General features: G+C 41.9%; 21 protein-coding genes, 1 long non-coding RNA gene and 1 pseudogene across 25 annotated transcripts; 12 read left to right on the top strand and 11 right to left on the bottom strand.

Moving 5' to 3' along the window:
* Nucleotides 1-4,689: 4,689 nt before the first annotated feature.
* Nucleotides 4,690-9,104, bottom strand: LOC142972079 (sodium-dependent neutral amino acid transporter B(0)AT3-like). The gene is made up of 12 exons (XM_076112873.1): nucleotides 8,963-9,104; nucleotides 7,883-8,023; nucleotides 7,635-7,772; nucleotides 7,027-7,208; nucleotides 6,781-6,891; nucleotides 6,587-6,699; nucleotides 6,371-6,499; nucleotides 6,126-6,282; nucleotides 5,705-5,909; nucleotides 5,444-5,603; nucleotides 5,172-5,334; nucleotides 4,690-4,908 (listed from the first exon to the last, which is right to left on the bottom strand). Exons 1-12 carry the CDS (start codon nucleotides 9,102-9,104, stop codon nucleotides 4,690-4,692), a joined length of 1,860 nt encoding a protein of 619 aa, XP_075968988.1.
* On the top strand, nucleotides 5,930-11,499 carry LOC142972080 (uncharacterized). Of its 2 annotated transcripts, none has more exons than XR_012959438.1 (4): nucleotides 5,930-6,861; nucleotides 7,004-7,136; nucleotides 7,874-8,003; nucleotides 10,541-11,499. It is a non-coding gene; the product is annotated as an uncharacterized LOC142972080 (long non-coding RNA). The 2 variants fall into 2 exon arrangements; XR_012959437.1 differs by having other exon boundaries at nucleotides 6,991-7,136.
* Nucleotides 11,500-12,582: 1,083 nt separating this feature from the next.
* Nucleotides 12,583-16,188, bottom strand: LOC142972112 (sodium-dependent neutral amino acid transporter B(0)AT1-like). The gene is made up of 12 exons (XM_076112934.1): nucleotides 15,990-16,188; nucleotides 15,640-15,780; nucleotides 15,421-15,558; nucleotides 15,141-15,322; nucleotides 14,940-15,050; nucleotides 14,745-14,857; nucleotides 14,523-14,651; nucleotides 14,182-14,338; nucleotides 13,886-14,090; nucleotides 13,610-13,769; nucleotides 13,209-13,371; nucleotides 12,583-13,015 (listed from the first exon to the last, which is right to left on the bottom strand). The coding sequence occupies exons 1-12, from the start codon at nucleotides 16,186-16,188 to the stop codon at nucleotides 12,875-12,877; spliced, it is 1,839 nt and encodes a 612-aa protein (XP_075969049.1). The 3' UTR covers nucleotides 12,583-12,874.
* Nucleotides 16,189-17,706: 1,518 nt separating this feature from the next.
* On the bottom strand, nucleotides 17,707-25,183 carry LOC142971946 (sodium-dependent neutral amino acid transporter B(0)AT1-like). The gene is made up of 12 exons (XM_076112700.1): nucleotides 24,985-25,183; nucleotides 23,819-23,959; nucleotides 23,567-23,704; nucleotides 23,305-23,486; nucleotides 22,192-22,302; nucleotides 22,002-22,114; nucleotides 21,725-21,853; nucleotides 20,438-20,594; nucleotides 20,142-20,346; nucleotides 19,853-20,012; nucleotides 18,116-18,278; nucleotides 17,707-17,865 (listed from the first exon to the last, which is right to left on the bottom strand). The coding sequence occupies exons 1-12, from the start codon at nucleotides 25,181-25,183 to the stop codon at nucleotides 17,707-17,709; spliced, it is 1,857 nt and encodes a 618-aa protein (XP_075968815.1).
* Nucleotides 25,184-26,604: 1,421 nt separating this feature from the next.
* On the bottom strand, nucleotides 26,605-31,240 carry LOC142971945 (sodium-dependent neutral amino acid transporter B(0)AT1-like). The gene is made up of 12 exons (XM_076112699.1): nucleotides 31,042-31,240; nucleotides 30,095-30,235; nucleotides 29,800-29,937; nucleotides 29,508-29,689; nucleotides 29,283-29,393; nucleotides 28,736-28,848; nucleotides 28,524-28,652; nucleotides 28,273-28,429; nucleotides 27,960-28,164; nucleotides 27,709-27,868; nucleotides 26,902-27,064; nucleotides 26,605-26,796 (listed from the first exon to the last, which is right to left on the bottom strand). The coding sequence occupies exons 1-12, from the start codon at nucleotides 31,238-31,240 to the stop codon at nucleotides 26,605-26,607; spliced, it is 1,890 nt and encodes a 629-aa protein (XP_075968814.1).
* A 1,412-nt stretch (nucleotides 31,241-32,652) lies between these two features.
* LOC142972087 (sodium-dependent neutral amino acid transporter B(0)AT1-like) lies at nucleotides 32,653-42,383 on the bottom strand. The gene is made up of 13 exons (XM_076112886.1): nucleotides 42,357-42,383; nucleotides 40,744-40,945; nucleotides 37,016-37,156; nucleotides 36,734-36,871; nucleotides 36,462-36,643; nucleotides 35,340-35,454; nucleotides 35,153-35,261; nucleotides 34,921-35,049; nucleotides 34,659-34,821; nucleotides 34,363-34,567; nucleotides 33,488-33,647; nucleotides 33,194-33,356; nucleotides 32,653-33,089 (listed from the first exon to the last, which is right to left on the bottom strand). The coding sequence occupies exons 1-13, from the start codon at nucleotides 42,357-42,359 to the stop codon at nucleotides 32,889-32,891; spliced, it is 1,911 nt and encodes a 636-aa protein (XP_075969001.1). The 5' UTR covers nucleotides 42,360-42,383; the 3' UTR covers nucleotides 32,653-32,888.
* Nucleotides 42,384-43,953: 1,570 nt separating this feature from the next.
* fhod3a (formin homology 2 domain containing 3a) lies at nucleotides 43,954-103,068 on the top strand. Its single transcript, XM_076075320.1, has 29 exons — nucleotides 43,954-44,118; nucleotides 49,377-49,486; nucleotides 51,963-52,030; nucleotides 69,422-69,489; nucleotides 71,125-71,230; nucleotides 83,476-83,570; nucleotides 84,173-84,284; nucleotides 84,441-84,535; nucleotides 85,520-85,663; nucleotides 85,853-86,085; nucleotides 87,460-87,582; nucleotides 87,824-88,234; nucleotides 89,087-89,146; nucleotides 89,563-89,697; nucleotides 90,481-90,531; nucleotides 92,635-92,852; nucleotides 94,335-94,661; nucleotides 94,868-95,592; nucleotides 95,811-95,951; nucleotides 97,475-97,633; nucleotides 97,737-97,919; nucleotides 98,850-98,969; nucleotides 99,217-99,378; nucleotides 99,487-99,677; nucleotides 100,027-100,231; nucleotides 100,395-100,418; nucleotides 100,757-100,964; nucleotides 101,080-101,244; nucleotides 101,363-103,068. Exons 1-29 carry the CDS (start codon nucleotides 43,954-43,956, stop codon nucleotides 101,443-101,445), a joined length of 4,887 nt encoding a protein of 1,628 aa, XP_075931435.1. The 3' UTR covers nucleotides 101,446-103,068.
* On the bottom strand, nucleotides 71,840-73,284 carry LOC142971922 (uncharacterized). The gene has a single exon (XM_076112663.1). The coding sequence runs from the start codon at nucleotides 73,282-73,284 to the stop codon at nucleotides 72,400-72,402; it is 885 nt and encodes a 294-aa protein (XP_075968778.1). The 3' UTR covers nucleotides 71,840-72,399.
* LOC142971920 (uncharacterized) lies at nucleotides 74,822-78,033 on the bottom strand. Its single transcript, XM_076112660.1, has 2 exons — nucleotides 77,491-78,033; nucleotides 74,822-77,214 (listed from the first exon to the last, which is right to left on the bottom strand). The coding sequence occupies exon 2, from the start codon at nucleotides 76,808-76,810 to the stop codon at nucleotides 74,825-74,827; it is 1,986 nt and encodes a 661-aa protein (XP_075968775.1). The 5' UTR covers nucleotides 76,811-77,214; nucleotides 77,491-78,033; the 3' UTR covers nucleotides 74,822-74,824.
* LOC142971921 (uncharacterized) lies at nucleotides 78,172-81,202 on the bottom strand. Its single transcript, XM_076112661.1, has one exon. The coding sequence runs from the start codon at nucleotides 80,328-80,330 to the stop codon at nucleotides 78,927-78,929; it is 1,404 nt and encodes a 467-aa protein (XP_075968776.1). The 5' UTR covers nucleotides 80,331-81,202; the 3' UTR covers nucleotides 78,172-78,926.
* On the bottom strand, nucleotides 81,706-82,878 carry LOC142971923 (uncharacterized). Its single transcript, XM_076112664.1, has one exon. It carries the CDS (start codon nucleotides 82,805-82,807, stop codon nucleotides 81,947-81,949), a length of 861 nt encoding a protein of 286 aa, XP_075968779.1. The 5' UTR covers nucleotides 82,808-82,878; the 3' UTR covers nucleotides 81,706-81,946.
* Nucleotides 103,069-103,082: 14 nt separating the features above from the next.
* LOC142931425 (glutathione S-transferase A-like) lies at nucleotides 103,083-103,571 on the top strand (annotated as a pseudogene).
* A 225-nt stretch (nucleotides 103,572-103,796) lies between these two features.
* On the top strand, nucleotides 103,797-106,159 carry LOC142931419 (glutathione S-transferase A-like). Its single transcript, XM_076075324.1, has 6 exons — nucleotides 103,797-104,085; nucleotides 104,737-104,802; nucleotides 104,935-105,040; nucleotides 105,217-105,335; nucleotides 105,420-105,508; nucleotides 105,596-106,159. Exons 1-6 carry the CDS (start codon nucleotides 103,918-103,920, stop codon nucleotides 105,726-105,728), a joined length of 681 nt encoding a protein of 226 aa, XP_075931439.1. The 5' UTR covers nucleotides 103,797-103,917; the 3' UTR covers nucleotides 105,729-106,159.
* Nucleotides 106,160-107,162: 1,003 nt separating this feature from the next.
* LOC142931418 (glutathione S-transferase A-like) lies at nucleotides 107,163-116,959 on the top strand. 3 transcript variants are annotated; one of them, XM_076075321.1, is made up of 6 exons: nucleotides 108,511-108,704; nucleotides 109,634-109,699; nucleotides 109,831-109,936; nucleotides 115,100-115,218; nucleotides 116,485-116,570; nucleotides 116,685-116,959. In XM_076075321.1, exons 1-6 carry the CDS (start codon nucleotides 108,537-108,539, stop codon nucleotides 116,812-116,814), a joined length of 675 nt encoding a protein of 224 aa, XP_075931436.1. In that variant the 5' UTR covers nucleotides 108,511-108,536; the 3' UTR covers nucleotides 116,815-116,959. The 3 variants fall into 3 exon arrangements, with proteins under 3 accessions (XP_075931438.1, XP_075931436.1, XP_075931437.1); XM_076075322.1 differs by lacking the exons at nucleotides 108,511-108,704; nucleotides 109,634-109,699; nucleotides 109,831-109,936 and adding exons at nucleotides 113,629-113,867; nucleotides 113,966-114,031; nucleotides 114,231-114,336; XM_076075323.1 differs by lacking the exons at nucleotides 115,100-115,218; nucleotides 116,485-116,570; nucleotides 116,685-116,959 and adding an exon at nucleotides 110,348-110,675 and having other exon boundaries at nucleotides 107,163-108,704.
* A 2,426-nt stretch (nucleotides 116,960-119,385) lies between these two features.
* LOC142931421 (glutathione S-transferase A-like) lies at nucleotides 119,386-122,768 on the top strand. The gene is made up of 6 exons (XM_076075326.1): nucleotides 119,386-119,676; nucleotides 119,775-119,840; nucleotides 120,040-120,145; nucleotides 120,909-121,027; nucleotides 122,294-122,379; nucleotides 122,494-122,768. The coding sequence occupies exons 1-6, from the start codon at nucleotides 119,509-119,511 to the stop codon at nucleotides 122,621-122,623; spliced, it is 675 nt and encodes a 224-aa protein (XP_075931441.1). The 5' UTR covers nucleotides 119,386-119,508; the 3' UTR covers nucleotides 122,624-122,768.
* Nucleotides 122,769-128,179: 5,411 nt separating this feature from the next.
* On the top strand, nucleotides 128,180-131,627 carry LOC142931420 (glutathione S-transferase A-like). Its single transcript, XM_076075325.1, has 6 exons — nucleotides 128,180-128,416; nucleotides 128,513-128,578; nucleotides 128,779-128,884; nucleotides 129,435-129,553; nucleotides 131,153-131,238; nucleotides 131,353-131,627. Exons 1-6 carry the CDS (start codon nucleotides 128,249-128,251, stop codon nucleotides 131,480-131,482), a joined length of 675 nt encoding a protein of 224 aa, XP_075931440.1. The 5' UTR covers nucleotides 128,180-128,248; the 3' UTR covers nucleotides 131,483-131,627.
* A 3,841-nt stretch (nucleotides 131,628-135,468) lies between these two features.
* On the top strand, nucleotides 135,469-138,871 carry LOC142931423 (glutathione S-transferase A-like). The gene is made up of 6 exons (XM_076075329.1): nucleotides 135,469-135,853; nucleotides 135,952-136,017; nucleotides 136,213-136,318; nucleotides 137,011-137,129; nucleotides 138,379-138,464; nucleotides 138,579-138,871. The coding sequence occupies exons 1-6, from the start codon at nucleotides 135,686-135,688 to the stop codon at nucleotides 138,706-138,708; spliced, it is 675 nt and encodes a 224-aa protein (XP_075931444.1). The 5' UTR covers nucleotides 135,469-135,685; the 3' UTR covers nucleotides 138,709-138,871.
* A 2,433-nt stretch (nucleotides 138,872-141,304) lies between these two features.
* Nucleotides 141,305-144,672, top strand: LOC142931422 (glutathione S-transferase A-like). The gene is made up of 6 exons (XM_076075328.1): nucleotides 141,305-141,543; nucleotides 141,678-141,743; nucleotides 141,871-141,976; nucleotides 142,731-142,849; nucleotides 144,143-144,228; nucleotides 144,345-144,672. The coding sequence occupies exons 1-6, from the start codon at nucleotides 141,376-141,378 to the stop codon at nucleotides 144,472-144,474; spliced, it is 675 nt and encodes a 224-aa protein (XP_075931443.1). The 5' UTR covers nucleotides 141,305-141,375; the 3' UTR covers nucleotides 144,475-144,672.
* Nucleotides 144,673-146,691: 2,019 nt separating this feature from the next.
* Nucleotides 146,692-150,630, top strand: LOC142931424 (plasma kallikrein-like). Its single transcript, XM_076075330.1, has 9 exons — nucleotides 146,692-146,752; nucleotides 146,861-147,017; nucleotides 147,722-147,831; nucleotides 148,232-148,394; nucleotides 148,581-148,699; nucleotides 148,786-148,918; nucleotides 149,100-149,206; nucleotides 150,014-150,173; nucleotides 150,378-150,630. The coding sequence occupies exons 1-9, from the start codon at nucleotides 146,692-146,694 to the stop codon at nucleotides 150,508-150,510; spliced, it is 1,143 nt and encodes a 380-aa protein (XP_075931445.1). The 3' UTR covers nucleotides 150,511-150,630.
* Nucleotides 150,631-154,463: 3,833 nt separating this feature from the next.
* On the bottom strand, nucleotides 154,464-157,878 carry heyl (hes related family bHLH transcription factor with YRPW motif like). The gene is made up of 5 exons (XM_076112665.1): nucleotides 157,799-157,878; nucleotides 155,659-155,725; nucleotides 155,486-155,569; nucleotides 155,290-155,371; nucleotides 154,464-155,149 (listed from the first exon to the last, which is right to left on the bottom strand). The coding sequence occupies exons 1-5, from the start codon at nucleotides 157,876-157,878 to the stop codon at nucleotides 154,464-154,466; spliced, it is 999 nt and encodes a 332-aa protein (XP_075968780.1).
* A 10,806-nt stretch (nucleotides 157,879-168,684) lies between these two features.
* Nucleotides 168,685-172,476, top strand: zbtb8b (zinc finger and BTB domain containing 8B). Its single transcript, XM_076075271.1, has 5 exons — nucleotides 168,685-168,790; nucleotides 169,347-169,539; nucleotides 169,858-170,752; nucleotides 170,871-171,049; nucleotides 171,215-172,476. Exons 2-5 carry the CDS (start codon nucleotides 169,366-169,368, stop codon nucleotides 171,536-171,538), a joined length of 1,572 nt encoding a protein of 523 aa, XP_075931386.1. The 5' UTR covers nucleotides 168,685-168,790; nucleotides 169,347-169,365; the 3' UTR covers nucleotides 171,539-172,476.
* A 3,921-nt stretch (nucleotides 172,477-176,397) lies between these two features.
* LOC142931353 (tissue alpha-L-fucosidase-like) lies at nucleotides 176,398-179,970 on the top strand. Its single transcript, XM_076075244.1, has 8 exons — nucleotides 176,398-176,923; nucleotides 177,069-177,203; nucleotides 177,724-177,861; nucleotides 178,020-178,125; nucleotides 178,246-178,446; nucleotides 178,566-178,756; nucleotides 179,149-179,248; nucleotides 179,409-179,970. The coding sequence occupies exons 1-8, from the start codon at nucleotides 176,577-176,579 to the stop codon at nucleotides 179,541-179,543; spliced, it is 1,353 nt and encodes a 450-aa protein (XP_075931359.1). The 5' UTR covers nucleotides 176,398-176,576; the 3' UTR covers nucleotides 179,544-179,970.
* Nucleotides 179,971-186,675: 6,705 nt separating this feature from the next.
* dlgap3 (discs, large (Drosophila) homolog-associated protein 3) lies at nucleotides 186,676-200,112 on the bottom strand. Its single transcript, XM_076112954.1, has 11 exons — nucleotides 199,033-200,112; nucleotides 193,777-193,988; nucleotides 192,906-193,008; nucleotides 192,577-192,793; nucleotides 190,512-191,044; nucleotides 190,229-190,323; nucleotides 189,056-189,275; nucleotides 188,554-188,848; nucleotides 188,364-188,455; nucleotides 188,005-188,151; nucleotides 186,676-187,319 (listed from the first exon to the last, which is right to left on the bottom strand). The coding sequence occupies exons 1-11, from the start codon at nucleotides 200,110-200,112 to the stop codon at nucleotides 187,005-187,007; spliced, it is 3,309 nt and encodes a 1,102-aa protein (XP_075969069.1). The 3' UTR covers nucleotides 186,676-187,004.
* Between the last annotated feature and the right edge of the window lie 40,970 nt (nucleotides 200,113-241,082).

Here is a 241,082-nt window from a genome sequence, read left to right as displayed (position 1 = left end):
CGGAGATGGTTTCTGGTTGTCTGCACGTGGTCCATTCTCGTGAGAATGATTCATCAGGAACGTCTGCAGGGCAATGTGGCAGAAACATCCACTTGTGCTTCAGGATGAACTGATTAGAATTTGGTGGTCAAATGTGACCGTGACCACCAAATTCAAGAATTCATATGCTGTTAGGTTGAGAGTTTCTTCTAAACCCAACTCTTAACACCCAACACCACAGCAGCACGTGAAACAAACCAACCGTGTGGCCGTGCATACAGTGAACCGATGTTCATTTTGGGAGGCACAAAACATCCCTTTCACCTCAGGAGATTGCGTAATAACGTTTTGAAATATTTATTTCCATTGTAGTCCTCAATGGCGAGACAAAATAGCATTCCATAAAAACAAAACAGCCAGCAGGAGCTAAATGCGGCACCGGCTACATGTTTCAAAGACCGCTGGCATCTCTTGATGCGGTTTCACTTGGTTGAGCTTTATTTATTCAGGAAGTCTCACTGAGATTAAGATCTCTTTGGTAAATGAGACATGAAAACAAAGCAATCCAAAGTTGAGTCCTCGCTTCCTTTTCACAATGTTGACTTTGGTTATTAAGGCACATCTTCTAAAAAAGAAACCTCAGTGCATTGATGAGTGTTAACTCTGATGATATTACAGTTAGAAATATATCACAGTAACACGACGCGGCATCGAGACTATAAACTAAAAATGAGACAAAGAGCAGAACATCTGAATGTGATCTTTGAATACATTCACAAATCCATCACAATAAGAGCTAAAACATAACATGTTTAGCAGGTATAATGTTCACAATATGAGTATAGTGTGTTAGCATGCTTACAGTTACTAATGAGCACAAAGTACAGCATCGAGCCAAAGGACTTCAGTGACGGAGCATCCGGCCCATCTGTAGCTGCACCTACAGTATACCTGCCACATCTGTTCCGTACTCAGGATCCATACTAAGTGGAGAGTCTAAGCTACAGGTGCCATTAAAACAACCTCAGTTCCTCTTTCATTGACAGATTCTGGCCCCCCCCCCCCCCCCCCACACACACAACAATCCCTTCCGTGTAGATTTGTTTCCAATACACTGTAGCACTGACAGCGTTGACTACAGTGCATTCACTGGAACGGTGTCGATACCAGTAAGCTCAAATATTGATTTCTGCTCAAGCCACAGTCGGTGATCAGTGAGATTTGCGTTATTAGGTTGTAAAAGGAGTCGTGCATCACGGGACATTGTATCTATATGTCCATGAGCAGTGTATAGAATATATACTATAGGTGAACAGCTTTAGATGTTTTTGTGTGTTGTATAAACTGAGCACATGAGCCTATAGACATGTGTTGCTCTGTTATTCAATACTAATTTTGTTAACATACAAATGGTATTTAATATGTGGCTAATATACAGGTCAGTGTTTCATCCTGTTCTTCAGAAGGCTCCTCTTTCTACTCTGAAAGCATGGCGCCCTCATCTGGTCAGAACAGCACAGCACAGTGTTTCACTTCAGTTAGTGTATCTACAGTATTCTGCGTGTTAAAGTTTTGGTTTCAAGATTTTTCAATCTCATTTTGCAGCTGTAAATAGACTTCATTTGAGCCAGTGGGCTACATGTAGTAGATGTGTAAAAGGTTTTTATAGAAAATATATATATTTGTACTTTTGTTTAATGGAAAAAGGTTGAGAGACAAGATGCTGCATGATGCTTAATTCATAATTTAGCAGTTGATAATGAAACATGTATGTTGTGTGTAAGATCTTGCTGGTTGGGGCGTCACAGTATACGGTCTGGTGGTCAACCAGCAGAAGGTAGTGCTCAACTTTCAGGGGCCAGGAATCATCATGTGTCAGCATTTGTGTGCTGCCCCCCTTACTGCCTCTTCCTGTGGTGTGGACTACTGGACACGCACTCACGTGACAGCTAAGACTATTTTAGGTGAAGCATCTGGTCATTTGATATTTTACTGTAGAATTATTGCCTCAAGTGTGCCTCTTGCATCAGTTACTGGTTGTTGCTGTATTTATGGTTTCCTATAAGCTGAGTGAATCCCCCCTCTCCCGTACTTTGTACTTCCTCGTAAAAATTTTGGCGACAGCGCCCAGTTTAGGATGGATGATTAACAATCTTGCACAGAACACTATATCTCACAGCAGATCTGTCTTTGCGCTACATGCCTTTCTTTAGGCTTGTTCTACTCAGCAGGGCAGCGGATGAGGAATACAACTGATGGCTATCCTCAGACTCAACATGGGAGAAGCTGCCTTCAGGTTTTTCCTGCCAGAAAGGGTTTATTTTAACCCAAATCATGATATTTTCCCAACCGTAATTAAAAAGATTTGTCGCCTAAACCTAAGGAGATTTCTGGCAGAAACCTCTCCCATTGTCCATGACAAGCTGTGTCCCAGTTAAGGACATATCCTGGTAGACACAGGTTCAAGGACCAAGGTAGAAACTTGAACATGCCCTTTCCTCTTACAAATTATGCGGACGTTACTCTCAAAAACAACAACCAGGTTGTAAATAACAATTTTTAACTTATCAATGATTAACACTTAGTAACACATGTGATAATTAACATTATCACGATTAACTGAGTCAATGTGATGTTTCACTTCAACACACAATGGCCAAATTATCGAGCAGATTGACAGTAAATATCAGTAAATACGTACAGAACTAATAAACAGGGGACAGAAAACATAACTGATAAATATGCCCTGTATTATGTATCACGTAATATTAAAGACAGTTTGCATCAAGTTTACCTTTCATGAACGTTTTTGCATTTGATTGTTTTTGTTGTGCTGATCATATAATAATGGATACCTTTTCCTTATCAGACCAATTCTCTTGATCTGCAGGAACATCTCCAAGGTGCTGCTTCATGCATGCAGGTAAAGACAGTGACCTTACTTTTGACTCTTTTTCAAACCTGAAGTGCAATCTCATTTTTCACTTCTGTCACATGGTATGCTAAGATACCACTGTGTAATATTCAGATTAAATAAAGGCAGTGGGCACTGCAAACTATTTCTTTCCATTACCCACCTGAAGTATTAAAAATACAGTTAAACGGTAAACACCAATCTTCACACACTACAGTAACCTCCGCTCTCGTATGTGCTCACAGGCCTTGACGTATAAATAAATAAGCCAGTAAATGTAATACTGCTATTAAAGTAAACACATGGAGAGTTACCAATCGGTAATTGCATTGAGCTGAGAACACATTTTACCGTCTTTTATCTCTGGTTGTAAATATCTGAGCGGGCAGGGCTTGTCCTTGTATTCTCTTCTGTCTCCATCTGTTTTCTTTATATTGTTTTTCTCTTTATGTCCCATCTGTGTGCTCAGAGTTTGCCCTTTGGTCAGATGGTTGCTAAGAACCCTGTCTACTTCCTGCAGATGATAATAGATATGACTGAAACTGCCATTCATTTTATCAGGTTTTTATCAGGTTTAACAAGTTTGAAACTTATACATTTTAATCTTTCCCTTTCTCCAGGACTGATTTTAGTAAGGGGGTTAGAGTTGTCCCATAACTGCAATGGAATGAAAATTAATTGTAGACTGTTCCTATCGCTGTGTCAGGAGATATTAATAATAAATGAGCTATAAATGCATACAATAGGCACAACCTCTCTCTCAAATCATATTCTTGCTGCTGTGTGATGGTTAAGAGATATTTTATCAACTGCACAGACAAAAATGTGTTTGTTTTGAGGCAAGAAAATGACTAACTTGCAAGTTAAGTTAAGCCGGCCTCCTTGCGAAAACATGATAATTACAACTTGCTTTGTGAGAGGTACACCCAACCCAACAAATCTAGATACACCAGGATCTTACATGTTTATTGATACCTTTAATTTAATTTTACAGGTGCTGGAAATAGTTTTTACAGTTCGCCATCAAAGAGTGAAAAAACAATCTTTCCATTCTGTGCTGTCATCATCTTGACGGGAAAGCACAGCAGCATCTGGGGGATGTGAGGCTGGCCAGAGTCCGACAAGTCACTAACCCCAGCCGACTTCTTGGCCATCGAGATGTAGTCTACTGGCTAGCCTCAATTACACAACCATAAAACCCTCAGCAACTCAAACATATAGATATATATACATATGTTTATTCCAGATTGTCTCTAAAATGTTTATGTTGTGAGTTTTGTCTGTTTTTCTTCAGAGTTGTTTCAAAATGTGGACACTTAGAAATAATAAAAACTCAGTTTTTGGTTTTAAAATCAGTGATATGGATTTATCTGATCTTCAATGTCCCCAAAGAAATTGTAATGTACAGTGTCTGGAAATAATTAATAGAGAAAAAACAATCCTTTGTCATCTGATATATAAACCCCTAAGTGATAAACCTCAGTCATAAACACAGTCTATAAAACAAAACAACAACCACCAGGTCAATAAAGATGGATAATTAAAAACGCATCCAAATACTTTTTCTAGACCTCGCCTCGTCCAACAGCCATTTGTCTCTCTGGACTTTGATTTACACAAAGAGGACATGACGTCACTTGGAAGATAATTTAAGTGTAACTAAGTTTTTTACTTTGTACAGATGAAGAGTTCTCAGAAATCAAAAGTCTCTCTATGAATAGAAGCTTAAGATCTCATGTAATAACTTTCGCAGGATGCTTTTTCTGTGCAGTAACATTGTTACTCGCAACATTTTTTTAAGCTCTCTGGTTCTTCTGTTCCTGTGGTTCAACCTCAAAGCCGTCGTTGCAGTAGGGATTTAGGTCAATGAGAGCAGAGGACTTCTTGATCCTAGAGCAGACCAGTTGGTAGAGCGCCACCAGAGGGATGGAAATCACAGGTAGTACACAGAGGAGGATGATTATGGCAAACACCCAGTCGGGATAAGGCTTCATTTCAGTTTTTGGGAATAATTCCTGGAGAAAAGAAAAAAAGCATAAAATATAGAATATTGTAACATTATTTGGAATTTTGTGAAATCATTCTTTAAAAATGATTCCACTGTCTGTATCTATATCTATATCTGTGCGCTAAATATAAAGCTACACCCAACAAGTGATTAGCTTAGCTTAGCTTAACTTAAAGTCACTTTGCTCCACTAACTTTAAGATAACTCTTTCATTTATACTTATAGATTAAATTAAGGATTGGACTCAGTATTACTAAATTCTTTGCTTACATAGGCCGGGTTCCATGCGGGATACGAGGGGTGTGTCTGTGCCTGGAGTGCCACGTAGGCAACCAACACCACCAGAAGCATTACAGGACTGATCACCATCCAGCATGCCTTCCAGAAAATGTTGGGCCTCTTCCCAGTCATGAAATAGATGTCTTCACTGAAACTGTCAGAGGATACGGGAAGCAGAGTACATGTTTAACGCACTTGGATCTCAATCATCATAAGGCTGCAGAGTAACACTACAGAGTATCAAAGAGAAGAAAAGGGGTTACGTTTTCATTCCACGGCCATAAATAACTCCGGTAATCTCAAAGAAGGCAATAATTAGCAGTGGTACAGAGCCCACGTAGCTGTTGAAGACCTCCACCCAGTAGTTCCCCGAACCCAAGGTGAAGATGAGAGCCGTTAAGAAGGCTATCAAGCAGATGGCCGCTAAGGAAGTGAGAAAGAAACGTTTTTCAGGTTGTGGGACTTTAAAGGGGAAAACATGCATCCGTTTGACTTGAGACCAGCTTAAGCTCATTTGCAAGTACCTGTTAGGAGTTCATGCGGCATCCACTTGGGTATTAGATTGAGGTCTTTGATGGGCCTGAGGACTCCCTCTATGTTGCCAAACATGGAGGACAAACCCAAGGTAAAGAGCATGACGAAGAACAGTATGGCCCATATCTGCGAGCCTGGCATCTCTACCACTGCTTCAGTGAACACAATAAACGCCAGGCCGGTACCTGAAGCGCTCTGGGGAGGAAGATAAAAGAAAGGCAAGAAAGTAACGAGGAAGCATGAACTGACTGTTCATGTTTGACCGGTACATGATGTGCTGCATTCCAGGGAAAGAGAGGGGAGGCGAGAGCAGAAAGCAACTAGGATTTAAGGGGAGAGGGAAGTTAGACGAATGAAACTTGCAGGCAAAAAGAATGCCCAAGACTGGGTGCGTTTTTAAAGTTACAATACCTGGTCAAGGAATGTTTGCAGGTCACAGTGCCTCAGGTCCACACTGGCCAGCACATCTGGCAATGTACGATTCAGATACTCCACCCAGTGATCATAGTTGTCTATTGTTATGTTCTGGTCTGAAAACTCAAAGTGGTTGGTCAGAGCCAAGATGTTTCTGTAAGATGGAGTACCAAAAAAAGTATTCCTCATTAGTATCAGCAAGCAAAAACGATTTATTAGAATTACATACAATATGTACGTACTCCTTTACGCAGGAGTTGAAGGTGGTGGTAGCTTTAAATCCCAGAATGGAGAAGATGGAAATGGAGGCGTAGATAGATGTGGCGCTATTTATTACTCCTACTAGAATAGCATCCCTCTCACAGTTGTTTCTAATTGACACGGAACAGAAAAAACAAAGTCACACGCAATTCATCCAAACTTTTGTAGCGAGGGAGTTAAGCAGCTTTAGTCCTTACCTCTCTGGGTTATAGCTGGAGAAAGCTATGAGACCTCCAAAGGCCAACGAGAGAGAGAAGAAGATCTGGGTGAAAGCGTCCAGCCACACCTGAGGGTTCTTCAGTATCTCCCACTGTAGCGGTGCGAAAACACAGAACGTCAGGTCATCGTGTGCAGCATACAATCTGATGTAGCAGCAAGTGGTCAAACTCACATCAGGGGTGAAGAGGTACACCAGTCCATCAGTTGCTCCAGGCAGAGTGAGTCCACGGATCAGGAAAATAGTCAGCACCAGGTAAGGGAATGTGGCTGTCACATACACAGCCTGAAACATATAATACAGCCCCTTGTTAACTCTTTCTTTCTATGTCTTACTGTAAATGTCAGCAGTGATGTCAAATGTATGTGACTGATTTTGAAATAGGACTTTTCACCAGGCTCATTCACCAGATAAACAGACCTTTCCAATGGAAGCAATGCCTTTGATGAAGCAGACGTAGACCACACACCAGGCGCTGGCCAGACAGATGACCAGCCACCAATTCAGGGAGCCGCTGGTCTCGATGTCAGGTGTGACGTTCAGGGTCTCGCGGTACCAGAAGTAGTTTGATGGAGTGCTCTTCACACACTCCACATTATAGCCTATATGGATGCATACAAAACAAATAAAAAACAATGACAGCATCTATGAAATTCTAGAAGGGCTATGATTATTGAAAACGAATGAGATTATTTGTGCTGTTTTCCTGTCACTCATTCCACTGTGCGTGACAGGAAAACGCCTTTTTTTTATGCTCTTTTTTTTATGTCGTGCTACTGGATCCCTTTGTGCCATAAAACAATAATAAACCAGAAGCTGTGACCTGAAATGTGACCTGAAATGCCACGTAGAGCCTGATATTCCTCTTGCCTCTAACTTTATTATAACTAAAGTAGATTCTCAAACTAAATTTGACACATTATAATCTTACTTATACTATTAAATGCAATATACGTCTGTCACTGTGGTAGTAGCAATGGCCGTGTGTGACAATTAACGCTACAAGAGCAGCTAGAATGACTTGTTACCTGTGAGGTTATCATTGAGTGGACACTGGCTCCATGGCAGGGGGTTTTGGAAAGAGTGAAAGAAGTACCAGAGCACCCAGGCAAGGATGGTGTTGTAGAAAATGCCCACCAGGAATGACACCAACATGGAGGCAATTCCTATACTCACATTTTCCAGACCACAAAAGAAAAAAATCAGCTCGTGAAATAATGAAGATCTGCCAAATATAAATGCTAATAACTGTTCCTAATAATTCTAGGGCACACACCGACTCCACCCAGCAGCGGTGAGATGGAGTTCCAGACACCGATGCTGCCCATGCGGAGCCTCTGTCCTATAGCCAGCTCCAGGTAGAGCAGGGGGATGCCCTCAAACACCAGTGCTATCAGGTACGGGATGAGGAATGCGCCTGAAGACATGAAGTTATTTACCTCCCAGTTAGACGTCAGCCAGTCTTTATCAACCTACTTTGCAGAGAACATTTTAAAATAAGGTTTATTAAGATTAATGGCTGTCTGAACCATGTTAGGGAAACAAATGACAAACACTTTTTAATTACCTTAATCAAGCCATAATAAGGGAGATTTCAGGCCATGCTAAATAAGTGCACTGCAATACTGAAAAACCTTCATAATTTAAATATATTTAGACAATATGTGGTCGCTGGACTTTTTTTTTTTTTTTTTTTTAAATAAGCCAAAACAGGAGTGGAGTCAGGTAGATGAAAATGTAAAAAAACAAATCATATTAAAACCTCCACTGCTTTAAATTACACAGATATTAGGCTTAAAGTAGTCAAGAAAAAAGGTGTCATTAAGCTGATGTCAAATAGAGTGTCAGCTGACTGTTTCACTGCCTGTGGGAATCAGGAATCCAAGAATCAATAGTTGATAGACTATATGTACATTTACCGGATTGGCTGTTTACTCAACCTAACCCTGAACCGGGTCCTTTAGGATTCTGTGGGTTTGGGAAACAAGAGCTCTCTCTGGGGACTATGAGGAAGCAAATACAGGAATTGCTGCATTCAAGCAGAAATCATTCCTGATGTTTACCATGATCAATAAAACCCAGATAAGGTTCACTATTTTGGCATCAACTGGCCTAGTTCATTTGTTAATGACTAATTCAACCGAGACAGAGAAATAATCAAAAATGCTGTTGAAATTCAATTCAGTATCTTGGATAAAATAGTCTGAAACGTGTTAGAAATGCAGTTCAAAAATAACATAAGTGATAAACCGTGTAATTAACTTCATACATCTCCAACAGCAAACTTAATTAAACTATGGTGTGATGGGGAAAAATAATGCAGCTTATAAGTTAGCATCATATGATAGCATCTCACCTCCTCCATAGATCTGGCATAGGTAGGGAAAACGCCAGACGTTTCCAAGACCCACTGCAAAGCCAATACATGTTAACATGTACTGAACCTTGTTGTCCCATTTGGGTCTCTCCTCCACTCCAGAGTCTTTTGTTTTGTCCATTCTCAGTTGGCAAAAAGGCTTATCACAATTCCAGTTATGATGCAAAGATGCAACACTCCTAATAATACACCTCAATCAGGTATTATCTATTTTTATTCACTCCGTAATTCACCAACTGTTCTCAGCTCAGGATATGTCAAAGTGATGTCCAGAGCTCCCCTCTCGTCCTCTGTCTTCCTCTCTTTAGTGGGCAGTCCTTGTCCAATCAGTTGCAGCTTAGAGTCAGGGTGACAGATTTTTATGCTTTGCTTTTTATGGGGAAATCAAGCCACCAGGAAGAGACTGAAAACATTAGGCATTATGATTTAATGGTTAGTCCTCCCTGTTTTTTTTTAATGAGTGTGCTAAGCCTCCAATAATGGATAACCTGGTGATGCTGTTTCAATGTTACACGACCCTAAAGAGGACAATAATCAAGACACCATGACTGTTGTATCATGACAGAGATGTATATATATTGTATACATTTTTTTTTTTTCAATTAATCAAACCTTTCTTCAAAAGTAACATTTGTCCATTGAAATTAATCAGGAAGTGTTTTACAGCGAGTGGAAAGACACTGAGGTAAAACAAGTGGGTTACATTGTGAACCTATTTTTAAATAAAAAAATTGTGATTGGTGCAACTTTAATTATTCAATTCAATGGGTATCAATAATTCCATAATAATTCAAAACAATCAGCATGTGAAAAATAGGGTGTGCAAAGTGGTAGCATTATTTTCAGTTAACCAACAAGTACAAATCAAACAGGGACAGAGTGATTGTGCTGCATATAAAGGAGAACCAAAGCTAAATATATCAGTGATTTTGATTAAAAAAAAGCTGTGATTGTCATACCGTATAATTTCCTTGTTGTTGAACTGAATTTGATAATTTCAAGCAAAGATCATTTCTGCCCCCTACTGGTGTTAACCGTACTCTGCACTGCTGTAATCTCAGTTTCTGGAAAGTTCCTAAATGTCTTTGGCTCTGTTTCCACTCGTGGGGATGTTGAAGTTAAATGGAGACTCCAGGCTTGGTGTCAGCTTCAAAGCTCACAGTAGGCTTGAGGTGCTTCATGATCTCTGTGGCTTAGAGGCTGTAGGCCTTCAAAGCCATCTTAATATCCCTTTTCTAGTTATCCAGGTGATGGACAGAGCCTCGCACAGCGTCATTGTAAGTGGTTGGCAAGTTTCGTTCTTTGCCTCCTTCTGCAGCAAACAAGTGGATACCATCTCGTTCTCAAAAGCATGGATTTTCTGGTGCTGCAGTTTGTAGAAGTTCTTGCCTTTAAATAATTCCACCAGGACATTTCAGATGGTGGATTCTTTCACCAAAGCTGTGTCTGTGATCTGATTTGCTCTCTCAGTAACACAGTCGCCAGTCATACGTTGAAGAGGACAAAGCTGGGATGGTTTTAGGCTTTGAATTCCAGCTTTATGATTTTTCCCTTTAGGGCCGAAGACAAACCCCTGGTCTCCGCTGTGATGATCAACCAGCCAAACTGTAGTTCAGAGCTGCTACAACTCCTCATAGAAATCAGCCAGAAGTATTTTGTGTCCACCCACACAACATCTCCGTCGTACGGACAAGGTTCTTCTAAGCCTTGCTGGTAGGAGCTTTCATCCAGGATCCATGCTGCTCAAACATTTCCTCCATGCCAAACTCAGGGAGAAACTGAGAGAACAGCCGGCTCTCCTCAACACTGGGTGTCTGGGTGGTAGTGGGCTAACTTTTAGTCTCTGCCTTGTGTGTTATGAGGATGGCTATGTTGTCATGATGAGGGTTGAATCTCAGGAGGGCAGGGTCTTTACTCACCAGCTGCTTCCTCCCCTGAATAGATGTGCAACATATTTTGATAAGACTGCTCTGGAGCAGCACAGCAGCTTCCCATCTGTTGCATGGAGGAGGAAAGAGGATTCCATCCAAAGAGACACCTGGGCTGGAGCTAGCCGGTGATTAGCTTAGCATAAACATTGGAAGCAGGGGGAAACAGCTGGCCTGTCTCTTTACAAAATCCTCCAAGCAGCACCTCTACATTTAACTTATTAGCATGCTATATTTTGTTTCTTTAATCCATACATATAGGGTATCTTGCCTGCTCCATTTGTTGTGCTTTGTTAGATCTTGGTCACCTGGCCTCTACCTCTGTATTCTGTCAGTGTGAGGTCGCCCTCTTTTGGCTAATTTGCTGCTTTACATCTTTTGTCTAAATAAGTCAAGGCCCAGAAACACCAAACTGACAACACAGCGCAAGTGCAGACAAATACAGATTGATGCGTTGTTTCATGTCACCTCATGTCTATAATTAAAAACATCATCTTATTTTTATTTCATTTTATCAAGTGTGTTTAATTTTGCATTAACGATGGCATTCTATCCATGCTTTTTACATTCCTTCGATATATATTTTCCGTTATAGTACAGCATTTGTGCTGCACTTCTTGTATGAAAGGTGCCATACAAAGAAATGTATTAAAAACATTATTATCATTATCATTACTTTAAGTTTATTTAAAAGTACCTTGATTTCATTTCTACCAATGTTCTTCTTTCAGCCTTTTTTTGTTTGCATCTCTCCAAATCTTGGGGATGTGCCATATTCTAATAATATCGATAGGCCAAACGCCTCCAATTTATGATCAAGTAGGATTCAGTAGTAGCCAGCCACCATATTTCTACAGTAGCCCAGAATGGACAAACCAAACACTGGCTCTAGATACAAGCTATATTTATACAATACATTATATGTAACTTGCTCAAGGTAAAGAACATAGATGGATGGAAAACAGTACAATCTTTGTGTAAGTTACAACCGAGGTGAATACGACCACTATGATTCCCAGATACACTTACCTAGTCTCTGTTGTTGCAGCCATGAGTCTTGAATTGCAGTACAAACAACACCGAGTCTCACTTGGAAAATGTTACTTTTGGCACCGGGAACTAACCGAATTTACAATGGTATGTGGGTATGGGTTTCATTTTCTTTTGGGCTCTGCGCAGGCACCTCACCTTACCAATTATCGCTAATGCTCGGTAATTGCTCGAACTAGATACTCTGCCACAAGTTCACACATTTTCTCCGTGTCTCTTAATAACAAATGCTTTCTTCTTTTCTTCGGCTCTGTGGATAATTTCTCATAAATGTACCTGTGAAGACAAACCTAAAACAGAGTATTTATGGTTTTCAGATTTTATGCATGAATACAAAGCTAACACTATGTGACAGTATTAACCTTTGGCAAATGTCAGAAAAAACCTTGATCTTGGTTGCTGATGATGTTAATTTCTTCTGATTTCAGATCAGATTCCTTCTGGAACATGGGTGGTTGTAAACTCTATGGTTTAGAAGTGTTTATTGTGGTTATATTCATGGTAAAAATGCAGCAAAATGTTGCTTCAGTGGTCCCCGGGCTGCAATCAGCAGAGCAGATGCAGAAGACTGTAAATACTGACCAATCAGAGCAGACTAAGGGTCTGAAAGAGACAGGTGCTTATATGGACGAATTCATAAAGAGGGTTAATAGATGTGCTGGAGCAAAGACAAATGAAAAATAATGTGTTTTTTTTTATTTTAAAAGATGTAAACATGTTCTAGTATGAATATGAGAACAATATGTCTGCTTTAGGAATGTGTGCATGGATATAAAGAACACTCTTTGCAGTGGTAATTTAAATAATAGGATATCAGGAAGGAACTCAACTTATTAATTCATATTTTATTTTTTTATACTCTGAAATGTATGACCTTTTAATTAGGACACTTGGCAAACTCTTTCAATATATTTTATTTTTTCTTGCAGTAAACAAAGACCAACCTACATAATGCATACACAGGCACTGCTAGACTGGGGACTCCCGCCAAAAGAAAGACAACCGCATTGATCCATGAAGGGTACGGCACTGATGTCAGAGATGGGAACTCCTCCTGTAAACCCCAAAAAGAGTATAATTTGTTACCACCATATGCTCTACTATCAACAACTTTTACCATAAAAATGTTTGCAACAAGGCATTATTAAACAAAGAGACACCACAAGGATGGATGCTGTTGCTGAGATCAGAACTGACACACCCAAATATAAATGAACACAGATTATACTTGAAGCTTGTGTGCTTACAGATTTGGGATCCCAGACTAAGTAGGTGAGCTCTTCTTGGGTTTGTATCACCAGGTAGAAAACTAAAATAACCAGAACGATTAGAGGACTAATGAACCTCCATGTAACCTGCCAAAAGATGGAGGGCTTATATCCGACCATGAACTCCAAGTCCTCATTGAACCTGCCACACAAGAAGGTTTTGATTAGGTTTGAAAAGTTTAAAATGTGAAATTAAGTCAAGTCATCCTTGTTACAAAGGGATTAAATAGGTCAGCCATCTACATAAAGATTTGCTCAAAAACAGGCACAGCATGATGCTGCTCATGCTTTATGGTTATTTTGCAGCAAATATCAAGAAGAAAGATAACGAAAACACAGATGAACAATGAGTTGCTATAATAGTCTGAGTAAGCACTAACCTGTCTATGCCGTAGATGTATACAACAGCTATCATCTCAAACAATCCAATGGTCAGAAGTGGAACTGATCCAGCAAAGTTGTCAAAGAGAGTTACCCAATAAAGCCCTGAATGCTGCGCAAACAGGAGACAGATGATGAAGGCGACAGCACATGTTAGTCCTGAAACACACGTGCACAAAAACAAGGCGACTTGTGTTAAAACAGGAATCAGACAATCAATTAATCCAAGGTTGCAAAGCTAATGGATAGATTGATTTATCTACTAAAAAGAATACCAGTCAGCGCTTCTTGGGGCCATTTTTGAGGTAACAAGTTCAGATCTTTCAGTGGGACCACCACTCCCTCTATGTTGCCAAACAGGGTTGAGATTCCCAAGCAGAGAAGCATGATGAAGAAGAGAACAGACCAGACAGGAGAACCAGGCATCTTGATTATTGCCTCTGTGAACACAATGAAGGCCAGACCTGTTCCCTCCACTCCCTGCACAAACACAAGTTAGTAACAAAACAAATGAGATTAAAAAAAAGTAGAATAACTTGGTAATCGGATTGTTATTCATCAATACAGTCACCTCACTGAGAAGTGTCTGCATGTCACAGGTTTTGATGTCCAATCCAAGAACAGTATCAGGATAGGAGCTGTTGAGATGGTTGAAGGCTGCCTCGTAGTTGCTTGTAGTGATGTTGTCTTCAGGAAGGTCAAATGCATTTAATAATGTCACGATGTTACTAGGGAGAGCACATGTCAGAGATAAATCACTCTGGATTATTGGAATTCAGATTTTTCAAGTTTATTTGAATACAATACTCACATACATTGAAAATCCCTTAAAAGTGACCCCTTTGTTATCTTATTCCATGCAAAAATGCATTAAAAGTAGCTGATGAAGCTTCAGTAGTACTGACTACTCACTCATTGATACAGTTGTCATATTTCTCTGTGGCTCTGAAGCCAATGATAGAGTAGGTGACTGTGGCAGCATAGATTGAGGTGAAGCCAGTTATTGCTGTCAGGATCACAGCATCTTGCACGCAGTTGTTGCTTGGGAAACAGGGAAAAAAAACCGAAATAGATTCAGGACAAACATATTTGAGAATGGCTACTAGTGACAGGGCTTCTATAAATGTCTCTTACTGAACAGGGTTGTAGCTTGAGAAGGAGATAAGGCCTCCCCAAGCTAGGCTAAAGGCATAAAAGACCTGGGCACCTGCATCCAGCCAAGTTTTTGGGTTGATCAACTCATCAACCTGGAAGAGTGAGGTGTACATTGTGACGTGGCTTTGTTAGTTATATAATTGCCTTTTTTTACAATATCGATTTGAAACTTACGTCTGGTGTGAAGAGGAACTTTATTCCGCTCAGGGAGCCTTTAAGAGTCAGTCCTCGAATCAAGAAGATGGCCAGCACTATGTAAGGCAGAATGGCTGTGACGTACACTGCCTGAAGTTATGACAAGAAAAGAAAAACATTAAATTATTTGAAAAGGGGTGATTCAAGAAAGGCTATTGTTTTTGTGAAGGTTTGACAGACCTTTCCTGAAGTGCCGATCCCCCGTATGTAGCAGACACACATGACTGTCCAGGCTGCTAGTAGGCAGAGTACTATGGGCCAGTGGATTCCTCCAGAGTCGGCTATAGAGGCCGAACTATTCAGAGTCACTCTGTAAAAATAGTAATCCACAGTGGAGCTCCTTTGACACTCTGGTACAAATCCTGAAGGGGCAAGAAACAGTCATCTGCAAGTGTACAAGCCTACATCTGCACAATAGTTTGAGTGCTTAATGAGTATATCTGTGTGTATATTAAAATACCTGTCCCATTGTCATTGAGAGGACACTGAGTCCAAGGCAGTGGGTCTTGAAAGGAATTGAAGAGATACCACAGGATCCAGGCTATTAAGGTGTTGTAGTAAAGTCCAACCAATAAGGAAACCAGCATGGAGGCTATACCTGAGGAAGGCAAAATCATTATCTGAAGTTATTATTTTGCCTCTGCTTTGGACAATTTTTTCCATCGCCTATTTTACTTACCAACACCAGTCAGATAAGGGTTGATGGCTCTCCACACTCCTACACTACCTTTCCTGAGACGCTGGCCGATGGCAAACTCCAACAGCAGGAGAGGCATTCCTTCCAGCACCAGCAGAATCAGGTAGGGAATCAAAAATGCACCTGAAACAGTATGATCAGAAGCACAATTACAAACTATTTGCAAAGGTACAATAAGTCCTTCAAGGAAAATCATTTAAAAGCTAGAAACCAAAAGGTACAGGCTATTCATCAGTACCCCAACCACACTATAATTTGTCAAACAGTCATTGAAGAATTAACAGTCCATAATCATTAGATTTCACTCTCTTTTTTTTTTGATTTGAGCTTACCCCCTCCATGACTTTGACACAAGTAAGGGAATCGCCACACATTGCCGATCCCAATGCAGAAGCCCACACAGGTTAGGATGTACTGGGTTTTGTTGTCCCACTTTGGCCTGTCCCCGGCCCCCTCCTTCTCCATCCTGTCCAGATCCTCATGAGAAGGGATCCTATCATCCAGTCCTGGGTTAGGAAATACCAGTCTCATGGTTCCCCTACTGAAGCTGAGAAGTTACACTGTCGTTCGTGGAAGTCAAAGTGAGCTCTTAGTGTATGCACTCTGCAATTCGAAAATAAGTTTATGATCTTTTACTTTATCATCATGCAATGAACAGATAAGCCAACGCACACTCTGCATTTCTGTTTTTACACTACCGTTTAGTCATTCAATGTACTAATACATTATATAAATACTGCCAATGATTATGGGTAGATAACCCTGTCCCCTCACAGCAAGAAGACTCTGGGTTTAAATCCACTGCTCAAGGAAGAAGTCCACCCTTCACCCAGTTTGAAACTCTCCCATGGTCATATGAGTCCTGAGAGGAGGAGTTTAACACTCAGCCTCTTTATCAGACTCTGGTGATGAAGACAGTAGATTCTGATGAAGAAATGTTGAAACATGCTCCAGACTTTATTCAGATCATGAGTTTGATGTTTTCTTTCAGACTAAAAATGGAAATCTTCATGACAGTTAACTACGCAGTTAAGTCCTCAATATTTATAAACTCCTTAAACAATTGTTACAGATTAGTACATTTGTAAGTCCCTCTGCAATATCCAATTGTTAACCCCTTGTTCCCTAACATATTGCCTTCTTTACTTGTATATTGTAAAATTTTGTGAGCACCACTTGGGTATGAATAGGTGATCACTATTTTGACCTTGCGTAATGTATGTTGTTTTAATCTTATGAGCCTTATGGTCACACAATTATTTTGTAAGTGTGTACAGCTATGGTGTACCAAGCTGACTTGACAGAGATCTTTCAAAAGGATTCAGTCCTAATTTAAGACCTCAGCACATGGAGAGGTATATGTTTTGTGAATCATTAAAGGATAATAATCTGGCTGTTGAAGCAAGAGACAAAGTTCAGTTCGCCTGGAACATAAATCAATAAAACTTCTGTAATTATTATTATTTAATCAAGTTACTTATTGTTAGTTATTGTGTTATTTAGTATACAATGTATTAAAACAGACATCATTCCATTGCAACTTATAATATATTTAGAACTTAATAATATAAATTTACAATCTTAAATCAGTTTTATTGAACTTTGATTTATTATTCTAGTAATATTGGTCAGTGAACATCTTAACATCTTAACAGTTCCAGCCTTTAAATATTGCTGTGTGATGTCTCCCTCTCTTGGCAAATTTGTTGATCGACGTCTTCTGTTTGTTTAAACAATCATACAAAGAGCTAATGCCGTTGCATTCACTTTTAGTGCGTTGATCTCTCAGGGCCACGGGTATAAAACCTTGATGGAACAGTAAGTTGCCTTGTCTTTAAATTTGGAGAGGTCCAATACAACAAGATGTCAAATCAGCATTCTAATAAGTGCGATGAGTGCATTTAGTTTATTGAAATGGCAGCAATACATTTGCACAAAACATGATCAGAAATATGAGTACTTTACTGAAGTGCATCAATAAAACATCTGTATTGTACTTCAAGACTCTTGCATTTTGTTGTATTCTGAAATGTATGATTTTTAAAAAGTTTAGGACTGTTCTGACACTATGGTTTTCTTGCAGCAAACGAAAAACAGCCTACATAATGCATACACAGGCACTGCAAGACTGGGGACACCCGCCAGGAGAAAAATGATCACGTTGATCCATGAGGGGTACGGTACTGATGCCAGAGATGGGAATTCCTCCTGTTGATCAGAAAACAGTATGATTAGTGCATTTGGTATGCAATGGCTGTCCAAACATTGCTCAAGTATGGTTATAGACTGACTAATTGTTTATTATATGCTGTACCACAGAGGAAAAACATTTCCCTAAAAATGTTTAACGTGCAATATAATTTGTGTATTTTGCAGTAAGAAAATATGAGAGAATAAGGCAACACAGAATGGATACTTAGGATGATATATTAATTATTAATAGAGTTTGTGTGCTTACAGAATTTGGATCCCAGACTAAGTAGGTGAGCTCTTCTTGGACTTGTGTCACCAGGTAGAAAACTAAAATAACCAGAACGATTAGAGGACTAATGAACCTCCATGTAACCTGCCAAAAGATGGAGGGCTTATGTCCGACCATGAACTCCACATCCTCGTTGAACCTGCAACACACACAGGAGGGTTTTGATTAGCTTTAAAACGTTTTGAAATGTGTCATGACGTTATCCACGTTACACTGGACTTAACCCTTACATACTGTTTATATTTAATGCCTTCACAGTATGGTTGGGGTCAATTTTGACCCAGACCAAGAATTCCCTCATAGTAAGTGTCTACACCCAATTTTAAACTACAGATCTATTTAGAATGTCTAAATAGCCTATGTCTCATTAATAAATGTATGATTAATCCTTAATAAATGTTTCAGAGAGCAGGGAGAGTGTATTTTTTAAAGTTTTACAACATTCGTTTTTGGAGAAAAACATCTACTATTACACATTATCATGTCCTGTTTTACATAAGACATAAAAACATAAAAGCCATAATGATTTAAATATATTGTATCAAATTTAAAAATGGCATGAACATTCTGGAACTGTTGGAATTTATAATATAACCATATTTAATCATTGCAACCATCAAACGCTGTCCTCACTGCTATATCATAAGAAATCATAATTATCAATATTAATTCAACATTTACCACTTAGAACACAAAACATTACAAAATAAAATGCTTATTATAAACTAGTCAATAATCAGTCAGTAATCAGAGCTTTCTTCCACGTTGTCTTCCTGCTCTGACACATCCTCCAAATCACTATCAACCTCCTCATGTTGGAAGAACAGATCAAGGGCCTGTTGCGCACTAAATATTGCTGCCATGATGTCAGTCACTGAAATGGCAGCTCAGGTACCTTTATAATGTTATGACCCCTCTCCCCCCCCCCCCCCCCCCCCCCTTTCCCAACCCAAATTGACTCAAATTTGTTACTTTGTAGATTATGTTATTACATTGCAGGTGCTTGTGCTTGCAGGTGCAGATCTTGTGTCTGTGACAAGGCACCCCCTGACCTCTGGATGACTCCCTTTGTGCACCATGATCACTCCTGTGCTGTTTTACTATTTCACTGTTTCGAGGCTCCCCCATGCCACTTCAAAGACCAGCAGGTGTCTGTCTCTGCGGGAACCTGGGCAAATGTTGTTGGAACACAGACAGTTCTCATGACAGTATCGAGGTCCCCCTTGAACTCTGTCACCACTGTCCCATAAAAAATACACACAGACATGGCCTGTACAGTTTCACAGTTTCAAGATTCCCTAAAACCACCATTTTCCTTGATTTGACCCACACTGGTAGATCTAAAATCCATCTCAATAGATACGGGTTAAATTTGACCCGAAACAGCCTCAATGTACAAAAACTTGTAGCACCTGTACAAAAGTATAACATTTTAAAATATTTAAATTTTTGTGTATTTTGGGTCACTTTAGGAAAAGTCATCAAATTTCAGGCTAAAAGAATGACGTTTAGGGTATTTTTACTACTGTCAAATGTCAAAACGGGTCAAATTTGACCCTTACAGTATGTAATTATTAAATAGGTCGGTGATACAGGCCTAGTATTATGCTGCTAATACTGTATTATATGGCTATTTGCAGCAAAATCAAGATGAATGATAACAAAAACACAGACGGACAATGTGTTGCAAAAATAGTCTGAGTAAGCACTAACCTGTCTATACCATAGATGTATACAACAGCTATCATCTCAAACAATCCAATGGTCAGAAGTGGAACTGATCCAGCAAAGTTGTCGAAGAGAGTTACCCAATAAAGCCCTGAATGCTGCGTAAACAGCAGACAGATGATGAAGGCGACAGCACAGGTTATTCCTGAAAAACACGTGCACAAAAACAAGGCAACGTGTGTTAAAATACAAGCCAGAGACAAACACCAAGGATGTTTAAGTGGGGGACGAAAAATTGTCCAACTGACTGAGTTGATTTTTAAATACAAATTACCAGTGAGTAATTCATAGGGCCACTTTTTAGGGAATACATTCAGATCTCTCAGTGGGACCACCACTCCCTCAATGTTGCCAAACAGGGTTGAGAGTCCCAAGCAGAGAAGCATGACGAAGAAGAGAACAGACCAGACAGGAGAACCAGGCATCTTGATTATTGCCTCTGTGAACACAATGAAGGCCAGACCTGTTCCCTCCACTCCCTGCACAAACACAAGTTAGTAACAAAACAAATGAGATTAAAAAAAAGTAGAATAACTTGGTAATCGGACAGATATTCATCAATACAGTCACCTCACTGAGAAGTGTCTGCATGTCACAGGTTTTGATGTCCAATCCAAGAACAGTATCAGGATAGGAGCTGTTGAGGTGATTGAGGGCTGCCTCGAAGTTGCTGGTAGTGATGTTGTCTTCAGGTAGGTCAAATGTATTTAGTAATGTCATGATGTTACTAGGCAGAAAATATGTCACAGATTAGTAACTTAAAATTACTTTTTTGGAACTTACATGAAGGAATGAATTCAGATGTTTCAAGTCTATGTTAATACAATTCTCACTCAGTTAGCTAACGGGTTTCTGTACACATTCCTTCTGTCTATACTCGATATAAAGTGTCCCATTCCTAGTGTGACCGCAATGTAAAAGGTGGGGGAAAACATCCGCAGACCTTATTCTATGCAAAAATGCATGCCAAAGTTGAGCTCAAGCCCTTCCATTTATCTGTCACTGGCTAGCGGTTACCACTAAGCCCCCAGGAAGAGCGCCAGATTTAAAGCAAATTTCACATGGTGGGCAAATAGTGGGTCTAAAAAACGTTTTCCCACAGACTTATATTGGGAAAGAGATGTGCGTAACTCAACGGATACATTTTTGGGGGAATGACCTTCCCATTGCCAGCACATAAATAGCGCTGATTAAAATCATTAATACCCTCCGATTCCCCCCCAGATAAACACTGTTAGCGCTGTCAGCACTGTCAGTGCATTTAGTGGTACATTCATAGCTCTTACTGCATGTGTCCGGAGCAATGCACGCAACATTGTGGCTGTTAACTCTCCTGGGCCGGTGAACTGGGGATTGCCTGTTTGGCGTAGCTGGTGATAATGATGGATTTAACCTGTTTGTATAACAGGTTATCGTTGCAGTTGGGCGGCTTGTTGGGACTTCCGCCACAGCACTAATCGCAGCGGTTTACTGTTCATGATCGGTTAACGAGGGTCGGCTATCGGTTAGAAAACTAAATCTATACCAGCTACTTCTTCCTTGGCAAATTCTACACCCCTCTTCCAAGTTTAATGAAAATCGGACCAGTAGTATCTTCATAATCCATCTGACTGACAGACAGACCAACAAACCGAGCTAAAAACACAACCTCCTCAGCAGAAGTGAACACTTACATACGGGCACGTGAGTGAAGAGTTTGATTTACAGATGGTCAATCTGCATTTTTGTCTTAGGCAATTTATTGTTACTGAAAAATAAAAGGTCCACTTAACTTTTTCAAAACCTTATACATAAAGCAGAACTTGCAGGACTACTCTGTCCCAAAAACATTGAAATCTGCATCCTGTGAATACTCACTCATTGATACAGTTGTCATATTTCTCTGTAGCCCTGAAGCCAATGATGGAGTAGGTGACTGTCGCAGCATAGATTGAGGTGAGGCCAGTTATGACTGACAAGATCACAGCATCTTGCACGCAGTTGTTGCTTGGAAAAAGAAATAATTTAAAAAAAACAAAGATACACGTTGACTTTGGGTCTGAGATTGGCTATTACCTCTTTTCAATATGAGTGAGCAAAGTGAGAATTGAACTGCACATTAAGAACCATAACAGGACTTTTCAATGTCTCTTACTGAACAGGGTTGTAGCTTGAGAAGGAGATGAGGCCTCCCCACCCCAAACCAAAGGAATAGAAGACCTGGGCACCTGCATCCAGCCAAGTTGTTGGTTTAATCAACTCATCCACCTGCAAGAGTGAGGTATACATTGTGATGTGGCTTTGAGCAATGAGTTCTACCTTTTCAATCAAGATCTGAAACATACGTCTGGTGTGAAGAGGAACTTTATTCCACTCAGGGAGCCTTTAAGAGTCAGTCCTCGGATCAGGAAGATGGCCAGCACTATGTAAGGCAGAATGGCTGTGACGTACACTGCCTGAGGTCATGACAAGAAAACATGGAATCATAGATAATGGACATCAGTTTATTTTTATAATAAATCATAATTTGACTATTTGCAAAACCCCCTCCTCCAAATATTAATTGTTATCATAGCTCAGCAACCATAAGGTGCAAAGGTCCGTCTGTCAAGCTTTGGATTTTTCTGCATGTTAAAGTAAACTGCATGGAGCTGTACAATGAGCGATACTCTGTATCTCAAGAGTTAAGAAGGTGGGTTATTTTTTTTACCGTCTCGAAAACCAAAAATAAAAGACTCGTTTGTGGAATGGATTCAGCAGTATGTTTATTTGCTCTAACTAATATAAGCTTCAAACATTCGCATGTCCAGCTAACTAGCTTACTGCCTACATTAGTAACGGAGGGCAACTTCCAATGGTGCATTTCGTACATTATTTGTGGTATTACAAGTTACATAAAAGAGGAAATCCCTATTTAGAACTAGCACATCCATTATGTAGTATTGACCTACTGTGTAGGAGCTTATCATGGATACTACTATATCCGTGTAAGGAAAGGGCTGGCAAAGTAAGTTTGGATTTGGGCCAATTTTTCTCAAGCCATTACATGGTGGGCCAAAATTTTGGCCCACCATGTAATGGCTTGAGAAAATGTGCAACTGCAATTTGCGAGAATGTTACAGGGTTTCTTGTTGTAACTACTTAGTCAACTGCCCCACCCTGTGATTAAATAGTGTATTACAGTCAGAAACAAAACAAAAAAACACAGTTGCGTGCCAGTGTCTGGGTTTTGCACTACATTACGTAATACAATAGTATTGACAAATAATCTGGCATCTTTATGTTGAGAACCCTGCTTATTGACCACCGTCTGAAATAAAGGACCTATTGTTTTGAGAATGACTAGCCTAAATCTGTTATCACTATACATTTACTTCGTGGGAACAGAAAGGTGTAGCAACAGTAATTACAGTAGGAAGGGCTTAGCTAACGGTCAATTTACTGAATGTTCAACAAACCTTGCCTGCAGTGCCAATGCCCCTTATGCAGCAGATTGCTACGACTGTCCAAGCTGCTAGCAGGCAGAGTACTATGGGCCAATGGATTCCTCCAGAGTCGCCTATAGAGGCCGAAGTATTCAAAGTTACTCTGTAAAAATAGTAATCCACAGTTGAGCTCCGTTGACACTCCGGTACAAATCCTGTGGGGGAAACATTAAACAATGAGGCAATTTGGGTGCTTTGGTGTGCATGTATGAGCTGAAAATGTGTGTATATTCACCTGTCCCATTGTCATTGAGAGGACACTGGCTCCAAGGCAGTGGGTCTTGAAAGGAATTAAAGAGATACCACAGAATCCAGGCTATTAAGGTGTTGTAGTAAAGTCCAACCAATAAGGAAACCAGCATGGAGGCTATACCTGAGGGACAACAACATTAATTGTGATACCACAGTCACAGGAAGACAGATATTCTTATGAGTTGTTGGAGGGCCAGGGGGTCTTCTTATTTTGCCTTTTTTCTAATATGCTTACCAACACCAGTCAGATAAGGGCTGATGGCCCTCCACACTCCTACACTGCCTTTCCTGAGACGCTGGCCGATGGCAAACTCCAACAGCAGGAGAGGCATTCCTTCCAGCACCAGCAGGATCAGGTAGGGAATCATAAAGGCACCTGAAAAATGTTATAAGTGGTTGGGAGGTTGGGAACGTTAGAAACGTGTAAAAATGACATTCAGGACATCATAAAAATGTAAAAGTGGCACACTCGTTTTTCTCTCACAGAGACATAAATATATCAATATATCAATATCAATTAAAAATAGAACTGTGACTCATATCACTATCAAGCTCTCTACATTCCAAGGTTTTATGCTGGTGTGAAGATTTTGGACTAATTGATATTATAAAGTATTGCAGATGACAACATGATATAGCTCATGGGGATATTGGCATGGTATAATGTTTAATAGCAGTTTGGTATTAACTACAGTTAAAGGTTACATATTTGTTGTTATATAATTCTGTGATAGGCAAAGTTTAAGACTAGAGTTATTCACATATGCTACAATTTAGTGATTTGTTTATGCACAAAATAACATTTTTAAAACAATGTAACATTTTATTGTTTTGTATCCATCAGCATATTGTCACATTACTGTGACTCATAACATGGACTATGGACAGTGGTTGTAACCGTATGAGCTTGAACCTTCTAGTTAATAATTAACAGAAAAAAAACAGCAGATTCTACTTTTACAGTATGTATGCCTTTAAAACCTGTCCCATTTCCTGTGGCTCAATTCCAATGACCCACTTAACACACACTTTTGAAAAAAACAACACACACATACACAGAAATATATGCAGTATGAAAGAATTCCTAGCATTCAGTTCCTACCTAAACGAATATACAGCTCTGTCTGTAGCTCTTATGTCATGCTAAAGGTTATCCATTAAGATGTCTTGCTCTTGAGAATCATTAATATAACTCAATGGTGATTTCATAACACTCTCTTGTAGCCATTAATGAGTGATACATTTAACTTACTTTCAGCCTTATATAATCTTACTGAACGGTGATTTTGTTGAAAATTAAATCGTTAAGTTCTCAGGAACCAAAAGATAACTAAAAACCACTCCTTGGTACCTCAACCACACAAATCTGTCAAACACTCATGCAACAACGTTTTGTCTTACCTCCTCCATGACTTTGACACAAGTAAGGGAATCGCCACACGTTACCGAGCCCAATGCAGAAGCCCACACAGGTTAGGATGTACTGGGCTTTGTTGTCCCACTTGGGCCTGTCATCAGCTTCCTCTTTGTCCATCCTGTCTAGATCTTCATAGTTCGGGATCCGGAGATCCAGTCCTGGGTTAGGAAGTACCAGTCTCATGGTGACTACCTGTGCTGAAGCAGAGAAGTATGGTCTACCGCAGATGAAGCATTGTGTGTGAGTTTCACATGGAACACTAAGCTATCCGGTAGGAAGTTTATGATCTTTTACTTTATCTGTTGCTGGCCATATATTCACCACTGAGTGCACACTCAGCTATTTAGCCATTCAATTTAAAATGTGAATGTCAAATGTACAAAATGTCCTGCCAATCTGCTTTCAAACTGTATAAGAAGTATTAATAATTCATTTGTCTAACAGGTAAGAAGGGATCATACCCTTTGCTTTGTTAATTTGTTACTCAAGTGTTTTATTTTACAAGCATTTTCTTTAACCCCACCTCCCAGCCCCTGGTCCAGCCTAGGAGGTAGGAAAATAACTCTGGATTCGACTATTAGTACATTTTATGACTTTTAGGACCTAATAATTGAAAAATAAAGTGTTGGTAAATTGATTTACCTTAAAAATAAAAAAAGATCTGCTGATTTACAGCTGATTTACAGAAGTTATAATTCCACCATTTGGCCGCAATGTCAAATTTGCTTTTTCAAAGTCCTGGGAGCTTGGTAAAGACAGAACATTAAACCAGAGATTTCATGGTTTTATGAATAGAATTTTGTGCCTCGTTGCAACTTTTGCCAGGCAAAATCCTTCAAAGCGCAGAAACTTCACGATATTTACCACATGATTTATTTTAATTGCATACATTTCTTCAGATAGTAACCACTTCATTTTGTTCTTAGGTCTGAACTGGTGAGATGGTTATTCACAGATTATACAGTTTATGGCAGTTTAAGTGCAGTAATATACTTACACATAAAAATAAACTTTACAATAGCCCTCCACAATATACGCAACACACAAAAGTGCACTCTCATATATGTGAAAAATATAAATAGCTACAGCAAACAGTAATTTTTGCTTGGTAATAAGAGACTTCTGTTTTTGTATGGATGAGACAAAGGAGAGTTGACATGGTAATTATTGAGCTTTAGAGGTGCTAGTAGGCGTTTTTTTGTTGTTGTTACTTTTATTTTTCGACATTTTTCCTTTGTTTTCATCCTTTATGGTAAGCTAAGCTAATTGGCTGCTAGCTCTAGTTTTATATTTAGTGCACAAGCATAAGACTGCGATGGATCATTTCCCATCATCATTTAATGTACAACATATACTTACATGTAAACTGCGACGCAGCAAGAAACTAATATCACAATTGTATGAAAAACAAGCACCAATTAATCTATTCTTCAGAATGACATCATTTTACAGAAGATATTTTCCAATTTACTTCTACTTCTCTCAGATAAAAGTCAGTAGTGTGCTCTTCTGTTATTGTATAAGGCATACAAAACACCATAATAAAAAAGACAAATATCAATTTTGCTGAAAATATTTTGTTTTTAAATAAAGTAAAAAGCTATCTAGAACTTAATTTTGGCAGAGATAGTGTCCAATGTGTCGTCACTGTAGTCCTTCTGATTGCAGCATTTCCTCTGGATGAATTTGTAAAGGGCGACCACTGGGATGGCTAAACAGGGAATTCCAGCCAGAATGAAGATGATGATGTAGATCCAGGACGGAAACGGACGTGGTTCAAGGGTGGGAAAGTTCTCCTAAAGAAATGTTAAAATTTACACCAATGTACGACACACGAGAGGTCTAATTCAACACATCTAAAATGGTCTTTTGACTTAAACTATTGTGATGAGCACACTTACCGCCTCCTGGTCCCACACCAAATAGGTGAGACTCTTGGTGACTTGGGTTACAAAGTAGAAAACCAAGATGACGACCATAATCAGTGGACTGACAAACCTCCACGTCACCTGCCAGAAAATATTGGGCTTGTGGCCGATCATAAACTCGATGTCCTCGTTAAACCTGTTTGGAAGCAATAAGAGGGGGATATAATGTCAGCTGAGTGTGTATGAAAGCATCCATTAAAGACAACCTTGTACTTATACTAGATACAGTAAATAAAGCCGCCTCCGGGGCGTTGTGTGTGTTCATCGTGTTGAAGCTGCACTGGACTTGGACACAGGGTGAAACATTACAATATTTTGCTTCTTTATGAGTAGCGTTTTTACCTCTTTTATCAGCAGTATTATTGAATCAGAGCAAAAAACACATTTTCCACATTCCTCACCAGTCTTTCTACATGACACACTGTACTTCTTTATCTCTCCTATGATGTTCCCAGGTCAGATTACAGTGACCTGTTATTTCTTAGTTTGTTTCAACTGCATTACTCACTGATATTCAGACACCCTCATTGGCCTGTCCAGCAGCTGTCTCTCTCTTATGCTTGTATAACAATAAATATACTAACAGTATACAGCCATACTAGCAACTCTGTAAGGCATAACCTACAGTATATGGGATAAACAGGTATGTTTATCACAATAGTTTAGCATCTTAGTGTGATAGCAATTGCTAATTTGCATTTAACACAAAGCTGCTGGCGTGGCTAAAAAGCCATTAATTTGGACTCTCTGTACCAATAACCACTTCTTGAATAGACTCACCTATCCACGCCATAGATGTACATAACAGCGAACATTTCACAAAAGCCAATGACCAGAAGAGGGATAGAGCCAGCAAAGTTGTCAAAAAGAGCTAGCCAGTAGTTTCCAGAGCGAAGGGAAAAGATGAGCCCAAGAGCGAGGGAGATTATGCAAGTCAGACCTGAAAAAAACAATGCAAAAAGTGGTTACACTCATATCTAGATCAAACGTAGTCACCCTGACATGAAAAACTAATTTATCAGAAACATTACCACAGAGAACTTCTTTGGGCCAACTTCGGGGCAGCAATTGGAGGTCCTGCAAAGGAACCACCACTCCCTCTATGTTCCCGAACATAGTTGAGAGGCCGAGGCAGAAGAGCATGACGAAGAAGAGAACCGCCCACATAGGAGAAATCGGCATATTGATGATGGCCTCTGTGAACACGATGAAGGCTAGACCTGTTCCCTCCACACCCTGAAGTGTACACCAAATATGTCAACCATTCACCCTCTGTTAAAACATTTCAATGAGATAAAAAAAACAAAAAAATCAATTCTAATGTCTAAATACTTTAATTCTCACCTCACTGAGGAAAACCTGAAGGTCACAGGTCTGTAATTGCAATCCTTGAATGATATCTGGATTTGTCTGGTTGTGGTGCGACAGAACCTCAATGTAGTTGTTTTCTGTGATGTTGTTTTCAGGGTAGTTAAAGGCATTCATCAGCTTCCAGATGTTGCTAAAAAAGAAAAGCCCAGTGAGATGTGTTCAGTCTTCATAAGTGAATCCAAATGATTGTTTTAAAGGCTTCTTTTGTGAGATTTGAAACTCACTCAGCTGTGCAGTCGTCAAAGTTTTGCGTGGCCCTGAAGCCGATGATGGTATAGATAACTGTCGCGGAGAACACTGAGGTGAAGCCATTGACTATGGAGATGATAACAGCATCCTGCTCGCAGTTGTTGCTGAAAAACAATTGCGATCATGTCAGGACAAATGTTCAAAGGAAGGCTTAATGCATAACTGTGCGTGTTAGGCAGTAACTCACTGAACAGAGTTGTAACTGGAGAAAGAGATGAGACCTCCAAAGGCCACAGAGAAGGAGTAGAAAACTTGAGCGCCTGCATCCAACCAGGTTGCTGGATTCATTAACTCATTTACCTAAAAGAGAATCAAAAGTACCTTATATAAACAGTACAATTGAGCTATAGGATTCCCATGCTGGTTATTTCCTATTGTGACATTTCTGCTCTTCAGAAGTGACAGTAAACACTCCTTCTGACCTACTGTTCTGGTCGCTGTTAATAATTAATATGTGTATTACTGTAAACCAGGATAATCAATGAGGAGTTGACTGACTGTCATGTGACATCATAAAAAGTAATCAATCAATAAATCAACTGCTAAATTGCACGTGCTTAGCGTTGTTTTTAAATCTTTTGAACCAAGTCCAAGTCACGCCCCGAGTCAAATAGCAACACTACGGTAGTATGAAAATTACAACAGGACAAATGCCAAAATTACACCACACGCTTCTTTTTGCATGATATTAATTATACCGACAAATGTTGGGTGGTGTGTAAAACTGTGCCTACATCTGGTGTGAACAGGAACTTGATTCCCTCTACAGATCCTTTCAGAGTCAGTCCTCTGATGAGGAAGATGGTGAGGACCACATATGGCAGAGTGGAGGTGACGTACACAGCCTGAGAGAAAACAAAAATGACAACATGATCCAAAGATATATCTGTGTACTTGAACAAACGCAAGCAGGCATCACTCTTGCATCAGATTACTCAGATGTAATGTGACATTCAGACCTTTCCAGTGGTCTCAATGCCTCGGATGCAGCAGACATACAGCACAGTCCAGGCAGCCAGCAGGGATAGCGCTATCCACCACTGTGGACCGCCAGACTCATCAATAGCTGTTGAAGTGTTTAGAGTCTCTCTGTACCAGAAGTAGTCGACAGTGCTGCTCCGAGCACACTCCTCAACCACACCTGCAAAGGATAAGCAGGCAGCAACTTGAGCAACCTTGGAAAGAAATGTTACCACAGACTGTACAGCAGATTTATTTTTTTGACTGTTGTCTTGATGTATGAAGGCATACCTGTCCTGTTCGCATTGAGAGGACATTGACTCCAAGGCAGAGGATCTTGAAAGGAGTTGAAGAGATACCACATGATCCAGGCCATGATGGTGTTGTAGTACAAACCCACCAAAAATGAGACAAGCAGGGATGCAATACCTGCAACAAAATGAAACAATTAGTCTTGTGGTGTTTTTTCTTCTTAACAAAACAAAGAGTCTATGGCCATTTCTAGCAGCTCTGTGAGGCTGTACTTGCAGCAGTGCAGCCCTGGAGCAACACACCCTAATGTGCATGCTTTGTTTTTTTTACCCACCAATTCCAGTCAAATATGGGCTGATAGAGCTCCATACTCCCACGCTGCCCTTTCTCAGGCGCTGACCGATGGCAAACTCCAGGTGCAGCAGTGGGATTCCCTCCAGGACGAGCAGGATGAGGAATGGGATCATAAAAGCACCTGGGGACACACGAATATAAGATAACTGGAGAGATGTTATGAGATAGCATAGATACACCTTATTTACTGCGCCTAAAAGTACAACATTCACATCGTCATAATGACTTAACAATGTGTATATTGATTATAATCAGCACTTTAATGAAGGTCAGTAAATATTCAACGGTCGGTTTCATTCAAAAAGTGTTCCCATAAAGACACCCATAAACTGTAACAAGCGCACTAGGCACTATATAAACCATGAATAACACTCACACATTAAACTTTTACATATCATTAAAGCTTGAGAAAGTAAAAGTATATAACATCATTAGTTTCAATGTGTACCAAAGTTTCAGCTGATATTAATGAGCAAATTTATTTTAAGTTTTCAAGGAACATACATTGATCGATTATTTTTAGATCTCAGTCTAAGAAAAACAGCCATTTCTATTATTTGTATGTGTTAGAGAGCAAAATCCAGAAGTCTATCGATGTGTACTGCTACAAATACTGCATCTCTCTCTCTCTCTGTAAATATATAACAGCACCTGTTAGCACCACATAATTAGTATTCTCAAGTTACCCAACAGTTTTGAGAAAAGATTCTTATTTTATAGATCTAAACACTCCGTTTTAATGACTAACTCCCTTCAAATGTGTCATTTAATGTGTTACAATCTACAATAATTATGGATGTTTTGTTGGTTTAATTTTGATTAAAAGCAGACAGATTGAGTTTCGGAAAATCTCTCCTCAGTTACTGAAAACGGCTAAATACACACTGCTCATTTTCTAGCAACTCAGCAGAACTCATCGCAGCCTACCTCCTCCATGGCTTTGACACAGGTAAGGGAACCTCCAGACGTTGCCGAGTCCCACGCAAAAGCCCACACAGGTGAGCATATACTGGGCTTTGTTGTCCCATTTTGGCCTGTCCCCTGCCTCCTCCTTCTCCATCTTCTCCAGGTCCCCGTAAGAGGGGATTCGGTCATCCAGTCCTGGGTTTGGCAGCTTCAGCTTCATGATGGCTCCCTGTGTGTTCACTAAACTCAGAAAGCGTAAAAAGTTGCTGTTGAGTCTCCCTTTCGTAACCAGTTGTTGGTTTTGCTACTTCCCTGCGAGCGAGGGGATGCGTCCGCTCTCTCACAATTTCCTCTGTGGAAACTGTTACTGATTCTCCATGAACTGTCTCTCCCTGAGTGATTAACCCCTACTGTATGTCCTGGGAAATGGCACTGAGGTATTTATCGCGACCTATGATACCTGAACCAAAGCTATCAGTAGCTCATTACAGTCCATGTTGGGAAAGGTGCAACCTTCTTGATAATGGTTAATACGTCACATGAGGTTCCTCCACAAACCCTTTTCCCTGAAAGATTAGTTTGATATTTATGAGTTTGTGTGGGAAATGGAGCATGGTATTGGCTATTTATTCACTTTATCACCCCTCTTAAGATCACAAGGTCTTCTTCATGATTAACAAGCATATCCGACATACATTGCAAAGTCTGTCACTTGTCTGACAGAAAGAAAGAATGAAACACTACTCAGAGGCAACATAGTTCAATCAGGCTGTGCCTTTTCCAGTCTTTGAGAAGTCTGATTGTTGTATTGCGTAGGGATCTACTAAACTATCACTTATCAGTCTGTACAGGCACATGTAGTCCATTGAATTTAAAATGCTGACGTCTTTCAGTAGTTATGAAAATATTACAAAGTAGAGGAAGGGATTTCTCTGTTTCCTGCCGTGACACTGTTAAGCAATTCGGAGTGCATATAAACCCTTATCAGTGTTCCGATGCTTCTTTCTAATGTAAAGTATTAACCAAAGAAAGACTACTGTCGGCGTTTACAGAGTCGTGTGTACTGAATGGTAATCTGTAGAAGCCATATCAAGGGTTACTTTGAGGATATTCATAAAAGGAGGGAGCATCCTGGACAGGTCGCCAGTCAATCACAGGGCTAATACATCCACGTTTTGAGCTCATTCAGACACCATAAAAAACTCTGCACAGAAACTTTGATATCAGTTGAACAGATCCAAATTATCGAATTTCATTCTCAAAATGGCTGTAAATGAATTGATTGTCCACCGGTGCTGTTTGTCGTTTCCATTATATCCTTTGTTTCCACCACTGTCACTTGTCTTGTCTTTATTTATATATGATTTAAATATGATTGTCACAGAAGTTGTACTTTGAAAACACATAATTTTGTAGTTAAATTTGAGATTTATTAAACTGTTTCCGTAAAATCAAGTAAAATCTTCAGTAGTTGAAAAAAGACCGAAAAATCTTTATTAAGAGGAGGCAGCTCAGAACTTGCCCTTGTTGATCATGATTTTTATGATGAAATAAAGTCAATGTTAGCGTAGAATATTTCAATAGGTTTATTCAGCTTTTCTCAAAATATACAATTTAAAACATCTCATGAACATCTACAATGATTCTATATACTTTTATCAACACGTTGGCAACACAAAAAATGTCCTCAGCACACACACAAACACAGTGTGTTAATCTAAAAATGTAATCATTTTAACAAATCAAATTTTAACAAAGTAAAGCACACCCCACCATGGAATAAATAATCTTCATTTCACTGGTCTCTTGTTGTGAAAAAGGTATAAAACACCAAACTTTAAAAGCAACAGTGTAATGTTCTTGTCAATCTAGTGAGTGTCATACATGTTGACGTTGGCAGATACAGTGTTGAGCTCAAGTTTATTTATTGTTTTCTTGCAGCAGCATCTCTGGAATAATTTGTACACAGCATATCCTGGGATCATAAGACTAGGAAATCCAGCCAAAATGACGATGATAATGTAGATCCAGCTAGGATAGGGTAACGTCTCCAAAACCGGGAAGTTTTCCTGTGACACAACAAAGATTTAAAAATATTCATATTCTTCAATAAAATAATATTTATTTGCGTGATAAATTGAGGAATTCTGCGAACAACAGTTGTAAAACTTACCGAGCTTGGATTCCAGGTGATGTATGTCAGTGTGGCATTGACTTTGGTGACAAAGTAAAACACAAAGATGACTAAGACAATCAAAGGGCTGACCACTCTCCATGTGGCCTGCCAGAAGATGTTGGGTTTGTGTCCAATCATGAACTCAATATCTTTGTTAAACCTGTCAAAGGAGGTAGATCTGATTTAGGACTATTTGGCTATGCTGTAATATTTGAAAACTTGATTTAAGAGGGTTATCAACATGGCACATACATAAACTTTAGGCTTTGTAATCTCCTGTTTAAAACTTACCTATCTATTCCATACACGTAGGCTACACTAACCATCTCACAGAAGGCGATAATGAGTAGAGGGATGGAGCCTGCGTAGCTGTCAAAGAGTGCTAACCAGTAATTACCAGACCGCAGAGCAAAGATCAGCGCGACCAAGAAGGATGAGAAGCACACAATCCCTAAAATCCCAAACAAAATAACTCATTATTGACAATGTTCTCAACCGTTATTCCGCTGTAGAAATGTATGTAGTGTCAGCATACATGGTAACCTGGCCCGCCAGATGGGTTGTTACACAGAAACATCTGAGAAGGAGTCATTGGAAACTGTTTGGAGGTTCGTAGCAGGTCATTGGATGAACCATCTGTCAATCAAACTCTTACCAAAGCCAGTCAGGAGAAAGCATCTTCTCCATCTAGAAAAGCCTTCAGTATTCTTTATTCTTCTTTCAATGAGAAAATACTCTCCAGTTCTGATATAACTGATGCTATTGCAGTAGCTACGCTAACCTCATTGAAGTTTTTGACCTAACAGTCGCCTCTCTGTGTCGTCTCGCACACACCTAAGCCACGGTCGTCGCTGCCAGTAGCTCCTTACAGGATGCTCATTGGTCCGCTCACAGCCTTGCCGGACGCAGAGACACCGTCACTGAGAGTCAGTTTCCTGTGTCTGTGTTACATGGATTTTGCCACTACCCCGCTCCTTTAGGAGACAAGCAGCAGGTCCTGAGTCTATTAACTCCAGTGGACTTGAACACAGGTTATGATCATTTCTCTCGCTCCAAAGTCACCAAAGTAAACATTTGACCCATTCCTCTCAAGCCACATATCCTCCAAACATTCTTGCGATTGGTAACATGCAAGGTAACACACATGGGTCTATAAGATCACTTACCTGTGAGCACCTCTTTAGGACACTTCTTAGGAAAGATCTGAAGGTCCTGCAGGGGAACCACAACTCCCTCTATACTTCCAAACATGGTGGAAAGCCCGAGACAGAAGAGCATGATGAAAAAGAGGATGGACCAGAGAGGAGAAAAAGGCATCTTTGTGATGGCCTCTGTGAACACAATAAAGGCCAGACCCGTTCCCTCCACTCCCTGGAAAACAAGTGCACAATCATTCACAACATGGATTTGACTACTGAGAATGAAATACAAACATGATGCCTCCAAAAAACAAAAATCATACCTCACTGAGAAAAGTCCTGAGGTTGCAGGTGCTAAGGTCCAGCCCCTGAATGATCTCTGGCCCCGAGATTGTGCTGTTGAGCTTTTGCAGCATTTCATCATAGTTGCTCTCTGTGACGGCTCCCTCAACCAAATCAAATGCATTCAGCAGCATCAAGATGTTTCTGAAAGAGGAAATTTGGGAACATGAGCGACGGAAAAATGTTTCTTTACTTTTGCCCTGATTAACCCAAATAAATTGACGTAATGTTCCGTGCACATACTCATTAAGGCAGGCATCAAACTGCTCTGTTGCCCGGAAGCCAATGATCGAGTAGATGACAGTGGCAGCATAGATAGAAGTGCAGCCATTAATAATGGAGATGATGATAGCATCTTGCTCACAATTGTTGCTAGAAGGAAAATACAAATTCATAGTTTAATTTAACATTTTTGCAAAGTTTGTTCATCTCAGCTGATACGATTAGATGCCATGTAAACCTAACATGTACTAACTGAATAGGGTTATAGCTGGAGAATGAGATGAGCCCTCCAAAGGCCAGGGAGAAGGAGTAGAACACTTGGGCTCCTGCATCCAACCACGTTGATGGGTTCACCAACTCATCTAGCTAGAAATCAATAATATCATCAGCAGAGTGAAATATCTTCCACGCTATTGGCAGGGAGAATGTAATTAAATGACTAACATCTGGTGTGAAGAGGAACTTGATTCCATCGACGGATCCTTTCAGAGTCAGTCCTCGGATGAGGAAGATGGTGAGGACCACGTATGGCAGAGTGGAGGTGACATACACAGCCTGAGAGAAAGGATAGAGACATATTTAAAGGTGGAAACTGTACCTTTTTAAAATATCATTGTATTATCTTTGAATAACTATGGCTTCCGTAAGAAACAAATGATATTACTCAAATTGGGCACTTTTGTCCTACACCTATGGTATTAGGTTAGTTAGTAGCCTACTTTCGCAAATTCAAGGCCACATTTGTTAGAGACCAGGAAGCAGGGCAAAACAGCTCGCCTGGCTCTTTCAAAAAGCTCATTATTTTATTCAACCTTTATTTTTACATTGGGGTAGATAGACCTCATTTACAATACAGCCAAGTAAAAAAAAGAAACAAACAAACAATCACAGGCACCGAGAAACACAAAAAACAAACTACAAAATGAATAAATAATAATTTTAGGCAAATGAATCAACTGCAAAGAGGAAAAAACAGAAGTTAAATTGGATGAATTGGATGAAATGAGAAATGTAAATTGCCCTAAGGATGAAAGTGAGGTAGAATGTTCTGGATGTTAATCCATGTTACAGGTGCCCAATATAAAAACTGGATTTGAAAAGCCCAATAAAAACAGCTGCCACCTGCAACATAATCCAGTCATATAAGTTCAATAAGGACACACACTTAAAGACAACAATGAAGCAAATTAAGGAAGTAAAAAAACAGTTTGGGTCTTATAAATAAATAAAACCTAGTGTCTGTCATGCCTTTCAGAGAGGCAGGGCCATCCAATTTTAACATCCAGCTCACAATGATGAGTATAATTATCTCCAGTAATAAATCTTAATGCAGAGTGATAAATGGCATCCAAGGTCTTCAGAGTCGCAGCCGAAGCATTCGTGTATAAAGCGCACCGTAATCACATACTGATAAGAAAGGAGGAAATGAGAGGGAAGACTTATGGTTAAGATAATTCCCTTCCTTACACAATTTTACAGCATTTGAATATATAATAAACATTCAAATGAATGACAAATCTCTGCTGCCACAGTGTGCAACATTAATGCCATAGATGCCCTACCTTGCCTGTGGTCTCAATTCCTCGAATGCAGCAAAAATAGAGCACACTCCAAGCAGCAGCCAAGCACAGCACCACCCACCACTGCAGACCTCCAGCCTCCTCTATAGCCTCTGAGGTGTTTAATGTCTCTCTGTACCAGAAGTAGTCCACTGGAGAGCTGCGTTCGCATTCTGACACGAGACCTACAGGAAGGGAGGAAATCAAGTTCTTTGAAATGGATCGTAAAATATTAAGGCTGAAGGTTTTTTTTTTTTTTTTAAGTGGTGACATGCCTGTAAGGTTTTCATTGAGAGGACACTGGCTCCATGGCAGTGGATTCTGGAAAGAGTTGAAGAAGTACCACATCACCCAGGCGATGATGGTGTTGTAGTACATGCCCACTAAGAACGAGACTGTCATGGACGCAATACCTGTAATCGAGGGGGGAAATCAACAGGACAATGAACTTCCATAGTAGTGCAAAACGTACACGAGTACGTGTCCAACCAAAAAAAAGATTTAAAGCAAGGCCTTTCATTTATTTTGGACTAAAACTCACTCATGCATGCACTCACCAACTCCAGTCAAGTAGGGGTGAATTGAACCCCAAACCCCTACGCTGCCCTTTCTGAGGCGCTGGCCGATGGCAAACTCAAGGTACAGCAGTGGGACCCCCTCGAGGACGAGCAGGATAAGAAAAGGGATCATAAAAGCACCTGGGGACACACCAATATAAGATAACTGAAGACATGTTATGAGATAAGATAGCAGAGATACACCTTGTTTACTGCAGCCATGTGTGATTGTTTTAACATTAGATATTCTGTACACCTCAACACATAACAATGGTGTATCATTTTATATGCAGTTATTAATTGTGCTCAAAGTTCATTTTATACAGTTATTAATCCTTCAAAACTTTATTGCAGAAACAACTACACATACAGTATACTGGCAACGAAACAAAAAGGGATTGACATGAGCTTTAATTGTCTTTATTATCATGCATGACAATCTAGGTGGTGCAGCATCAAGGCTGAAAGTTCACTCTGCTATCAGGATTCAGATAGCAGAACAGAACAGCTGATATGAAAAAAAGCTGAATCACACATCAAATTATGATCCTTAATAATCATTTTGAATTATTGAGGAAGAGATTTGCCATATTCCAGCCTGGGGGATATTAAATTCAGTCGTTTACCTACTTGTTTCATTGACGCTCTCCGTATGTAAGCTAAATATTAACCACTTGAGATGAATATGTAGACTTGCCTGAACGGCAGCTCATGCTTGACCTTGACGTCAGTGGCACAGAGATTGTTGGGAAATCGGATTTCCACCCCTGAAAGGTTTTCAACTTATCTCAGCATTGCCTTCAGGGTTCAAGGCCAGTTCAAAAAAGGGGATTTTCCCTCAGCTGGCCCAATGCAGGCTACAATAACTTTTGTATGTTAGCTATTTTGTCATCTTTAGCCCATTCTATCTCAATTACTGTATGTCTAGGAGTTCCGTCTGCATCCTCAAAATGTTGGCTTTTAAAACACTAGAAAAGGGGTTTGCAAGTAACAAAAAGAAAAACACGGTTTGGCTGACTTCTTTTTGAGCTGAACCACCTGGTGAGCTTTGATTTCCTGAGGGTGGTGCTATTTGCCTGCTTAGCGATGGTGGGTAATACTACTCACTCTAACAACCTGGTTCTATATTCCAAATAAACAAGAGATTGATTATTGAGAACAGTTGCTGTTTTGAAGTATGTGTTGCTCTTGGACGGCAATGTCTGTCTGTCTGTCTGTTTGTCTGTCTGTCTGCCACTTTGGTCCAGACTGCAATGCCTTAACAGCTACTGTAATGTGGGGGCGACTGTGGCTAAGTGGATAGCAGGGCCGTCTTTCAATCAGAGGGTCGGTGGTTCAATCCCCGTATTCGATGTGTCCTTGAGCAAGACACTTAACCCCAAAATTGCTCCCGTAGTTGTGCCTACGGTGTAGAAATGTGATAGACTCTGAATTGTAAGTCGCTTTGGATAAAAGCGTCTGCTAAATGACTGTAATGCCATTCAATTACAGACATTCATGTTCCTTAGAGGGTGAAGCTTACTGATAATTGATGATCACCTGATAATCACCTGATAATCACCTGATTTCCCGGTGTCGTGACATTTTATTTGGCACAGATATTGTTGTTCGTCACAGGATGAACCCTTTGCTAATCCCATAACTTTTTATCTCGTGTCATCATGAGTTCAAAATTTTAATTGTATTCTGACCAAGACATACTAAGCGGTGAACATGCTCTACATTATACCTGCTAAACATCAGCATGTTAGCATTGCCATTGTGAGTATGTTAGAGTATGTTAGTTGGTGACGTTAAAATAGTTCAAAGTAGCCTCACAGAGCTGCTAGCATTGCTGCAAACTCATCTTGTTTTAATTAGTTTATATAGGGAGTTGTAAAACAGAGTGTTTGCTAACTTGAGATATGTTGGTTTCTCTGATAGGTGATATCTGATTACCTCCTAGACAACACCTCAGCACAAGACCATGTTTATTTTTACATGCAATCACGCCTCTCACAACATAGTTGTGTCCTTGAGCAACTTGAGTTTAGGAATCGGCCAAACCCCTTTTTTTTTCCATTCGCAAAGTCAGCTGACCAGAAGTTAGTGTTTATTCCCTCCAGTCACAATTTTCAAGCTCTAAATATCACCATGTACCGTGCTATTTTGAGCCCGACGCCCTGGTTTTCGGGGGCTGTGGAGAAAAGCTTAACATATACTGTCGAAAGAAATGCACTTATCAGGAACGAATATAATGCATGTTATATACCAGATTAAGCAAAAAAGTCTGGGCTACAAGATCATGTAAGCCATTTTTACAGACTCTAAACACAACTCAAACAATTCAAATAACCAACTATAAGAATTACCATAATATTAGTCATATTTTGCCATGGCTAAGCCGGGTTTTCCTTCTCAAATATCTGTTCTACGGATGTCCTGTTTGTCATGAATCTGTTTCCGTGAAGACAGGGGTGGAATTTGAGCCAGGGGAGCTGGGGGCAGGTTTTGACTTTTCCACGTGGCTTTAGCTCAATTTAGCTCAATTCTATTGGCTCTAACGCGTCGAAAGAGGGGTCATTCATTGAAATCGCCCAATGGGCTGCTGACTTATAGGTCCGCGTAGACACAAGAGGAACTGGAATCAGCCAAACTCCATGATGCAGAGACACACAGAGAGGGCTCAGAGAGGATTCTGGCTCTCAAAATAAAGCCAAACTGCTGTATTTGGATGTATTGAACACCATTAGTGATAAAACAAGTGAAATATATAGTTATATAGTATATACAACTAAAATGGAACAGATGTTTCCAAAATGACCATTTTGGTGACCTCTCTAATTTTGTTCTGCTTCACTTTATCAAAGTCAAACTTTGCAGAGAGACTGTTCACATATTGTGCTATGATTTGGGAGAGGTTTAAACTTTCAGCTGCATCATTCCAAAGAAATAATAACAATAAAAGTGCTTTTTTTTCAGGCGAACCTGAAACTTTTCAATTTGAGCTGTGTGCCATCTTTATTTACTCTTAACCAGTAATACATACACTGATATTTACACATCTGAACAAATCTCACAAGTGTTACCTTTATTATAACGTCACAATTATTACAATAGACCTTGTAGTTGCAGAAATACACTCTTTGTAGTATGGGTATGCAATTTTCGAGCAGAGGCCTAAAAAATAGGGCGAGGACTCAAAAGGCATCAGTGGTTCTTTGCTGTAGAGTTTATAGCTTTATACAGCATGCACTCACCTCTGCAAGTTAATATTTAACATAAATCACTTTGAGTGCAGATATTAGGATCATAATGATGCATAATGGTTGTATAGTGCCACTTTGAATAATGGAGTGTGTTTGCTCAATGCGTATGCTTTTATACTTTTAACTCACACCAGAATCATATGTCTGTAGCAAAAAATAAATGCACCCAACCAAAGAGGTTGTCATGAATTATTAACACGGAGGACATCATGGCAACATGAGTGTTGGTAACAAACCCATTTTATTTTCATTTTAGGGCCAATTTAACACAATCAAGTAAGCTATCAGAATCACCACGTTTAATCTAATTTATTTTATTTTTTCCATTTTTACAACTAGCAATTATAATTTGATGTGGAAATTTGAGGCAAACATGATACCTGAACGATTTTAAGTGCTTTTCAGTTTTCGCTTTCCACTCTTTGGGACCGGTTTATATGCATTATTTTCACAGTTTAGCTACAGATGAGAAGAACCTACCTCCTCCATGGCTTTGACACAAGTAAGGGAACCTCCACACGTTGCCGAGTCCCACACAGAAGCCCACACAGGTGAGCAGATACTGGGCTTTGTTGTCCCATTTGGGCCTGTCCCCTGCCTCAACCTTCTCCATCCTCTCCAGGTCCTCGTGAGAGGGGATCCTCTCTTCGAGCCCAGGGTTTGGAAGAGCCAGTCTCATGGTGTCTGTGGAGTTATTCCAGTCTACAGATCAAAAATGTCGGGCAGGCGAAGCTGGGAGATTCACAGTACTGCTGGCTATCAGAGAACTCGACCTCTGACAGTGTGTGTGTGTGTGTGTGTGTGTGTGTGTGTGTGTGTGTTTGTGTCTTGCACATTCTATTTGTCTGTCCATCTCACCCACCAACTTGAAGACACATGGGTGTCAACATCATAAAATATTCCTACCAATCAGAAGAATGTGTGTAGATTTATGTGTGGTGGAAAATTGACAGATGCACACATCTAGGGGCAATGTGCACCAATATGAGGCCATGAATACGAAATCCTCCCACAAAAACCACAAAACATTTTCTTAAGAGGTCAACACGACCCACTAACATGGACTCTGATCCCTCTAATGAATTAATTTATTATACTTTTTGAACCATGCACCAATTGGATTTCATATGTCTGCAAAATTGGAACTCATAACATATTTCTACTAATGTTCAGTACGACAAGATGCATGTGCATTATTTTTCAGTTCAACTAATATTTTAACCATTTATGATTAGGACATTTTGTGGATTTTCAAACAACGTGAGGGTAAAGAGCTGTTAATAAGCAACCCATTGAGAAGTTTTAAGAAGCTACTTGTACATGTGTGATCCCAGACAGGACAACAGAAGTAGAAAAAAATGTCTCTAAAGATAGACTAGATGAAAATCTGAAACCTCAGAGAGACTCATGTTGGTGTCAGTTGGTTGCGGCACACATTACTGCAAGCTAGCATATTATATTGATCTTGCGGTTATATCATTTGAAAGGTGAGGATAAACTACGTGTGTTTATTACACAAAGTATGAAACACGACAACATTCTACAAAAACAGCAGCAACAGTAAAAACACAATATTTCAGAAAATATTTCAGATATTTGAATGTCCACAGGAGAGGTGCTTGCACCCCATTGCATTCTGTGAGAAGATGTGTCTGCTATTTTAATAACTTAACGAGCTAACATGTCTTGAGTTTTGGTTCTGTGCAGAGTTGGTCGAATTGTCCAATGGTGGGTTTTCTGATTTGTTTTGTTAAATTGTTTCATGATAAAGTGTGTTTCACATCAAGTGAGCATTCAAGATTCAAGTCTTCTCTTAAAGGTCATTGTCTGGTAACCATTAGCAATCATTTATGATGTTCAACAGATGTGCCGTCATCATTCCTTGAACACCATTTGTGGTGCAAAGGGGACGTTTGGGTTCAAATTTCAACGGCAAGTATTAAATACCACATCTTAGTTCGTGGCCAATTAAAAGCACATCAACTCATTCCAGCTGATGATTTATGGTTAGAGATTACCATACTATAGTCAGAATAACATTAGCTGGTAATTCTTAATCAAGCAGGAGAACGTGGCAGAGCTACATAAGAGATCATACCGTGAGTGGCTGTCAGGGTGTGTGAAGAAGCCTTTGTACTTTGTTCTTCACCTTACAACCAGTCATTAACTTCAGGTGCACACTGTTATAATATGAAGCCGATGATGCGTTTTTCTTGAGGTTTATCAGTGTGGCTGTAAATCGTAAAAGTCACATTCTGCCCTCCAGTGGTAACTAAAAGGTGATCTCCACTAATTTTCCCTCTCGTGGATTTAATGACATGTTATACGATAGATCTCGCCCACATACACAGATGATGTTTGCAGGTGCGCAGACAAAGGGCCTAGTAATGAAGCTCTAGCGTAAGTTCAGACAGGAAGACTATACTCTTGCATGCCTACGTCGTAGTTTATTTCCCATACACCTGCCAATCACTCCTCACGCAGGTACACTCATTATTTCCTTGCTGTTATTGTTTAGGGCTGTCAATCATGATGTCAGCTGTCTAGATCAGATGGTCTCTCTATCCAATAGCACAACGACACAATTACATCGTTGGCCTATCATCTTGCTGCTGTCTCTCTTAAATATGATTGTCTCTCTACCTTCAGTATGTTCATGCTGCTGTAACGCAACCCTCCACCTCCCCATCGCCGCCCAATCTTCGCAGATTCATCAGCTTCATCAGCCACCATCACCACCAGTGTCTGGACTCCACGGGGGGATTTATTTTGTTGCTGCTCAGGGCAGAAACGCCTATCATTTGTTCACAATAAACAATTATCTTTTCTTTATCAGACTTGTCTCTCCTGATTGTAATAAAGTAAATGGAAATTGACTGCAATAACTGACAGAAATACTGTATAAACTGCATTAATACATTTTAGCCACAAGAGGTCAGCATTGGTCCACTTGCACTTGCAGCAAAACTCTTCACAGGAAATGTTCATCCCAGAATTACTCTGATCTGTCTGTTGTACTCTGTAGAGAGCTTTTTGACAACATTGTTTTCAAAGGTAATAATAAGGAATATTCACTCAATGATACTGTTTTAGTGCATATTTTGACTTATTATTTAATCTAATGTTCCAACGAAATTGTAGGTAATTATTTTACATCCAGGCTATATGTTCATAGTTTTTTAAATATTTTTTATAGGATTAGTGCAGTTCATTTTCATATAGGAAGCAAAAGTAAGCCGGAGGCAGCGAACTGAAGGGAGAGGGAGGAGAAGGGAGAGATGAGGCAGAGGGGAAAATAGAAAGGGGGGGGTTGGGGATTTACTGGGACTCAGACAGACAGCAGACCGGCTGTCCCAAGCTGCGCTGATCCTTCACTCTCCGGCATCACTAGCCACCTGCCTCTCCGAGAATAACTCACCAAAAAACCTGAGGGCGAGCGCAACCACAGCAAGGGAGGCGAGACAAGAGACTGGCCGGTTCCTTGTGCCACTCTTTCGGCTCCCAGCACACACACCCCATCTCCTACCCCCCCCCTGTCCTGCGGGAGGACAGGCTGCTCTCACGAGCGCACTTGGCGCACTTGGCGACCCGGGTTTGTTGTCGTTACCAGGAGAGGAGCCACAGCCGACAGCCTACAGCTCTCATTGAACCGGGCTGCCCTCTCAGAGGAGATACTTGCATGGATGCACCATGGCCACGTTTGTCTGCAGGGTTCAGTTTTTAGATGACACCGATCCGTTTAACAGCACGAATTTCCCGGAACCGACCAGACCGCCGCTGTACACCTTCAGGGAGGATATCCCACTCATCAACCAGTTAGCGGGCATCCACCGGCTCCTCAAGACTCCACACAAGGTAGGATTACCAGCGCAAACAACTAGACTTTAGTTATGCGTTGCCTTGTGAGAAAACATTGATGTATTACGGATTGTAGAGTGATGTATTCCACCATAACGCAGCATACGACACGGAAAAGTACAAAGTTCAATTCTAATAGTAAAGATAAGCTTTATTAATATTTTTCATGTTGAGATTGAAATACACATTGTCATGAATAAATAGATTTAAATAAGGACTGCACAAGGTCGTTATCACTGCTGTTTTTCACTTCAAGCCGACTGCAAATAAACTTCCATACCCACCATTCAGAGGCTATTTTGAGAACACATTGCAGGCACAACTGATAGGCTCTGCGGCCTGAGGACCGAAACAAGGCTGCAAATGTTTCCCCTTAAAGCCCACAGCAACATTACCCCATGTTGGCGTACATTTGCTCTGCTGAAGTGCAATTGAGAGAGATGCTGGATCTCCACTAGCTCCAAGAAAACCTTTGACCTCTCTGTTGATAAAGCTTCAAAATAAGAATAGATCACAAAGTTACCTTTGATTGTGTTTTGCACGCTGTCACAGTGACAGGTGTGCAAAGGCTTTCACTGCAGCCAGATGTTGCGTGCCTGTGAAAGCTCTGATTCGCAGCGAAAGGCCCGAATCACAGATGATCAAATTTAGATCAAGTGTCGGATTACGATGGGTGTGTGATAGAAAGTGTCTGTGTACCGTTTTTAGTAAATTTCAGTGTTAAACCCATAACCCAGAAAAAAAAAAAAGCAACAGCAACACATTCCTTACTGACGAGGCTGGGTCACAACAAACACACTCGCAGAGGCTAAGCAAGTGAAGCAGATACTGTGTGACCTTGTATTTATTCTTCATTTGTATATAGATGCTGTATAATTCAAGCTGAAAACAGATTGATTTGAAAATAAATACGAGGCACAGAGAGAAAGAGAGAGTTCCACTGCTGGCACAAACCAGCGTTCAACAGCAGAGTTGTTTTTCAGACCAAATGGATCTTTTGCTGGCCCATCTTTAAAAGCCACAAAACAAATGAAAAAATGGCCCACAGCAAAGCTTATGATTACAACCTCCACGCAGACAGATGGTACAGCCTGCGTTCATGTTTGCAATTTTGTTCACATCAGAAGGAAGACTGTGCGCAATGGCAACTGGATATTGGGCTTAGATTATAGGGCTGAAACTGAAATGTTGCAAATTTGCTGGACAGACTGACCAGGATTCAAACGTTGGTGTTGAATATTATCATGTCATTGGAAAATGCCAAAGCTAGCAAGAGTTTGACAACTGAGCTATTTCTTAATCCTTCTTTGTTCAAGCAGCCTTTCGCTCTTTTTGTTTTAACCTTCTGTGCTCTTCCCTGAGAAAAAGCCTACTGTATTATTATGTTGTGATGGTTGAGCTCTGTGTATGGCTGGCTGGGCTGCATGCAAAGTATAGGTCACTTGTCCCAGAATTCCTGTGGCCGGGGTCTGGATCCCTGCGACACTTTGTTCTCCTCACTTTGGGTGCCGTGGTTTTCCTGACCTCTTCCTCCACCTCCTCTCCCACCTCTCTGACTATGCACCAGTATATAAACTCAAACACACACACACACACACACACACACACACACACACACACAGTTAGGCTAACTTGCCAGGGCTAAATCAGTGCATGGGATGTGTCATTTTATCCAAACTGCTGAGAAAAAAAGTTTCCTTTTTATTCTCACAAAAGATATTCTCACTTTTCAAAGAAACATTTGAATGTTAAAGATGTTAAATTGCAAAGATCTGACTTAAACTAAGCACCAAGACAAGTTACCCCCCCCCCCCCCCCCCCCAAAACAAAATGATCCATACATTTTAAGCTCGATGCAGAAGCCTCACCCTCAGTTTTGCAGGGAAATCTCCCATTCCCCTCAAAAGCAACAAAGCCAAGACTTCACAGCCGCACTTTTATTTCATTACCAAAGGGTTCCCAATAGAGCAACACTGGGAGATTTAATAGCTGTGTAGAACACGCCGTCCTCCACACTCTTCAAAGAAAATGCTCCTCTGTGGCTCTGAGTTTGAGACAAAAACGTTCTTAAAAACTCATCGTTTAAGTTACGTAAGGTTATTGTTAAGCGTCAACCCGTCGTGATCGCCGGCAGGCCTGGTGTTGTTTTAACATGGAAGTAATTACTCCCCTACCCCCAATTCTTTTTTTTTCTCCCTGCTTTGCTCTTCTGGGAGAATTTGATTAAATGAGTGCAAAGTATACTAGCCACTAAGTGTTTCCCTGGCCCGTCCTGGAGCCTTGAGTGTGAAGAGCTTGCGGTTCCTTCTGGAGCCACCTCTCAGCCGGCTCCGTCCAGCACGATGTGTTTTGTTATGTTATTACTACTATTACCCAAGCGGAGTGTTTTAGGAAGGAGACACCCTTTGGACGGTTAGCTGTTAGCGTATTGTGTTACAGAGTCGTCCGGGGCTCACTTCTTTGCTGTCCAAGCAGTATTTGTATGATTAAGTAATGTTCGTAGATAAAAGCCGAGCAGCAAAATAAATCAGGGAGCTGGAGACGGAGGTGGTGGTGGGGCTCTGTCTTGGGACATAAAGCCTCAAGTGGAATATTAAAGAAAATGCTGAATAATGCCAGCGGATTGGGCACAAGAAATGCTTTTGTCCTACATAAATGGAAAGTGGGACAGGGCGTGATTAAACCCCCCTCCGTCTCCTCCCTTCTACGTAGTCAAACCTAAATGACTAGACTACAAAGAAGGCCCTTAAAATATTTGCACTAGAATGCTTGTGTTTCTTATCTTGTTGGCTTGATAGTTGGACAGTCCACCACTTTGGCCCAGACTGAAATATCTCATCAACTATCAGATAGATTGACACAGATTTTTAGATTAACATTTGGTACACACATTCATGTCCTCTTTAGGGCAAACTATGAGTTTGGTGAAACTGGAGCAGAAGCCAGAGTAAGAGTCATCGTAACATTCAACTTATTCCAAAAGCAAGACAATGAGATATGTAGAGTTGCAAGGAGTTCAGTTCAGTTTACTTAACAGTTCAGGCAAGGTGAAAACCAGGAGAATAGGGTCAGAAAAAGCCGATCAGACACTATGAGGAAACTCTGGAGCGCTTGGTAGCTAAAGACAATCTGACAGGGACCAAGTGAAAGTGGACTGGTATAAATACTGAGGGACTAATGAGAGAATGAGCCGCAGGTGAGGAGATGGGCGCAGAAGACCAGGGGAGGGGAATGAGTAGAATGCATGGCCTGAGAAAATGGAAGGAACTGAAATGACAGGAGAATTATAGTGAAAAAGCAGAACCAGATCAAAATAAACTAAGAAGAGCTTAAGGCGCATACATCCGTCTAAAATCATGCTTCTGAAAATAGTATGAGTCACCGGTAGAGTTGTTAGGTCAAAGCCTTTTTTTTTAACTGAGGTCAGCATATGTTTTGAATTATTTGCAAAGCGTATCAGCGTGTTCTGTGCCGAGTGTCTATTCTGTACTGAGCGCTGCATGTTTTTTATGGCCACCGAGAGCTGAAATATGTTCAAATATGGGTAAAACGCTTCACTCGTCACTGTCACTTTCCACCCAAATGTCCAGTCGCAGTGGAGGAGGGGGCGGAACAAATGCCACAGAAGTATGCCTACTCCTTGAACTTGAACTTCAACTCTTGAACCAAACGATCGTCGCGTACTCGCCGAGCTGTTTCCACGCACACGTGTTTAAATGTATAAAAGTTTTGTGCTTTCTCTGTTGTCCTATGATCACTTAATAAAACATGACTAACAATTATTGTGAGGAATCATTAACAGTAACCAGTGAACATAGACAGACAGTCTCCTCGTTGCCTATTAAAAGCATGATTTTCATTATTTAAGGTAAACCGAGCCAATTTTATAGTGATATAAAGTGGCTCTAAGAGCAAAAACGCTTGGTGACCGCTGGCTTAAAGAATTTATGATAGGTTAGGTTAGCCTTGGTAGTGCCCCCCCCCCCCAGACCCACACACACCCACTCTCGTGTGCATGCTGCCTCAGTGCAGCGTAAATATAGCAAGGTTATATTTAAGCTGTGAGTCCATCCGACAGTCCGTCTCTCCGTCTCCCAATGAGAAGGAGGGACAGACGGAGGGCAGCAGCAGGTCTTGTGATCAGTGGTCTCTGCTGGTCAGGGTGCGTCGTCATGCAACTTGACCAGACAGCCAGGGCGGCGTTTGGCAGCACACCAGAGGCTAGGGTACCCAGTATGTAGGTGCTAAATGCTAACTGAAGTCATGACACATGAACTCATTCACCTATTCATACATCAGCAGCTTTAACAATGAGTTGTAAAGCTCAGAGCTTATTGTAACAATAATGTATGTTACTTTTTATGAGTTGTAGCTGTGCCGGCTGCTTGCACCTGCTATCAACTTGTGACTGTAAACATCAATGCCAGTGGTGTGCAGATATATTACTGTGCACCTGGTCTCAGACTCAGCAGGGTTTCCCATTACTCAGAGCAAAGCTGGTCAATTCTGACGGAGGCCGCTCTGCAGTGCTACCTTAGATCTTGCGATCTCAGATGGATGGGCGCAAGATTGGTTCTTGAAAAGTGAAAAAGAGAATCTGCCGTGTGCGTGAATGTACACATGTAACTTATGTATGTGGGAATGACTGTGATTGCTCCCTCCACAAACATGTAGAGATTGTACACAATTGAAATTTTGAGAGTAATTTTTCCTCTCACAGCTGGTATTTAAATGCACGAAAAAAACCTTTCATTCTCTGTTTCCCCCCCTGGTTCTGGTTTCATGTTCTGAAGCCGTTATTGCTACGTCTCCACTAGTTAATTCCCCTCACAGCTTTGTAATGCTGAAAGCAGAGGCACACCGCATATGGCTCTCCCACTTTGGATCACTGTACACACTCGACTCGCGTTGAAATCCTCGCCCCGTGAACTGGCTTTACTTTACGGGCTGAACTTGTTCAAAAAAAAAAAAAAAGGGTGTGAAACGCATGCAGAGACATAGTGAGTGAGTATTAAAAAATTGTGGATCCAGAGACCAATATCATTCCTGTGGGTGGCACATGTACGTATCATAGCAAAGCCAGGGACTTTTCACATGCCACCCTGCGTATGTCCAAGTGCTGAACCATATTTTCCATCCCAAACTTAGGTCTAAATGCCAATTTTTTAAGTTGGCCCCTAGTTTTGTTCAACACAGTTGAATCAAGTATCCTGAAGACTTTTGTGTTCAAAAGATTGTTTCATTCTTTCCCATAGCTTGATGACTGTACGCTGCAGCTCTCCCACAATGGCACCTATCTGGATCTGGAGTCCTCTCTGGCCGAGCAAAAGGACGAGCTGGAGGGCTTTCTGCAGGATGACACAGGGTGAGACTGATTCACATGTATGCCCTTCCAAATAGTCATATACACTCTCAGTCTCCACTGTTAAAACATCTCAAACCCCCCGCCCCACACACACACACACACACACACCCACACATATATCTTTTCTGAGTTTCTCCATTCTTATAAATTGGGAAGAATCACAAGCTGCTGGATGTGGATTTCTTGGAAGCACAAGTTCATGGAAAGTATGAAGCGCTCTGGAAAGTGAGACAGATGTGCCCTCCCTTCCACAGCTACAGCTCTCTCACTGTGTTTTTACAATAATTGATATTCTGATCTTTGTGACAAAATTTCACAGTTCGCAAACCTGTCAAGTCTAGAAGAAACTGCATGATCACTTTGTAACAGCACTGTCGTCAAGTATTTTCAGTCTCTCACATCTCCCAGAAGCAATGCTGGTGTCTCTCTTCAAGAGAAAATGTGCTGCTAGGGCTCAGCGTTTCCACCCAAAAAGTTGTATGTCAGTGATGCTAATTAATTCAAAACATGTTTCAATTTTTTGTTTTCATATCTTGATATGATAGATATTTCCAGCGGTTTGTGAAGCGTTGTTGTATGTCGATCTGTTTGGAGACTTCATGATAAGTGCGTGTGTGTGGTTGTTTCCATGTGTCTTTCTTATGCACCTGGTAAGTCATGTGACAGGTGATGGACAGGCGTATAAAGGCCTGTGTGTGTTTCTGAAGTCGTTGAGATCTTGGAGAACTGTTTGGATTGGACAGGCCAGACAGAAGGTCTGTCATCCAAGGTCATACTGTACTGACAGTAGGAAATGAATGACACATTGGGTCGGGTTTGACCCTTTCTTGGCTTTAACATCACAAAGGCTGAGGATAGATGCTTCCAACTAAGCCTGTCCTTGTCCTCCCTCTGTCGGAAGAACACCGTTTATATAGTGCCAAAAAATGAATAAACTAATCATACTCAGTACCTCAGCCTCAAACCACATGTTTTACTTTAAAGTCAGGCAGGTTTTGACGGCTGTCTTAAAAGCCATAGTGGTTGTGAATTTTGGGTTTGTCTAGATGTGTCTATTCATCAGGTGTGATGTTACTGTTCTGTATTAACAGCCGTTTGTCACATATTCACATGGATTTACTGTCTTGTCTTGGCTGAAGCTAATCTCTCTAATCTCAAAATATTCACAACAAAAAAAAGAATAGATTGATGTAAAGGCATTATCACCCAGAATTTATGTTCCCACGCATTGTTGTGATTCCAGCTGTGGCAGGACACTGCTCACCACGGTTGACAGTAAACAAGTCCTCTGGTGACGAGGACAGCTCAGAGGATGCTTTCACTACAGGAGGGGAAATAGCAGGAGCAAGCTGCTGTAGATTGTCATGTCGAGCATGAGTTCCTCCAAGCCATGAGAGATGTTTTTGTATTATTCAAACTATATTGAGATAAGGATTTGAATAAACAAACTATTAAGTATAGTGAATCGTTCCAGCTCACTAGCATTTGTAATCCAAAACATCCCTTCTTATCCTCACAGTCTTTTACATTCTCACATCTAATCGTTGCATCATGGGTATCATTTTCCATGAAGCCTTATTCTCACCTGTCATTCTCACACAATACATTATCATACAGGTCCGGCAAGGAAATTGAAATTGCAAGAAAAAACACAGTTAGCTATCAGCATCTCATGCAGATCGTGTTAACATTTTTGCTCTATTTCTTAGCAAAGCTGATAACGCAGCTTAGCAGAAGGATAGGAGGCCAGACGTTCTTTTTGTTTGGGTGTGTGTTATCCTCGCTGCATGTTTTGCATGTTATCAGAGCAGTGCTTTCCCTGCTTGGATTGGATGCTATCAGCATGTCAGTGATGGAAGTCAGCGATAAGCTCCCACGGACTGGAAAATAACAACTGAGGTTAGGAGAGAGAGCTGGAGTCGCTCTCCGAATACCAGCATCCTTTACCCTTATGTTTGTGTGTTCTCCCTTTGTGTTCCCACTGGAAATATGCTGTATATAAATGTGTGTGCTCACGATGGTATGCGGAGGTGTGTGTGTATGTGTGTTGTGTCTGCTGCTGCACTTTTGCGGCCTCAAAGCTCAGATGCGTATCAGTATAGGGGGGGTACAAATCCAATGCAGGCCACTGTTTGTCTGCACAATTCCCATCATGCCAACGGCCTCTGCATTACAAAAAAAAGGTCCATCATAACAAGTCCTTGCACGATAGTTTGTCTTAAAATCAAGAACATTTAACACAAGTAACATTTTTTTTTTCCTTAAAGCAGTTGCCGACTGGATGAAATAATTGCACTTCCTTATCCAATGCCGTTTCATTTGTTGCCGTATATTCTTCTCTCGCATCAAGTGTCAATAAATTGTGAAACGAGACAGATCACTCCACTGAAGCAAGGGTTGTAAATGAAATGATTGTGCAGAAACTAGAAACATATCATTGCTTTCATGAAGATATTTCTGCTTCTTTCGTTGCCAGGTCCAGAGGGAAGAAGCACAGTGTTATTCTGCGAACCCAGCTGACCGTCCGCGTGCACGCCTGCATCGGTGAGTGCTGTGTGACATGTTTATATACGTGTTTAACACCAGGTTCTCCCTGGACACACACATGCCCAGTCAGACACATCAGCAAGCTTGAGAACACATTGCAGCGCACGCTTAGATGGCTGTCCAGGGGTTTACACATGGAACATGCTTGTGTCGAGACATGAGACCTCCCAGTCAGAGGCACGTTCGACTGCTATGTGAAATTTCTCCAATTCAACGTGGTATTGCGATCATGTCAGTATTTGCATTAGACATGTATGATGGGAGCTTTTACACAGTTCAGAAAGAGAAAGGTGAATGGAAGCTTTTCCTGTGTATGTGGCCATAAAGTGTACGCTCCGTTTTTTCCCACCTTCTGGGGCTGGTAAAGGCTTCACAGTGTGACGCCCTTAACTCTTCCCGGTTTGTGATGGTGAAGAGGAGGAGGGAGGAGGAGACAGAGTGTGTGTATCATTGAAAGTTAGAGGGTGCTTAAAGAAATAGATCGCAGCACGAAAGGGGAAATGTTACGATAAGAGTAGGACGAAAGAACTGAATGAGAGATTTGCAAGGGAGGGAGGGAATGATAGGAGCTATCAAGCAACACAAACAACTTATTTTTTACAAAATTCCAGTTTGTCCAATACTTATATTTTGATTAAATACCAGCAAAACTAATGACAGTCTTAGCTGTATTTTGTCTTTAGTGCTATTTAGCAAATGTTAACATGCTAAATTGTTGAAAATCATTAGCTCAAAGCATCACTGTGCCTGTGTACAGCCTCACGTAGCTGCTAGCATAGCTGTAGACTGTTAAAGAGTACATTTTTATCAATATCTAGCACACTTATCATTTTAAATTATTCATAATTTAGCGTTTCAGCTGCTTCAAGATGTCATTTTCTCACTCTCGAATTGTCTTGCCTTCTGGCTGTGTAATGTAAAGTCTCTGGTCATAATCTAGAAAAAAAGAATGCCCTGAAAACACATGGATGATTCTGCTATCTGTTTTCTCATTACTATTACATAACAGCCCAGTCCTATAACGAGCGACAACAATCCTTTTTCTGTCTGCAACTCACTCTCTTTATATCACCCCTTCACTTTGTCTCTGCTCACTCCTTTCCTCCATGACTTGTCTGCACGGTCAACATTCTTCATGCCAGTGATAGCGGTGCTAATTCTGGATCCTAGAATCTGTTGCCCTGGATTGGTTGAGAACCTGCTGAGGTGAAAGGTCACTAGGAGTGGGACTAATAGTGTTAAGGAGAGAAAATGACACATACAAGGGGAAAAAAAAGTGTCAATTTAGTTTGTGACATAACTTGTTTTCATTTTTACAGGGTAAAATATAATAAAATAGTTAAGAATAAAATAATGATTCTAAACTATTATCATACAAGTTCTTAGAGAAATATTTTTGCAGCATGCTGTAGCAGTTTGTATTTACCCAATGTAAGGGTCACAAACCCATGAACTTGCCTTCTACTCCCGTTATTTCCTTCTTCCAAAACAGTGGTGAAGAACACCGGGAACAAAAGCCATGAGTTGAGTTTTCATTAAAACATAAGTATGACTGGCTTGTGCATTAACTGCTCTGCTCTGTATGTGTGTGTGTGTGTGGAGAGGCTAAGCCATGCGCTCGGTGAAACACGAGAGCAGAGGATATTAATGATTGTGTGAAATATTAGCAGTGCCGCTCATAATGTTGTAGCGGCTGTGTGCTGCTGCAGAATGAATATAGGGGAAACACCACATATATACAGTATAATACACACACCCTCCCTTAGCTCATCTTAGTAATTTGAAAAAAGACCAGCGCTCTTTTAGTAGAGAGAAGAATGCATCCTCACCATATGCGATGCATTTCTCTTTCAAGGGCATGAGTGAAACTTTCACGATTTTTACCCGGTGCCAAAGATTGTTGACAGAGTTTGTTCACTCTATCGCCCACAATCCAGATTTCATTCAGCATGGCACAGATGCTGAGCAACAACCAGAACCCGACTGGAGTTGATGCTCTGGAGTGACACTTTGTAATTCTGCTGCATTGGACAGACAGATAGCGTGAGCGAGTCACAGCAATCCATTCACTTTAGAGATCTACTGACCATTTACAACCCCCTCTCGGCGTTGCTTCAATGAGACGGTTCGGCTATCCACTCATCTGTAACATTCTCTAATCCTTCAGGGTCTTGACCTTCAAATTGCCAGAGGAGTGTTCAGCGTTAAATGAAAAGTCTGTCACAATCAAGAATACAAATTGCTTGTGGAATCAAGTATCTGTGACTCATTATTAGTTGGTCAATATAGTGGGATTGCATGGCATGGCTTTGGATTGAGTACATGGATAGCTGACTGTGCCACATGCATGGTAATTATTCGGTTCATGAGACTGAAATGCAGGAAAGGATCAATTCCTTACACATTTTCCTAATCTTGCCGTCTTCATCAGCTTTCAGGTTTGATTGACAAGGATCAGGATTTGATTGTACTGAGGTCAAATGTTAGGGAGATCTTAGAGTTTGCGACCTCCTTCAGTTGTTCATTGATCTTCTTTCAGGGCCACAAGGGTGAAAATATTAGTACAACTTTAAGAGAGACGCCTCTCCTTGGCATTTCTTGGCATCGCTGCTAACGGAAAGATCCAATTACATTCACGCTTGCCAATTTGGGATTAAGGATGCTCTGTGATGTGTGTATGTGTAAGTGAGGCTGTGAAAATGTGTGTGAGTTAATGAGTTGTTTCTGTTGTATATGAGAAGGAGTACACATTGGCATGATCAGCAAAGCAGAGACTCTGTCTGCTAGTGTAAGCACTTCTCTGCAGGCGATGTGTCTGCACTGGGCCTTCGTGGCACTTTAATGATCCAGCTCGCTGTATTTTCCTCACTGGGAGATTAGCGTCAATTTAACAGGAATTTATCTTGTGATGCAGGGTAGGTGTCCTGAGTGTCCTCGGCTTCAGGATGAACAACGCTTAGCCTGAGCCTCTTCATTTTGCCCATCTACTTAAGCACTTCTCTGTCATTTGTTCTGTTGTCTCTCAATATCTACTCGTGTGCCCTGTTTCCTTTATTTCCTCCCCTTCTCTTAGTTGATCCCGTGGTCTGCAGACTCGCCAGAGTGCCAATCAGAAACCCTTATTTAGAGGTTCATTTTAGCAGTCTCTGTCGCAGCAGACTTGTTGTTGCTGACGGGGGGAGAGAGGTGGTTCAGGGGTGTGGGTGAGGTGGAGGTGTTATCTTTAGAAAGTGTTGACAGCACAGAAACATGCGAGGAAGGCCGCACAACCTTTACTAACTGCACGGAGCAATAATTTTACGTAACAAGACTACAGAAGTCATAGAGGTCTACAGCCCCGCTAGCATCATCGGTGGCACGTGGAGGCATCAGTGCTCAGTACATTCCCACAAAATGATAGCGTCAAAACAATGATTTTATCATAAGGGATGTGAATTTGTTGATTGTTATTATGTGGCTATGTAATATGCGTCTAGCTTTTTTGTAAAATGAGCAACCATGACCCCGAATCTGCATATTTGATGGACATTTGACAATACTGGATTTCTAGGGTCCATAAAATGTCATGACATTATATCGGATACATTCACTAGTGACCCTGCAGGACTAACATGGGAGAGACTCATTGGGGGAAGATGTTGACCTTAATTCAGCTGGATGGACCAGGTTCAGGGAAGGGGAGGGGGCAGAGAGAGAGAGTTTTGGGCACTCTTTTAACTAAATATTAGCCCGTATGCTACGGTAATATGGAGCAGCGAGAGCCAATATTTAGAGACATTTCTTCCCCTTAAATTCGTTTTTTAAACACTTATAACAGCATAGATGTGTAGCAGGACATAGTCGAAAATAATCTCTTATAGACACTGTTTTTAAACTACCTCAAAACTAATAGATTCAATAAATCGGTCTGGCTGATTGATGTAGCTCTAAACACACAGCAAATCTCACAGATATCGAGTCATTATTTCTTGTGATACTTTGTCATTCATTTTGTATTTGTGAAGCACATTAGCAGAAAGCTTTTGTTTCCCATTGTGGCCTCATTTCCCAGCCTCCCCTGAAGTGAACGGATAAGCGGTAATTAAATACAGTTTAAGTGATCAAATATACAAAGGGTATGCTATCTGACAGGTAGAGCTCCCTGTAATGCAAACAGCAGGTGGAACAAAAGAGCCGTAGTGCAGAACAAAAGACCTTGCATGTGTTTTGGAGCCTATTCAATCTATTGGCAGTTACCTCTGGAATTTAACCCTTTTTCAAAAAAATGTGGCTCCTATACTGCTGGATTTCTGTGCCCCAATTATCCGTCTCTAATCACCCCTCGCAGTAATGTAAAATAGAGGGGGGGCTGGAGGTGGAGGTGAAGGGACTTGCTTTGATTTTCTCTGCTCGGGCTGTTACATAACAAATTAGCAGCTTGTCAAAAACGGAGTCAAAGATAGTGTTGCATCTGTCTGTCTTTTCTTGCTTTTTTTTTTTATCCTGCTTTGATTGGATACAAAAGTAATAATAGGCCACCGTACAACATCAAAGGTTTATAGTAACTGTAGTTATCCACTGTAAAGAGATGTTTTGAGGATTTGGTGGCATCAGGCAAAATCTCTGTAAATATGAGTTTACTGACATGGTGGTCCCCGGTGAAAAAGCAGTAGTCGCTAGTGTTCAGTGTTGATTTACCGATGGGGGGGGAGGGGTGCGTTAGTAGTGACCGCAATCTGGCTTTGAGATGCTCCAGAAAGAGACGACTGCAGCTGGTTCCAACAGGGATTTACTGTGTTGGTGTCCCCCCCGCTGTGGGAGATAAGGCCTGGTAATGGCATGGTGTGACAGGGAGATAATGCTTGGTAATGGGTAAGCTGGGAGGGGGCAGTGGTGTAGGACATCTGTGGCTGTGCAGTTGTAAAACTCCAGACATATTATAGGGTTTTGCTGACATGCTCCACTCTAATATCCGTGCAAACCTTAGCCAACATGCTCTAACTACTTTTCAATCTGGCATCCTTTCCCCTTCATCCTCTATTAATCTACTTTGCTCTACATTGTCCATTTGTCTCCATTTCTCCTCCCCATCTCCTGACTGGTTTCAGTCAAACACTCACCACCTCTGTTGTTTTTAACCTCTGCAACCTGTTTCTTCTTCTGGCCTGCCCGCTCTGATCTCCACATCTATATTTACTCTGCTCAGCTTCACATACGGCTTATGACTCTTTGTTCTCTTGAAACACCTGTGGCTTTGGCTCAAGAAATTGGGCCTCATGATCTTTCTGTGTGAACCTGTGTGAGTCAACAAGGATATTCTGCTGTGCCAACGAATTGTTTGCATGCTCTCTGACAAGTTTAGACCTGTCACTCAATCTGTTTTATCTGTGCACAGCCGTAATATCTTCGTGCAAATGTGTGTTTATGTGTCTGTACTTTGTTTTCGCTATCTCACCATCATCTGAAATCAGTAGCATTCAGAATACAGGACACGCTGCTAACTTTTCATCGGTGTTTCACAGGGAGAAAGAAGGAAAGAGAAAAACACTCAAATAGTTTCCCCTCGTCAGCTGCTGAGACCCCGAGGAGCGACTGAGAGCATTGCGCCCAAATGACTCATGCCTTAGTTACTGCTGTGGGCTGATGAGGCATTAGGGATGAAGGTGTAGAGCAGTGGAAGTGGTGGGATAACTTTACAGCACTAGCTGCTGTAGAAAATCCTGTAACACACATCTATCCTACAGCTGGTCTCAATTCCTACTCCAGTAGCACTCTTCAGTTTGTCTCCAACTGTAAATAACTTGCCGTCTTGCTTTCTTACTGTACCGTTGGTGAAGGGGACCGTGGTCCAAAGATAGTTAAATGTCCTCTGCTGCAGTAAGCCAGAAGCAGACAGAAATAACAAGTGTGCACGTTGCACTGTTTACGCTCAGCAGTCAAGCTTATATTATGCAGTGAATCTTCGATGTGATTATTTACATCTCTTATGGTTTTTGCTGTGTAATCCAGTTGTTTGTTGCAGCTGTGCATCTATTGTGATCAGTTGCTTTGGTGTGAAGGATCCTGTCTGTGTGTTGCAGTGTTTCTGCTTTCTGTGGATGTGGCAGTTTTTTTTTTTTCCTGAGCTCTATTTATGCAGACAAACACAAGCAGCCCAACTGTTGTGCGCTTGCACAACACACTGCTGTTTGGGGTTTGCTCTTCCAACCCTAAGTGCTCTTACTGGAAGAAATATACTGCATATGTGCATGTGTCTTTGGCTTTGTATGCGTCTGAGTGTTATGTCTGGGCTTGTTCATATATGCAGCTGAGTGTACCTGCACAAACCTCTAACTGGTCTGTTTTAATAATTTTGAAGCTGTTACATAATGCAATAAAACATTACAATTACCACAAGCTAAACATCCAGAACACACGCTGGAGAATCTGTGGACTTGGCATCTCGTCCAGCCGTGGGGTTTCAGAGATGATGGGTTTAGGGGATGTGTGGAGAGAGACGGGGAGCGGGATGATTTCCAGGGAAATGGTAAATCACTTAGGGAAGAAAACACAAGGGAAAAACAAAGCAAGGAGTAAATGCACCTGCCAGACAGAGCAGCAGCAGCTGGCCAGCAGCTCCACAAGTTATGTCATAGCTCTGTGGTCCGCTGTCTTACAGGTGAGGAGATTGAGGAAAGAGAGAAGACTTTGCCATGGTGATGCAAATAGTTTTATAAGTTCTAAGTCTTCTATTTTGGGATTCCAGACTCCAGACTAGAAAAGTTAGGGAATATTGCTTTGGCAGTTTGATTTAGAGAATATTTTGGTTGGACTGACAAGGAGTTAATTTTGCTTCTAACCCCAGTACATAAAAAAATAAATAAGATTGTAACCCAAAATAAACAAATGCTTGCAGCAGTTATATATCAGTTACCTTATCTTATCTTATCTTAACCTAAATCCAAGTCTTCATCCTAAAATCTAATGATTCACGCTATGGGGACTTGCATTTGGTCCCCAAAAGGAAGGTGAGTCCCCACAATGTGACTGTGTAAACAGATGTATGTCCCCACAAGTCATAAAAACACACCCCCACAAACAAACACACACACACACACACACACACACACACACACACACACACACACACACACACACACACACACACACACACACACACACACACACCATTAATGGGCCCTCTATCGTCAACTATAAGCCAAGACCAGCAGGCGGAATATAGTCCCAAAAACGTTGAATTGGTTCATTGTCTTCTGGTAAATAACCGTAATTATGCCAGAACTCCCTTATAGCTTTTGTCTGATCTCATCATACCTGCTGTATTAAGGTCACGCACAGGAAAGAACACACACACACAAGCAAGGGCGGAGTATAACAACAGGCAAGTGTGGAGTGAGTCAGAGCAAGATTTCACTGAGCTAATCCACTCAGCAAGCAGCACATATCCTACAATATCCTCCCTGTTTACCCGCTCTGGCTGCTGTCATTCTTACTCCGGTTTCTCCGTCAGCTTCTACTGTGTTTCTCACTCACTCTTTTATGTCTGTCTAACTCTCTCTTCTTTGTCAGGCTCCCCTTTTCTATTTCTGTCATTGCACATGCCCAGGGAATCTTTATAACAATGCACTAGTTGAGAAAAAGTTGAACGATTTTTGTGCTACGCTAAGCTAACTGGCTGTTGACTGAAGCCTCACACTTATCATAGATGAGAGTAGTATCAATGCTCTCATCTAACATTTCATTTTTAAATCTTATTTCTGACCATTGCACATGCTTAGTGAATCCAGTCAATTAACATTGACATCAGCAGCAAGCGTGAGAAAAGAGAGAGAGAGAGAGAGAGAGAGAGAGAGAGAGAGAGAGAGAGAGAGAGAGAGTGAGATAGAATGACAAAGGGTGAGGGGGGAGAGCGAGGGAAAAGACTGGGCGCTTGTTTCACACGTGCACGCTTGTATGTGGGATTGAGCACCACAATATTTCCCACAATCAGCTTTTGTGTCTGACTGCACGCTGCGAAAAATCAGGTCACACTTTATAACATTTGCATTTTCGCAAAGACAGAGCAACCCCTTGACACTTTGTCGGTTACATGCAAATACAATTGTATTAGTTTAGTCTATAGACTTGCTTCAGTAGTGTTGAGAGGATATTAGGACACGGCCACACACTCTTGACTGCAGGCGAGTGACCGTCACCTCCGAGGTGATATGTGTGCTGACTGTGGGCAGTGCCGGGTGGGGTCAACCACACCCACACACTTTGCTTAAGGTTGAGGCTGCGACTATGTGTGTCAAAGTTCACCAAAGTTGAACTCCACGTGATGTGAAGATGCAAATTTGCTTTGCCACCGGAAGCGAATCTTGTTCCCCCCCCCCCCTATGTTCGCACACAATGGAACGGAGGCAAATATATGAGTATATAATGAGTCATCACTCCCTGTGTATACAGCACAGTAACTAAGGTAGTCTGTGTGTGAATATAGAGCAGTACGGAAGCTGCCTGTCAGGCTCAGGCCTGTCATCACCGTGGTATCATCGGATGCCCGCAAGAAAAGCTGGCTATATTTGTGTTTGTGTTGTGGGTAACTGTTCCTGTGTGTGTGTGGGTGTGTGTGGACTAATTCAGAGGTGCCAGGGGGCATATGAAGGGCACAGGGCACGTTCTGGTCATGTCAGTATGTCGAGACATACTGTGTTTGCGAGCCTGCGTGTATTTTTATGTGTTTGCATGTGTTTATGTGGCAGTAACTTTCCTTCCTGAAGACATCTGCTTCTGAAATTCTTTTACAGCTGATGTCCTTCATCAGGGTTCAAGGTTACAGTCTGGATATGTTTAACTGCATGTGTGTGTGTGTGTGTGTGTGTCTATATATGAAAGTGTGTATGTAGGCATGTTGCATGCACTGTATGTCAGTGTGTTCACTATAAAATATAGCAGCCATTTGTTTCCACAGGGGTGGATTTATGGGACTCATATAAAAGTTTATTGTCATGTCCTCCCAAGTGTTGTTGTACTGTATCTGCCTGGGGACGTGGGGACGTGCTTGTGTGGGTATGTGTGTGTGTGTGTCATTGCTGAGCCGAGTGTAATCGCTGTCTAGGTCCATTGCCACTCTTTAAATCTTATGAATCCTACAGTGGAACCTTGGAGGTCTCACTCTCCCTCTCTTTTCCTCTCTCTCTCTCTCTCTCTCTCTCTCTCTCTCTCACACACACACACACACACACACACACTGAGCTCACGGGGCCTCTATCGTCATCTGTACCATCAGCAGCCTCCAGTGCTCATACCGTAGGCCAAGACCAACAGACGAAAAATAGACAGTCACAAAATAACCGAGTTATCCTCAGCAGTCTGGCCTTTGCTGCCTGCCAACTTTTCTTTTTCACTTCACTTGACATGAGACTGAAATCATGCATTATTGTCCAAACTATATTCGATTATGACAGATTGATGGAGAATTTGTTCTTTTAATGACAGATTAATTGACACGCCACTCCACACATATGTGCACATAAGAAGGAAATACCACCCAATAGTATCTTTGCACATGGGTACTGATACAAAATGCAAACCCTTACAAAGACACATTAAAAACTCAATATTAAAGAGTCATTTAATTTTGCATTACGTTGTCTTAAAACAAGTGAAAACAAATCTGCCAGTTGTGTGAAATGTCCTTGTTTCCAATGATCAGCTGGAGACAAAAGTGTACTAGTTGTTTTATAAGAAATTCCTGACAGAGGTGAAACATTGGCAATTACCGGAATCGTATCATCGAGTTCACTTTATTTGTCCTTGACTGAATATGGAGCTACAGGGCAACACACACACACACACACACACACACACACACACACACACACACACACACACACACACACACACACACACACACACACTGCACTGCATGACCTGAACAAAGCTTGAACCCAGTATGTATGTTACAGTATGTTAGACACCCAACCCACCTATATTTAGCATGACCAGCACAGAGAGGTAAAGACTTCCTGGGATTAAATAAAGCTCTCCAGCGTGCCATTACACCTCATGCTCCTCTCACTTCTTTATTTTAGATCCCACCGAAGACCTCGTCTGAAAGCCCACTGACTGATCGGCCCAGACAGCCGGGTGGAGGCTTTTTTAGAGGGGTGCAATGAAATCCTTCAGAAACACGAGTCAGCGGTTATAACTGGGCTTTAATGCAAGACCACCAGCTGTGACCCGCCCCTCTCTCGTCTGACCCATAGACAGTTGTGCCGTCCTGAACAATATTACCCTTGGTTGACATCGGTGCGTGCTTATCTGTAAATATCCTGTGACCCGGTAAAGATGTGTTACACTGAAATAATTCCTCTGATGAGGTTTGCGTAGATACTGTTGGGGTGCTGCATCTCCTACAGTAATTACGCTCAATATTAAAGCAATGGAAAAATGATTAGAGGAGGAAAATGACAAAGGTAAAGGTAACGGTAGGGCAGGACAACATGAGTTCAGCATCTGTAGCATCATAGTTATTGAGACTCTGACTTCCTCTGCAGAAATGCACTGACTTTGTTTTTCCAGAGAGAAGATTTGATTCACTTTGTACTTGGAGCCAGCATCTAGTGGTCGTAAGAGGAACTGCATCTTATGATTCTTTTGCAACGGCTACTTTATTCTTCTTTTCTATCCCAATTCATTTATAAATGTAAATGTAGTCGATGACACGTTTACTTAAGCAATCAATAATACATGTTTGAGCTGTAAACACAACATTGACAGATTCTCTTTTAAGTTTATATGGAGAACTTGTTAGCAAACAGTTGCCTCGTTGCATATTCAGAAGACCCGGAGCAACATAATTTGGAGTTGTGTCTCTGGCTACCTGATAAACGTAGGTCCAACACTCTGTTGCTTTTATCTAGGGCTGGGGAGATAATCAAATATGATCGACTGTCAATGGAATCGTATTGTGATGAAATCATATATTGAGATATTGTGATGACACAACTACGTTGTCTAAATTGATGATAACAAGCGCATACTAACTCAAATTTCTCAGAAAATCTGATTATTTTGCACTTAAGTTCTTAATTAAATTAACAGACTTTTCATTTGTCAAGTTTTGAATTTTCACACTAGTATTCAACATCATAAGGATAAGGATGTTTATTGTCATCGTAAAAACATACAACGAAATTAAGTTGGCGACTCATCAGTCAGTACAGCATGTGGTTATTTCATACAGACCATTTTTTTATTAAAATACCAGAAAATTTGCTATAGCGTGTATATATACATATCAAGATATAAAATGACTGTTATTGTGACAGAAGATTTTGACCACATCGTCCCGCCCTACAATCTCTGTTTATGATCTTCTCCTCTTGAGAGAAATGCAGTATCTTTTCGTTCAGCTGCTGAATGCTCCACTATGTCCATTAACTAGTCTCTAAGCAAAAAAACTGCTTCTGTGGCCAAAAACAACACAAGAGTCACAAGTAGAGACTTGTAATGCTCATAGATGACTTTGAGAAGCTCATATGCTGGATGCCAAACAGATTCTTATGATTCTCTTGGTTTGTCCTTGCATTTCTTTCGTGTCAGCCTGCAGAATCTCACCTTCACACCAATGTGTTTCTGTAACCAGGTCGACTTTAAGAAACATCTGCTGAGCTGGCTGCCATTGTTTAATCTGAAGATTAAGCATAGTAGTAGTAGACTGATGGTGCTCTTTGCTAAAGCCAACTAAGCAGAATTAGACTTCAGTCAAGTGGGGACGCTGCGATTTAGCATTTGTTGCGTTGCAAAGAAAATAATGAAGTACCAGGTTTTGAGTATAATTGCTGTGGATTAGGACTAGTGTAGCCTGAGCTGGCCTGTGTGTTTTTCTGTTTGGAGATGTGTAGATGGTGCAGTAAATGTTGAGGGATTAGTCAACGCTGAAGGGTCACAGCACTAATCTCATTATGGCATGAGAGGAAGGAGGCGTCTGACCACTCCGGTACGACTTAGCAGACGGCCTCGGCACTGGGGGAATCCCTGTTTCACTGTAGAGGACACTCCCACATACACACGTACACATGCACTCGTGTGCTGATGGACATGCAGGTTCATTCAGTTTTTTCTGCTATATTCTGAAACAAATGCACATTTGCACGCTATAAAGTTCTATACCAGGCCCTTTGACCCATTATTGAATTTATTATTGAGCCTTTGAATTATATTTTTCTGGAGGGATTTTAAGTCAAAGGAATTAAAAACAAACAGGAGAATTGGATCATAATAAACATGGTGACATATTTTCATGTATGTTGGGTCCTTCATTTGGTGTTTAGCATGTGATAAACCCAATGAAAACGTAAACCAAGCTCAAACAGTAACTGGACTCCAGTCTCCATGTCTTTCCCTAAAAGCTATAATTTAGTCCGGCATGCTGGGAGTGGCTCTTCCTTTAACAGTATAAGACACAATTACTTTAACTGAAGATGACATGAACATAGTTATTGTATTGGACTGTTTACAAAATCTAGTATACTGCAGCCAACTCTCTCTTCAAAATTGGCCTCCATTGTTGTGCACGTCAAAGAGCAAACCTGAATCCTATACATGCTGTCCAAGCTCTGATTGAAGTGATCTAATTGATTACAGGTGTTTTCACAGATGCATTCTGGTTGTAGGCGATTGATAATTGAGTGTGGCATTTCAGTGACAGCGTTCAGCAAACAGCACACACAGGCTCTTAGTTTTGAATGATGTTTCTAATGTATGTAGATTGCAAAAAAGTGTGTTTTAGAATTTCAAACTTATTGTAAAGCAGGGAATGTGCCGATGGTTTAGCACACCTGGTCAATAGAAAGGCTACAGTTTATAGGTTGTGTGTGTGTTTTTAAACATCATTAAATGCATGTGAACCAAGAGTGTAGTTTTAATCATATCAGATTAAAACAGAAAACATCAGAAACAAGTGGCAATACCTCATTCTGCTGGCGGACGTCCCCCCCCCCCCCCCCCCTTGCTAAAAGAAAATTACAAATTTTAAGATGGAATATGGGACTAAATAACTCGTTAAGGCTGACATATTGCAATGCGTGTGAGGTCATGGTGAAACAGTGTGCAAATGAACTGTGAGTCCTCCAAAACAAAACAGTAAAACTCCAAGCGAACCTATAAATGAAATGTGCCTTTCTGTCTTTCCTTCATCTGTCTGTCTGCACTCAGCGGACACATGGGCTTGTGCACGCACACACACACACACACACACACACACATTCTACACAAGCACACGCACTAGCCACAATGACACATCCCAGTGAGTGTTTCAGCTTTTATTGTGACAATAATAAAATCTAGGGCCAGGAAAAAAAAAAGCAGAACGACCAGCAAAAGACACAGGGACAGGCAAATCCTCCCTTCAAAAACCGTACTTTTGCAATTTTCCTCTCCTTCCTCCATCTCCTCCTCTTTCTCTTAGACCATGGCATCTAATTAAGATGTGTTATCTTCCTAGTTTGTGTTGTGCTGTTATTTCAGTCTCCCTCTAGAGAATACTAAGGCAGTGTTGTTTTCAAGCTGTTCAGAGGTTGAAGGTGAGAGTCATTTGTTTGAGTTACATTCAGTTTGAATACACCATCACCCCCGTCACGCAGTGTTAAGACAGCTGGATCTCTAAACTGTGCCAATGGGATAATGGCTCATTCGTTATTTAGCATGTCAAATTCTGTTGACTCCGGAGCGGAAGGGTAATTATGTTGACAAGACTTTGTTCGCAACTATCAGGTGATTACAGGGTAAGTTTAACAAATGTACTGTTGGATGCTTATGTCAGATAAACGTGTGAGGAACTCAGTCAGTGTGTTAGAATCAAGAAAGAAAAAAATATATATATTTGATTAAATAAATATTGTGAAAGAAGGGGATTTTATTTGGAAATAAATAAAATGACCTCAACCATCTGGTGGATTTTATCACAAAATATTTCAGTATTCATTGCCATATTAAATGACTGTGGAGATGGTTAACTCTTACATAGAAATGAGTGTGGTGGTGTGCGACCTCTGTTGTCTGGCATGTTGCATACTATACACCATCTGTATCCAGCTGGGTGATATATATCCGTCATGTACGATCACCCCAACATTAGCCTGCACATAGCGGGTCCTTAACGGGTCCATGCAGCGGTGATGCTTTCATTTTGAGTGAAAGTAAAGAAATATGAAGCCATGTCCCATATTTTGTGATTGGCTTGTCAGTGTCTGCCAGGGAAGTATAAAGTGAGAAGCTTCTTATAATAAACCAGTACATTCACTTAGTCGATTATATTTAAATATTGTTGGACAGAAAATGGTTTGGAGAGGTTTCCATCTTCAGGATATAAAGACTATGTTGCAGAGAAGTAAGAAAATATAGAAAGAATTATAGAAAACCAACACGTGTTTTCTGAAGATTTAATTCAGTGTGTGTATACATTGCTGGTTGTTGATCCCTGTAAAGTCTAGCTAATTATAATGCCCACCTTTTCGCACCAACTGCTTCACCAGAACGAATCAACCACGTTCACGTTATCGCTGCCGCTGACATGCTCCTGATGGACAACAGACATTCTGGTAGAAGGTTACCCTGACAGCCTCGCTCATGGCCCGATGACCGTCAAGGGCCAGGCGAAGTGTTCCCTGCGTCATTGAGTGGCCACTCGATTTCCAGGGAAACCATAGAGAAACGAGAACGTGGAAGTCCAGACTGAACTGAACCATTTGAAAAGAGGCGCTATGGCTGAGCCACAGTTTGGAGTCTGTTGTGAATTATTGAATGAGGTCATTGCACCTGCCACTTATCTGTGTTCTCCACCGTTTTACGAAAAAACAGGATTAAACCAAATGAAAGGTCACATATACGAGTGTGGCTAATCATCATCTGACTTGATTCATTATTTTATTGACTTTTTTTGTTTTGTTACAGAGGTTCTGTGTATTTAGTATTCTAAGGGGAAGAGTGTGATTTGAACGAGCTCTTCTCTATGAAGCAGGTAGTGATTATGCCCAAATTATCTCTGTCACATGAGAAATACCTGACGGTAAATGTGAAGTCGGTTGGGTGGGGCACAAACACTGGAACACTGTGTTTGATAACAGGGATTCCCACAGTACCGATCCAATACCAGTGTTTTAATAAGCTGAATGCCTCATTGTGGGGTTATTCTTTATGTGTACGGAAACTTCAGGCTTGACTTAAATATTGTTCTGCTAACTTTGTAAAACACAATTTAACAAATAAATACATATATATAACTTTACTCTCTTGTTATTATATTAAAATACTAAATTGTACACCAACAACTTGGTAAAAAATTGGTGCATCCATAAACTAAGCATGTTTTCAATCAGCTGGACTAACTCAGAAAAGGTTCAAAATCAACATTTGACTCAAGACATACGTTTGTGTATTTTTGGAAGGGGAATTCCACGTCTGTGACGCTCTCATTTCTCCCCTCAGCCTTGATTACCCGGAAGCAATTGGCTTTCTTTCCTCAAATCAGACCCTGGCGTGTACTCGGTGGTCGTCACTTTCCTTTCCCCTCTTTTCTTTTCCCTGTCCTGTCCTGTCTTGTCCTTCCATTCCTTTCTCTTAGTTCACCTCTTTCATGTTTGTGTGTACATGTTCTTCCCTCTCTTTCCCCTCATACCACACTTTTTTGTTGAGTTTTTGGAGTCACTTCTTAGTTCCCATACATGGAGCCTCATTGCCAGTTGCCTCTTGGCACTAATGATATGGATGCTTTCATTATCTCTGCTGTAGACTATCACATATGTATTTCATGAATGCCGCTGCTGATCTCGCAGAAAGGGTCCCCGCAGATGGAGAGACAGACAGGCCTGTAATTCTTCGTCTGTGTGCGGAATGATAATGATTTTGACCCTGGCCTTGGGTTAGCCTTATCTAGCTTAGCGACGGTTTCCACTGAGCTCCAGACAGCAGGCCCTTACCTCTGTACGCTTTTAACCCCCTCCTGATGAACTGAAGGATTTGTCGTCAACACGCAAACTCTGGATTTACACATGCAGACTCCCAAACCCCCTGCTGACACACAAATGTTCATACGCACAAATGGACAGTATGAACACTCAACTGAGCAGACTTTGAGCTTAATGCAGAGCACACATGGTTGTAAATTGCTGTTTAGTATGTAGTATGCAAATACAAATATGCAAATAAAAGTACTTGTACAACAGGGGGGAATGGAAATCCGAATGTGTGGTTTTTAAGTAATACAAAATGACAAAATTATCATTTCAGATCAAATATCAACATCAAAATATAACCATGACTATGTAAAAATAGTAGAAATATGATGATTGTAATATTATTAAGAGAATGCATTCTCCAGAAGATGTTCAAATATTATCAACGCATTGAGTACCAGAAATATGATTATTTTACTGAGTTGAAATCGTTAACCTGACCAACCTTCCATCAATGTTGTTCATCAGCGATAAACTTAACAAATTCTGCTAAGAAGGCAACGGGTACTAGCCAATCAGAGGCAGAGTATCAAACCATCGTAAATAACAGGCCGCGCAGCTGCCAATGGCTGTGAAAGAGGTAATTTGGCATGCGGAGGAGGGGACATTTCAACATTTGCAAAAAAATCTTGCACTCTTATTGCTAGTGTGCCATTGGTTATTAAGCTACCACGTAGCGATGGTGGCACACGTGCCTAAGGTTGCCTACCCTTAGAGGAAATACGAAAACACAAAGTACAGTTCATGGGGTCACAATTTACATTTTAAGCCTCTGTAATATGATAGAAGTGATCTATTCGTGTTCAAGGATAATAGTAATAATTCTGAATATCAGTGTGAGAGTATGAGAGCTTGTATGGTCATTGGTTCTGAGTGCTTTCCATGTTGTGACCTGAATACCTCACCGTTGAAGCCTGGCCAGCAGCTCATTAACATTCCAATAGAGCTCTAATCACCACTGCAACGTGTGTGTGTGCGTGTGTGTGCATTTGTGTTTGTGTGTACGTGCGTGTGAGAGAGACCACGCACGTGTTGTGAGGACGCGGTGAAAGTGTGAGATGAAGTGCCTGCGTCAGGTGGTCAGGAACCGAACGATGTGATTGGTTCCGTTGACTCTATCGGCGTTCCTCTGCATATTCAAACCATTGTGCAACATTTGCACAGCTGAGACTCATTTTACTTCCAAGTTTTATTGATCTAGTCATAAAACACATGAGGATTGGTGAGAGATGAAAGGTGCAGCGGTGAATTAACAATACAAACAAAGCTTATATGGTCAGGTCGAAACATTTTGTTGAATCGTTTTGACATTTTGTGTGAGCTTTTTGAAATGAGTCACTCTACTAAGCCTTGTTACTGTTGAATTTTAGAATAATAACCACTCCTTTGTGTCTTTCTCTCTCTCCAGAAAGGCTGTATATTTCCAATGGACGTGACTTGAGAAGGGCACTGTTCTCTCTCAAGCAAATTTTTCAGGTAACACACGCAGATTTCACATGCAATGACTGTCAGTTTTTGTTGCAGAATACAGTTGGTTATTGTGGCCACCGTGCGCCTCCGTGATGACAGGGATCACCATCAACGTGGCGTTTCTCTCCCTGTGTGTGTGTACCTCTGTGGGTGTGTCCTCTGTGGGTGTGTGTGTGTGTGTGTGTGTGTGCGTGCGTGTGTGTGTGGGTGTTTGCATTTGTTTTTGTGTGAATCTTTATTTTAAGATGAGAGGAGTCAGCCACCTTAAACACCATGTGCTTTTTCTAGAGCACACACACACTCACACACAGACACACACACAGACACAGTCGCGTCTCCATCACATTAGAGGACATTACATTGACTTCCATTCATTTCCTGGAGACTTAACCTAACCCCACTGCTACTTCCCCTAGACTATAATGATTTACGTTATGGGGACCTGTATTCTGTCCCCAAAAGAAATGCAAGTCCCCACAATGTGACTATGTAGATAGATGTCCCCACAACATGAGCAATACATGCCCACACACACACACACACACACACACACACACACACAGACAATAATAACCAACCTGTTGTCACTCCCAAGGCGTCAAATAAAGAAGCGTGTGTATCCGACGCACCCAACTGCGGCAGAGCAACGTACGTAAACCAAGCAGGGACCGCTGTAGTGTCCCGTGCAAAACAAAGTAAAGTTGACATCTTGTCCCGTTAGTCATTCGTCGTGTGAGTCATTCGTGTTGTTAGTCACGGGACTTATGTCAGTCGCCAGCCAGGTGACTCGTTAGTCACAAGCAGGTCTCGTGAGTCGTCGCGATGCTCTTCTCCTAAACGTAATTAAGGGATTTTGTTGCCCAAACCTAACTTCCTGTTAAGACGGAAGTTTATTTTGAAAAGACATGTGACAAGTATAGTGACACACCGCCGCTGAACGCTAGAGTGGTACGTAAAGCGCCATGGTTTGCAGCTTAGGGCCACTAAGCAAGCTGCGTTATTGAACACATTTGTGTGTGAAACCAAACAGCAATGTGAGATCTTTGAATTACTGCAGCAGTTGAGTGCTATTGTAAGTATCATGAATACAATTTGCACACACTTTAATGGCACAAGAAAAATTGCAAGTGAGTAACGAATGAAAACGTCCTTTACATCTTCTCGCCAATCCACTGCTGCTGCATGAGGCTTTGTGCAACCAATGACATGACTTTCTTCCTGGTTCTCATTTTTCACCTAAAGCCCTTGAATGAAATGATGTGTCACAAAGTTGATAGCAACCCGAGGGCAGCATTCTTTGAGTCTGGTCAGACAGCTTCCTGGAAGTGCTTTCATCATCCTTTTAATTTAGTTTTTGTTGTGAGACATGATATCGCAAAAGCAACAAATTGCAAAACACGTGGCTGTTGACATGTAGAGTGTGTCAGCTGGCCTGAACATGTGGGGGGATTGAAAGTGTATTTACTGTCAACCTAAGTCCAAATCCTGCACATTACTGACATCATGTGGTAACAAAAGAGAATGCAACTTGAATACGTGAGTAAACTTATGATTTGTAAGAGGGATTATGTGTGGTTCTCTACACAGTTAGTGTTTATTGTATTAACTTATTCTATGCCCGCTTCCTCTGTTTAACTTCAGGATGACAAAGATCTGGTCCATGAGTTTGTGATGGCTGAAGGTCTGACGTGTCTCATCAAGGTGGGAGCAGAAGCTGACCAGAACTACCAGAACTACATATTAAGAGGTATAGTTTCTCCCACTCACTAATGATCATATTCAGATACAGTATTAGATCTCATTTGCATACAGCAGAAACCTCTTTTTATAGACTTTCACAAACGTTGCTTTAGTAACTTTAGTGGAAAATGTAAATTAAAGTTTAGTATTATATAAGTGCTTTAAGGCTTGTGAACAAAACCAGGAGACTTGGCTAAATATCAAGAAGGGAGAAAAGCTGCAAAGGCGTGTTTTATAAATACTGAGCTCAAAGCTCATTCTGTGAGAGGAAAACCATATCTCAACAACTGTACATATAAAACTAACAACATGCCTCTTTCTGTCATAGAAAATACAGCGGAAAACTGCATTCATATCATTTCTATTTCCTGCTTTTTGTCTGTCATAAGGTATCAAGATTTGCCTTCTCAATCTGTGTTTTGAATCATTATTCTTTACAGGGAGTTCTCAATTCTTCACTTCAGATCGTACCATTTGTATTATAAGGACTGTGGTGTTTTTTCTTTTGTCAGTTGGCAGAGTTGCACAACCGCTGGTTAAACTTTCAGTTTCAATTCTGCAGGAGTTTCTGTAGAAATCCCCTAAGACCCCAGCACCAAAAGAAAACTGAAGGGAAAATCATTAACAACTTTTTATTTACAAAGAGTAACAAATGAACAAGTAACAAACATGTTTTCAGGTGTAAAAAGATGTTATTGCAATTTTAAAATCATCAGATGTTTTGATACAATAAATCAGAGTCTGCAGATATTTTCTAATCAAAGCTGGTAGTTCTCAAAGCACCAAATAAAACCTGCTTTGAAATGAGTATTTCTCTATCACAGTAGGAAAACAATTCATGTAAAAGTAAGGAAACAAAACATCTTGAATTATTATTCATGAAGACACTAACGCTCTTTCAAGAACTTAAAACAGCGACAAGAGCACAGACCCAACACAAATAGAGCAATCTCCTCTGTGAAAAAACACATGATTGTATATTTAGCAAAATTCATGTGGGACCCGTATCATTCGTAGTAAGAAGCTGATTGACAAAAAAAGTTTTCAGGCCTTTAACATAATGTATGCAATAAAGATATAATGTAGAAACAAACTCCTTTTGTTATGTGCTCGTGGTTTTGGTCTTCCATCTCAACTACTTTGGACATAGCTTTGATAATCGGTTCATACAATCGATTACAAGATAATGCACATGCTATCATCATCGCCTGTAGTTTCATCGCCTCTATCATCATCACCTTGATCATCATCAGCTGTATCTTCATCACCTCTATAATCATTCCTGCTTTCAAAATGACTGCTTTCACGATCATTGCTTTCATCATCATTGCTTTCACCTTCGTCATTTATTTCCTTAATCAGGATGCCGTAAGGTCGAATGGAGCTCTCCACTATCTGTTTCTCCTTCGCAGCAGAAGCTCCGTTGGGAACAGGAATGAGCCAGTAATCAGATCGTTGGCAAATCTCTCTCTTCTGAGGATTGATTCGATTTTGCAGGATCACTTTGTAACTCTTCCCAGTCGTCTCCGATGTGAAAGTCTTGGCATAGTCTTCTCTCTCGGCAACATGTATGTCTGGCGTTGAGTAGATTCCTCTGCCATACAAGGCTCTGCCTCCGGCTGTGTAGTTGCTCCTGATGATGCCTTTGACTCCATCTAAGCCTGTTCCGTGGTAGGAAACAGGCCATTCTCCAGGTACAGAGTGACTCCTCCATCCTTCTGTGCCCAACCAGGCGTCTCCATCTGGATATCTACCTTTGACCTTTAAGGCCATGCGGTACCAACCTTTTGGGCGCTGGTAAAGCTCATCCCCTCTCATATACTCAGCCGAGTCAGAGACATCAGTGAAGTCGCAGTCATATGCAGAGTCAAAAAACTTTTCTGCATTAATGAAAAAATCGTCAGCACAAGCCTGTTGTTGCCCGATGAGGTTGTGGAGATGAAAGTCGTCAACAGACAAAATGTTTGCTGTCGTCTGGCATCTTTTCCTGTCAAAGGGTGTTACAGTTTGTCCAAAAAGTGAAGATATAACTTCAACCTTCAAATTTGAGTCCATATACATGGTTGAGGAGGATGAAATCAAAGTTTGTCTCTTCTTCTCCTGTTCACGATGTGTGTGAGCTGAGCTCTCTCTTCACAGATACTTGTTTTCAACAGAGCAACGGAGGTGGGGTTTTCAGTTTTGTCAGTTGGCAGAGTTGCACAACCTCTGGTGAAACTTTCAGTTTCAATTCTGCAGGACTTCCTGTAGAAATCCCCTAACACCCCAGCACCGATAAAAAACTGAAGGGAAAATCATTAACATCTCTTTATCTACAAAGAGTAACAAATGAACACTTAACAAACGTGTTTTCAGGTGTAACAAGGAAACTGGATTGAGTAAAGTTCAGTGAAAAAGATGTTATTGCAATGTTAAAATCATCAGATGTTTTGATACAATAAATCAGAGTCTGCAGATATTTTCAAATCAAAGCTGGTAGTTCTCAAAGCACCAAATAAAACCTGCTTTCAAATGAGTATTTCTCTATCACAGTAGTCAAACAATTCAAGTAAAAGTAAGGAAACAAAACATCTTGAATTATTATTCATGAAGAGACTAATGCTCTTTCAAGAACTTAAAACAGCGACAAGAGCACAGACCCAACACAAATAGAGCAATCTCCTCTGTGAAAAAACACAACAACATGATTGTATATTTATAAAACGAGAGCAGCGAACGGGGGGGTGGAGTGTCTGAGTCAGCAGTAACAGCTTCAAACATGACAGGTTTGTGGTCCAAGAACATTGCTTCACACCAAAAGATAAGACAAGGTCCAATGTATGAGCATGTTCATGAGTGGGACCAGAGACTAGCTGTGCTCAAGATTAAAAGAGTCAATCAGGTTTAAAAAGGCGTTCACCATTGGCTTAAAGGAGCAGCACACATGAATATTAAAATCACCAAAAATTAAAATACTTTTAAAATATCATATTTTGGGAAGATTTCAGCTAATAATTCAGAAAACTCCTGGATAAAAACACACCATTGGGTTTAGGAGGCCGATAGACAAGTGCACATAAAGTTCTGGTGGACTGTGGATACTCAAAGAGTTGAAGCTCAAAGCTGGAGAACGGATCCATTTGAACCTGGCGGCAACAGAGACTGCTCTTAAAGACTGTGGCAAGCCCACCACCTCTACCAGTCCACAGCCAGTGGGGACAAGCTCTGAGAAGGCACTGGGTTCATCTTTAAGCCAGGTTTCTGTCAGACACAGAACATCCATCTCGTGGGAGATAAAAAAAGTCCTGTAAAATGAATGCCTTGTTGGTCAGTGATCTGACATTAGCTGAGGCCATGCTAATCTTCAAGCAGTTCCGAGCCGATTTGGAGGCACGGCTGAATGAACGGAGGTTTGAATAGTTCACTCCACCGTGGTGACGAAGGGACCGGGGCGGTGGCCTCACTGATGTAACCGTCTGTATGGGAAACTCAGCTGCTGCAGATGTCGGATCGCTGAGCCCATAGGGGGAGCTGCTGGGGTCATATACGGCTGATGAATGAACGTAGAGGAGGAGTGACAGAGGACAGGGGATCCAGGATGGCGTGTGTCAGGTGTAAACAGTCAGTCATGTGGATAGGAGTGAACAGTGTAATGAATATTGGCTTTTAGTACTTTAGCGCCAGCTTTGTTCGGGTGTAAACCGTCTCTTGCGTAGAGGCTGCGACGATTCCAAAACAAGTTGAAGTTATCAATAAAACCAACATTGTGAGCCCTGCAAGCGGACTGGAGCCAGATGTTGAGTGTGCGGATCCTGCTAAAACGAACGGACCCGCGGTTAAGAGTCGGAATGGGGCCAGATAAAAACGCTTCCTTTCCTGATTTTCTAAGGAACTCTAGAAGATGGTTAAAGTCTATTTTTGTCAGTTCAGAGTGTTCTCTGGCCATGTCATTAGTTCCAACGTGCACGATGAGTCTGTTTACTGAAGAGGGGAGCATTGGCAGGAGGGATTGGAGATTCGCCAGAATGTCGGGAACAGTCGAACCGGGAAAGCTGCAAGTGTCCGCGTTAAAAAAGCGAACGCCTCTAACCACGGAGTCACCAGCAATGAGGGTTGCAGGAGGGAAGAGCGGGCAAATGGATGGTAACTGAGGGCTGAGGTGAAGGGGCAACCTATGCTGTATTGGTGGCCCGGTTTGCGGTGCTTCAGCCAGGGCGGCAGTTGACTTGGACTGGGAAGTGGGGCTTGACCCACAGGGGTCATTTATTTCCTTAATCAGGATGCCGTAAGGTCGAATGGAGCTCTCCACTATCTGTTTCTCCTCCGCAGCAGAAGCTCTATCATCATCACCTGTATCTTCATCACCTCTGTCACCATCACCTGTATCTTCATCACCTCTATCACCATCACCTGTATCTTCATCACCTCTATCACCATCACCTGTATCTTCATCACCTCTATCACCATCACCTGTATCTTCATCACCTCTATCTTCATCACCTGTATCTTCATCACCTCTATTTTCATCACCTCTATCATCATACCTGCTTTCATCGTCACTGCTTTCATCTTCGTCATTTATTTCCTTAATCAGGATGCCGTAAGGTCGAATGGAGCTCTCCACTATCTGTTTCTCCTCCGCAGCAGAAGCTCTATCATCATCACCTGTATCTTCATCACCTCTGTCACCATCACCTGTATCTTCATCACCTCTATCACCATCACCTGTATCTTCATCACCTCTATCACCATCACCTGTATCTTCATCACCTCTATCACCATCACCTGTATCTTCATCACCTCTATCTTCATCACCTGTATCTTCATCACCTCTATTTTCATCACCTCTATCATCATACCTGCTTTCATCGTCACTGCTTTCATCTTCGTCATTTATTTCCTTAATCAGGATGCCGTAAGGTCGAATGGAGCTCTCCACTATCTGTTTCTCCTCCGCAGCAGAAGCTCCGTTGGGAACAGGAATGAGCCAGTAATCAGATCGTTGGCAAATCTCTCTCTTCTCAGGATTGATTCGATTTTGCAGGATCACTTTGTAACTCTTCCCAGTCGCCTCCGATGTGAAAGTCTTGGCATAGTTTTCTCTCTCAGCAACATGTATGTCTGGCGTTGAGTAGATTCCTCTGCCATACATGTCTCTCTCTCCAGCTGTGTAGTTGCTCCTGATGATGCCTTTGACTCCATCTAAGCCTGTTCCGTGGTAGGAAACAGGCCATTCTCCAGGTACAGAGTGACTCCTCCATCCTTCTGTGCCCAACCAGGCGTCTCCATCTGGATATCTATCTTTGACCTTTAAGGCCATGCGGTACCAACCTTTTGGGCGCTGGTAAAGCTCATCCCCTCTCATATACTCAGCCGAGTCAGAGAGATCAGTGAAGTCGCAGTCATACGCAGAGTCAAAAAACTTTTCTGCATTAATGAAAAAATCGTCAGCACAAGCCTGTTGTTGCCCGATGAGGTTGTGGAGATGAAAGTCGTCAACAGACAAAAAGTTTGCTGTCGTCTGGCATCTTTTCCTGTCAAAGGGTGTTACAGTTTGTCCAAAAAGAAAAGATATAACTTCTACCTTCAAATCCGAGTCCGTATACATGGTTGAGGAGGATGAAAACAAAATGTATCTTCTTCTCTTGTTCACGATGTGTGTGAGCTGAGCTCTCTGTCTTCACAGATACTTCTTTTTAAGGGTTTTTAGTTTTTAGTTTTGTCAGTTGGCAGAGTTGCACAACCGCTGGTTAAACTTTCAGTTTCAATTCTGCAGGACTTCCTGTAGAAATCCCCAAACACCCCAGCACCAATAAAAAACGGAAGTGAAAAAAAACTGCTTTGAAAGTAATATTTCTCTATCACAGTAGTCAAACAATGTATGTAAAAGTAAGGAAACTAAATTCATAAAGAGACTAACACTCTTTCAAGAACTTCAAACAGGGACAACATAATTGTATATTTACCAAAATTGTGTGTTCATGTAGGACCCGTATCATTCGTAGTAAGAAGCTGATTGACAAAAAAAGGTTTTCAGGCCTTTATGTATGCAATAAAACTATAACGTAGAAACATACTCCTTATGTTATGTGCTCGTGTTTTTGATCTTCCATCCCAACTATTTTGGACATAGCTTTGTTAATCGGTTCATACAATGGATTAAAAGATAATTCAAATTTTACATCGTTAAGACAGTATGGTGGCAGACAAGGGGAGACATAACCCTGGAATAAAGCTCTTAAAAGGCCCCACGAGCAACAGACAATGAGACACTTGCTCTGGCTCTACCTCAACAGCTTCATCGTCGCCTGTATCATCTTCTCTTGTTCACGATGTGTGTGAGCTGAGCTCTCTCTCTTCACAGAAACTTGTTTTCAACAGAGCAACGGAGGACGGCTACGACAGAAACCTGTTTTACATTCCCCTCTTTGAAAGTATTTCAAAAATTTTGTTCTACTGACTTTGAAGTGGAACATGCATGAACAGTATACGAGTGCTGTATCTCAAAGGCTGGCTTAACATCATGGCAGGAGTCTTGGCTGTATGTCAAGGAGGGCGTAAAGCTGCAACTTCTGCTTTCATAGATACTGGGCTCCAAGCTCATTCAGTGAGAGAGAAACCACACCTCAACTACTGTACATATAAAACTAACAATGCCAATACAGTGGAAAACAACACCACTGAGGCTTGAAAAGAAAACGGCATCCATATAATTTCTATTTCCTGCTTTTTGTCTGTCATAAGGTATCAAGATTTGCCCCCTCAATCTTTGTTTTGAATCATTATTCTTTACAGGGAGTTCTCAATTATTTTCTTCAGATCGTATCAAACCATTTGTATTATAAGGACTGTGGTGTTTTTTTTTTTTTTGTCAGGTAACAGAGTTGCACAACCGATGGCTAAACTTTAGGTTTCAAGAGTCTCTGTAGGAAATCCCCGAACAACCCAGCACCAATAAAACACTGAAGGGAAGATAATTAACAACTCTTTATTAATATCGAGTAACAAATGAACAATTAACAAACATGTTTTCAGGTGTAACAAGGAAACTGGATTGAGTAAAGTTTAGTAAAAAAAAACATGCTTTCAAATGAGTATTTCTCTATCACAGTAGGAAAAAAATTCAAGTAAAAGTAAGGAAACAAAACATCTTAATTATTATTCATAAAGAGACTAACGCTCTTTCATGAACTTAAAACAGTAACAAGAGCACAGACCCAACACAAATAGAGCAATCTCCTCTGTGAAAAACACAACCTGATTGTATATTTAACAAAATTCACGTAGGACCCGTATCATTCATAGTAAGAAGCTGATTGACAAAAAAAGTTTTCAGGCCTTTAACATAATGTATGCAATGAAGATATAATGTAGAAACAAACTCCTTTTGTTATGTGCTCGTGGTTTTGGTCTTCCATCTCAACTACTTTGGACATAGCTTTGATAATCGGTTCATACAATCGATTACAAGATAATGCACATGCTATCATCATCGCCTGTAGTTTCATCACCTCTACCATCATCACCTCTATCATCATCATCTGTATCTTCATCACCTCTATCATCATCATCTGTATCTTCATCACCTCTATCTTTATCACCTCAATAATCATACCCGCTTTCATCGTCACTGCTTTCATGATCATCGCTTTCATCGTCACTGCTTTCATCATCGTAATTTATTTCCTTAATCAGGATGCCGTAAGGTCGAATGGAGCTCTCCACTATCTGTTTCTCCTCCGCAGCAGAAGCTCTATCATCACCTGTATCTTCATCACCTCTATCACCCCATCACCTGTGTCTTCATCACCTGTATCTTCATCACCTGTATCTTCATCACCTGTATCTTCATCACCTGTATCTTCATCACCTGTATCATCATCACCTGTATCACCATCACCTGTGTCATCATCACCTGCATCTTCATCACCTGTATCATCATCACCTGTATCACCATCACCTGTGTCTTCATCACCTGTATCTTCATCACCTGTATCACCATCACCTGTGTCATCATCACCTGCATCTTCATCACCTGTATCATCATCACCTGTATCTTCATCACCTCTATCACCATCACCTGTGTCATCATCACCTGTATCTTCATCACCTCTATCTTCATCACCTGTATCTTCATCACCTCTATCACCATCACCTGTGTCTTCATCACCTGTATCTTCATCACCTGTATCACCATCACCTGTGTCATCATCACCTGCATCTTCATCACCTGTATCATCATCACCTGTGTCATCATCACCTCTATCACCATCACCTCTATCTTCATCACCTCTATCTTCATCACCTCTATCTTCATCACCTCTATTTTCATCACCTCTATCATCATACCTGCTTTCATCGTCACTGCTTTCATGATCATTGCTTTCATCGTCACTGCTTTCATCTTCGTCATTTATTTCCTTAATCAGAATGCCGTAAGGTCGAATGGAGCTCTCCACTATCTGTTTCTCCTTCGCAGCAGAAGCTCCTTTGGGAACAGGAATGAGCCAGTAATCAGATCGTTGGCAAATCTCTCTCTTCTCAGGATTGATTCGATTTTGCAGGATCACTTTGTAACTCTTCCCAGTCGCCTCCGATGTGAAAGTCTTGGCATAGTCTTCTCTCTCAGCAACTTGTATGTCTGGCGTTGAGTAGATTCCTCTGCCATACAAGGCTCTGCCTCCGGCTGTGTAGTAGCTCCTGATGATGCCTTTGACTCCATCTAAGCTTGTTCCGTGGTAGGAAACAGGCCATTCTCCAGGTACAGAGTGACTCCTCCATCCTTCTGTACCCAACCAGGCGTCTCCATCTGGATATCTACCTTTGACCTTTAAGGCCATGCGGTACCAACCTTTTGGGCGCTGGTAAAGATCATCCCCTCTCATATACTCAGCCGAGTCAGAGAGATCAGTGAAGTCGCAGTCATACGCAGAGTCCAAAAACTTTTCTGCATTAATGAAAAAATCGTCAGCACAAGCCTGTTGTTGCCCGATGAGGTTGTGGAGATGAAAGTCATCAACAGACAAAAAGTTTGCTGTCGTCTGGCATCTTTTCCTGTCAAAGGGTGTTACAGTTTGTCCAAAAAGCAAAGATATAACTTCTACCTTCAAATCCGAGTCCGTATACATGGTTGAGGAGGATGAAAACAAAATGTATCTTCTTCTCTTGTTCACGATGTGTGTGAGCTGAGCTCTCTGTCTTCACAGATACTTCTTTTTAAGGGTTTTTAGTTTTCAGTTTTGTCAGTTGGCTGAGTTGCACAACCGCTGGTTAAACTTTCAGTTTCAATTCTGCAGGATTTCCTGTAGAAATCCCCTAACACCCCAGCACCGATAGAAAACGGAAGTGAAAAAAAACTGCTTTGAAAGTAATATTTCTCTATCACAGTAGTCAAACAATGTATGTAAAAGTAAGGAAACTAAACATCTTGAATTGTTATTCATAAAGAGACTAACACTCTTTCAAGAACTTCAAACAGGGACAACATAATTGTATATTTACCAAAATTGTGTGTTCATGTAGGACCCGTATCATTCGTAGTAAGAAGCTGATTGACAAAAAAAAGGTTTTCAGGCCTTTATGTCTGCAATAAAACTATAACGTAGAAACATACTCCTTATGTTATGTGCTCGTGTTTTTGATCTTCCATCCCAACTATTTTGGACATAGCTTTGTTAATCGGTTCATACAATGGATTAAAAGATAATTCAAATTTTACATCGTTAAGACAGTATGGTGGCAGACAAGGGGAGACGTAACCCTGGAATAAAGCTCTTAAAAGGCCCCACGAGCAACAGACAATGAGACACTTGCTCTGGCTCTACCTCAACAGCTTCATCGTCGCCTGTATCATCTTCTCTTGTTCACGATGTGTGTGAGCTGAGCTCTCTCTCTTCACAGAAACTTGTTTTCAACAGAGCAACGGAGGACGGCTACGACAGAAACCTGTTTTACATTCCCCTCTTTGAAAGTATTTCATAAATGTTGTTCTACTGACTTTGAAGTGGAACATGCATGAACAGTATACGAGTGCTGTATCTCAAAGGCTGGCTTAACATCATGGCAGGAGTCTTGGCTGTATGTCAAGGAGGGCGTAAAGCTGCAACTTCTGCTTTCATAGATACTGGGCTCCAAGCTCATTCAGTGAGAGAGAAACCACACCTCAACTACTGTACATATAAAACTAACAATGCCAATACAGTGGAAAACAACACCACTGAGGCTTGAAAAGAAAACTGCATCCATATCATTTCTATTTCCTGCTTTTTGTCTGTCATAAGGTATCAAGATTTGCCCCCTCAATCTTTGTTTTGAATCATTATTCTTTACAGGGAGTTCTCAATTATTTTCTTCAGATCGTATCAAACCATTTGTATTATAAGGACTGTGGTGTTTTGTTTGTTTTGTCAGGTAACAGAGTTGCACAACCGATGGCTAAACTTTAGATTTCAAGAGTCTCTGTAGGAAATCCCCGAACAACCCAGCACCAATAAAACACTGAAGGGAAGATAATTAACAACTCTTTATTAATATCGAGAAACAAATGAACAATTAAGTAACACGTTTTTCAGGTATAACAAGGAAACTGAATTGAGTAAAGTTCAATGAAAAACAAGTCTTTGTAGTGTTCAAATCATTCGTTGTTGATCTTCCATCCCAACAATTTTGGACACATTTTTGTTAATTGGGTTGTACAATGGATGGCAATGAAAAGATTAAAGACAACTGGACACTTGCTCTGGCTTTACCTAAACAGTGATTGAAATGTGGAATACAATGAATGAAGAATACTACCGAGTAAACCAGCCTCACCTCTATCATCATACCTGCTTTCATCGTCACTGCTTTCATGATCATTGCTTTCATCGTCACTGCTTTCATGATCGTCATTTATTTCCTTAATCAGAATGCCGTAAGGTCGAATGGAGCTCTCCACTATCTGTTTCTCCTCCGCAGCAGAAGCTCCTTTGGGAACAGGAATGAGCCAGTAATCAGATCGTTGGCAAATCTCTCTCTTCTCAGGATTGATTCGATTTTGCAGGATCACTTTGTAACTCTTCCCAGTCGTCTCCGATGTGAAAGTCTTGGCATAGTTTTCTCTCTCAGCAACATGTATGTCTGGCGTTGAGTAGATTCCTCTGCCATACAAGGCTCTGCCTCCGGCTGTGTAGTAGCTCCTGATGATGCCTTTGACTCCATCTAAGCTTGTTCCGTGGTAGGAAACAGGCCATTCTCCAGGTACAGAGTGACTCCTCCATCCTTTTGTGCCCAACCAGGCGTCTCCATCTGGATATCTACCTTTGACCTTTAAGGCCATGCGGTACCAACCTTTTGGGCGCTGGTAAAGCTCATCCCCTCTCATGCACTCAGCCGAGTCAGAGAGATCAGTGAAGTCGTAATCATACGCAGAGTCAAAAAACGTTATCCCGTCGATGAAAAATTGCTTCCCACAAGCCTGTTGTTGCCCGATGAGGTTGTGGAGATGAAAGTCGTCAACACTCAAAATATTGTCTTTTGTCTTGCATAAGTTCTTGTCATAGGCTTTAACGATTTGTCCAAGAACTGAAGACAAAACTTCAGCTTTCAAATTCGAGTCCATATACATGGTTGAGGAGGATGAAATCAAACTTGTTTCTTCCGTCTCTCGTTCTCGATGTGTGTGAGCTGACCTCTCTCTTGCTTCACAGAAACTCTTTTTACTATCTAGGTCGTAGCATTATATAACAGAATTGTTTTCACTTTCATTTTGACTTTCATTTTGACTTTCAATCTATTTATATTTTGGTTAAGTGTCCAGTTCTCGTCTGTCCTTCTCAACTTTCTAACCAGGCTCCAGGTGTCTGAGTAGGCCGCCATCTCATTAGACTTCCTTCTCAGTCAGTTGTTTTTTGTGGATTTTCCAGAAGTGTTAGCAACAAGTTCTCAAGTAATTTAGGGTACATGTATTACATTTGTACTTTATTAACCTTTAATCTTTAAGCAGGTTGAGCTGGAACTACTTTATATAAAATAAAGTATACCACTTAGGCTTGAAAACAATTACTTTTCCAAATCATTTCCATTTTCTGCTCTTTGTGTTTTAAAGATCATAAAGATCCAAGGGAGGAAACTTTTAGTCCCTGCTATATATAGCTACAGTAGATGGACTTGTGTGCTGCACACAGTTGCAATTTGGTGTGCTCGGTTGGTTTGTTTACAGCAAGTGTTGAATCATCTTTCTATATTTGTCCTCTCCCTCTAACTCTTTGTTTCGTTCTCCTCCCTCTTTCTCAGCTCTGGGGCAGATCATGCTGTATGTAGATGGGATGAACGGTGTCATTGGGCATGCTGAGACAATCCAGTGGCTGTACATTCTTGTTGGCTCAAAGGTATAGCCGATCCATACAAAAAAAATTAAAAATACAAAAAAAGAATGTACACACAAGCAGGCTGTCGATGTATTCTGTGTCCTGACTTGTTTGTGGTGTCTTTTGTTGGCCTTGTGGTATTTTCATAACTGTGTGAAGGTGCTCTTTGCACTTAAAGTATCAGTTTTGATTACAGTGGCTGAAGCACAACATTGCATTGTTTCTTTTTTTTTGTTAATTTATAAAAATGCATTTCATTTGAATAATATTCAATGTGCACATATAGTAGCACATTTACAACAAAAGGACTCCCTATCTTTATCTAATATTAAACTTGTAAAACTTGGAGTAACATCATTAAGCCATCTTATCATCATTGAGACAACATTATTGAGAGATATACATATAAACATAAATAAGGTCTATATGAATTTCCTTGTTGCCCATATGGCTAAATCTATACCATGTGAATTTAAACTGTCTTGTCTAGAAGCCCATAATAAACAAGGATTTAAAGATATATCATGATGCGAATAGAATAGAAAAACATGTTTCCAACATGATGGTCACCATAATATATCCATTGTTTGTGTTGTTTCTGTATCTGTATTCCTCCTCTCTAGTTCCGTCTGGTGGTGAAAACAACTCTGAAGCTATTGTTAGTGTTTGTTGAGTACTCCGAGTCCAACGCCCCGCTGCTGATAGAAGCCATCACCTCTGTGGACACCAAGAGAGGTATTAAATCAGTCAAACACGCCACCAGCTGCAGAGGAGCTTGTTCTCACTCATTATTCTGTGTTATTTAACTATTTAGTTTATGGCCCAGGTTGACATATAAGGAGGTGTGGTTGCATCGAGAGTGACTTTTATTTGTAATGGACTGATTTCCAGGATGCAAGCCGTGGTCCAATACTATGGAGATTTTGCATGAGAAGGACGGAGTGGACACAGAGTTGCTGGTCTACGCCATGACCCTCATTAATAAGGTGCCCATGTCTGTAGTGTTTATATACTGAATGTTTATGTACTTTTTTATTATTATGTACTTATATAACTGTGATATGGACACTGGTATTACAGACCAGACCGGCATCTCGTCATCCAAAAGGCCACACCGTATTTTGGGGGAAAGCTGTCACATTAGATGAGAAATGGGAAAATTACGGAAATCTGTTGTGCGGCAGGTTGTGAAACAAATCAAACCGGACATTTCAGGCACATAAGATACTTGAATATTCACCTTCAGTGCGGTAAATGACTAAATGATGCTGGTGACAGTTATTACCGATGGATAGATAGCTGCAGTACAGTCATAGAGTACAGCAGCATCAGACAGTAGATCAAACAGCTGGCTATAAACAGGTTCGTGATTAACAGATGACATTTAGCCTAACAATACCAGGTGATTCTTCCAACTATGGATAAGCAATATCCGATGACTGGGTTGGGTCATTTATCCAACCCAGGACTGAAGGGGCATGACGGCAAACTGATCGCCCTTAATTGAGTATCTTGAACTCTTCGGTACAGGCAAGGTCGCAAAATAATTATTCGACATGTCTATAAAACAACCTTTTGTTTAACAACAAATAAAACATACAACTGATTCAAACACACGTAACATTACATTGACATCTATGGGATCTTCAGTTTTCTAATCCCCTCAACAAGTGGCACAACCTTGAGGTTTTGCAAAAGTACCCGTACTGTATTTGCCAGTCTGGTCTTTTCTTTCCTTAATTTGTTATTTATTTCATTTTTAAAAATACATTTTGTTATTAAAGATATCCCAGGGTTTCGCCCAACATTTCTTTAATTGTGCTGTTTCAGGGATTCTCTGGCCCAACTATAATGAAATTACTGTACATGCAACATTGCAATATTTGGGAATTTAGCCACTTAAATGTTTAAAAGCATTTCAAACCTCAGTTACGCCTTGATGACTTATCCGTCTCCTTTTCTCTTTGCAGACACTTGCAACACTGCCTGATCAGGACTCATTTTACGACCTGGTCGATGGTCTGGAGGAACAAGGCATGGACACAGTGTCCCAAAGACATCTGGGGCGGAAAGGCACAGATCTGGACTTGGTTGAGCAGCTCAACATCTATGAGGTTTGAGACACACAAAGTCATAAGATCACAAGGAAGATATTATAAGCTGATATTTGGGTTTTGTTTAAGATTTCATCTAGTAAGTGCTGCTTACATTCAATGAATAGGACTCCATACAGTATTTATAGTACATTTGCTCAATGCGTCAGTTCTCCGTCACAACTCCCACCCAATCAACATTTCCTCCAGATGACCCTACGGCATGAAGATGGCGACGATGACAGCCAGCCTCCACCAATGGGACGCCGGGACCGCCGACGAGTCAGCCTTGGGGGCGGTGACAAAAAGTGTGGCCTAGAGAGAAGGCGGAGCCGCAGGGCCTCTCTTGGGCGAACCGGTCAGGCCTCCCCCTGCAGCCCGTCCCCGCAGAGAGCCGGCTTCCACCCTTTCAATGGACAGAGAGCTGAGGACACGAGCGGGAGGTGAGAGACTGGGAAAAGATGAAGGAGTGTCGGAATTAACAAGTTATAGGGACATTATAGAAAGCGTCATGAAGGTGTTGGTTCTCAGCAGGTGAAAAGAATGATTGGTGCCAAATTTTTTGTTATCCCTTTTGAGTACTGACTGTCTTGTACCAACATTTTCTGCTCCAGAGCACTGTCAGGTTTCCTTCCATCCATGTGAGTTCAAAGGTCTCTTAGAAAGAAGTTCAGCTGCTGACCTCTGTGGCCTTCTGCCGATGGTTTCCTACCCCTGCTCCTCACTTACATGCTGTAACATACTCGTGTGTCTCCTGTCACAATTGAGCACTCTGAGTGGGCTTTTCATTCTGCATGGAAATACTGGTGCAGACTTGTGCTCCACTTAAAGTGATAAAAAAAGCTGCACAAGCCTCCAGCGTTTGTGATTATAATACAAGCTTACACTTTATGAAACCATCACCGGCTTATTTCAGTGCTGTGTATGTATGCGCAAAAAGGGGAATTAAAGCCGGCTGTAGCTGCTAACCTCAGGTAAATCTTTCCTCTTTATGTCCTCAACACTTTGTCTCTTTATCCTGTCAGTTTGTAACTTGACCGAAGCAGGTTATGTCCGTCGCACCCATTAGCATTAAAATGGTGGTTGTGTGTAGGAGTGTGCATTCTAGCACACATTTGTATCTTGAAACGGAAATAAAAATTCTACATAGTTGCGTGTGAATCCACTTGCATATGGTTGATTGAATGAAGTAATGGGTGGAAGTCAGAAACACAAACAAAACTTTTATTGGCCGTCCCATTCGTCGCACACACATGGCTCTGGTCTTGTGGAACAACACCTGGCAGCACACTCCGACTCGCTGCAACAAGGTTCGTCTGGTTTCACTAGGCAATGCGGTCGGGTGACACTGATCTCAAGTCAGTTCTTCAGCCATGGCTTATTCTCCTTTCAGCATTCCTTTCCCTTTCCATGTCAACATCTACTTGTGCATGTAAAACTACCTCCCTGGAGACATGGAGTGTGTAATGTGAAACATTCACCCTCCCTTTCCCCTGTTTCATTTCTGTGTTTTCTCTTGTCTTAAACCTTGTCTTTTTCTGTCACTTAATTCCTTGTCCATGTCCTTGTCTGTTGTCTTTGAGCGTCATAAATGTTTTTGTGGTTTGATTGTGCAGTTGTTCATATTATTTCCACACATCAATCTCATCTAACCCTCCGTCTCTCCCTTCCTCCTTTTGTTCCCTTCCGTCTGTTCATTTCTTCAAAAGTGTGGTGATTTCCATTTGCATGCTTGTCTTATGTATCGCATCATCTCTCCCTCAATCCTCCCCTCCCACCCAACCATCCATTCATCCTTCCCCACCCTGCCTCTACAGAGAGGAAGAATGTGAGGATGGGATAGAGGAGGAGGAGGAGGAGGAAGAGGAGACTCCAGTGACTGAGTCTGATTCAGATGAGCAGGAGGGGGCTGATACAGTGTCTAAACTGACCACCCTCAGGTATTTTAGGGCATGGTGGTAACATTTAAATGAAGTAATGACCTGTGGTCTTATAGTACATAGGCGGTCTGTATATGAAGCCACAAAGCTCTTTAGTTGTCTCTGTTTTCGGTTGGTTTGATCTCCTTGTGGCTTATGTACTTGGTTTAGGCTCCAGTGGGTTACACATGGTACTCTTTCATTTGCCCAGTTTCGTCCATTTATTCCTCTCAATCCATTCCTTTGTTCCTAGCCCGGCCAGGCACCTTCCAACCATAGGTCACCGAACATCCGTCCAGTCCATCACCATCACTTCCAGAAAGGAGAATATAAAAGAGGAGGAGCAGAGGAATCGGACTGAACCACCTCCAGCGCCCACCCTCCACTCCCCATCTACTCCCACCTTCTCTCCCCCAGTCTCCTCCCCTCTCAGCCCCCCAGCACAACCCTCCTTTCTGTCCAGCCTGCTGGCCAGGAAGAGGTCCATCGTCACCGTACCGGCTACCAAGGAGGTCACCCCGCCATCACGCGGCAGCTCCCGTCCCACTCCCGAATGCCTGCCTTACATGCCCCACTCACCCTTCCACCTGTTCTCCTACGACCTCGATGAGGAGCCGTCACCCCCGGCTCCGCCCAAACCCAGCGAGGAGTCACCCAAAACGACGTCTCCCAGGTTAGACGGTCAGGAGAACTCAGTCTCCCATGAGTTCAAGAAGCACAGAACGCTTTCCTTGCAGGTCTTCGGTGTTCCACTTGTACTTTTTCTATTTCCACTTCTCTTTCTGGCTTTCACCCTTGCACCAGCTTGGATCTCTTTGCACCACGTTTGTTTTTCATCACCTCCACTTTTCACCAGTTCTTCTCACTTCTTTGACTGCACTGCTTCACACCTTCAGCCTGTCAACTCTCTTATTATCACCTATTGTTCCTTCACGTCTCTTTTTCTTAGCTCTGTCAATGCGTGGATAGTTCGCACCTGTTTGCAATCACTGCTTTGTTTCCCAGTGTCACAGCTCTTCCCTTCTTTTCAAGTACAGTATGTAATATATCCTCTCTTCTTATGGTTATTTAGTGGAACTCCATTTCCATTCACTGTATTACTACGTAAGATTTTTTTCTTGCTATATTAGGACTGTATTTCCATATGAAGTTATGACAATCCTATATTCCGATGCTGACTCACAGTCCAATAATTGTGCATATTTACACCATTTCACCTCAGTTTTAATGTTTGCCTGGCTAAATAACTTGTTAACATAAATATGCTTTAGCAAAGGGTATTTTCCGATTCACAGCGGACTGATAGTGAGGTGAAACTCCTTGCCTGGAATCTTCCAGAAACACAAGGAAATAAACGACACAACCGTTATGAATCAATGCAACGCTAGTGTTGCACCAACAGCCTTCCTGTTATGTAACAAGGTGTCACATTCGTTTCTCGCCAGCAGCCTTGGTGTCGTGTAACTGGGTGACTGAAGATGTCACTCACTGTCACCCATTTTCTCACCCCTTCTCTCTCACCCAGGAATGGAAGTCTCACGTCCTACTCCTCCCTCAGCTCCACAAGTACGCCCACCAGCTCCAGGTGAAAGGAGAGCACCGACATGTGCCTGCACACATACATTAAAACATCCTTTAAAATACACAGAAATGGTGAAATATTGTGAGAGTAATGTAATATAAGAGGGTAATGCAGAGATCATTTCACTAATTTAGTCGACATCGAGTGTTTTAATAAGGATGGGCAATGTGCATACGGTGCAATTTATTAGAAATATGCTTAAGCCATACTCCAGTTAATTCATTCATTTAAAAATGGGCAGCGTGCCACAGTTGCTCACCCCCAGACCTCAATCTTTCGCACAAGGCTCTTGGAAGAAATATTTACTATCGCAGTGAAGTGGAGTGCTTAAAAAACCCAAATGGTTCTTGAGAATCACAGCATTGCCGTGCAGTTGTGTAATCAAAACTTTTTTATTCTTCTCTCGCTCTTTCCTTCAGGCCTGCTTTGGGAGGTCTCGTCTCCTCCTCTTACCGACAACACCAGGAATCTCTGGCGGCCGAGCGGGAGCGCCGCCGCGGGGAGAGAGAGGAGAGACTGCAGCGGATAGAGAGAGAGGAGAGGAACAAGCACAGGTGAGGCATCGCTGGCTTGGTTTTTGAAACATCTCTACACAGGGATAAGAGAATGAGAGATGACATAAAAATGTAATTAATTTAAAGGATTTATCCAACAATTTTGTAATTGTACTTCTCTAAACATGGAGGGCTCACAAGGGACATATTAACCCAAACGAGTATTTCATGAGACCCCCCCCCCCCCCCCGCCTCTTATAAGGTTTTTTTAGTTGCGAGATGGTTCTTGGCTCTTGTTGTCACTCCAGGAAGTGACTCGGCTAAGAAATTCTAAACTTTGGTATTTGTACAAATTAGACAAATAAGACATGTTAATTAGTGAGCTTTTGAGCTGCTGGTTGGCAAATACACTATTACCTTTGGACATTGCCAGGCTAGCTGTTCCCCCTAATTTCTGGCTTTATGCAAAAAACAGGCTGTTGGCTTTAGCAAATATAAGAGTGGTAGCAATCTTTTCATCTATTTCTCATACAATTAACACATATCAAGAAAAGAATAATACAGGCATGACTGCATTAAAGTATACAAAGTTGATTACATCGTAATGAGTGTGCAAAATAAGTGCCAAAGATAAATTAACATATCTGGATTTGATACATTTTTCAAAAGACCATACAAAACATGAGAAAAAATATGGAATTATGGGTTACACCAATACCTTGACTGCTTGTGTTTATGATGTGCACACGTGTCATTTTCACACTGGCAGGTCTAAAGAGGACCACACTGGTGGAAGGTATGATTATTATGTTTCAAAATGTACTGTTTGTGTGTGTCTCACAGCCGCGGCTATGTGGATAAAATGGAAGAGGCCAGGCTTGCGCGGGAGGAGAGGTAAGTGTGTGCACTAAATCAAAATCACACACACTCACAGAACAGCTGAACCCACGGGGAATATGTTTCAGCCGGTGGTTTGGGAAGCTTGGTAATAGTGTAATTGTTTTCAGGTTAAAAAGATTGGGGTGTACTGAAGCGATTTCCTTTGCTCCGTCTGCCTGTTTTCTCTTTTTAAGGAGCTGTATTTTAACTGCCGCGCTCTGCCAAGGGCCTGATTGTTTTGGCTGCACGCTGTGAGAAAATCGTATTCCAGGATTCGTCGAGCTTTCGCACCGAATGTACGTGCACGTACGCAGACACGGGTTTTACTCAAGCGCATGAACGTTTAAAGACACACAAATATTTTTCACGAGGCTAATAAATATATCTTTGTGTGCAAATGGAAATCACAGGAAACAAGGGATTTACTCAGGAGGGGGAGGTCACGATCAGATTCGGGACTGAACGTACTCAATTCAGCCAAAGTGTTATCTCCCCAACCTCTTTAACCTGAAAACAGTTACACCATATTATGTGCTGCTGCTTTTCCTGTATAGGCTCAAACCTCTTTCAACCTCAAATTAAAGCACCATTGATATAATAACACACATTGTGAGAGTGGAAAGAAGCAAAGGGTGGCGGTGTAAAAGAGCAGTTTGATTCAACAACAGACGGAGGAAACAAGCACAAGACAGAGGTGGACAGAAAGCCAGAGAGGGAGATGAGCTGCTGAGTGAGCACGTGGGAGATGTATCCCCCGGAGAGGTTGATGTATTATGGTGTTATCTAGTTTTTTCCCCCCGGCTCACTTCGCTGAGGGACTAATCGGTCTGACAAGATACAGCTCTGTAACACCTGGACAAAAAGGACTATGGAATACTATATGGCCTTCATGACAGACAACTCAGTCCAAACATGATTGTCACTGGCGTGCATACTAGAGTTGGACTGAAACTGGATTCCTGAAGCATGTCGCAAATATTGCCACTGAACACAAGTTGTATTTCTCCCTGGAACTTTGGTTTATGATCAAATAAAATAAACATAATTCAGGACAGTCGTGTTATAGCATCGTCATTCACGGTATCACTCATGACTGGGTGTCACCAGGTTTTTAGCTCAATATTTGACAATACATAGACATAATGGTTGTGCACAGCTCAGCAGACACATACAAACAGCTTATTAAAGAGTCATTTATGGACATAAATTCTTGAAGTGATCTGTTGTATTAGAGTGCTTCGCAAACTCTTTTTATTTTTAAGTAAGTAAAGACATATTGGTATATTGATGGTTTTTGGTCCAAGCTCACAACACAATCACTCGCTCTACTTAACTCTTAATCACATACACACAAACACACACACACACACACACACACACACACATTGGTATCCAGTTTCCTCAGACCTCTGAAGTGGCCTGATGCTAATGAACTCTGAACAGAAGCTCTACACATTCATGGTATGGTGGGAAAGAGGAGGGGTTAGAGAAAGAGAGAGAGAGAGAGAGAGAGAGAGAAAGGGTCGACTCAGTGCCCTAAATCTTTGTTCTGGCTGGCAGGTTGAGTGGTAAAGTTTGGTAGGGGGAGGAAAGAGAGAGGAGAGGACGGGAGAGGAAAAAGACAAGGGAGGAGAGCTGATCGAGGCACATCTTGAACAGTTTTACGCTGATTCACTTCTGATGTTTGGCCTTTCAGCAGCCAACATTAACTTCTCCCCATCTCTCCCATTCTTCTCTCCTGTCGTTCTCCTTTCCGTTGCACAGTTGGACTGCTGGTGATAGCCGAGCGTTTAGCTAGATAGGGGAGGAGAGGAGAGCAGGATGGTGAAACTCTTGACTGCAGAAAATAAGTGATTGAATGCTTTGTTGGCGATATGGGGCGAGGTAGAGGACTGAGGTGGGCTTATAGAGTTGTTGTTAAGGCAACCATAGAAGCTAGACGTTTGTCATGAATTAAAGGAAACAGGCTGAGTGGTTACTAGTTCAGTGTATGGCAATATATATGGCAAAGACCCACACAGTGCAGCACTACTGAGAAAGGCAAGACAGAAGGTGAGTTGTCTTGAACTCTATTTTTGCCTCTGCCTCTGATCCTCCCTCTTGCTCCTTTGCCCTCAGGTATAAGAACGTAGAGCGTCTGGCGTCGGAGGAGTACGAGAGGGAGCACGTACGGGTATCGAGGACTCGCCCTGACCTCAACCTCACCTTTGAACCGGCGGAGGCCTGGCCCTCGTCATCGCGCAGCAGCACCCCGTCCTCCTTCGCCTCCCAGGAGGACGCAGAGGCTGACCTCGAAGCCGAGACCCCCGCCACCCCCTACACGCCCTCTGAGACTGGTAGGACATCTGAGAATACCGTTTGATGGAGTAGCTGTCATATGTCAACGCACCGTAATGGCTAAGAACATGGTGTCTCTGTGGGGATACGAGTTATTAACAAGTCAAAAATGCTGAGATGGTAAGACTGACATGCAGTCAACTAAATAGTTTAACATCTCTCCTGTTTGTTTAGAGGACTTAATTACAATTCTGTAGCCAAATGCTACCTCTTAAGTTTTGTGTTACAATATACGATAGCATTCAATATAATACGGCTCCTAGGATTGTGATTGTTTCTCCTGCTGGTACTGTTACAATAATTGCAGCCGCAAACTAATATACACTTCGAACAGTTAGTAGTAGTTTTATGAAACAGCAGCAGACAACAGCAGGGCACAGTAAAGAGAGTTGGTTACCTTGCTGAAGAGTTGTAGTTTAAAGAAATGCATAAAATGACCATGTATTTTGTTGAAATACTTGGATGAGCGATTTCTGTCAGCGCTAATAACAATGAGATAAAACTGCTGTAACGATGGATTACATACACACATCGCTTCTTGCGTGAAGGCAGGCAATCTGAATCCAGCGTGAGAATGATGGATTCCACCGCTAACGATGACTATGTAAATAGGTTTTTATGAAATGTAAATACGTTGAATGGCTATTGCTGAAAAATGACATGACATGACAAAAATAAGCAGGTTTGACTTTAAGTTTGTGTGTGTTGAAGACGTAAGAGCATTTATATGACTTTTAATCTGCTGGTTAATACTTATAATTAAAACCAGAAGGTCGGCACTTGAAGTCCCAAAAGTGTGCCCCAAAGCAATCATTCTTAACCTTAAATTGTTTCAGTTTGCAGCCTGCAATTTAAATTAGCATGCAGGCGTGAGCAAAAGAAGGGGCGAGACAGATTGTGGAAAATACTGAGGGAGAGGAGGGGACGCCATCAGGAGGGGGGGGGGGGGGGGGGAATAAAATAACACACAGAGAGAGGATACGGGTGAAAGGGTCAAATGGGTTTTTGAAAGACCTTTTTGAAATTGTAATTCCAAAACATCTTGTGGAAGAAAAAAAGCCTTGTTTTGGAGCTGAGCGCATGCACGGCCATGAGCTGAGGTACTGTAGCTCACTTAGGTGAGTGTATGAGGCCTCACAGCGTCGTGTTATTCTAACCCTGCGTGCATCACTGCATGGACTGTACTGTGGAGTTACGTGTTTGTGTGTGTTTTGACACAAACAGGAACTTAATTCTTCATTTCCTGTCGATATCCTGGTCCTACAACAACCTGGCTTTCTGTGCCTGCCATATTGTTTACATTAGTATGGGTGTGTGTTTTTGTTTTTCTTATTAGTGTGTGTGTGGATGTGTGTTGGTACAGAGGCATCCCATGTGCAGAAATCAAAGACGGCCATGTCACACGCTTCAGAATGAATTTCACTGCACATAGTAAATGGGCATTTCAAAAAATAAAGAAAGACTGTTTTTAATTTTGCCAGCAGAGGCTGATGACTCCAGTGCCAGTGTAGAACCAGAGGAAAAAGAAGCCACTGCTGAAGAGGAGGACGAACGGAAAGAGGAGGAAGTACAGGAGGAAGCAGCAACAGAAAAGGAGGAGGAAGGCGAAGAGTTTGAGCAGGAACCGGAGAAGGAGAAGGAGAAAGAGGAGGCGGTGGCGGAGGCGGAGGAGGAGGTGGATAGCGGCATCCTAAGCGACAAAGAACGCCAGAATGAGGAAGTGAATGAGAAGGACAACTGCTCGGCCTCCAGCATCTCATCGGCCAGCAGCACTTTGGAGAGAGAGGAGAGGGGGGGCAATGACAATGGTGGGTAGTTAATGCCATCTTCTTTTAAATTTAACACTTTCAGTTTGTGTTGCAGGCTTGAGTTAAAAAAATGTAGGTCTCAAGCCCAAACCCAGATTTCCCTGATGACATGGTCAAAGTAATTACATTTTTTCTATTGTTGACTATTTAAGTGTGCACTCTTTCTTATATCTCTCTCCTCTTAACCCCATCAACCTCCTTCTCAGGCTTTAAGGAGCCAGAGGTGAACGAGCAGTGCAGCAAAGTCCTCAACAGCAAGCTCTTCATGCTGAACATGCTGTACTCCCAGAACAAGAAGCCTAGTGATGAGGAGGAGGAAGAAGAGGATGTGGAGAAGGAGAAAGAGAAGGAGAAAGGAGAGGGGGAGGAGGACAAAGAAACTCAGGAGGAGGCCGATGTGCAACAGGGCGACGACCAGGAGAGCGACCACAAGGCTGACATATCAGACCTCCACAGGACCATCCGACCGTTCGCCGAGCGGTTTGGAGAGTTGATCAAGGACCTCGGTTCGACTCCCCCTCACCTGGATGTCCCGGCCACTGAGCCCCCTCCTCCCCCTCCTCCCCCACCCAAAAAGGAATCGGACACGATCTGGGACCAGCTGCTGGCCAGCCCTCGAGAGCTGCGCATCGGGGACATCAACTTCACCGACCTGACGGAGGAAGATGACAAAGACATTCTGGACGCTGTTTTGATGGGAGGATGCAGTGACCACCCGCCCCCGCCGCCCCCTCCTCCCTGCCTCCCCTGCCTCCCCCGCTTCCCTCCACCCCCACCCATGCTAGGCAGCTGCCCCCCACCCCCTCCCTTGATTGGGATGATGCCGCCTCCTCAGCCCCCTTCCTTTAGCGCCCTAATTCCGGTGCCTCCTCCCCCGGAGCCGCCACTCTTCAATAAGAAGAAGAAGACGATCAGGCTCTTCTGGAGCGAGGTGAGTTAAGATACGATTACCACTTCCATCAGTCAGGTACAACTATCACTCTTTTTACTTCGTGGTACACATGATTCATCAAGAAGATGATAACTGGAGGCAACATTTTCTTAATTACAGTAACTGAGAGTCTCTCATTCACCTCATTTTTACAGGGAATGCGAGTCTAACGCACGCCTCTACCTAATTCAGTGAATTTTTGCTTTGTTTGTGATCAGGTGCGTCCGACAGATTCTCAGTACCAGGACTACAAGCGGAGGGGAGACACATTCTGGTCCAAACTGGAACCAGTGAAAATTGACACGGCCAAACTGGAACACCTGTTTGAGTCTAAATCAAAGGAAATACCAGTTACAAAGGTAAACAACCAGAGATTTATAATCTCACTGTGTGATACTGAATGTATGACTCGACTAACTTCCTCCTAACTATTAATCACAGAAGTATCTAAGCGAAGTGCTGTTAGCTTTGTATGTTCATCTTACATCACACATGATGGACTGATCAGTAATTGCGGTTTTGCAAAAAGTTAGAGGATGCATCTTACAACTGTGGTGCAGCATTTTCAAAATGAAACTTCATGGCACTTAGATAGTATACTTTTTTATTTCCTCTGTGAGTCACCGGTGCCCAAAGGTGTTTGCTACGGTCCCACACCAGATTAAATATCGGATATTTTGTGACTGATTAGGGGAAAGGCTTTTTTTTTTACAAACACCTTGCCTCTGCCAGCTACAAAGCTCATGGGTTTGGTGTCCATTATTTCCAGCACATGAAAGTTGTTGAAAGTTTTGAGGGTTAATCATGGTCCCGTGTGTTCTGATCCTGATCAAACATGGGAGTTTTGAATCCTTCGTAATTCTCACAAAGCCTCTAAATAAGAAAAGTATGGTCTGCTAAAATAGGGGGCTGAAACCAGGCATCTCACACTTTGAACTCCTGATCCACTGATTCAAAACCACAACTCTCGTTAGAGCCGAACCGGTTAGTAACTCACTTCGGCTCGACATCTGGTCCACACATAATGTGACAACGCGATGGTGGTCTGCAGCGATAGTATCGAAACAGCTCAAGCAAAGCTGTCAGTTAATGAGAGAATCCAGGATTTAGAGGACCGCCAGAATATTAAAGCCATCAAAGGTCAGAGCAAACTTAACTGATATTGTTTTAGCAGATTCTCTACTTCAGGGTATGTGGTTTTCGTACATTATCCATCAGAATGTTAAGTATGTGTTTTAGATTTTAAGTATTAGAGATTGCAAGGTTCAAATCAATTTCACGTAGGTTTTCACCTAAGTGGTTGCTATAATTATATATTTTTGCTAGTTTTCAATTAATCAGATTCCTAACAACAGAAATATTATTCCACACAATGGTTAAAATTCAATTTTGACACAGTACCTCCCATCATCAACAACTATGTTAATGTATTTCTATAAGGTACTCAAATGTAAATATTAAATATAACCGTTAGATATAAATATTTTGATCCCTAAAAGGTGTTCTTTAAAATTGAAGTCAGTCATTTACATATCATAACATTATACAGTGTAAGTTGCTACAACTCAATAGTGCTAGAGTTGTACAATAGTATAAAACTTCCTAGCGGCAGTAACCAGCTCTTAGCACCTACACTTTTATGTGCTGACATATATTATGACTTCCTTCCATTTATAGCCTTTAATGACCTCAAGTGCTGGTGAGGTCATTCCTGTTCCTAATCACCATATAATTCCCACAGCTGCAGTCAATGTAACCCGAGTGACGGTCCCTTTAATCCTCACCTGTAAATTAGACCACACAGGGGAAAGAGACGGAGAGAGGGGCGAAGGGAGAGAGAGGGGGACCCAGCTGTGACACTCTTTGTATTTCTGTGTACTAGAAAACAGCAGCAGACGGCAAGCGTCAGGAGATCATTGTTTTGGATTCCAAGAGGAGCAACGCCATCAACATCGGTCTGACGGTGCTGCCTCCTCCTCGCACAATCAAGACGGCCATCCTCAACTTTGACGAGTACGCGCTCAACAAGGAGGGCATAGAGGTGAGAGATGCAGACGATGGAGATAAAGGAAGGAAGTGAAACTCATCCTCAAACCCTTTGTCTTGTACATGACACCTTATCCCGCTCTGTGTTCGCCCCCCAGAAAATCCTGACGATGATCCCCACGGAGGAGGAGAAGCAGAAGATCCAGGAGGCCCAGCTGGCCAACCCTGATGTCCCGCTGGGTTCAGCAGAGCAGTTCCTCCTCACTCTATCCTCCATCAGCGAGCTCTCTGCTAGACTCCAACTCTGGGCCTTCAAGATGGATTACGAGGCAACCCAGAAGGTCTGTAAAAACATGGGACGTGCTGTCCCATGTTTTTACAGACCTTCTACAGACCTTCTGTTGTGATTGAATACAACTATGAGAATTTAAAGAGAAGAAAGGGTAGATACTTTTAATGAGAATGCCAACGAGAGAAGGCCAAATCAAACGCACATTTAAAATCATAATGAGCGAGTGAATGTTGTTTTATTGAAGCAGAAACAGACACATATGACAAAGCCAACTGTAAAGGTTTGAGAAAATGTGCACAGCATGTGTGCATTTGTGTGTGTGTGTGTGTGTGTGTGACTGATTCCTCTTGTGCCGTGTCAGTATCAACATCCGTTTTAGTACAACATCCGCAAAGCATCAACATAGTTACACCATCACAAAATATGCACGCTTATTAGCGGCACCTCGTCGTCCTCTGGCACAAGATGTTTTACTCGGGTAAAGAATGCATCCAGGAGGAGAAGTTCAAAGTCAAAACCCGGAGAATGAAATACACACCACCCGTCCGTTGTTGTGATGTACATTTTACTGCTTTCCGCAGGATGCAGTTGTCTTTAATCTTCATGAAAGGCAAGATTCCTGACCGCACGTTTCGGCAGAGCGGCGTTCCCCCGACTTGACTCTGTTGGGACGGTGTGGTTGTGGGAGGCTTAATGGAGGGCAACATACCGTGCAGGCACACAAAACACATGCACACCAGAAAAAAACCTGCTGCACAAACACAAACCCTCCGTGTAATCAGAAGCACGTTTGATAGCGAAGGCTGACCGAGACGGCAACCTTTATAACCACCCGTCGTGACCTCAAACAAGCGAGGCGAGGTGCACCTGTTCACTGCTTTTATAACTGTGGACCAAAGAAACACATGTTTTTTTGGGAGCCTTATTAATTGACTCAGCTAATGATGTGTGCGCACGTGTGTGTTTTCCTGCCGCTCAGGAAGTGGCCGAGCCGCTGCAGGATCTGAAAGAGGGCATGGAACAGCTGGAGAAGAACAAGACTCTCCGCTACATCCTCTCCACACTGCTCTCGATGGGAAACTTTCTCAATGGCGCCAATGTGAGTCATGACCATTACAGGTTCATCACACCGCAGCATAATGACAAGCTACTTTTGTAGAGGTAGTTTGTAGCAATTGTAGAGAGAGTCAGTTATTTTAATGGAGTGTATATTTTCTTAGCCTGTAATTTGTAGATAAAAAAAATTAAATCACATCACATTTTGGTGAGAACACATGTACCTTGTGGTAGTAGTCCAGAATTATTCTTTGCTCATGAGGTCTTTGGTTGTATGTCCACGTGTCCAGGCGAAAGGCTTCGAGTTGACGTACTTGGAGAAGGTTACAGAGGTGAAGGACACGGTTCATAAGCAGTCTCTGCTGCATCACGCCTGCTCTGTGGTGGTGGAGAACTTCCCTCAGAGCACCGACCTCTACTCCGAGATCGGAGCCATCACGCGATCTGCAAAAGTACGCTCCGCACTCACTAACGGAAAGCTTGAAGACATGCTATGTATTTTTTTTTTAACTACCTTCCCTCTACAAGTCCCTTATTTGTATCAACATCTCTCCTGTCAGGTGGATTTTGACCAGCTGCAGGAGAACCTGTGTCAGATGGAGCGGCGCTGCAAAGCCTCATGGGACCACCTGAAGGTGATCGCCAAGCATGAGATGAAGCCCCAGCTGAAGCAGAAGATGTCTGACTTCCTCAAAGACTGTGCTGAGAGGATTATCATCCTCAAGATTGTTCACCGCAGGATCATCAACAGGTAGTTCCCCTTCCAGTGATCTCTCATACAGTTTATTGTATGTCTAATGACACCAAAATGTTGATATCTCAGTAAGAAATATAGACTGGACTATAAGACACTACTAGTCATTCTTTTTAGCTACGAAATTTTGTTTCATGTACTAAAAAGTTCATATCTAACATGTAAAATTTCAGTAACCTGTGATAGTAATTAAAGTATAAGTGTCACATTTCTACTGTCTAGTAAAACTTTGGGGATAAATCTTCAACAGCCTAAAACACACGGTCTTCAATTATGAAAATTGCATTACAAATTGACAAGAACATTTTATTTTCTCATTCTTCTTCCCCTTATCTCCTTCTCCCAGGTTCCATTCATTCCTGTTGTTCCTCGGTCATCCGGCCTACAGCGTGAGAGACGTCAGCGTCCACAGGTTTAGTAAAATCCTCAGCGAGTTTGCGCTGGAGTACCGAACCACCCGAGACCGCGTGCTGCAGCAGAAACAGAAACGAGCCGACCATCGCGAGCGCAACAAGACCCGAGGAAAGATGATCATCGACGTCAACGCCCCTGTGAGCATCACTCACACACACACACATTCACACACACACACACACAGAATGCCTTACACAAAGATGCACTCAGACCTTCAACTCTATTGTTCTCCTCTTTCCAAATCTACTGCTGCTTTTATTCTTCATTTTCTTTGACTTTCACTCTTTCTTTTCCCTGTAGTCTGATGATGAAGAGGAGAGTGAGGTATCAGCATAAGTGCTGAATGTCTGCATGTGTGTGTGTGTGTGTGTGTGTGTGTGTGTGTGTGTGGGGTTGGGTGTGTGTGCGTGCGTGCGTTTGTGTGCATGAAACCACTAACCCTGACTGGACCACTTTACCTCAAAGTTTCCATTTTCATTTGTATTGATGTTAACCTCTGCGTGGATCAGTGAATAAAGTGGAGTGGGCATTGTAATCTTAGTTTACAGGTTGGGAAGTTTTCCTTGATGCTTCAGTTTTGGCATGCTTGAGTCATAGCCTAAATCACTTTAAACACAAGTTGCTATTTCCTCATTCTCTTTCACTCTGTCTCTTCTTGCCAGTGTGGTCGGAACGGCTCCGGCAGCAGTAACAGCGCCCCAAGTGGCAGCCAGGAGGTGGAGCATCCTCAGGGTATGGGCCACACTGAGGACGTTGCAGAGCACGAGCACATGAAAGCCGTGCTGAGAACCAGCCTCAGCGGAGGTGACAAGGAGGCCAGCGGGGTGCCGGGGCTTCGCACACGGACCAGATCCCGGCCCGGGCGGGGAGGTGAGGCTGACAGCAAGTTCCTAACAGGGTCATACAGAGAAAGTAACAGTAAAAGCAAGAGTCACTGCACTATAGAGTTTCTTTGTCCGTGCATTAACCGTTCTGATTTGTTCAGGTCGCAGTATGCCGGCATGGACTCCACCTGCGGAGGACACTCAGATCTGTGGAGACGACTCTGCAGACGAGATTATGGAGCGTATAGTGAGGTCGGCCACTCAGGGTCCAGGAACCAGAGCCCAGCCCAGAGAGAGGAGGAGGTCCAGGGCCAACCGCAAGTCATGTAAGAGCTCCATGTTTACTTCTGCCCCGAATCCACAGCCTAGCACACACTCATTCTAAGCACACTCACTTTTAGTACAGCAAATGACCATGTCATATCTAATCTTCTGTCCTCACAGTGAGGCGGACTCTGAAGAACGGCCTGACCCCAGAGGAAGCTCTGGCTCTGGGACTTTCCGATTCTCCGGATCCACCAATGTAATCATCCAATCATCGAAGCGCCATCTCTGTCTGCCTTTGTATTTCACCGGTCACAAACCCCTTTAGGTTTTTGCCAGCTGCTAATTTTGTTTGCCTGATGTGTCTGAGTGATAAAGCTGCAGCCATGATTTTTTTTTCCTTTTGTAATGCAACTCAAAGAAATATATATTCCCGAAGAAAAACTGGAAGGGAAGAAGGAGAACTGATGTATTTAACTTGACAAAGAAAAGAATGGATACTTTTTTAAAAAACCCAAGCATATATTTGAAATGTTGCATTCGTCCAAAGGGATATTTTTTGCTTGCGAGTTTCTGCGAGCTGTGACTTCTTTTTTTTTTTCATTTATATAAGCTGTGAATTTCGGTTGTAAAGATTAACGGGCTGAAGAACAAGTTTGATTTCTTCTCTTATCCAAATGATCCCAAGAGATCACCACAAACAAAGAGGCTCACGAAGAATTGTCCTTTGTGAAAAGGCAAATGTTTGCTTCTGCACGTTTGACAAGTGACGAGTGTAGTTATGTGTCGTAGGAACGTGAAAGGTTGTCAATGTGATCTGATGTGCCTTTCATTTAAAAGGGATGATATTGTACCATTTCTCCATCTCTCCCTCTTGTTTCAGTCACCTCCTACTTCTCAGGTGACTCATAAATGTCACATTCACATGTGTAGTTATATCGAGTAAGACTGTTGATCACAATTCACTTCTCTTTTGTTTCGTTGGCAAAATATTTATTTGCAAAGCTCAGACATCTTGCACCTTACACAACATCAATAGTTTCTAATGCTGAAATGAACAAGTGATTCAAAACACAGACAAAAGGACGTATTTATCTCGGAGGAACTGTTTGTAAAGTGTAAAAAGATAGAAAAAGATAAAGACATTTTTTTAATTGTAATGATCTATTTTGAAGGACATGCAGAGAATTCTGCATACAGATGTGTAAATGCCCTTATCAGCTGCCAGGTACTAAGTACTGTAGTACTACAGTGTGCATGTTTAGTGCGGTTCATGTGATGTATTATTTTTGTAATTTCTGTAGAAACTTGTATTATAGTCTGAGAGAAAGGGTAAAAAAAAAAAGAGGCTATTCTGTGAATTGCAATAAAAGATAAATAAAAGATGTGGTCATATAGCTGACATATGCGTTTTCAAAGCATTGCTCCGTGCTGAGAGAGAGGAGCAGGATTTTGGGCATTTACTTTGAACTCTGCGGTCACATTGTACTTTGTATGACGTTTGTGGATAATCTAAAGTCTCCTCTCACAGTACAACAAAGACAGGGAAATAATGCTGCATAAATATAATGTGGTGAGCTGAACATGAAGCCATGGTTACATACACTTTCACTTGAAATGCTGTGTATGCACACTGCAATAAAAAAACAAAAACCATTGAGTGAAAAAAACAAAAAGCATGCGTATGTCATTCTTTTTCACTGCTTACTGAACGCATACTCAAACACGTCCCTGCTGACCAACCTTTGGATTAAAGAGGGGCCATAAACTCCACATCTGCTTCTCACTTTACTCGTGCGGTTCAATGTTGGGTCCTTCGCGTTCTGCTATTGACTTCTGTCCGTACCCATGTCGATGAATCTGCTTTGGGGGGCTGAATCCCCTCCCTGCTGGCGAATGGTTTGTTCCTGAGGAGGAGAGACATGATTCTGCCGTAAAGAGAAACAGGACGGCTCTGACCACTGAACTCAAACTCTGGGAGGATTACCTGGAGAAGGTATGAACAGCACACACACAGAGAGAGAGAGAGAGAGACAGAGACACATGTACACTCACTATGCTGACAGCAGTGTTTCTTTCATGTGATTTCTGCATCAAGGTGGCTGCAGGCTCATACCTTCTCTTTGGCTGATGTGATCGTCTTCCCAAACATTGCTTATGCGTTTCGTTTTGGGTAGGCATCAGAGTTCAGAGACGGATGAATGAGCCCAGACTGCTTTGTTTTTCAGTAATATCATAAACCTGTTTCTTCTCTTTAGGCTCTCTGGTGGATGTTACTCCAAACTGGCCAAATATTACAGCCTTGAAGGACAGACCCAGCATTAAAGCCAGCTGGCCTCCACACTGGCTGGCCAGTCCACAGGGTTTTGACATCCTCAAGGATCTCTGAAACACATAAATGTTACTTGAACGGCAAAACAAATTATTAAAAAATATTATTTTGAAACAAACTCTGTATTGATGTATTTATTGTAATTTTTCCATAAATCATTTATCCAAATAAGACCAATACAATAGCTATGCTGAAGGGAAATCATTGGAAAGGACCTACTTTGTAATACCTCCTCCTAACCAGCAGGCGGCGGTAGACGCTTCCATTAAAGCCTGAGATCCCCATAAACGGTGGAAAGAGTAACAACAAATCCCATTTTCGTGTGCACAGTTCTCACCTCCTCTGAACTGTACGGTCTCGTTTCGGCAGTGACAGGCTTTACAGGCTGCTACATCTACAAACCATGGCCCAGGACATGACTCTGCTGTGGGGCTCCGGCTCTCCTCCCTGCTGGAGGGTCATGATCGCGCTGGAGGAGAAGAACCTGCAGGGCTACAACCAGAAGCTGCTGTCGTTTGAGAAAATGGAGCACAAGTCACAAGAAGTGTTAGATATGAATGCCAGGGGACAGGTATGGAGTAGCTTAAATCCACCGTGACCTGTAAAATAATGAAATAAGGTTAGACCACCTGTATGAACTAACGGTACCCTTATTAACGTGTCCCTTCTCCGCCCCCAAATAACAACGCAGCAGATATTCAGTTCCAACTTCCCCACCATTTTATATTATCCCCGATAGCTGCGCTGTCTTGTAACGTGGCGCCTGACTTCATTCAAAACCATATCAATATAATGTTTTCCATCTCACCCACATACATACATAGTGTCTGAAACATGACTGTCGGCTTTAGACTAGTCACGTGGATGTGTCATTTAATTCGGCTTAGGTTAAATTCACCCAGCCGCAGTTATATTTGAACATCGAAATGTACTCCCTCGAGCGCCTTTTTCCTACAAAGTAGGTTTATAAGAAGTTTCTTTTTCTTCTACAGCAGGTGCACGCCCACTTAACAGTCTTAACACGTGCTTTATGAGCCGTGCATTTAACCAGGACACGAGACGGGATTTAATTTACTGAATTTTGAAGGTAGATTGTTGTAGTTTGTGTCACGGGGCGGTTTGCTGCAGCATTGAGACCGGTTGGGCCTTGCACGGTGATAACAGGAAGTTAACAGGTAGTTAACCCTTAAAGTCTCTCACTATAACCTGATTGGTTTTTAAGCTTCCCTCTTTCAAACACGGAGACGTCATCGTGAATGATTCCTATGCAGCCTGTTTCTACCTGGAGGTGAGTGAGCCGGTCCATCCACTAACTGACAGATGTCATTTTAATAAGCAGTTTGACAGATATCAACACGAAATTCAACATTTTTGACGCGTGACATCAACCGTGCGTGTCCTTTTTCTCTCTTAATGGCAGAGTCAGTTTAAGTCCGAGGGAAATAAGCTGATCCCAGACAGCCCTGCTGAACAAGCACTGATGTACCAACGCATGTTTGAGGGTCTCTCCTTCTACGAAAAACTCAGTAAGGAACAAATATAAGTCCCTCAAATTCCCCTTTTTTAAAACAAATACAGCCAAGAGCATCTGAAGGATATATTGATAGCAAGAAATATATAGAATAATGTGGCTTATCTTTAAACAATGAATTATTGATGTTTGAAATGCTACACATAAAGCACTGTATGTGTGTGTTTCTAGATGCTGTCATCTACTATAACTGGTTTGTCCCTGAAGAAGAGAGGCATGACTCGGCTCTAAAGAGAAACAAGGAAGCTCTGGCCACTGAGCTCAAGCTCTGGGAGGGTTACCTGCAGAAGGTAGTGTATGTACAGTACACACACACACATAAACATGCATTGGCACGTTCAAACTTGCCTTTATTTCTCACCTTTCTTTAAAAGCTGGGCTCGGGCTCTCACCTGGCAGGGCCGTCCTTCTCTCTGGCAGATGTGACCCTCTTTCCAACTGTTGCCACTCTTTTCAGATTTGGGTAAGTGGGAGGAGGCCGTTGCAAACAACCAGATTGAGGGATGTGTGCCTTGACATGTTGAAATGTCTCCTACCTTCTTTTCTTTAGGGTGTCTGCCGAGAATTACCCTAAACTGGGAGAGTATTACGCTCTGTTGAAGGACCGGCCCAGCATCAAAGCCAGCTGGCCTCCTCACTGGCTGGAGAACCCCAAGGGACAAGACACACTCAAAGACGTCTGAGAGCCACACACACTAGAGCCACGTCTGCCTGTACTCTTTTAGTTCCTTTTGTTCAATATAGTTACTCCCAGTTTGTCAAATATAATGCAGCTCTTTTAGTTATTTCTGATAATGAATAGGAAAGTAGGCGTTGAGGTTACCAGTAAGTTCTGAGTGTTCATGCTACAAGAACAGAAATGTGTTTCTTTTTCAAACTAGCTTTTGTATTTAGTTTAAAGGTTTCTGTCAAAGCTTTGCCAAGCAGTCCGTTGATAAACGCAGGCTTTATTCAACTGCAGCGTGTGATGTTTGCAGAGCACCAGGCATAGCCTGCAGGCAAACGTTGTAATTGTGGTGTTCAATGACATGGCAGTTTTTGTTGCCGAGATACATGGCATGTATACTTAACATCGATGTCTGTTGATGAATGCATAAAAGTCACTATAACGGCAGTTTCAATGCGTTTTGAGTCGTCCTTTGATTTAGTTTCGTAGGTTTCAACCTATTTCTTGTACTAAATAACCTCCACTACAGCCAACGTGTCTTGTAGGCTTTGCATATATGAACTTACTTGTGAACCAGTATATCGGATATACAACTTAACTGAAACGTGAGCCAAATAAAGCCAAGATGTCACTGCTGAGTAAGACATGTATTGGACTATAAACCCTTAATGTTAAGGTCAAGTCTAGAGAAATAGAGAATAAATTAGGTGGAGTCCTGACTGACTGGTTGTTTGAATGGCTGTCAAAGCTGGTTTGCTCTGCACAGAGGTAAGTGAAATGCCCTGTGCTGGCATGACTTTGCATGTCAAATCATTTACATGAAATACAAATTATCTTTAAATGTTATTTCAAGTGCAGAGCTTTCAGACCTTCACAGCAGCTGTACTGGTCTATATCACTTAAATACGTTTGCCTTTGTGGGCGTGCACCTGCTGTAAAAGAAAAGAGAACTTGTTTCACCATTGCATAGCTGTTGCTGCGCTCTAATGTGCCTTTCTTTGTAGGAAAAGGCACTTGAGTGAGTAGATTTCAAAGTTCAGATTTTCCAAATAAAGCTGGCTGGGTGAACTTTAACCTAAGCCGAATGAAATGACACATCCACGGGACTAGTCTAAAGCCGACAGTCCTGTTTCAGACACTGTATTTCTGTGGGTGAGATGGAAAACATTGATACGGTTTGGAATGAAGTTAAGCGCCACGTTACAAGACAGCACATCTATCGGGGATATTAAAAAATGGTGGGGAAGTTGTAACTGAATAGCTGTTGCGGTTGTTATTTGGGAGAAGGGAACTTCATTATTGCGACACAGCCTTTAACATTTACAGCATTAATTAATTCATCCTTTACATTGTTAAGAGATTGTAGAAAAATATGACAGTATAACTTGTTTACACGTTTTATAATCATAATATAAACTGTTTTATTTCATGTTAGCAGTGATTTAACATACAAACTGCTTAGACACTATAACAAAGTCTTATATAGTGCTTCTGGTTCTAACAGGACCAGGAGGTACTAGCCTCAGAGTAGCAGAAGAACTGTGAGATTCTGCTTTTCCCCCAGCGTAGATACTGGGAGAGACTTCTTTAATAATAGACCCCTAAGGGTCTAAGTAACTGGTTTGGTCCTGTTAGAACCAGAAGCACTATATAAGGCTCAAGTGACTATGTTACATAAAGTGTCTAAGCAGTTTATGTGTTAAATCACATTTATCATGAAATAAAACAGTTTATATTATGATGGTTATAAAAAGCAAACAAGCTATATGTTGTGAGGGTATTTTTCTATCTCTCAACAACATACACAGCGGGGTCCAGTCGGAGCAGTCCACTCAGTTTTGCATTGACATCCTGTGTGCACAGACCAACACATTAAATGCGAGTCATGCATGTCGAGCAGCACCTGTGTATAAGGTACCGTGTAAACACCGTCGCTTTTTCGTCCTTTATAAAATGCTTTGTCAGTAGAAAATGTCATGGTTGTCAAGCAAAATGAAGCTGATGAACTGACTCTTGCACACACACAGTTCACGCCCACACTCCACAAAGACGACCTGATGACACTGATGAAGGGTTTTCTGAGTGTCAAGAATTTTAGACTGAAGATGAAACGATGTGGAATGTCAGCAGGCTTGTAGTCACACGCCTGTATTCAGACTAAATGCTCTGAAGGGTTTGTTTTAAAACCGTTAAACACGGGGTAACCAGTGGACACATGGAGACGTAAACAAAGAGGAGGGCTCACGTGTGTTCAGCCTGTCATATTACATTTACTCAGAAACATAAAGGGTTAAAGATGGAACAAAAAATAAACATGAAATCAGAAGATATTTATTTATTTATTCATCAAATATTTATATTTGAAAAGCGAGTAAATAGATTATATAAAATGACCACCTCATCTCGTGAGGAAAGAGCCAGGAAGACTTTCAAATCAGGGAGTACAAAGTATAAAATAAATACACACAATTATACATCATATTTTTTGTCATTTTCATGGTAACGTGATATGTTGCAGCAAAGTGCTGTCCCATTCCTATTCACACCATTGCAAGGCCTCACAGTCTGTCACATTCAACCACTTACTAGGTGCGACAGTAAGTCCTTGGGGGTTCAGGCTTTGAGGCTTTAGGGGGGACATTGGCATTGCGCCACAGATCTTTGGCGAAAACAAAAAAAAATGGGATGGGACTTAATCCCACCAATCCACCTTCTTACATCTTATATTAGGGGACATTTCACACATTCTAGCTTCACTCCTGACATCTTCCAACTCTTCCACTTCAGGCATTTACTTTCAGGTGTAGCAGTCCACTCTACAACCATGGCCAAGGACATGACTCTGCTGTGGGGCTCCGGCTCTCCTCCCTGCTGGAGGGTCATGATCGCACTGGAGGAGAAGAACCTGCAGGGCTACAACCAAAAACTGCTGTCGTTTGAGAAGGGGGAGCACAAGTCGAAGGAGGTCATGGACATGAATCCCAGGGGACAGGTAAGTTCACTTTAATTAAACATTACCCAGCAGTGGCGGCTGGCCCAGAGAGGGCGCTAGGGCACGGCCCCCCCTTGAGCCACAGAACAAAATAAATTAAAAAATAATAATAAATTATACAAATTGTCAATATTTGTGTTTTTGAAATATGGAATGGACCCAGTAATATGTGTATATGTATGTGTATATAATAAAATATGATATCTGTGCAAAATATATGCTTTATATGCTTTTCCTGCACGTCCTCTCCACCTGTCTGCATGTCTCAGCAGCGCTGGGGCCATGGAGAAATGGCCCACAGGAGCCGGGTCTATGAAGCAGTTTAGACAATTGCTGATTAAAGATATGAAAGTGTGACATACAATTTAGCCAATCAGAGTCCTCGAATAGATTCAGTTTGGGGCCAAATCTGTTTTGCCCCGAGCTGTGCATTCCCGTTGGGACTAGTCTCTACAGGTGAGCGCGAGCACTACTCCTCCAAGACCGTTTGAGAGGAGAACTTTGGCGGAGAAACTTCAGGCCAAAGAGCTGATCCCAGATCAGCCTGACCTCACAATCTGACAGCAGACTAGCAGGAAAAGGGAAGCAGTACATGCGAAGCTTCTCTACTTGCTGGTACACACTAGCTGGATGCAGTCATGCTAATAACTTATTTAGCTTTTTAAAACAACGGGGACAGATCCAGCATGGACAGTTATGGATGAGGGATGAGAAACCAGGGCACACATGGAGAACTCTGTTAAGCTACATATTAGGCAAAGTGAACATCTTTTCTTCTAGATAGTTGTCCTCAGTCTCATTTGCTTAACTTGGTCATGGTCAGATATAATGCAAATGTTCTTATAGTGTCAATCTGCTTTTTGCTTGGGAACACATTCATTTTAAACAATGTTGCCTGACATTTGCATTCCACTCTATCTTTCTTAAAGCTGCCTGCCTTGAAATGTGGAACGAATGTCCTGAATGAGTCCTTGGCTGCCTGCTTGTACCTGGAGGTAAGAACTTGGCCCCTTATTAAAATTGTATGCATGCAGCCATCAGACACCCTACAACTCCAGAGGAAAAGAAACCGGAGCAGCATGCTGCTGTTCACAATGGTTCCTCTTTTCATGTCTCCCAACAACAGAGCCAGTACAAGTCCCAGGGAAACAAGCTGATCCCTGACTGCCCAGCTGAACAAGCAATGATGTATCAGCGCATGTTTGAGGGTCTTACTTTCAGCCAGAAAATGGGTAGGTTAATTCTGACATGCAAAGTATTTTACTGTTTTTGCAAACCAATATGTAGCTGTTGACGCTGTAAATCCTGCATATTAATACTAATTGTTTTTGCAGTTTATCCTGAGCAGAGTGCTACATTCCCAAATTACAATCGACTCGTGCGTAATCAGAAATGCAGTTCAGTGAACATCGTGTTTTCTAAGGAGGCCGCTTCAAACTATTTGAGCTACTTTTACGGTCTTCAAGTTTGAAACTGATGTTGCATAAACATTTCTTAAATTACTCCACTTTCAAACTCCAGGGAAATGAACACAATTGGTCCAAGCACTATGTGGGCGTGGCTGCTGTAGTCTACTATGAGTGGATAGATTTCATTGATAGCAGCCCTCACGACTGATTGCCTGTTTTTGTTACATTTTTCAGCGGATGTGATCTACTACACCTATAAGGTCCCTGAGGGAGAGAGACATGACAGTGCTGTGAAGAGAAATACAGAGGCTCTGACTACTGAGATCAAGCTGTGGGAGGGATACCTGCAGAAGGTAAACCTGAACCATGTATCCTCCAATGAAGGTCCTTTAGACCGAAAGCTAAAAATAGTGTTCTCTGCATAGGTTTAATTGTGCGGATATCTTCTACCAGTTTTAGCTTTTTTGATACTTCCAGAACCTTATTTAAGATAAAACCGTGTGAATCAGTGGTTATCCTGCATATACCTGAAGATGATAAAATACTCAACTTTATTTTCAGACACATGAGGCCATCTAGTAAATAAATACAGCAACAAATAAATGCAATATGAGGACACAGATATAATCATTGCAGTTCAAAAGTCTGTCGAACATTTGTTCCAATGTTTCCAAAAACGAGAGGAATACCTTGAATCACTTTGTGTAGGCTCACTTAAGGCCTTTATGACATTTGTACATAAAATTCCTCAACACAGCATGAAAGGTGGGAACATTACTAGTCATAAACGTATGATTTACACTTATCCATCTTGAGAGCTCGAGCAAAATTCTAAAAGCCACCTGAATCTTTTTCATTTTTGCTTTAGTATAACTGCACCACAAGAAGGCTGTAAATACTATAGCTTACCCTCAAATATACAATACAAAACGTACGGAGGAGGGATTTTAAGTAACGCGACACACGCTCAGTGTTGAACTAAAACAGCAATTACATGTTTGTTGTAAAGAATGCTGTTCTGTAAGAGCAGCAGCATTTTTGGAGATGCCCTCATTCGCTTTTGTTCTGAGAGTTTGATTAGAAGACTGATACCAGTTCACGTCTGTATAGTAAATATAAAGTTGCCACCAGAAGATGGTTAGCTTAGCATCAGACAAACATGGGTAAACTGCTACCCTGGCTCCTTCCAGGTAAGAAAGTTCACCTACTGCCCCCTAATGCTGTAAGTCCCACTTGTTCAACCTGTTGTGCTTTTACAGAGCCAGACTAGCTGTTTCCCCATGCTGCTGGCTCCAATTTCATATTTAGTATTCTGACACAAGAGTGCAGCAATTTAATTTATTTTAAATCCTTAAAATAAAGTGAAAGTATAAAAATGGCAAGTTGTGGTTTTAAGCCAGCCCTACCAGGAAGCACATAACCACCAGTTATTACTGCTGCAACTTTTTGATTTTACACTTTTTTTACACATTAAACAAAAAATGATATAACATGCTTATTAGGTGTGGATGAAAAAATGCAAAACGAATATAAAAACTGGAACAAAGTTTTTAAACACACATACACTGGTCCAATGTTTTTTAGCGGCCGTCCATCATGGCTAACATTTATGTAAATTGTAATTGTTAATGGGTATAATGGCAAATGAATGCAGCTTACAGCTGTCTTTGGTTTCAAATCTGCCCACCAGCACATGGATGTGTTTTACATGAACATGGGCTGAGATCCTGCACACTCAAGGTTTAACAGTTCTACTGCAAAGCAGCACTAGAAGACTTCTGCAATGTGTCATCCTGTTCTTCTTTGTGGCCCTTTTTTTATCAGACACTATTAAATGCTTCTCAGTGCCATTTCAAAGATATATGGGGTGACAGCACGACAGAGCTCCACAAAAAGAGGTCAGAGGAAGATATGTCCTGGAATGATAAATGGAAAAACGCAAGGCAACTCTTGCTTGTACAAAAAACAAGCTTGCAAAGTTAATTACGACTAAAATAAAACGGATTATATTACACACTGTCACGTCTATATCAAATGGGCAAAAGGGATGCTAGTAAATGTATGAAATGTTTTGATCCTGAAGGAACTTTGCTCAATCTGTTGAGGGACTGCAATAAAATGAAAGATCTTTGGTTTGGCATATCAAAGAAAGTCACAACTCACACTATTATAGCCATGCCAGTCACACCATAATGATGTATAGTGGGACATTTCGAATAACTTCAGCCGAGTATTCTCTAAGAAATCAGAGACAGTAATTATGACAAACTGGATTGCTTGAAACTTGGGTTTCAGTGACTTCACTATAAGTAATGACAAGAAGAAGAGAAAGAAAGGAGAATGAAGGGAAACAAAACTGAATAAACTAGTAATAGTTTTCTACAACATTTAGGACTCATACTGCATGAGTGGTGCATTGGTAAAGGATTGGTTTACATCATTATTTTCATTTGTATATTGGTTCGGAGGAAATACAAATAACACTGGTCAGATGGTTAAGGTAGTGCTGGAGGGAGCAGGCTTCAGCACAACCACATGTTTTTCATGTGATTTCTGCAGCATTCTCTCATGAACCAAGTTGTCTTTTTGACAAGAAATAGTCGTTGCAAACTGTATCAACATGCATGCCAGTACTGACCCTGGCCACTACTCAAGTCCACAACGTCTAAGTTCAAAGACTAACTCAGAGAAAGAGGCACAAATGAACTACAAGTATATGTGAACAATGTAAATAAAATGTTATGTCACGCTCAAATAATGATAAATTAGATGGGTGGTGTCTATTACATTCAGTATCAACGTGATTGTTTACTTTTAACCGCCAGAGCTGGTTTTTCTCAGTGTGTGCAGGGTTGAGTGAAAAGTGCTGAGTCACTGTGAGTTTTCAACAGTCAAATTTCAAGATGCTGCAAACACGCAACAATAAATATTATAAATAGTAAATCCCCACTATAATAGTTAAAACTAAAAGTAATGAACCAAGATACTATTCACATAGTTTTCCACAGATATGTTATCTAAGTAATGTTAGTTGGAATGTTATAGTAAGAACACGTTTCAATGTGAAGTTCTAACTTAAGTGAATAAGCTGATTGTTAACTACAATTACAGGTTATTGGTGTAGTTATTATAAGTCTCCTTCAGTGCACTTTTAAAAACATTATTTCATCATCGGATGCGTAGTTGAGATCAAAGAGTAAATGCAAAGCAAGAGAAGGATCTCCACCACATGTGACTTTGCTAATACCTGCGGATCAATGCAGCTGGAGGCAAAATTCACATTGAATTAGTTTAATGCAGTAACTGAAATACGCTGGCTTTCAATATGACATCATGTTGCCTCCATTTGAAGACAGATTGATAAAAGGGGGTGTAACATGCTTGTATAGGGTGTGAACTCTCTTGACTGTTTTGAGTCACAGATCTTTGGAAAAAAGAAAAAAATGGGATGGGATTTAATTCCACCAATCCAGATGTGAAGGGGCTGGAGCTTCTTATATAAGCAGACATTTGACACTCTCGCTTCACTTCTGACATCTTCCACTTCGGGCTTTCACTCTCAGGTGTAGCAGTTCACTCTACAACCATGGCCAAGGACATGACTCTGCTGTGGGGCTCCGGCTCTCCTCCCTGCTGGAGGGTCATGATCGCACTGGAGGAGAAGAACCTGCAGGGCTACAACCAGAAACTGCTCGACTTTTCCAAGGGGGAGCACAAGTCACCGGAAGTCATGGCCATGAATCCCAGGGGACAGGTAAGGTCACTTTAAACATTACCCAGATATAATGCAAATATTCTTATAGTGTCAATCTGCTGTTTTCTTATTTGCATTCCACTCTATCTTTCTTAAAGCTTCCTGCCTTCAAACATAAAGACTTGGTCCTGAATGAGTCCTACGGTGCCTGCATGTACCTGGAGGTAAGAACTTGGCCCCTTACTGAAATTGTATGCAGCCATATACCACCAAGGAGGTAGTAAGTAGGAGGGCTCATTGTGCATTGTTGTTTGTTCAACAATGCCACGTAGACATCAGATACCCTACACTTCCAGAGGAAATGAAACCGGAGCAGCATGCACAATTCACAATGGTTCCTCTTTTCATGTCTCCCAACAACAGAACCAGTTCAAGTCCCAGGGAACCAAGCTGATCCCTGACTGCCCAGCTGAACAAGCAATGATGTATCAGCGCATGTTTGAGTTTCTTACTTTCGGCCAGAAAATGGGTAGGTTAATTCTGACATGCAAAGTATTTTATTGTTTTCACAAACCAATATGTAGCTGTTGATGCTGTAAATCCTGCATTTTAAAACTGTTTTTGCAGTTGATCCTATTGAACTTTATGACTAAGCTGATGTCATTTAGAGGCCTTGTGGGACTTTGAACTACACTGCTCTTGGCAACACACTACACACCCAACTGCCTTGTTTAAAACCTGAGATGTCATGTCCTCAGTCAATCTCCTCAGAGGGTGCGCAATCTCACCCTCCTCACCTGAAATGCAGAAATGAGTTATGCATTCACTTAATTAAGCCATGGCACCATGCATTAAATCTATGTGGTTCGCCCCTTAAAAGAGGTAGTGAAAGGTCATTATAATCCCACAAAGATCACATGGTCAGACAAGCTTGCATTCAAGGCTCAAGTCATGAGACAGGGTACTTCAGCTTTTGGGAAGGGGTGCAAAAAAAGGGCAGAGTGCTACATTGCCAAATAATTACAATCGACTCGTGCGTAATCAGAAATACAGTTCAGTGAACATCGCATTTTCTAAGGAGGCTGCTTCAAACTTTATTTGAGCTACTTCTTCAGTTTGAAACTGATGTTGCATAAACATCTCTTGAATGACCCCCCCATCAAATGCCAGGGAAATGAAAACAATTGGTCCAAGCACTATGTGGGCGTGGCTGTTGTAGTCTACTATGAGTGGATAGATTTCATTGATAGCAGCCCTCACGACTGATTGCCTGTTTTTTTTACATTTTTCAGGGGATGTGATCTACTACACCTATAAGGTCCCTGAGGGAGAGAGACATGACTGTGCTGTGAAGAGAAATAAAGAGGCTCTGACTACTGAGATCAAGCTGTGGGAGGGATACCTGCAGAAGGTAAACCTGAACCATGTATCCTCCAATGAAGGTCCTTTAGACCAAAAGCTAAAAATAGTGTTCTCTGCATAGGTTTAATTGTGCGGATATCTTCTACCAGTTTTAGCTTTTTTTGATACTTCCAGAACCTTATTTAAGATAAAACCGTGTGAATCAGTGGTTATCCTGCATATACCTGAAGATGATAAAATACTCAACTTTATTTTCAGACACATGAGGCCATCTAGTAAATAAATACAGCAACAAATAAATACAATATGAGGACACCAAGACACGGATATAATCATTGCAGTTCAAAAGTCTGTCGAACATTTGTTCCAATGTTTCCAAAAATGATAGGAATATAAAAAGACTGTCAGTCTACATTTAAATTTGTACATGCAATTCCTCAACACAACGTAAATGGTGGCAACATTACAAGTCATAAACTTAAGACTTGCACTTCTCCATCTTGAGAGCTTGAGCAAAATTCTAAAAGCCACCTGAATCTTTTTCATTTTTGCTTTAGTATAACTGCACCACAAGAAGGCTGTAAATACTATAGCTTACCCTCAAATATAAAATACATAACGTACAGAGCCGCAGAGGAGGGATTTTAACTAACGCGACACTCGCTCGGTGTTGAACTAAAACAGCAATTACATGTTTGTTGTACAGAATGCTGTTCTGTAGAGCAGCAGCATTTTTGGAGATGCCCTCATTCGCTTTTGTTCTGATAGTTTGATTAGAAAACTGATACCATCCCTACCAGGAAGCACATAACCACCAGTTATTACTGTTACTACAACTTGTTCATTTTACACTTTGCTTTTTGTACAGATTAAACAAAAAATTAAATAACATGCTAATTAGGTGTGGGAGAAAAAATGCTACATTTACAAAATTGCCCGCATACGACGATAGGCCTCAGTGAACTTTAGAGGAGCTGGTTGGGAAATTTTGGTACCTTTTGGAGAGAGCCAAGATGTTTCCAGACTTTTATTTTTTGTTCAGTGGCTGCTGACATTAGTATATAGATATAAAACTGGTATCTATCTTCTCTAACTCTCTGCAAGAAAGTGAATCATTGTATGTATTCATTTATGCATTGAATATGTTTTTAAACACGCATACACTGGTCTAATGTTTTTTAGCTACTGTATGGCTAACATTCATGCAAATTGTAATTGTTAATAGGTATAATGGCAAATGAATACAGCTGTCTTGGGTGGCAAATCTGCCCAATAGCACATGGATGTGGCCTAACTCTTTTCATCTGTGTTTTAGGAATCAGGTCCTTTCATGGCAGGAAAGACTTTTTCACTGGCTGATGTGACTGTTTATCCAGGCATCGCTTATCTCTTCCATTTTGGGTACGTTGATTAAATCACTAACAATGTCTAAGATTGACAAAATAATTGCAGTGATTACAAAGCAGCAATACATTTGTATTTGGAAGTTCACATCAACTTTTCTCCTTTCTTTAGGTTATGTGAAGAGCGTTACCCTAAACTGGCAGCGTACTATAACTCCCTGAAGGTCAGACCCAGCATCAAAACCTCCTGGCCTCCTACCTGGCTGGAGAGCCAGGGACAAGACACGCTCAAAGACGTCTGAGATTCAAACACTCATCAACTGACGCACTGGAACTGTTCCTGTTGCGTAATCTGTAACTACTCCCTGCATTGCACTACTGTAGTGTGTGTGGATTAAACTGCAGATTCTGTTTGTGCTGTAAACAAACAATAAACATTGGCTTTCAGCTTTGGATGCTCTTTATTTAATTTCAATATCGGTGTAGGTCTGCGTAACGAGGAGCAATGGTATTGGAATATAATTGCAGGTTTCTACGCCAACATATTTGAGCATAGTCTTCAAATCTTGTCTCTCACAGGAAGTTCTGACAACAGAGGCCGCTCAACTCAAATAAACTCCACTGCTTTCACTGTCATTTTGGTTTGATGCTGTCCGGTTACTTGAACTAGCAACTTTCCTGTCATTCCTTATATGTCCAAAAGGTGGCAACACACTGCACAAACAGAACATGAACTTTCCAGTGTTTTCATACCAAGACCACAAAGACATTTCTCAAATCAGTCTGGGTTAAGATCCCTTGACTTTTGTCATCAGAGCCTGACTGACCTGTTTAGTCCCTCACCATGGGAGCAAAGCACATGAAACCATTGTCATTCTAGGTGACAGGTCAGACCTCAAAGCAATGTTTCAGCTTCACTCAATACAACCTAATGCTTAAAAGTATACTTTTCTATTAAAGCTGCTCAATCAACTGTTCTAAAAGTGAAAATATAAAGTAGTGACAGAATCCAGCATGCCAGAAAAACAAGAACACAATCATAATTTTGAGTAGGTCAGCAGAGCAAAAGTAAATTGCTGTCACACTGTTTCAATGTCTTGTTACGATGCAACTGTGACCATGCACTTTCCTCTTTAGTTTCAGTTTTAAAGGGCCAGTGTGTAGGATGATCTATTGGCAGAAATTTAATATAATCATAACTCTTTTTAATTATCACCTGAAACTAAGAATTCTGTTTCCGTTACCTTTAGAATGAGCCGTTTATATCTACATAGAGAGCTATACCTCTTCAAGGACTATACCATAGTGCACCGCCATCTGTCTACAGCAGCCCAGAAGAACAATCCAAACACTGGCTCTATATCAAATGGGCAAAAGGGATGCTAGTAAATGTATGAAATGTGATGATGCAGAAGGAACTTTGCTCAATCTGTTGAGGGACTGCAATAAAATGAAAGATCTTTGGTTTGGCATATCAAAGAAAGTCACAACTCACACTATTATAGCCATGCCAGTCACACCATAATGATGTATAGTGGGAGATTTTGAATAACTTCAGCCAAGTATTTTCTAAGAAATCAGAGACAGTAATTAGGAAAAACTGGATTGCTTGAAATACGCCAACAATGAAAAACATGGATCACTGATGCAATACACATTGCATTCAGTCTGCAAAATAATGAGACAGAATACAGTGAAACTTGGGTTTTCAGTGATTTCACTATAAGTAATGACAAGAAGAAGAGAAAGAAAGGAGAATGAAGGGGAAGAAAACTGAATAAACTAATAATAGTTTTCTACAACATTTAGGACTCATACTGCATGAGTGGTGCATTGGTAAAGGATTGGTTTACATCATTATTTTCATTTGTATATTGGTTCGGAGGAAATACAAATAACACTGGTCAGATGGTTAAGGTAGTGATGGAGGGAGCAGGCTTCAGCACAACCACATGCTTTTCATGTGATTTCTGCAGCATTCTCTCATGAACCAAGTTGTCTTTTTGACAAGAAATAGTCGTTGCAAACTGCATCAACATGCATGCCAGTGCTGACCCTGGCCACTACTCAAGTCCACAACGTCTAAGTTCAAAGACCAACTCAGAGAAAGAGGCACAAAGAAGTATATGTGAACAATGTAAAAAATGTTATGTCACGCTCAAATAATGATAAATTAGATGGGTGGTGTCTTTTACATTCAGTATCAACGTGATTGTTTACTGTCAACGGTCAGAGATGGGTTTTCTCGGTGTCTGCAGGAGTGAGTGAAAAGTGCTGAGTCACTGTGAGTTTTCAACTGTCAAATTTCAAGATGCTGCAAACACGCAACAATAAATATTATAAATAGTAAATCCCCACTATAATAGTTAAATCTAAAAGCAATAAACCAAGATGATATTCACATAGTTTTCCACAGATATGTTATCTAAGTAATGTTAGTTGGAATGTTATAGTAAGAACACGTTTTAATGTGAAGTTCAAACTTAAGTGAATAAGCTGATTGTTAACTACAATTACAGGTTACAGGTGTAGTTATTATAAGTCTCCTTCAGTGCACTTTTTAAAACATTATTTCATCATCGGATGCGTAGTTGAGATCAAAGAGTAAATGCAAAGCAAGAGAAGGATCTCCACCACATGTGCGACTTTGCTAATACCTGCGGATCAATGCAGCTGGAGGCAAAATTCACATTGAATTAGTTTAATGCAGTAACTGAAATACGCTGGCTTTCAATATGACATCATGTTGCCTCCATTTGAAGACAGATTGATAAAAGGGGGTGTAACATGCTTGTATAGGGTGTGAACTCTCTTGACTGTTTTGAGTCACAGATCTTTGGAAAAAAGAAAAAAATGGGATGGGATTTAATTCCACCAATCCTGATGTGAAGGGGCTGGAGCTTCTTATATAAGCAGACATTTGACACTGTCGCTTCACTCCTGACATCTTCCACTTCGGGCTTTCACTCTCAGGTGTAGCACTTCACTCTACAACCATGGCCAAGGACATGACTCTGCTGTGGGGCTCCGGCTCTCCTCCCTGCTGGAGGGTCATGATCGCACTGGAGGAGAAGAACCTGCAGGGCTACAACCAGAAACTGCTCGACTTTTCCAAGGGGGAGCACAAGTCACCGGAAGTCATGGCCATGAATCCCAGGGGACAGGTAAGGTCACTTTAAACATTACCCAGATATAATGCAAATATTCTTATAGTGTCAATCTGCTGTTTTCTTATTTGCATTCCACTCTATCTTTCTTAAAGCTTCCTGCCTTCAAACATAAAGACTTGGTCCTGAATGAGTCCTACGGTGCCTGCATGTACCTGGAGGTAAGAACTTGGCCCCTTACTGAAATTGTATGCAGCCATATACCACCAAGGAGGTAGTAAGTAGGAGGGCTCATTGTGCATTGTTGTTTGTTCAACAATGCCACGTAGACATCAGATACCCTACACTTCCAGAGGAAATGAAACCGGAGCAGCATGCACAATTCACAATGGTTCCTCTTTTCATGTCTCCCAACAACAGAACCAGTTCAAGTCCCAGGGAACCAAGCTGATCCCTGACTGCCCAGCTGAACAAGCTAAGATGTATCAGCGCATGTTTGAGTTTCTTACTTTCGGCCAGAAAATGGGTAGGTTAATTCTGACATGCAAAGTATTTTATTGTTTTCACAAACCAATATGTAGCTGTTGATGCTGTAAATCCTGCATTTTAAAACTGTTTTTGCAGTTGATCCTATTGAACTTTATGACTAAGCTGATGTCATTTAGAGGCCTTGTGGGACTTTGAACTACACTGCTCTTGGCAACACACTACACACCCAACTGCCTTGTTTAAAACCTGAGATGTCATGTCCTCAGTCAATCTCCTCAGAGGGTGCGCAATCTCACCCTCCTCACCTGAAATGCAGAAATGAGTTATGCATTCACTTAATTAAGCCATGGCACCATGCATTAAATCTATGTGGTTCGCCCCTTAAAAGAGGTAGTGAAAGGTCATTATAATCCCACAAAGATCACATGGTCAGACAAGCTTGCATTCAAGGCTCAAGTCATGAGACAGGGTACTTCAGCTTTTGGGAAGGGGTGCAAAAAAAGGGCAGAGTGCTACATTGCCAAATAATTACAATCGACTCGTGCGTAATCAGAAATACAGTTCAGTGAACATCGCATTTTCTAAGGAGGCTGCTTCAAACTTTATTTGAGCTACTTCTTCAGTTTGAAACTGATGTTGCATAAACATCTCTTGAATGACCCCCCCATCAAATGCCAGGGAAATGAAAACAATTGGTCCAAGCACTATGTGGGCGTGGCTGTTGTAGTCTACTATGAGTGGATAGATTTCATTGATAGCAGCCCTCACGACTGATTGCCTGTTTTTTTTACATTTTTCAGGGGATGTGATCTACTACACCTATAAGGTCCCTGAGGGAGAGAGACATGACAGTGCTGTGAAGAGAAATAAAGAGGCTCTGACTACTGAGATCAAGCTGTGGGAGGGATACCTGCAGAAGGTAAACCTGAACCATGTATCCTCCAATGAAGGTCCTTTAGACCAAAAGCTAAAAATAGTGTTCTCTGCATAGGTTTAATTGTGCGGATATCTTCTACCAGTTTTAGCTTTTTTTGATACTTCCAGAACCTTATTTAAGATAAAACCGTGTGAATCAGTGGTTATCCTGCATATACCTGAAGATGATAAAATACTCAACTTTATTTTCAGACACATGAGGCCATCTAGTAAATAAATACAGCAACAAATAAATACAATATGAGGACACCAAGACACGGATATAATCATTGCAGTTCAAAAGTCTGTCGAACATTTGTTCCAATGTTTCCAAAAATGATAGGAATATAAAAAGACTGTCAGTCTACATTTAAATTTGTACATGCAATTCCTCAACACAACGTAAATGGTGGCAACATTACAAGTCATAAACTTAAGACTTGCACTTCTCCATCTTGAGAGCTTGAGCAAGATTTTAAAAGCCACCTGAATCTTTTTCATTTTTGCTTTAGTATAACTGCACCACAAGAAGGCTGTAAATACTATAGCTTACCCTCAAACATAAAATACATAACGTACAGAGCCGCAGAGGAGGGATTTTAACTAACGCGACACTCGCTCGGTGTTGAACTAAAACAGCAATTACATGTTTGTTGTACAGAATGCTGTTCTGTAGAGCAGCAGCATTTTTGGAGATGCCCTCATTCGCTTTTGTTCTGATAGTTTGATTAGAAAACTGATACCATCCCTACCAGGAAGCACATAACCACCAGTTATTACTGTTACTACAACTTGTTCATTTTACACTTTGCTTTTTGTACAGATTAAACAAAAAATTAAATAACATGCTAATTAGGTGTGGGAGAAAAAATGCTACATTTACAAAATTGCCCGCATACGACGATAGGCCTCAGTGAACTTTAGAGGAGCTGGTTGGGAAATTTTGGTACCTTTTGGAGAGAGCCAAGATGTTTCCAGACTTTTATTTTTTGTTCAGTGGCTGCTGACATTAGTATATAGATATAAAACTGGTATCTATCTTCTCTAACTCTCTGCAAGAAAGTGAATCATTGTATGTATTCATTTATGCATTGAATATGTTTTTAAACACGCATACACTGGTCTAATGTTTTTTAGCTACTGTATGGCTAACATTCATGCAAATTGTAATTGTTAATAGGTATAATGGCAAATGAATACAGCTGTCTTGGGTGTCAAATCTGCCCAATAGCACATGGATGTGGCCTAACTCTTTTCATCTGTGTTTTAGGAATCAGGTCCTTTCATGGCAGGAAAGACTTTTTCACTGGCTGATGTGACTGTTTATCCAGGCATCGCTTATCTCTTCCATTTTGGGTACGTTGATTAAATCACTAACAATGTCTAAGATTGACAAAATAATTGCAGTGATTACAAAGCAGCAATACATTTGTATTTGGAAGTTCACATCAACTTTTCTCCTTTCTTTAGGTTATGTGAAGAGCGTTACCCTAAACTGGCAGCGTACTATAACTCCCTGAAGGTCAGACCCAGCATCAAAACCTCCTGGCCTCCTACCTGGCTGGAGAGCCAGGGACAAGACACGCTCAAAGACGTCTGAGATTCAAACACTCATCAACTGACGCACTGGAACTGTTCCTGTTGCGTAATCTGTAACTACTCCCTGCATTGCACTACTGTAGTGTGTGTGGATTAAACTGCAGATTCTGTTTGTGCTGTAAACAAACAATAAACATTGGCTTTCAGCTTTGGATGCTCTTTATTTAATTTCAATATCGGTGTAGGTCTGCGTAACGAGGAGCAATGGTATTGGAATATAATTGCAGGTTTCTACGCCAACATATTTGAGCATAGTCTTCAAAACTTGTCTCTCACAGGAAGTTCTGACAACAGAGGCCGCTCAACTCAAATAAACTCCACCGCTTTCACTGTCATTTTGGTTTGATGCTGTCCGGTTACTTGAACTAGCAACTTTCCTGTCATTCCTTATATGTCCAAAAGGTGGCAACACACTGCACAAACAGAACATGAACTTTCCAGTGTTTTCATACCAAGACCACAAAGACATTTCTCAAATCAGTCTGGGTTAAGATCCCTTGACTTTTGTCATCAGAGCCTGACTGACCTGTTTAGTCCCTCACCATGGGAGCAAAGCAAATTAAACTATTGTCATTCTAGGTGACAGGTCAGACCTCAAAGCAATGTTTCAGCTTCACTCAATACAACCTAATGCTTAAAAGTATACTTTTCTATTAAAGCTGCTCAAACTGTTCTAAAAGTGAAAATATAAAGTAGTGACAGGATCCAGCATGCCAGAAAAATGAGAACAAAATCATAATTTTGAGTAGGTCAGCAGAGCAAAAGTAAATAGCTGTCCCACTGTTTCAATGTCTTGTTACGATGCAACTGTGACCATGCACTTTCCTCTCTAGTTTCGGTTTTAAAGGGCCAGTGTGTAGGATGATCTATTGGCAGAAATTTAATATAATCATAACTCTTTTTAATTATCACCTGAAACTAAGAATTCTGTTTCCGTTACCTTTAGAATGAGCTGTTTATATCTACATAGAGAGCTATACCTCTTCAAGGACTATACCATAGTGCACCGCCATCTGTCTACAGCAGCCCAGAAGAACAATCCAAACACCGGCTCTACGAAGGGCCTTTCTCGTTTTTTTAAGTTATTTGAAGTGATGAGCTATGGGCTGTACAGTTGGTTGCAATCTGCAAACTCACCACTAGATGTCACTTAATCCTTCACACTGGTGAAGTCAAAGACACACACACACACACCTGCCTTTCTCTGCAGGCACTTCTACTGCTACCTCAAGCCCAGTCCTTCTGGACAGCCCAATGTGCGGACTCCACCACAGGGTTTCACCTTAAATACAGAAACAGACTTGTGCAGCTGCTAGGTGTTTTACATGAACATGGGCTGAGATCCTGCACACTCGAGGTTTATTAACAGTTCTACTGCAAAGCAGCACTAGAAGACTTCTGCAATGTGTCATCCTGTTCTTCTTTGTTGTGGAAGATTTCTGAGTTAATTGGGAGAAGAGAGTTTTTGTTCACAAATCAATAACAAAGTCTTCAAAAGATTCAAAGTTGTCTTTCTCTCCGTTTATTTGCTTGCAATGGAAGAGTATACAACAGAGTACGTATTCAGCAGTCTGTGGTAAAAGCTTCAAAATATGTAACACACAGGCTCCTTTATTTATACACCAACAAGTTAGATTCAAAGTGCAGCCCCCACGAGGGCTTGTCTGCTGTATCCAGCTGACTTTTCACAGCTTCGATACATTCAAGGTAACATGAGGTGTTTTCAACCACCAGTTCTGATTACTGCTTAGTTTGCACTTTCTTTACTCTATGTAAGGAACAATTTGTTCTGCCACTTTGCAAGTAGTTTTGCCACTTTTTCAGTTGCCATTTCCCTTAATAGATGACACGTAAGTTTTCGAGTTCACATCGAGGACACAAAGTTCAAATGCATATTTTACCATTACATCTTAGTGGCCCTTTTTTTTATCAGACACTATTAAATGCTTCTCAGTGTCATTTCAAAGTTCACGCAGGAGTTCTCAATGAATATGTTTACTGTAAGAACTATGTAAACATATCTGATCAAATACTGTCTTATTTGTAAGTTATTAGTTTTTTGGAAACCAAACTGATTCTTGAGAGGACAGGTACAGAGTTAGACTCATACGTGCAGTGAACCAGTATGCTGGAAAAGTGTGCAGACACAGCTTTTGTTCTTCATGACAGTGGAATTGAATAAATGGTAAATATCACATGCTGACAATCAGCATACAAGAGCAAATTTATAATATTCTAAAATAAAAGCCCTAGTAGTGGCATTTTTAAGCCAAATATTAAAATGTGATTTTACTTTTGGAAACAAGAAAGGCCTCATGTACAGTATGTAGCGGTTAAAATATGCTGGGGCGTCTATAAAGCTGAGAACTTCATTATTGCGTCACAGCCATTAACATTTACAGCATTAATTCATTCATCCTTTACATACACAGCGGGGTCCAGTCGGATCAGTCCACTCTGTTTTGCATTGACATCCTGTGTGCACAGATACAGACCAACACATTAAATGCGAGTCATGCATGTCGAGCAGAACCTGTTTATAAGGTACAGTGTAAACACCGTCGCTTTCTAAAATCCTTTGTCAGTAGAAAATGGCAATGTCATGGTTATCAAGCAAAATGAAGCTGATGAACTGACTCTGGCACACACCCAGTTCACGCCCACACTCCAAGAATTTTAGACTGAAGATGAAACGATATGAAGTGAAATGTCAGCAGGCTTGTAGTCACACACCACCTGTATTCAGACTAAATGCTCTGAAGGCCCTAAAATAGGGAGAAACTGTGATAATTTTGTCAAAAAACAGAAAGGGTTTGTTTTAAAACCTTTAATGACTTAATCACCGAACTGAAATGGATTTTGACAAGGTTCCCCTTCTCCCGTTTCACTCAGTTCCCCATAATTAACTGTATTTCATACTTTATTAATTTCAGTCAAATACTTCAGTTTGGTTGATACATTAACAGTTGAGGTGTATAAATGACACAAGCTAGTTTGGTCTGTTTGTTTTATGGGTTTAAAGGATTGTTTTGTTGCTCTGCCTGGGGTGTCGTGGTATAGATCAGAGCTACTCAGCAGCTCATTGGGCCCTTTTCACAGAAGCCATTTTGACAGGTCATTGCAGGCTAAATACAGGTGAAATGAATAACATTAATTATGGCCCTGTTCCATTTAGTTGGGCCAGGGCCCTATTGTGCATGCTGGCTCACTGAAATAGCTGTGACATAATAAATCGATGGGATCATAATTCATCTAATCAATTACACCTGTGTTTACCTTGCAATGCCATGTCAAAATGGCTGCTGTGAAAAGGGCCCATCAAGGAGAGTGTGAACAGGTTTGCATAAATATGTCCTCTCAGCAGGGATTGCTGGGCATTGTTAAGGTTTAGGAGAATACGTGATGTATAGATCTGCACTAAATGACATTTTGTCCATAGATGACTCGTGGTGCCAGCAACTTAGAAACCTTGTGTTAATGCGTGTTCATTATTCTGAGTGAAATCGGATGCTTGCTCGGTTTAGCTCACCCGATACTTACGTACCTGGGCAGGTGGCAGGTTGCAATTAGACAGCTTGAGGCTGCAGCGAGCTTTTCGTTGGTGTTCATTTACTTCAGTTTAATTTAAAGTTTAAAGTTTTATTGAAATTCCCGGGTTTCATTTTTGCCCTATATTTCAGTGAACCTTTTGTAAATAAATATTTGTATTTTTGCACTACCCCCTGCTTATCGAACTTGTTCGTCAACATCCCTTTTTAAAGTTTTTGGTGTCAAACCAGCTCCTCTGCCCTTTTATATGGGGTGACAGCACTACAGACCTCCACAAAAAAAGAGGTCTGAGGAAGATCCAAGAATAACAAATGGAAAAACGCAAGGCATCTCTTGCTTGTACAAAAAACAAGCTTGCAAAGTTAATTATGACTAAAATAAAACTGATTATATTACACACTGTCACGTCTATATCAAATGGGCAAAAGGGATGCTAGTAAATGTATGAAATGTGATGCTGCAGAAGGAACTTTGCTCAATCTGTTGAGGGACTGCAATAAAATGAAAGATCTTTGGTTTGGCATGTCAAAGAAAGTCACGGTTCACACTATTATAGCCATGCCAGTCACACCATAATGATGTATAGTGGGAGATTTCGAATTACTTCAGCCGAGTATTCTCTAAGACATCAGAAAGACAGTAATTATGACAAACTGGATTCCTTGAAATACGCCATCTCTGAAAAACATGGATCACTGATGCAATACACATGATTACATTGTAAAATCTTTCAGTCTGCAAAATAATGAGACAGAATACACTGAAACTTGGATTTCAGTGGAATAGTTAACTTCATGATAAGAAATGACAAGAAGAAGAGAAAGAAAGGAGAATGAAGGGAAAGAAAACTGAATAAACTAATAATAGTTTTCTACAACATTTAGGACTCATACTGCATGAGTGGTGCATTGGTAAAGGATTGGTTTACATCATTATTTTCATTTGTATATTGGTTCGGAGGAAATACAAATAACACTGGTCAGATGGTTAAGGTAGTGCTGGAGGGAGCAGGCTTCAGCACAACCACATGTTTTTCACGTGATTTCTGCAGCATTCTCTCATGAACCAAGTTGTCTTTTTGACAAGAACTAGTCATTTTAAACTGCATCAACATGCATGCCAGTACTGACCCTGGCCACTACTCAAGTCCATAACGTCTAAGTTCAAAAACCAACTCAGAGAAAGAGGCACAAAGAAACTACAAGTATATGTGAACAATGTAAAAAATGTTATGTCACGCTCAAATAATGATAAATTAGATGGGTGGTGTCTATTACATTCAGTATCAACGTGATTGTTTACTTTTAACCGCCAGAGCTGGTTTTTCACGGTGTGTCCAGGGGTGAGTGAAAAGTGCTGAGTCACAGTGAGTTTTCAACTGTCAAATTTCAAGATGCTGCAAACATGCAAAAGAAATATTATAAATAGTAAATCCCCACAATAATAGTTAAATCTAAAAGCAATAAACCAAGATGATATTCACATAGTTTTCCACAGATATGTTATCTAAGTAATGTTAGTTGGAATGTTATAGTAAGAACACGTTTCAATGTGAAGTTCTAACTTAAGTGAATAAGCTGATTGTTAACTACAATTACAGGTTACAGGTGTAGTTATTATAAGTCTCCTTCAGTGCACTTTTAAAAACATTTCAGCGTATAGGTTTCGTAGTTGAGATCAAAGAGTAAATGCAAAGCAAGAGAAAGGTCTTATTCACATGTGTGAGTTTGCTAATACCTGCGGATCAATGCAGCTGGAGGCAAAATTCACATTGAATTAGTTTAATGCAGTAACTGAAATACGCTGGCTTTCAATATGACATCATGTTGCCTCCATTTGAAGACAGATTCATAAAAGGGGGTGTAACATGCTTGTATAGGGTGTGAACTCTCTTGACTGTTTTGAGTCACAGATCTTTGGAAAAAGAAAAAAATGGGATGGGACTTAATTCCACCAATCCTGATGCGAAGGGGCTGGAGCTTCTTATATAAACAGACATTTCTCACAGTCTAGCTTCACTCCTGACATCTTCCACTTCAGGCTTTTACTCTCAGGTGTAGCAGCTCACTCTACAACCATGGCCAAGGACATGACTCTGCTGTGGGGCTCCGGCTCTCCTCCCTGCTGGAGGGTCATGATCGCACTGGAGGAGAAGAACCTGCAGGGCTACAACCAGAAGCTGTTTTCGTTTGAGAAAAAGGAGCACAAGTCAAAGGAGGTCATGGCCATGAATCCCAGGGGACAGGTAAGGTCACTTTAAACATTACCCAGATATAATGCAAATCTTCTTATAGTGTCAATCTGCTGTTTTCTTATTTGCATTCCACTCTCTTTCTTAAAGCTTCCTGCCTTCAAACATAAAGACTTGGTCCTGAATGAGTCCTACGGTGCCTGCATGTACCTGGAGGTAAGAACTTGGCCCCTTATTGAAATTGTATGCAGCCATATACCACCAAGGAGGTAATAAGTAGGAGGGCTCATTGTGCATTGTTGTTTGTTCAACAATGCCTCGTAGCCATCAGACACCCTACACTTCCAGAGGAAAAGAAACCGGAGCAGCATGCAGCTGTTCACAATGGTTCCTCTTTTCATGTCTCCCGACAACAGAACCAGTTCAAGTCCCAGGGAACCAAGCTGATCCCTGACTGCCCAGCTGAACAAGCAATGATGTATCAGCGCATGTTTGAGGCTCTTACTTTCAGCCAGAAAATGGGTAGGTTAATTCTGACATGCAAAGTATTTTACTGTTTTTACAAACCAATATGTAGCTGTTGACGCTGTAAATCCTGCATGTCAATAATTGTTTTTGCAGTTGAGCTGATTTTGTCACTTAGAGGCCTTGTGGGACTTTCAGCTACAATGCTCTTGGCAACACACTACACGCCGAACTGCCTCGTTTAAAACCTCAGACTTCATGTCTTCAGTCAATCTCCTCAGAGGGTGCACCTTCCTCACCTGAAATGCACTAATGAGCTGTGCATTCACTTAATTAAGCCATGGCACCATGCTAGTCTGACCATGTGATATTTGTGAGATTATAATGACCTTTCACTACCTCTTTTAAGGGGCAAACCACATAGATTTAATGCAGCTCAAGTCATGAGACAGGATACTTCATGGTGAAGGTGAATGACCCCACCATCAAATGCCAGGGAAACGAAAACAATTGGTCCAAGCACTATGTGGGCGTGGCTGTTGTAGCCTACTATACATTTCATTGATGGCAGCCCTCACGACTGATTGCCTGTTTTTAAATTTTTCAGGGGATGTGATCTACTACAACGGGAAGGTCCCTGAGGGAGAGAGACATGACTGTGCTGTGAAGAGAAATAAAGAGGCTCTGATTGCTGAGCTCAAGCTGTGGGAGGGATACCTGCAGAAGGTAAACCTGAACCATGTATCCTCCAATGAATGTCCTTTAGACCGAAAGCTAAAAATAGTGTTCTCTGCATAGGTTTAATTGTGTGGATATCTTCTACCAGTTTTAGCTTTTTTGATACTTCCAGAACCTTATTTAAGATAAAACCGTGTGAATCAGTGGTTATCCTGCATATACCTGAAGATGATAAAATACTCAACTTTATTTTCAGACACATGAGTCCATATAGTAAATAAATGCAATATGAGGACACGGATATAATCATTGCAGTTCAAAAGTCTGTCAAACATTTGTTCCAATGTTTCCAAAAACGAGAGGAATACCTTGAATCACTTTGTGTAGGCTCACTTAAGGCCTTTATGACATTTGTACATAAAATTCCTCAACACAGCATGAAAGGTGGGAACATTACTAGTCATAAACGTATGATTTACACTAATCCATCTTGAGAGCTTGAGCAAGATTCTAAAAGCCACCTGAATCTTTTTAATTTTTGCTTTAGTATAACTGCACCACAAGAAGGCTGTAAATACTATAGCTTATACAATACAAAACGTACGGAGGAGGGATTTTAACTAACGCGACACACGCTCAGTGTTGAACTAAAACAGCAATTACATGTTTGTTGTAAAGAATGCTGTTCTGTAAGAGCAGCAGCATTTTTGGAGATGCCCTCATTCGCTTTTGTTCTGAGAGTTTGATTAGAAGACTGATACCAGTTCACGTCTGTATAGTAAATATAAAGTTGCCACCAGAAGATGGTTAGCTTAGCATCAGACAAACATGGGTAAACTGCTACCCTGGCTCCTTCCAGGTAAGAAAGTTCACCTACTGCCCCCTAATGCTGTAAGTCCCACTTGTTCAACCTGTTGTGCTTTTACAGAGCCAGACTAGCTGTTTCCCCATGCTGCTGGCTCCAATTTCATATTTAGTATTCTGACACAAGAGTGGCAGCAATTTAATTTATTTTAAATCCTTAAAATAAAGTGAAAGTATAAATATAGCAAGTTGTGGTGGTATGCCAGCCCTACCAGGAAGCACATAACCACCAGTTATTACTGCTACAACTTTTTGATTTTACACTTTGGTTTTTGTACAGATTAGACAAAAAATGATTTAACATGCTAATTAGGTGTGGATGTAAAAATGCAAAATTATTAGAAAAAGCTAAATTTACAAAAAAATACCCGCGTACGACTATAGGCCTCAGTGAGCTTTAGAGGAGCTGGTGGCAAATGTTGGTACCTTTTGGACAGAGCCAAGATGTTTCCAGACTTTTTATTTTTGTTTAGCTAAGTGGCTGATGACATATAGTTAATGGATAGATATAAAAGTGGTGTCTGTCTTCTCTAACTCTCGTCACGAAAGCAAATCATTGTATTAATTTATGCATTTAATAAGTGGAACAAAGTTTTTAAACACTCATACACTGGTCCAATATTTTTTTAGCTACTGTATGGCCGTCCATGATGGCTAACATTCATGTAAATTGTAATTGTTAATAGGTATAGAGGCAAATGAATGCAGCTTACAGCTGTCTTTGGTTTCAAATCTGCCCACCAGCACATGGATGTGGCCTAACTCTTTTTATCTGTCTTCTAGGGATCAGGCTCTTTCCTGGCAGGAAAGACTTTTTCACTGGCTGATGTGGTTGTTTATCCAGGCATCGCTTATCTCTTCCGTTTTGGGTACGTTGATTAAATCACTAACAATGTCTAAGATTGACAAAATAATTGCAGTGATTACAAAGCAGAAATACATTTGTATTTGGAAGTTCACATCAACTTTTCTCCTTTCTTTAGGTTATGTGAAGAGCGTTACCCTAAACTGGCAGCGTACTATAACTCCCTGAAGGTCAGACCCAGCATCAAAACCTCCTGGCCTCCTACCTGGCTGGAGAGCCAGGGACAAGACACGCTCAAAGACATCTGAGATTCAAACACGCATCGGCTGACACACTGGAACTGTTCCTGTTGTGTAATCTGTAACTACTCCTTGCGTTGGATTACTCTAGTGTGTGGCCTAAACTGCAGATTCTGTTTGTGCTGTAAACAAAAACAATAAACATTGGCTTTCAGCTTTGGATGCTCTTTATTTAATTTCAATATCAGTGTAGGTCTGCGTAATGAGGAGCAATGGTATTGGAATATAATTGCAGGTTTCTACACCAACGTATTTGATCATAGTCTTCAAATCTCTGTTCTGTTCAAACAGAACACATACTTCAACTTTCCAGTGTTTTCATGCCAAGACCACAAAAACATTTCTCAAATCAGAAACCATTGTCATTCTAGGTGACAGGTCAGACCTCAAAGCAATGTTTCAGCTTCACTCAATACAACCTAATGCTTAAAAGTAAACTTTTCTATTAAAGCTGCTCAATCAAAAACGATGTTCTAAAAGTAAAAATATAAAGTGACAATTCGGCGTGCCAGAAAAACGGTAACAGCTAAATCTACTACAGTCATTTATCAGTGCTGATTTTCGCATGTCGGTTCCAGCGCTGCGCGAGCGGCCCATAAATTCTTTAGACTTTATTGCTGCACGTGCTGTGAATGGCCAGATGCTTGACACATTGGGCACCATAACTGCCACCCTACGTCTGGGTAATGAATCCTGGCAACATGTTTTCTACATACTTCGGGGGTCTACACAAGCGGCACTGCTGGGCCTGGACTTTCAGGGTCCCTAATCATGCCCTCTTGGATTTTTCCCGGTGCAGACTGCAGTTATTGGACACTGATATCCCACTTTTGAGCGGCAAAGACTTGATTCCTGAGTGTTATGTCTCCATCGCAACTGCTATGACATTGCCACCCCTCAGCGAGATGCTGGTGCCAGTAATTGTGTCCCCAGCCGGGGCCATTGACTAGCTGCCTGACTTCGTGGGCTACTTAGCGCCTAATCTCCAGAGTAAAAGTGAGTGTGTCGTTGCTCACACAGTGACTTCGGTGAAGGATGGGGTTACTACCGCCCGTGTGTTAAATCCTACAGATCAAGACATGATACTGAGAAAGGGCATGCATCTTGGGGAGTTTTTCTCTGTGAATGAGTCTGAGCTTGTGTCACTCCCTCAGATCCCAGTGGAGACAGTTTGCGCCAATTAATCCACTGAAGTGCCTTTTGTGTCACTGGCGGAGTCTTAGGCGGAGTCTTCGGCTAGTCAGCAGCAGAAGGCACAATTGCAACACGCACCACACGGTATAATCCCAAATTCGACGGCATGGTCGAAAGATTTAATCGGACTCTCATTGATCAACTGGCCAAATCATTGCTTGCCTGCGGAGGTGAATGGGGTGATTATCTGAAACAGGTGGCTTTTGCCTATAACACATCTGTTCATGCTTCCATTAACTACACTCCTTACTTTCTAACTCATGGACGGGCAGCTCGTGTCCCGGTGGATGTGTTGGTGCCATCGCAAATGGTGCACTTGGACTTGCCTCTTTCTCATGCTGACTTTGTGACCTCTCTGGCGGAAAGGCTGGAGACTGCTTTTTGTGGTGCCAGGCAGTGTGGTGCTGACGCCCATGAGAAACAAAAACTGTACTATGATGGAACGGCACGTAATCAGCCGTATCCAGAAGGAGACCTCGTATGGCTGCATAATCCTATGGAGGACTGCATGAAACTTGCTCCCCACTGGAAAGGACCCTACAGGGTCCTGGCTGTGTTGGATTCTCAAGGGGAACCGGGACTCATCTATCACATTCAGAGTGCTCCGGACCTCCACAGACCGGAGCAGGTTGTTCATTATGATAGACTGAAACCTTACACTTTGCTACGGCCTGCTGGTTCTGCTAGATCGCCTCCCAGCTTCTCCTCACCATGCTCCTTCACTGCAGGACGAGGGGTCGCCAGAGGAGGACTGTGGGGTGGAGGAGCCATGGGTCACTGGTGGCGCAAGCACTGTTTTGGTTACGGGCACCAGTGAACCACAAGAGACTGTGTCTCGTTCAAAGAGAGTTGTGAGGCAACCAGCATATTTAAAGGACTTTGTCACGTATCGGTAACTGATTTGTCAGTGATAAATGTGTGAATATGTCTGTTAACATGTTTTCTTCATTGTAGCAGCACATGCTTTATATGTATGGTGTGTCCAAACACTATGGGATAACAGCTATGGCTGGTGTCTATTGGGATTAGTGGGGCATATTTTCTGGAGGCTGTGCAGTTGGGTGATGGGAGGATGTATAATGTTGTTAACTGTTAAATTTTGTGCTATGAAGACATGTTGCTGGGGTTGGAAAATGTGTTTGTTGCATTTAGAATGATTAGAGTTGGCGACGTTTCTTTATGAAGGAGGTGAGGTATGTAAGCTATGTTGAGTACGTTAAGAGCTCTCTAGGAAGGTGTTCCTGTGTATGTGTCTTGGACTTTTATTGTGAAGGATGGAATGGAAAGAGGAGAAGAGGAAAAAGGTTCTTGTAGTGTGTGTGAAAAGAGAATAAAGTTGCTGCCATCTTAGATGCAGACTACACGAGCCCCGTGTTTATTATTTTATTACTAATATAAAGTATAGGTGCAACACAACCCTCGGCGACAGAACTTTGCTCAATCTGTTGAGGGACTGCAATAAAATCAAAGATCTTTGGTTTGGCATATTAAAGAAAGTGACGATTCACACTATTATAGCCATGCCAGTCACACCATAATGATATATACTGGGAAATTTCAAATAACTTCAGCCGAGTATTTTCTAAGAAATTAGAAAGACAGTAATTATGAAAAACTGGATTGCTTGAAATACGCCATCTCTGAAAAACATGGATCACTGATGCAATACACATGATTACATTGTAAAATCTTTCAGTCTGCAAAATAATGAGACAGAATACAGTGAAACTTGGGTTTCAGTGGAATAGTTAACTTCATGATAAGAAATGACAAGAAGAAGAGAAAGAAAGGAGAATGAAGAGAAAAAATAACTGAATAAACTAATAATAGTTTTCTACAACATTTAGGACTCATACTGCATGAGTGGTGCATTGGTAAAGGATTGGTTTACATCATTATTTTCATTTGTATATTGGTTCGGAGGAAATACAAATAATACTGGTCAGATGGTTAAGGTAGTGCTGGAGGGAGCAGGCTTCAGCACAACCACATGCTTTTCATGTGATTTCTGCAGCATTCTCTCATGAACCAAGTTGTCTTTTTGACAAGAAATAGTCGTTGCAAACTGTATCAAAATGCATGCCAGTGCTGACCCTGGCCACCACTCAAGTCCCAACTCAGAGAAAAAAGCACAAAGAAGTATATGTGAACAATGTAAAAAATGTTATGTCACGCTCAAATAATGATAAATTAGATGGGTGCATGGTGTCTGGTGTCTATTACTTAGCAACGTGATTGTTTACTTTATCCGCCAGAGCTGGTTTTTCTCGGTGTGTTCCAGGGGTGAGTGAAAAGTGCTGAGTCACTGTGAGTTTTCAACAGTCAAATTTCAAGATGCTGCAAACACGCAACAATAAATATTATAAATAGTAAATCCCCGCGATAATAGTTAAATCTAAAAGCAATAAACCAAGATGATATTCACATAGTTTTCCACAGATATGTTATCTAAGTAATGTTAGTTGGAATGTTATAGTAAGAACACGTTTCAATGTGAAGTTCTAACTTAAGTGAATAAGCTGATTGTTAACTACAATTACAGGTTACAGGTGTAGTTATTATAAGTCTCCTTCAGTGCACTTTTAAAAATATTTCAGCGTATAGGTTTTGTAGTTGACATCAAAGAGTAAATGCAAAGCAAGAGACGGGTCTCATCCACATGTGTGACTTTGCTAATACCTGTGGATCAATGCAGCTGGAGGCAAAATTCACATTGAATTAGTTTAATGCAGTAACTGAAATACGCTGGCTTTCAATATGACATCATGTTGCCTCGATTTGAAGACAGATTGATAAAAGGGGGTGTAACATGCTTGTATAGGGTGTGAACTCCCTTGACTGTTTTGAGTGACAGATCTTTGGAAAAAATAAAACAAATGGGATGGGATTTAATTCCACCAATCCTGATGCGAAGGGGCTGGAGCTTCTTATATAAGCAGACATTTGACACTCTCGTTCACTTCTGACATCTTCCACTTCAGGCTTTTACTCTCAGGTGTAGCAGCTCACTCTACAACCATGGCCAAGGACATGACTCTGCTGTGGGGCTCCGGCTCTCCTCCCTGCTGGAGGGTCATGATCGCACTGGAGGAGAAGAACCTGCAGGGCTACAACCAGAAACTGCTCGACTTTTCCAAGGGGGAGCACAAGTCACCGGAAGTCATGGCCATGAATCCCAGAGGACAGGTAAGGTCACTTTAAACATTACCCAGATATAATGCAAATATTCTTATAGTGTCAATCTGCTGTTTTCTTATTTGCATTCCACTCTATCTTTCTTAAAGCTTCCTGCCTTCAAACATAAAGACTTGGTCGTGAATGAGTCCTACGGTGCCTGCATGTACCTGGAGGTAAGAACTTGGCCCCCTATTGAAATTGTATGCAGCCATATACCACCAAAGGGTAATAAGTAGGAGGGCTCATTGTGCATTGTTTGTTGAACAATGCCTCTAGACATCAGACACCCTACACCTCCAGAGGAAAAGAAACCGGAGCAGCATGCAGCTATTCACAATGGTTCCTCTTTTCATGTCTCCCGACAACAGAGCCAGTTCAAGTCCCAGGGAACCAAGCTGATCCCTGACTGCCCAGCTGAACAAGCTAAGATGTATCAGCGCATGTTTGAGGGTCTTACTTTCAGCCAGAAAATGGGTAGGTTAATTCTGACATGCAAAGTATTTTACTGTTTTTACAAACCAATATGTAGCTGTTGACGCTGTAAATCCTGCATATTAATACTGTTTTTTTTGCAGTTGAGCTGATTTTGTCATTTAGAGGCCTTGTGGGACTTTCAACTACACTGCTCTTGGCAACACACTACACACCGAACTGCGTCATTTAAAACTTCTGAGACTTCATGTCCTCAGTCAATCTCCTCAGAGGGTGCACCCTCCTCACCTGAAACGCACTAATGAGCTATGCATTCAATGTGGTTCGCACTTAAAAGAGGTAGTGAAAGGTCATTATAATCCCACAGAGATCACATGGTCAGACTAGCTCAAGTCATGACACAGGATACTTCAGTTTTTGTTAGGGGGGGGGGGGGGGGGGGGGGGGGGGGGGTGCAAAAAGGGGCAGAGGTCTACATTCCCAAATTACAATCGACTCGTGCGTAGTCAGAAATACAGTTCAGTGAACATCGTATTTTCTAAGGAGGCCGCTTCAAACTATTTGAGCTACTTTTACGGTCTTCAGTGTCATCTCTTGAATGACCCCACAATCAAACGCCAGGGAAATGAAAGCAATTGGTCCAAGCACTATGTGGGCGTGGCTGTTGTAGTCTATGTGTGGATAGATTTCATTGATAGCAGCCCTCACGACTGACTGCCTTTTACATTTTTCAGGGGATGTGATCTACTACAACGGGAAGGTCCCTGAGGGAGAGAGACATGACTGTGCTGTGAAGAGAAATAAAGAGGCTCTGACTGCTGAGATCAAGCTGTGGGAGGGATACCTGCAGAAGGTAAAACTGAACCATGTATCCTCCAATGAAGGTCCTTTAGACCGAAAGCTAAAAATGGTGTTCTCTGCATTAATCGTGCAGATATCTTCTAAAGGTTTTAGCTTTTTTGATACTTCCAGAACCTTATTTAAAATAAAACTGGGTGACGTGGTGGTTATCTTGCATATACCTGAAGATGATAAAATATTCAACTTTATTTTCAGACACATGAGTCCATATAGTAAATAAATACAATATGAGGACACCAAGACACATATAATCATTGCAGTTCAAAAGTCTGTCAAACATTTTTTCCAATGTTTCCAAAAACGAGAGGAATATCTTGAATCACTTTGTGTAGGCCTTTATGATGACATTTTTTTCAGTCTATCGACATTTAAATTTGTACATAAAATTCCTCAACACAGCATGAAAGGTGGGAACATTACTAGTCATAGTCATCATTAAAAGCCACCTGAATCTTTTTCATTTTTGCTTTAGTATAACTGCACCACAAGAAGGCTGTAAATACTATAGCTTACCCTCAAATATAAAATACAAAACGTACGGAGGAGGGATTTTAACTAACGTGACACGCGCTCGGTGTTGAACTAAAACAGCAATTACATGTTTGTTGTACGGAATGCTGTTCTGTAAGAGCAGCAGCATTTTTGGAGATGCCCTCATTCGCTTTTGTTCTGATAGTTTGATTAGAAGACGGATACCAGTTCACGTCTTTTTGATTTTACACTTTTTTTACAGATTAAACATAAAATGATATAACATGCTTATTAGGTGTGGATGAAAAAATGCAAAATGAATAGAAAAAGCTAAATTTACAAAAATACCCGCGTACGACTATAGGCCTCAGTGAGCTTTAGAGGAGCTGGTTGCAAATGTTGGTACCTTTTGGACAGAGCCAAGATGTTTCCAGACTTTTTATTTTTTTCTTCAGCTAACTGGCTGCTGACACTAGTATATAGTTAATGGATAGATATAAAAGTGGTGTCTATCTTCTCTAACTCTTGTCAAGAAAGCAAATAATTTTATTAATTTATGCATTTTATACGTTGAACAAAGTTTTTAAACACGCATACACTGGTCCAATGTTTTTTAGCGGCTGTATGGCCGTCCATGATGGCTAACATTCATGTAAATTGTAATTGTTAATAGGTATAGAGGCAAATGAATGCAGCTTACAGCTGTCTTTGGTTTCAAATCTGCCCACCAGCACATGGATGTGGCCTAATTCTTTTTATCTGTCTTCTAGGGATCAGGCTCTTTCCTGGCAGGAAAGACCTTTTCACTGGCTGATGTGACTGTTTATCCAGGCATCGCTTCTCTCTTCCGTTTTGGGTACGTTGATTAAATCACTAACAATGTCTAAGATTGACAAAATAATTGCAGTGATTATAAAGCAGCAATACATTTGTATTTGGAAGTTCACATCAACTTTTCTCCTTTCTTTAGGTTATGTGAAGAGCGTTACCCTAAACTGGCAGCGTACTATAACTCCCTGAAGGTCAGACCCAGCATCAAAACCTCCTGGCCTCCTACCTGGCTGGAGAGCCAGGGACAAGACACGCTCAAAGACGTCTGAGATTCCAACACTCATCAGCTGACGCACTGGAACTGTTCCTGTTGTGTAATATGCAACAACTCCCTGCATTGCACTACTGTAGTGTGTGGATTAAACTGCAGATTCTGTTTGTGCTGTAAACAAAAACAATAAACATGGCTTTCAGCTTTGGATGCTCTTTATTTAATTTCAATGTCAGTGTAGGTCTGCGTAACGAGGAGCAATGGTATCGGAATATAATTGCAGGTTTCTACGCCTACATATTTGAGCATAGTCTTCAAAACTTGTCTCTCACAGGAAGTTCTGACAACAGAGGCCGCTCAACTCAAATAAACTCCACTGCTTTCACTGTCATTTTGGTTTGATGCTGTCCGGTTCCTTGAACTAGCAACTTTCCTGTCGTTCCTTTTATGTCCAAAAGGTGGCAACACACTGCACAAACAGAACATGAACTTTCCAGTGTTTTCACACCAAGACCACAAAGACATTTCTCAAATCAGAGTCTGGGTTAAGATCCCTTGACTTTTGTCATCAGAGCCTGACTGACCTGTTTAGTCCCTCACCATGGGAACAAAGCACATGAAACCATTGTCATTCTAGGTGACAGGTCAGACCTCAAAGCAATGTTTCAGCTTCACTCAATACAACCTAATGCTTAAAAGTATACTTTTCTATTAAAGCATGCAACTGTGACCATGCACTTTCCTCTTTAGTTTCAGTTTTAAAGGCCCAGTGTGTAGGATAATCGGCAGAAATTAAATATAATATTCATAACTCTTTTTAATTATCACCTGGAACTAAGAATTCTGTTTTTGTTACCTTTAGAATGAGCTGTTTATATCTACATAGAGAGCTATACCTCTTCAAGGACTATACCATAGTGCACCGCCATCTGTCTACAGCAGCCCAGAAGAACAATCCAAACACTGGCTCTACGAAGGGCCTTTCTCGTTTTTTTACGTTATTTGTCCACTGAGTGCACACTCGAGGTTTAACAGTTCTACTGCAAAGCAGCACTAGAAGACTTCTGCAATGTGTCATCCTGTTCTTCTTTGTGGCCCTTTTTTTATCACACTATTAAATGCTTCTCAGTGCCATTTCAAAGATATATGGGGTGACAGCACTGCAGACAAAAAGAGGTCAGAGGAAGATATTTCCTGGAATGATAAATGGAAAAAACGCAAGGCAACTCTTGCTTGTACAAAAAACAAGCTTGCAAAGTTAATTACGACTAAAATAAAACAGATTATATTACACACTGTCACGTCTATATCAAATGGGCAAAAGGGATGCTAGTAAATGTATGAAATGTTTTGATCCTGAAGGAACTTTGCTCAATCTGTTGAGGGACTGCAATAAAATGAAAGATCTTTGGTTTGGCATATCAAAGAAAGTCACAATTCACACTATTATAGCCATGCCAGTCACACCATAATGATGTATAGTGGGAGATTTCGAATAACTTCAGCCAAGTATTTTCTAAGAAATCAGAGACAGTAATTAGGAAAAACTGGATTGCTTGAAATACGACAACTCTTAAAAACATGGATCACTGATGCAATAAACATGATTACATTGTAAAATCTTTCAGTCTGCAAAATAATGAGACAGAATACACTGAAACTTAGGTTTGAGTGAGGGAGCAGGCTTCAGCACAACCACATGTTTTTCATGTGATTTCTGCAGCATTCTCTCATGAACCAAGTTGTCTTTTTGACAAGAAATAGTCGTTGCAAACTGTATCAACATGCATGCCAGTGCTGACCCTGGCCACTACTCAAGTCCATAACGTCTAAGTTCAAAGACCAACTCAGAGAAAGAGGCACAAATGAACTACAAGTATATGTGAACAATGTAAATAAAATGTTATGTCACGCTCAAATAATGATAAATTAGATGGGTGGTGTCTATTACATTCAGTATCAACGAGCTGGTTTTTCTCAGTGTGTGCAGGGTTGAGTGAAAAGTGCTGAGTCACAGTGAGTTTTCAACAGTCAAATTTCAAGATGCTGCAAACACGCAACAATAAATATTATAAATAGTAAATCCCCACTATAATAGTTAAAACTAAAAGTAATAAACCAAGATGATATTCACATAGTTTTCCACAGATATGTTATCTAAGTAATGTTAGTTGGAATGTTATAGTAAGAACACGTTTCAATGTGAAGTTCTAACTTAAGTGAATAAGCTGATTGTTAATTACAATTACACGTTACAGGTGTAGTTATTATAAGTCTCCTTCAGTGCACTTTTAAAAACATTATTTCAGCGTCGGATGCGTAGTTGAGATCAAAGAGTAAATGCAAAGCAAGAGACGGGTCTCCTCCACATGTGACTTTGCTAATACCTGCGGATCAATGCAGCTGGAGGCAAAATTCACATTGAATTAGTTTAATGCAGTAACTGAAAAACGCTGGCTTTCAATATGACATCATGTTGCCTCCATTTGAAGACAGATTGATAAAAGGGGGTGTAACATGCTTGTATAGGGTGTGAACTCTCTTGACTGTTTTGAGTCACAGATCTTTGGAAAAAAGAAAAAAATGGGATGGGATTTAATTCCACCAATCCTGATGTGAAGGGGCTGGAGCTTCTATATGTGGACATTTTACACATTCTAGCTTCACTTCTGACATCTTCCACTTCAGGCTTTCACTCTCAGGTGTAGCAGTTCACTCTACAACCATGGCCAAGGACATGACTCTGCTGTGGGGCTCCGGCTCTCCTCCCTGCTGGAGGGTCATGATCGCACTGGAGGAGAAGAACCTGCAGGGCTACAACCAGAAACTGCTCGACTTTTACAAGGGGGAGCACAAGTCAAAGGAGGTCATGGACATGAATCCCAGGGGACAGGTAAGGTCACTTTAAACATTACCCAGATATAATGCAAATCTTCTTATAGTGTCAATTTGCTTTTCCCTTATGTGCACACATTCGTTTTAAACAATGTTGCCTGACATTTGCATTCCACTCTATCTTTCTTAAAGCTGCCTGCCTTCAAATGTGGAAAGAATGTCCTGAATGAGTCCTTAGCTGCCTGCATGTACCTGGAGGTAAGAACATGGCCCCCTATTAAAATTGTATGCAGCCATCAGATACCCTACACCTCCAGAGGAAAAGAAACCGGAGCAGCATGCAGCTATTCACAATGGTTCCTCTTTTCATGTCTCCCAACAACAGAGCCAGTACAAGTCCCAGGGAACCAAGCTGATCCCTGACTGCCCAGCTGAACAAGCAATGATGTATCAGCGCATGTTTGAGGGTCTTACTTTCAGCCAGAAAATGGGTAGGTTAATTCTGACATGCAAAGTATTTGACTGTTTTTGCAAACCAATATGTAGCTGTTGACGCTGTAAATCCTGCATATTAATACTGTTTTTGCAGTTGATTCTATTGAACTTCATGACTAAGCTGATGTTGTCATTTAGAGGCCTTGTGGGACTTTGAACTACACTGCTCTTGGCAACACACTACACACCCAACTGCCTTGTTTAAAACCTCTGAGACTTCATGTCCTCAGTCAATCTCCTCAGAGGGTGCGCAATCTCACCCCCCTCCCAAGGAACCTGAAACACACTAATGAGCTGTGCATTCGCTTAATTAAGCCATGGCACCATTACATCTATGTGGTTCGCCCCTTAAAAGAGGTAGTGAAAGGCCATTATAATCCCTCAAAAGATCACATGTTCAGACTAGCTTGCATTCAAGGCTCAAGTCATAAAATAAGATAAGACAATCCTTTTTTAGTCCTGCAGCGTGGAAATTTACAGGAGTACGGCAGCATAGTGGATAGTGCAAACAAGAGACATCGTAAAACAAAATCAAATATTTACAATCAACTTGTTAATTACAGTTCAGTGAACATCGTATTGTCTAAGGAGGCCGCTTCAAACTATTTGAGCTACTTTTACGGTCTTCAGTTTGAAACTGATGTTGCGTAAACATTTAGTCCAAGCACTCTGTGGCTGTTGCAGCCTACTGTGAGTGCATGGATGTCATTGATAGCAGCCGTCACGACTGACTGTTTTTGCGTTTTTCAGGGGATGTGATCTACTACACCTATAAGGTCCCTGAGGGAGAGAGACATGACAGTGCTGTGAAGAGAAATAGAGAGGCTCTGGCTGCTGAGATCAAGCTGTGGGAGGGATACCTGGAGAAGGTAAACCTAAACCATGTATCCTCTGTGGTGGAAAAAACTATTTAATAATACCGAGTTTGTCCTATGATACTGAAATATTGAGAAAAGAAGCTTGTCTTTAAAGTATTTATTCTCTGCGCAGAGAAGGTTCAATCGTCATACAGAATGCAATGCGGTCTGAAGGAGGAAGAACCCAGAGTGTTGGTTGTGTAAGATTTATAAAGGCCTTGAGCACATGGTGGGGTAGGAGGAGTTCATTATTAAGCCATTTGGACAACAGTGCCCATTCTTTGATTGACCAACGAAAGGTTCAATGTCTGCACCCCCATTCAGCTCTTATCTAAGCTGACAATATCATGTCCTTGATTCAGCCCCACACACACATATACACAATACTGCTGAACTTGAGTAGACCCTCATTGACCATGTCTGACATTGATTAACTTTGTTAATACAACAAGGGCCAAAACACTGAGTGGTCAGACAATAAAAACGGATAGATAAGTCATAGTGGAATTTAGCCATCACACCTCCAATGAAGATCATTTAGACCGAAAGCTAAAAATACAGTGTTGCATAGGCTTAAGTGTGCGGATATCTTGTACCAGTTTTAGCTGTTTTTGATGCTTCTAGAACCTTATTTAAGATGAAGCCGGGTGAAGCGGTGGTTATCCTGCATATACCTGAAGATTATAAAATTCTCAACTTCATTTTCAGACACATGAGTCCACATAAAGAGAAAATAAATACATACAATATGAGGACACCAAGACACAGGTTGAATCATTGCAGTTCAAAAGTCACTCGTGGTTAAAAAAAGCAACATTTGTTCCAAAGATTTTAACTAACGCAACACACGCTCAGTGTTTGTTGAACTAAAAAGGCAATTACATGTTTGTTGTACAGAATGCTGTTTTGTAAGAGCAGCAGCATTTTTGGAGATGCCCTCATTCGCTTTTGTTCTGATAGTTTGATTAGAAGACTGATACCAGTTCACGTCTGTATAGTAAATATAAAGTTACCACCAGAAGATGGTTAGCTTAGCTTCTGACAAACATGGGTAAACTGCTACCGTGGCTCTTTCCAGGTAAGAAAGTTCACCTACTGCCCCCAAATGCTGTAAGTCCCACTTGTTCAACCGGTCCAATTATGTTTCTTCAGCTGCTGTATGGCCATCTATCATGGCTAACATTCATGTAAATTGTAATTGTTAATAGGTATAGAGGCAAATGAATGCAGCTGACAGCTGTCTTGGGTGTCAAATCTGCCCACCAGCACATGGATGTGGCCTAACTCTTTTTATCTGTCTTCTAGGGATCAGGCTCTTTCCTGGCAGGAAAGACCTTTTCACTGGCTGATGTGGTTGTTTATCCAAGCATCGCTTCTCTCTTCCATTTTCAGTACGTTGATTAAATCACTAAAAATGTCTTTAAGATTGACAAAATAAATGCAGTGATTACAAAGCAGCAATACATTTGTATTTGCAAGTTCACATCAACTTTTCTCCTTTCTTTAGGTTATGTGAAGAGCGTTACCCTAAACTGGCAGCCTACTATAACTCCCTGAAGGTCAGACCCAGCATCAAAACCTCCTGGCCTCCTACCTGGCTGGAGACGCATGGACCAGAAATGCTCCATGACATCTGAGAGTCAAACACGCATCAGCTGACACACTGGAACTGTTCCTGTTGTGTAAAATGTAACCACTCCCTGCGTTGCACTACTCTAGCTGGCTGCACCTTTTTAAGAAATATGCATTTGCTGTCGTTAATAATTACCTAAAATGCGTGTGTGGCTGAAACTGCAGATTTGTGCTGTAAACAATAAACATTGACTTTCACCTTTGCCAGTTTTTTTTTTTTTTTTTTTTTGTGACTTTAAGTCAATAAGGATGCAGCCTCTCCTTTAGTCAAGGTAACTTTAAGTCAATATAGCTTCGGACAAACATGGGTAAACTGCTACTCTGGCTCTTTCCAGGTAAGAAAATTCATCTACTGCCACCTAATGCTGTAAGTCCCACTTGTTCCATCTGTTGTGCTTTTACAGAGCCAGACTAGCCGCTTCCCCATGCTGCTGGCTCCAATTTCATATTTAGTATCCTGACACAAGTGTGGCAGCAATTTAATTTATTTTAAATCCTTAAAATAAAGTGAAGTATAAAAATGGCAAGTTGTGTTTTTACGTGGGGTTTTGTGCCAGACCTACCAGGAAGCACATAACCACCAGTTATTACTGTTACTACAGCTTGTTTATTTTACACTTTGTTTTTTGTTCAGATTAAACATAAAATGATATAACATGCTTATTAGGTGTGGATGGAAAAATGCAAAACGAATAGAAAAAGCTAAATTTACAAAAATACACGCGTACGACGATAGGCCTCAGTGATCTTTAGAGGAGCTGGTGGCAAATTTTGGTACTTTTTTATTTTTTGTATTTGTTTACCTAAGTGGCTGATGACATTTGTATATAGTTAATGTATAGATAAAAAAACTGGTATATATCTTCTCATCTAACTCTCGGCAATAAATCAAATCATTGTATTTATTCACTTATGCATTTCAGTGGAACAAAGTTTTTAAACACGCATGCCCCGGTCCAATAATAACTCTTCTAGGCATCAGGTCCTTTCATGGCAGGAAAGACCTTTTCACTGGCTGATGTGACTGTTTATCCAGGCATCGCTTCTCTCTACCGTTTTGGGTACGTTGATTAAATCACTAAAAATGTCTTTAAGATTGACAAAATAATTGCAGTGATTACAAAGCAGCAATACATTTGTATTTGGAAGTCCACATCAACTTTTCTCCTTTCTTTAGGTTATGTGAAGAGCGTTACCCTAAACTGGCAGCGTACTATAACTCCCTGAAGAACAGACCCAGCATCAAAACCTCCTGGCCTCCTACCTGGCTTGAGACCCAAGAGGGATCAGACATTCTCCATGAGATCTGAGAATACACATCAGCTGACACACTGGAACTGTTCCTGTTGTGTAAAATGTAACCACTCCCTGCATTGCACTACTCTAGTGTGTGGCTTAAACTGCAGATTCTGTTTGTGCTGTAAACAAAACCAATACAATTTTCTTTCAGCTTTGGATGCTTTTTATTTAATTTCAATATCAGTGTAGGTCTGCGTAACGAGGAGCAATGGTATTGGAATATAATTGCCGACATATTTGAGCATAGTCTTCAAAACTTGTCTCTCACAGGAAGTTCTGACAACAGAGGCCGCTCAACTCAAATAAACTCCACTGCTTTCACTGTCATTTTGGTTTGATGCTGTTCGGTTCCTTGAACTTGCAACTTTCCTGTCATTCCTTATATGTCCAAAAGGTGGCAACACACTGCACAAACAGAACATGAACTTTCCAGTGTTTTCATGCCAAGACCACAAAAACATTTCTCAAATCAGAGTCTGGGTTAAGATCCCTTGACTTTCGTCATCAGAGCCTGACTGACCTGTTTAGTCCCTCACCATGGGAACAAAGCACATGAAACCATTGTCATTCTAGGTGACAGGTCAGACCTCAAAGCAATGTTTCAGCTTCACTCAATACAACCTAATGCTTAAACATATACTTTTCTATTAAAGCTACTCAATCTAAAATTGTGTTCTAAAAGTAAAAATATAAAGTAGTGACAGGATCCAGCATGCCTGAAAAACAAGAGCAAAATTCTAATTTTGAATAGGTCAGCAGACCAAAAGTAAACAGTTGCAACACTGTTCCAATGTCTTCAACATCAAATGTTGATTTTAATTTGGACTTTAAATAAGTAAATATGCCTGGGATAAAAGTCTGTATGAGACCTTTACAATTAAACAGTTGTTTAGAGAATCCTCACTGGCTTCAGAACTGAGAACATGGAAACACTTTGGATTTTGGGGGTCCTGCTGTCTATCTGCAGCCTCTCCTTTAGTCAAGGTAATGCATTTAAGTATTGTAATTTCACCACTTATACAGTGTGTAGTATGATGTATTGGCTATGTGTGTATTCGTACATGTCAAAGTTTGTAATGTTTTCCATTTTAGAATGTAATCAACAGCTTCTGGAGAATGTAGATTTCCCTGGAACAGACATCAAATTTGTCTTCTCTCCTGATGCCAACCACTGTCAGCAGCTTTGCACCCAGCACCCCTCCTGTCTCTACTTTACCTTTATTCGTGCTGACTGGACCAAAGACAACGGGTACAAAACAAGCAGTGCACCCATAAATAAGTAATACTTGTTCATTTTTCATAAAACAGGATGGTAAAAATACATTTTGTACTCAGAAAATTAGATAGCTGGAATATGAAAACAAACTCCAACCTACTGTCACCAGAAATTAATTAATTAAAATATATATATTTTAATTTAGAGCCACCCTACACTACCAGACATCAAAACAAATCAAGCAGTGTATTATCTAATCTCTTTTTCAACCGTACATGAGACGTTTTATCTCATTGTAATTTATAGGCTTAAGGCTATAGGCTAAAGGTTATTTGTCGATTTGTTTTCGATGCAACTGTGACCATGCAATTTCCTCTCCAGTTTTTATTCAATTTTTTTATGTTAAGTTTTAAAGGGCCAGTGTGTAGGATAATCTATTGGCTGAAATGAAATATGATATTCATAACTATGTTTTAATTTGTGTATAATCAGCTGAAACTAAGAATCGTAGTGTTTCCGTTACCTTAGAATGACACGTTTATATCTACATAGAGAGCTATACCTCTTCAAGGACTATACCATAGTGCACCGCCATCTGTCTAGAGTAGGAGGACGAACACTGGCTCTGCGAAAGGGGCCTTTCTTGTTTTTACGTTGCCTAAAGGCCACCGCAGTTCACTCACACACACACAAACATAAACACACAAAAACACAAATACATCTGCCCTTCTCTACAGGCACTTCGACTGCTACTTCAAGAAGAGTTCCTCTGGACAGCCCAATGTGCGGACTCCACTGCAGGGTGTCACCTCTGGATTTTCTCTCAAACCCTGCAGCTCAGAACCACGTAAGCTCACAAATATTTGAAACCATTATGAAAACCATCGGTTAATTTGCAATTTTTTCTTACAAAGTAAGAGCAATTGCAATCAGTTACGGTTACTGAGAAAAAAAAAAGTATGTGATTATATTGCACTTCCTAATCAAAATGTTGGCGATTACAAAAGGGTTGCATCCAAATATATTCATTTTGGTAAAAAAGCTTAAGTGTAGAATATAACATTCAAGCTGCTGCTCTGTTCAAATCTTAATTCAAGTAATATTGAAGACCATTTCATTGAAGTTTGACAGTAATCAGTGATTAACAGGGTAACTAGTAATCTGTAACCTATTACATTTCTAAGTAACCTTACATACACTGATAATTATTGATCCATGACCACACTCTCCTTTACTCTGTCTGCCAGAGCCTTGTCTGCCTCAGCTGTACCATAACGTGGACTTTTTCGGGGCAGACTACCAAACCTTGTTCACAGCCGACTACGATGAGTGTCAGAGAGCCTGCACACGGGACCCTGCCTGTCAGTTCTTTACTTTTATTAATGGGGTCTTCACACCAGAGAGGATCAGGTAAAACTGGATCAAGCAATGTTTCACTGCTGTTGAAATCAAATTGTCATGTTAGCCGCTCCCTCTATAGTTGTTTGACACAGTTGGTTTAATTTAAACAATGTGGGAACATTTTCTATGAATCCACCAGGGTGGCGACATAGGCCCACCAATTCCCTAACTATGCAAATTCTTGTTTTGTTTTAGGTACAAGTGCCACCTTAAATTCAGCTGGTCAGCACCAATAACTTCTATTGTTGAAAGGAAAACTGATGTAGTATCTGGATTCTCCCACAATACAGAAATAACTCAAGAAGTGAAACCAGGTACACAAACAGTCCAAAAGCATTTGGAATAAACTCTGCAGATAGTTGCGCATGCTTTCTTAATGTGTTATCCATGTTTTGATCAGCATGTGAAGGAAAGCTTTTTCCAAGCACTGACATCCCAGGAAATGACGTTGTGGTTCTTCCTGCTGCCTCTCCTGAACACTGTCAGACTCTGTGCTCTGTTCATCCAGTCTGCACCTTCTTCTCTTTTGTCAGGTAGTCAAACAGTTTTCTCCAATAAGACATTACAATGAGTAATTAAAGTGCTTTTATTAGCCTATTCATTGTGCCAGCAACTTACCTGGCAGTATCTTAACTGTGATTACATATTTCATTCTCCTTTTCTATCAGATCTGTTCTTGAATCTCAAAATATAGACATCTTCTTTTTTTTGCAGTAACAAATTTGAGTGTTACCTGAAGAACAACAAAAATGAATTGGTTCCCAAATCCAAAGAAGGAGTCACATCTGGATTACCAGCACGCTTCTGTCAGCTGGATAACAGTATGTATTATTAATCAACACTAAAACTGTCGGAGAGGACACACTTTCAGTAGCATCACAGACCAAAGACCAGCTGAGCTATATGGATTGACTAATTCAATCATTTAATGTTATATATTTCCCGCGTGGCAATGGATCGGTCACTCTAGTCTTCACTTATTCAATGAAAACAACATGTTCTACATACATTCATGGTTCCCAGATGATCCATCATTATAATTTAAAATAATAAACCTGTCTTTTGATTTTACATTACATCTACATTACATCTAGAGAGTTGTTTCAACAATGATGAATGGACTGCCAACGATTTTACTAAACACCTTCATACTTCCCTCAGGATGAAGCATACTATGCATGGCTGACTTATGGCAGCAGGCTGTGTTTGCATTATAACGCTATTTATTCTCTGCAGTTAGAACAATTAGAATTGAAGCACTGTGCTAGAAGTCAAAATCTAAAAATAATAATGGAAAAACCTTTGTGATGAAGACATTATGTCAAAGCCGGACTTTTTCTTCCCGTGATTCTTCTCTAAAAAGACAACTTTCACTGAATGGCAATGTTATTTTTTACTTTTTTCGATCATTTCAGAAATAATGCCAAACATCTGCCATTTTCCCTCTAACACTGCATGAATAGATATGCTATAAACTCTTATTTTAGATATGGTTATAAAGCGATCTTTAAAAAAACCTAGAATCATTCAGCAACTTCATTCATCTATCCTTTCAGTTTATTGTTGGTGAAGTACTTCTGTAGTTTAGCCAGCAGCAGCAGTCTAACTTTGTTCCTCTCTGCTAACAGGCTGGGTGAAGGCAACTTATGAAGGAGTAGATTTCGGAGGTAATGACATTCGCTATGAGCTGATGGACGATGCAGACACTTGTCAGAGGACCTGTAGTGATGAACCTACATGCCAGTTCTACACCTATGTCAATACAAACTTCTTCAACAGTGATTACAGGTAGAGTATTTTCATGCGTGCAAACCTGCATTAACACAAATACTTTCCATTTTTTTTATAAAATTGTTCCAACAATTCAGGCAATAACCAGAAAACATTTAACTTGATCGTCAATCAGACACCATTGCAGCCCCTCTTTATAAATTATGACAGCTGTATTTATGGTGCATATTTGAAGATGCTGTTATTCATCTTGTGTTCCAGGCGCCGCTGCTACCTCAAGCGTTCCATCACCATGCCTGCTCCTCCTAAAGTTACCAAACTGGCCAATGTTGTATCAGGCTTCCAACTGAGGAACTGCGTGAATAGTGCTCCACACACAGATGTTCTTACTTAGTTCTTTATTATGGGCACTTGATCTGTTGGTGGTTCCGAACATCATTTGATTGCTGTTCAAGCTGCAGATGATTCTTTTTGTGTGTAAACAAGAACAATAAAACAGATCAGTTTGCTTTCAGCCTGCTTCATTCATTTTGAAAGTCTTATTTTCACTCACTTGTAAGAAGAATACGTTTTCAAGAGTATATAGTTATAGCAGTGGTGGGCCGTCAGGGCCTGCAAGGCCTTCTCTGCTGGCCTAAACAGAATCACAAAGTTATAACTATTTTATAATTTAATAATTTTTCCTTAATTTATAAAAATATTTTTCCCATTACCTTATTTTCTCATTGCACAGCTACTGTCTTCCTCTGTTGCTCTGCTTCCAGTGCAGCTTGTTTTAAGTAGAGCTTTTATCCAATCAGATTTCACCTCTGTGTCTCTAGGTAAGAAGAGAGACCCGAGGCCTTCAGACTCACAAGTGAATCCCTTTGCAGTTTAAGTGAATGGGGACGATATTGTTGATTGTCATAGTCTTCAACCAATCAGATCTTTAGTTTGACATGTTGGGCATATTTTTTGACGTGCCAGAGCCTTCTAGCTGGCCTACAACTATGTCAGTATTAAAGGGCAGCCCAGTTTTAAGGTGCAGCACTGCAGTAAGGTGCAGCGTGTGCTGTGATTGGTCAGTGGGCGAGCATGTGACTATTGTGAAACTAAACTTAAAGTAGCCATCAGAGGCCTAGTTGGAGTAGTAAGAGTTCAAATTGAAAGATATGGAAGAAATTATGACATTTTTTGCATTTTGCTTGGTGTAGATTTTAAATTTTTTTACCTAGCTTTGTTTTTTTAACACTCAATGGCTGAAGGAGGAGCAGAAACGGATTTGTGAGTTGGGATTTAACCGTGGGATTAAACTCTTTATCAACAAAGAAAGGAGGATGGAGTTTGTCTTTAAGTGAACAGCATTTGGTAAGTCAACTGCGTTTTTTTTTTTTACATCTAATATCTGAATGGCCCTTGAGTGTGTAGCAGAATGCGTGTTCCGCTGCAGGTCTGCTGGATTGATTTGTCATGCTTTGTTGTCATATGAATATATGTGACTGGTTCTTGTGAGTTTGTTGTTGTCATTGTGTTAATTATATAGATTTGGACTATATGCATTGTCCGTTAATTACGAAGCATACCATCATGCGCGGAGTTATTGTTTGTTAAGCTAGTTTAGCGTAGCCTCCCAGAAGTGCGGTTCCTCAGCTGTCTTTTGTTTTGGTTTTTTTTGTTCCGGGTTCAGAGGTCACACAGCCCGTTGTCTCCTACGTGAGCGCAGTCCACCGAAAACATATTTTTATATTTCCATTATAGAATTTAAGCTTCTGTATTTTCCAAATGCACTAACTATTTTGTGACTTTTAGATTTCTTGTGTTCTGACTTTTGCAATTTGTTGACAAGTGAAGAGAACTTGTACAGAGGACCAGTACTTTCAGAGTTTCTCTACCACTGGTATCAGGTATGTCTGTGCCTTATGCGTCCATGCAAACGTGCACTCGGAAACTCAAGTGCTGTCAAACAGAGGTGAAGCTGCATTAGGTGACTTTGCACATTGCTAATACAGTGCTAAAAGACTAAAGACATACAATGTCGAATCATGTTTTTGATAAAAGTGTAGCAGTAAATAAAGTACGCAGACATTGTGTAATACTCAATTAGTGCTCAAATGCTATTGTCTATTGTAGCAACAAGTTTAGTCAATTTAATGAATTTTTTAATAAAATTGATCTTTTTATGCATAGCTGCTTCTCCTAAAGTCACTAAGTTGGCTATTGCTGTGTCTGGACTCTCCTTCACAAGAGACACAGAAACATACACATACAACACTATAGAGGAGTATATTTACACATCAGAGGAGAAATCTCTCCCACTTCCTGATTTCACCGAACTCTTTTTTTCTCCCTTCTGCCTCCTCACAGTATCTCTTCCTCTTTTCAGCTTGAACCACAAGGCCGGCCTACTCTGTACACCCTCGCCTCACATACACACTCACAAACACGCGCACACTTCCCTCCGTCTTTCTCCATCATTCCCTCCCCTCTTTCCTCTCTTCACCCTCCAGCCTCCCCTCCCCCGTGGGAAACCCAGTGCAGTGTGACTGTGGTTGTCCTTCCTGGAAGCTGTGGTGGTGACTCTGGCTCCTCCGCTCAGAGGCTAGAATAGTACCAGCCACCCTGTGTGTGTGTGTGTGTGTGTGTGTGTGTGTGTGTGTGTCTATGTTGTCTGAGTGCCTGTGTGTGTGTGTGTGTGTGTGTGTGTGTGTGCACGCATGCACCCTTCACAAACATTCCACCACCGTACCGTCCGTCCGACCGCCGGCCGGCCTCGCACGAGAGCCACGCCGCCACCGCGGTTCAGTCCTGACGCCAGCCCAGAAGACTCACATTACACACACACGCACACACACACACACACACACACATACACACAAGACGTGTGTGCACAAAACACCACGTTAACAAAACCCTCAGCAAGGCACAAACACGCACACACACACACACACACACACGCGCGCACGGGGCGCATGAGAGTGACTTAAGCACAAACTAGCACACTCGCTCAAATAAACAATATGCACTTTGCGGAACACACACACTTTTGTGCTGCAGACCACAGACATTGCATCCTGAAGTAGATCAAAGCTTTCTTCAGCAGTAAACACACACAAGGCTCTTCTCTGCTCTCTCATCCCCGCGGAGCCGTTTTGGTGAGGCACGGCACAATTATGCCGATCTTCTTGAGAAACAACTTGTTACAACCGTCATTCACCATTGTTCGGGGGTTTCACCCTGTAGCCTACGCGCTGGCTGACTCTCGGTGATTCACACTACTTCTCTTCCTTTCCTTTTAAACCTTCTCAATCCCTCTCATCTCTCCTTAACCCTGTCTCCAGCCTCCCTCCCACCCTGTTATTGAACGTCTACGCCAAATCAGTCACCCAACCACAGCCCTTCAGATCTTTTTCTTTGTGTCACCCCCCCCCCCCCCCCCCCCCCTCTCGCAGTCTCTCCATCCTCCCTCTCGCCCTCTTCTTAACTGTCTGTCCATTGTTGAGGAGACAGTGGCGCAGACAAACAGGGAGAGAAGATATCCGCTGGTGTACCACAAGACTGGAGAGAAAGAATGGCAGAGAGACAGCAGAGGAGAGGAAGATACAAAGACTGATATGAGGTTAAAGTTAATTACAGGGGACTGCCAATTGCCAATGACGGCAAAGTGATGGGTCTGTTTGCCTCACCACGGCATCCCAAAAACATCACCAGCTCCCACCATGTTTATCCTCTGCAGCCACAAGACCACAACTCCCATCAGCCATCACTGCAGACAGCTTAGATACAGAGGGGGTTACGGCTGGAGAACATGCCAGCAGTGTTTGCAGACATGGCTAATATGGATAAGTAGGTAACACGTAGCTTTCAACCATTCTGTTTCCATTTGCGTTGATAGCAGCAAGTACATGTTGCCATTTGCTCATACAGTCAGAAAAAAAACACACAGCAAAACATGAACAAAGGTAAAGGCACTTAGTTTTTTATAGAGATTTTTTAACATTCCTCAGACTTTGAAAACAAATGTAAAAATGTTTTGGAAATAAACAAATGTCACAGTTAAAGACGCTCTGTTGAGCGTTATGGCTCCGTTGGACACTGTGTATGTGTGTATTTGTCTAGCAAGATCATGAAGAGGAATTTATTCAAAACTTCTATTCATTCACATTCCTTCATTCTTCTGTTATATATGATTGTTTGATTATCTAAAACTTCACCCACAGTCTGATATGGCTTTTAGAGTCCCTAAAAATCAAAGACAATCATCAAAGGTTCAATACGTCTCCAACAGTTTCATATTTGCTACATGGCACACATGGGACCTCCATGTTGACTGGACAGAGTTCGTTTGGAAAACAAAACCAGAGTTGACTCTCAGAAAGCTCCGATCTCAGTCCCCCATCCCTGGGCTGACTTGGCTTGTCCGCTCAAGCCCCTGCGCTGAGCTGTGGGAGACCCCAGAGGTGCGAAGGGCCTGAAAGAGACCTGCAGTGGGGCAGAAGATAATGAAATAGGAGAAGAGGAGGAGGTAGAAGAAGAGGAAGAGGAAGGTTTGGGGAGGGTAAGGGGCGAGGCCCTGGTGGCGCTGTGAGGAGACGACTGGGTTGGTCTGGAGGGGGCTAGGACTGGGGACGCTGCGAGAGAGGGCAACCTGTGGACGGTGGCCAGGGCTGTAGGCGCAAGGAGTGGTGGAACACCCTGGTGGCAGCCAGCCAGGGGGCCGAGGCGGAGGGAGGCGTGTGTCGGGTAGCTACCCAGCAGGGCCAGATCCCTTCGCCCACCGGGGAAAGGAGGTGAGGAGGAGGCCGGTGAGGTGGGGGAGATCTGACGGAAGGATGCCCAAGACCAAGGAGGAAAGGGCATGGCGGAGGCCGGGGGCGACTGTAGGAGATGGGGGTCTAGCTCGCTTGCACAGTGAGAAAGGTGGGAGACCAGACGGGCTCCTACAGGGTCCGGGGACTCCCCGTCAAGAGAGCTGAGGTACCGCACCACCTCTCCAACGCACTCCCTAAAGCCCAAGGTCCTGTAGTCGACTGCCAGGGCCCTCGCATCAAAGTAACCTGAGAGAGAAAAAGAGAGCTTAGTCATACAATGAATAATAGTAATGGAATGCAGTTACTCATAAGAAATCAAATTACTGTACACGTCCAAAAAGAAAAGAAAGCTATAAAGTGAACTGTTTTGAACTCCAAAGTCTCACCTTTTCCTCCCATGGCATGTAGGAGTTTGAGGTGGTCCACAGTCATCTGCAGGATCTCTGCCTTCTCCAGCTTGGATGAGCCCTGCAAAGAAAATGAAGATTTTACTCCGTTGCATCAGATTTCATGTAGCCGGTTTCTTACTTCTGATGTTAAAGGAGAATGATGATAAATGATCGTGGATTTATGAGCGGCCACCTGTTTTTCAAAAGCACTGGGCACAAGCCTCCTGAGCTCCGACAGGCTGTGGTTTATCCGGTCTCTGCGCCTCTTCTCTATTATCTATGCAGCAAGAAGAGCAGAGGAACAGTCAGGACCAACCAAAGCGACAGGACTAAAAAGATTAAGATCCAAGGCTATAATCCACCCACCCCTCTTCTCTTCTTTCGGGCCAGAATCTGCGAGGCGCTGCCAGGGGACATGGACCCGGTGACTGGGCTGTACCATGGAGATAGAGAGAGAGAAAAGGGAGATGAGTGAAATGGGAGGATGGTATTGGCACGGACAGAAACATGTTAACTTTGATTCTCCTGCATATTGTTATTATTACCCTCCTTAATGTGACACAGAGGCAGGATGGCACATCAGCTCCCTTCAATCTAATTTGTTTTTTTGGGCACAGAACGGCAGAGGAATTCCCGGGAGAGGAGGGAAGACGAGATTGTTTTTGGTTTAATGCGTTTCTGGACATTAGTCTCAGTGAAATGACATGCTGTTTTCCTTTCCATGTGAGCGAAAGCACTTTTAGAAAGATGATTATATAGCCTCGGGGCGATGCTTTCGCTCGCATGGGGCTCCAGCATGCAGCATGGGACCCGAGCTCCTCCGAGTACAGTCACTCAATATGGATTGTGTTTGTTTGTGAACTCTCATCTTACGGGTCTGACAGCTTGGAGTTCCCTTCAAACTGCTCCACCAAAGACTTACTGCGTTTCTATTAGATTTCAACATGAAGGCTGCCAATTTAGCTGTGTGTTTTTGTTTAGGTTCATGTTTGATGGGCTGACTTTAAAAGGCGGCACTGTCTTCTGTTTCCATGACACATGACAATTTGATTTATCCAAACCGCCTTTCGTGTTACTGCCTATCTTGGTGCTTGTGATGTTAGCAGCATCGCTGTGAATGTGTTTTTATATGCTGTAGATGCACTGTTACAAACACACTCCGATGATTGTCCGCTTTAATCCACATTGCGGTAAATCCAGACGAGGAATTTGACTAATTCACAGAAAAAGCAAATAGTTATAATTGTTTGTAAGTGTGTGAAGTGTTAGGAGTCATTTAGTATAGACTGCAGTAAAAGAGCTTAGCATTGTAGCTTGCATTTCTTTCTTTTTTATGAAATAAAAAATATTTTAGTTTGTTGTTTGCATTTTCCATATTTTTCTCCATAAATGTAATTGTATTCATATGAATAATGAAAAAACTATGATTATTTGTAGGCATTTATGACACATTTCCTGTAAGATCATAACCTTAATACAACAAAGCTGAAATAATTATAAAATTTTAGCCTTTCGAAATATTTGAACAGTGAATTAAATCTCAAATGATGCTAAATGTTTGTCATAGATTAAAGTATAATCAAATAACGTAATTGCATTCACACACACACACACACACACACACACACACACACACACACACACACACACACACACACAGTGCCTCAAAATATTCCTACAAAATGCTACAAACTCCTCAGTATATTTGATGTTGGGTCGTCCCTCTCTGTTGCTTTTGTGTTTATGTTTTAATGCAGCGTCAAGGAGTTCCTGAGCTAGAAAGAATTAAAAATGTAATATTGCTACATCACAATAATAATTACCAAAAAATGTTGATTCATAATTTGTGAAGCTTGACTTTAAAATAGGTATTTGTTCTAAAGACATTTTCTGTATTAAATACATTTATTTTCAAATGATACAGTGTCAGAAAATTGTCCTCATGATTTCAACCCGTCTCCATGCTTCCGACATGACAGGCCTTACATCATTTTGAACCTAAACATGTCATACGCGCAATGAGTTGAATTTAGTCACATGGGCAGGTAAAAGGAGAAAACATGACTGTTTCATTTAGAGGAAAAAAAATGCATGAGTTCATATATCTCAGTGACTCCAGAGGGTTTGCTGCCAGAGGCCTGAAGTGAAACTTTAAACTGACAGCTCAGCTTTTTGGAAGGTGTCAAAATACTTTTGTCAAAAAAATTGGAAAGATTAGAGCTCAATGCAGAAAATGTTTAGGAATAGGAATCATAATTTTCTCTTAAAATTATGAGCCACATCAGCTTCTAACATTTAAAAACTGAAAATGTCCCTGTAGTCTTTCAAATGTGTCTGCAATGTCATGCATGGCAGCGTCTAAGTGTCAAAATGCTTGTAAAGCCCACAGTCCACTCCCAAGTATATGTTTCAGACACATTTGTCTTCAGCTACTAATTTCAGCTGTATACCATGTCATTTTCCTTTAAAGTGTTTACAACCTCAGGTGCGGTTGGCGGATGCTCACCAATAGCCGTCTTCTTGTCCCACGTCAATAAACTCGTCTGTGTCCGAGTCTGGGGAGCTGTAGTCGTGAGGTCTCTTCATGTCTGTGCCCTTTGCTCGCTTGCTGGACCGATGTATGGATAGGTAGGTGACGGACTGATGGATCTGAGTGATGTTGTCGGCCACGCTCTACGCTGCGTGGAGGCAACGCGCTGAAGACTGTCTCCCCTGTGGACGAAGTGCTCGCCCTGTGTGCCCTCTCACTCTCTGTCTCTCCTGCGCTGTTGTTTATAAAAGCCTTGTTGTCCTTAGTTACTTCTTGTCACTTGTGTTGGTCTTTTTTTGTCGTTTCTTCATGCGTCTTCTGTCCTGTCCTCTGTGAGTCAGCGGTGCCACTTGATCGACCCCCGAGGGCCCATTACAACTAAGAAAATTCACAAGCTGCTTTAGTCTTGTACTCTATCACTGGCATCCAATCATAGTCTCTCGCTCTCTCTCTCTCTGCCCCTGTTATGTCTCTCTTGGCTCCCTCTCTCTGTCACAGTCACCCAATGACAAAATAGGACTTTGGCAGTTGGGGCAGGGTTGCCAGTTTTGGCTCCCCCGCCTCTTCTCTCTGTCCCTCCTCCCTCCCTTTAATTTGGCTTTCCCCAGCTTGTCACCCTCCCTCCCTCCCTCCTTACGCGCCGGCCCCATCTTTCCACCCCTTTGCTCAGTCATCCTCAGTCAATTAGCCTTCCAAACTCACCCTGCTCTCTTTCCTTCCTTCTTTCTGTCCTCCTTTCTGTCTATTTCTGCTCCTTTAATTACACTGCTTTTGTAGAACAATGGCAGCGGGAGGGAGGGAAGGAGAGAGGTGAAGAATGTGGGAATGATGGACTGTGAAAACACTCCGTCATCCACAGGGGAGTGTGTGACAGTGCGTAAAGCTCGACTCTCACACAATCGCACAGGTGACGTGGAGAATGGACTTATTGAGCAACTTTTTTAGGAGTGAGTGTGAGAGACACAGTGAAAGATGACCCTCGAGACAGCTGACAGTAATCACCAAAGAACCACAACAAAGATAAAATCCTGCATATTTTTTCGCTCTACACTTTATAAACAATAATGCTGCTTCAATACAACTTACTAAAGTATAAAATTATTCATACCAGTAATTTCCAGCCTGCCAGGTCCCGCTGCCCTATTAGAAGAGCTCAATACCTCTTCATCAACAGCGCTGCCATGTTCCATATCTACACTTATGAATGGATGTTTCAGCTTTTTAATTACATAGAAGTGATTATTCTTACAACATATATTTCATACAATTGAATTGTCAATTACAATTGACTTTTGGCTATCACAGTTTACCCGTTACTTTTAGCTAAAGGTAACTTAACCTACTTTTAGCAAACTATTTCAACCGTTAATGCAATGCTTTTAGCTACAACTGTTTATCCATTAATTACATTTAACTATCCTAACTATTTCAACTATTTCTGCATTACTTTTAGCTAACTCTTTCAACTGTTTATGCATTGGCTACTTTTAACTTACGTTAACTAACAATTTTTCTATTTCTATTAACGCTACATTTAGCGTTAGTTAACTATATCTGTTTACAAGCCTACCCCTTGTTGGGAATCACAGAAGTCTACGATAAAGATTTACAAAAAGTGCCACTGCTGAAAGATTTGGCAGTATTTATTTATAAAAAAAAAAAACGTGACTTTAAATAATATTGCAAATTGAGGAAGCGAGACCTTTGAGCTCCAGCACAGACTTTTAAACCCAGCCTCTTCCAACCCTGCGTGTGCGTCAAGTGTGTGCAGAGATGAGGGCAGGTACTGAAGGGTCAAGAGAGGAATCAGCCCAGTGAGTGTCCGAACATCTGGGCTCTTCACTGGACAAGATAGTGCTCCCTGTAGCCTAATCACACACACACACACACACACACACTCACACACACACACACACACAGTCACACAGCACTCGGTTCCGCTGCCACCGTGGGAAGATTGCTGGTACAGATTGCCATGGAAACCAGGCGCCCGTTGTTAGGAGCGATGCCTGACTGACCCAGTGGTGTGTGCATATGTGTGTGAAAGACAGAGAGAGGCCAAGTGGCATGCCCCCTTCCACACAATGCCCAGCTGAGTGTGTCTCTTCCTGCCTGGCAGACTGGAAGGGTGTGTTAGTTTAAACATACTACAATGCATGAGGGCGAGATCTTTGTTTGTGTTTTTGGAACAAGTTCAGCCTTTTTATGTAGGCTTGCTTCGGTCCTCTATACGCTTTATATATAAAATCAGGTATATTTTTGATTGGTGTCTCTTACTCCAGATGTTTCTTTCTCTTTGTCTCTATTATGATGATGTGCTTTTCAACGGCATTCTTTTTCTGTTAATCTTTCTTGCATTAGATGTAACTGAGCCCTGCCCGCCTGCATTTTATCATGTCGTAGGCTACGTGTAAAGTAATAAACTAACTTAAAACATGTGCATGTGCGTGCGTTTGCAATACCCAAGTGTCACTAATCAGTGTGACCATCACCAGGGGGCTTTTAGTGTGGTGAGTAAGCTATGAGTCAGGACTAACAGAAAAGAGAAACCCCTTTTTCTGTCCCTCGCTCCAAACAACCCCCCTCCGCATATCCTTTCATTACCAATCATTCCTTAATTCAGATCTGGATCTCATTTCAGCATCAGAAAACAGGGAAGAAAGAGTTTGGAAGAAAGGAGACATCGATGGAGTCAGGCTTCAGTCTATTCTATTATTTTTTATCACCCACCCTTCTCTTGAATGAATAACTTTCTTCTCTGTATCACTAATCTTTCTTGTTTCTTTGTTGTTGTTTTAAATTAAATCACTCTGGTTACACTCAACGTTTTCGCAGTCTTAGTTGTTCCAGGATGATGAGGCAAGTTGCATTAAAAAAACATGCGCACAGTGGAAAGTAATTAAGAGGATGAATGAATGAATAAATAAGTTACAAAAAAAGTTTCATGGTGGGGGTGTGTGAAGGGATTGTGATGGAGAGAAAAATGAGAGGAAGAGAGAGAGAGAGAGAGAGAGAGAGAGAGAGCTGGCACTGGATGGTGGGATGGAATTCTGGGAGATTTCTGGCGATCTTTGGTCGGCCACTTCAAGTCCTCTCCCTCCCATCCCTCCAAACCACAACAAGGCAACGTCCCTTATTGAAATTAACAAGCTCATACTTTTACAATTTGCACACACACGCACACATGCGCAACTCGAATACATGAACGTGTGAGCACTCAGGGACATACAAACAACTGATTCATACAAGCAAACACATGCAACTCCCTCACACGATTGTGGACAGTGCATACCCACAATTTATAAGATGCAAACACTCAGCTGCAATTATTGCCTCCGATGCATGACTATTGCTATTGTTTGAGAGTCTGTGAGATGGAACAAGCTCAACAAGATATTTTGTTTGTGACTTTTTTCCGCTGCATCCGTGTCGTACTGAGTAACTGGCCCGACACCAAATGTTTCACTGCATGGTTGTCTTTTATGTACTCAGCAACAGAAAGCCAACTTTCAGCAACATTTTCATTCCCCAAAATATAGATACTCCAGTGTAAAAAGACAAGAATATACCTGTTAAAAGGGAAACATAAGTACAACAATAAAAGTATTTTCATGTCAATTTATTTCTCACGAAAGTGCACAATAACCAGTAGTAGCTGTTTCAGTACATCAGGCAGAGACAATCTTTTTTAAAGTGCTGATACGGGGCTTTCACACTTCTGTAGACCATGAAACATTTTTTTATCCTTTTTTAAAACCCAATTTGATTTACGAGCATAGCCTTTAAATTAAGGCACAAAATAAGGTTGGAATAAAAATCTCTTTATATTACAGCATGTAGATTATTATAGTTGTATGTCCTGCATTGATTCTGAAATCACAAGCATGTTTATGATAATGCATGAGGAAATCATGATCATTTTTATCATAGCTTCTTTATTTTTTTTGTAATTGTGAAGCACTATATAACCATGCTTTTAATCCTCAAGAAATACAAACAGACATTACTAAAGAATTGCATTGGTGTTTGCACATTTTCCTTTTAAACAACAAGGTACCAAAAATAACTCATATAGATATGATCAGCATTAGTCAAAAGGAAATGTTTGTTCAGTGTCTAGAATCCCAGCTGAGAAAAATATGAAAGGCCAATTGTGGTCAAAAGGAGCCCTGCATGGTACCCTGCGGTATGCAAGGGCTATTGACATCCCGCCCGAAAAAATCTGTAGATTTCTTATTGGTATGAGGCATTCATAGTAGTCAGCCTGCAGTGGCTGGGCGCTCAGTCACTGGGGTCAAGATTGGATTGGCATGGGAACTGGCAACGGAGTAGCTTGGCACTGTCTAGGCTGGACCCATGAGGGAATTATCTGCCCTTCAGACACATAAGGAATGCCTGGGACCTGTGGCACTGCCTGCCTGGCCGTCTCCACGATTCACTCGGATTAACCTGGATATATGAGGCGTTCCTGGGAACGCCATGTTTATTCCATAGGGCGCTTGCCAAAGTGCAGCATTGTGTATTTTTTTTTAATGATCTGATTGAGCTTATATGAGGTGTGAAAAAACCCTTCAGAGAAATAGAGTTAGACACAGTCAGTGTATATGTTTGAGATATTGGCTGCTGTGATTTGAGGTGTCAAGAGGGCAGGAGGGCTGCAGTCATGGGTCATGCTGCTTGTAAGAGAGCGAGAGACAGAGAGAGAGAGAGAGAGAGAGAGAGAGAGAGAGAAAGTCCTCCCTCCTCATCCGGCTCCCCTACACACAGATAAATAAAGAGGCTAAAAGCCGAAGAGAAGAAGCAGAAAGGAACTTTTGTGGCTTCCGAGTGGGGTCCCTTTCATGGCGGTTCCCACAGCACTAGGCCTGTGATGACATTCACCATGTTTCACACACACACACATGCACACACACACACACACGCTCACGGGCCCTGTGACTGCGGTGACTTTCGCTGGTGCCGGGCCCCAGACGGGACGGCGAGGGCCCCGAGAGCCACAGGCAGCCATTGTGCTGTCGCCGCGGAAACCAGCCTCTTTATGTCAGACATGTTTTTCTGTTTGTTTTCTTTTTTATGTCTTTAATGTGGGCAAGGGGGAATGTTTCCCCTCTCATCTCCCCCCTCCCCCCCCCTCCCCGCCTCCCCCTACACTGCTATGTGTTATTCCCCCCCAATACCCATCTCCCTCCTCCCTCCTCCCACCAATCAATCCACATTTGTTTCTCCTCTTTTCCTCCCCCCTCCTCCTCCACTCCGTTCCTCCCTGAAGTTGTCTCCCCCTTTTTTCCCCCTGGAGATTGTCATTTGTAAAGCTCTTTGCTTAGACAGCCCATATCTTTGTCGTGGTGTTGCGGCCTCCCTCTCACTCATCTCCTTTTTTATCTATACTTCATGAGGTTTTGGCACAAACTGGCACTTTTTCTTCCTGCACTGAAAAACGGACAACAATGCGCACAACTCTAAAACAACAAAACCTATCCCCCAAAAGAATTCTGCCTTTCCCACGCTAGGCCAATTTTCTTCACAAGATTAAACAGACTCCAAATAACAAAATGAAAGAAACGAGAAGGGAGGGGAGGGGAGGGGGGTTGAAGAAGAATCTGGTTATGATTCCAGTCTCCAATAAAAAGCCAGCAGAGGATGCCCCAAAGTCCTCCAAACAAACCTGAAAAAAAGCAAACTGTTACTATTTTTAAGTGCTTGAAGAATGTCATTCTGTGCCATGACTCAAAGGCATGCCGGCCCTCGTCCGTAATCAGTTCATTCTGACTGCACTCCTCCGCCACATCACACACAGGACGCGTTCTTTTATGAGCCGCAGAGAAAGAGGAGGAGAAAAAGGGGAAAGTGAAAAAATGAAAAAGTTCAAGGTTAATCCGCTGCGTCCCCTCGGCCATGCATGCGATTGCGCCTCAGTTGATGACTGGGGGTTTTAAGACTCAGCTAATATTAGCCACTGTTAAACTAGTTTTGCCTGAGCGTTTTGACTTGGAAGCTGACTATCATTCAAGTTTATGGAGGAGACTAATTTTTATTGCATGGAGTCAGGCTATGCTTCATTCCTCTATCAGCTTTCTATTTTTGTCAGTGGCCACAGAAAATGGCATTCACGGTAGAAACTTTGCATTACAAGTACAAAAGTACATAACAAGGAGGGACTCAAAACAGGAAACAAATGTTTTCCCGGTTAGCTTGAAAGGATTTGGATTAATTGGATACCAGGTTGGTTCAGAAGAGCTCTCACAGAGCCATAGAACCCAGGAGATGGTGCTCCATTCCTGTTTAAGGCTGCTGCTCTCTGACAGCCTCTCACTTTCTCAAATCCCTCCTATAACTTTACACCTCAGATTACGGCCTTATCAGGGAGGCATCCAGCCGACACCTCGTCCCGACGGCAGTTTCGAAGAGCAGCATAAGCCCCTAAAAACCAGCATAAAAACTTGCCGCCACCGCACTGCTGGGCCATTTTTAGTGTTCCCAGAAAGGGGATTACAGTGAGTGTGCAGGGAAAGAGAGGAAGACTTTGATGGAGGAAGGATGAGGGTAATGACAAACATAATTGTGAATGTCTTGAGGGAGCTGATTCCACTTTTATTGGTCTTGATAGATGCTTTTATAATTAAAATGACCAGAACTGAAATAATGGATGCATTCATTCTACTTTTTTTTAACTGCCAAACTAAGTCTGATCGTTCAGTGAAACTAATACATTGGATCAGTTAAGCTGATTCATAGACTTGCATTCTGTATGAGTGTATTGATGATTTTTTCGTCTGACGAAGGCTACCCCCGGTCACATGAACTTAATCAACACCGCCCATCTGTTCCAAATCTGTTCTTATGAATGGATTATAAACTAGATGTTATATAACATTATTATTACAAAAAAATTGGTTATTGTTAAATCATTTTTCCACGCAATTCAACTGTCAATGTTTTGGTTACTGTGGTCAAGTTTGCATTTGTGCTACTACCACTTGGAAAGGCAGAAGAGGTATGGCTGTCATGTAACCATTACTTTGATCGGCAGCTCACTGGTTATCTGAAGTTTACCAAAGACTAGCATCACACCAATTTGTAATCCTATTTGACTGTCTATGTCCCCCTCAACACAAACATATTTTAAATTAAATCAGTTGCTGTGTTTGGTTAATTTAATTAGTTGAGTTTTTCTTGTAACCGTCAGCAACTGAAGCCCCCCCCCCCCTTGGGTGGGAATCACAAATACATCACAAATATATATCAGATCATATGTGATGCTAGTTGTGCTTGTTGAATGCCGTGAGACAACTTCCCAGGCTTTCGCCGCTGTCATTTTTGACATCAAACAAACACAAAACAATGCTATGACAAAGATATATGGATGTGGACAGACGTGAGAGCTCTTACACACATTCAGGAAAGTACAGATGTTCAAACAAAACTGCCTTGCTCAAAAGGCATACTTGTCTAGTGAACTAATTCTATACCCTCTGCATGTGGCTCATGCACAAACACACAGTGTCTTTCTCAGACATGAAAATTCGCTTGAGGTCAACGCTTGAGGATGACTAGCTAACTGTATATAGTACAGGAAGCTTTGATCTCAGGACTTGGCTGTGGCAAAGACAGACAGCCAGAGCTGAGGAACAGCGCTACCGGAAGCTTGTGGTCCGGGACGGCTCCATTTACTACTCTCTTCTGGTGCTAAATATACAATAATAAAAAGGCTGGCAGATTTATTTCAGACTGCGATACATTTACTCTCCAGCGAGGGAAGAAAGGACTGGGCGAGAGACAGACGTCTCCAGATTACCAAAGGACATTAAGTGATAATTACAGAGAGAGAGAGAGAGAGATAGACAGAAAGAGAGGGAAGAGGTTTCCCCCCCTTCTCGCTTTTCTCTTCCTCTTTCTCTGCCACCACAGAGGAGAGTGGCGTCTCTAAACTAAAGATGGGCGCCCGCTGTATTAAAGTGATTGGCTATGATTGCATTATCTGATCCCATGAGGGATAAAAGGACAGCAACACACACACGCACACACACCCTGTGTGTATTTCATTACTCAATGCCTCCCCAGAAGTCAAACATGGCTTTTTTATTTTTTTTACATCTTAAGACGAGTTGTAAATGTGATTCAAATTCAAAAGTTGTCTTTATCTTTTTCAAGTCAGTTTTTTTCCAAACACATACACACACACACACACACACACCCACAAACTCCCTTATGTACTCAACTTCACCACCAGTCCACTGCACTCCTCTCAAAGCTCTTTGATCCCCGGTCGAGGGTCCTCTCCGCGGTGCCTCTGTCTGAATTCCAGAGATTCTGGGATAATTCAAACGTTTCACGGCACATACTTGGTCCCCCCCAGGAGACAGCGGCGGAGATGGAAAATGCCACCACGGTCTCTCTCCCTCCATTGTCCCTACTCTTTAATCAGGCCCTCTCTGTGGCTCGCGCTGCCACCGTGGTGTGTTGTCTCAGCCTGGGAAAATGCCGGCCTAAGTGGCTGTTTTGTGCTGAGGCGCAGACCACAGGGACCCAGAGGGGTGCTGCTGGAGTCCTCTGTGCCAGCCGCGGGTCTCACAGCGGCTGACACACTGACTGAGTGAGGTCCCAAATCTGGATGCAGCCTTGCATAACAGCCATCACTACATCTATTTACTTTTTAGACAGAGCTACAATCTGTAAATCATGCAACATCATAATCATAAGCATAAGCCAAAACCCAATCATAAATCATGAATATTACTTGTTCCTTGGGGGTGTAAACCAGCATTAAACTGCCACACAGATAGGGCGGTGTTGTAGAGGGAGTTTCCTGTCCATATGTCAACAAATGACCAAAACAAAGGGCTTGTGTTTCCCTGAGTCTGAGCAAGAAGAAGGTCAGCAGCCAGAGCTACCTCAAAGTTCAAGTTCCATTTCAGCTTCGCTTTGGGATAGACTCATGTTAGGGCTGGGCAGCTGGGTCAACCTACCTTCAGCCGGACGCGACGCTCCGTGAGGTCAAGTTTACGAGGACCGAGTTAAACCCTGCTGGTTTATACTAGTTTATATTTAGTGCTTATACGCGTGAATAGAACTTTTATGAGGTGCCATAAATTTAATTTTCAAAAGAGGGTGAGCGTGGAGGCTCATGTACGCCTACCCTGTGGTTTCTTCGGGCCACCACGAAGCCTTTGTGTTCGCCCGGTTTGCCATGGGAAAATATCTGAAACAAATAAGTTGCTCGGTCGGCACCCATCAGTGTAAAAAACAACCTTCTAAGAGCTGTGGATTGTGCTGAGAGGGTGTGGCGCAGTGGCGAAGGAACTACTTGTTTACTCTTGCCATGTCCGAAAAAAAAAAAAAAAAAAGGAATAATTTTCTCTCCGAAATGGAAAGCAAATAAACAAGTATTCTTGAGCAGACAAAGTGGGCAGGCGCGAGCCGCCTGCGGCTGTGCAGCGGCATGCTAAGCATGATATGAGAAAGAGGGTGACACTTTGAGGTTCTTCTTCGGATCATCACCATCATCATCTTTGTCATATCAACGACTTTCTGCAGTGGAGAATGTCAGACATTACTGAAACTTCACAGAAGTTGAAGATGTTAATTCAGGCCAAATTTGATTTAATCTGAAAACGTTTGTATGTGGAATTGTAGAATCAGTGTCTTCTGGGTTTGCAAATCAATCTCTACCCCCTATTAATAAGAGATTTTATAAATATGAAAACCCTTATATACAGTACAAAGAACTAAATGGGCTAGGACCAAGCTGCATTGCAAATTCCCTTGTTAACTATTTGCCTTGAAGAACACTGTGATCATCTGCTGCTGGTTTATTCGAGATTCCCAGAACAGCTGAATGAAAATCGGGGATGCAGACGTTGTCAACTACGCCTCGAAGAGAACACACTCTCTATCAATATCAGGCAGCACGCTAAATGTATATATTCAAAAAAAGAAAAAGCTAAAAACGTATCCCTTCACTTAAGCCTTTAGCTATGACTTTCCTGAGTTTAGCTTCACACTTGATTTGAGGCCTTCTGTGTAGGCCGATTCTATTAAGTGTGCTTTAAAGTGGTTTAACTCAATGTAGTTTTGATCTTATAGATTAACTCATGTGTGTTAAGGTAAACGTTGACATCAGTGGTTGGCAATTAGATTTGAGATTTAAAAAAAGACTGTGCTGTGTTTGTTAACCCCCACAGCACCACCAAGAGGTTGGATAAGACCCACAGTGAGGTTACACCATAAGGAAGCTGTTCTGATGTAGCTAAAAAAATACTTACTCCGGGTAATCAAGACTGGTGGTGAGTCTGTGTCCACCAGGTAAAAGAAGGTCTGTTGTGTATGTTTATTATTTATAGAGATATAGGCAGAGAGTGGTAGAGAGTGTGCTCCAAATGAAATACTTAGTGAGTTTTCATCTTTACAAGTCAAATCACCACTACTGATGTAGAAAAGACAAGTAGCAGAGAATGGAGACATCATGGTGCTGCTGCAGTGTTGTGGCAGGCTGTATGTCCATGCTGCAAAAATGGTTACTGATTTATATATTCCTCTTCTTCTTCTTCTTCTTATTATTATTATTATTATCAATATTATCGTCCATCTTATTTTATGCATTCTATCTCATCTTATCTATTTATTTTATTTTATTATGTGTTTTATTTTCTGTCTTGTTTTCATAGTTTGTATGTTCATTCTATAAACAGTTTACTTTACCTTATTTTTAAAGCATGCTGCTTATCTTGTACGAAAGGTACTATATACATTACACAATTAATAAAACGTTTATCATTATTAATATCATTATTAAACCCAGATGCAGGAGCTGGGAATAGGCAACGCCCCCTCAGCCACCGATTGGCTGAATGATAAACGTGACGTAATGCTGAATGCGGAAGTTGTTATGTATCGACACGGGACAATGAGCCGTGCTAATCCTTCTGTTATGATAACGGTTTTCTCACGTTCAGTCGCGTAATTTCAAAGGTGAGGCCATATTTATATGTCCTTTTATCTCAGTGTGTGTCAACAGGCTTCGTGAAGCGCAGCCGGTGTTGTTATTCTGACGTTTTTGTGTAATAAAGTATCTCTAACTGGCTACCGTTCGGCGCTAGCTACACAAGTTAGCTAGGAAGGAAACAGGAAGTAGAGCTATTTGACTGTTACCTTTTTATTTATTATGTATATATAAGCATTTTTCTCTCAGGATAATGTTTTTAAACGTTACCTAACCTCAGGTATACAAACTGTACACAGACCTAATGCGTATTAGCTCATCAAGTTAACTCATTGGTGAACTGGTTTCCTCCTTTCCCTTTATTAACCCATGTTGACATAGTAGCCTACTGTAATATTCATTTGTATACTCCATCAAAGAGTAGATATTGTCCCCTAAACAATACATTTCAAGTCAGGTGTCAAGCACGACATCTGTGGTTAATTGTTAAATCAAATGTTTGGCACTACAGAACCAAAAAGTCCAACATCAACCTTTTTTGTTTGCTGTTCCCCATATTGTCTCTCTGTTCCCTCTCCCTGCCAGGTGTCACTGAAGCATAGCCATGGAAGTGCCATGCTACCTGCCGAAACTGCTGTTAGAGCTCAACGAGCAGCGTAAGCGGGACTTCTTCTGTGACTGCACTATCCTCGTTGAAGGCCGTGTCTTCAAGGCCCATCGCAATGTGTTGTTTGCTGGCAGTGGCTATTTCCGGGCTCTTCTGGTTCACTATCTGCAGGTGAGAACGACCGCTTTGTGATATTTTAATTCCTAGGAGAGGATGGTAGGTGTTGGGCACGGCCTCTTAGAAACAAATGTAATGATTTGGCTAAGATAGTGTGTTTACTATTGTGTTATAAATCATCATTTTAATGCTTTAACATGTTACAACAATGCAGATCGCTTTTGATAAAAGCAGTGAAGAAGAAAGTAAGAAATAAATGACTTCCTCATGGGTGGATGGTGGGTGTTGGGGCACTCTGTAAGTAAACTGGCTTGAGCTTGTCAGAGGAGGGCATCCAGAGTACCTACTAAGAAATGCATTATCTCTTTTCAGGATAGTGGACAGCGCTACAGCACAGCATCGCTGGACATCGTGACGGCCGATGCCTTCTCGATTATCCTCGACTTCCTTTACTCCGGACGCTTGGCCCTGAACAGAAGCAACGTCATCGAGGTGATGTCAGCAGGCAGCTACCTGCAGATGACCGACCTGGTGAACTTCTGTAAGGGATACATCCGCTCGTCTTTGGAAATATGTAATAAGGAGAAGGAGAGGAACACGAAGAAGGATGGAGGGATGGGTCCTGCGGACAGTGGCACTCCTGCTGTGATGGTCTCCTGTGGTGCAGAGGCTGTGGAGCCTCACTCACAGGCTGCAGAGGCCGATAGAGGGTCGGGTTTAGGTCCGGAGTCCGTGGCCTTGGCTAGAACCCCCTTGTCCATCCCTGTCATCACAACTCCAGGCACAAGCAGAGACATGGACAGCGACTACCATTCCAGGGAGGAATTTGCATCTGGGGGTGAAGGACAGAAGGGACACATGGATCAGACTAACCTCTCTTCCTCTTCATCGTCTGCTTTGACCCCGGAGTTAGTGAACCCCAAGATAGAGTACGACCCCGATGAGGAGCTCATGGAGTCCCCGGACACCAAAGACCTGGTCCCGTACCCTGGGCCCTCGCTCCATAACCCTCATCACAGCAGACTGCTTCCTCCCTCTCCTTCCAATGAGCGCTCTCCCTCGGGATGCAGCCCTTCTTTTAATGCCAGGCAGCTGATGGAGATGCTGGCCAGAGGTGACGGCCCCAGTCCGCCGGGGGACAGAATGGGACAGCGCTTTACCCAAGGACCAGGTAGCAGCACAGGAGGAGGCCGAGTGGATGAAGGTTTAGGGTTTGTGGGATCATCTATCATGGAGATCCAGTCCGATTGGCTCGGAGAGGAGACAGGTAATTGGCAAGTGATGGCCGATAGTGACTAATGTCTGACTCTGGGACTCTTTTGCATTCAATGGATTCTCAAGCATTGAGGTAAATCTCAACTGTTGGCCTCTCTCTCCTCCTGCAGGTGATGGTTTGGTAGTGCAAGTGAAACTCCACAAGTGCCCATTCTGTCCGTACACGGCCAAGCAGAAGGGGATCATGAAGAGACACATCCGCTGCCACACAGGAGAGAGGCCCTTCCCCTGTCCCATGTGTGGCAAGAGGTTCACAAGACAGGAGCACCTCCGCAGCCACGCCCTCAATGTAAGAACTCAGTGTGACCGCAAGACCATCACCCTAACCTGTTTTTGATATTTGGGCTTCTACGTAAATCTCCTATTTTTTCACCTATAATAATCTAAAAGTTGGGGTTTCCTGTGCAACATGATACACAGTATGTTTTTCTCTCACTGTGTTGACCACCGACAGGTCCACAGGCACAACTGGCCGGTACCGTGTAAGGGCTGCAGGCGGACCTTCACCGGATCCGGCGTCACGGCGGGACTCAGGCGCTTCGGCATCTGCGACAGCTGCAACTGCGTGACCACCACTCATGACGACTCCGCCAGCGGTCACCCGGCCAGCCAAGCGGAGCCCACGGAACGTGGAGACGCGGGCACGGATTGGTCCAGATTTATGGACGACGTAGATGAGGTGGAGGTCGGCAGAGTGGAGGACATGGTAGAGAAACAGATGCTTGATAGGCAGCTGGCTGTCTTCACTGATGTAGGGAACACGGTGAATCTGTCGTAGAAGAAAACTTCTTCTTAACTGTGGCCAAACTGTTATCGATGTTAAATTATTACTGAAATGTTGCCTTATGTATTGCCTCATTTTGTAATGTGTCCTTTTGACTGTGTGAGATATCATGCTCCGGTGATTTTGACTGGCAGCAATTAGCTCCAGTGGTTTTAAAATGTTTCTAATCACAAAGTTTGTCCTTTTTATTTAGTTTTTTCTTCACACAGTTGCTCAAATACAAAAGTATCTGTATGTGCTGCACATAAAGAGAACATGGCTGTCAAACTTTACAGACAAAATAGCTCGTTGCATGTTTTGTTTTGTTTTGTCCAAACATATTGCATTTCATAGATACAATTTGCTTTTTGGGTGTATTGGGGCAGTTGTGGATGTTGTTGCAGCAAATGTGTAATTGTTGACTTCCACTGCCGGTCAGTGTTAATTAATGTTTCTTCTTTCCTTTAATCATGACTATTTTAGAGACAAGACACTGAATGTATCATTTACATTTGAAATAGTTTTGGCCTCAACAGAAGAAGGATTAATTGAATGAAACGTATGTTTAGTCAAAGTCCCCACAGTGTTACATGCCAGGGGAGAATACTGTTGTAACTGTTTCCCCCCCTAAATACCCTTCGACTTTGAATTAGCAGAATTGAGCCTCGATCATTCTTTAAACACAACGGTGCATTTGGGCTCTAAATATTTTGGGCAGCTGTTCATCCACTCAGTGGTGGGATTAAATATGTTTACACTGTTTTTTGTTCGTCTATAACATGTCCATCTGTTATTCATTGGTCCAATTCCACTCGTGCTAACCCTACACTAACCTTCTGTTTCTATTGTGATGTTTTAAGAATAGCTGTGCTAACCCAACAAACCTGTTGATATTCCATATTTTGATATTGTGCATGTGACACTGAAACTTTTAAAATCTGCTCACATTTTGATGCTATGCTTCCAATTTATTTGACTGGTGATTCCTTCTATTCTTATTCAATTCTGCCCTTACAATTGTTGGTCTACATCTACAAAACACAACTTTTTACACAAACACTTCATACAAAATAACATATATTTGTGAAAAGGACTTTCTACAACCCGAAAGCATGGCACATACAGAGTAGTCCTCTCAGCCATCACACGTTAATGGATCAAGCTTTTGTTGCAGGTGACCCCAAACTTTTGCCCGGCAGTGTATTCCTTTAAATCCCACTCTCTACCTGCAGTATTGACACAAACAGTGGCCTGTGGCGCCATCTAGTGGTTGAACCCCAACCGGAGAATATACTTCAGTGTGTGCCGGTAGTCATTGAAACCAGACTTTTTGCATTCAAGCAAGCAGCTGACTACTTAACATCAGATTAAGAAATCAATACGTTTTTTGTTTGTTTGTGTTTTATTAGAATTGCACAAAATGAGTACTGACTCAAATGAATCCCACTAGGATGGACGTTATAGTTTTATGTTACTACCGGAGTGCGGCAGCACAATGTGACCCTCCCACAACATTATTCAAGTTCATGCAAATAAAAAAGTCTGACTATATCAACGGATTTCCTAGTCGTCGTAGGAGTTACAGATTTACTCTGGAGGGACCATGTCCCCTCTAATGCGGGCTGGATGCATGGTACCGATTATTTGCGTAATAGCCTTCCTCGCGTGGGCACCTGGATGCGCAGCGCGCTACGAGGCGAACTGGACCAGTCTGGATGCCAGACCCCTGCCCCGGTGGTACGACGAGGCGAAGGTCGGTATCTTCGTCCACTGGGGGGTCTTCTCGGTCCCTGGCTTCGGGCAGTTCAGCGAGTGGTTGTGGTACTGGTGGAAGTCCGAAAGGCGCAGGGAGGCAGTTGAGTTCATGCAGAAAAACTACCCACCGGGCTTTAAATACGCGGATTTTGCGTCCGAGTTTCGCGCAGAATTCTTCGATCCGGATAACTGGGCAGATATATTCAAAGCCTCTGGAGCAAGGTACAGTTATCTGATCTCTCACAGAGCCATACAAAAAATGTGCACAAGCCTGTTATATTTGTAATCGAGCTGGGTAAAAAGTAACCCTTTCAACTTTATGCCGATACTTTTAATCCCAAATAACTTAATTTGTCATGATTATAAATTCTTCACATTACTCTTTTAAATCCACAGGTTACACTCCTGGACTATCCTAATGTACCACTGAAGTGGGCACTGCTGACACCAACAGCTGGACTGACGATTACTATGCCTGGTGTCTGAAACTGGAGGGAGTAGTCTAACGTCAGAGAGTTGTAACAAAATCAGGACCAAGTCTTTAGGTCAAGGGGCATCTCTGTTACGCTTTACTGTAATGTGTATGTGTGTGTGTGTGTGTGTGTGTGTGTGTGTGTGTGTGTGTGTGTGTGTGTGTGATATTAAAATAGGTGATCAATGGGATTTAAGTGGATTTTTCTGCTGTGCGTTTTAATATGCACAGTAATATTAAAAGGCTGGCAAAGGACACAGCAGGACTAAGAAAGAAAGTTCAGCATTGTATGGTCATCACAACTGTGTTCTGAGTCTTTTAAGTCCCTCAGGTATTTACTGCGGATGAAGTTGGCTTCCTCAGTTACCCTATTTTTTATGCACTATCAGAGCTCACTGGATGGGCATATTTCTGTAACCAAAGCCTTTTAAGAGTAGTCATGTTTGTATTTAATATCGTTACAAGCCCAATTTTTGTAAAAAATTCATAAACAAAGATAAATCGTGTGTACAATACAATTTGTGTGTCTGTAATAAGTCTTACTGTAATCTTTCTTATTCAGTTAAAGCCATGATCTTTTGGGAAAAGAGGTCACCTCAGGGTCTGGTTTTATCTCTTACCTGTTTATGAGTAGTGGTGACACGGCTGCACCGCTGTTCTGTTTGTTACTGTTCTATATTGTATAATACATATTTTTGATTGAATATAAACGGTCAGAGAAGAAATCGCAGAGCCAACTGATGAGAGCATCAATACGTCTAATGTGCCAAAAACCAAAGAAGACGTAGTTTATTCACAACTTTGCTTTGTTCAGAAGAAAATATTACAGTAGGCTATGCACAAAATCATTAAGTGTTTTTAGAGATTCGGTCACACAGGATTGGATAAAACATTGTTTCTTGATGGGAAAAATATATTAAATTATCTGAATGTAGATTTAGGATGCGGTGTGCACTGTTGAAATTATAGAGAAGAAAGATATGACTATAGCTCAGAAGTTTGAGGAAGGGAATTGGACCTTACAGCTATTCTGGGAACAACAATATAACATGACACGTAGTAAGCAGTTGTGGAATATTTAAAGGATATGTATTATAGAATATATAGTGAGTTTTCATGGTTTGTTTTTCTTTCATCAATACTATTTAGGACTTTATTTACCTAATGATATACTGTAGGTGGCGGTGCACACCGGTGCAATCCTCCATACAACCAAAAGAAGAAGAACGCCTCATGTTTTTAACAGAAGGCGAGTATCTGCGGTGCTCCATCAACGCACCGGTTGGACTAAACGCTGACACATGGGGAAGTCGCGGGACTTGAGTGAGTTTGAGCGGGGTATGATAGTAGGAGCCCGACGCGCCGGCTGCAGCATCGCGGAAACGGTGAACCTGTTGGGCTTCTCAAAGACCGCAGTGTCTCGAGTGTACAGGGAGTGGTGCGCGAAGCAGAAAACCTCGAGTCACCGGGAGTCCTGCGGGAGGAAGCGCCTCGTCGACGAAAGTGGCGAGAGGACGATGGAGAGGGTGGTGGAAGAGAACAACCACGCGACGAGTGTGCAGATCCAGGCTCTGTACAACAGCAGCGGGCAGGAGAAGGCCATCTCGCTCACGACTACCCGGCGCACCTTGAAGCGGCTAGGCTACAGCCGCATGTCTCAGCGGCGGGACACGCTCGTCCAGGCCGGGCTGGACGCTCTATCTGCGGCCACATCCTGCGCAGAACAGCTAGAAGACCAACACCGACTTTGACCCAGCATGATGTAGCAAAGAACTGGATTGTTCAGAGATGGCGTCCTATTAATTCCAAAGAAAGTTGCAAGACAAATCTATGTGCATAACTTATTTCATACAATATTTTGTCACCTTATTCTTTCGCTATAGCACATATGATGGGACATATTCAAATACGTCAGTTCATATATTTTTCATTAATACAAAAGAAAACCTTTGCCAATTTCGATGCATTATAAACCGTTTCAAAATGTTCTGTAGTTTGATGATGGTCTCGGTTTTTCTGCTTGTATCCGAAAATTGTGTTTTTACACCGAAAGAACAGAATGCAAATAGTTAAGCTTTCTAAAAGAAATCAGAAGTATATTCAATATACGCACTAAACTTTTCCAACACATGATTTATTACTGGAAATAAATCCTGTTAACATTTCTAAATGAAACCACTTCCAACTTTAATATTACCACGATATGTATTAAATGTTAAATTCTCCACAAAGACATGCCCAAAAAACCTCCCCATGGGAAACGCCACAATAACAGGCACCGTTGGTTGCAGGTTTCGAAGGGAAATCAGAATGAATCACACTTATGTTAATGGTGTGATAGATTATACGGTCCCCTGTCTATATGTTTGGTTTCTGTGATTTTGATTCCAGACTCTGAAATCAGGCCAGCTTACTTTGTTTTTGCCGTCAGCTTTGTTCGCATGCAAACATTCCATAGCGGCTGAGACACCAGCAAATAACCAACATGATGACACCATTAACTAAATGACTGCACAGCATCCGACTAAAGAGGCGGTCTAGGCTCTGTGCATCTTATGATTAAGTTATGTCCGTGCAGATGGTGGTCTCCAATGGTCTGTTGTTTGTTCAATAAAGTTGTGTGGGGAAAAAAATGGTCACGTGATTCCAGTCATATGATGGGATACAGTACACATGAAGGGTCACAGCAAGAAGGGAAATCTGTGTCTAATACAGCTTCCAGCTGTGGGACATTTTAGTCAACATTATCAGCTGGTTTAACGTCTCTGAAGACACATCGGCGCTGAACAGTTTGACTTAGCTTCCGTGCTAACACCTGGTGTAATCATGCTAGCCGTGTTTGTTGTTGTTGTTGTTGTTGCTTTGGTTTCTCAAACGGCGGCTCGGTACACTGCGAACTGGACGAGTTTGGACGCCAGGCCGCTGCCTGCGTGGTACGACGAAGCCAAGGTGGGGATCTTTGTCCACTGGGGTGTGTTTTCCGTCCCCGGGTTTGGCAGCGAGTGGTTCTGGTGGCACTGGCAGGGACAGCAGCCCCCGGACCAGAAGTGTGTGAGCTACATGTCGAAGAACTACCCGCCGGGTTTCAGCTACCCGGAGTTTGCTCCCCAGTTTCACGCCCAGTTCTACAACCCGGGGGACTGGGCGGACATGTTCAAGGCTTCTGGTGCAAAGTTAGTGTATTTATTAAACTTAACGCCAGCTTAAATGTTCTTCAATTTGACATTCATTTCACTTCCGCATTCTGCCCTGATTACCGTAAAACACCGGTGTCGCTCATACATTCTGTGTGCAACACTGTCCACATGCTCCTTGCAGATATGTCGTCCTGACTGCCAAACACCACGAAGGATTCACTAACTGGGGGTCCCCGAACTCCTGGAACTGGAATTCAGTTGATACTGGTCCTCACAGAGACCTGGTGGGAGACCTGGGTGAGGCAGTGCGCAACAGGTGGGTCATCAAATGTGCTGAAGTTCGGGTAAAGTGTTATAACTGGTACTTATTAAAGTGCTGACATGATTATACAAAGAATGCAATGAATTAAGTAACGACATTTTCAGTATTAGTTAATGCAATCTGCAGACTGAGCGTTTAGTGCCACAGTGTCACTGATTTCTTATTGATTCAAATAAGGTCCATGCAGTGAGGTATGAAGGTTTTCAATTTAGGAGAAAGCGCCCTGGTCACAGATCAGACCTCCGTATTTTTTGGCAGATACTGTAAGTTGAGGAATAGGCACTGCGAGAGGAAAAAGTTTGATCTGTGCATTCCCACTCCAGATATCAGAGAATTGACCAACACGTAGAATAAGATGAAACAATTTAAATTCTGTGTTGTAGCTTTTGCATTTTTTTATGCCATTCAGATACCTGGCTTTTGTTGGTTTTAATACCTGAATTTTGGTTGGTAGTGTTATGGATTCTGAGTGTCGTCAATGACAGATTCTAAGGTTTTTAATTTCCTCATTTAGGTCTTTGCACTATGGACTCTACAACTCATTGTATGAGTGGTTCAACCCTCTCTACCTGGCTGACAAGAAGAATGGATTCAAAACACAGCAGTTTGTGATGCATAAACTGCTACCGGAGCTTTACAACATGGTTGTAAGGTCTGTAACCGTACAATACAAACCTGTTTATTGCACCGAATAGTGATAATAAAGTCATACTTGGTTATATGGACATGTGCCTGTATGAGATACAAGCACATGTCAATGCAACGTTATGGCAGGATTCTCAAACCTTTTGCCTTCCTGTTGTTTTGCAGGTACAGACCTGATCTGATCTGGTCTGATGGGGACTGGGAAGCACCTGACACCTACTGGAACTCCACCGAGTTCCTGGCCTGGCTCTACAATGACAGCCCTGTCAAAGTAAGGGTGTTTATAACAAGCAAGCAATACATAATGGTGTTAACTGCGCAACAGTGCTGTACTATAAATTCAACTATTAATGGTTTTAACATGCATTCATGTACTTCTTTCTTGTCTTAGGATACTGTTGTGACCAATGACAGATGGGGAGCCGGCTGTGCGTGTAAACACGGTGGCTACTATAACTGTGCAGACAAATACACTCCAGGCCAGCTGCCCAAGCACAAATGGGAGAAGTGCACGTCTGTGGACATGCTTTCCTGGGGTTACCGTCGAAATATGAAGATGAGTGAGCTGATGGACTTGCCGGCTATCATAGAGGTGCGGTTAATGTGATAGTATCATTGTATTGCTAAATCTGTAATGATATATATGACAATAATACTGTGATCAGTGACTGACTGGTCCTCCTCCTCCTCCTCCTGCTGCTTCTGTTACAGGATCTGGTTCGCACTGTGGCTCTGGGAGGTAACTACCTTCTGAATGTGGGTCCCACACCTGATGGGATGATCCCCGCAGTGTTTGAGGAGAGACTCAGGGGTGTTGGAGCCTGGCTGAAGATGAATGGGGAGGCCATATACGCCTCCAAACCCTGGAGGGTCCAGACCGAGAACACCACTGTACCAGTCTGGTAAGAGGCAGAGGGAGAGCCGATCTCGTAGTTCCTCTCTTTTATAATCAACATGTACGTGTTGTTTATTGTTTACATACTCCGTTTGCTCTGCCAAACCCCATTTAAGTGCAGAATAACGTTTGCTTTGTTTGTGTTTACGTGGTCGTTGAAAAAAAAAATTGTGGGTTACCGTCTAGACGCAACCCTGGGAGGGCACCTACTCTGAAATAAGAACTAGAAATTATCCTTAAAATGGTGAACTATGAACCTTCCTAGTTCTTGCGTTGCAGACACAATAAAAAAAGGGGGTTCTTAGAACGATGTTCTTAGAACGATGTTCTTAAAACTATGAAGACGTCCCTCCTGTCCTAAAATCCACATTAATGCAGTTATCGTCTCCATTTTTCTAGGTATACATCCAAAGGGACCACTGTCTACGCCATCATGACAGCCAAACCTCCCAAGCTCACATTGCAACTATTAGGACCCAAAACATCAGCAGCCACTAAGGTAAAGGGACTAACTATGATGTCTATGTTGTTGCATATTGTTGTTTTTAGAGGAGCTGTACTAATAGCTGCCCACAACATGACCAGCTTAGTAACTATTCATTCACAGAAGGGGATGTAGGTATGAGAATCTAAATAACTGTTTTTTGTTTCTTGTCCAGGTGACCTTGTTGGGGAATCCAAATCCCCTACCCTGGGCCCCGGTCCACCCCAGTGCTGGCCTTACTGTCCTCCTACCTGAACTGCCCTATTCCCCCGGTCAGGCCTGGACACTCAAACTGGACGGCATCCAGTGAGCCTCACACCCCAGAAGTGTTCAACCCCAAAACGGTTGAATATTGAGAATTTGTTCATCTCAGGTTGTGATTATGTTTGTGGGATATTAGGAAACGTATGCACTATGGTTGAAGGGACAGCGTTTGTGTAATGGGATGAGTATTTTTGCCAAAATGAAAGAATGAAACACTCTCCTTCAATGATGCCTTTGTGGGTCACTGCTTCTTAATTGTACTGTTTTGTTTTTTAATGACTGAAAGATTATGAATTAAATATTAACATTCTGTTCAGCATATGAAGCTTTCATGGCAGCTTCTCAGTTGTCTAATTGCAGTTTCAGAAACAATTCATTTTTTTAAGGGGTACGTTGAAAAACAAAATGCACTTTTTACTTTTTTACTCGATGCTTTTAAAATGACTTGAATAAAAGATGATTTTTCTGATGAATGGTTTTGTTGTGCCACACAGTATATTAGGTATCTTAAAGGTTCATATTATACCGTAAAGCTCAGAAGTTGAGAGGGGGAGGCTCTGCCTCTGCACACCCACGCAGGTCTTTTGAGTTAATCTGGCTGATTAGAACTCTTCTCAGGACTGTGTGGGCGTGTATAGACTAATTAAGTGACATCTCCCTGAGTGTGCAGTTAGCTGTGTTGACCCTATTAGGGCGGGACTAATTACATATTTACCATTCTTATTGGTAGATGAGCAGAGGTCTAATCAGCCAGAACTACTGAAAACACCCGTGTGGGTGTACAGAGGCATTAAAGCAAGGTCGAGAAACAAAGTTTTCTCACTAGAAGAGTCCTTCGTGTGTAATCACGAGAGGGACATCTGCTACTGCGATGTGCTCAGACACAATTACCTCCTCTAAAAACTCAAATCCTATCCAAATATCTGTAGTCTCGGATAATATGTGCAAACCTTGAGAGTGCTTTTTCCACTCAAGTATGAGTGAATCACTTATTTTTTCTCGCTACGTAGAGAGGTCACGATTGGGAACAAGATGGCATGAGTACTTCTGGAAGACTGTTTTGATGTTCTGTGCAGCGCTTGTTAGCACTTTCATTTTCAGCAACTCCCTTAAGTGCCTCAGGGTGCCGTTATTCATTCACCTCCCACATGTTTGTATTTGACTAACTCCTGACCTCAATCTGCTTCTCTTATCCTGAGGCTACTGATTCATGTTGCTAAATCTCAGCGAGACACTTTATATTCAGTAGCAGAGGGCTTTATTTGTGCAGTTCTTTAGCACGACCGTCTTGTGAATGGACTAAAAACCCCCTCTCAATGTGTCGGTGTGAGTTTAAACTTGACTGCGAAGAGTATACCCACGGGGACAGTGCATTTGATTCAGAATGCCAGTACTGAATTGTCCTCTGTTCTCTCTTTTAATCTGCATAATAGGTGTGCTCTGTTTAGCATTTGCATTGCATATTCCTATAGCAGAGAGAGAGCGATGAACAAAACAGGAGCGAGGATGGGGGCAAAAAGCTAGCCTGGCTGAAACAAAATCCACCTTTACAGCTCACATTCATACACATGTCTCGTACATGTACCTAAAGCGTATGACAATTCGCCATTTTTATGGGGGTTAATGCGCTGGACTATATCTTGTCTTGGCCCGGCACAGCACCTTCCACAACGTTCTGCGCATAACTTCACAAAATGTGCATAAAACATTCCATAGAGACAGAAAATAAACACAAAGGAGACACAGCACCCCTCATTTAACTCGCTAAAATAGCTTTATAATAATCATATTAATAGTACTAATATTAGCCATTAGAAAATGTTTTGACAACGTTTGACAGTGTTACATTCTGTGTTGGGGGTAAACCACGTCACAGTGTGCCACCTCTCTGGGCTCCAGCTCCAATCAGACGTGTTCCTTTGACACATCTAGATCCATAAAACATACAAGATCAATAAATAAATTTGTATGTACAAAATGAGAACCACAACACAATAAACAGAATCATGATTTACACGTCACTGTGCAACACCCTTCCACTGCCGTCAAGCACGTATTCAGACTGCATCTCCCCGTCTCCGTGGCGTTCTCATGCATCCTGTGTATCCACGGTGGCATTATGAAACAAAGTTCATGTCTTGTGGCATCGCTATTGCTATATGCTCCAGTCAATTGTTGTTGTTTTTATATAGGAGAAAAAAAAACATAAGCATTTGATGTTTGTATGTACAGTATGCTGTCTTGGCACTGAATCAAACGTGTATAAAACAAGAGAACTCAAGATAAAGCTGAGCTTAAAGACAGAAAAGCTCGCTGTATCAAACCCGTTTGATTAAAACACATGAAAGAGGAGTAGAGGTGGAGATAGTAGATGACGAGAGCCTATTTAATTTTTGCTACATTATAGAGTAGAATGTGGAGAGTCTGTATCAGTTGGATGTCCGTGTTGTTTTTGTCCTCAGAGATCAGAGTGGGATAAATGCACATGGAGAAAAAAAAAAAAGTCTGATGTTTGGATCTTCCATTCAGTCCATCTGTTCAACGCTTACTTTCCTCTTGTGATCTCTCAATCCTCATCGGTGTGTCCATCATTGATCCCAGAGAAAAAATGTCTTCCCAGAGTTATTGTCAGTTTGCTTTACTTGTTCTCCATCTCGTAGCAGTAGCAGCAATTTAAGACTTGTCATCATAGAATAAACTATTTTTTTTTGTTATTGTACACAAGACTCGCCCTTGAATACAGAACAATGTCTAACAATAGCTATAATCGACAACACCATTTATAATCATGAGAGTGATGGCAATAATTAATCCTTGTAATGACAATAATCATACTACTACTAATAATCATATTGTAATAACAATATATTGAGAATAGCAATGTCCATTGGCAACAGGTTATTTACATTTTTTGTAAACGTGAGAGTGGCTGGGTATTATTTTTTTTGTTAATTACACAGTAATTGCTCAGTTGTCTCTGACCCACGTGGTTAACTGTGTGTAAACTGTAAAGCAACATTACAGTGTAAATACACGCACACACGCACACACACATACAAACCTACACTTCAGTGCTAAAGGCACATTGGAGTTTCAGTTGAATATCTTCTAAGGGTTAGAGCTGCTCTGGAGGCAAAGGGAAGTAAAACCTCTAAGAGCAGAGCCAAAAATGATATATTAAGGAAGTTTGATCATCAAGATATAATATAGGATTTTTTTAAACAGTTTGTGGTTGGATTTTCTTTCCATCAACGGCCATTGAATGTATTTACATTCTGTAATTCCTTTTCTAAATAGTAATCAGTGTTCGTGGCGGGGTCCGCCATTGCAATGAAATTGTCTACCTGTGCAGAAAAGATTCACAGGAATCGAAGCATGTATGTAATCCAGCGTTTTTTATCTCATCGATATCAGTCTCATTGTTGACTCTACTCCTAATGCTGTATATTAAGTTACTGTTAATAATACCCCCAAATGACGTATTTTTGATAGTTAAAAGTATTCAACAGCTGAAACACAAGTGGCCGTGATTGTTCATCATATAAATGCCTCTACAAAACAAGACATGGTCATTTAAAATATTGCAGGGAGCAACGGACCAACAAGCCACAGCTCATAGCTCTGGTTAGCCAGACATAATAGGTCCTTGGCTTCTCCCACTGAGGTTTAACTCAACCAGTGACTTTGCTTTTTTCCTCCAGAGCAGCTCTGCCTCTGCACAACTAAAACTCAAATCTGCTGCAACAGCATCCCTTCCCGCTCCACTTTGTTGCAGATGCACAATATACAGCCCACACACATTGGCAACAATTGAGCTCTTGCCTCAACCAACACTTCTTCCACTTTCTTTCACTGCCTGTGATTCAGCCGCTCTCCAGTCTCAGATAATGGCTACTGGAGAATGGCTAGATAATCTGAGCTCAAATGATTTCCCCTTTTATTCAGAGAATATGGACAACATTCCCGCGGGACTGATCTGGTCCTGTATTATCAGGGTCCGTTGGTTGAGAGAATCCCCTGAGGACAGAGGCCTGGGTCGGGGTTGGAGACACTGCTGCTAGAAACTGAGGTACTCGGAGTTGACTTGTCCGTCTGGCTGTCCACGAGGGGTTTTAGCACTTCTAGAAAGAGGTGAAAGGGTTCGTATAGTAGTCTGTCTGATGTGTTGGTGAGTGTTCAGATCATGTTCGTACAACTACACACCCAGGTGCTATTTCTAGCTGAGGCTCCTGCATTTCTACTGTGAAGATATAGGACGGATGGATTTGTAAAATACGCAACAGTATGGAAATCAAACCACCAAAAATGTGTTTGCAATGGACCTGTTTCAAGGCAAGGTGGCTGGCTAACACCTCAATGTTTGATCAAAAGTATAGAGGAGAAAGTCAGCAAGAATTGAAGAAAAAGTAGTAGTTGCTACGGTGGATAAACATCCATCAAAGCCTCTTTTCGATTCCTGGTGTCCCTCAAGGCCGACTCGTAATAGAAAGACCTTGCCATCCCTCTGTGTGTAGGTTTGAGGATTGTGAGGGTGGAGTCAATAGGCCTTCACAGTGGAGTAACAGTATAAAAGCAGGTATTTGTGCTTTGTTTGATGAGGGCTGTGTCAGACACCACTGAGATGTTGTCAAGTTTGAGGGTAACGGAGGAGAAGGGTGTGGGGATAAAAAAAAAGGCTGCTCCACAACCCACACTGCTGCAAATAAATTAAACAAGTCTGATCCTCAGCCCCCTTTTTCATTGCCAGGGCAGCTTGTTTTATGGAGGTTGTTCAATTGATCAGCTGAGATTCAAATCAAAATTGCTGTTTCAAAGTTGCCAGTATCATCGTCCTCCAATGATATCATCTTTGTTCAAAGGCATGAGTCATTGAAATAATGGCATTGTATAAATCCTGTCAATTATTTTCAATCACAAAACAATGTATATAAGCTATAAAATTAGCTTTGCTTTTATCATTTAAAAACAAGATTCTGCTAAAGGAGGTTGACATAAAACATGCAGTATTAACGTCCACAAAATCTGCCAGTCTTATGTGTGTATTGCACGTGAAAGTGAGGGAGACAAAGGATGGAGTGTCAGTACAATAAACACATTTTTTCAACAATACTCTCTGCAGATTTGTATACTTTTCTATTTACATATCTTTCTATATATATTTCTATATATATTTACTGTAAACTGTGTTCAAAGGAAACCTCCACATATAGCTGGTTAGGCACATGTAGTTGGTTCTAAAGGGGGAATACAGGGAGGGGATACAGCAGTATATGTTGTTAGAACCACAGACAGATATACAGTAGGCCTAAGGAGGATCATACTTGGCAATTAAGTCTTGCCATTTATACCCTGTGAACCTGACTCAGCACTCACAAACTGAAGATAATAATCAATTGAAATTATTTTTCACGTGTACCGAGTCTGGATATGCCACACAGCTGTAGTATCACACAATGCTATAATCTATCATAATAATATTGTAGTTTTTCACATTTGATATATGCTGTTTTTGTACACATACTGTACTCAATAGTCTCTACTAATCTAGAAATGTAGATTATGTTATAAAATATACATCTCCCATTAAAATATCCCATTTTGCCAACACGTTCCACCCAAATGTTAAAAAATAAAATAAACCAGGTCATGCTTAAAGATTCTTACTCTGTGTTTTATGTCTTCAAAACAGCTGATTTTGGACTTTTCACTGGGCTTCATCACATGTCCCTCATGACACGCAGCCCTTCATATTCACACTACACACATAGGCACCATCCATACAAAACACTTAAATATGAAATATCTGTTTGGACATAAATAAATAAGACCCCTTCGAAGCCATTAAAATCATGCTACACTTTGTTCCGTGGAGACACCAGATTGATTTCAAGAAGTGAATAAAGAGAAAGAGAAATGAACACATAGTGCAACTAACATATATAATAATTCCATTCAAGTGTAACTTAATCTCAGCATGATTACCAAACACGATCAAATTGCTTCTCTTCTATATCATTTCGCAATGAAACGATGGTTTCCTCTCTTTGATGACTTTTTGGACGGGCTTTGGAGGGAGCTACGCCAAATACGGCTCATTTTGTGTTCTCTCGATTGAGAGAAATCCTTCCTTCTTTCAGCGGCGGTGTGCGAAACCGAGAGGATTGCACTTCAAGTTAGGCCAGTGGATTCTGCTGAAGACTTTGCCAGCTCTCCTCCGCTATTATTTTGTGATCCGCTGCTTTAGAATTCGCAATTCTGCAAACACATCATGTGAAAGTCCACTCTGAATATTCAAGAGAGGAGAACGGAAAGAACTGATAAAAAGTAATGAAGAGACTGATCTTCTTTCATGGCTGTTTCATCAGGTTGTCTGTTAATTCCTGACTGAGGTGGAAAGAACTCTCTAAAGACCACTGTTGTTGGGTGTGGGTCCTCATTGGACCACTTGGTGGTGCTGTAGTCTCACAGTGAAATGGGGGCCTTCTCAGTAAATTCCTAAAAAGCCACCAAAATATACTCCCCTAAATACTCCCAGCAACCCCACCCCTGAACACTTGAAACTTCAGAGGGACTACATGAAAAGCAAAAGCTTGTTTGTGATGCTCTCTAGCTGTCAAGGCTGTGATGCTACACAGTAAAAGCTCTTTTTGGCAAACATGAGTGTGCACACTATGTACAAATAGCACTTGCACATTCAAACGGCATCACTGCGGGTAGTCGATGGGTACACGGGATGTGAGGAATGAGGGGAAGAGGCAGAAAATAGTTTCATATTCTTTGACTGGGTGCCTGGGTGGACAGATGGCTCCGGGGTGAAAAGTGCCAGCTGCAGTTGACTGACTATGCTTAGAGAATGTTCTTTGGGGATCGCCAACCATCTGACTTTAAGGGCATTTAAACTGATGGTGAGAAATGAATCCATGTTTATTCATCCATACTGGTAGCATTGGTGAAGAGTGTGGCTATATCGCAGATGATTCTGTTGCAAATGGCATTCAGGAGATGGCAACAGGGGATCCATAGGGAGATTCTGTTATCTCGTCATCTCCACAGAGGTTTTGTGCCTTAAGCCCTTTATTTTCAGTGATGGAGAAGTGCTAGGTGAACACGCACAGGCATGCTACTACTGCGTGAACCTCCGCTGACTACTGACTACTGTTATAAAAGTGGACTGTTACGTGTTTGTCAGCCAAAAGGAAATTCAGAGAATTCTTTAAAAAGTCGATAACTCATGTCTGCTAGCTACCATTTCACATTGAGGCCTCTGTGTCAGTAAAATGTCCAAATTTCAAGACACTAAAATGGCTGTCATTGCTTGTTTGATGAGCAAGAGGAGTGAATTTGTGGTTGTGGCAAGTGAAGTGATGGAAATGCTGAAGGGAGGGTAGCGGATGAACAGAGATGACCTGCAGAGGATCAGTACTGGGCTCAGAGATAGACTGAGATTGGTGTGCAGGTCAGCAGGGCTGAGTGTGGGTGAGGAGGTGGGTGGGAGACACCACAGTCTTCAGAGTCGAGTCTGGGCTTCGGGGATGTAGATCTCGATGCTGTCTGCGCTCTCTGTGGCCGAGTTTTGCCTGAAGGAGGCAGTACGCTTCGTCTGCAGCAGCCTCCTCCTCGCTTCTGTCCTCTGACGGTCCCCGAGGTCCAGAGACTTCTCCCTGATGGGTATGGTATGTCCACCAATGCGAGGCACCACCAGGCCACCCGATCCACCTCCTCCACCTCCGGCGCCTCCATCACCGACGCTATCGGCCCGGAGGCTGCCACTCACCCCGCCTGCTGGCTTCTTTGGTAAGGGAGGAGGAAGTTTCTTATCCTCCTAGCCCGGCAATGGTGAGACGTAGATATAAGATGAATATATGGATTTATCGTATCGGGTGGGGAAAAAAAGAAAAATGGTATTGTATGGTCGTACGAAAGGAATCCCATGCAAAAAAGTGGAGATATTGGGAGAAGCAAAGAGAATGACAAACAAAAGAACACAACCACCAACAAAAAGGGTCAAATTCAAGTGAGGAAGAATCACGGGCCGAGACATTATGAGAGACAAATAACCATAAGCAAAAAAATAATAAGCAAAAAGCATCTCAACATGCATTGGCATCGGGTGACGTAAAAGGATATGAAATGGGAGAAGAAGGTTAAAAAAAAGATCATGTAAAAAGAAAAAGAAGAAAAGAGAAACAATTGTTAGTTTGTTATCAAGAATAATGTAGTTGATCAGTGAGAAGCCTAACCTTTAAAGACAACAATGTAACAGACACATGTCTTCTGTCTGACTAGCTGCAGGAAATGCACAAAAGCAGATATGCATTAAGATTTCTATCAGATTAAGACTCCATCGTCTCATGGGCAGCTCAGTTCCTCTTGCTGTTCTGTATTTTTACAGCCTACATAGGGTTGGAGGGCACGACCATCTGCGCTACTCTTCTGCACACTGCCATCTTAGCCCTGGGAGAGTGCTGTTGGGAAACCAGGGCTGTTTGGACCCCTGGGCCTCTCACCTTCTTTTCAGGTGGGAGCCTCCAACCAGAGTCCTTGAGCCTCTGGAGGTCCTGAAACTTGACTCTGACGTCTTCTATGTTGAGCTGGAGCAGGTCCCATAAGCCTGCCAGGTCCTGAGAGGTGGGCTGGGGGTACGCTGATGGGTCCTGGGAGAGCAGGGAGACAGAACATGACATGTCATGGGTGACGAAGCAATACACAAGGATATGTGAAAGAGAGAAAGACATAAAACTAATTTTCAAATAAACATTTTTGCAGCCAAGCTAATTTAGCCTTTAGCGACAGTGAATCTCATGCAAACCGTGAATCATATGTAATGTGTGTTGTCATGCTTTTACATTCAATCACACATACTCACCACACTTTGTTGGCAGAGGCGGAAGAACTGCTGGACTTTCTGAGACATGAGCATCTGGGCACTGCCAACTGCATTTCGTATCAGCTCAAGAACTGGAGAGGAAACGGCACACAAGCAGTTTTAGAAATCAAAGAAGCGTTCATTGTGTATCCTTTCCTCTGATCCTTTTCGATCCTTCCCCCAAACTCACTCTCCTCTGGCAGTTCGTTCTCCTCTGCCTCTCGCTCCATGTTCTGGCACCAGCCCTCCATCCTCTCCACCTCCGTCTGCAGGAGGCGTAAGAAGAACTCTCCGTCTCTCATGCAGGGCGAGGCTCGGCCCGAGTCGGGCAGGCTCCGGGGGCCCTCCAGGGACGGCGTCCCCGCCCAAGCTCTCTCAGAGGTGATGGGCAGAGGGGAGTGGGAACGTGGAGGCAAGTGTGGGTGCTGGTGGGGCCGTGGATCCGCTTGGCAGGCCTCAGTCGTATAGCCACTCTGGATAAAGTCCTGGGATAGCATAAGAAAAGTGTTGGACACATGGTAGTTGGACAATAATTAATTGATATACCTCCTCCTTCTGTCTTCATCTACGAGCAATTCATTTCACCATTAGGTATGGCTGAACTACTTCTAATACCTACATCAACAAGGGGACACTGGACTAATGAATGATAAGTACAATAGTATTTGCCCAGCGTGTCACTGCAGACCTACCTCTCTGTAGGCCCATTGTCCCTGTGTGTGGACGGTGCGGTGGCAATCCGCGTACTGGCTAGCTGACTCCGGCTCCGACGAGTGCCTCTGGAAGGAACAGCCGAACTGGAGACCCTTGTCCTGAGTTGGCACGGCGATGCTGAGCCCCGAGAAGCCCTCGGGGTCCAGGTCGGCCTGCACGCTCGCCGTCACGCTGTTGGAGCGCTTGAAACGAGCCCGCCTGCAACACAGGGAGTCAAAGCAAGCCCAGAGCCATCCAGTCACACAGAGTGTCGCATGCAAAAGCAATGGTCAGTCAGTTTGTCTTCTAATTATTGCACATTCCTACCGGAGCAAGACAGTCACGCTGTCGCTGCAGTCACTGCTGCTCTCTCGGCTGTGATAAGCCCTGCTAAATCCTTTGGCATATGACGCACCAGTGTGTGCAAATGTCATGTCAATGGACTCAGTGATGAGTGTTTACTCTATTACAAGTTAATACCCCACCTCCCCTTCTTTGCTGTCTGATGAGGCTTGAGGTATGACTCAGATTTCCGCTCTCGCACTTCTCTTCTGTTTTCTCCCCCGACGTCACACTGTCCTCCTTGAATATTGCAGGAGGTGGGGAACATTGTTAACAGGTGCATGATCACACACCGCTCGGGGTTCGGGAACGCGCGATGCTGCTGAGTGCTCGCACGCATGCACGTGTATCTGACCCGTAAGCAATGCTGGATGTAATTAGGAGAAAGGCTGCATCCTGTGTGAAAGTCATGTCGAGTGTATGATTTGCAGTAGTGCAGTAGCAGTGGTAACAGTCGAAAATCAAGACATTCGTGGAACAAAGTGTTGGTTTCAAGCTGAGATGTCTGATGAAATGTTAAATGAAATAATAGGATCTAGCCTAGAAATCAACCATAGGTGGCTGCACTGTTGGGCGCCCGGGAGATGAAGGCTTTTTCAAATTATGTATTGAAATTATTCACATAAATTACTGTGAAAGACCAAAAACTCTTGATTAAGCCACATATTTTGGGGCAATTAGCAAACAAACAAATGCACATCTTAGTTTGTTAGTTTGTGTGCATAATTATGGAAAGTTAAATGGCAGGCAAAATAAACACGAATAAAGTTGGGGAGAGATTTCAAAGATTGTTTTTTTTTCCCTGCTTTGATTTGTTGTATTTCCATTACCTTTTGTCATCTTCCACTTGGACTCCTATAGAGTGGACCTCTGTAAGAGCTTTGCCCTCTGCGTCTGAATCTGACAGAGTCTCTGAGCTGTCCACCTGGAACAGAAGAAGCAACAAACACCAAAGTCAGAGCGCAGAGGTATTTGCTCAAAACACACACACTAAAGATGTCATGCACAACTGGTCATAAATGAGACATTTTTATTCATTCATCATTCATATTTCGGGGCTCAAGATCAACACCAATCTTGCATATTCTGATAGAGTAAAATGTCCTTTCTCACCTGCACAGCTATGGATGGCCTCCACTTTCTCCCACCACGCCCTTCGTCCTGCCCCCCAGCTTTACACAGCACCATGCTGTTCTGAGGCAGAGACACTGACTTCCCCAGGCTGCCCCCGACCCTGCCGTCTCTCTCCCTGGCCGGCCTCGGTGGGCCCTCCAGCAGACTGTCAGCCGAGCTGCTGTGTTTGGCCCTTACACCCGGACCCCCTCCGTAGGGCACCAGTTCCCGCGAACCCCTGACACCATCTAAGCTCTCTGCCGAGTTACTGTACTGTCGGGAACGTCCAGGGCCTGTGGCGGTGTAGTAGCCCCCTCTAGAGATGCGACCCGAGGGGCCGTCGGAGCTGCCCAGGTCCACTGAGTTGCTGTGCTGCTTGGGACGCCCGGGGCCTGAGCTTGAGGCTAACTGTCCACCGCTCTGGAAGTAGGCGTCCTGGGTGGACTCAGTGCTGCTCTGGGCTCGCACCGACAGTGAAGACTTGGACATGCGAGGTGGGAGCGGAGGAGGGGCACCTTTACGGTAAGGAAAGACTTCAGTGTCAGAAGAGGGGGAGAAAGGAAGAGAGGCATAGAGGGATGTTAAAAGCAAAGAGGTACTATATCAACAGGGAGCAGGGGAGGTGGATACTTACAAAAGGGACAGACTGGATGGAGAAGGTGAAAGGAAATACAAAGAGTGAAAAGAGGGAAATGTGTTGACATATAGGAGGGTAAACCAATACAGGGAGAAAGAGAGAAAACAACAAAAATCAATAAATAATAATGCCAATGCAAGATGTGACAGAAAGATTCATGAACAAAACTCAAAAGCTTAATTTGTCTACACCAAAAATCAGTTCTTGGCATGAATTTTAGTGGGAGGCAGGGTGGTGGAAAAGACACACATTTGACAGAAGTGATAATAGAAAACCTCTTCTCTTAACTCTCTTCCTGGGAAGACTAAGCAATTTCCTGAGAGAAGTATTAAAATGAGAAGGGGCAGATTCTGTCTCTTCCTCCTCCCTCACATCTTGGTTCAAGCGTCCGTGTGCACGCGCACACACAGTTCATTTTCAACTAATAAGGGATCAAACTTTAATGCATTTCTTTCAAAGCATCTTCACCACCAACCGGCTTGTCACAGTTTACAAAGGTCTTGACCATGACGGCTCTAAGCTCCAGCATGGGAGCATGCATGTATGTAGGTGTATGTATCTTTGAGTTTGCGTGCCGCGCATGTGTGTTTGTACTTGATGTATAGAACACATCAGGGGGGGATTTGCTGGTCTAAGCTTAGACATTTGAGTCCTGCAAGGTACCGAAGTGGCTGTGCAGTCCCCTGTACACACACACACACACACACACACACACACACACTATCACAAATCACTCCAGGTTTACTGTATATTGGGTTTGAATAAGAGCACGATTGCAAAGATAAAACAAACAAACACAAAATGCACAAAAACACGTTTCAGATAAAGAGTGATACATAAGAAGGCAAAAGAGTGAGACTACACCAGCATGAGGCATGCTGCAGACAGATAGACAGAGAGAAAGAAGCAGCTGGAGACACTGAGCTATCATCAGAGCGTTCCTGTACCTATTACTGAGCCTGAGAACCCTGCGATCACACCGTGGAGGGTGATGGGAGAGATGAGATACAGAGAACAAAGAGCATGCACAATAACATACACACAGGTCTGTGCTTATAGAATGCACACATATACACGAACACAAGGAAAGTGCTGCAGGAATGATTGGGTGAAAAAACGAGATGAAAGGAACAGAGGAGAAATTCAAGGGTACAAATTAAAAATGGATGCACACATTGCAGGCAGCTGAGCAACGAATGAGGGTGTAGGGTTTGTGGTTGTGTGTGTGTGTGTGCATGAGATTGCTGTTGTCTAAGTAAGCAGACACAAGCTGTCATAAAATGTCTTCTCACACCGTCTGTCCTACTGCGTCTCCCACCAGGTTGCCGCCACATCAAAGGCAAGCACACATCCTTGTAACAACTCACGCAGACAACACAGACTTGTATTTATTGGGGCGCCAAACCACACACACATGCGCACACTCACCGGCCCCGCCCTTGATGCTTCCCTGGGGGCCCGACATGGAGAAGACAGAGAGGCAGTCGTCGTCCTGGGAACAGCCGGCCTGGATGGCACGGACGTAGCTGTGGCTGCGAGTGCGGAACACACCTGGGAGGTCCAAGGCCTCGACGGCTTGAGACTCCACCTCTCCAAACATGGTCTCGCACACTGCCTCGAACTGACGGTTCAACGTGTCTCCCAACTGAAGGACGCGAGAGAGACACATTGCTGCAGTCAAGTTACTTCAACTTAAATTCCACATCCCCCAAAACCTAAGCAAATACATGAATCACACACGTAAGCCACATTGTTACCTGTGAGCTGGTCAGAGAGCGGGTGTAACTACGAGAGCGGGTCTGGGTTTTGGGTGTGGTTCGGCTGTTGGGGTAAGGGTCAGTACACGGCTTACACGAGTACCTGAATTAAATCATTTTAAAACTCAATGTCAAAGTTCAATGTCAAAAATTCATTCACAGCAGCAACACACATTGGATTCATCACAACTATCAAATAGAATGTCACTGAGTCATGCTCTGACCTTTTGAGTGCTGTAATGCTGCATTCCCATGTCACATGGGGGAAAGTGCAATGCATCATGTTATGACTATTATGCGTTTATCTTATTTGAAATCATTCTGAACATTTGAGGAAATGTATTTATTTAACATGCAGAAGTGCAGTTAAGTCCGTCCAAGTTTTTCAAGGAGTTATGAGTATACGTTACGAGTTATGTATCCACATGAAAGATATCCTCATCTCAAGATGCTGTGGTTTACTGAAATCTGCCACGGAATATCTTAAAGGGGCACACCACCAATTTAAAAATGTATGTAATATTCTCTGTGACTGTGGAGGAAATAACCCAGGTGACGTCATCAGGGTTATTATCCCGGCGCAACAGTACTAAATCAAAAATGTGTTCTCTTGTTTTGTTTTTGTTTTTTGGATTTGAGTCATAATATTGTGTTTTTGTTGTTGTTGTCGTCTACCCCTTGAACCCAGGACCTTAACACCAAAAATGGAAGGATATCAAAGGCATGTATCAACAACACTAGATCAGTGTCATGCAAAAAGTCGTTCCATGGTAAAATGACAGCTTTCGAATGAATCAAACAGTCAGTAATCTAGCTACAACATAAAAACACAACATCATAAAGGCCAGACGCTCCATTTGTGACATTAGACCTTTGATCCATGCTGATAGATCGTCTAAAGGCCTCCCTCTGGGCGATCAGGGTGGACTTGGGCGAGGCTTTTGGGCTGGTGTCTGAGTCAGCACTGTCATCATCGCCCATGGCCTTGATGTAGCTGCCGCTCCGCATACGACGGCATGGGATCTCCCCCCCACCGTCTGTTGCACCGCCACCATATCCGCCACCCCAGTCGTCTGAAGGGACCTGAGACACAATGACATTCGTAAGAGTATTCACATGGTCATTGATGAGTAAAAAAAAGAACCGTTCTGGAGGTGGATTAATCTGCAACATACAGTGAGTATAAGTGTACAACCATGGACAACCGGTTTTAGTAAGATTTTCTGTTAATGGGTTAAACACCGACTCCAAAGTAAGAATGCATTCTTCTTCTACACAAACTGTTAAAGGGAAAAGCAGTTGATCACATTGTGAATGAATTAGTGTGGCGATATTGCAGATGTTGTCACTACGCCGTTGGCAGCTTCTTCCCAATATTTGTTAATAAAGTCAAAGGACCTCTCAAAACAGAAATATGTTTCATCACTGAAATATATTTCACAGCTCAAACAGAGGGAGAACGATGAATCAGACGTACAGTCATGGCACACGTGCACTCAGTGTAAAGCCAACACACCCGCACAGATAGCTAAATGCATGCTCATGAACATGATGAGAGCACACACACACACACACACACACACACACACACAACCACACACAACCACACACATGCACATACATGGAAGATGATGTCAAAGAAAGAGAGAAAGAGACAAAGTGACTTACAGAAAGAGAGTAACTCTGACAGCTGGAGAAACACTGACGCAGAGAAGGAGAAGCAGAATAAGCCGACAAACAGAGCAAATAAAGCAATGAGCCAAAAGGCAGGTAAACAAGCAGAGTGGACAGACAGACACAATGTTGGCAGAGAGACAGGGAGGGTGGCAGAGAGAGAGAGAGAGACCGATGTGCAGGGTGGACGACCGACAAATGGAGAAGCTGAATAACATACTGAAGTAGGCAGAGAGCAGGAAGACAGATGGGCAGATGAATGAGATTCTGATGAGAAAACAAAATGAAAAACACACACACACACACACACACACACACACACGCACACACACAGAGAGAGACACACACACACACACACACACACAGAGAGAGAGACACACACACACATACACACACATAGGAACACAGCCAGGACAATAAACTAAGGAGGAAGACAACAAATATAGAATTGATAAGGAGCGATGATATGAAACAAAAAAGTAATAATTACATCAGGTTTCCACTGTGGCCGTCATGTAAAATGTACGACTTTTCATAAGTCGGAATGCTTTGATATAACTCTTTAAAATGTTACCCCTTCTGGACTGTTATCGTTCTCTAATGCAGTGAATGAAGCTGTGAAATATTTTTCAAATACCCTGTTATTCCCTGCCTGAAATATCCCCCTTTAAATTCAATGATATTCCAAAACATTCCATGATTTGGGGGGGAGGGGGGGGGGGGGGCACCTGACCAATGAAAAACACAGATAGACAGCTATAAAGGGCAAGATTGAAACACACAGCAGTTCTTGTCTTTAAAGCTGCATTAGTTGAATTTTTTGGCCATTTGGGGTCCACAGCACAACTGAAAAGACAAAGTGCTAATATTAGCAATGTTTTGGAGTTGTGTTTCTGGCAACCTGACAAATGTATGTCCAAATAAAATATCTGTCTCTCTATGTTCTACTTTCTTTATGACCCCTCCGCTCCTCGAGATGTCCCTGCTGGTTCTTCTTTGTTTTGCAGAGTGGAGGGTCGTCAGCTTCCTGAGCCACACTTGGTTCGGTGTGGCCGTTGCTAATATAAAAAGCTCCTCACCTTCCCTTGCTGACGCAGCTGCTGTTTTGGTTTTGTTTGCTGCAGACATGTTCATACAGTCATGCCTACATGACTGATCACTGACTTCCACGCTTGTTTCTTGTTATGTTGTAAATTATTTTGCCAATTTATTACATTTAGCTTATCCGTCAGAGCCAAACTGTTAGTGAGTTGCTAACTTAGTCTGTGTGTGGTTTGGTGCTGGGCAGGTAGCGTAATGGGTTTGATCAGAGTTTGTGGGCTGGAAAACCAAAACAATGAGCTAAAAGAGGCTAAAAACATTCTGCAGCGCTGATGGAAACTGCAGGGTTAGGGTGATGATTTTCTGTGGATTTGTTGTTATGAATGATGCCTTTCACATTACACACACATTCATTTGATCCATTGTTAATATGAATACTGACAAGTGCAGCCTTAATTAGCACCATAGCAGATGTGAATACCTATCAACCTTGTACAGAGAATTCTATTACTGTGGAGGACCACTTAGTTCGACATATAAATATGTGTGTGCACCGTTTGATCCCACTTCTTTTCCAGTACAATGAAAGCTTTACACGCCATCCAACAGGAAGTAGTGTAACTGCAGCTGCTTGAGCAGAACGATCTTTCGCAAATGCTGTGAGTTGTGTGGTCTCACGCAAGCATGTGACCAAATAAAAACACCTACACGTGTTGACACACACACACACACACACACACACGCACGCAGTCAAGGCCCCCAGGGTTTGGCATCCAGCTGAGTGTGTGTTTTTAAGGTCATCACTTAAAAGATGATTCAGCCTAATCTCCCGATCCCCCTGGCCTTCTACTATCTCTCTCATTTTCTCATGCTGCTCTTTCTCTCCTCTCGCTTCGCCCCTTGGCTACCATCACCTCCTTTATCTCGGTTCTATCCCCGAGCCGGCTTTGCTATCTCTGCATCCCTCTATCTTTGTCTCTCTCTCTCTCTCTCCCTCGCTGTTTCTGTCTTCATTTCACTCTCGCTCCATATTCTGGTTTTTATCATCCCTTATCTGTCGGGCACAGGCCGAGGGGAAGGTAGAGGCTTAGTGAATGGAGAGCCCCGGGTTCTGATGCCCAAAGTTGTGATTGGCGTTGACGCCATAGGAGAAAACCTTGAACATGTCCCTTCGACTCTGGCCACAGTAATTCAGACTTGTGAAGATTCAATCTTTTTTTTTTCTTCTTCAATTCTCACTTCAAGATGCCTCACCTTTTTTTTCTTGCTGTTGTGCCACACACTTGAGCGATGACCTACTGCGGACCTGTATGTGCATGTTAATGTTGCAATGACAGTTGGTAGCTTGGGAGTCCAACTATTTTGTCTCTTTCTGACTTAAAGGAACAGTCGTACCATATTTAAATTGATTTAAAATGTAATGTATTTGCACAGCATACTTTGTGTTTCTGTTCAGGAGCATCACAACGTCCTCCCTTTTCACTACTACCAAAAATATGATCACAAACAAAGTGATCGCTTTCATATACAAGTAGACATGTAATCAATTGTTAATATCAAAATATTTATGCCGGCTTTAAAGTCAGTTGCGTAATGCATGATTCACGCAGCAAACATCGTCAATTTTGCCTCCAGAGAACAAGGCTTCAGATTGGAGCTTGTTGCTTCAATATGGCACTGCTGCTTGTCCTGAGGCACCGGTGGAGTATAGACCTGAACAGCTCTATATCTGCAGCTCCAGGAAGCTCTCTGCTATATGAAACCATGGATCAATCTGGCTGACTTCAGCACATCCAAGCGCAGACCCAAAATTCACTCTGTACCCCGCCCCTTCTCACAAAACTGCAAGTGACGCATGGAGATATGAGAAAAGCTGCAGTGGGGAAGTTCATTTCGTGTCCCGAGGTGTGAATGTGATGGTAGCCTCCAGCACATGGGGCTAATTTTGTGGGGTTTGTCCTGTGAAAACACTAAGACGCACAAGCCTGCTCCCTCTGCCTCTTCTATCAGCAGACCTCAGCTGTGTCTAAAGGATGAGAGTTGGAAATACACCACGGACTCCTGTGGCTACCTGCTGTTTCCGTAGAAACACAGCCTGCATGGCAGCTCTAGCTGAGGACAGCTGGAGGTTTGTGCGTGCGTTTGTGTGTGAGTGTGTGTGCTCTTTCACCTGACTTTTGGCTGTTACAGGTACACTGTAACAGCCGTTAGCTTTTCATTTGACAGAATTCACACAAAATGAGAGAGAGGGCAAAGGGAAAAACATGTGTTGGATTTGGAGATCAATCATGGCAACTGGAACTGGAGGACGGACTGTTGGGAGGGGCATTGCATATCTTGACAATCACTGTTTTGTGATTCCCAGCAAATTCCCAAATCCATTTCACATGTGTGTATATATATATACATATATATAGGTACACTGTAAAAATAATTGTTGTGCTTTCAACCTGTGTGAAAAGGGTTTTAACACAGTCAGTTTATACCTGTAGGAGAGTGTCAGTGCCCCAGGGATACATGAATCATGTTGGAACATACTATGCCTGGAAAAAAAAAGTATTTTGAGTGTACATTTATTTTCACGGATTTTCTCACTCTTCTTTCAAATTAAGATTAAAACATTTACAGTTTAGACACTATGGTTCCCATCATGCCTTGAGTAATATAAACAGAGCTATGTTGTCAGTTAGCTGTTCGCTACACTTGAGTCACATTTTTATTTCTTTACATTTATGGAAAATCTGCCCCATGCGGCACTAGCTGCTAGTGCTTCCCCTTAGCACTGGATGCACTTATCAGGATGTACAGACAAACAGTCAAATGGATTCATCTGGAAACAGAAGATTTTCATTTGATGATTATCAGGAATGATCTGAGGTTAAGAGAGAGCTGTTTAAACATGATTACCTTCACTAAACAGGTTCTGTTTTTGGTCCTGTTTATTTGTTTTATCAGCAGGATTACGGAAAGACTACTGGCCCGATTTTCATTAACTTGTTGGAAGGGTGTAGCATTGGCCAAGGTAGAACCCATTACATTCAAATCACAGGCAGTCCGAAACACATTGCGAGATAGGGCTTGGCCTTGGCGGAGGTCTGCGTTCTCTGAATGCCCTTTTAGATTTAAATTGGGTTTGTGGATGGTTATCCTTAACGGATTTTGGAAACGCAGCAATCACTGGAACATGCACTCGATTGAATTATGCCTCAAAAAAGAAGCTGTGACATTTTTGATGCAAAATGTGTAAACTGAAGCTAATAAATAACCTGCATGAGACAAGACACAGGTTACCTTTGAGCAGCAAACACAGTCACCCACATACTGTATTCCCTCGGTACACACACAAACATACACAAATACAAACACACACACACACACACAATCATTGGTTGACGTGCAAGCGTATACACACCTGCAAGTAGTGGAAGGTCCTCTCCTTCAGCTTACTCTCCAAGGGCACCAGGGCTTTTTCGTAGCCTCCTCCCCTGGTAGAAGGGTACACCTCTCTGGCCTGACTCACTGTCATGGCTGACCAGGTGCTCCTTTTCAGGGATTGGCCGTGGGGCCCGTGATGTCCCCCTCCTTCACTCCCAGCCAGAGCCATCGTGGTACAGGCCACGCACTCCCCAGGTACCGGCCCACCACCTCCACGCTCGCCACGCTCGGCACGCTCCTTGGGCCTCTTCATGGTGAGCTCCTGGATTGCTGCATCCAGGCTCTCGTGTCCGCTGGGATACCCCCGTCTGCCCCCACTGACCAGGTAGCTGCTGTCGCTGTCCAGGTTGTCGTCAGAGCTCCACCAGCCTGCTGTCCTGCTGCGGTGGCGTCTGCCCGACTCGTGGCGCGAGTCTCCACTCTTGCTTCGCTCTCGAGACTTGCTCCTCCTGGTAGAGCGAGGCTGATGACCTGAATAGTGGCCTCCGCCATCCTCCCCTCCACTCCTGTGGCCTCCTCCTCTCTCGCCACGGGAGTCCCCGCCTCCTCTCGTGCCGTTGTACTCCCGTTTGGTCGGTGCCTCCAGAGAATGGGACTTAGCGAAGAGGCGCTGCACAGAGTTGACCAGGTGGCGGATACGTGAGGGGCTCTCGCTGCGCGGCTCAGCACCCCCACTAGCACTGTGCTGGTACTGCAGTGTGTGGAAGCCATCAGGATGGAAGGGCACCTGCTTCTCAAACTGGTCTACCATGTTCGGGGGAATGCGGTGCATCTTCCCTCCGTGGCCTGAGGACAGGCAGTCTTCGCAAGAGTCAAACGACTGGAGAGGTGGGTGCTGGCTGGGGTGCGTGCGGGGGAAGGTTCCCCCTCCAGAGTGGCTATGAGAGTGGGAGTGAGAATGGTGCCTCTCCAGCGCCAGGGCCTCAGCCGGACCTCCATGAGGGTAATAGTGGCCATCGGCGTGACCCTGATAGTAGTCTCTACCTGGGCCGTCACAGTCCTCAGGCGAGCAGTGGCAGGGTCCTCCTCCACCACCCCCGGAGGAATGCTGGGACATGCTACGGCTGACATGGTACCCTTTCACAGGCGCCGGGGCGTGGTGGGCCGTCCGGGCCGAAAGGGGGCGCTGTGGGCGTGACAGGGCTGCTCTGGTCTCACCTGGGGACCAAAAAAAGAGTTACAATTTAGGTCTTGTATCAGTAAAGACAGAAGTGAACACATTGTATTTACGGGCAAAAATAGGAAACTTATCAAATAATTGAATCAGGTGTTCTGTCTCGCAATCAGTAATATTTCACTTTCTCATTATACACAATAACTGTGAGATGATGAGTAGGTGTGGCTGATCAGTGCTGCAGTAACTCTTCTGTAGCTGCTGAGATTTCAAGCTTTCATAAAAGGCAAACAAAGTACACATGGGAAAACACTGAGAGCTTTAACATGCAAAAATAGTGGTGGCTTCAAAGATATGATTCTGACTGCGTACAGCTATAAATAACTTTTGCACTGTATGCCTGTGTGAGACAAAAAGGTGGTAGAAGCAGTGGAGTGTAATTCATGATCTGACTCATAATGAATCACAAGAAAAATAAATGTACTTTGTAGATTGATGTTCAGATTGTTTTCTCTCGTCTATCAAGTGGCCTGTTAAATTGAAAATGAAAACAATGTGTTTTTCTTATTCTGATTTGCATTTTTATTGTTGTTGCACTTCATTTTTTACCCAACCAAAGACAAAGAGTACAATACTGAGCGTTCATCCCGCCGGCTAGAATAAGGGGCAACGGACAGCTTTCTTCTTGTCATTTCTCTCAAAAGCTGCTGGGCTGATAAATCAAGAATATTAGCCTTCTTTGTCTTTCTCAAGGTGTTGGTTCAGTTTCGGCCTCGCTCTCCCGTTTAGCACCTCTCGCTACTCTCTCCTGTTTATCGTTAAATTCATCATCCCAGCGCTCCATGTTGTCCGTCTCTTTTTTCCTCCACCGATGCCCGCAGGGAGTCTCGCAGCATCCACATGATTTACAGCTGAGGATCACCTGCATCCTAATACGAGGGAGACGGAGAGCGACGGCGAGTGTCCAAGTCAATTCACAAACCTCTGTGCTATCAATTATAGAGCGGATTCACTGATTGAGTAAACCGGCTGAACAACAACACCATACAGCATATCCAGGTGACCAGGCAGAAACCGGTCTTCTCCACAAAACAAATGCCGGAAATGAAATCAATACAACTTGCCAAGCTGCAGGAAAAAATGAGGCACAATGTAAACCTTATCACACACACACACACACACACACACACACACACACTGTAAGTAAAAGTAAACAGAATGGATTGCCTTTGTCTGTATTGCCTTTCTTTTTAGCACATGGATAACAACTGAGATTACATTCCAAATGTGGTAATCATGTATTTTATTGGACTGGCATTAATTGCTGCTGCTGCAATCTCATCCTCTATTAACCGCATTCTCCACTAACAATATAATGAATCAAGGGCACACAGTTTGTTGATAATGCACCCTCGCACTTCTAGATTTGATTAAACTGAGATGAAATTACTCGATGAAAGACAGAATCAAGCCGCTCGGCTGGATGTTTTTTCACTGAGCTCTTGCGAGTCTATTTGCGCTCGTGTTCGTCGGCTTCCACGCAGAGATGAGAGATGGGGGACAGATGCTGGGATAATCATTAAATAGAGCGTGGCCTGTTTGCCTTGATTGGCTGAATGAGAGCCGCCACCCAGGAAGCTCACCCACATCCGAGCCGTGTCATTGGTGGAGCCGTGACGACGGGCCTCGCCAAGTCAGCGTCCCACCGTGGACACGTTTCTGACAACCGTGGCCCCTGGGTGGATGGGGCCGCCTGTCAGTCGTATTGGGCAAGGACACGCTTTAGTCAGAGGCGCACAGCAGTTGAACAGTGTGCCTCCGATCAATTCTAAATGTAAGTCAACTGCTTTCGAAAGATTTTTCATGAAGTTGTCCAAAACGTCTTTATCCTCTTTTGGAAAAAATAAGAAAAAAAATACAGAAAAACTGCCGTGTCATCATAGTTTATATTTTCCTTGCACAAAAATAGCACTCTTAGAAATAGAGTCCAAATAAAGATAGCCTATATAAAAACAATCTCAAATGATTTGGTGAGAAGGATAGTTTTGCAGTGTGTCATACTTGTATGTGTGTGTGTGACCCCGTTTATGAATAGGCAGCGAGCGAAGTGAGCAGCGCCGCTCCGCCTGGAGGAGTAAATTAAACCATGTTGTGTTTATTATGAAGCCTTTGGCTTTTGGAGCAGGCTGCTGGCTAGGAGCTGTCAGTCACAGTGACACGCACGCACATGCCTGAATGTGTGTTTGCAGACAGACAACTGAAGAGATAGAGCGGTAGAAAAGACACAGCCGAAAGTTGGCGGCCTCTTCCCTTTATTTCCCTCTATCCATCTCTCCACATGTCTCCTCTCCTCTCAGTCTCTCCTCCTGACCTACTTCTATCCATCCTCCAGTCATGTCTCTCCCTCCCTACGCTCCCCTCTTTTCTTTTTTCCTTTCTTTTTTTTCAACCTGTCAGTCCTCTGTCTGTCAGCACTTCTCTGCGTTGAGTTAATTACAAAGTTTGTTTCCATTCTTCATCTCTTGGCCTCTGCTGATCTATCTGTCATCCGTCGGTGTTCTCTCTTCTTCGTTTCTTGTTGGATAATTGAGTTATTACAGTAATATGTACACACATTTTTTATACCAAATACTAGGGGGTTCTTTATGTTTTCAGGCGTCTTTTCAAATCAGATCTTAAAGCATCGCCACTGTTTAATATGACCCAACTTCCTTCCCTTTTTTGCCCTCCACATCTTTTTTATTTCTCACTATATTTTCATTCCTCTGTGTTGGCCGACATATTCCGCAGCTGCCCAGTAGGGAGTTGGAGCTGTACAACATGCTGTCATTGTTTAACACTGCTTGGCATCAACGTGATTGTTACAGAGGCTTCAATCTGGAGCTGCTTCATTTCAAATATTCATGCGATCATGCCAACTGCTCTGACCCACTTTGCTAACAGCTGAGTCTGCCCGCTCTCTGACATCTCTGTGAGTTGTGGGTCAACGTGTGTTTCAGCTGTTGCATTTACAGTATCTCACTGATGTGAAACATCAGAAATGATGAATGTATTTAGATGTATTTGTCCTCACTTAAAGTAATGTTCTCGTCTGTCTGGAGGAGGTTTGGTGGACGGAACACCTTCGTGAGATTTGACATGAATAGTGAGCTGATTGCCACACAGCTGTGAACAAGACTGCGAAGCATGAATGAACCAGCTGATGGCAAAAGATGTCAGAGAATAAGCATCCAATATAATCTCTGATAATTCATGTCATAAATATGAGACAAAGCACAATTCTTTTTTTGGGAAATACGCCTACAAGAGTAAGATTGTAAGATTGAGACCACTCTCATGTCTGCATAGCAGATAAAGCTACTACCAGCAGCCGGTTAGCGTAGCTTAGCTTAGCTTAGAGACTGGAAACAGTAGGAAACAGCTCCTGACCTATAAATCCACTGACAATAAATTTAAAAACGAATGTCTAAAAAGTACATGTTGTCGTCTTATGAGGGTTTGTGTGCTAACTTACGAAAGTAAGTCACCATAGTAACAAACGGAGACTCCAAGAAATTGCTGCACCAAGCCAGGAAATAATCCTACAATAAAGAACCCTTTCCTTTAACACATATACAATGTCATGAATTATTACTTTAAATATGGTTTAATTTTGCTACCAGAGTGGGAGACAATAGCAGACAATCATTTGGACAAGGCAGCCACAGCCTTTGCTTTTACTGAAACGGACTTATGCTGCAAGGCAGTGGGTATTGTGTGCCTTAACACTGTCTTTGTCTTACCGCAGACACAATGAACGAAGCTACAGCGTGGCCAGGGCCAGATATGTCGACTCATTTGAGAATGTGAGAAGTGGAACTGCACAGAGCCCTTATAGAATAGTAGTCAAACAATGGGAAAGTGTTCATTAGTCTGGCATCTGTCCATATGTGCCAGTACAGTAGACTTCAAAGATGCTATTACCCACCGGAGCTGTGCACACCCGTGATGGGGAGCGGGGCAGACAATATTGAAACGTATACAAATGGGAATGGAAATAATAGGGGATTGGCTCAGCTGTGTGTTGGCCTGCACTTGCTTCTTCGCCAGCCAGAGAGACATGCATGCTGGGAAACTGGCAGGAGGGCGGATTTGCTCTTCCCAGCTTTTAGCCATGAATGATCTATTTTCTTTTTTCCACTGCCTCCTCTCTTACACACACACGCACACGTACACCATACACACTCAAGTCGGGTGAGTGCCGTAGCTAACCTATGATCCAGAAAGAATCAAAGACGATGGGAAAGATGAAACAGCTCGTCAGCTCTGTACGTACAGAGAGGGAAGCCAAGGTGGAATAAGTGAAAGGAAATACGAGGAAAGGAAGAAAAGATAATGGCTTGGGGCTTTGAAAAATGTTTTGCCGGTGTCCATGTTTTCATATCTATTTTGGATGACGATGTTGTAGCTGCACCCTCTCAGGTGGGAATTGTCAAGAGTTAATATACAAAAATGGTGGTGCGGATACGCCACACCTGCAAGCCCTCATACTCGTCCACTCACACCCTGGACATGAATAGGTGTTGGTGTTGGTGGCTGCCAATTGACTGTAGCTTGACATGCCTATGATGAGCAGAGATGAGTGAGAGAGACGGATAGTGGAGCCGAAATGCTACAAGAGAGGAAATGTTGGAGTGAGAGGCCGAGAGAGTGTGAGATGTAATGTGTGCGTGTGAGAGAGAGATAGATGATGGCCACAGCACTGGGGAAATATGCTCCCATCTTGAGGGCAAAATTGAAGAGTGCCTCGGGGGCAATTCCTCTATCCTGCTCTCCTCGTCTCCTCCTCCTCTTGCCCTGTTTTCACATCTCTCATCATTCTCCTGCACAACCTGCTTTTTCTCATCCTCCTCCTATCACCCATTCTTTCACTTTCACTCCTTCCCTGTTAGCAGAAACAACAGCCTGCACAACATTTTTTAACATCACTTGAATTCTCGATTCATGGTACCTTTTTTTGTGTCAGGAATTTTGTTTGTGGAGGCGGCTCACAATACAGACAAAAACACAAACAATCAAGCGCATTCGAAACATATTCTGTTAAATTTGAGACATTTTAAATACCACATTCTGTTTTTCAATCATGTGTGTGAAAGTCTGATGGAGAAACAGTAGGGACGATACGGCCGAGAATTGTTTATTATCATACCACATTTTTATAAGCTCTTCCCAGCAGCATGAAACAATAAGTCCTACTGGCACAGTCAATAAAATTAACACAACATCGACTATGACAAGCAGCAGAAAATAGAGAGTTGGATTAACCAATTAAAAAATTATTCATTCATTTAGGATGATTAAAAACCGACAATTGCCTATTATAAGACGATAGCTTCCTAGCTAATGTAGCTAACAATAGTGTTTGTTAGTTGGTTCTGACTGAAACCTCCCCAAAAAAGATCGAACAGCCTCTTAAGCTGTCTACAGCAGGCAACATAAACTATTAAGACTTTTGTTAATTACCTCAAGACTTTTTAAATCTTTTAAGAATTATTTTGATGAAAACTTAATTCAAGACCTGCACATGTCCTGTAAAAAGAAACCAATGTTGATAGTTGATAGGATACACAGAACTTTCTTCCTCTCTTCATCGAGCCCTTACTCCCATAAGCAGTTTTGTAGCACTCTGACATCTTCAAACTATTTCTGTCTTGCCTTGAAAATGTAGGTTTTCATCGTTTGTGCAGGGTTCAATGTAAATGTAAATGTCTGCAGGACACTTTTTAGGACTTAAGCCAGCTCCATTAGGTTTTTAGTAGATGCAATCCTCTCTTTATTGGTACGCCATTTAAAAAACAAATGTATTACCAGAAAGCTGCAGAGCAAGCAAATCCTGTTTGACCAAGGATGTCAAGAAGATGGAGTCTTAATGGGCAGTGCTTATGGGGAGTAAATTTCTTCAACTGACAAGTAATTTGACAAATGATGTTCTAAATCACACTGATGATATCAAAATGTGTGCGTGTCTTTAAAACAGCCTTTCAGCCAACATTCATCAGCATGCTTATATTAAAATGATGAAGGAACACATTTCGCATGAAGCTGTATGTTTACATCTTGAGAAGGCTTCTGACTGTGACTTCATGAGAAAGAAAATACCAACAACACTTAGCAGAGTGCTGCTCGCTTGTAATTGGCCTGTGTTTCACTTCTCTGCCACGGTTATGGTGGGACGGCATTGCTGGGGATATTAGACAGGGTCAAACAGAGAATAAAGGCAATAACAGGCTCATTCAGAGTCAGTCAGTCAGTCAGTCAGTTATGAATCATGTTGGGCCATAACCTTCTGTAGGAGGGAGCTCGTCATTCAACGTATACACAATCAAGTACACTGCAGCCCTTGAACTCATATTGGCACCTTAAAGCTAAGTGTATTCTCCCTCCTTCTTCCTTATATCTCCCTTTTTGCATCATTCCCTCTTTCTTTGTCTCTGTTCCTTCATTTGTGTTCGCTCTTCGTAGCACTTAAGTTGCCACTTCATAGTTTTCTTTCCTTCTCTGTGTCTACCCCCTCGCTTCTTCTTTCTGCCACTCTCACAATGCATTGCTTCTCTTCCTCTCTCTCTCTCTCTCTCTCTCTCTTGCTCTCTCTCACACTCCAGTCTCTCTCTCTCTCTCTCTCTCTCTCTCTCTGGCACTCCAGTTGCTCGTGATGTGTTGTATTACAAACTCCCTTGACAGAAAATCAAAGGTAGATGCAGAAATCACAGCTCAGAGGAGAATCAAGACACACACACACACACACACACACACCAACACAAATTGTTTTCCCACTGTCATAAAGTTTGGTTGCCTTAGTGCTCACGCCTCTAAAATGGTTGTCTTTTTTTCACTTGCCTGTTTTACTTGGATTCCTCAGTGCTAATCAAAATAAGATTTTTAGAATAACTTTTTGATTAGCATGAGCAGCAACAGCCACCATGGTTGAACATAAGTATAAACAAATTGATGGACCTCTATGAACATTGTGGAGATGCCAACTGCTGTTTCCAAGGTCAAAAAGATTTACATTTATTCTCAACTAAACAACACACACATATACATATACACACACACACACACACACACACACACACACACACACACACACACACACACACAAACACACACACTTCCTTTCACCTGCAGAAACTCTGGACCCAGCGTTTGACTGCAGGGGATCACAGGGAAGGAGGAATCCCAGCAAGACGTATATAAGAGCAATAACGGAGCAATAAGAAAAAGAAGTAACTCACAAACTAACATCGCGCAATGTGATGGATCACTGCAGCATTTATTCACGACTTTCCCCGTTTGCAAACGGATTCCCAGCACGTGGTCACTTTTAACTCCTCCAAATGCTGCACACACATGGATACCGGCTGCAGCTGTGTCCACAGATGCAAATCACAGACGGGCAGAGGGACGGACGCACATACACTTCTAATCAGCTGATTCTAGTGTTGCTAGGTTACTCGGTGAACTAGGTTACGACATGTAGAAAGATATTTGCATGAATCTCCGATGGGTGTTCATATACACCACGAGAGAGAACGAGAGATTATAGTTGTCTGCTGGGATCAGCAATGATGATCAGGCTCAGCTCATCTTCCGAGGCTGCAGCCACGTCAGCAATGCAGCAAGATTTGGGCTCATTTGTGTGTGTTGAGTTGAATGTTTCAAATACAAACGTTTGCATATTTGAAATGCAAATGACGTATGCAAAATGTATATGTCTTCATTTGCATAATGCATGTGTGTGGTCGCTTATAGAGCTTTGATGTAGGATTGCCTTGTACAGGGGCTTTGAGGGCAAAGCCAATACAGAGGTGGGCCAATCCTATTGCTTTCCTCTCCTTTCCACATATTTCCTATTTTATGATGCCCATCACACTTTCGCTCAGGGGGGAGACTGTGGATCAGAAGATCGGCGGTTCAATCCTCGGCTCCTTTAGTCCATGTCGATGTGTCCTTGGGCAAGACACTTAACCCCAAATTGCTCCCGAAGGCTGTGCTATCGGTGTGTGAATGGCTGTGAATGATTAGAGAGACCCTGATGGGCAGGCGGCACCTTGCATGGTAGCCCCTGTCATCACTTTATGAATGGGTGAATGACATGTAGTATAAAAGCGCTTTGAGTGGTCGGAAGACTGGATAGGCGCTAAACGAGTACAAGTCCATTCACCGTTTAGCATTTACTTTTCCCTCATTCGAGTCTCTCTCCTCCTCCCTGCAACTCCTCATGATAGAACAAATTAACATTAATGTTGAAAGTGAAGCGTACAGTCTGGAGAACTATAATATCGAACAGATGGAGGAGGATTAACGACACTTAATCTCATTAAGGTGCAAAAGAAATAGTTCAGCAGTCATCTCGACTAAACGGGAAGTGTGAACATAAGTTAAAAGGTGCTGCGCCACATGCTGCATCAATCAATAGCTGGATGGATTTTACACATGCACACGTACAGGTACAAAAACACCCACAGTAACCATTAAAAACACATAGAGATGAACTATGTCGAACTGTGCTTTTCCTGCTGTGACAAGTCAAAATGTCCTGACAAACAAAAATGTTGACTGAATAAGGGAGCTAGATGAATAAGTCTGGGGTCACCAAAGGTAGCTGAAATCTGGGGAATCAGTACCAATTGGTGACCGATAATAAAATAATCTTTCAAATAAAGAGATTTAGTGTTGTGTCCCATGTTTTGATTTCTGTTTAGCAAGTGTATTTATTGATGCTTATTGAATTGCGTATATGATGGTATTTTATGTTTTTGTCAAAACCATTAGCAGTGACCTCTCATCCGGTCATTGTAAAATCCAGACATTACAATGACCGCATTTGAACCTTCACTTGCTGAATTGAAATCCAAGCCTTCTGTAAAAGTCACCTTTTCAATTTAGCGGTCCCTTATTCTTTAGTACTTGCTGTCATTTCCCTTCTTATAAATGTATTTCAGCCTAATGTCACAGTCCCCCTGAGCAGATTGGAGGGTTATTAAGATCACCTGTTGTGCAGTGTGTGAGGACTGGCTCTTAATTAAGAATTGGAAGCAGCTTCCCATCTTGACTAATCAGGATGTGACCACACCCTTTTTTTTTTAGGGATTAAGAGAGGTGGGGAAATGCACACTCAGGGCAATGTGATCCTTCCTTGATGCAATGCAGACTGCATTTTTAACATAGTCAGCCAGAAATTCTGGTCTTTAAACCATTTTGAGACTCTTTTACTTTTCTGTGTGAGGGTCATTTTTGAGCAGTCTGAAACGGAGCTGTATCAAATAATAAAAAAACACTGTTCCACTGGGTTACCTGCATCAGGGCGCACCTTGGTACCATTCGTGAAAGAGTTTGTGCTTGCCTAACCCCAATGACCACAGGCATTATTTAGTTTTTTTGCTTATTGGTTGATTTTCATTAAAAACCCTCTTTATACTTATTTACTTGTTATCCGAGAGGCATTATTTTCATTGGAAAGGGTCTTGTTAGGTTTGTTTCTCTGGGCAAATTATCATCAATGTCAATAGGATTCATCCTTTGGGAATCATGCGTGTCAGTAGAAAAGAAGTTGTTGGGATATATTTTAGTTTAGACCAAAAGACTGACATTGCCTTGCCGGGAGCCACGCCGGCAGCTCCAGGTCGGCCTTGCATTTAGTTCGTAAGGACAGTCATTGACAGAACTTGGTCTAAATTTATCACAGACAAAGTGTTCAAAGACTGACCCTCAAAAACTTGACGTGAGACTTGGACTAGTCCAAAAATATTTGAAAAAACGGTTCTTGATTTGAGCATGAATCATTTTGTCTCAGGTGAAAAGATGCAATAGTCTCCACAGACGCAATACGTCCTTGAGAGTATTGTGGTGCGGCTGTCACCGAGAATGCTCCGTTTGTCATTTACAAGCCTCCAAAACATTCAAGAATTAGGCTCGGCCTACTTTGCTTTTGGTTGCGATGAGCTGTGTATGTAATTCTATTATTGCGTCGCTTACGTGCTGCACTGCCAGACAAAAGTATAGCTATCTGTTTCGCTAAGGGTTGAATTTGTCGGCACTGCACTGTTGACTGGCTTTTGTTATTACTGTACTTTTTTTTTTTTTTTTGTGTGAAGATTATGTCAGAAAGGAAAAAGAGGGAGAGAAAAGGAAGGTGGAATTGCAAAGGAAGAAAAGAGCCTTGAAATGCAGCTGTATGCCACATGAATGTATAATTCCTTTCACTCAATTTATTTTCAGCACAGAGCACTGCACACTTCTAATAGCCTAATATTATCTTAATCAAATTAACTGAAGGTAATTTCATTTCTGTAATATACTATCTAATAGGATATGCATACTGCCATGTAGCATTACAACCTCAGTTCCTTCAGAAATACAGATCGACATCTGACATTTAGTCATTTAAAATCAGGCGCACACACATTTGAATTTTGTAAATGTGTTTTGGTTTATAGCCGCCCACAATCCCCAATGCAGTGAAAAGTCAGCAGTGTTATAAACGGAAAGGTCTTCTCATCCATTGCAGTCACCATTCATAGTTAAGAATCTATGAGAATTGCTCCCAGAAAACGGGGAAGAAAGAGATTAAAAAAAAAGAGTGACATTCAGAAGTCATTCATTGAGAAGAAGTGGAAGAAGTACTCTGCTATTGTTCCTAGTCTCATTATGAAGTACAAAATCGGCACAATCTAAGCAGCTAAAACAATGAGACCACATGAGAGCGAGAATGAAAAGAAGCAGGAAAGCAGAAGATAATGAAGACTTCATTAATAAGCACTGATACCAGCCCTCATTTATCACGGCAATGTGGAAACCAGTACAAGTTCCACGTCTGAGATGTCCTTAAAAATGCCAGATTGTGGAAACTCTCCCTTTTACTGTCATCACACTGACACCATCTGTAGAATTGCCACCGAAAGAAGGCCTTTGCCAGAGCAGGAATCCAAAAAATCTTTACACACTCACGCAGTGGCCTCAGGGCAACATTTACAGGTGGTTTGTGTATGTTAGATTTCCAATCAATTCGATGGAGTAGAACAAGGAGGATTTGAATGCAGGAGAGAAGGGGCCGACCGTGTTTCCCTGCTGTTAGTGGCTCGCTGTGCCTTTTTTTTTTCATTTTTACGGCAATGAAAACTTCCGGTTCAATAAAATGCTAGTGAGATAAAATTTGTCAGGCACAATGAAAGTGAGTCTGCAGATCTAAAAAAATTGTCAAAGGGAAGATCAGGGAAAGCGGTTTTACTGCCGGTTATGCCGAATGAATAATGCAAGAACGGTCATTTTGGTTTTGGGTGTGGAGACTGCAGTGATCTAGTGATATGTAAAAAAAACATATAAACTAAATATATATAAAAAAGGATCAACTCATGCTTTTTAGCTTCCCTGGACTAGCCTCAATAAAGTATTTAAAGGTTGGTAATTTTGCACACACAATAGAATGATATGCTACTAACTAATGTTACAATGTAAGCCGTGGCCTTTAAAAAAAAAAGTTACCCACAGAACAGTTTTTCAAAAACACAAGTCATCTTCAGAAGGGACACCGTTGCCTCTACCGGCACTGCATCAACTACATTGACATAGTCAGTGCTGGAGGCTTGTATCATGTCTTGACAGTGACAGTTACATCGACAGGACCGTGTTATCTTGAGGATTGCTGCCTGTATCGACAGGGACCAGTAGCGCTGAGTGGTAGAAACACTAAGCTTTTAAGATCTCTCGTTTTGTTCATTTTCATAGTGAAACATGCTGAGTTTTTATACGCTCAGGAAGCTTTATTCTTGAGTTTGCGGTTTAACATGTGTGTTCTGATTAGAGTATATCTGCCTGAAAATCAACACAGTAATAACACATTCCTACAGCTATGACATACACTTAACTGACCAAAGTTTTAAAAATAACGTGGTAGAAAATTCATATCCACTTTTTTTTTTTTAGCAATGAAATAATGCGCATCCATAAAGTTCGGAGACTAACAACAGACAGATTTGAATAATCAAAATCAAACGAGCGAGTCCTTAATTACAGGTCAAGCTCACTACACGTCCCATAATGCAACTCAAAAGCCAACTCCGTGGCTGGTTAATGCCTGTCATTCAAAACTCCACACCCCCAGCTTGTATTGCAGTCTGTCTGTTAAAACATTGCAGTCTCCAAGCCCAAGCCGAGATATGCAACGGCTTCACAGGCTGAATTGGACGGCGCGTGCAACTAAACTAGTTAAATCAGTGGTGCTCTATTTAAATGTGACTGTGGAAGTCTTTCCGGACTTTAAATGTCAAGGAGTCACAGATTTTAATGCAGTGGATACCTGATTTGGAATCAAAAACCCTAATTCATAAATACTAATTACCTCGGTAAAGTGTACTAATGGAATGTGGCTGCATGTTCACTTGATAAATGAGGTCTGTTGCTGCTTTTTTAAGAAGTCTGTGTTATTGTAGACCCAACTTCAGATCCACGGATAATCTGGATCATGGAAGTTTAGTGGAGTGGAGAAGACGAAACACTAATGAGGAGAGAACTCATGGAGACAGCCCCTTGATTACCTGTCTGACTTGCAGTAATGGCAGACAATGCATATATGATTACTGTGTTTCCAACAGTAAAATTGCAGCGTTAATGTGTAATGAATGCGCTCCATCGGTCTATCTTTTCAACAACTCTGTCTTTTTTTAATCTGGGACTGTGTTGTTGCTAGGGCACTTATCATCTTATAAATGCCGAGCAGCTTCACAAGCCTACACAGTTGTGTGTGCGTGTGAGTTTGTCTGTGTGCTTGCATGTGTCATTGAGCTAGCGAGGATGGTCTGTCCATCACCCATCGGTGGAGACAATAGGAGACAGCCATGAGCCCTCAGAGACACAGCCATAATCGGAGAGAAACACAGAGAGTTGTGATGACTCAGAGAGACGCGCTCAGCAAAACTTTCTGAGGAGTTTTGGATCTCTGGTGAGTTGGAGACTGAATGACTGACAAGCCATCTGTGGGAAACAGATGAGCTAGACATCTTCAGCTGAGAAAGCCTTCCTACACAGAGGGAAAAGTTATATTCAGCAAAACAGTTCCAGGTAAATCCACTTTAACTCAAAGTTACACATTTGTAGAGGAGCCAAGCCGTCTGCTGCGAATATCCTTTTTGACGGAATTCAAGGAAATCCTTTTTTTATATTTTTGATTGTTTGTAGTTTAGCCACATTTTTTAATTTTCTTCACATCCCTGGCTTGAAATCAAACTGGACACCTGCCGTGAGGTCGAAGGCAGCAGAAAGGGAGGGAGGAGGATTATAGGGAAGGATGCACATCCATGCAGGGAAGAATGAACACAAATAAACGGTATTTTCCTCTTAATTAGGAAACAATTAAGTCCCCCAAGTTGTCTGCGACCATTGCACGCTCATATAGCTCTTTATTTGTACTAAAAGAGTATAAAAAGACTCATCATTAATAATTCTGTCAATATCTAATCCACTTGTAAACCCACCGTTGAACCCCAGACCCACAAAGCAATTTAGTTTTAATATGGTGGTACATGGAAGAACTCGTAAGTCTTCGAACAGCGGTGATTTAAAGGTCCAAGTGGTCTAACTTTTTTGATGTCATTCTGCAAAGCACCGCTTGGTTCTACAGAGTCATATTTTCAGATAATGCTTCCTCTACATACAAATAATAACAATAATTCGCTCTCACAATAATTGTGAGCCTGCAGCGTCGAGCACACTCCTCAGATACTTCACCTGCCGGTGTAGAAGGGGGCCGCTCTTTTTCCAGTTGATTGCGAACGCCAACTTGGTTCGGGTGCACGATCAATTGGGCTGCGAGGATCGGCTCAGTCTCTGGACTTTCCCATTAAAACAAGCAATTCATACAAATAGGAAGTAAATGATTGTATTTTAATATAAATACTTGCTTTGATGAAAGAAGAATGTTGGCGTTAGTCATTTTAATTATGTATTATAAGCTCTATTGCTTAGAGCTAGTGTTAGGAAAAAAATGTGTGATAATAGTCTCAAAACTCCACACGCAAATGTAACCTGATCATCGCGTATCAAGCAATCAGTGCGCACACATTACCAATCTGTAAATAATGTGTTATTTTTCAGCTTTTCACAAAGTTAGTGAACTGTAGCTTAACAGCATTGTTTTGAAGCTATGCTATTTAGTACATTAAGTAGATGTTTATTATATATTTTACTTGACATTCATGAGTATCTAAACTAATTTAAACCGTGACAGAAAACTAAAGCCGTGGGAAGAGAGTGCAGACAAGGTGCGGATGTGTTAGGAAAGCTTGGTGCTGAGGTTCACGAGCCTCGTTAGTTCTGCCTCTCACAGGAAGCTTATCTCTCTAATCAGAATAAGCAGCTTGTCAATGCACACTTCTCATCATCTAATTAATCACAATCAGGCAGGAATTTACAACACATTAGCGTTACCTATCCCACAAATTCACACACATGCACACAAACCCACCCATGTATACATACACAGTGGCCTTAACTTTGTCTTACTGGCCGTGCATGTTTATTTTGTTTCCCTTTCTATACTCTTGTTTATGTACAGGCATCTGCGGTGCGACCTCACTGAGTTTCAAGGACGCCATGAAAGCGGAACGATTTGGTCTCATCGCATCAATACTAACCCTTAACGGCCTTAACTTCTCAGCCAGCTGTGACACCGCAGAGAAAAAAAAGAATTCTGAAGTCAATCAAACGAAAGATAAAATCACAAAAAAGATGAGAATGTGAGAGAGAGAGAGAGAGAGAGGAGTGAGAGTGGGAGAAAAGAGGTGGGAGAATCGCTCGGGAGGGGAGAGGTAGCAATTTAAGGAGCACTGTCAACCACTCGTTCCCATTCTTGACTCCTTGAGGATCAGAGGGAAGCTTGGTGTCATTCGCCTGTCTGCTCTTTGATGTGTGCCGTGCGAGAGAGACGAGGCTCCCGGCCTTTCATGTCGTACTTTGTATTCAAGCATCCCAACCCTGGCGAGAATTACAGTGAGATAGTCATTTAGTTCAAGCTCATCACGCAGCCGATTTGCTCCCTCGGAGGCATTTGATTGTGCTTATGTTAAGGCTGCAATGGACATCGCGCTGTATTTCACAGCACATAAAAGAGAGATGGAAATAATATACAATACAGATGGAAAATATCAAGTATCATATAGTACTTTTAAATTGTATTAATTATCCTGCTCCTGTGCCCTGAACACACTAAACTTCAGTATTCATAAACACAGAAATAGATTATTTTGCCCTTTAGCCCACCATGTCACATCAATGTACAGAGTGGATGGAGGTAAAAGGGTATGCAGGGATTTCCTGAGCCAAAGGTACATCTTTCCCCGAGGAAATATATTTATTAAAAAAGCTAAAGTAAATAATAAATAATATAATATAATAATAATATAATAAAGGTCAGTGCTTTGTTCAGTTCACAATCCTCCACTAATGGTCAGGAGCTTTATACTGTAACACTGGTACGAGACCATCGAGCAGGGTCTGTTATTAGCGGGAGAGAGAGGGTGAGTTCCTTTTGATTGGGGAACACGAGACTCAAAAAGGAACGGTATTTCCATCTTAAAACAAAGTACAGGTCGTGTTCCTGCGGGCGGCTGAATAAATGGAGGCATCGTGGTAAATAAGTCAGAACATTTTGATGTCCGCAGGAAGCAAAAAGCAAAAACGTTATCATTGGGATCTCCTTTGTGACAAAAATGTCTTCACCACAGTAGCTTCAACATCAAAATGCAATGGGGCATACATTCAACATGTATCCTTTTGTAACATGCTACTGATGTGTGCCAAGTATTGATAGTGCTCTAAATTATTCTGCTACCATTTTGACTTAGCAGAGAGTCACTTCCTCATGACTCCTTGTGGTTGCCCTACATTTTAAGTATGTTAGGATGAGAGCAAGTTAACCAAGAGAGACGGAGAGGCATACTTTTAATCAAAAGTTGGGCCCACTTTAGATTGGGTAACACTGATGGGTTGAACAAGCTTGATCAGAACGATATCATTTGCAAAACATGTCTCGTGGAAATGAAGTATGCGGGAAACACAAAGCACATGATTAGTCACCTCTTCATCATCATCTCGATGTTGTGGAGAGAGCGGGTAACACCACCACAGCTGGATGAGCCGATATTGGATATGATGGTGTGCCCTTGCAGATTGCTTACTTTAATGATCAGTCGGAGAAAAGGACTTGCGGTTGATGTTCTGCAAGCTCAGATCAAAGCCGTGCACCTACAGCAGCCATTACTCCGCGCGGTACGGTTTACTACAGGCCTACTGTACAACAATGTTCTGTTTTAGTTGATACTCAGCGCACACAGGATCAGGTTGTTCTTGTGTTGCACAACACCTTTATGGACGCTTGAAATTGTAAAGATGAAAGACAGATAAAGAGCTGTGAGACGACACACTAGAAGGCATAAATTAGACTTTACACTTTACAGAAATACACTTTTTCGGTCTCCTGCCAAAAGTTAGATGAGAGGATCAATATGCCTCTTATATCTGTACACTGAATCATAAGATGGAGCTTATGCCTGATGGAGGCAGGTGGTTAGCTTAGCTTAGCATAAAGGCTGGAAACAGCAGGCTCTGTCTGAATGGTAACAAGATGTGCCCACCAGCACCAGCACCAGCACATATAGCTTGTGTGTTTAATCAGTGCAAAAAAGAAAAGTGTAAAACAAGGCTGGCTACACCTTCTAATTGATATGTTGTCAAAGTTTTGGTTTCACACAGTTTTACAAGCTTTTCCTTGACCACATGCAGTGACTTCATGAAGTATCCGCTGGTTATGTCAGTGGTGACACGGCTCGGTACGCTAGCAGTTTCTTCCAGTCTTTAGTCTTTAACTGCTAAAGTAATCGCGTGCTGAGTGTAGATTCATATTTAGCATACAGACATGTAGTGGGAAAGGTATTCTCATCTAACTTTCTGCAAGGAAAAAACTGCATTTCCCAAAAAAAGTTCGATACTTTTCCTTTAACCTTCATATGACCTATTTACGTAGCGTATTTATTGCCAGCAATGTCAGACATTCCAGCAGAAATGCTTGACCTTTAATTTGAGTGACAACTAAATAAAGACCAAAAAAAAAAGTTGTGTGTATCTGACCTGCACTTTGTAATCCAGTGGAAAAGGTTAGCGAGCAGCAGGCTGACTCATGCTCAAAACACACAGAAATACAAACAACCCCATGGCTGCACGCTAACACACCGCGCACGACAGAGCGGGTGGAAAACACCCAGAGTATCTGAAAAGGTCAAGGGTTGTGGATCAATTCTGACAGGGCCACTGGGATATGGACACAGATGGTGCATAATCTCCCATCCCCTCTGAATTATGCAGTGTGACTCTCCCTCTCTTTCTCTCTCTCTCTCTGTCTCCCCCTCTCTCGTCTCGTGCCAAAATCACAGCCAAAACATTCATTCAGACCTAGTTAGATGTACTAAAAGCCATTGTTGGTTCACACTCCAGTGACACAATGAAGAGGGAGCCGATGCCCAGATGAGTAAAAAAATAATTAAAATAAAATGTGCAATTATCTATCACAAAAAAATCGCCGAAAGCAGAAACATTCATGTTATTATTTATGTTATATGTTATAATATAATCCTACTGGATTGTGCCATTGACAGTAAATTTGGGGGCAAACTTGCGGATCCTCCTCTCAACTTTTACATACACTCACATTTCACAATGTCGACCTGGATACTGCATATATAACGTTTATTTGTTATTATTTTAAACGCTGATGGAACAACTCTAGTTTTAGCACCCCTGTTCCAAACTTTAAGAAAGATGTGCACATCTAAATTACCTGGGATGACATTGTACCTTTCCATGCACATTGAAGTTCTTTCATGTGGCTAAAATGATTATTTCTGCTGTTGCACAGGTAATTCAATCATTGATTTAAGTAAAGGGCTTTGATTGAAAGCAAGGTAGAGATCAAAAACGCATTTTTGGACAAATCTGGGGCAGTTTTCTGCTGTATGGCTACAAAAGCCAGGACAAAGGGGAGAGAGCACCATCATCTATATTTATAATACATTAGTTTGTAGATAATATAATCCCTTTTTATTGTCATATACACAATATTTGACCTCTGCATTTGACCCATCCCTGTATATAGGGAGCAGTGGGCTGCCAATGACAGGCACCCGGGGAGCCGGGGGTTCAGTGTCTTGCTCAGGGACACTTCGACACGTGGCACATCCCAGTCGAGGATCGAACCGTTGACCCTGCGGTTGCCAGACAACCCTCTTAAGCCAGTGAGCCACGGTCACCCAGATAACTACATGGAGCATCCAGAAATGACCATTGCTGCAGAAATAATACTCAGTGTGTGACATTAAAGAGGCTAACACAAATGCCCACACACATATAAGAGAGATGTAGACAAAAGGAATAAAAGTAGAAGAGGAGGACACAGGATGAGCTCCACTGCCTTTCAATTACCATCCCCTCTCTCCTTATGCTCCTCCATCTGAGACAGAGCTGTGAAATTGAATTTCTGAGCACATCTCAACAAACAACGCAACTCTCCACCTCTGTGCCAACAGAGGGAAGGACCAGCACCGTGACAGCGACAACACATCCATGTCAGTGCCTGATAAGTTCAGTAACTATTGGAAAGAAAACAAATCTGGGGGCTTAAACCAAAAGTGCAGTGGAGCAGCTGAATGGGCCGCTGAGGTGGGAGGTACTGGTGTACTCTATGATCGTGGTTCTGTTGCCCTGAGACACTTTCCAAAACCAGGTCCAACAAGTGTTGGTTGGGAAAATGGTAAGTTACACTCTGTGACAGAAGCAAAGTCTTTGACCTTATTCTTATTAATAATAGGGTAAACAAATAAGTGAGCTATGTTACCAAGATGCTGAATTTAAAGATGTGCAGACAAAGTAGGATCAAATATTCGGAGTGAAAGGGGCATTTCTCCGTTTGAAAACAGGGTGACAGTACCGTTCACTTTCTGAGTATTGGAAAAATAATTTAGACAAATCTGAGTGACACTGAACTTTCCTAGCAGACGGCCTGTCTGACATCTGCAGGTCGTAATGTAATGATTGAAGTATAGAAATAGCTACTGTAACACAAATTAGTCCCTGTAGACATTTATTCTTTAGATTTCACCACCATGGAGAAGAAATCATAACAATCTCCTTCTTGTATCCAAGGTGTTGCCTATTTACTGATTTATTTCATTTACTGAAAGACGTGTGTATGTATGCAACAAAACAGACACACATGCACAATAACAAAAACATCAATCCAGTCCCAGTCTATGAGAGTAATGCTGGGTAAAAGGCCAGTGTTGTTTGAGACGCTATGGCCTGCTTATGCAGGGCGCTCCAGTCCCCACTGCGTGTTTGTGGACAGTCTGCCTGGTCCTGCTTAGCCTCAACCCAACCCCCTCCCCCACCCTGGAGGCCCTGGGGCACCCTTGGGCCTACCGAGCTTCCTCGGGCCCACAGTTGGTGATCTAGTTTTACAAGCTGACACATATGGGATCCGTCTATTATTCATACTCCAGGGAGGTGGAGTATTGGAGTCTTGCACCATGGTGCCACAGTGGGAGGGGGGGGCAGATCAACAGATTGCGTATTAGTGTGTGTGTGTGTGTGCGTGCGTGCGTGCGTGCGTGCGTGCGTGCGTGTGTGCTCGTTATTTCTGATTGTAAGGGGCGTTTAACTTTGACATGGGGTTATGTAACATTTCAGATGATCTTGACACACACACACACACACGCACGCACACACAGGAAGTATTTAAAGGCTCTCTATGCACATTTTGCCACAAATAATGCAAACAGGCAAATACTTGCATGAATGCAATCAGAAAGAAAGAAACACACACACAGACTTACAGGCTGTGTGGCTGAAAAAGCTGTTTTTATTTAGACACACACACACACATACACACACACTGATTACTTCTCTCTGCTTGTACATGAGTGGGCCTCCTGACCAGCAGAGAGGATCTGGGAGTGAATTACAAACCATTATCCCTTGCGCTAAAGCAGTTACATCGGAAACCTGAGAGCCCTCACCGGAGGGAAGAGATGGAGAGAGTATAAACGGAGAGACGAGGGTAAGCCAGAGCAATGGAGAGTGTGACTTGAGGACAAATGGAAAGGAGGAGAAAACAGATGGGGGAGAAGGTGACTGACGAAGGGATAGAATGACAGGGAAAAACATGGTGATGAGGAGAGGAAGTGGAACGACAACTCTTGACATGTCTCTGCCACTCGGCACGAAGTGAACTTGGCTGATGATGTACCATTTGGGGATTTTATTTATTTTTTAATTTTAGCCCCTCACACCTCTCCCGTCCTGTTCTTATGTCACCCCTCCTCCCCACCCTGTCTTTGCCCTCTCACTGTTCCATTTTCCTCCATCACTTTGTCACAGGTTCCTTGGAAAGATGACATCACATCGGTCACAGTGTTTAATCAAATGTCATTATCATTTCACAGAACTCCCTTTCTGTGGGTGTGCGCGTGCGAGCATGTCAGTAATGTCACTTCCACTCTTGGCAGGAGCAGAAGATTTATCCCTATGGGGACTCGTCTCACAGCTCTTTGAGAAAATAAGAACAAAGAAGAGGGGAGAAGGGGCTAGAGAAAGCAAAAAAAAAGAGAGATAATAAGAAAGTGTGTGTGTGCATGGTGAAGTTCAAGAGGGTAGGAGAGAAGTTTGAAAGGGGTTAAGGAATGATGAAGGAGAGGAGACCAACGAGCAATTATGAAACAAAGGACAAGAAAAAGAAAGGACAAGCGGAGTTGCTTTCTGCAGGAGAGACAAGGACAGGAAGTGGAGGGGGAGAATGCAGAACAGTGATGTCCTCGAGGAGTGGGTATGGGGTAGTGGTGGTGGGTGTGAGCTGGGGATAATCCTTGTATCCCATTGTCTCCTGTTTTCAAACCAATTATTGTCATATGCAGCCCCATGAACGAGAGTTAATGAGGGGAGCAGGGCTTTGGAGTGTCAGGGCACAGTCAGGGGAACAGAGAGGGAAAAAAAACGAATGATGGAGAGAAAAAGGGGTGTGGGGGAAGAGATGTGGTGGCGAGGGAAAAGGATAGAATGTAAAACGAGAGAGAAGAGGAAAAAGTCAAATGTCAGGGATGCCGGCGGCTCAGTGATGCATCTACGCTTTCTTTTCCCTCTGCACTGTCGCATAGAAATCATTCTTTTAACTTTATTCTTATTCCCTTTGTGTCTTCCCTAAAATAAACTACAAACTAATCACCAGAGTTTATCTAGTTTTGTTTTACATTTCTATATTTTGAAAATTCGACCAGCTTGAAAAAAGAAAAGGTCCTTGAATGCTTAACACAGATACACTTATTCTGGATGATTTATTTCTTATTTACTTACATATTTAATAAATATCTCATATACGCTCATATTGAATGAGATGCGTACTAAAATGACCTTTCTTCCTGATCGTCATCTCATTCTTTGAAATGTTTGTGGAGCTGTACATCATGAAAATGACACGCCTCATGCTAAAATGCACCCAAATCAATCAGTACATCGTATCCCACCTGTTCCTTATATGTGTAACATTTTCCGTTTTCTGTATGCACACGGTCTGTGTTGAATATCTTCACACCAGTATATGTGAAACATGCTCAAGGCTACGGCCACAGACTTCTCTCTGCATTCACTTGACAGGTTGTCTGCTTTCACCATGGTAACCACATGCCATTTTTAGCCGCAATCTATGCATTATACCGCGTCTGTGCCTTGCATACAGTGGGTCTCTCGTAAGTGATGTATGTCTCTAAGTAATGTATACATTTATAGTCACTTACTCACACAGACTGTCTGGGTTAATGCTACACGTGCGATTGCATTTTTGGATCAACATTTGCTTAGAAATAACGTCAAATGGAAAGATGTATTACATTTGTTTCATCTAGTGTATCTTCTAGTATGCCTATATTGTTTACAGTATTGTTAACTGTGGTGAGTTGATACAAATACAGTTTATTATTAAAACAATATGCCAGTACCTAATGCTGAGACCCTGAATACACCATATTCAATACCTTTATCACAGTGCAATTCATTTAAAGGAAAGTATTTTTTGAGTCAACAGTAAGCTATGACAGGAGATGAGGAGAAACAGATGATGAATGACAAAAAATAAAGGTCAACCGGCTTGGTTGGGTAATCATTTTCATGTTTTTCACCTTTTTATTTTCTCTTCCAATTACATTTATTGTTGGGACTTCCGTTTGTGATGTCGCTGCAGTGGATGGGGGAGTGTGTTTCTGCACTCAACGTGAGTAAGCGAAGACGCCAGCTTCCATTTATGTATGTCTATGCATGATTCAAAGATATATGGTATATTACAATTCTTCTTAGATCAATTATTAAACACCCTTACTGGAGTCACTCAATGCTCACATCAGTCAGTGTGCATGTGGCCTGTTTTAGTCTGTGTGTGTGTGTGTGTTGTGGTCTTTCAAGAACATGTTGTTTCAGCTGTGACTGGCAAGGCGGGTCACTGTGGGAGCATAAATGCTGCGAGTGACTAGAATTTGCAACTACCCCCCCCCCCCCCCTTAGCCACAATACACACAGTCACTCATGTGTGAAAAACACACACACGGTGTGAAAGGCTTCCATCTGTTGAATTTGACAGCTTCAGAACTGCACCTAGCTCACTTAACCAGCTGCTTTCTGTGACAAATCCGATTTGTTTCAGGCTCAAACCCTCTTATTACCTGCACCAACAACTCAGTCGCAACTGAAAATGAAAGGCAGCTGAGACAGATTGCAGCTGATAAGGTGATAATGACAAATGAGGATGTGATTTTCTTTTGTGGGCTTTTTTTTTTTATTTTTTATTTTTTTTACTTCATGTGTGATTGTGTTTATTAGAGTGGTGGTGAGAAGTTGGCAGAGAAAGAAGAAGACAGGAGAAATGTCGCAGCAGTGATGAAGTGAAAGACAAGAGAGAAAAAAACATCCAAAAAAACGCTGGGAAGTTTTCACCTTCCCTTGAAAATCTCAACGCTGCATTCTTGTCACTCGTTCGCATGATCAATGAGGGAATGTGTGAGGAGGAGAGGGAAAAGGACAAGATAGCTCGCTGCTCTTAGTCAGCAGAGAGACAGAAAGACTGATGTTACTGCCCAAGATCAACCCCCCTTAGCGTATAAACACTTTCATGCATTCATTACAATATTCATTAGTCTATATTGTTCTCAAATCCTATAAGAGCCCATGGATCCACCCAACTCCCCCTCATCAAATCAAATGCAAACACGAACTCACCATGAAAACAGGATCAATCAAAGCATAGAAGCAGCATTGTTAGTTGATTAAGCTAACACAATAAAAAAATGACATCTTGGCAGGATTACTGCTAATCTTCGGTTGCAACACATATCATCCTCTGATGTGCATGTAATTGGCAGAGTCATGATAGAGTCTCTTTTACATATTAAGCACTCACACAGTAGGATCAAATTGAATTAGCTATGCAGGGAAGGGTTGCAACTCCTTTTGTCTGTTTTGTGTAAATCAAACAATTTGACGATACGCGTACAGCATCTATACCTCACAGTAATCTACTGAGACACATTTTTCAACAACATTAAATAATATGAATAAAGGCACTATGCACTTTTACAACATATGCATGTACATTGAGGTCGATAAAATAGTAAAATGATTTGTATGTGTTCACACTAACTTGGTCACTTACACTTAAAGCTAATTCTGAAGTTACAGCAATGACAAATAATCTTGTAAGTTTCAAGAAACGGCACTTCCGCCTCATATAACTGATAGAAACCATGCAAAGGCAGTATCATTATTCAAAAGATTTCGTCGACATGGACTAGATCGATCCGCCGTTCTTCTGAATGAGGGACGAACCGCTCTACCTTCTGAGCCGCAGTCGCAGATGACAGCAGATGACAACTCAAGGGAACACCAAATTCATTAGGATACATCCTTTGGGAACCGATGTGTCAGTCTGGATCAAAGCGGTAGACCAAACCGACTGACAGACCAACAATCGTCACACCGAGAGCCACGGTGCTGGCATGGATGAAAAAAAGTGAAATGCTGATGTATCCCTTTTTTCATTTATTTTAACATCACTTTTAAGACTTGACATTGAATGATTTTTGTTGACATTTTCCGGTCATCATCTGGCTTTGTGCAGAGCTCTCTGACTGCTAATCCTACACATTTCATTTACCATCAAGCACTGACGGTGATCAACTAAAACTGGTTCCAACTCTATCGTCGGATGGTTTTGTCTGACATTTGTGCGACATTAGCGACATTAGCTGTGCTGAGTGCATCCAGAGAGACGGGGTCGGACCCCATTCTGTGTTGGGGACACTCCTCTCCGCTTTTGTGGCCGTGGGATGTTTGCGTATAAATAGAGATGGGCGTGAATGCGTGTGTACGGCTGTGTGTGTGTGCATGTGTTATAACTGATGGGCACTGTTCATGCGATCCATGCTGCTGTCTAATTATTCACATGTGATGGATGGCTTTGATTAAATCATATGAAGGCTGATGCAGTCACTGCCTCCCTCTACTCTACCTCTCATTCCCCCTAACCTCTCTCTTCATCTGTCACACACGCACACACACCCACCCACACACACACACACACACACACGCACACACACACACACACACACGTTGGAACCCCTGCTTTCAACATTGATAAAAGATATTCATAAATCAGCTGGAGTGGGGAGGGGGGACACAGTGAGTGACACCAATAGAGAAGAAATAAGGAAAGACGGGCGGATAGAGATGCAGAGAAACAGACAATCAGATACTAATAATACTTGCTTAATGTTAATGCTCACACAGAACGGCTGATTACATCTTCTCATCAAAAATCAAATGAGCACGGAAGTTTTGGGACAATTCTATTCATCATTTTTATCATTTAAAAGGTTCATCTTAAAATAACATTTCCCGACTGTGAATTACCCCGGCGGCTGAGTTCAAGTTGTTGCCTTTTCTCTGAACTTAAAAACAACCCAATCGTTTTTTTTAAACAGATCTGCAGGAGTCCCGAGGCACAAAATAGTGAACACAGTTATTACATGCTTTTTTTTGTCATTTCCCTTCTATTGTGTCCATTTTCCTGTCAGTTATACAAAGCGGGAGCTCCAGGTTTTGACAGTGACAGATGGCCCTCTGTTTGTGCAGCACAGAGAAGAAGAAGCAGGGGGGTAAATCACTTTTTGGATCTGGGAAATTACACAATCCCATAGGAATAATAACAAAAGTAAAGTTTATTTTCTACTGGTGAGTGCAATACAAAACTAAGAAATTCAATCAGATAATATCATTCCTATATTAGGCCTAAGTTGTTAAGAAAGGGGTTGTTATGCCTGACTGCTACTGAGAGAGCGATTCTCCGGCTAATTCTTTTATCTGCTGCTGATAAGCTGCAGTGCAGATAATCAAGAAGCACAATTGATAACCTGTTCTCCTGCAGGCTCACTTCAGTCTGCCTCTTCACAGCTACACACACCCAACTACACACATCCTGATGTGTTTCTAATGAGATGCTGTCCTTCGGTGGCACAAAAAGCTGCTGTTTGAAGATTTACTCTCTCAGAAACCATATGCTGACAGCCAGGAGACTGGGCACAGAGCCACAAGCGCATATGGGCAAGTATAAGTACACATACACACATGCACGCCCACACACAGGCACCCATTCAGAAGTGGAACTTGAGTGAAGGGTAAAAAATGGAGGGAGGCTACTCATCTCTGCAAAATACACCTCACATAACATGAATTTAAAGCCTTTTGAGGAGTTCACTGTACTGTAAAATGATGTTAAATTAAGCATGCTGGAACAAGCTGCAAGGATCTCAGTTAAAGGGGATGACATCTATCAACAGCAAAGGTTTTTTATACTAGAGGCTATACAACACTATGCACTACATACAACATCTGCAGGTTATTACAAATGTAAATGGTATTGATCACACGCACACAGGTGTTCTCACTTAACTGATTGAACCTGAAACAGTTCGGCTCATCATAGCAGGTAAACATGTGTCACTGATAACATTAATGATGGCTACATTCTATCCAAGAAGGTTGTGACAGTGAGCCAGCATGCACAATACCACGAACAAGAAAGTGAGGCAGCTAAATGGAATTCAGCCATCGTGCGTTGATTATTTACACCCGGGCTTTCCCTTCTGTGACTGTCGAAATGTCTTCATTGAAAAATATCTCTTAATATGTTACCTATATTATCAAAAAATACTAAAGGTGCTTTTTAGCAACTTAAAGGTGCAGTCACAGTACAGTTAGTGAAATGTCAATCATGCAGTTAAAGCAAAGATAAAAGAACAGTACAAGAATCATCATCTCCCCATCCCCCAGCAGTATATGCTTCACTGATGAAAACCAATGAATGATGAGTTCAACTGAACGTAGTCTAAGTGGCTATGTTATAAGTAGGGTGATTCACAATGAAAAATGATGGACAGGGCAGAGGAGACGTCTTCATTCATCACCTCCACCGAGTCAATTATTTTCTCATTATTATTTTCCATTATTAGGATCTCTCCTCATCATGTGTGATCGCCATATATACGCGCACACACACACACACACACACACACACACACACACACACACACACACACACACACACACAACTGTCAGAAGTGAATTGCCCTGCAGTCCCCCTGACAGCAAAATGACAGACATAGCACATCACCGTAGCAACAGTGCAAAGGGTTTCCGGCACTACATTTAGATAATTCTGTGATTTAACTTGTGTAGAACAACCCATTCTGCATAACCATCACATCAGAGAATATGCACACGCAGGACACTTTATCTCTACATCTCTATAGCTATAAATAAGTGGAAGCTTCAGAACGCCATATTGTTTGGTAAATCCAACTCTGGGCAAAGAAAGAGTGATGCATGACTGCATCAGCTGAGGTGGTGATGGATAAATAGGTAAATGGGGAGGATTAAATAAACAAAATGACAAATGGATGGGAGGTAGATGGATGGGAGACAGTTAAGTGGTTTTACCCAATTAGAGAGGAAGAGTATATAGATCCAGAGTGCTTCCAGACACCAGATGGACTGAAGAGCGCTGGCGTCAGAGCGGTAAGAAAAGACTCAGGGGAAAGGAGGGAGGGAAGAGGGAGAAGAGTGAGGAAAGGAGGAGACCGAGGCTAAGAATAGTAGTACAACCTCGGGCCAGCGCAATCGGTCGGCCCTGCCTGCTATTTTTTACTTTGCTACTGTGCCAGCCACTACTCGTCAGACATCTTTCTCTCCTCTTATTCTGTATCACTCTCTCCATCAGTCATTTTCCAAAACGTAAGGCCAACTTTGTCGCATCAATGTCAATGTTCCTACAACACAGTGCCTCGGTGACCTCTGAAAAGTCACGTTCCCAAACCACGCATGGTAGGTGCAACTCAAACAGTTGTATGCTGTGTTTGGCCATGAATGTGGCCTGCTGCTTCAAAAGAAAAAACATCTACAAGGAGTAACTCAATCAATACTGCTTCCCACTGCGTCACATCAAACATAAGACACTGGAGGCTGAGAAAAGAGAACAGAGAGTGGCACACTGATCCACACTCCAGTGACGTGGGTTAATCCTTGAGAGGTTCCACCGGGAACCCTTATGCACTCCTTCAGGAGATGGATTTCAAGGACACACGAGCCAGAAGTGGTATTTATATGTGAGGGTACAGGTGACAAGTAGCTGCGAGGATTACACGTGTGTGTGTGTGTCTGTGTGTGTTTGTGTACACATGCATAAACTCTACTTACCACAGTCTCATCAGGAAATGGTGCTCCATGTCGTCAGGAAGAAACTGCCGGCTGAATAACTTGCTCTCAGTCACTCTGCAGAAAGACAAAGAAAACAAGAAAAACATCAGGGAAGCGCAAACCGTCAGAGGCTCACATGAGCTGATTTGTGCAAACATTATCGTACCTGGAAGGAAGCGTAAAGCTCTGTCTCTCTTTCATTTCTCTACAGTACGTCTGCCCGTCACGGGAAAAGCACCCACCCCCCATAAGCTCCGACCTGTAAAATAGTCCCCGGCGGTGCCTGAAAATGCAATGTGGTGGAAAATGTGCAGCTGGGCCCGTTGGTCCCAAAACAAGAAGCCTCACTGCCTAAGGCAGCAGCTCCCCTGCTTGGAGCGCTATAGGCCCTGGATCCACAAATGAAGGGACGACGGGAGCATATGAGGAGAGCAAGTGGAGAGAGCAACATTAGCGACAGAAATAAAGGGTTGGGAGTTAGGGACGGAAAGGAAAAGAGGCAGAAAAAAGGGAAAGAGGAGTGGATGACTACAAGGCTTACAGCTTAATTGAGTGTGTGCTGCGTCCAATTACCTCTTAAAGTAAGCAGAATGTGTGAAATCACTTGGACTTCAGAAAGCAAAACAAAAACACACGCTGGCGCCTGAACAAAAATAACACTGTAAGTGTGTCAGTACATACAATAAGTAACTAATTTCACTGCAAAATACAACACATTGTTGGTAAAATATATATATGCCTAGTGATGCGAGGGTGTGTGTGCCTCATAACTATTAAATAGTGTGCACTAGGGTCCATCATAACAGCATGCACTGTCTGTCTTAACCTTCCCCACTGAACATGTGTTCATACCAAGAACAAAGTGTTCGTCCTTGATGTGTCTGAGTGATCTGAATGCTAAATGCCACTGAGCTAAATGTGGTCGCAATTGAGAATGCCATGGTGTTCCCCACACTTCATTACCCCCCCACACCATTAGCATTAGTACCGTGATTACTAGCTGTTAGCATTAGCTCCCTGGGCTGTTTTCTTTCTGTAATTTTGTGCAACATTACAGCTGACGCACACCCTCAGCGTGTGTTAGTTTGTGGCTCCATGGCAACAGCGGCTCGTACTACATTTACACAGTTTGTATTCATGGGAGGAATCGTCTACAAGATGACTGGATGCATTCCTACAATTCCCAAATGCCACTACAAAAGCCTGAATTTTTGCAGCGTATCACCTAGTAATTACATTTTGCAAAGCAAAATAGAGTTGGGTCATTTACAGTCGCACTCAGAGACCAAAGTGCATAGTCAATGATCACAGAAGGCCTTTAATATGCATGTGTGACATGAGGCACTGTATCCTCGCCACTCCTACATGGAGGATCTGCCGCTGTAGTTCGTCAAGCGGAGCGCGGCAGATGCTCTCATGAGTTCCCATTGATTTGCAGACAAGCGTGTACGTGTGTGTGTGTATGTGCGTGTGTGTGTGCGCGCGGGTGTGATGTGTCGCTAGCTAGCTAGCTGCAGAGATAATTAGAACACAACTCTTTTGCTGTCCCTGCAGGCCACTGATCCAGCTGCTTTCATCTAATATAGGTCAGCTGTGACAAAGCCCTCAGCATGGACACTGATCAGCTCTGCTAGCTCTCTCAAACACAAATATGCAGTTCAACTCACGCACACGCATACATGGAGAGGCATGCTTTTTCACACACATATTGATGGTGGCCTACATATGTGGTAAACATACTGTGCAGGAATACACACTGAGACATATTGTATGCAGGTAAATCCCCACACACTTGGGCCTACAATAATGATGGCAGTCACAACAGGTCTGTGAGTTCAAAAAAACTGGCTCCTGCTCACAGCTTCATCTGCCCACCAGTTTCTAGCTACTGCCCACGCACTGCCAAATCCACTAATATAGCACAAAGAGCAAATTAGTAACTTCAAGCTCTTCATAGCAATGGAAAATATTGCCAGACATAGTCAATGCAAATTCATTCACTTGTTCCAAAATCAATACAAGACTGGAAATTGTCTTTTGTTTCTGTGACAGTAAGTATGTGTGTATAACACTCTGTGACAAAAGAGTTGCATTCGATTATAGTCATTTGACTGGACGTAATGAATACAAGTAACACAAAGACTAAATTAAAAGTGAACGCATCAAGAGATTCAGTGAATGAATACATTTGAATTCTGTTAATATTTTCGTTTGATTGTTCTCTGATGTGTGAAGTCGCCTGGTGAATTTGTAGACACAAAGCTTCATAGCCAAACAGAATGACAAGTTATTTAGACTCGGGTCTATTCTGAAAATAAAGAGAAGTGAAGATTCTTATAATTTACCAGACTTTTTGTTTACACAGTAAATGCCAAGAAATCATGTTATTTTGCGAATCTCTTCTGTTTATCCTTATGATCAACATAGCACATCTATTTAAACACTCTGTTCTTTAGCAACAACTGTGGGACTTAAAGTTCCTTTACATAACCCAAAATATACAGAGATGGCTACAAGTTAGTTAGCAGCTAAGCCTCAATATTCTCATAGACTCGTTCTAAAATGCATACGCTATACCCACACATGCTGTTAACATTTTTTGCAGACTCACTCTCTGTACTTCTACACCAACTATTAGTATCATATATAGTCCAACCACTACCTGCTCACACAGGATCGCCAGTGGTCACCTCACCGAGCGTGACAGAGGGCCAAGACTGCAGAGATTTATAGGGATGTAAACTGAAGAGCAGCTTGGCTGAAGAGGGGCGAGGGAAGAGAGGATGAAAGCAATTATTTTCTCCTTTTTTTTTCTCTATATGCATTTTACTCTGTTGCCCATCTTTTAAAAAAAGCCACATTCATTAAGTGCCACCACTGACACACAGAGTGCGACTACACGTCACTGCTCCCCTCCTCAGGTGTTTTGTTCCACCTATTGTATTGATGACCAACTCAAGAGAAGAGCATCATTATCTTTTGTCTGCTTTACTACAGGGGCCTCACTAATGGGGCAATAATTGGTGCAAATTACAAAGTGTACAAGTGGTGTCGTAGCCCTTGGGATGGCTTGATTGAGGGGCCGAGGCTATGTCGCATTGCGGGAGATCGGTGTATTCTCTTAACTCTAATCACCACTTCTCTTTCTTATTCAGCCCCTCTATATTTTTCTTCCCTACGCATGTCTGAAGAGCAGGGCTTTTAACAACTGCGACTATTTATGCAAATACAATCAATACCTGATAGTCCATTTCGCTATCTGCCCCCGCCCACCTCAGGTCCTCTCTCCATCTCCCTCTCTAACAAGAGACTGCAGTAGGGGCATTAATTAGTGCCAGACATGCGCCACGGATTCCCCACAGGGCTGAGCAGTAAAGCCAGTTCATACCAGGCCAGGAGAGGACAGGTTTGGCCTGACCACTGCAGTCAGGAAACAATGAGAGACAGCAGTTGCCGAACAGCAATCTAAAGCAGCCCCGAGTAACTGCAATGGCTCTATTGAACTGGCTTCTGTAGTTGATGGAAGTAAAAGACACACCAGTATTTGTAATAAACGTTTCATTATTTTCTAAGTTGAGTTGAGCGTTGTGCCCTTCAAGCCTCGGTTCTACTTTCCGAAAGGATATGAGCTGGCGTGTTAATGTTTGGATCCATGCGGGTTTCTCCTCGCGGCAAACCGACAAAGCCCCTTAAGTCCTGCATTATCGCAACGAAAAACCTACTGCATAGAACACAGAGAAGGGTCATGTTAATGGTGTGACGTCAGTTTGCATAAATCACGCTTTAGTTAGGCTACTGTTGATACGTCCACCAAGCTTTCGGTTCACACAGGGCACAATTTAGTGATAACAGTGGCAGATGTACAATTAAACAACAGGTCCTTCATGGGTGGGTCTCTACATTCATGATAGTCAGCATACTTACCAGTTGATGATGCTGGTAGAAAACACTGAGTATTCACAGTATGGTCAGGAGGAATGTACTATCAGATGCATTATTGGCTTACATACTTGTTCATATATATATTCAAATTGTATACACTTTTAACGTTGTATGGGAAATTACTAAATGTTTCTCTTGCATTCTGGGCCAATGTAAATTACAAAACTACACTAATCTGAAACTTAGACAGGAAGAGTGTTGACCTAACGGATGAAAAGGCTTGCGTACAACCATCAACCACACAAATTCCCCAAAACATTCGAGAGCTAAAATGAGAGCATAATTTGAAAAAGTATTCCTCCAGCGCACCGAAGCAAAGCAATACTTACGACATAAGTGTACATATAGAAAGGCAGCAAGCAAAGGTCACAGCTGTTGGCCTATTGGTCAACTGACTGTGATGCACATATACCTGAACAAAATACTTCTTCATTGAAGTAACCTTTATGAAGAGCATTGTATTACTGTATTCTCAACTTTGGGGCAACTACTAAATCCAAAGAGCCCGAAAGCTTAGTTCCGTTTGCAAACCGCTGCCTTACATTTAGGACATAGCACATAGATTCTTATTAAAACTTCTTAGGGATTTCCACAGGATTAGGTACAGACAACCCAAGCAACTTTCTTAACACCAGCCGTTTCCAATTAGATCCTATTAACAGAACACAGACTTCAGCTCTGCACACACCCTATAGGGGATTTCCATCAGCTTAACAGAGGGGGAAAGTTCAATAACAGTGGCTTGTTTTCCTTCCATATGTACTGATTATCTTCATACCATGACGTTGTGTGATGACCCCAGGATGAAGACTTACAGTTAAGTAGATGGCCTATCGTACATACATACCACAAGGATCATGCTAAGAACATCTCAAAATGTAAATGCCTGATACTTCCTGCCTGCTGAAAGAAGCTCTAAAGCTCTGTCATGTGCAGCTTAATAGAGATCGTATGGGTCAGGCTTTCTCAGGGAGAGAAGGAAAATAACTAGCTAAGGAGAGAAGAGAGCAAGGACAGAAGGAATCGTTGCTTTTCCCCGGTGATCTATGAGAGCTAATCCAGATGTAGAGATGCACCGATCTGACTTTTTCAGTCCCGATATCTGGGCTTTGGGTATCGATTGACACCGAGAAGCTGTATGGCTCACAGTGTGGAAGTGACTGGGATCAATCTTCTGTGTGTTAAAATATAACCAATAAATATATGGATATAAACTAACTTAAATGTTATTTATTAAAATAATTGTATCCGATACCAGCTCGGGCCATTGTCACCGATACCCGATCGTACAATTAATTTATTTTCTACAACAAAAAATCTACATGCAAAAGTTCACGATCTTTACATTAGTAGCCCAAACTTTTTTTTATCACAATAGAACCGTCATTGGCCTTTTGTCGACCGCTTCACTTCAGCAATGTCTTTACGTCGCTCAATACACAGATAACACATTTTTTAAATGCTCAGGACACAGCAGAGATCTATCCAATCACGTTTGTAAATTTCCCATACAGCCATTTTGCAACCGTCATTAGCGCAGTGCTTTGCCACACGGTTCACCACCTAATAAGACAGCTTGTGATTGGAGAGGAGAGAGTCAACATTTGAAATTGTTTGTATAGTCGGCATTATATACATGAAACATTGACTTATTGCTTTTATAATTTTTCAAAAGTGTTCAAAAATAGCCCATTCCCAAACCCCTGGATGTATTATAAGAACGACGGCTTGCCGTATTGGCTGAATGTTGCCCTGCAGGACACTTTTTAAAGTAAATCCCTACACACACACACATACATTACGTTCGATTCCTGGCTGGCTGGACGTTTTGCTGCATGTCATTCTCTCTCCCCACAAAAGCTTTCAAAATAATCTTTAAAAAAGCATGGAGTGAGTGCAATAGTCGGCGACTGACACGACCTCAGAGGCTTAAGGATCGTTTAAAGCTCCATTTAAAGTTGAGGTAAGGGGTTAACAGGTTGATTCATAGTTCAGCCTCAGTTCTCCCGTTGATAGCATCACTGCAGCTACAGATGGATGTTTCGTACGTGATCAGAACATTTGTCTTGAATTTTAGTATTCACAGTAATTTTTCACATTTTTTAATTAACTGTGAATGTCCGCCTAGTCTCGTTACTGAATACCACTATGACTAGTCTATGCAGTCATTACACTTATGATTATTTCATTCTGGGATAGATAGCGGTAATTGCGGTGAAAGACGGCAATGGAAATGACTTCGCTAGATGTCTGTCTCTGGAAAGCTGAGGGCACTTGGATCCTTTCAACTTGACCAAAACTAAAATGCTAATAGTGTCAGAAAAAAAAGATGTCTTTTGGGTTGTAACACAAAACTGTTGTTTGCTCTTGCACACTGTTCAAGTTGTTCTACTTGTAAACTTTTTTGATGCTTTGAAAGTCTTTTAAATAAAATGTATGACATCAGTAGGGAACTTCACACTGTTGCCCTCCACAAGACCTGCTTTAACATCAGGACTCTCACCTTGTCAAATCCTCTCCACATGAGCAGCTGGACAAAGAACTTGAAAGTACACGCGCGAGCGCGCACACACACACACACACACACACACACACACACACACAGAGAGAGAGGCAACTGGATGCAAAACAAGCACCCCCATCTCCTGTCTTAATGGGTTTTAGACTCTGTTCTGACTGTGCACAAATCAAATGAATGTACCAGCCCGGGGCCGGCCTGCAGACACACTGCACATTAAAGTGAGGTGGTGGTGATATGGTGCTCTTAAGCTGGCACAAAACCAGATGCATAAATCAGAGGGAGCACCGCAGAGCCGGACAGCGGCGGTAAACGGAGAGAAGGGCATGGGGATGGTTGAAAGAAAGGTAAAAGAAAGTGAGAAGGACACGAGGGGGAAGGTTGAGAGTGATCAGGGATATGAAAAGAAGGGACAAAAGTCTTCTTTCTGCTTCACTTGGTTTCATACGAGTGAACAATGTATTTGTTGTCACATCTGTGTGCAGGACTGCATGTAGGACTGTATGCAAATGTGTATGAATGCATTTATTTATGCGCGTGCACGGATGCAGCTGTGCTTTGCTTCACAGTCTTTATGGGTGCGCTCAAACACACATATTCTCTGAGGTCGGGGCAAAACACTTAAGAGCCCAGCTTCCTCTCCAGTACTCACCTGACAGCTCACCATTTTTCATAGGATTTCTCTCTCTCTCTCTCTCTCTCTCTTTCTCTCCCTCGACACTAAAGGATCCCTTGGTTCTCATTAGGCGATACCTTGGCAGCAGCTGGATACAGTAAGTGAGTGTTTCTTCTCCCTTCACTCTCTCTCGCAATCAGTCTTTCACCCTCTCCTACCCCTCTTACGCTCTCACTACCTTCCACTTGTACAACTTAAACCTATCCTTGCTTCCTTCCTTTTTCCTCACAACCTGTGCCCGGCCTTTTCATTCACTGCTATGCCTCTATCCTTTCCTTTTTTCCCGCTAAATTGCTCTGCTCCCGTAAGACGATGAGGAACAACAGAGCAAAACAAAGCAAAAACATTTCAACAACAACGACCTGAAAACAAATTTGATAGAGTTCAGCGTGGCCCCACATTACTTCCCGTTATTCGCTATTCACAAGCGGGCAATTTGGAGAATGACTAAAGTTATGATTAATTCATTCCACTGCTGGTGGTGAATATAGCAGTCGCAATGATGCCCCGGAGCATCCAAACAATCAGTATCTTTCTCATTATTCTCAGTCAGACCTGCGAAAGATTTTGAAGACGTGTGGGTGTTAGAACATATTTGAAATGTATCCACGCTCATGTGTGAATCTCTAAATGTAATTTTCCGTCCGCGTCCCTTCACCCGAAGGACAATTCAAAGCTTGCTAATGCATTATGGATCATTAGACAAATATACTGACAGCGCACTGATTACAGAAATGAATGATGCATGCTGTTTTGCCCTATTGTGAGTGCCTAAATGTGTGCACTTGCAATTGTGCGTGTTTAGTCGCAGTCTCGAGGCAATGAATAGGACGTGCATTAGTGACTATTGGTCATACGACACAGGGGTTACACGGCATCATCCTGAGTCACTTCATCAGGTTCCGCTCAAGGTCACCTGCAATTTAACATGAAGAGTGAATCCCAGTTTTTGCACCGACATGTAAGGTTTGAACCAAATTTTGGATTCACAAAGATGCATGTATCAAAAATAGAAAACAAAAGCTAAATTTAAAGATTTCGGAATGAAGAAAATGTCTAATTACCTTGGTTGCCTTCAACTGATTCAAGCCTTTACTCATCAACTGACACAATTTCTTTACTGACAGCACAAATACTCCAACTCAAATTTAAACTGTCGCTCCTTACATACAACCTGACACTCCAACTCTTTACATCGCACTCAAACAGTCCGCTTTCATCTCTCACTCTTTAAATTACATTTCAACTATAGTTTCATCTTTCACACACAACAACTGACAGTTCAACTGCAACAATACTCAAACTTTAAAATCAAAAGTCAACTTCTTTAGGCTCTCAAACTTCAAAAGACACTTCAAACCCTTTCAGTGCTTTGACTTCAACTGACACTAACTGCTTTAAGTGCTTCAATTTAAACCCTCAACTCCTATTAAACATCTCGAATGCAGAGCATTTCAGATATTCCAACATGTTAAGAGCATTGTTGGGATTTTCAGCATAACCCTTTTGTCTTTTCTAGTTTCTCTAATGGGTCCTTGTTGCATAAGAACAAGTGGAACCTCTGAGTTTGCCCCAAAAGTAACACTCGGATAAAAGGACACCTTCATAGAACCATATTGGATTATTTCAGCTGTCTTTTAACAGGCATTTAGAGTTTGTGTACACGTTGCAATGATCAAGCCTATTGATGTAAAGCCCTTGCAAGTGCGTTTCACTAAAGCACTCAGCTCTTTCAGATCAATTGACCCAAATGCAGCTAAATAAGTGTGGCGACATTGGTTTTCCACATGTCACTTTATCCGATGCAGTGGTATTCGGACAATCAAAAAGTGCAGATTTCCACAGAAAGGGGGCGGGGGGATATGTGTGAATCAGAGCAAAATGTAGGGGTCACATCGCGGTCACATATGATGTCATGGTGGAGCGAGTCTCTTCAAGTGAAGTCATCAAAGCCTCATTATTCCTTTCACTCAGGTCCGCTCGGGCAAATTAGCTTCACCACTCAAGTGAGCGTGCGTGGATGTGTGTGTGTAAGTGTGTGTTTCACAGTCTAATTTGTGCCAGTGCCTAGTGTGAGTGCAAACCGAGCTGGCTTTTATGTTCTTCTGCATCCCCGTATGTGTGTGTGTGTGTGTGTGTGTGTGTGTGTGTGCGTGTGTGGGTGTATTTGTGTTCACACTACTACACTACAATGCTAATTGAGTTTAAAATTCAGCCGTTCAAAAAAAACACGCAGCACTTGTGGTCAGATGCTGTTCATGGAAGGACACATCATCATAAAAAAAAGTGCACCATCAAACAGCCCCATTACAATGACAAATATTACCGGAGGAGGCGGAGAGAGACAGAGAGGAAGAGGGAGGGAGGAAAGCATCAAAACAGATAAAGGATATGTATCTTTCCTTCTTTTACCTGCTGAGCTATCCTCACTATTTACATTTGATAGATCGTTTTCATTTAAGTGAGAGTGAATAATAAACAAGAGAGGGGTTTATAGATCTTAAAACTGTCATCAACCTGTCAGTGTGGGCACCAGCAGAACCAATGGGCGTACCATTCGTTGCGAACTGGCTGCCTCCCGCTGAAATTTGCATATTCCTGCTTCCATAAAGGTCATAGGTTTGGGTGTCTAATTACAGTACAAGTATCAACATTGATTGCTTGCGTATCTCTGCATTCTGTTTGGGGAGTCAGTCCTTCTCTACAGCCATTTGGAGTATGAGTGTGTGTGTGTGTGTGTGTGTGTCCGTGTTTATTTGCATGTTTCGTAAATGCAAATGCCCAGCGACCTTTAAGTGGGGAGGGAGAAACGTCATTCCCACACACTGAGTGTCTTATTGGGTTAATGCATTGCTTTTGCAGACTGAGGATTCACCTTATCGTTGGAGCACGTTAAACCCCTGCATCACATGGAGCTTCGCCAGCACTGTCACAGCCGCTTTGGGAGTCTCTAGGTATAACTGCTGCACATATTTGTCACATTTGTACACACCCGCATAGCCTGTGTGGACACTTATTCCAGCTAGCATAAAGAAATGTAAAACCCAGTCCATCTTTCACACGCATCAGCCAGAGGCAGGCCTGGGTCTTCCTCTGATAATCAACGCGTTTGATGATGCATGCGTGAAAGATGAATGCTAAATGAAATGCAATAAACTGCCCTTGTGTCTGCATACATGTTCTCTGATGTGATACACAAATGCGGCAAAGCCCATTTGGAGACCATGCCTGAATCTTCTTTATCTTATACCAATTAGCAGGGGAAAAAAGCTGCAAAGACTATAATTTGCACTGTAGATGTCAAACATACCTACACATGCACACCCCGCAGAGAAAGAAAGTGAGGGACATCTAGACACTAATTAGCGAATGGGAGCAAAGCGGCGATAAGAGTTTTGACAATGAGGAATCTCATAATTCTGAATCTCCTTCTCTCCCTCCTCTTCGATGGCATCCCTCTCATTAATTGGCTGTCACGCTTGTGAGCGTCTTGATGTATGTGTGTGTGTGTGCGAGTGGGTGGTGATTGTCAACATCAGAGTGCCGTGGGCTGCGGTTGCCCCTGGTGATGAGCGGCCACATCATTAGAGGAAGGTGATTATCTTATTCCGTGAGACGATACTGACTACATTGGTAACCTACACACACACACACACATACACACACACACACACACACACACACACACACACACACACACACACACACACACACACACACACAAGCTCTCTCTCTTTCTGTTTCTTTGCCAGTTTCTTCCCCCCCTGTTTCCATCAATATATCAATTTTCATTCGACTTGACTGCCTCTCACATCATACCTCATCCCATGCTTTAACACACACACAACAACAAGTCAGGCAAAATGGCAACAACCGATCATTTTGATAATGCCACCCAAGTGATGATGTGTTTCTGTACACGTGTCTGCTTGTAGGATTGTGAAAGTTTAGAAGACAAATGAAAGAGAAAGTTCCACAGATTTCACACAGAGTCAACGCGTAAGGAACAGAAATAAAAAAAAAAGTAACAAAAGAGAGGTGGCTCATTTTCTGTCTCACACAGATTCATCTACGGACTGTGAAATTGTGCAACACCATCTCTACTGCTTGGCTTGTAGCCCTTAAGCAATACAGGGATTAGCGCAGAATTTGTTCTGTGAAGCTCCTGCTGTACTGTAATGTGGCTGTGATCTAAAGGAATCTATCTCGATGCATTAAGACCTGAGGGAGAGCTCTGTTTGGAGCGAGGAAAAACAAAGAGACCAGGGTGTTCGGTACAAACATTTGCTACAGCATTCGGCCTATTAAGTCGCGGTGTAAGATCTCTTTCAGCCTTTACAATGTCAAAGGATCGGTGGGTAATAAATGGTTGCTGTTACATGTTACCTGGCAATTTGGGAAGGCAAGACAACTCTCTTTAAGCATAACATTATGTCAGAGTGGAAGGATTGTATGTTGATTAATTTGAAATATAATCATTTGCTGCTATGCAGACGCTGACTGAGGGCATATTTTCTGTCCGACACTGCTGGATGCTAGATCTTGTTACTTAGTAACATGGAAGTTTTGCAGCAGCACCAATCTGTCCCTAAAACCACAAATTGTTGTTTTCTACATTGCTTTGTGTGTAAAGATTAAACAGAAGTCACGTCCCACACATTGTCACACACTTCTAGAGGGTCATAAGTGATGATTGAGAAGGATTATTTTATGGTTTGATTCTATCCACATCTGACATGGAAAATATACAGACTATGCAAATAATCCTTTCATTTTATTCCCATAAATTCCTGAATTTTTATGGGTTTTTTACCTTGAATATTCACAGAATTGTACAACCCTCCTCACTTTACAGAAGCTAAAGTAGGATTCACCTCTAAAAGGATGTGTGTTGGATTCAAACAGTCAGATGATACGATAGAATTACATCTCTGAAGAAAGGCAATGCGATCATGTAGGTGAGAAGTGTCGCTTTGTACAGGTGACTGCTCAAGTATGATGCTCCTGGCGGTGAATCGCTCCACTCATACGGAACTGAAATTCATATGTGGATGCATGTGAAGCCAGCCGGTAACGATCAGCTTCCCTCTCAGACCATGAGCAGGTTATGGAGATAAGAGTCAGTCTGATGTGCAGCGGAACTAGCAGGGTGCTGAAAACTGTTTTGGCACTCGGCTTCTTCCTGCGATGTTGTTTCTCATTATCTTCCTGTGTTAATTCTAAGATCTGCTCATTATGCAGAGCAAGAACATCCGTACACTGTCAGCAAATCTACAGGAATAAAGTGCCATCACAGAGGGAAGCGTTGACAGACAAAGACGCATGCAAAGAGAAACACACCACAACACACACTTCTCCACATGTGTGTCAGTCCCATGATGGAGCCATATCTGCTTCCATCAACCGCTGAAACACCTTGGATTTCAAATATGATGTGGCATTTCACTCATCAATTTTTCTCATTTTACAGTCTTTACGAATATACTGAAGGCCACCATTTTCAGAGCTGTTCATGTTGGCCTGGCAGCAGTGCACGTGTGTGTGCGTGTAGCTTATTGTGTGTGCCCATGCTCATGAAAGTCTGTTTTTGTGTGGGTTGAAATCTGTTTGGGATGTGAATTATCTCTTCCTCCGAAACGTAAACGAATACAATATGTATGTTTGGCCAAAGAAATCTGTCAGACCTGATCTCTGTCCGTGTTGCTTATTTTGAATTCATGCATTTCTCATTCGCTGGCCAAACTTATCTGGAACAGTTCACAGCAAAAAATGACAGTGTATTCCCTAAATCACAAACTGTAAAACCATTTCACAGAAGATGCAGCCTTGCATAACATTACTCCGGTTTTGCTTTGCTGTCCATCCCCACACGCTCCCTTCTAGTCGACTCGGGAGCACTCAGTGACA

Source organism: Anarhichas minor, unplaced genomic scaffold, assembly GCF_050575085.1.
Source record: "Anarhichas minor isolate MPS153535 unplaced genomic scaffold, ASM5057508v1 ptg000051l, whole genome shotgun sequence".
Taxonomy (NCBI): Eukaryota; Metazoa; Chordata; class Actinopteri; order Perciformes; family Anarhichadidae; genus Anarhichas; species Anarhichas minor.
Note: the sequence above shows the minus strand (reverse complement) of the source record. Positions and strands in the feature narration are given on the sequence as shown.

Coding starts and splice junctions, on each gene's coding strand:
- LOC142931353 (XM_076075244.1), top strand. CDS start 176,577: ATGCTAGCCGTGTTTGTTGTTGTTGTTGTTGTTGCTTTGGTTTCTCAA. Junction 176,924..177,068: donor TTCAAGGCTTCTGGTGCAAA/GTTAGTGTATTT, acceptor TGCTCCTTGCAG/ATATGTCGTCCTGACTGCCA. Junction 177,204..177,723: donor GGTGAGGCAGTGCGCAACAG/GTGGGTCATCAA, acceptor TTCCTCATTTAG/GTCTTTGCACTATGGACTCT.
- LOC142971921 (XM_076112661.1), bottom strand. CDS start 80,330: ATGTATACGGACTCGGATTTGAAGGTAGAAGTTATATCTTTGCTTTTT.
- LOC142972112 (XM_076112934.1), bottom strand. CDS start 16,188: ATGAGACTGGTATTTCCTAACCCAGGACTGGATGATAGGATCCCTTCT. Junction 15,781..15,989: donor GTGTCAAAGTCATGGAGGGG/GTAAGCTCAAAT, acceptor ATACTGTTTCAG/GTGCATTTTTGATTCCCTAC. Junction 14,339..14,522: donor TATGACAACTGTATCAATGA/GTGAGTAGTCAG, acceptor TGCTCTCCCTAG/TAACATCGTGACATTATTAA.
- zbtb8b (XM_076075271.1), top strand. CDS start 169,366: ATGGAAGTGCCATGCTACCTGCCGAAACTGCTGTTAGAGCTCAACGAG. Junction 169,540..169,857: donor TTCTGGTTCACTATCTGCAG/GTGAGAACGACC, acceptor ATCTCTTTTCAG/GATAGTGGACAGCGCTACAG. Junction 171,050..171,214: donor TCCGCAGCCACGCCCTCAAT/GTAAGAACTCAG, acceptor GACCACCGACAG/GTCCACAGGCACAACTGGCC.
- LOC142931418 (XM_076075321.1), top strand. CDS start 108,537: ATGGCCAAGGACATGACTCTGCTGTGGGGCTCCGGCTCTCCTCCCTGC. Junction 108,705..109,633: donor ACATGAATCCCAGGGGACAG/GTAAGTTCACTT, acceptor TCTTTCTTAAAG/CTGCCTGCCTTGAAATGTGG. Junction 109,700..109,830: donor CTGCCTGCTTGTACCTGGAG/GTAAGAACTTGG, acceptor TCCCAACAACAG/AGCCAGTACAAGTCCCAGGG.
- dlgap3 (XM_076112954.1), bottom strand. CDS start 200,112: ATGTCCCAGCATTCCTCCGGGGGTGGTGGAGGAGGACCCTGCCACTGC. Junction 193,009..193,776: donor TCTATCAGCATGGATCAAAG/GTCTAATGTCAC, acceptor GATTTAATTCAG/GTACTCGTGTAAGCCGTGTA. Junction 192,794..192,905: donor GCTCTCTGACCAGCTCACAG/GTAACAATGTGG, acceptor CGCGTCCTTCAG/TTGGGAGACACGTTGAACCG.
- LOC142931422 (XM_076075328.1), top strand. CDS start 141,376: ATGGCCAAGGACATGACTCTGCTGTGGGGCTCCGGCTCTCCTCCCTGC. Junction 142,850..144,142: donor GGGAGGGATACCTGGAGAAG/GTAAACCTAAAC, acceptor TCTGTCTTCTAG/GGATCAGGCTCTTTCCTGGC. Junction 144,229..144,344: donor GCTTCTCTCTTCCATTTTCA/GTACGTTGATTA, acceptor TCCTTTCTTTAG/GTTATGTGAAGAGCGTTACC.
- LOC142931421 (XM_076075326.1), top strand. CDS start 119,509: ATGGCCAAGGACATGACTCTGCTGTGGGGCTCCGGCTCTCCTCCCTGC. Junction 119,841..120,039: donor GTGCCTGCATGTACCTGGAG/GTAAGAACTTGG, acceptor TCCCAACAACAG/AACCAGTTCAAGTCCCAGGG. Junction 121,028..122,293: donor GGGAGGGATACCTGCAGAAG/GTAAACCTGAAC, acceptor TCTGTGTTTTAG/GAATCAGGTCCTTTCATGGC.
- LOC142971922 (XM_076112663.1), bottom strand. CDS start 73,284: ATGTATATGGACTCAAATTTGAAGGTTGAAGTTATATCTTCACTTTTT.
- LOC142931423 (XM_076075329.1), top strand. CDS start 135,686: ATGGCCAAGGACATGACTCTGCTGTGGGGCTCCGGCTCTCCTCCCTGC. Junction 135,854..135,951: donor CCATGAATCCCAGAGGACAG/GTAAGGTCACTT, acceptor TCTTTCTTAAAG/CTTCCTGCCTTCAAACATAA. Junction 136,018..136,212: donor GTGCCTGCATGTACCTGGAG/GTAAGAACTTGG, acceptor TCCCGACAACAG/AGCCAGTTCAAGTCCCAGGG.
- LOC142971920 (XM_076112660.1), bottom strand. CDS start 76,810: ATGTATACGGACTCGGATTTGAAGGTAGAAGTTATATCTTTTCTTTTT.
- LOC142931420 (XM_076075325.1), top strand. CDS start 128,249: ATGGCCAAGGACATGACTCTGCTGTGGGGCTCCGGCTCTCCTCCCTGC. Junction 128,417..128,512: donor CCATGAATCCCAGGGGACAG/GTAAGGTCACTT, acceptor TCTTTCTTAAAG/CTTCCTGCCTTCAAACATAA. Junction 131,239..131,352: donor GCTTATCTCTTCCGTTTTGG/GTACGTTGATTA, acceptor TCCTTTCTTTAG/GTTATGTGAAGAGCGTTACC.
- LOC142971946 (XM_076112700.1), bottom strand. CDS start 25,183: ATGAGACTGGTACTTCCTAACCCAGGACTGGATCTCCGGATCCCGAAC. Junction 22,115..22,191: donor AGTTCCTCTTCACACCAGAC/GTATGTTTCAGA, acceptor TCACTCTTGCAG/GTGGATGAGTTGATTAAACC. Junction 20,347..20,437: donor TGCAGACACTTCTCAGTGAG/GTGACTGTATTG, acceptor GTGTTTGTGCAG/GGAGTGGAGGGAACAGGTCT.
- fhod3a (XM_076075320.1), top strand. CDS start 43,954: ATGGCCACGTTTGTCTGCAGGGTTCAGTTTTTAGATGACACCGATCCG. Junction 97,920..98,849: donor ATTACGAGGCAACCCAGAAG/GTCTGTAAAAAC, acceptor CCTGCCGCTCAG/GAAGTGGCCGAGCCGCTGCA. Junction 101,245..101,362: donor CAGGGCCAACCGCAAGTCAT/GTAAGAGCTCCA, acceptor CTGTCCTCACAG/TGAGGCGGACTCTGAAGAAC.
- LOC142972087 (XM_076112886.1), bottom strand. Junction 35,455..36,461: donor GAATTGAGACCACAGGCAAG/GTAGGGCATCTA, acceptor CCTTTCTCTCAG/GCTGTGTATGTCACCTCCAC. Junction 34,568..34,658: donor TCAGGACTTTTCTCAGTGAG/GTATGATTTTTG, acceptor CTTGTTTTCCAG/GGAGTGGAGGGAACGGGTCT.
- LOC142931424 (XM_076075330.1), top strand. CDS start 146,692: ATGGAAACACTTTGGATTTTGGGGGTCCTGCTGTCTATCTGCAGCCTC. Junction 148,395..148,580: donor TTCACACCAGAGAGGATCAG/GTAAAACTGGAT, acceptor GTTTTGTTTTAG/GTACAAGTGCCACCTTAAAT. Junction 150,174..150,377: donor TTCTTCAACAGTGATTACAG/GTAGAGTATTTT, acceptor CTTGTGTTCCAG/GCGCCGCTGCTACCTCAAGC.
- LOC142971945 (XM_076112699.1), bottom strand. CDS start 31,240: ATGAAGCTGAAGCTGCCAAACCCAGGACTGGATGACCGAATCCCCTCT. Junction 28,849..29,282: donor AGTTCCTGTTCACACCAGAT/GTAGGCACAGTT, acceptor ATTCTCTTTTAG/GTAAATGAGTTAATGAATCC. Junction 27,065..27,708: donor TACATCTATGGCGTGGATAG/GTGAGTCTATTC, acceptor GCTTCCAAACAG/GTTTAACGAGGACATCGAGT.
- heyl (XM_076112665.1), bottom strand. CDS start 157,878: ATGAAGAGACCTCACGACTACAGCTCCCCAGACTCGGACACAGACGAG. Junction 155,726..157,798: donor GGACAAGAAGACGGCTATTG/GTGAGCATCCGC, acceptor TCCATGGTACAG/CCCAGTCACCGGGTCCATGT. Junction 155,570..155,658: donor CCCGAAAGAAGAGAAGAGGG/GTGGGTGGATTA, acceptor CTTGCTGCATAG/ATAATAGAGAAGAGGCGCAG.
- LOC142971923 (XM_076112664.1), bottom strand. CDS start 82,807: ATGTATATGGACTCGAATTTGAAAGCTGAAGTTTTGTCTTCAGTTCTT.
- LOC142972079 (XM_076112873.1), bottom strand. CDS start 9,104: ATGGACAAAACAAAAGACTCTGGAGTGGAGGAGAGACCCAAATGGGAC. Junction 6,700..6,780: donor TGTACCTCTTCACCCCTGAT/GTGAGTTTGACC, acceptor GCACCGCTACAG/TGGGAGATACTGAAGAACCC. Junction 4,909..5,171: donor CCGCATGGAACCCGGCCTAT/GTAAGCAAAGAA, acceptor TCTTTTCTCCAG/GAATTATTCCCAAAAACTGA.
- LOC142931419 (XM_076075324.1), top strand. CDS start 103,918: ATGGCCCAGGACATGACTCTGCTGTGGGGCTCCGGCTCTCCTCCCTGC. Junction 105,041..105,216: donor CTCCTTCTACGAAAAACTCA/GTAAGGAACAAA, acceptor GTGTGTTTCTAG/ATGCTGTCATCTACTATAAC. Junction 105,509..105,595: donor GCCACTCTTTTCAGATTTGG/GTAAGTGGGAGG, acceptor TCTTTTCTTTAG/GGTGTCTGCCGAGAATTACC.